The sequence below is a fragment of the Eubalaena glacialis genome, chromosome 11, assembly GCF_028564815.1.
Source record: "Eubalaena glacialis isolate mEubGla1 chromosome 11, mEubGla1.1.hap2.+ XY, whole genome shotgun sequence".
Lineage (NCBI taxonomy): Eukaryota > Metazoa > Chordata > Mammalia > Artiodactyla > Balaenidae > Eubalaena > Eubalaena glacialis.
The window spans coordinates 66,034,234-66,322,591 of record NC_083726.1 but is presented as its reverse complement, the minus strand read 5'-3'; the positions used below and the strand labels follow the sequence as shown (position 1 = coordinate 66,322,591).

The window sequence follows — 288,358 nt, the reverse complement described above, 5'->3', positions numbered from 1 at the left end:
TAGATGTTATATAATTGATCACAAGAAACTGCTGACCAGTATGAGAACATAACTCTGCTCATAATCTCCATGCCCAGCTTGAGTAATCTATTCAGATTCAGCTCTTGTCTGTGCCTTCATGCCATTTGTAAGTACAGACTACCCACTAACTTTCTAAAGTTTGGCCTTCTTTTTCTCTATTCTAAACTGACAATCCAAATGACATCCAAAGACTCAGGATAACGCTTCAACACTACTGACTCCACCATCTCGACCCTTCCTGACCTGCTCTATCTTTTGTGCTCACACTGCAAGACCCGCCACCCAATATGATTTCTCTCCCATGTATATCCAAACGACACCCAGAATTAGAGCTATCTTAGAAATCAAGTTCACATTACCTGTATTTCTCACCTAGTTGAGCGATATCTAGCACAGAATTAAACAAAAACTTTTTCAAATCCAGTGATCCAGAAGATGACTAAATTTGAATGTCGGTGTGAGAATTCAGAGTTAAGATGGAGTTTGAAAATTCCTGTTGGATATAGACCTCTTCCTTGATTTCTAAAGAAGGAAAATAAAAGGGTAAGTTGCGCATATTATTTCTGAAAACCTCAATTCTTCCTCTCATGTGGGGATTATAATAATTTTCTATTATTATTACTTTTTTTCTTTTACTCACCACTGTAGCTCTAGCTACAGCAACCTGGATTCATCCTGAGACTATCACATCATTGGCGGAAGACACAGGAAAATCAAGTCATGAAATACACAGAAGCACCCATTATAATTTTGGAGGGCAGCAAAAAGAAAGGTCCCCTCCATTTTACTCATCTGTAAATGGAGCCCTACTAACTAGCACTAGAAATTCCTTAAACTTTGGGGAAACTTATTCTCCTATAAATAAAAGCCAAAGAGTGAAAATCTTGCACAGGGCATTTTCATGAAGGACAAACCTAGAAACTGTACACTATCAGGAGCCATACTTCCTCACAGGTAGAGGTGTACTGTGTTAGAGTTACTTGAAGCAGTCAAAGAAATAAATAAAATCACTTATTTTTTTTTTTTGCCTGGTGCTGCAATTTCACTGTCCTTGATACTTCATTTATTCAGAATCAATGTTTCAGATTCCAAATTGAGAATGGAAACAGCTCTGAGAATGCTACCACTATAAGTTTTCAGTTGTTATCATAATTAGGTGGAGTTAGCCGACTAGATCACTTCCAAAGAAAGACGGCCTGAGAGGAGTCCATTTTAGAATGGGACATACAAAAGTACCTAGCATTGTGACTGGCCCAAGGAGTTGCTCAAAAATGTTACTTAACAATTAAAATAAATGCACAAATGAGTGAATGAGTAAGTGAATGGAGGAAACTCAGAAAGAGAATAGTCTAGAGCTTTACTACTAGTAGAGAACAGATCTGATTAGGAACCAGTAACGGATTTAGACATCCTGAGCTTGCATGAAACCAGTTGTGGGAAGGGCACAGGAGAAAAATTCTGCCAACAGGAGAGGTTTGCCCCAATGCAGCGTCTCGTGCCCTCAATTTCCACATACCTATGAGTATATAATTATAGGGAATACCTATAATTAAAGGTACAATTAGTTTCTGGACCCTATATGTTTGGAGGGCTTGGAGAGGGTTATTTTTGAGTCATGAGGTGCCCAAAGTCTATCATTTTCCTGATCTCCTCCCCCCTCTTATAGACAGTTCTCAGGTATTAGCCTCCCCAAGCTACCAGGTTTCTGGTATAATGTGGGCTTTCAGCATCAGAAACAAGGAGTATAGTAAGATACAGGGAAACTCTTGTCTTAATTGTCCCATATGTCAATGAAAGCTAAAAATAATTAGCTTGGAATGTTGTGAGGACTTAACTTACTAACTGAAGTGTGGTGCTGAAGACAACTGAGGTGCTGAAGAATCATTAGATTCTCTTTTCTTCACCTCTAACCCAAGTGTTTAATTTTCACAAAAGGAGGACAAGAAGTAATTTTGAGGAACGGACCAACAGTCTAGGTAACAGAAATGAATACCATGTCAGAGAGACTTGAGGGGGGCACTACCTCAGCCCAGGGGAACAAAGGTAAGATGATAGAACTGCAGGAGAAAGGAGGGGCCTGATGAGGGAAGGATAAGAAGTGGCGGGAACTGAGGGGAAACGGGGAGCACAAGAGCAGGAAAACAACATCGGAAAACATTACCAAGTTTCTCTGTTCCTGGTGCAGAATACATCCTGGTTTTCTAAGCTGGTGGGCATGCCTCTGAGTGCAGGAGAAATTCACAAGATAGAAAATGCACCACAACTGTCCCATCGTGTAAACTGACATTGATTTTTCTATTAGACATTTTGTGCATAAAGACAAATGTATAAGCTCAGTCCTTAAAAGCCCCTGCAAATAAAGACTTCAGAAAACTCTTCTGAACTTTGATAGTATTTTGCTCTTATCCTTTATGACTCCATAAAATGACAAAGAAAAGGAAAACTGAGAACTTCAAATTCCTAACAAGGAATAAAGCAACCTCTTTCATACTTCCCCTAGCATAACTGCACAATCATTTCTTTACATATCTCTATTACCGTTGATATACTGCTACGAGCAGCATCCTAACAAAGGAGGCTCAGGTCTACCAGAAGGGCCTGTGTGTTAAGGTGGCCAATGGGATGGCAAGGTGTAACCTGAAAGCCCAGGCGGCATCTAGGTCCTTCCTGATTGCTGGAAAGCTCAGCCTGAAGTATACTTTGGACTTATTAGCTAAAAACAGTTACTGGATGATCCCTCTGGGAATTACCATTGAAGCTAAGTGACTCATAGCTTACCTTTAGATAATTTTGCTAATGCTGTCAAGTGTTTTATCACGATACACATTAAAGACATAATTATTATACATGACATTATCACTATTATATGATCAATGGTCATTTAAATTTACCTACATGTTTGACTTTTTTTTTTTGCTCAATTTTTTCTATATCTAGAATTGAAAGTTCAATACCTGAAAATAGATTTCAATGGATAAGTTTAACACAAATTAGACAAAGCTGAAGAGGTGACTCAGAAGATAAGCCAGAAGAAAATAAGAACTTCCATCTGTGGGCATGTTCCTTCTCCTTGAAGAACTCCTTTTAATTTGCCCTTTAGTGCAAGTCTTCTAGTGATGTATTTATTTCACCTTCATTCATAAAGGATGTTTTACTGGGCACAGAATCCTAATGGGGGAGGGCTGTTTTTTTTTTTTAAATCCAGTACTTTGAAGATACTACCTCATTGTCTTCTGTCTTCTTGTTAGTCTAATGTTTCTCTTGAGAAGTCAGTTGTTGGTCTAATTGTACTTCTTTGGAGCTAATTTGTCTTTCCTTTCCCTCTTGCCACTCTTAATATTTTCTGTTTTGACTTTCAGTAATTTTATTATGATGGGACAAAGTGTGACTTTCTTTTAATTTATCATACTTGGGGTATATTTATAGAATTCCTAGCATTTATAGTTGATATAATTTTTCAGTTTGGAATATTTTCATTCGTTGTCTTACATATTGCCCTATTTTCTTAGGTATTGCCTAATTCTCTCTCTTCTTTAGAACTCCATGTAAATGTATGTTATCCTTCTGCATCTATGCATTATGTATCTCATACTCTTTTATTTATTCTTTCTGTGCCTTACTGTATACATTTTCTTCTTGCCTATCCTATAAGTTATTAGTATACTCCTCAACACTAAGTTCCTTTAAACTTATCCATTAAGATCTTATTCAGCCACTGAGTTTTTCTTTTTCAAGATTTTCACTAAGATTATTTATAGTTTCCAGAAATATTATGCCAAAATTCTCAATCTTTTCTTTAATCTCTATAAATATTTATTTTAAAGTTAAGCATGTGGATCTGTTTCCACTGTCTCTAGTTTCTGTCTCCCCATATTCTTGTTAAATTTTTTCTATTGAGAATAGGATATTATTATGAAAAATTATGGAGATAACTTAAGGCTCTGAATTATATTCTCTTCCTCCAGAGAAAATTTTTACTTGCTTCTGTCAGACAACCATGGGCATCAGCAATACTGGATGACCCTCATGTAATCTGGGGACTGAAATGAAGCTGGGCTCCAACCCACACAAAGCTGGTCTGCTTCCAATCCACCTTTACTTCAGGGTATTGCTCTTTAAGGTTCCAACCCACCCTTGTGGTCCCTGAATTCCATTTTCCCCACTAACTTTAGGAAACTGTCAAAATAACTTTTCACATTTTCAACCACCTCTTCAAGATGCCCTTACAAGAAAAAGAGACCCCTAAATGCAAAGCTTGCTTCTCTGGGTTTTCTTCTTCTTTGGGATGACAGCTCCATAATTACTCACTGCCTCCTTAGCTTTCAAATATCTTTAGAGCAGATCTTAAAAATATGCTGTTCAGCTTTTTAAAATTTTTTTAAATGTGTGTTGGTCCAAGTGATCTAGTTAGTAGTTACCTGAAGTGTAAGTCCCTGATAATTTCAGTCCATTCCTATTCTTATTATTTGCTATTGCTAATTTACATATTTTATAATACTTTACTCTTCTGTCTGCTTTTTCTCTAATCTCAATTTTTATCATTCTTTCTTTGCTCCCTACCTTTTTAAAAGCAATGGATGTTCTTATTACATATTTCTATCAAAAGAAGTATATGCAAAGAATTTGAAGCTTCTTAGTTTATTTTTTTTCCAAGATTGGTTTCTTCCTCTATCTTAGCATTGCATATCAGTTAGGATGCATTTGGATGAAAATAAGAGAAAACTTAAATAGGCATAGTCTAATCCATAAGAATGTTTATTTTTACTTGAGAAGTCTGGGAATGGGGGGTGGGTAATGAGATTTGGGGTTTTATTCAGCATTTCCATGATAAGTAAAGTTATTGCTTCAATGTGACTATGATATTTTTCCCTTTCCCTCATAGTCTCACTACAGGTTATGTAGCTCCTAGCATCACATTCTTTTTTTTTTTTTATTAACTGTGTAAGTTTTTTTTTTAACATCTTTATTGGAGTATAATTGCTTTACAATAGAGTGTTAGTTTCTGCTTTATAACAAAGTGAATCAGCTATACATGTACATATATCCCCATATCCCCTCCTTCTTGTGTCTTCCTCCCACCCTCCCTATCCCACCCTTCTAGGTGGTCACAAAGCACCGAGCTGCTCTCCCTGTGCTATGCGGCTGCTTCCCACTAGCTATCTATTTTACATTTGGTAGTGCACATATGTCCATGCCACTGTCTCACTTCGTCCCAGCTTACCCTTCCCCCTCCCCGTGTCCTCAAGTCAGAGAGGAGTGCAAAGATTATTCCTCTAGAGGGTGCCCCTCAGACTCATTGGCTAATACTGTGTCACATGAATACCCTTAGCTGCAAGGAAGACTGGGAAGCTGATTATCTGGGAAAGGAGAGTGGAATTTCATGAATGGTTTAGACAATAACAAAGTACCCCCTACTATTGGGTATCTAAATAAAATGAGAGATGTTAGTAAGTAAAAAAGCAAAATAATAAAATAGACAAGCCATGGTGTCCCCTCCCAAATGGCATGTTTCTTTCCTTCCTAATTTTGAACGTCTTTACTGTAGTATGCTAGAATTCTCACTGATACCCTTACCTTTCTATTTGTCTTTTCTTTTTGTTATAGATTAAGAGCTTGGATACTTCATTGAATGCATTTTTTGGTATCCAATATATAAGAACATGTTTACCTATCTTCCTATCTGTGACTACATACTTCTGTATAGAACTATTTTTACTCCCTCCTTCAATTTGATAGATGCTATGGTCTGAATGGTGTCCCACAAAATTCACATGGTGCAGTCCTAAGCCCCAATGTGATGGTATTTGGAGATGTGGCCTTCAGGAGATAATTAGGTTTAGATGAGGTCATTAGGGTGGGGCCCTCATCATGGGATTAGTGTCCTTACAAGAAAAGACACAGGAGAGCTTGCTCTCTCTCAATCTCCACCACTCAGACTATGGCATTTTGCTATGAAAAATATGTACTGAGCTAATACAGTAGAGGAGATGTCCTTCTCAATCCAAGACAAATGCCTCCGCCTATGCTTTAGATATTTTTCCATTCTGCCTCCTCTGGCACCAAGCTCCCTCAAACTTGCTATTTTTCTAGTTGGTATTCAATTTTTCCTCTCCATTTGTCTTTTACATTTAGCAGTTAGCACATTCAAACTGTCTTCTCTATTTGTGTGTATTTTCATAGCATATATTATTTTCTAAAACTACTTTCCTAGTCCCACATACCCTTACAGCATCTGACTTAATTCTTGCATTTTCTCACACCCAAATGTACTGAAGTAATAACTATATTACCTGGCAACCATTTCTGCACCAACCACTCTTCTAAAGCTTCTCTATGGTTTATTTATGATCTCTGACACAAGAATGAATTTGTTCTAAAACACCGAGATGCATAAAACACCATTTTCAGTATTTTTAATGTTTTTTGTTTTCATTTATTTTAAAAAGTGTTTTTATTATGTAACATTTCAAATATACATAAAGACTAGAAAAACGTAAATAACATCCACTACACACCATGCATACTTAACAAATCTTAACTTTTACCATATTTACTTCAGATTACTTTTCAAAAATAGGACACTATAGATTTGAAGTCTTCTTTTTATACCATTTCCCAATCCCTTCCTCCCTACCCATAAATAACCACCATCCTAAAGTCAGAATGTAGCCTCCTGTGGTAGACAGGATGGCGCCCCAAAGATGTTCATTCTCTAATCTCTGGAACCTGTGAATATGTTACCATACATGGCAAAAGGGACTTTGTACAGACTTTAAAATAAGGAGATTATCTTGGATTATCCAGTTGAGCCCAATCTAATAATACGAGCCCTTAAAAGCAGAGAACTTTCTCTCACTGGCATGAGAAAGTTGAGGTAGAAATGGAAGTCAAAGAGGAGTGGAAGCATGAGAAGACCTGGCTCATCATCTCTTGGGGAGGGATACATAGAAAGCATGAGAAGTAATGCAACCAGCCTCTAGAAGAAGAGCCAAGCCCCCAGCTGAGAGCCAGCAAAGAAACAGGGACCTTAGTCCTACAATGTCAAGAAACTGAATTCAGCCATCAATCTGAGCCTAGAAGTGAATTCATCACCGGAATCTCCAGAAAGGAATGTAGCCCTGCTGACACCTTGATTTCCACCTGCTGAGACTCTAAGCAGAGGACCCAGTTGAGCATGCTGTACTTGGACTTCTGAGCTACAGAACCTTGAGATAATAAATAGGCATTGCTTTAAGTTGCTAAATTTGTGGTAATTTTTCACAACAGCAATAGGAAACTAATACACTTCTTCATGCATGCTTTTATATTTTTTTATTACACATGTCTGTGTTTTTTCAACTCTACATAAATGTCTCCCACTACATGAAACATTTTGAAATTAGTTTTTATTTTGTCAGCATGTTTTAGAAATTTATCCAGGTTGATATGTAGAAATAGTTCACTCATTTAATTGCTAGTGTTCTACTGTATAGGTATACCACATTCTATTTATTTTTCAGAAGATTAGAGCACATGTGATGAATCTGGATATGTTTTGGTTTATCTGTCGATTCTATAGGATTTTCTATATAGAAAAGCACATCATCTTCAAATAACTAACCTTTTTTTTTCTTTCCAATTCTTAAATTTTAATTTCTTTCATTTCCTTATCTTGGGAATTTCAATACAATATTAAATTGTAGAAGTGATAGTGGCCATCCTTGTCTTATCTTAATTGAAGACAAATTTCTAAAATGTATTGTTTAAGCAAAAGTTTACTGTAGGCTTTGTAATTACTCTATCACATTAAGAAAGAGCCCTACTATGCCCAGTTTGCAAAGACCTTTATAATGAACAAGTGCTGAATTTTATCAAGTGCCTTTCTGCACTATTGAGATAACATATGATGCTAGAATAAGTTGAGTTAAGAGAAAAATACTGCCTTTTTAATCATTTAAATTATTGCTTTTTAACATTGATTCCAAATATATTTTTAAAGTAGTGTTTGAGTAACCATTGTAACAGAGATTTACTTTTTTTATATATATAAATGAAATACGCAAAACTCAAGGTTATAAATCTGGGGCGGCATAACAGTAAATATGCCAGCTAGTTCAGACCTAATGGCTAGGACACCACTGCCTCCTTGTGGTTAAATTCCAGAATGACAAGTTCTGATTATTGGAAGTTTATTTTTCAAGTCACAGTTTTGACAACAAATGTCACAGAAGCCATGGCCTGGGATAAAAAGAGAGTTGTTACAGATCTCAGAGAGACATGAGAAGAATAGAAATTTGGGACAGACACACAAACAAAGAGTGATCCAGATTTTTCTTTCAGGACTCCCAGGTATAGGGGCAGAGATTGAAGAAAAGACTTGAGTAACATGAAAATGTGGAGTTGGGAGGGGATCAAGATGGTGGCATATAAGGACTGGGCTCACCTCCCCTCATGAACAAACCAAAACTACAACTCCATATAGAGCAACTCTCACTAAAATCAACTTGGGAACTAGCAAAACAGCTCTTCTACAACAAGGGCTGTAAAGAAATTTCCACATGGAGTCTGGTAAGAAGAATAGAGAAGTGATCTGGTCAGGAACCACAACCACCATGGGGGACAAAAAGAGAAGGGGGATATCACAGACTAGGGGATCCGCCCTGGGAAGAGAGGGGTTTGAGCCACATATTAGACACCCCAGCCCCGGGGTCTGACACCAGGAAGACAAGCCCCCTTAGCTGGTTTGAAAACCAATGGGGTTTACCAGAGGGCTGTAAGAAACCAAGACTCTGCTCTTAAAGAGTGCACACACAGATTTGTTTATTTCTGGTCACAGCATGGAGGCAGCAGATTGAAAACTGCCTGGGGCTCTGGCCAGCTTGCCAAGACCACCCAGCATGCACTGCAGCCCACACTGGGCTACTACTCCAGCCACTCTTGCTCCGGCACTACTCCCCACTAAAGGGGAGCCTGCTATTGCCAACAAGATTGTGCACACTGGGAGGGAACAGAGCCAGCCCAGGCCATGGCCCTGCGTCTGACCAGGACAGAGGCAACCATCACTAGCTTGTGCGTCCTTGCACACAATATGGAAGGAGTGAAGCTAGCTCCATGTTGGAGACCACCATCACAAGAACACATGTCCCTGTGCATACCTGGGAGAGGGCAGGCCCAGCTCAGTGTTGTGGCATCAGCCCCTCCAGCTCCTATCCAGCTTCTAACTAAGGTGTGCACACTGGGGCAGGGGGTGGGTAGTGAAACCAGCACAGAAGTAACTCAGCCCCAAGCTCTCAGGCACTGGCCATGCCCCAAACATAGGTAGAGACTGCCATTACACCCAGGAGAAACCCAATTACCTCAGAGTGTCTGCTCCAGCCCTTTGGGCCCTGCCTTTACCCCTGATAGGGCAGTGACAGTCACTGAGCACAGAAGAAGCCCTATCTTGCACCTGGCTCTGGTCCCTCCAACTCGAGCCCTACCTCCCACTAAGCAGGTGGCTGTCAGCCACCCACGGGAAGATATGAAATGTGCTCATTTCAGATCCAGCACTCCCACCAAAGTTACCGGGCACATGCAGACTGCATAGGGATGGTCTAACACAAAGACACACCCTCAAGACCAGGATAAGCAACTGTTTCACCTAACTTCATAGAGACAGAGAAAGTTAAACAAAATGAGAAAAAAGAGGACTATGTTTCAAATGAACAAGAAAAAACTCCAGAAAAAACCCTAATGAAACAGATAAATAATTTACCTGATAAACAGTTCAGAGCAATAGTAAAAAGAATGCTAACTGAACTGGGTAAAAGAATAGGTGAACACAGTGAGAATTTTAATAAAGAACTGGAAAATATAAAAGAAGACCCAGTTAGAGCTGAAGAATTCAATACCTGAAATAAAAAATACACTAGCCGGAATTAACAGCAGATTAGGTGATACAGAAGAACACACAGCAATCTGAAAGATAGAATAATGAAAATCACTGGATCAGAAGAGCAAAAAGAAAAACAAATTTTAAAAAATGAGAATAGTTGAAGGGACCCCTGGGACAACATCAAGTATACTAACAATCAAGTTATAGGGGTCCCAAAGGAGAAGAGATAAAAAGGTAGAAAATGTATTTCATGAAATTATGACTGAACACTTACTGAACCTGAAGAAGGAAACAAATATCCAGGTACAGGAATTACAGAGGGTCTCAAACAAGATGAACCCAAACAGACCCACACCAAGACATATCATAATTAAAATGGCAAAAGTTAAAAGATAAAGAGAGAATTCTAAAGGCAGGAAGAGAAAAAGAAAGAATCACATACAAGGGGACCCTCATAAGGCTATCAGCTGATTTTTTCCAGAAACTTTTCAGAACAGAAGGGAGTGGCATGATATATTTAAAGTGTTGAAAGGAAAAAACCTGGAACCTAGGATACTCCACCACAAGGTTAACATTCAAAATTGAAGGAGAGATAAAGAGCTTCTTAGACATGAAAAAACTAAAAGAGTTCATCAATTCTAAATGGACCTTACAAGAAGTGTTAAAGGGTCTTCTTTAAGTGAAAAATAAAAGGTTACAACAAGAAATAAAAAATTATAGGAAGGGGAAAAGTCCACAGGTAAAGGCAAATATATAGTAAAGGCTGTGGATCAACCACTTAAATAAGCTAGTACAAAGGTTCAAAGACAAAAACTGTAAAATCAGCTATAGCTACAATACATAGTTGAGGGGTAGATATGAAGATATAAAATATGACATCAAAAACATAAAATGTGATAGGGGGAGTAAAAAATGTAGAGCTGTTAGAATGTGTTTGAACTTAAATGACAATCAGTTTAAAACAAGCACATATAGTTATAGGTCAACATATATGAACCCTATGGTAACCACAAATCAAAAACCTACAACAGATAAACAAAAACTAGAGAGAAAGGAGTATAAGCATAACACTAAAGAAAATCATCAAACCACAAGGGAAAAAATTAAAAGAAGAAAAGAGGAACAGAGAAGAACTACAAAAACAAACAGAAAACAAGTAACAAAATGGTAAGAAGTACATATCAATTAATAATCACTTTAAACGTGAATGGACTAAATACTCCAATTGAAAGACACAGGGTGGCTAAAATACTCCAATTGAAAGACACAGGGTGGCTAATTGGATAAAAAAAAAAACAAGATCCATCTATATACTTCTTACAAGAGACTCACTTTAGAGCTAAAGACACAGACTGAAAGTGAGGGGATGGAAAAAGATATTTCATGCAAATGGAAACAACATGAAAACTGGGGTAGCAATACTTATATCAGACAAATTGGACTTTAAAACAGTCTATAATTGAATACAAAGAAGGCATTACATAATAATAAACAGGTCAATCCAAAAAGAGGATATAACACTCGTAAACATATATGCACCTAATATCAGAGCACCTAAATATATAAAGCAAATATTAACAGACATAAAGGGAGAAATTAACATTAATATAATAATACCAGGAGACTTAACACCCCACTTACATCAATGGACATATCATTCAGATAGAAAATCAATAAGGAAACACTGGAATTAAATGACACATTACACCAGGTGCACTTAATATATCTATACAACATTACATCCAAAAACAGCAGAATACACATTCTCTTCAATTACACATTGAATGTTCTCCAGGAGAGAGCACATGCTAGGCCACAAAACAAGTCTCAACAAATTTAAGAGGATAGAAATTATATCAAGCATCTTTTCCGACCACAAGGTATGATACTATAATACAGTCAAATACAGGAAGAAAAATGGGAAAAACACAAACACGTGGAGATTAAACAACATACTAGTAAAAAAAAAAAAAAACTATTGGCCAATGAAGAAATCAAAGAAAATATCATAAAATACTTTGAGACAAATGAAAATAAAAACACAACTTTCCCAAATCTATTGGATGCCGCAAAAGCAGTTCTAAGAGGGAAGTTTATAGTGACACAGGTGTACCTCAAGAAACAAGAAAACTCTCAAATAAGCAACCTAATTTACCATCTCAAGGAATTAGAAAAAGAATAACAAAGCCCAAAGTCAGAAGAAGGAGGGAAGTAATAAAGATTAGAGAGGCAATAAATAAAATAGAGACCCCCAAATCAACAGAAAAGATCAATGAAACCAAGAGCTGGTTTTTTGAAAAGATAAACAAAATTGATAAGTCTTTACCCAGGTTCATTAAGAAATAAAGAGAGAGAATCAAAATAAACAAAATAAAACATGAAAGAGGAGAAATAACAACTGATATCACAGAAACACAAACAATCATAAGAGAAACTATGAATAACTATATGCCAACAAATTGGACAACCTAGAAGAAATGGCCAAACTACTAGAAACATACAATCTTCCAAGACTGAATTAATAGATAATGTGAACAGAACAATCACTAGTACTGAAATTGAATCACTAATCAAAAAATTCCAACAAACAAAAGACCAAGCCCAGATGACTTCACAGGGGGACTGTACCTAACATATAAAGCAGAGTTAATACCTATACTTTTCAAACTATTCCAAAAAATTAAAGAGGAGGGAACAGTTCCAATTTCATTCTATGAGGCCACCATAACCCTGATACCAAAAGTAGACAAAGACACTATATAAAAAGAAAATTACAGGCCAGTATTCCTAATGAATATATATGCAAAAATCCTCCACAAAATATTACCAAACCAAATTCAACAATATGTAAAAAGGATTATACAGTGATCAAGTGGGATTTATTCCAAGGATGCAAGGATTGTTCAATATCCACAAATCAGTCGATGTGATACACTACATTAACAAAACAAAGGATAGAAATCACATGATCATCTCAATAGATACAGAAAAGGCATCTGACAAAATTCAACACCCATTCTTGATAAAAATTCTCAACAAAGATTGTCTACTGGCAAAATATCTCAACAAAATAAAGGCCACTTATGACAAACCCACAGCCAACATAACACTCAATGGTGAAAAACGGAAAGCTTTTTCTCTAAAATAAGGATCAAGACAAGGATGTCCACTCTATTTCTATTTAACATAGTAAAGGAAGTCCTAGCCACAGCAACAAGACAAGAAAAAGATACAAAAGGCATCCAAGTTGGAAGGGAAGAAGAAAAAGTGTCACTATTTACAGAAGAAATGATGTCATATATAGAAAACCCTAAAGTCTCCACCCAAAAACTATTAGAACTAATTAATGAATTCAGTGAAGTTGCAGCATACAAGATTAATATACAGAAATCTGTTACTTTTCTATCATTAATATTGAACTATCAGAAAGAAAGAGAAAGCAAGAAAACAATCCCATTTACAATTGCATCAAAAAGAATGAAATAAACTTAATTAAGGAATACACTTAACCGAGGAGGTAAAAGACCTATACTCGGAAAACTAGAAGACATTGGTGAAGGAAATTGAACATGATACAAATAAATGGAAAGATACTCCATGTTTATGGATTGGAAGAATTAGTATTGTTAAAATGTCCATATTACTCAAAGCAATCTACAGAATTAATGCAAGCCCTATCAAAATACCCATGACATTCTTCCCAGAACTAGAACAAATAATCCTAAAATTTGTGTGGAATCACAAAAGGCTCCAAATAGCCATTTCTTCAGCAAAAAAGAATAAAGCTGAGGGTATCAGGCTCCCTGAATTTAGACTATACTACAAAGCTACAGTAATAAAAACAGTATGGTCCTGGCACAAAAACAGACATATAGGTCAATGGAACAGGGTACAGAGCCCAGAAATAAACACATGCACGTATGGTCAATTAATTTACAACAAAGGAGACGAAAACATACAATAGGGAAAAGACAGTTTCTTCAGTAAGTGGTGCTGGGAAAATTGGACAGCTACATGTTAGAGAATGAAATTAGAAAATTTTCTCACACCACATACAAAAATAAACTAAAAATGTATTAAAGACCTAAAAATAAAACCAAAGACCATAAAAATTCTAGAAGAATATACACGCAGTACACTCTTTTACATAAGAATTAGCAATATTATTAGGGTCTGTCTCCACAGACAAGCTAAACAAAAGCAAGTATAAACAAACGGGGCCTAATTAAATCAAAAGCTTTTGCACAGCAAACCGTCAACAAAATGAAAAGACAACCTACTGAGTGGGAGAATATATTTGCAAATGATATGTTTGACTCTGCTTAATAATGGGAAAAGCGATAGAATATTGAAAGTTTTATTTTGATAGATCCAAGAACTTCTGACTTTACAACCTTTTATTTGTTATAAGAATTTACAGATTTTAGAAAGTTTGTGGTAGAGAACTATATTTGTTCACTTTAAGTTGTAACCATGTTTGTTTTAAGAGATTGGTTTTTCTCGTGAGTCTTATGAATAATTAACCTACTAACCGATTTCTTTGGTCTACTTTTAATTAACCAGGAAGAAAGACTATACATATCCTTCTAAAATCAGAAACAAACCTAAAGACATTTTTCAGTAAAATAGTTAAGTGACTTCAACAGACTGCTTTAAAACCAACGCATAATCTCAGTTTTTCAAAATAGCACTTTACATATATTACTGGGTTTTAACTCTTACAACAACCCTATGAGATAAGTATTTTTTATCCTCATTTATAACTGTGGTTAAGTAATTTGCTCAGTATCACAAAGCTAGAAATGTGCTGAGCTGGAACTTAAACTCAGAGCTGTGTCATATCCAAGCCCCCATCACTGCCTACATAGCCGCCATTATAGTTCCCACTTCTGTAACTTGAGCACGTTGCGGAGAAGCCTCTGGTTTCACCCGAAGAGGACTACCTAAAACCTCTCTGTAAGTGTATGCTAGGTTTACAACACTATCAGAATGTCATTAAAACATAGCAGCACATCTGAAAAAAAAAAGCAAAAAAGAAACAAACCAAAACAATATATATATATATAATAAAAAAATAAAAGGCTGGAAAAGGCCTTGGCTATAGGGGGAGGAACTTAGGTGGGGGTGGAACTTAGGCAGGGGTGGGGTTTAGGGTGGGGCAGGACCTAGGCTCAGGACCCACACAGCTGGAAAAGGCCTTGGGGGTGGAGGGATAGGAGGGACGACGTTCATGCATGGGGCGGTGCCTAGGTGTAGGACTTGCTCAAGCATGGGAACTGCAAAAGCAGTTCTAAGAGGGAATTTTATAGCTATACAACCCTACCTTAAGAAACAAGAAACATCTCAAATAAACAACCTAACCTTACATCTAAAGCAATTAGAGAAAGAAGAACAAAAAAACCCCGAAGTTGGCAGAAGGAAAGAAATCATAAAGATCAGATAAGAAATAAATGAAAAAGAAATGAAAGAAATGATAGCAAAGATCAATAAAAATAAAAGCTGGTTCTTTGAGAAGATATACAAAATTGATAAACCATTAGCAGACTTATCAAGAAAAAAAAGGGAGAAGACTCAAATCAATAGAATTAGAAATGAAAAAGGAGAAGTAACAACTGACACTGCAGAACTACAAAGGATCATGAGAGATTACTACAAGCAACTATATGCCAATAAAATGGACAACCTGGAAGAAATGGACAAATTGTTAGAAATGCACAACCTTCCAAGACGGAACCAGGAAGAAATAGAAAATATGAACAGATCAGTCACAAGCACTGAAATTGAAACTGTGATTAAAAATCTTCCAACAAACAAAAGCCCAGGACCAGATGGTTTCACAGGCGAATTCTATCAAATATTTAGAGAAGAGCTAACACCTATCCTTCTCAAACTCTTCCAAAATATAGCAGAGGGAGGAACACTCCCAAACTCATTCTACGAGGCCACCATCACTCTGATACCAAAATCAGACAAAGACGTCACAAAGAAAGAAAACTACAGGCCAATATCACTGATGAACATAGATGCAAAAATCCTCAACAAAATACTAGCAAACAGAATCCAACAGCACATTAAAAGGATCATACACTATGATCAAGCGGGGTTTATCCCAGGAATGCAAGGATTCAATATATGCAAATCAATCAACATGATACACCATATTAACAAACTGAAGGAGAAAAACCATATGATCATCTCAATAGATGCAGAGAAAGCTTTCAACAAAATTCAACACCCATTTATGATAAAAACCCTCCAGAAAGTAGGCATAGAGGGAACTTTCCTCAACATATTAAAGGCGATATATGACAAACCCACAGCCAACATCGTCCTCAATGGTGAAAAACTGAAACCATTTCCACAAGATCAGGAACAAGACAAGGTTGCCCACTCTCACCACTATTATTCAACATAGTTTTGGAAGTGTTAGCCACAGCAATCAGAGAAGAAAAAGAAATAAAAGGAATCCAAATTGGAAAAGAAGAAATAAAGCTGTCACTGTCTGCAGATGACATGATACTATACATAGAGAATCCTAAAGATGCTACCAGAAAACTACTAGAGCTAATCAATGAATTTGGTAAAGTAGCGGGATACAAAATTAATGCACAGAAATCTCTTGCATTCCTATACACTAATGATGAAAAATCTGAAAGTGAATTTAAGAAAACACTCCCATTTACCATTGCAACAAAAAGAATAAAATATCTAGGAATAAACCTACCTAAGGAGACAAAAGACCTGTATGCAGAAAATCATAAGACACTGATGAAAGAAATTAAAGATGATACAAATAAATGGAGAGACATACCATGTTCTTGGATTGGAAGAATCAACATTGTGAAAATGACTCTACTACCTAAAGCAATCTACAGATTCAATGCAATCCCTATCAAACTACCACTGGCATTTTTCACAGAACTGAACAAAAAATTTCACAATTTGTATGGAAACACAAAAGACCCTGAATAGCCAAAGCAATCTTGAGAAAGAAAAATGGAGCTGGAGGAATCAGGCTCTCTGACTTCAGACTATACTACAAAGCTACAGTAATCAAGACAGTATGGTACTTGTACAAAAACAGAAATATAGATCAATGGAACAGGATAGAAAGCCCAGAGATAAACCCACGTACATATGGTCATCTTATCTTTGATAAAGGAGACAAGAATATACAGTGGAGAAAAGACAGCATCTTCAATAAGTGGTGCTGGGAAAACTGAACAGCTATGTATAAAAGAATGAAATTAGAACACTCCCTAACACCATACACAAAAATATACCCATAAGGGATTAAAGACCTAAATGTAAGGCCAGACACTGTCAAACTCTTAGAGGAAAACATAGGCAGAACACTCTATGACATAAATCACAGCAAGATCCTTTTTGACCCACCTCCTAGAGAAATGGAAATAAAAACAAAAATAAACAAACTAATGAAACTTAAAAGCTTTTGCACAGCAAAGGAAACCATAAACAAGACGAAAAGACAACCCTCAGAATGGGAGAAAATATTTGCAAATGAAGCAACTGACAAAGGATTAATCTGACAAAGGATTAAACTGACAAAGAATTGATCTCCAAAACATACAAGCAACTCATGCAGCTCAATATCAAAAAAACAAACAACCCAATCCAAAAAAGGGGCAGAAGACCTAACAGACATTTCTCCAAAGAAGATATACAGATTGCTAACAAACACATGAAAGAATGCTCAACATCATTAATCATTAGAGAAATGCAAATCAAAACTACAATGAGATATCATCTCACACCAATCAGAATGGCCATCATCAAAAAATCTACAAACAATAAATGCTGGAGAGGGTGTGGAGAAAAGGGAACCCTCTTGCACTGTTGGTGGGAATGTAAATTGATACAGCCACTATGGAGAACAGTATGGAGGTTCCTTAAAAAACTAAAAATAGAACTACCATATGACCCAGCAATCCCACTACTGGGCATATACCCTGAGAAAACCATAATTCAAAAAGATCCATGTACCAAAATGTTCATTGCAGCTCTATTTACAATAGCCAGGACATGGAAGCAACCTAAGTGTCCATCGACAGATGAATGGATAAAGAAGGTGTGGCACATATATACAATGGAATGTTACTCAGCCATAAAAAGGAACGAAACTGAGTTATTTGTAGTGAGGTGGATGGACCTAGAGACTGTCATACAGAGTGAAGTAAGTCAGAAAGAGAAAAACAAATACCGTATGCTAACACATATATATGGAATCTAAGAAAAGAAAAAAAAAATTGGTCAGAAGAACCTAGGGGCAAGATGGGAATAAAGACACAGACCTACTAGAGAATGGATTTGAGGATACGGGGAAGGGGAAGGGTAAGCTGGGACAAAGTGAGAGAGTGGCATGGACATATATATACTACCAAACATAAAATAGATAGCTAGTGGGAAGCAGCCACATAGCACAGGGAGATCAGCTCGGTGCTTTGTGACCACCTAGGGGGTGGGATAGGGAGGGTGGGAGGGAGGGAGATGCAAGAGGGAAGAGATATGGGGACATATGTATATGTATAACTGATTCACTTTGTTATAAAGCAGAAACTAACACACCATTGTAAAGCAACTATAGTCTAATAAAGACGTTAAAAAAAAAAACACACTAGGAAACATGAGGCGTATTATTCCCTTCTGGAAAGTGCTCTGGAAACTTACGTTATTTTGGGGGCTTAATTAGAATCAAGAGTCCAACACTTGTAGGTCCACAATAGACTCCATTGTCAGGATTTTCATTAATAAAGTAGTTAAGTATACTGCCCTCAAAGGAACTGCTTAAATGATAGGCCACTTCCTTAACCCTTTTAACTCCCATACTCCCTAATTTCATTTGACACCTAATCTCATATGGAGAAAAAGACCATCTCAGATGCTCACCTGTGTCAGAGACTAAGCTAGCGACACCCTCTATATGGTCCTGTCTAAGGCTTATTGGGAATTCCTTCTGAAAATAGAATCTGAGTGATGAGTGATAGAGAAAATTAGGCTCATCTGCATGTGTCTAAGTACAGTGACTCGGTGTATTTTCTTGAATAGTCCCCTTTCAAATATTTTATCCCATTTCCCCCATATGGCAGCAAAATACACAAAATGTCCCAGTACTTTGGCAACAAGATCACACCTTTCTGAAAGAACATATACACTTACAAAACCTCTGTCATCATTCAAAACTCAGTTTTGACTCAGAGATAAAGGCAGGAAACTTCCTTTCTCTTCAGTACAACATAGGCAGCAAGTGTAGGACAGCAAAGAGTGGGCACTACATATAAAGAAGATGGTACACAACCAGTGGATCTCCTCCCTTAGTGTGTGTTGGATATCTTGGGACATGGTCATGAGGGCAGAAGTATCACCAAGAGGACTGATTTTACTTTCAGTGTCACCTGCCTGGTAAACTAAATTTTTTTTATGCTCATCCATGTGACTGTGACATCTAGGGCACAGCTTTGGTTGCCTGAAAAACAAAGTTATTAGGCAGACATCACCACTGATCCAGAAGAGGGAGTGATACTCATGGGCAGAGATGCCAGGGTCTACTGCTACAACTGAGAACTTGGAAATAGAGTGAGACCCACACACATCACAACTGCCAAGCAAAGAAACCAGCAAACAACAACTGTTAAAATAAATGTGGTGTAAAAGACGTTTATCCTATTGGTTCTTACTGGGTAGTGGAATGCAGTGCTTGAATGTCCAAGCGTGGTATTGCATTTGGTTCAGAGAACGACACCACAGATTAGGAGAAGATCTGGATTATAAAGTCACAAACCCATTTTGACTTTGCCCAAGTTATTCTGCTCATGGTCCTCAGTTTCCTCACTTGTCAATAAAGAGGCATAACTGCAAAATGCTGAAGACCCCTTTCATTTCTAATATCTTGTGATCTGGATGGTCTCACAGTCTATGACACCAACGTGGCTATCCCCCCAGACTGTGAAAAAGCCACCTAGTCCAAAAATATTTCCTACAAGAAAAAACTATTTAGGATATTTGTCAAAGATGTTGACCTTTGCACATAGAAACGTGCATGTCATAACAGAAAAGGTGAAGTTTCTAACTCTTACTCATTCTTTTCCAAACAAAATTTAGACAAAAGAACACAACATATTAAAAATGATACAACATAGAATTTAACCCCAGGAGTGAGGATTTGTCACAACACCAGTAAAATAATAGGCAAGAATCCATTATAACAACAAAATAAGTTTTAAAAATCATCACCTCATTAGATGTTGACTTGGCATTTGTTGAAAGACAAATGTTGATTTTTTAAATTAAGACTACAAAAGTAATGAAAATTTTTTCACATGATAAAAGAGACCTCATAATTTCCGGGTTGTATCGAAAACAGAAACTACACAAGGACGCCTTCTATATTCATGCCAATTCAACAGTATTTAAAATGCTTTCAGTGGCTTTCCAGTTCCAAAAACAGATAAATATAAAATCCCAGTAAGACATTTTATAGAAGTTGACAAATGAATAGCAAAATTCATCCAGAAAAATAGGTAAAACTTCAAAAAAAGGGTGTTGATACTGCTATTCATGTATACTTGAACTAAATAATTAAGTAAATAAATGGCAGGTGGTAGGAGCCAAGATTCTCATTGTTGAAACAGGAGTTTGCAGGGAAGTAAGTAAGGGAAGAAGACTAGAATGATCCATATGATAACAGAGTTGGAAACGTCAGTATGAACTCATGTTTAGCTTAATATAGCTACAGATGGTTACATATAGAAATATTTATAGATATGCGTATACACATGGGTTAGAATGCATACATATATTTCCTTGCTGTCAACTGAGAGGGCCTGAAGCAACATATCAGTAGCCACAATCACACTGACCACTCAGATCTTGGTTTCTAATACAATTCTCCAGTAAAAGGAACCAGGGTTCCTTGGAGAAATGGCTGATTCTAGAGCTAAGACACAGAATATACAAGATCAGCTTGAAACATCTTGTAGTACCAAAGAATAGGAAAGTGCTAAAACACACACACACAAAATGATGGGTGTATATCAAAGGAGCACAGGAGTCAACTGAAAAAGGTCTCAATGACCAAAGCCAGAACAATCTGAGCACCAAATAAAGTAGTACTGGATTACAACACAAAATGTGTGAGATCATAGTGATATAAATAAATGATTGAACAGATAAAAAAAAGGGGGAGAAGAAACAAATCTCCCATGTAGAATTTCAAATAATTTATGTAAATACTCTACCCTCGAGTAGGTGGAGAATAACTCCTCATTCCATAAGTGTGAGCTACACATAGTGACTTCCTTCCAAAGAGTACAGTATGAAAAAAAAGAGTCAACTTGGAGGAAAAAGAGTAACTTTACAGTGGCTAAATCTGAAAAACACTATCTGAGACACGTGACCTAGGTAACCTTCAACAGTGATCAATTTTGTTGGTAGTGTGTACTCTTGATATAACATGATGAAAATGGTAGTTTACCTCTATGATCTTCCTCCCCAAAACCAATAACCCCAGTCTAATCATGAGGAAAACATCAGACAAGCTCAAATTTAGGGACTTCTTCAAAATATCTGACCAGTACTACTCAGAAGTATCAAGGTCATCACAAACAAGAAAAGCCTGAGAAAACTGTCACAACCAAGTAAATCCTATGGCGACATGACAACTCAATATAATGTGGCATCTCTGGATAGGACCCTGGGGCAACAAAAAAAGAGGACATTATGTAAAAACTAAAGAAATCTAAATTTTAAAGTATGGAGATCGATTAATGATTTTCAATATTGTTTCATTAATTCTAACACATATTGTATTAATGTAAGATGTTAATAGGTGAAACTAGATACAAGGAATGTGAAAACTATACTGTCTTTTCGATTTTTCTGTAAATAACTACTCTAAATTTCTAAAATAACTGTTCTAAATAATAAAGTTTATTTAAATCCTAAAAGAAAAATAATAATGGTAAATAACAATTGATAGCTAGTTACAGGTTTCTCACTGTGGTACGGGTAAAAAATTCTGAAATGCCTTTATGTATTTTAGAATTTTACAAAGGATTTGGAGACAAATAGGAGCCAAGGTTCTTACTGTTAGAAAAGAGAATACCAAATATGGAAAGGTAGAAGATAAATCTGTTTGTTTATATAATACATTTATATGAATGTGTTTATAATTATGCATAAACCCATTTTTTCCTAGCTCTATCTGGTAAAAGAGTCTAGAGGCAATGATATAACAATACCAGTAAGCTCACCTAGCACCCAGATCTTACTTTCTAAATACTATTTTCCATTTAAGGAACCAGAGTATCTTGGAATAAAGACTGATTCAAGGCTAGGGCAAGAAAAGTGCAAGATGAGTCTTTCTGTACTCTAAAGGGAAGTGACCAAATAATGATGGGACATAGCAAAAGGAAAGAGAAGCCAACTTGGAGGGGAACCCACTGGGCATATCTGAGACAATTTGAGCATAACAATAAATAATGATAGTAATTGATTATAATCTATTAAATAAAATAAGAACCCATGAGTCTGTACTGAGAAAGTGAGGAGAGAGACAGACAGAGACACAGAAATAGGAAGAAAGGACAGACCCTACCTGCAGAAGAATGTAAACTAATAAAGAAGGAATGAAGGAGTTAGGAAGTTATTAAAGGATATTAAAGCTATGGGGTAAAAGTTTAATAAGGAACAAGGTATTTACATAGTCTCAAACTACCTCTCTACAAATTATTAATTACAAAGGAAAAAGTAACTTTACAGTGAAGAAACTATGTGAACACCAGGTTAAACTTTTTTAGGTTTTATATATATATATATATATATATATATATATATATAATACTTACAAATATATGTCTAATATCATATGTATGTAAAACTTACAAAATATACATTTTATACATAATATATATTCTAATTTACAATAAAAATATTTTTTTAAGAAAACAAGCAGGATAACTTGAAGAAAACAAGAGTTAGTACTTTACGTTCCTATAATGAATTAACAATCAAACTTAACCAGAAGTTGTGAAAACTAAAGGAAAAAATAAAAACATATTTAGATTTTTTTTACATCTTATCTTTATGGTATACACATATTTTTCTCCCATAATTATGTTAATTCCATCATAATATCTAAATTTGACATGTATGTCATTTAGATTACATTCTATGTTAATTAGAGAGAATAGAAATAAGACTAATATGGAAAGCTTGAGTGACCCAATTTGGGCTCAACATTAGAATTTTTCAATAACAAAATGCTCTTTCCTAGAAAACTAGTGGGGGCAAAAATACAAAAACAAAACATAACTACAGAGTGATCTTTCCAAAATGAAATATATTTAACTAACTCCTTGGCTTAAAGCACTTCAGTGATGCTCCATCACCCACATAATCAAGTCCAAATTTCTTTACATGGAATAAGGAATACTCAATCACCATGTGGTCCATTCTAACTTTCTACCCTCAAAATTTTCCTCACCAGTCTGTCAAAAATTATTCCACAGGCACACCAGGTTACTTTCTGTTCTTGGAGTAGGTCATATTTTTTCATCTTGGGACAATGGATATATAGTGCCGTTACTCTACCCTCACTTGGAACTTGTCTCAGCTCAATTTTCCAAACCTTGACATAACTCTTACTCATCCTTCTAGTCTATCTTACATATCACTTTCTCAAGGAAGCACTTCTTTATCTGCCAAGTTGGAATACAATTCCTAAAACACACCCTACTTAAACACTGATATATTTCTTATAAAGTAATGTTTTGACTGATATATTTCTTATAAAGTCATATTTTGTAGTGATTAACTCTACAGGCTCTGGGTTAGGCTCCCTTGATTTGAAATTTATCTTTGTTATTTAACAGCTGTGGAATTTTGTGCAAGTTAGCTTGGCATTTCTGGGCTTAAGCTTCCTCATCTAGAAAATAGAGATAATAATTATTATACTCATCACAGTTTTTGAGAGAATTGAATGAAATAATATATGTAAATGTAATATATGATAAATATAGTTCATAAGAGGATGCCATTCTATTTTAATGTCCATAAAAGTAGACATAAATAACTTATGGACCCCTGACACTGCTGTAATGAAACAGTTTGGTCATGTCAAAGCATTCAATATCATAGTTTCTTTAAATTCAATGTTTTTAATGAAATCTGTTTAGGGATTTTTTTTAATATTATTAGAATAATGTCCTAGTATAAAGTGAGTGCATTGGGTAAAATTACATCCAAGGGCATTTAAATAGCAGTTCTTGGTTGTCAGACTGGGGTTGCGACAATAATTTTCTTTTTCTAACCAATACCTTATAATGGAATTCAATTGAACTCAGCACTCTTTGGCTAAACAGTAATAGTGCACCTATACATTCTGTATAGAAAACAGAAGATACTTTTGTTTTCATTTTTTATTAGTAAAAGGAAATGAGAAATTGGCAAGGATTTCCTTTCCCTTCCCCTCACCTTTTTTTTTTTGTATTGGTGACCTACAGAAAATATTTTTATATTTATGATCTGTAGAAAATTTCTAAACCCATATGTGATGCTTTTAAAAACCTATAAACAGAAGTCCACTTTTCCAAGAACATGGATTTAACACAGTGTTGTTCTCTAGGATACATCCTGCATAAATCTTGCAACCCTTGGGGCAAATCATAGAACCAGTTTTGTAACAGGGAAGAACAAATCTGACTCCGTATTAGATCTGTTTCTTTTACTTTAACCTTTGTATTCTATTGCCTTTGCTTCCAGTTAAGAATGTTGCCTATATGGGCTTCCCTGGTGGCACAGTGGTTGAGAATCTGCCTGCCAATGCAGGGGACACGGGTTCAAGCCCTGGTCTGGGAAGATCCCACATGCCGCGGAGCAACTAGGCCCGTGAGCCACAACTACTGAGCCTGCGCGTCTGGAGCCTGTGCTCCGCAACAAGAGAAGCCGCGATAGTGAGAGGCCCGCGCACTGCGATGAAGAGTGGCCCCCGCTTGCCCCAACTAGAGAAAGCCCTCGCACAGAAACGAAGATCCAACACAGCCAAAAAGTAAAAATAAATTAATTAATTAATTAAAAAAAAAAAAAAAGAATGTTGCCTATAGCCTGAAATATACAGGATAGCCCATTCTCAAGGCTCTGACCTTTAAGGGTGTAACATTTTTCCATTCATATAGAAATAAAAAGTTGTAGAACAGAGAATAATATTTGTCTTGTTGGAGGTTTCCAGGAACATCATGACCTGATCTACAGGGACAGCTATAAGAACAAGGGATTCTGACACCAAGAAGTTTGCAACAACTAACCACACCCCTCCTTCACCTGGCCTTTAAAACGCTTTGCTGATCCCACTACTGGGCATATACCCTGAGAAAACCATAATTCAAAAAGAGTCATGTACCACAATGTTCACTGCAGCACTACTTACAATAGCCAGGAGGACATGGAAGCAACCTAAATGTCCACTGACATATGAATGGATAAAGAAGATGTGGCACATATATACAACGGAATATTACTCAGCCATAAAAAGAAACGAAATTGAGTTATTTGTAGTGAGGTGGATGGACCTTGAGTCTGTCATACAGAGTGAAGTAATTCAGAAAGAGAAAAACAAATACCGTATGCTAACACATGTATATGGAATCTAAAAAAATAAAATGGTTCTGAAGAACCTAGGGACAGAACAGGAATAAAGACACAGATGTAGAGAACGGACTTGAGGACACAGGGAGGGGGAAGGGTAAGCTGAGACGAAGTGAGAGAGTGGCATGGACATATATACACTACCAAACGTAATATAGATAGCTAGTGGGAAGCAGCCACATAGCACAGGGAGATCAGCTCAGCTCAGTGCTTTGTGACCACCTAGAAGGATGGGATAGGGAGGGTGGGAGGGAGACGCAAGAGGGAGGGGATATGGTGATATATGTATACGTATAGCTGATTCACTTTGTTATACAGCAGAAACTAACACAACAATGTAAGGCAATTATACTCCAATAAAGATGTTTAAAAAAAAAAAAAAAAAGGATGCCTGGAGACCTAACTGTAATTTTCTTAAGTCCAAACATTTGTTGAGTTGAGGCAATTCTGTGAATTAAACATGAATTCAGACTTTCCTCAGCTTTCCGGTAAAATACTATTTTCAAAGAGTAAAGCATATATATTTAGAGGAAAATATACATATGGACACCTAGAAAAGACATAGAAAGAATAGTGCTCATATAATCTGTAATGTTTCAACTTAATCTGTTTCATTATAAAATTTTTTTTTAAATGCTTTGCTGAAACCCTTTGGGGAGTTCGGGGGTTTGGGGGGGCATGAGTCACCCATTCTCCTCGCATGGCCCTGCAATAAACCTTTCTCTGCTCCAAACTCTGACGTTTTGGTTTGTTTGGCCTCACTGTGCATCAGGCACACAAACTTGTGTTTGGTAACAGTTTTTCAAGGCAGAAATTGGAAAGTTGGGAATGTGTTGTCGCCATTAAGAGAAAATATTTTAAATATCCCAATTATGCAAGAAAAGATACAGAATCCAAGTAGCCACTGTACAACAAACGTATTTTGGCAGCAACTGTGTAGTACTTGGCCACAGCTGTAACAAGTGCCTTAGGACATTGTCTGTCTTTTGCTGAACAAGCCTCAACTATATATACTCAGAGAGTTGAATATTAATGGCAGAAATTAATAGAAGCAGTCACTCAAATGTCATCTCTGAATAGGGAATGGTACGGATCCCGATATTCCTAAAGGACTTTGTTGAAAGATTTAGAAATCTGGAATAGGAATGTTAGGAGCACTGTCAATGCATGTAATTTTTCTGGTTATAAGAGAAAGGTGCAGAGGGGGACAGGGAATGGTTTGCCAGCTCTTGTCAAGCCAGATTTCACCCCCTTTCTTTCTCCCTCCCCCCGAAAATCATTTGAAAAATGAAAGGAATTTCTCTTTAAATCACCTCACACTACCTAGTTATCACAGAGATGAAAGTGGAACATCCAGAGAAAGGCAACCAAGAGTCAAATGACAGAGAAATATTTGATACAGCCCAAACTAAGATTTTTGGGGAATTCAAGGCTTTACCTACAAAGTTAGGCCATCATTCTAGAAATCTCATGTTTTCTGAGTTATAAAGAATGTAGACACCTCACTCCTGATCATGTAGAGCCAGCTTTATCTATCAACATTCCTTTTGAGAACTAGAAAAAGATAAATGAAACGCAAAAAGTATTTGTTTAAATTATTGGAAAGTCTAACAAGGCTGTCAAGAGTCAGAGAACAAGACCTCAGAGGGAAGAGAAGAGTACTGAGACGAGCTTGATATTCTGTATTAATTGTCTCCTCAAGGCCTTTGTCTATGTGTAAGTGGTACATGGCCAAGAGACTGAGAAGCCTAGCAGAGACTGATAGCCAAGAGGCTGAGAACCTTAGCTGAGCTTTTGGCAGTTCATGGGTATACGGACACAAAACTTAAAATTCAGGGCTACCAAGGCAGGCAGGATTCGTTGGGTCAAGAGCCCCAAAAGGAGCAAAATGTTTTAAGGTGAGCCCAACATTCTGCATCAATTTTCCCCATGAGATACGTAAATGCCATATGTAGCACATGATAAAAGGGTAAAAAGCTGAACAGAAAGTAGAGTCTATGAGTACAGTTATATCTGAGAAGCCAAGCAGATATAACTGTAGTTTGAAATTGGAGCTGAGGGTCCACCAAGAAGAGGTAAGTGGTAATTACCCCTTTAGCTAGAGCCATGGAAGGTCACAGAAGCACTATACCACAGGAGTAATACTGAACAAGAAATAGAACAGTCTCACAACAATTTGGAAACACAATTCTGAAACAGCTCAATGCCAGATTGGATTAAGATGATTTGACTCTAGATGCCTGCACAAAGCAAAAGTCATCCTTTTCTGGACTGAGATAACATCAGCCAGAGTCTCAATTTCATTTCTAAAAATGTCAGGTATTCCTTAAGATGGGACCAAATGACCAAAAAAAGAAAAATAAAAGACCACAGAACAGATCCACTGGAGATCTCAGATATTAGAGTTATTAACATGCATTTTACTTTATTTCATTTTCATATTCATTCATCTATTTGTTCAATAAACAGTTGCCTTTTTTCTAGATTTATATAATTGACAAACAACATTGTGTGAGTTTAAAGCACACAGCAGGACGATTTGATATACATGTATATTGTGAAATAATTACCACAATAAGGTTAACACATCCATCGCCTCATGTAATTACCATTTTGTGTGTGTGTGTGTTGAGGACATTTAAGATCTACTCTCAGAAAATTTAAAGAATGTAATACAGTGTATTAACTGTACTAGATTAACTAGTCATCATGCTGTACATTAGATCCCCAGAACTTATTCTTCTTATAATTGGAAGTTTGTACCCTTTGACCAACATCTCCTCATTTCCCCCAACCCCCAACCACTGGAAACCACCAATCTACTCTCCGTTTCTAAGAGTTCAGCTTTTTGAGATTCTACATATAAGTGAGATCATACAGTATTTGTCTTTCTTTCTGACTTATTTCACTTACCATACTGCCCTCTAGGTCCATCCATTTTGTCACAAATGGTAGGATTTCCTTCTTTCTATGGCTGAATAATATTCCATTGTATAGCTATACCTCATTTTCTTTATCCATTCATTCACTGGCATACACTTAGGTTGTCTTTCCATGTCTTGGCTATTGTGAATAATGCTGCAATGAACACAGTAATGCAGATATCTCTTCAAGATAGTGATTTCACTTCCTTTGGATATATAGCTGGAAGTAGGATGCTGAATCATATGTCAGTCCTATTTTTCATTTTTTGAGGGCTCTCCCTACTGTTTTCTATAATGGCTGTACTAATTTACATTCCCAACAACAGTGCACAAGGGTTCCTTTTTCTCCACATCCTTGACAATACTTGTTATCTACTCAGACGTGCACTTTTAAATGAGTTTGATTAATGTGTTCAAGAAAATATATGGCAAAATAGAGAATGTCTCTAGAGAATTGGATTCTATAAAATAGAACCAAAAGTAAACTCTAGAACTGAAAAATATAATAACCAAAATTAAGCAGATTAGAAACAGAAGAAGAGAAGATGAATAAAACTAGAATGTGGGTCAACAGAAAATATCCTGACTGAAAGACAGAGACCAAAAAAATGAGAAATACAGCATAAAATCATCAAAGTCTTATGGGAAATGGTAAGATCTAACATATGTATATTTAGAGTCATAGAAAGGACAGACAGAATGGGACAGAGCAATAAAATTTAGTATGAAAATGTAGTTAAACAGAAGTTGAAAAATTGGAAAAGCGAAAAGGGAACATTATGGTAATACAGAGATAGTAATCACAGAATTGGGGCTAAGGGAACAAAGAGAAGAGGTTGGAACATCAGCAACTGAAAGCCTGCAAGAGATTCTCCATGAGCTGGGACTCAGATCCTTAAGCAGGGTGCTGCCCATCTGTGCTGCCATCTCAGGAGCTCAGAGAAGGGGTCTTATGAAGCTGGGAAGGGGAGCTTACTTGTTCCTGCTATGGCTGAGAGGGCATGAGGAAGCTAGTTCCAGGAGTGCTGAGAAAAAGCTGAAAGTGGAACCCCAGCTATTGCTGGGGTGATGCGAACAGAAACAGCAAGTAGTCTCCCTTTAGTGCCACAACCTAAGAGGAGGTGGATGTCAAAGAAGAAAATACTTTCCATATTCTGCACATCACAAAGCATAAGGGTGGGTTTAGAGATAAGAGAGAGTAGTTTAATAACCACTACGAACCTCGAGCAAGATAAATACAAAAGAAAACAAATCTAGACATTTATAATAAACTACTAAAAACTAAAGGCAAAAAGAAAAAATTTTAAACAGCCTGAGACAAAAGACAAATTACCTTTAAACAGTACTGAGACAGGCTGGGAGCTGGGGCCTGGGACCCCTTGCCGCAGTGCTTGCACCTGGACAAAGTCTCCTTCAGCAACAGAATACAAAGAAACTATAAGGGGCTGAAAATAACTGCAGGCATGTGCAGCTGGGGCAAAACAGAAAGACCAAAACCCAACTGCTACTTCTGAGGTGTCAGGAGCAAACACAGGGTACTACCCATGATCCCTGCACACAGCACCACCAAGGGAGTGGGCAGACCACCTAAGCCACCCGCTGGCCTGACCCACAGATCTGCCCCTACCTTCACCCCATTTAAGGGACCAGCTCGCCCTCAGTGAGCAAGCAAGGGCACCTGTTACTTGTTTTCACTCCCTCGTGCTGCAGCACGAGTCCCAATAAAGCCTTGCCTGAATTTCTTGCCTGGACTCTTATCAATTTATATTGATTAAACAGTCTAAGAACCCAGGTCCATAACACTACCACCTTTAGACACAGGCAACTGTGGTCCAGGCCTGGACTTCTGTTTTAGGGCTTGTTTGGCTTCCTTCCCACCCATCACTCTTCACAGGGTGAGGGTCCTGCAGAGTCTAGCTGATACACCCACCCACAGCCGGCACACTCTGTATCTCCTGCTCCAAAGAGCTGGACCTCAGAAATCCCTGCCCAAACAGCCTCAGGTCCATTTCCGGTTCTCACAGCCCTCTTTCCATAGAAGTGTGCACACCAGGCGTGAGGAGTGTGCAGGGAGCTCGACGGTGTGTGCTGAATTATGGAAGCATGCACTGACTTTCTCAGTTCATGAAAGACCCAACGGTGCGACAAAAAAGAGCCTTGGGTCAAGGACCTCCATTTGTACTTTTTACCCGGGAAATAAGTAAAGGCGAGCCTGCCTTCGAAGGAGCCAACTTTAGACTGAAATTGATTTCCCAACAGAAGTGATAGAAGCCTTAAGACTTATGGGTTAATATTCTGATAATGATGAAAGAAAATAAATGCAAACTAGAGTTCTATACATCAAAATGTACCTCAAAATGAAAGAAAATGTACCTCAAAAATGAAGGGAGAGCTCCTCCGCCGCCCCGCGCCCAGCGGGTGGGCCCAGGAGAGGCGAGAGGAGGCCCAGGCCCGGCGCGCGGGATGCCCGGTTTCACACCACCGTTTCCACGTGTTGTTTGGCAGCAACAGACTGAGCCTGCTCCTCCAGATCAGGTTGCGGGTGACGAGGAGGGAGAGGACAGGGAGGCAGGCTGGAAGCTTAAAAGGCAGCCCGCCCCAGAACCTCCGGGAGCATGCCTCTCCCGGTGGTCCCTCCGCAGGGCCAGCCGGCGCCCTGGCTTCTGCGCAGCCGTCCAACTACGCGGGCCGGCTCCGCCCACCTGGCTACACCATAGCAACCGCGATGAAACAGCCTTTTCAAGCTGGTGGAGGGTTTCCTCGACCGTGGTCGGTGCTAGAGCGCATCATGGAAGACAAGCTGATGGCAGACGTCAACACGTGGGAGAGCGAGGAGCAGAAGCGGAACCGGGGCGTGGCATCCTGAGAATCATGAACCCCGCAACCACGTGCTGATGCTGTCCTTCCCCATCCTGACGACGGCGGCTCCCGGGAGATCCCTGAGGGCTACCGGGCCCAGAGTAGCCAGCATTGCACGCCCTGCAAAGGAAGGGTCCGCTACTGTGAAGATGTGGGTGTAGATGAAGTAAAAGCTTTGGCTTCTCTGATGACGTATAAATGTGCTGTGGTTGAAGTACCATTTGACTGTGCTAAAGCTGGTGTTAAAATCAATCCCAAGAACCACACCGATAATAAATTGGAAAAGATCACAAGGAGGTTCACCATGGAACTACCAAAAAAGGGTAGTTTATTGGTCCTGGCGTTGATGTGCCTTCCCCAGTCAGGGGCACAGGTGAGTGAGAAGGCTCCTGGATTGCTGACACCTATGCCAGCACCATAGGGCACTTAGATATTAATGCACATGCCTGCTATTAATGGTAAACCCATCAGTCAGGGTAGTATCCACAGATGTACCTCTGCCACTGGCCGTGGTGTTTGCCATGGGATTGAAAACTTCCTCAATGAAGCTTCTTACATGAGCATTTTATGCGTGACCCCAGGGTTTGTAGATAAAACATTTGTTATTCAGGGATTTGGCAATGTGGGCCTGTACTCTGTGACATATTTACATCATATTGGTGCTAAATGTGTTGATGGTGGTGAAGCTAATGGGAGCATATGAAATTCAGATGGCATTGACCCAAAGGAACTAGAAGACTTCAAATTACAACATGGATCAATCCGGGTTCAATCCATGGATCAAAGCGTGGTGGAAATATTCTCGTTGTACCCACAGAGGGTTCTAAAACAGAGTATCAGGTGCATCCAAGAAAGACATTGTGTAGTTTGGTTTAGTTTACACTATGGGATTTTCTGACAGGCAAATCATGCCCATGGCCACAAAGTATAACCTAGAATTGGCTGCCTATGTCAGTACCATTGAGAAAGTCTTTGGGGTATACAGTGAAGCTGGTTTACTTCTTCACTGCCCTATTTACCTGTAACTTCTGCAAACCTATCAGAAGTTTTGTAACCACAGAAATCTTTTTCTCTTATGGACATTATTCTCAACAAGTCAATCCAAATCAGCCCTTTAAGAAAGCAATTAAGGTTAAGATATCAAATACAGGTTGACGAGTATGAAAGTAGAAATTACCTGTGCCAGAGGGCCATTTGGGATATTTTACCTTTAACTAAAAAGTCTCTTTTCATCTCCTATACCCTCTTGTTCCATAGCTTGTTCTCAACATGTTAGTTACCTGTTGCTTGAGCTGAGTAATCAGTTGCTTGCAATATTTTGCTCTGGCCAAGTCTGAGATGGGACCTGCTGTAACTTTAATGCATTTAAGAAGTGGGTGTGTGGCATTTTCAGGAGGTGGCATGATCCTAAAATGAGTTATTGTTATTTCACATCAGCAAAATAACTGAATTTCATGGGTTGCAAACAAAAATAACAGTTGTTTCTCTTTATGCATTTTATTCTTTTAGAATAAGTACATGCTGCTGTAATAAAATTGCCTTTAATTACTTAACAAGCCTAACCTGGAAGCAATGAGTGCTTATAAACATGAATTTAAAAAGTTAGCATTTTTATGACATAAAACAGAATCATTTATAGCTCATCAGTTCTGTATTGTTATCCAAAAACATAAAAAGCTAGATGGATAATTGTTATATTCATAACTGCAGATGATGGAGGCTGTTTTTGTTATGGCTATCTGAATTTGCTAAATGTAATTATGACATGTGGTCCAAATAATGCAGTAACCTCCTTATCATGTTAATTAATTTTTCATTTCTCTAACAAACTATTGTTCTGAGTGATTGAACAATAACTCAAGTAGAGTAACTCAGAAAAAAACTACTTGGTCTCCTTGTCTGGAGTCTGCCTGACAGCTCTAAGCATTGCCAATGTCCAGAGCCCTGCCTGATTTTGTATTCCTTTTGTTTTAGAGGACTCACACGTGCATACAAGCTTAATTAACACAGTGGAGCTTAAAACATTGGATTGAGTGTTTTGTTTGGGATTTTTTTGGTTAAGGCCTTTTGAACAGCAGTATACCAATGAAATAGTAGACATTATTTATATAATGAATGAGTCATTTTTTTAAAAACAGTAATACTCTTTCAGAAATTTCTAATTACTTTGTAACTGCATTACTTAACCTAGTAATAAAAGTAATGAAATAAATTTAAAGTCTGCCTTTTCACAAAAAAATGAAAGGAAAATCTTTTCAGACAAACAGTAACCGAAGACATTTGGCACCAGTACACTTTCACAACAGAAATACTGAAAGGAATATTTTACATAGAAGGAATATGTTCCTAAATGGAAACATTGAAGTAGAGGAATGAATTTAGACCAACTGAAAGTTTGAACATATAGGTAAACTTAAATGAATATTGATCTGTGTAATAACAGTAATGTCTTGAGGCATTACACACACACATACGTATGTATACACACACACATGCACACATATAATCAAAATACATGATAATAACCACACAAAATGTTGGAGAGGGGCAAAAAGTGTTAAAACTATGCTGAGATCCTTATATTGCCCCAAAAGTACTATAATGTACTAATTTATGGGATGCATGTGCTAATATCCAGGGTAACAACTAAAACAAGGGTAAAAGATTGCCTCTTAATAGAAAGAAAAGAATGGAGTGATTTTTAAAAAAAAAAGGTTAATCCAAAAGAAAGTAATAAAGGGGAGAAAAAGGGATATAGAGCAGGTATGACAGTAGTGAGATGGGACGTTAAATCCAACTACATCAGTAATTATATTAAATGCAGATGGACTAAATACTCTGACTAAAAGGTAGAGATTATCAACCAAATGCTGCTTAAAAGAGTTACACCTTAAATATCAGGTACAGAAAGGTTGACAATAAAAGGATGAAAAATGCTACATCTTAAAAATAATAATAAAAAAAGAAAGCTTGTAAAGCAGCAATAGGAATCTTGTCAGAGCCTGTCCTTTGTCCTTTTCCAGGGAGAGATGTTAAGAGTTGGAGAGGTAAATCATCAAAAGATTATTGAAGTGGGGTGGCACTTACAATCAATTCTAGTTTGTACAAGAGGCAAGATCAATAATCTATCCAGAGGTGCCTTAGGAAAATATGCAGCCTAATTCAAAAGAACAGAAATAGTAGCATTTGAGAAGCAATGTGCCTCTTAGCTCAAACATGCAGATATAGTCCTGAGCCTGGGACCACTGGAGCTGATTTTTTAAAAATTAAATTGATGTTTTTAAAACCCAACGTCCAGAAATCTCTTTAAGAAGGTTCCACATTTACCACTCCTCATTTTCAGGTCAGACACAAATTCACCTAATTGAGCTAGGAAGCCCTTTATGATCTTATCACATCTTTAATAAGAATGTCTGAATCTCCCATTCCAATTGATCAATTAAGTCACTGCTCTATACGTCTTAAAGGTCCTTAAAATGCCTATTTCCAGGACCTTAATGGTATTTCAGCTGCTATTTCAGTTAAAGAGTAAGCAAAGACCAAAGAGAAATAAGTCCCTATTTTTATTGAAATTCTTTTGAATCCTTCAGAAACACTGGCAGTGGCCCCATGTCAACCACCTTTTAGCATTCTTGGGAGATTCTCCCCAAGACCAATTTTGGGTAGTTTTTCTCCTATTATCATCCAGGAAATTACATTAGTAACTTCCACAGCAGTGACTTTGGTGGATGACAATGGAATATGTTTTTGTAACAAACATTGTTGCATGGCTTGGACACTTCCATGCCTGCTCATATCATGTATCCAAGTGGCTACCTGCAAACAGTCGACCAAGTCACCACCTTGGCATTCTGGTTCTCCTCTGAGCCAGTAATTGGGTTCTTTTGTTGAGCATCCCTATGATCTACTTTAATTTTCTTTCTGAAATTCCATAGGCCTGCCACAGCTGTGTTCTTCACACACAGTATTCTTTAATTGTTCATCCATCAAACATTTATTAGCTAGACCATTGGCCATTTGCTATGGCCTAATAGTCTGTGATATCCTGACTTTTGTATGTAGCATTCTATATGAATTAGGACTTTGTTCTAGAGCAAAATTACTTTTGTACTGCAACATGAATTGCTTTCAGTTCAGCCCATTGCGCAGAATACTTTTGCCTTTTTCAACTAGGAATTTACTGTCTGCTAGGCAAATAGCAGTAGACTTCCATACAAAATGTCATTTTTCAATACTTGAGCTGCCAATGGTGGAGCAAGCAGCCTGTTACACTTCAGCGAGAAGGGAGTCATAAGAGTCAGATCATTCACAAGCGTGAGTGAGCGTTCTGTCATTGATCCTACAGATAGAGAGAGGCTACCTACTCATGGATATGATACACACACTCCATCTCAGCATATTCCTAAGTATAACATTTACATTTTATCAAGGAATTGTGTTGTTCAGCTCTCTCTTTATATAAATGTCTTTCTTAAATCACTCATATCAAAATATATATCTTGGTAATTAATTGTCCTTCAGCCATATGAGCTATTTCCACCACAGCTTAAGAGCATGCTAGTAATTGTGTCTGAAGTGGGTTGCACTTAGTCACAGCATAGTTTTCTAATTCAAAATACCAGTAACTGCCACTGGGTGGCAGAATTAGACTTTTGCTAATAACTTCAATCTGCTTGAGTTTTAGTAGTAGACATGTATAAAATCATCGGTCCGTTAGTATTATATAGTCACAGAGGTACAGCTTGTATTATTAATTACCCTTTGACTATTCTCAAAGGTTTCCTTTGTTCCTATTTATTCAAATTTAGGATTTTTTTCTAGTTAACTCTATATGAGAGATGACAGGATACCCAATTGTGGTGTGTGTCCACCAGAACCTATATCTCCACAAGACCTTATGCCCTCTTCTTATTAGTAGGACCCACGACAGATAGTAATTTGTTCTTTACTCTTTATGAAATGTCCCTAGAGGCCTCCACTTAGGATATCCCCAAATATATGACTGATTTACTTCAGCCCTAAATCAACCATCCTTGACTACTCCTTCACACTATAATTTCCAAATTCCTTTGGCTTCCTCTTCCAAAGAGGAAATTATCATGATATTATCAATGTAATGGATCAACTTACTTTTGAAAGTGGTCAGATCCAAATCTCATCTTTTCAGGTTGTGACAGTATGATGGATATTCAGGTACCCTGTAGAAGCACAGTGATTGCATAATGGAGTCCATCTCACAGGAAGAGGAACTGTACTTGACCTGCTTTCCCGAATGGGGTACAAAAACCAAGCCACTTTAAGCAAATCAGTCACCTTTAACCTGCTGAACTGTCCCCATGTCTGGCATAGCAAAGGTTATGGATAGAAGTACTTTAAAAATTCACTAGTCAACAGTCAGCTGTGCAATGTCTTTCATACGCCATATAGGAATATTATAGAGAGAGTTAGAGGAGACTTGCAGTCCTTATTCTACTGCTTCTTAATAAGGGCTGAGGTTCACTGTTTTCTTGTACTCAGGTACTGCCTAATAATTACTATAAAAGAGGGTGCAGGCAGTGCTAATGGATCCCATTTAGCATGTAATTGGAACCAAGCAAAGGGTGAACTTGCCCAACATTTGGCTACAAGCTGGTAATGGCAAAGCCCTCTACTCGTGCATCACCTCTCTTCAACACCTTTGGGCCAATGTGACGTCACCACTGGATATCTCTCACTTCTCATTTCCCTGTCTACACGTTTGCTCGATCTTGGTACCTTCTGCCACAAGATCAGCATACCACCCCAAGGTTTACCTTGGGCCTCTGAAAATTGCTTTCTGATTTCCCTGCAAATATAACAGACATCATGTACCAGAATCCCTTGGGAAGTTAATATGTTTTCAGTGTTAAAAAGCATGGAGAGTATGATGATCCCAATTTGGGGGTAATCATGGACAAATCTAAGAGATGAGATCAAAAAGTTTAGAAATGAGGTTCTCCGTGCCTATATCCAGACCTGCCAGAGCCAGGTGTCTTCAACAACCATATGGTTATAAATGTAAAAAAAAAAATTTTTTTTTTTTCTTAATAAGGAATCATAAGTAAAGGCACCATACCAATTAACACAACCTGATCTAATTTATCTCCCTCCTTTCCTGGTCCAGACCAACAGAATCTATTTCCACATGTACTCTCTAGTTTTTGCCAATATAAATTAGCAGAATCTTGCAGTTCGCTATGACTGTAAGCCCTCTTCTCTCGTATTTCACTTTATAATTGCACCACTCCACAACCTGAGATTATTCTGGGACCTGACTCCATTTGTAATTCTTGAAGTAATGAGGAGTGGTTTTGAAGCTGGGTTATATGGAGAATTGATATCCTTTTGCAAACTGTAACAGTTAATGGTGCAGTACAAACTACGAAATCCTCTCTGGTTAGTTGAAGCAGAAATTGAATCTATTAGTATTTATTAGTTAGCTCACAGAAGCTGGTACTCGACTGTTCACCAGGTCCAATTACCATGAAATCATGAATTAGCAGTCCAGTTTGTTTTCCTACAGAATATCAAGATGATCAAGGTCTCGTGATAGAGAGTTAGCACACCCTGGATCAAGGAGAATGACGTGAAATTCTGTCCTTCCTACATAAATGTAAATTGCTTTTGTTCCTCTTCCCTGATAAGGGTTTTAAAAATACTTTTGACAGATCAACAGCTTCACATTAAGTGCCAAAGTCTCTGGTGATCTATTTTAGTAAAGAAACCCAATTGGTTGAACAACTCTGACTGGAGCTCACCCTTAATTAAGTTTATATAGTGTACTGCCACCAAGTCAGGGACAATGACAATGAATTAGATAAAATGGAGAAACATTTTCACCCTTCCATTCTGTGAGTCTTTGAGGGTGGCATTTATCTTTACAATTCTAACAGAATGAGATAATGAGATAACTTGGCTGAAGTTGGAAGGAGATCAGATTCGAGAGCTCCTCTTTGGCCATTCCTACTATAAAAGCTTAAAACCATAGGTCAGAGAACCAATGTGTGAAATCTGCCAGCTCCTAAGTATATCCATCTCAATTACTCTTTAAGGGATCCAGGATATCACTGTTGGATAGGTTCACAGACCCACAAGACCCACTTTGAGATGTTTTGGGCCAGTACAACATTTATTACCTATCCTACATATTCTCACATTATGACATGAGGACTTGGTGGTGTTTCATGTCCCAGGTGTCAGGGTCCAGCTCAGACCCTGTACACAACAGCCCTCAAAAGATCTAGATGTTTTGCTTTCCTCAGAAGACAGTTACTCTGATGAATGGTTAGAGAAAAGTTTGGGAGAAGAATTAGGATAATATTTATTGAATATTCTGTATGTGATTTGGGGGCCTTCCTTGAGGGTGTCTGGCTTTCCCTTAATTAGTTGGACTCTGGACACTGTAAACACTGAGCAAGTATTTACAGTAATTTTGGTGGCAGAATAAAGAGAGAGGATGACAAGTAATTGTAACAGAAACACATGTAGCAAGACATCGCATGACTTGATTTTAAGAACTTTCTGACTGCTCATAATGTCAAATTTGGCAAAATTAATCGGAAATTACTAAAGAAAAAATAACATAGACCGATTATAAAGTGGATCATTCAGTTCAGTCTTACTCAGAGGCAAAAAATTGATTAAATATTCATGTGACACTATAAAATTTTACTTAGAACATGTTCATCAATATTTCTTATTTGTTCTCATATATATATTAAGGTGAGTTTGGTGTAAATTATCAATCAGAATTTGTAGTTGAGTTTGAAAAAGGCACCGAAAGCTATAGTTTTCCTAAATAGAAAACTGCCTGAATCTTTGAAGGACAAAGGTCATAAGTTCATAGGGCCATTGGGTAATGAGTTCTGGTCAAAACTGCAGAGAGAGTGAGTCATCATAATGGGGCTGAAGCCATCCCAGACGTTTGCTCTTACAGGGAGCTTAAGCTGGGAACTAGGCCTGTGGAGAATTCCACAACTAGAGTAGCAGAGCAAGCCTAACCATTTCCTGGATTTAAGTAGGGCCCACAGCTGCAGGGAGAGAGACACTGCTAGAAGAAGAAGACAGGAAAACACAGAAGTACCAGGGCATTGCATTCCTGTTTCTGAAATGAGCAGATACAGGTTAGGTTCTGGGCAGAATTGCAAATAGGACATGGTCGGTGGCTTCTTCTTTTTCTTTGTGGATCCTTTCCAATCCTTGATGCCTCTTCCTATCTAAATGTTCTGGGCAACATTTTTATTCCCCGCAGGAATCTTGCATTTCCTTAGGTGCCCAGTTGAAAAATAACAACTCATTGAAACCAAATTTTCCTAAATGTCCTTTATCTCAATGCTACATTTCTATAGTAATACACTCATTTAGATTCTATCATCAAAATATTTTAAAATTTCTTATAGGAGAGAAACATTTGAGCCCCTATAGTATTTTGGGATGTTTTTTGCTTGGCTTTTGGAGAATTTGAAGGATTTTTAGCCAGTTGAGTCAAAGGCATTCTATGTATAAATCATCATTTTAAATGCTTATCAGTAGTAGGCCATCCTTAAAATACGATTCATCAAGTATGTATTTTTTTAAAACTGTTTCTCTGTTTTTTTCTACTTTTATTCATATTTGTATACACATTATAGCACAAGAAATTATACATCAATTTAACTGCTGCTCAATATTCATTTCTGAATAATAAGGTATTGCTCTATGGACAGCAAGTATGACAGACTATAATGGCTACAATAAAGCATTTGCTGTTCCCTTTCAGTTAACTTTTCACTACATTCAAAATAAAAGGTTTGTTACTAGCTCATGTAATACACATTACCGTGAACCAATGTTTTCCAATTTGAAAGAAATAGAATTTAAGTTATCAAAAGTTTCCAAACAGAGAAATGATAGGTCAGTCTCCCCTCCTTTCATGAATCCCTATGTTTATAAGTAAATTTCTTGTTGCTTCCTTTACTTGATATCCAGGAAGAGAGTCACCCATCTCTCACCTACAATAAGGAGAGAAAATGTTTGTCCATCAAACATATTATACTTCCCCACAAAGACAAAAGCATCAAGGCTCACTCTCCCTCCTCGAAGACCTCAGAATTTCTTTTATGTATTGTTCAGTGTGTTAGAATAGTAGTATCAGATCTTTTCTAACACCTGTTAGAAAGCTGAGGGGGAAAGGATCCAGTCACAGCTGCTGACGGTTCCATTTAAAATGAGGAAACTTAGCATCTATTCCACTGCGAGCACAATAAATACATTAAATATGGTCTGTCATAGCTGATTCCAATTTGTAGATTTTCTTAGAATCTCTTTTAATACTATGAGCTTCTTCTTTTGAGAGACAGCACGTTAATTTTTATGCATTCAACTATGGTCAACTTTTCTCATGAAGATTCTTTTTTCCTAAGCTTAAAAAATTCTTTCATGAATATGAAACAAATAATAATATCAAACATGTTTTGAACTCAATTTGTCTCAGAACTCAAATACCTTACATTCACCCTCCCATTAATTATTGACATTATACATTATTATATATAAGGTAAGTTTGATCAATCACATTACATGGACAAGGAAACTGATAGTGAAAGAGGTTAATAAAAATAACTCAATGATCCATAGTAAATGGTGTAACTTTGAAATCAAACTAGGCAGTGCAGAATCTAGAGTCCATGTTCTTAAATACACAAAACAGAAAAATTGAAACAGATTTGAATTGATTCCACTTATTGATGTAAATAATGACTTGCTCTAGCTTTACACACACACACACACACACACACACACACTTAGAGGGAACTATTCATTGTCCACTTGCACAGGTAACCAAATTTCAAGTCTGAGATGCTACAAAGAAGCTCTGTAATATAGAAACTTCTTTTTCTCATATAATCTTCATTGTCTCATGAGGAAAACTTCTTTTCCAATTCCTTTTTATTTTCTCATCCATTCTTCTTATGGTGTGAGGGTGCATTCATTTGTAGAACATAGGCTACATATAGTAACTCAGATTAATCATCTGGTTTTGTTCTTATCTTTAGTGGGTCTTGAGACCAGCTTTGTGGTTCTCTCTTTGTCAAATAGGCAACTAATGAATGTTCAGCGGCTGCTGTGTTTGATGATTCTTATGCCATTGCTTAAGTCTGCTACAAGAACTCCTAGCTTTCTAAAAATTACAAGTACATTTTAACATGCTTTCCATATTTCATTTACATTTAAAATTATCTGATTTACTGTTATTATGTGAAAAGTAATGCTAAAGGAATAAGAATTTCAGGAAGTATTTAATGTCAATTTATACCTTTCTCAAGCCCCTTTTACAAACTCATATTTAATGAAATTGACTCGAATACTGGCCTTTCTTACTCTTTTGATATTTGACCTCCTTCAAGTAGAGTCTTTTCACAATTACTACTTTAAAAAAAGGAACAAGTAAACAAAAAACATTCTGAAATCTTTATAACCTTCCATAGAATGTTCCAGTTGTCCACCTAGTATGGGGCAGTTTAGGGTTGCCAGATAAAACTGAATTTTAGGGCCAGTCAAAACTGAATTATTATTCATTCTCTTGATGTTTATTTTGGTGGGCAGTTCCTAATTGTTATAAGGCTAAATTCATCAATCTTTTCTTTTATGTTTAATCAGAATTTTTCCTTATTTAAGGATCATTGCACATCTGAAATTCATGAAGAAATTATCTTATTTTTTTCTCTACAGCCTTTATTGTTTTACTTTTATATTTGTGTCTCTGCAATATTAATTTTGTTTATAATCTGAGATAGGAGTCAAGGTTTATTTTGTACATAACTGTATATTTGGTTTGCCAAAAAGACTGTTATTACCCCATTGAATTTCAATGTAATCTTTGCTGTAAGTCAGATGATTTTATACGAATCAATCTGTCCCTAGACTCTCAATTCTCTACAGTTTGTCTATGTCTCTCTTCACCAGTATGACTCCATGCTCAAAGCTTCACACACTCTTGTTCTTTAAGATTATCTAGGCTGATACAGCCACTATGGAGAACAGTATGGAGGTTCCTTAAAAAACTAAAAATAGAACTACCATACGACCCAGCAATCCCACTACTGGGCATATACCCTGAGAAAACCATAATTCAAAAAGAGTCATGTACCAAAATGTTCATTGCAGCTCTATTTACAATAGCCAGGACATGGAAGCAACCTAAGTGTCCATCATCGGATGAATGGATAAAGAAGACGTGGCACATATATACAATGGAATATTACTCAGCCATAAAAAGAAATGAAATGGAGGTATTTGTAGTGAGGTGGATGGAGTTAGAGTCTGTCATACAGAGTGAAGTAAGTCAGAAAGAGAAAAACAAATACAGTATGCTAACACATATATATGGAATCTAAGGGAAAATAAAGGTCATGAAGAACCTAGTGGCAAGACGGGAATAAAGACACAGACCTACTAGAGAATGGACTTGAGGATATGGGGAGGGGGAGGGGTAAGAAGTGACAGGGTGAGAGAGTGGCATAGACATATATACACTACCAAAGGTAAAATAGATAGCTAGTGGGAAGCAACCGCATAGCACAGGGAGATCAGCTCGGTGCTTTGTGACCACCTAGAGGGGTGGGATAGGGAGGGTGGGAGGGAGGGAGATGCAAGAGGGAAGAGATATGGGAACACATGTATATGTATAACTGATTCACTTTGTTATAAAGCAGAAACTAACACACCATTGTAAAGCAGTTATACTCCAATAAAGATGTTTAAAAAAAAAAAAAAAGATTATCTAGGCTGTTTTAGGTCCTTTGCATTTTTATATAAATTTTAAAACAAGCACATCAATTTTATACAAATTACCTGCTTGACTTTTACATTAAATCTAGAGATCAATTTGAGGAGAAATGACAGTTTACATTTATTGAGTCTTCCAATACATGAATATGTATATTTGTCAGTTTATTTAGGGCTTCTTTAATTTCTCTCTGCAAGTTTTATAGTTTCATGTGCAGAAGTTGTCTGTGTCTTTTGTAAAATTTATTCCTAGGAAAATGATTTTTTTATTCCATCGAATTGGAATTATTCTTTAATTTATTTTTCCAACTGATTAAAACTAGTAGTTACAAATAAAATAGATTTTTATATAGAGAGCTTATAATCAGCTACTTTGCTTAATTTACTTGGTTCTAGAGGGATTGGTGGAGATTTTAGGATTTTTTTTTAACTTTCACAGTTATATTATCAGGCAGTTTTTCTTCTTCATTTCCAGTTGCTATACATTAAGTTTCTTTATCTTATTTTATTGCACTGACTAGGAACTCTAGTAAGAATATTTAAAAGTGATGAAAGTAGACATCCATTTCATTTTCCTTAATTCAGAGGGAAAAGTGTTTAATAATTCACCCTTAATAATGTTACCTGTAGATTTTTTGGTAGATGCCTTTTATCATATTGAGAATGTATCCTTATATTCCTAATTTGTTGAGAACTATAGTCATTATTGACTGCTGAATACTGTCAATTGCTTTTCACAAATCTATTGAAATGATCTTATATTTGTATTATGTTTTTAATTTAATAAATTACATTGGTTGATTCTTTAAATTTTAAAATTGTGGTAAAATATACATGACACAAAATTTACCATTTTAACCATTTTCAAGTGTACAATTCAGTCCAGATGCATTAAGTACATTACATTGCTGTGTAATCGTCACCACAATCCATCTCCAGGACTTTTTCATCTTCCCAAACAGAAACTCTATACCCATTAAACAATAACTCTCATTTCTCCTTCCCACAGTCCATGACAACCACCATTCTACTTTATGTCTCTATGAATATGATTATTTTAGGCACCTCATGTAAATTAAATCAAACAATATTTGTGCCTGGTTTATTTCACTTAACATAATGTCATCAAAGTTCATCTCTATTGGAGCATGTATCAGAATTTCCTTCCTTCGTAAGGCTGAATAATCTTCCATTGTATGTATATACCATGCTTTGTTTATCCATTCATCCACTGATGGACATTTGGGTTTTTTCCACCTTTTGGCTATTGTGAATAATGCTTGCTTTGAACAGTGGCGTACAAGTACTTGTTTGAGTTCTTGCTTTCAATTCTTTTGGGTATACACTCAGAGGTGCAATTGCTGGACCACATGATAATTCTGTGTTTAATTTTTTTGAGGAACCATCATACTGTTTTCCACAGTATCTACACCATTTTAGATTCCCACCAGCAACATATAGGATTCCAATCTCTCCACATCCTAGTTAACACTTCTTATTTTCTGGGTTTTGTTGTTGTTTTTTTGTTGTTATAACAGCTATCCTAATGGATGTGAGGTGTTTTCTCATTGTGGTTTAGATTTTTATTTCCTATTGATTGATTTTTGACTACTGTTAGATTAATTTGGCATTCCCAAAATGCACTCTTCATTTTAGTGTGCTATCTTTTTTTATGCACATACTTCAACTTTTTTAAGTTTTTATTTTGAAATATATATACTTTTTGAATTTTTATTTTTTATTGAAGTATAGTTGATTTACAATGTTTCAGGTGTACAGCAAAGTGATTCAGTTACACATATGTATATGTGTATATATATATGTTCTTTTTTAGATTCTTTTCCATTATAGATTATTACAAAATATTGAATATAGTTCCCTGTGCTATACAGTAGGTCCTTGTTTGTCATCTATTTTATGCATAGTAGTGTGTATCTGTTAATCCCAAATTCCATATTTATCCCTCCCTCCTCTTTCCCCTTTGGTAACCATAAGTTTGTTTTCTATGTCTGTGAGTCTATTTCTATTTTGTAAATAAGTTCATTTTCATTTTCTTAGATTCCACATATAAGTGATATCATATGATATTTGTCTTTCTCTGTCTGATTTACCTCACTTAGTATGATAATCTCTAGATCTATCCATGTTGTTGAAAATGGCATTATTTCGTTATTTTTTGTGGTTGGGTAATATTCCATTGTATATATATATATACCACATCTTCTGTATTCATTCATCTGTCAGTGGACATTTAGGCTGCTTTCATGTCTTGGCTATTGCAAATAGTGCTGCTATGAACACTGGCGTGCATGTATCTTTTCAAATTAGAGTTTGCTCCAGATATATGCCCAGGAATGGGCTTGCCAGATCATATGGTAACTCTAGATTTCGTTTCTTAGGGAAACTTCATACTGTTCTCCAAAGTGGCTGCACAAATTTATATCTCAATAGATGCACTACTTACACCTCAACAGATGCATGAAAAGGTTTTAATAAAATTCAAATCCATTCATGATAAAAACTCTCCAGAAAGTGGGCATAGAGGGAACATACCTCAACATAATAAAGGCCATATATGACAGACACACAGATAACATCATACTCAACAGTGAAAAACTGAAAGCATTCCCTCTAAGATCAGGAACAAGACAAGCATGCCCACTGTCACTACTTTCATTCAACATAGTTTTAGAAGTCCTAGCCACAGCAATCAGAGAAAAAAGCAAATAAAAGAAATCCAAATCGGAAAGGAAGAAGTAAAACTGTCACTGTTTGCAGATGATATGATACTATACATAAAACATCCTAAAGGCAATACCAGAAAACTACTAGAGTTCATCAATGAATTCGGTAAAGTTGCAGGATATAAAATTAATCTACAGAAATCTGTTGCATTTCTATATACTAACAACAAAATAAACAATCCCATTTACCATCATACCATAAAAATAAAATATCTAGGAATAAATCTATCTAAGAGGCAAAAGACCTGTACTCCAAAACTTATAAGATGATGATGAAAGAAATTGAAGATGACACAGACAGATGGAAAGATGGATTAGAAGAATCAATATTATTAAAATGACCATGCTACCCAAGGCAATCTACAGATTCAATGCTATTCCTATCAAATTACCCATTGCATTTTCACAGAACTAAAACAAAACAAAAAAACTAAATTTGTATGGAAACATAAAAGACCCCAAATAGCCAAAACCATCTTGAGAAAGAAGAATGGAGCTGGAGGAATCATGCTCCCTGACTTCAGACTATATTACAAAGCTACAGTAATCAAAAAGTATGGTACTGACACCAAAAAAAAAAAAAAAAACAGAAATATAGATAAATGGAACAGGATAGAAAGCTCAGAAATAAACCCACACACTTATGGTCAATTAATCTACAACAAAGGAGGTAAGAATATACAATAGGAAAAAGACAGTCTAAATCTTTAATAAGTGGTGCTGGGAAAATTGGATACGTAAACAATGAAATTAGAACATTCTCTAACACCATATACAAAAATAAATTCAAAATGGATTAAAGGCATAAATGTAAGACCGATACTATCAAATTCCTAGAGGAAAACATAAGCAGGACACTCTTGAACATAAACTGCAGCAAAAATTTTTTGAATCCATCTCTTAGAATAATGTAAATAAAAACAAAAATAAACAAACTTGACCTAATTAAACTTAAAAGCTTTTGCACAGCAAAGGAAACCATAAACTAAACAAAAAGACAACCTATGGAATAGGAGAAAATATTTGCAAATGATGCAACCGACCAGAGATTCATTTCCAAAATACACAAACAGCTCATACAGCTCAATATCAAAAAACAAACAATCAAACAACCCAATCAAAAAAAAAAAAAGGAAGAAGATCTAAATAGATATTTCTCCAAAGAAGGCATACAGATGACCAAGAGGCACATGAAAAGATGCTCAATATTGCTAATTATTGGAGAAATGCAAATTAAAACTATGAGGTACCACCTGACAACAATCAGAATGGTCAATCATAAAGTCTACAAATAATAAACACTGGAGAGGGTGTGGAGAAAAGGGAATCCTCCTACACTGTTGGTGGGAATGTAATATGTTATCTTTTTAATAAATTGCTTGGCTATATTTGCTATGTTTTGTTTGCAATTTTTCCATCCATGTTCATGATACTTAGTAAACTGCTATTTTCTTTTCTTTTAATGTTCTTGTCAGATTTTAGTTTTAAGGTCATTACTGGCCTCATAAAACAGGTTGAGAACTGTTCCCACTATCTCTATTCTCTAAATAAATTGTGTGTAAAATTGGTAAGATTTCTTTGCCGGTGAAGCCATGTAGGCCTGGAGTTTCCTTTACGGAAAATTTCATAATGACATATTTAATTCATTTAACATATGGCAGCAATCAAATCTTATATTTCTTCTTATGCTATAATTGTTAGATTGAGTTTCTCAAGGAATCTGTCTATTTAATATGTTTTCAAAAGTATTTGGTAAATTTGTGCATAATATCTTGTCAATATCTTTTTAATGTCTGTAGGATTTGTAGTAATGTCTTCCTTTCACTTCAGATATCACTAATTTCTGTTTTCTTTCTTCCTTCCTTCCTTCCTTGTCAGCACTGTGAGGAGTTTATCATTTATACTAATTTTTTTTAAAAAATCAAATCTGGCTTTGCTTATTTTCTGTTGTACATCTGTTTTATACTTTGTGTTTACTGCTCTTGATTATTTTCCTCTTTCCACTTTTTTGGTATATAATTTATTGTTTTTTCCCCAATATTCTTTAGGTGCAAGCTTGGAAAACTGAATTTCAATCTTTCTCCTTCTCTAATAGACGACTTTAATGATTTTTGTGTCCCTCTTAGCATTGCCAACTCACGGGTTTTGTTATATTATTTTCATTTTCTTTTAAATCAAAGTATTTTCTAATTTCCTTTGCAATGTCTCTTTTAACCCATGTACATTGAGAAATGTATTGATGGCTTTTCTATTTATCTTTCTGACATTGATTTCTAGTTCAATATCCTTTTGCCAGAAAAAATACTTTATTTCAAAGCTTTAAAATGTGGTCTATTTCAGTAAATTTGTTTTATTTAACTTTATTTATTCAAATTCTGTTTATTTCTATTTCTTTTGTCATACTCTTAGTTGATATTTTGTTCTTCTCCAGCTCAGTTACCCTTTTGCATTTGGCTCTTTCTGGCTTTGGACTGAAAACTTTGCAGAAAATTTTACAAACCATTCAGAAACAGACATATCAATCAAATGTTTGCAAAATACAAAATATGCCCTTCAGAATAAGAGAAATAGAATTGTATGGTAAATATTCAAAATGTATTCACTCTAGGGAATATAAAGTGAATTATAATTTTTGGTCAACAGATGTCAAAATTAAGTGTACTAATATTATTCAGTGTTGGTGAAAATCTAAAGAGAAAAGCATAATTATGTGCTTTAGGGCAAAGTGTAAACTGGTTTAACATTTCTAGATATTGTGTGGTTATATGTATCACAAAACTCATATCCTTTTCCCCTGCATTTGCAGGTTCAAATAATTAACCACATATTGCATCAAAGTTTAGCCACAAGATTGTTTATCATAGAATTTTTCATGATAGTGGTGAAAATTGTAAACTCTTTAATTGAACTATTAAGGAATGCATAGTTTGATTAAGGTAAACCCATGATATTTAATACTATAATCCATATTTTGAAATCACATTTAGAAAAGTATCTAATGTAAGGAAAATTTACATGTTAAAATGCTACATAAAAATGATGCTAAATTATATTTGGATTTAATCCACTGTATACCAAACTTTTATGCACAAATGAAGATGTGGTGAATGTAGATCTTAACTTGATAAAGCAAGCATGGGGCCTAAGTGCCTGATTTTCTAACAAATTCCCAGATGATGCAATTAATGCTGGTCCATAGACCATAGTTTGAATTGAGTAGCAAGGGTATATCAATTTTGAGGGGAAAATAGATGGTAGATAGAGAAATGGGTAGATGGATGATAGATGGATGGATAGATAGATAGATAGATAGATAGATAGATAGATAGATAGAATTAAAGGAAAAATACCTTAATACCATAGTATTTGTCTCTGTGGCAAATAGAGAGGGCTTTATATTTTCTTAAGTTGTTCCTTTATTTGAACTTGTGTTACTCTTGTTCTCACACATTTTATTTTCCTATTTTAATAGATGCTCAATATAGAAACACAGAGAATCCCCTTAAAAGGAATAGATAATGAAAATAATATATAATACTGTCCATCAAGAGATAACTACTATTAATATTTTGTCCATGTTCTGCAACAAATGCAGACAGCATGCACATATAAAAATATGCAAACATAAATGTAATTAGTCATAAAAACATTCTTAGAGTATATATTTAGCTTTTATAGTCAGAGAAATGAATGAGAATGTTACTTTTTTGCATAGATTTTTCTACAGAGAAACAATCGTCTGGACCTGAGTTGTCCAGTGTGGTAGTTGCTAATCACATGACTATTTGAATTTGATTTTTCATTAATTAAAATTAAGTAAAACTAAAAATCTGGTTCCTCAGTCTCACTGGCCACATTTCAAGGGTTCAATAACCACATGTGTCTAGTGGCTACTTTATTGGACAGTGCATGTATAGAACATTTTCCTCATGGTAGAAACTTCTCTTGGACCACACCAGTCTAGACAAGTGGACTTGAGTTTTCCAATTTTCTTGGAAGCGTATTTGTTTGCTTTCTTAATAAATATTAAGGATTATTTTTATTCTAGAGCTAATGTTATTAATAATCTTAAAATTCATTTTAATAATTAAATGGAAATTTGTTTTGTATCAGGATGATGATAACTTAAGCAAATGATTCCTCACATCACATCTCAATCTGTGAGCACTCAAAATTTAACAGAGCAACTATATAGTCTTAATCTACACAGATGCATCATACAAAGGGAGTCAAATTGTTTAGAAAAAATGACTGAGTTCACTGATTTTTTTTTCTTCTCTTTACTAATTTGATAATAACTTAGAGAGTCAGCAACTCACTTACAGGTAAATTCCCATTGCCTCGTAAGGACCAGTCAAATATTCTTGGCCCAGTCTGTCTCCAATCAACTCTCTAGTGAGTCACGTGTGGTGCTTCATGGTCATTACATCAATCTAATAGTTCCAAAGGCCACATCTAGGCAAGCTTTATGAATTTTGACTTGCTGACATTCTTGAATACAGTTGCTAAAGTTCTTAAGTACAAGATTGGCTTCAAATTGTGACTACTGGGAATAGCAGAGCTGTCATTCCCCTAAACTGCTAAGCCAGGGAGTTAATGTTCAGGCTGTCTAAACACAGCCATTCTAGAATTAGCTAGACCAGATAACCACATGAGTGGCTGAGACATGTTATAAAGAAACATGTGGAAATCCAAGTGAAGAGATGCCTGGAAGAAGACATTTGAGATCATTTGAAAGAAGCAACTGTCCTGTGGCTATTTCATGTTGTTAGTGCTGACTCTAGTAATATATTTAATTATCAGTAGGATTTCACAAACTTAACCATGTTTCAAGATGCAGAAAACTACCTTCTCCCATTCATTTTCTTAGAAGCTAGCTTTATTTATTTATTTTTAAGATGCTACCAGAAAACTACTAGAGCTAATCAATGAATTTGGTAAAGTAGCAGGATACAAAATTAATGCACAGAAATCTCTTGCATTCCTATACACTAATGATGAAAACTCTGAAAGAGAAATTAAGGAAACACTCCCATTTACGATTGCAACAAAAAGAATAAAATACCTAGGAATAAATCTACCTAAGGGGACAAAAGACCTGTATGCAGAAAACTATAAGATACTGATGAAAGAAATTAAAGATGATACAAACAGATGGAGAGATATACCATGTTCTTGGATTGGAAGAATCAACACTGTGAAAATGACTATACTACCCAAAGCAATCTACAGATTCAATGCAATCCCTATCAAACTACCACTGGCATTTTTCACAGAACTAGAACAAAAAATGGAAACACAAAAGACCCCCAAATAGACAAAGCAATCTTGAGAAAGAAAAACGGAGCTGGAGGAATCAGGCTCCCTGACTTCAGACTATACTACAAAGCTACAGTAATCAAGACAGTATGGTACTGGCACATAAACAGAAATATAGATCAATGGAACAGGATAGAAAGCCCAGAGATAAACCCACGCACATATGGTCACCTTATCTTTGATAGAAGCTAGATTTAAATCACACTCCTGCACCTTCTTGAGCATCAGGTTGCCTTGTTGGAGAATTTACAGGTAATCAGAATTTGGGTTATGAGAAGGGCTTTGAAGCCAGGATCATGGATGAAGAATTAGTAAGTAAGGGCTCACACTTGCTAAGTAATTAAATCTGGGACAAATCATGCCTTATCAGGTACTAAGCAACTCACGATTAGGCAAAACCAGGAATCAAGCTGAGACACCACGATGAATCCTGAGAGTTACCTAAAGCATAGGCCCTACACTATCAGACCAGAGTTGGAAACTGGGTAACAATGTTTAACTAGACTCCCTGATGTTATAAACTAGTTGTAGAGTCTTAGAAAAAAAGTAGAATCTAAGGACAGGAATATAATCTAGTCATGAAAAGGGACTGGACCTGAACACAGAAAGTGTTTAAGGATCAAGATCAGAGAGGTACACAACTGAGGTACATACAGGACTGAATGTTTTAAGTGGCCTTTCTAGACTGGAGAATGAAAGGTGAGATCTACTTCCTTTGGGACAGAGTAAATAGCAACTGGTGATTTCAATGGAAGATAGGGGTCCCATCAAGCACCAGCTGTCTCGGGACTGAGAGGGTGAGTTTCTGATCTTCTCTTACATCGTCTCTGTTCTACCCAGTCTCAGGGAATTGTCCAGAGTCTTGTTCTAGAGAGGGTCTTCTCTCTTGGCTGCTCCTCTGAGCACTGGCATAATTTCCATTCATGTCCTTTGCTTCCTTCTTTGTCCGGAGTTTTCTGCCCAACTGAGCTATGCATCCATGCCAGAAAGTAATGTAAGGGCAAGTGCCAAAGATACACAGAGAGTCCCTAATACTTCCTGTCTCATTTACAGTCGCTCTTCCTTTCAAGAAAAATCACCTGCCCTCCCCTTCTGAGTGAAATTGCCCACAGTGATTGTAAAACGGTTTAACTTTGGAAGGGAACCACTCCAGAGTGATTTCAAAATGCCAGTCTTCAGCTACCTTGGTGATCTCTACATGATTTTCTTATACCTCCTTTACAAAACAAGTACAGTAATTGTCACAGCAAAAACTTGAATTCCTGATAGTGCATCACCCTGCAAGAGGATTTATTAATTATCTGACTTCTGCCTACAATTGTAGCCTAAAGTAATAATAATGATGAAAATAATCATCATAATAATGAGTTTTATGTAGGCATTTTTCTAAATACTTTATATATTATATATTTTATTCTTACAAAAACCCTATGAGATGGGTACAATTATTACCACATTTTACAAGCAAGAAAACTGAGATACAGAACAGTTAAGTCATTTGTACAAGGTCTCACAAGTAATTAGTGGTGGAGCTGAGATTTGAACCTAGACTGATTCTTACCTGTAAGTGACTATGCTATGCTGCTCACTCATACTCTAGGGTCCAGCTGAAAAGAGCTATCCCATTTCCTATCTTTACCTTTGATTGCACTGTTCTCTCCATCTGCATGTCTCTCTAGAGAAACCTTACTCTTTATTTAAATCTTTTCTCAAAGACCTCAACATTAATTCATTAGTAGCTCTTCCAAAAATCAACTCTAGACTTCCCATTGCACTAATCATAATAGTTTCTAATTACCTGCATTCATATATGTGTCTCACTGAAGTGCGACCTTTAAAATGAGGGAGACCATGCTTAGGTCCTCATTATATTTAAAGTGACTGACATAAAATGTGGCCTACTGTAGAAGATAAACATTTATTTGCCGATTAATGGTATAATAAAAGAGAATCAATGCAATGTGAAAACTGTTTGGAGGATAAAGGAAACTTCACTGCGATGATTTTTCATATAACTTTTAGGAAACAGCCTTTGTGAATGGCTTCGGGGAACCACAGCACCATCCCTAAATTCTTTCTCCTTGGGCTGTCTCCTGACCTCCACATCCAGGCTCTGCTCTTTGTGTTGTTCCTAGAGATTTACTTCCTGACCATAATGGGGAACTTTATGATGATGCTGGTGATCAGGGCTGATTCTCACCTCCACACACCCATGTATTTCTTCCTGAGTCATCTCTCTTTCCTGGATCTTTGTTTATCCCAGTCACTGTGCCCAAGATGCTGAAGGACCTCCTGTCTGAGACAAAAACCATCTCAGTAAAGGGCTGCCTGGTTCAAGGCTTCTTTGTGTTTATCACTGCAGGGACTGAAGCCTGTCTGCTCTCAGTGATGGTCTATGACCACTATGCCACCATCTGCTACTCTCTATTCTAGGGACAGATGATGAAGAAACAGCTGTGTGTGCAGCTTGTGTGGGGCTCATGGGGTTTGGGTGCTTTAAGCACATTTATTAACACCCTTCTAGCTGCCAACTTGCACTTCTGTGAGAATCATACCATTAGCCGCTATAGCTGTGAGGTGTCCTCTCTCTTGTCTCTGTCCTGCTCTGATGTCTCCACCAACCTCATAGTCCTACTTTGCTCCAGCCTGATGCATGGGTTTGGGACCCTCCTCCCAACAGTCTCCTCCTATGCTCGTATTGTCTCCACCACCCTGAGCATCAGCTCCACCGCAGGCAGAAGCAAGGCCTTCTCCACCTGCTCCACCCACCTCACTGCAGGGAGTTTCTTCTTTGGCTCAGAGTTTCTCTGCTACCTCATGCCAACTTCAGGATCCCCTCTGGAGTTGATCTTCTCTGTGCAGTATGGTGTGGTCACTCCCATGCTGAATCCTCTCGTCTACAGCCTGAAGAAAAAGGAGGTGAAGACAGCTGTGAGAAGAACACTGGGAAAGTACTTGCCATGTTCCAGATGAAAAAATAAAGCCAGAGGAAAATGAAGAATCAGGATAATATGATATTGTGAGAGTTCACATTAAGAAAAACCTCCTGGCTCTACACAACATCAGATACTACAAGGTAAATTAACCGTGCAAAGAAATGAACACAGAGATATTAGAGAGGTGTTAGCTTAGGCCAAATAGAGGGAAAACAATGGGTTAAACAACTAACTTAATCCAGAAAATGTGGTCTTGAAAGTATTGATTCGTCATTCTCAGTACTCCCCAAATAATCACTTAGTTCTACTTAATAGGTAAAAACTTGTTTTGAATCATTACTTTTAATTGAATTTAGGGAAAGGCACTGAAAGCTGTAATTTCACTATTAAGAGAGTATTCAGATATTGGGTAAAAAGAGTCATAGATTTTTGGATCAGGAAATAGGAGAAAAATGAACATCAACTGGAGTGGGTCCTTGGAGACAGGCAAAAAGAAGGAGGTAAATGTTCTGAAGACAATGAGTTCTCATATTAGGACAGAGGACAGGCTCACATAAAACCTTCCAAGGACCCTGCTATTTCTTGCCAGCATTGGCCCATGCAGAATTCCACATCTCAAGCTGCACAGGAGTCCTGATCCTTCTCCTTTCCAGACTCTACCTGGGCACACATCCCTAAAGAGGAGGACTCTCTTAGGAAGATGGAACAAGGAAAACAGACCCACTGGTACAATGTAGAACTGCTGGTGACCTAAGCTGTGGTTTGTTTCAAGATGGTCCCTAAACCAGCGCCTGCTTGTCCTGCAGGTGAAAGTCAGGTTTTCTCCTCAGAACTCCGCAATAAAGCTCAGAAATGAGACCAGGATAGGATAAGAGGGGTCGACAATCACTTTTTTTAACATGGGAAAACAGTGTGGGTTCTGGGCAGAATTTAAAAACTGAACAGTGTAGATGATCTCTACCTACCCTTTGTGCACCCAGTTCCTTTTCATCCAGTTCTGTTCTCTACTCCCTGCAGAACTTTCCCAGCATCTCACTAGCTGTTTACTTTATCAATAACAAGTTACTCAAAAGGAAACATTAAATGTCCTCTTTTCTAATAACAAATTTCTAACACAATACATTCTTTAAGTCATAATGCAAATTTTGTATAGATACATTTCATTGTCTCTAATATCATGTTATGTATTTCTCCTTTGCATAAATAATTTCAAAAATTATTAACCAGTTACTCCCAATTATTAACCAGTTGCATTTTCTCCTACAGACTATATTCTAAAAAGTGCTTATCAGCAAGTAGACAATGTTACATGACATATTAAATATGTTTTTAGAAACTTCGTTACCTTTAAGCTGTTTTATTCACATATGATTATATTTTTTGGTCTAAGAGCTTGTCAATCATAGCATCTACCACATATTCCTTTCTGTATAGTGATAAATTACTCTACTGCCAGTGGAATCAGAATGTATAGATTAAATTATTTGAAGTTGCATTTCATTTAATCTTCACTGTATTTAAAACATAATAGGGACTTCCCTGGTGGCACAATGGTTAAGAATCCACCTGCCAATGCAGGGGACACGGGTTCAATCCCTGGTCTGGGGAAGATCTCACATGCCGCAGAGCAACTAAGCCTGTGTGCCACAACTACTGAGCCTATGCTCTAGACCCCACGAGCCACAACTACTGAGCCCATGTGCCACAACTACTGAAGCTCGCATGCCTAGAGCCCGTGCTCCACAACAAGAGAAGCCACCGCAATGAGAAGCCCACGCACCGCTACGAAGAGTAGCCCCCGCTCGCCGCAACTAGAGAAAGCCCGCACGCAGCAACGAAGACCCAACACAGCCAAAAATAAATAAATTTATTTTTAAAAAAACATAATAATTTGATCCTCTAATACTAGCATGCTTAATTTTCCAATGAAAAATATATTTTTTCAAAAGTCTACAATGAGAGGAAAGAGTTTTCATTCTACTCTACTTTCAGTCATCTCTGACCTAAGTAGGGGAGGAACATACGAGGAAGAATTGTGTGGCCAAATAAAACTGCACTTTCCCACAGAATTACGACATCGTAGCCTCCCTCATTCTTCTCTTCTCTCCCAAGATTTTTTACATAGATTGGGAAATGGGTGTGATGTGATAGTTGATGATGGCAAATCTGTACTGACACCTCATAAGTAAGTCCAGGAAAAAAAGGTCTGGCCCCAACTGTTGTCAACATTCTTTAAAATATATGCCATTCTCTCTGTGAATTCTATTATCAATTTTAGCATGGCAGGAAAAGTTCAAATCAACATGTTTATAATATTTTGCATTTTTATGCCCAGTAACAATCATACAATATGCACAATAGTGTATCCAGATTTATCTACTGAATATTATTATATCATAAGAATTTTTCCATGTTAATGCTAGTGAATTGCTAACTTTTGTTTTAGTCAGTGAGTCGTCACTTATGACCCAGGCTCTTTTGAAGCCACTGCCTCTGCACTGGGACTTGGAGCAAGTGAGTTTGTGTGTGAGCCCTTCAATAGTGGAGTCTCCGTTTCCCACAGCCCTCTGGCTCTTGAGCTCTGCTGGTTTTCAAAGCCAGACACTATGGGGGCGCATTTTCCTACTGCAAGTCCCCCAGGGTGGGGAGCCTGACATGAGACTTGAACCCCTCACTCCTCAGGAGGGACACTCCTCACCACAGTGGTGATATCCCTCCTGCTTGTGGGTCACTGCACTGGGGATGTAGGTTGTGACTAGACTGTGTCTCTGCCCCTCTTACCCATCTTAATGTGGCCTATTCTTTATATTCTTAGTTGTAGAAAGCCTGTTCTGCTAGTCTTCAGGTTGTTCTCAGAGATAGTTCTCGGGTTTTTCTACATGTAGTTGTAGTTTTGATATATCCATGGGAGAAAGTGAGCTCAGGATCCTTCTACTCTGGCTTCTTAATCCAATCCCTCAAGTAACCCTATTCCACATCTTCTTTATCCATTCAACCATTGATGGACATTTAGGTTGCTTCCATACCTTGGTTATTGTAAATAGTGCTGCAATGAACATAGGGGTGCAAGTATCTTTTCAAAGTAGTGTTTTCATTTTCTTTGGATAGATACTCAGAAGTGGAATTGCTGGATCATATGATAGTTCTAGTATTAATTTTTGAGGAATCTCCATACTGTTTTCCATAGCAGTTACACCAATTCACATTCCACCAACAATGCATGACAGTTCCACATGATTTCACTTATAAGTGTAATCTAAAAAACAAAACAAGACAAACAAAACAAAACAAATGTCAGACTCATGGATACAGAAAACAAATTGGTGGTTGCCAGAGGAGAGGGGGGTTGAGAGGCGTGAAATGGGTGAAGGGAATCAAGAGGCACAAACTTCAGTTATAAAACAAATGTCATGGATATGTAATGTACAGCATGGGAAACACAGTCTATTAACTTTGTGTGGAGACAGATGGCAACTAGACTTATTGTAGTGATCATTTCACAATGTATACAAATGTCAAATCACTATGTAGTACACATGAAACTAACATAATATGGTGTAATCAATTATAGTTAAATAAAAATAAATAAGAATAAATAATTTTTAAGTGTGCAAATGACTGATTATGGTGTGTGTATAGCATTGTCTCATAGTGATTTAATTTGCATTTCCTTAATAATGTTGAGCATATACTAATTTGCTTACTGGCTATTTTGAAATCCTCTTTTGTGAAAGGACAGTTTAACTCTTTTGCCTAATTATAAATTGGCTACTTGACATTTTATTATTTATTTGAAGGAGATCTTTTTATATCCTACATATATCTTCTTATCACCTATATGAACTATATTTATCTTTTCTCAGTTGTTGGTTTATTTTCACTTTCCTAATGTTGTCATTCTCTTAATAGAAATTCTTAATTTTAATTTTAGTGAATCCCAATTAGTTAATCTTTTATTTTAGGAAATAACTGGCAAGGAAGGTACAATAAATATCATTCATCATATATTATTATACCAAAGCTACCATAACACTTTGAATCACGTTCTCAATATTTAGACACACTCACACACATATATGTGTGTGTGTATATATATATATAAAATTAAAGATGTATTTATATAATTTTATATGGGGCAAATAATCATATTAAACTTTCATAGAATCCTTTTATATACACATACATGCATGTATAAATTCTAAGATACATGAATAAATTAATATTATAATCAGAAAAATAAATTAAAAATAAAATACTTTACAATGCCATGTAGTTAAAAAAGAAAGAAAATATTTAGAAAAGTGGACTTAATTATTCCAAACATCCAGCCGGTCATTATATTACCATTGCTTACTTATTTAATTGATAAGTGACAGTGGGGAAAAAATATTATGCCAGAACTGTCTAGTTTGACTGAAACTTACAGTTTGTTGTAATAGATAAGTAGATATTTTCATCTATAAAACAGTTTTTTCCTACGTAAGACTATAATAAACTTATTAAACAAATGCTTTCCTAAATACACCCAAATCTTGGAGCACACAAATTGTAACAGGGCCCTGTGTGGGAATCTAATTGGATCCAGCAAAGCAAGTAGATTTGAATAGACAATAGACAGTGCTTAACTTTTTTTTTTTTGGCTGTGTTGGGTCTTCGTTTCTGTGCGAGGGCTTTCTCTAGTTGTGGCAAGCGGGGGCCACTCTTCATCGCGGTGCGCGGGCCTCCCACTATCGCTGCCTCTCTTGTTGCGGAGCACAGGCTCCAGACGCGCAGGCTCAGTAGTTGTGGCTCACGGGCCCAGTTGCTCCGCGGCATGTGGGATCCTCCCAGACCAGGGCTCGAACCCGTGTACCCTGCATTAGCAGGCAGATTCTCAACCACTGCGCCACCAGGGAAGCCCCAGCTTATTTTTTTCTTTTCACTTTGATCAACAAATCACTTTTATACACCAAATTTAACTGGAGGCGATTTTGCCTGAGAAATTCCTCAGAGAAGACACAGCCCTTAGAGTGCAAATTGAAAACTTTTCTTTTCCTGCTTAGGGTGCCAGGCAAATACCCGTTTGGCCACTCTGCCTACTTTCATCTCCCACTAGATTCAGAAGAGCTTAGAATTAATGATTACAAGTCATTGCATCACCCAGATATTCCAAAGATCACACACAGAAGAGATCCCCAGTTGTCCTAAAAAAGTAAATGTTGCTAAAGTTCTTGACAACTAAATCCAACTTCAAGTTGTAACTATATAATATAAAACCCAATGCCCTTGATATCAACTGGCCTGCCAAGAGCATGGAATCAAACCAACAGCTGGCTAAACATAGCTACTCTGCAGACTGGTTAAATCAAAACAATACTATGTGTGGCTAAGATGTGATATTAGAAACAGGGAAAACGAAAGCATATTTGAGACTTCTTGAAAAAGGAACTGTTCTATGGCTATTTAACTTTATTAGTCTGGAATTGAGTAAAACATTTCATCATCAGTAGGATTTTATAAATTCTACTATGATATAAGACTTAGAAGCCACATTCTCTAGCTCATCTTTCTTCCTAGTAGATGAATCTAAATAAAAATCCCAGAGCCAAGTTGGAGAGCAGATTTTCTTAATGGCAAGAAATACAGGTAATGCATGTTTGAGGTATGGGAAGGATTTTGAGTCTGGGATTATGGCTAAAAGGTTACTAACTAAGGAACCAGAACTTCCCCTTGGTTGAACTTTGGACTTGCTGGGAATGGACAGGACCAGGAAACTGACTAAGCCACCAAAATAAGTTCTATGGGTGACCAAGGTCAGATTTTAGGGTGTAAAGCCAAAGCTGGAAATCACGGATAAACATTCAGTATTCTAGGAAATAAAGCATTGTTGTAATCCAGACCTGAAGACTTATGAGAAACAGAGTTGAGAGACATGAACAGAATCTGGCTGTGAAGGAGAAATTTGGAATATGGAGACTGAGGACAGTGTCTCAGGATAAAAGTCAAAAAGTTCATCTAAATATCTGTACAAAAGAGGAATATAAAGGACTGAATGTTCTGTTCCTATTTTAAACAAGCCTCTGAATTTGATCAGAGAAAAATTCGTGGGTGGAGATTTCTTCCTGGGGGACAGAGAGTAGCAGCAGTGGGTGTCTCCAACAGAAGGTAAGAGCTCTGAGTCAAACTCTCACTGTCCTAAAGGATGAATTCCCAAACTTGCTTACTATGCTGTCTAAGAACGAGGTCCAGAAAGTATAGTACTGGGCAGAGTCCTCTATTCTAGCTGCTGCTACAGCCAGGATGCCCACTCATTTATTCCCTGGCATGAAACACTTTCAAGCATTCCTCTTGCTTACTTTTCTAGAGATCCAGCCTAGTCTAGGATATACATACATCCTAGTAATGCTCTTCTAGGTGGGCCCAAGGGTCTACACTGAGTCTCAACCACTTTCTCTCCCATTTGACATCTCTACAGTTTAGCAGCTACACCTATGAGTGGCAATTACTGCCCTCCTTTCTGTGAAGGCACCCACAGTTATTATAAAGTGAAGACAGGCTTCACTCCAAAATAATTATAAACCTCCAATTTACCTTACAGTTAGGGTCATGAGCAGAGGAAGGCAGCTACCGTTAGTGATTTCAATGTGATTTTCTTACACCTCTCTTCATAAAGGCACATAAAGTAATAAGAAAACAGCAGCATTAGCAGCAATAAATTTGATCTTTGATAGCGCTTCACTACATATAAGAATTTATTTGACTTTTGCCTAGACACTAGACTCAATCTCAAGAAATAATAATAATGAATTTTTTCCATGAAAGTTGCACTTTATTTTAACTTACAAAATAATGCATGCATATGATTAAAAATAAAAGATGCAGAATTACATAAAATAAAAAAGTAGTCACCAAATGTTTTTAAAACAAGCTTGGTGTGTGTGTATGGATGGAGTGGGTGGGAGATATATAGATATATAGATATATAGATATATATATATATATATATATATATATATAACTATATTGTCAAGCAAGTCTTAACTCAAAACTCAATTTTTTTCCAATCTCTGTTTTCCCCCTTGCTTTATCCAATATTACTTTTCCATCCCTTAATGATCCCTCGGAATTATTTCACAACTTCCCAGTTACTTTCAATTATTAAAAGTCTGTGCACACAAATATTTTAATCTCAGACTCAATGCACATTGTACCTGTTCCCTTTTCCCCAGCATAGGCTTGCCCTGTGCTTTGGGGAAGGTGCAGTGGACCAGAGGCTTTTCCCCTCTTCTGCTCCTCGTCCCACTCAAAGCACTCGAAATAGAAACAAGCGGCCTTGTCTGTCTCTCGGACATCTTTTTCTTCTCCCACTTCTAAGCTGGATTCTCCACTGTTGGGGAAGAAAAAGAGATTAGGGTAAGAATGTTTACTCTACTGGGTGTGAATTTATTCTGTGTCTGTGAGGTATACCTGTTCAAACCCGGATAACTTCTGAGTGTCCATGTGATGCACCAGATACTCACACATTTTTAGAACACCCGATCTTGGGTTGCAGGCCTCTCCTCTGTTGTCACTCTACCCCTACTTCACTTCCTGTGCCCTGCCATCTGTCTCTACTCCCATCTCTGGCTCAGTTCTTCACTTATCCAGGCAGAGAAGGACAACGACCCATGAATATGAAGCTACTCTCTTCATCTTTTTCTTTTTCAGTATACAGTGCAGTATTTTTTTTCTTTAACATCTTTATTGGAGTATAATTGCTTTACAGTGTTGTGTTAGTTTCTGCTGTACAACAAAGTGAATCTGCCATATGTATACATATATCCCCATAGCCCCTCCCCTTGCCTCTCCCTTCCACCCTCCCTATCCCACCCCTCTAGGTGGTCACAAAGCACTGAGCTGATCTCCCCGTGTGATGCAGCTTCTTCCCACTAGCTACCTATTTTACATTGAGTAGTGTATATATGTCAATGATACTCTCTCACTTCATCGCAGCTTACAATTCCCCCTCCCCATGTCCTCAAGTCCATTCTCTACACCTACGTCTTTATTCCTGTCCTGCAAACCGGTTCATCTGTACCATTTTTCTAGGTTGCACATATATGCGTTAATATATGATATCTGTTTTTCTCTTTCTGACTTACTTCACTCTGTATGACTGTCTCTAGATCCATCCATGTCTCTACAAATGACCCAATTTGGTTCCTTTTTATGGCTGAGTAATATTCCATTGTATATATGTACCACATCTTCTTTATCCATTTGTCTGTCGATGGACATTTAGGTTGCTTCCATGACCTGGCTATTGTAAATAGTGCTGCAATGAACATTGGAGTGCATGTGTCTTGTTGAATTATGGTTTTCTCTGGGTATATGCCCAGTAGTGGGATTGCTGGATCATATGGTAATTCTATTTTTAGTGTTTTAAGGAACCTCCATACTGTTCTGCATAGTGACTGTATCAATTTACATTCCCACCAACAGTGCAAGAGAGTTCCCATTTCTCCACACCCTCTCCAGCATTTCTTGTTTGTACATTTTCTGGTGATGCCCATTCTAACTGGTGTGAGGTGATACCTCATTGTAGTTTTGATTTGCATTTCTCTAATAATTAGTGATGCTGAGCAGCTTTTCATGTGCTTCTTGGCCATCCGTATGTCTTCTTTGGAGAAATGTCAGTTTAGGTCTTCTGCCCATTTTTGGATTGGGATGTTTGCTTTTTTAATATTGAACTGCATGAGCTGTTTATATATTTTGGAGGTTAATCCTTTGTCCGTTGATTCATTTGCAAATATTTTCTCCCATTCTGAGGGTTGTTTTTTCTTCTTGTTTATGGTTTCCTTTGCTGTGTAAAAGCTTTTAAGCTTCATTAGGTCCCATTTGTTTATTTTTGTTTTTATTTTCATTTCTCTAGGAGGTGGGTCAAAAAGGATCTTGCTGTGATTTATGTCATAGAGTGTTCTGCCTATGTTTTCCACTGAGAGTTTGATAGTGCCTGGCCTTACATTAAGGTCTTTAATCCATTTTAAGTTTATTTTTGTGTATGATGTTAGGGAGTGCTCTAATTTCATTCTTTTACATGTAACTGTCCAGTTTTCCCAGCACCACTTATTGAAGAGGCTGTCTTTTCTCCATTGTATATTCTTGCCTCCTTTATCAAAGATAAGATGACCATATGTGCATGGGTTTATCTCTGGGCTTTCTATCCTGTTCCATTGACCTATGTTTCTGTTTTTGTGCCAGTACCATACTGTCTTGATTACTGTAGCTTTGTAGTATAGTCTGAAGTCAGGGAGCCTAATTCCTCTAGCTCCATTTTTCTTTCTCAAGACTGCTTTGGCTATTCGGGGTCTTTTGTGTTTCCATACAAATTGTGAAATTGTTTGTTCAGTTCTGTGAAAAATGCCAGTGGTAGTTTGATAAGGATTGCATTGAATCTGTAGATTGCTTTGGGTAGTATAGTCATTTTCACAGTGTTGATTCTTCCAATTCAAGAACATGGTATATCTCTCCATCTGTTTATATCATCTTTAATTTCTTTTATCAGTGTCTTATAGTTTTCTGCATACAGGTCTCTTGTCTCCTTAGGTAGGTTTATTCCTAGGTATTTTATTCTTTTTGTTGCAATGGTAAATAAGAGTGTTTCCTTAATTTCTCTTTCAGATTTTTCATCATTAGTGTATAGGAATGCAAGAGATATCTGTGCATTAATTTTGTATCCTGCTACTTTACCAAATTCATTGATTAGCTCTCGTAGTTTTCTGGTAGCATCATTAGGATTCTCTATGTATAGTATCATGTCATCTGCAAACAGTAACAGTTTTACTTCTTTTCCAATTTCTTTCCTTTTGTCTCTTTTTCTTCTCTGATTGCCATGGCTAGGACTCCCAAAACTATGTTGAATAATAGTGGCGAGAGTGGACATTCTTGTCTTGTTCCTGATCTTAGAGGAAATGCTTTCAGTTTTTCACCATTGAGAGTGATGTTTGCTGTGGTTTTGTCATATATGGCCTTTATTATGTTGAGGTAAGTTCCCTCTAAACTTTCTGGAGAGTTTTTATCATAAATGGTGTTGAATTTTGTCAACAGCTTTTTCTGCATCTATTGAGATTATCATATGGTTTTTATTCTTCAATTTGTTAACATGGTGTATCACATTGATTGATTTGCATATATTGGAGAACCCTTGCATCCCTGGGTTAAATCCCACTTGATCGTGGTGTATGATCCTTTTAATGTGTTGTTGGATTCTGTTTGCTAGTATTTTGTTGAGGATTTTTGTATCTATATTCATCAGTAATATAGTAATATACATTAATTTTCTTTTTTTGTAGTATCTCTGTCTGGTTTTGGTATCACAGTGCTGGTGGCCTCATAGATTGAGTTTGGGAGTGTTCCTTCCTCTGCAATTTTCTGGAAGACTTTGAGAAGGGTAGGTGTTAGCTCTTCTCTAAATATTCAATAGAATTCACCTGTGAAGCCATCTGATCCTGGACTTTTGCTTGTTGGAAGATTTTTAATCACAGTTTTAATTTCATTACTGGTGATTGGTCTGATCATATTTTCTATTTCTTCCTTGTTCAGTCTTCGAAGCTTATACCTTTCTAAGAACTTGTCCATCTTTCCATGTTGTCCATTTCATTGGCATAGTGTTGCTTGTAGTAGTCTCTTAGGCTGCTTTGTATTTCTGTCGTGTCCGTTGTAACTTCTCCTTTTTCAATTCTATTTTTATTGATTTGAGTCCTCTCCCTCTTTTACTTGATGAGTCTGGCTAAAGGTTTATCAATTTTGTTTACCTTCTCAAAGAACCAACTTTTAGTTTTATTGATCTTTGCTATTGTTTTCTTTGTTTCTATTGCATTTATTTCTGCTGTGATCTTTATGATTTCTTTCCTTCTACTAACTTTGTGTTCTCTTTGTTCTTCTTTATCTAGTTCCTTTAGGTGTAACGTTAGATTGTTTATTTGAGATTTTTCTTGTTTCTTGAGGTAGGCTTGTATTGGTATAAACTTCCCACTTAGAACTGCTTTGGCTACATCCCATAGGTTTTGGATCGTGTTGTTTTCATTGTCACTTGTCTCTAGGTATTTTTTGATTTCCTCTTTATTTCTTCAGTGATCTCTTGGTCATTTAGTAACGTATTGTTTAGCCTCAGTGTGTTTGTGTTTTTTACGTTTTTTTCCCTGTAATTGATTTCTAATCTCATAGAGTTGTGGTCAGAAAAGATGCTTGATATGATTTCAATATTCTTAAATTTACCGTAGCTTGATTTGTGACCCAAGATGTGATCTCTCCTGGAGAATGTTCCGTGCGCACTTGAGAAGAAAATGTAATCTGCTGTTTTTGGATGGAATGTCCTATAAATATCAATTAAATCTATAGGGTCTATTGTGTCATTTAAAACTTGTGTTTCCTTATTAATTTTCTGTCTGGGTATTCTGTCCATTGGTGTAAATGAGGTGTTAAAGTCTCCCACTATTATTGTGTTACTGTCGATTTCCTCTTTTATAGCTGTTAGCAGTTGCCTTATGTATTGAGGTGCTCCTATGTTGGGTGCATATATATTTATAATTGTTATATCCTCTTCTTGGATTGATCCCTTGACCATTATGTAGTGTCCTTCCTTGTCTCTTGTAACATTCTTTATTTTAAAGTCTATTTTATCTGATATGAGTATTGCTACTCCAGCCTTCTTTTGCTTTCCATTAGCATGGAATATCTTTTTCCATCCCCTCACTTTCAGTCTGTGTGTGTCCCTAGGTCTGAAGTGGGTCTCTTGTAGACAGCATATATATGGGTCTTGTTTCTGTATCTGTTCAGCAACCCTGTGTCTTTTGGTTGGAGCATTTAATCCATTCACATTTAAGGTAATTATGTATGTTCCTATTACCATTTTCTTAATTGTTATGGGTTTGTTATTGTAGGTCCTTTTCTTCTCTTGTGTTTCCCACTTAGATAAGTTCCTTTAGCATTTGTTGTAAAGCTGGTTTGTTGGTGCTGAATTCTCTTAGCTTTTGCTTGTCTGTCAAGCTTTTGATTTGTCCACAAATGTGAATGAGATCCTTGCCAGGTAGAGTAACCTTGGTTGTAGGTTCTTCCCTTTCATCACTTTAAGTATATCATGCCACTCCCTTCTGGCTTGTAGAGTTTCTGCTGAGAAATCAGCTGTTAACCTTATGGGAGTTCCCTTGTATGTTATTTGTCATTTTTCCCTTGCTGCTTTCAATAATTTTTCTTTGTCTTTTATTTTTGTCAATTTGATTACTATGTGTATCAGTGTGTTTCTCCTTGGATTTATCTTGCCTGGGACTCTCTGAGCTTCTTGGACTTGGGTGGCTATTTCCTTTCCCATGTTAGGGAAGTTTTTGACTATAATCTCTTCAAATACTTTCTCGGGTCCTTTCTGTCTCTCTTCTCCTTCTGGGACTCCTATAATGCAAATGTTATTGTGTTTAATGTTGTCCCAGAGGTCTCTTAAGCTGTCTTCATTTCTTTTCATTCTTTTATCTTTATTCTGTTCCATGGCAGTGAATTCCACCATTCTGTCTTCCAGGTCACTTATCCTTTCTTCTGCCTCAGTTATTCTGCTATTGATTCCTTCTAGTGTAGTTTTCATTTCAGTTATTGTACTGTTCCTCTCTGTTTATTCTTTAATTTTTCTAGGTGTTTGTTTGTTCTTTAATTCTTCTAGGTCTTTGTTAAACATTTCTGGCATCTTCTCGATCTTTGCCTCCATTCTTTTTCCGAGGTCCTGGATCATCTTCACTGTCATTATTCTGAATTCTTTTTCTGCAAAGTTGCCTATCTCCATGTCATTTAGTTGTTTTTCTGGAGTTTTATCTTCTTCCTTCATCTGGTACCTAGTCCTCTGCATTTTCATTTTGTCTATCTTTCTGTGAATGTGGGTTTTTTTCCACAGGCTGCAAGACTGTAGTTCCTCTTGCTTCTGCTGTCTGCCCTCTGGTGGATGAGGCTATCTAAGTGGCTTGTGCAAGCTTCCTAATGGGAGGGACTGGTGGTGGGTAGAGCTGGGTGTTGCTCTGATGGGCAGAGCTCAGTAAAACTTTAATCCACTTGTCTGCTGATGGGTGGGGCTGGGTTCCCTCCCCGTTGGTTGTTTGGCCTGAGGCAGCCCACCACTGGAGCCTATCCCACTCTATGGTGGGGCTAATTGTGGACTCTGGGAGGGCTCACGCCAAGGATTACTTCCTAAAACTTCTGTTGCCAGTGTCCTTGTCCTCATGGTGAGCCACAGCCACCCCCGACCTCTGCAGGATACCCTCCAACTCTAGCAGGTAGGTCTGGTTCAGTCTCCTATGGGGTCACTGCTCCTTCCCCTGGGTCCTGATGCACACACTAGTTTGTGTATGCCCTCCAAGAGTGGAGTCTCTGTTTCCCCCAGTCCTGTCAAAGTCCTGCAATCAATTCTCACTGGCCTTCAAAGTCTGATTCTCTAGGAATTCCTCCTCCCATTGCCAGACCCCCAGGTTGGGAAGCCTGACGTGTGGCTCAGAACCTTCATTCCAGTGGGTGGACTTCTGTTGTATAAGTGTTCTCCAGCTTGTGAGTCACCCACCAAGCAGTTATGGGATTTGATTTTATTGTGATTGCGCCCCTCCTACCATCTCATTGTGGCTTCTCCTTTGTTTTTGAATGTGGGGTATCTTTTTTGGTGAGTTCTAGTGTCTTCCTGTTGATGATTGTTCAGCAGTTAGCTGTGATTCCAGTGCTCTCGTAAGGAGGAGTGAGCGCACATCCTTCTACTCCACCATCTTCCATAACACCTTCAGCACAGTCTTCATGGACTCTCATGTTAAGTCCTGAGATTACAGTGCAAACAAGTGGACATTATAAATTCACAGAAATCCTGGAATGGGAAGCCCTTGGAGTAACTGATGTGCACAGCTCTCCCCTCCAATTTGAGGGCATGCTCCTGCCTGGCTTCCATGAAGCCAGACTACTCATGTGCCACTTCTGCTTGGGTTGACACAGAAGGAGAGAAGATTTCCATTTAGTACCATAGATACCCAAGGAAGATTGTCCCCCAATCTTTAGAATTTCTAAGCTGAAAAGGACTTTATAAACCATCTAGTTTTCCCAGATTGTTGTTTGGTTTTTTTTTTAAATGAGAAACCCAAGTGACTTATTCATGAACTTACAGTGACAGAGAAAGGTCTTGTGCCATCATCAGATGTCACAATACTTCTACCAATCATTCAAACATGCATCGTGGTCTATCAGCCAGATGGTCAGCCAAAATGTTTATTGCTTACTCACTATGCCAATAAGCCTTCCTGTGGTTTGAACTCAGTTCCTTTTGGAACTGGAGAACAGCACTTCTCAGTGCTCTGGAGTCTATTTCCAACCCCCTTCCTTTCCTTCTCCAGTCTGAATAATCTCTTTTCTCTTCTCCTTCCTTTCTAGGTTTGATTCTCTACACTCTTCCTTCCCACTTCTCCACCTTAAGCAATAGATTATTGCCCTGAGCTGGGAAGGGTTGATGAGGTCTGACATGACAAGGTTGCCTCTGCTACATGATCTGTCCTGGGTCAGCCCTAAAGCTTTATTCATAATGCCTCATCCCCAGCCATGCTCTGGGACTCATAACACATTTGAGCATTCTTTTCTGTTCCTGTCCCTCTGAAGGGAAACTCAAATGTTCCATGGAAGTTGGCAACATAACCACAGTCACTGCGTTTGTTCTCCTAGGACTACTCAACAACCCTCAGATCCAGGTAGTACTATTTGTAATGTTCCTGGTAATTTACAGGGTTCCCTCACAGGGAACCTGCTGATGCTACTGGTGATCAGGACTGGTTGCCACCTCTGCAGCCCCATGTACTTCTTCCTCAGTCACCTCTCCTTCCTGGATGCTTTCTATTCCTCAATCATAGTGCCTAAGCTGCTAGAGAACCTTCTTTCCAAGTGGAAGACTATAACCCTCCTTGAGTGTTTCACCCAGATCTCCTTGGTCGTATTTTCCGGGGCCACTGAAGCTTGCCTTCTTTCAGTCATGGCCTGTGACCAGTTCCAGGCCATGTGCCACCCACTGCTGTATGTGATGGCTATGAACAAGAAGGTGTGTACTGGCCTGGTGGGAGCATCCTGGGCCATAGGAATGGGGATGGGCCTTGTTAACACCATCCTCCTTGCTCAGCATCACTTCTGTGGCCCCAACCTCATTCACAGTTTTGCCTGCGAGCTTCCCCCAGTGCTCGTGCTGACCTGTTGTGAGCCTTATATTAACATTGCCTCCATCCTGACCACCATGGTGGTCCTGGGTCTTGGTACCCTTGTCCTATTACTGGGATCCTACACCCGTATCATGACAGCTGTGGGAATCAACTCTGCCACGGGTCGGAGCAAGATCTTCTCTACCTGCTCATCTCATTTTCTTGCGGTCACCATCCTTCATGGTTCAGGAGTTTTCAGGTATGTCATTGCTACACCCCTGGAAAGTAAATGTAGGGTATTTTTCACTCTAAAGTAACCTTGGTCTGTAGAACAGAGCACTGCAAGGTAGCAGGAAAGAATTGTACTGGAATTCAGAAGGCCTGTGTTCTAGTTCTGGCTCTGCTGTGGACTAGATGTGTGAATTATTTTTTAAAAAATCCATTTTCTTTCTGAGGGCTCAATTGCCTAACTCTAAAAAAATAAGCTTATACAAGGACTAAAGATTTTCATACTTTCATTAACCTATGATTTGGCAGTCCTCAAAAGGAAATCAGAGAGCCTTTGGTAGACTTTTATTCAGTGTTAGACAAAAAAATAAAACATATCATCCTTGGAACAGATGCCATTTCTCTTTCCTACTGGAAGATGATGTCTCCAAAGCTTATTTGTGCTGTAAATATTTATTAGGCACCTACTATACAACAACAGCTTTACACAATCAAGCTCAATTTTAGTATGTGTCACAACACAAAAGAAATATTATTAACCTCATTTTCGGATATTAACCTGAGTTTCAGGAGTAACCAGGTACTTTCTCAAAGTCCCCAGAACAAGCTAAGAATGGAGCCATAATGTAAACCAAGTCTCACTGACTTGAAACCTCATGCTCTTTTCTACCATGATTCTCTCAAACATAAACAGATCTAGTTGATGAGTCCTTGCTTACCAGGAAACAGAATAACTAATGGTCTGTGTTCTCTACTAGTGAACTGGAGATGGATTTGCACAAATTGCTCTATACTTTTTTCACCTGCTTGTTACTTGAAGTGAAGTCAGGGGTGGGAAAGGATAAGGAATTGTCCAGGAGAGCTCACCTGAGCCTGTGGACAAATCTTTTCAGCTCTCTTTGTCTCAGTTTCCTCATTTGCCATAAGGGGATGATAAGATTTCTCCCACCTACTTCACAGAAATGTTAGGAGGGATAAATTAAAAGATTTAAAAATGACAGTGAAATGAATATCTTTTTAACCAAGCACACCAGAACCCACAAAGAGTGTTCCAATGATAATAGCACAATTGCAACAACAACAACAAAAAAATTTAATGCTTCTTTGGGAAATACTCCCAGTGACACTTAACAAGATGCATCCAAAAATTTAATCTTATTATTTTGGATTCACATCTTGTGCTAAACACATTTTTACCTTTCACTTTATTTGCAAAGCTTGGTTTCTTTTCTAAGCCAAAGAAAAATGCATCTAAAAGGACAAATGTTTATTCCACTAAGCATTACAAACATAATGTGCTGTGATTCTGGGGTAATTCCCAGAGCCATAAATGTTCGGGAAAATGACAGCATTATTGGACTAGCATACAGTTTTATAAGGAACAATCACGACAAGGTGGGAACATATAGTTGTATATATAGGGAAAAGAAAAAAATCCTCATATTATCATCATAACTATTAAGGAAAGACACTTTTAAAAGTATGAAGTGCTACAGAAATGTATGAAATTGTTTTCAGTTCTGACCTGTAGCACTTGATATACTGCAGAACCTCCTTTTTCCTCGGGGCAACTCCTATAATGTTTTGTGTAAGATCACTCATGTATGGAGGCATTTGAAGGCAGAAATGACTGACTTCTCACTGATAATTCAGTCATTTCTAGATGTTTCTACCATTAGCGGTTGATTTAGCTCTGAGGACACTTCTTGCAGAGTCTGGGATGGGCTGGACTGTGGCTGCCAACAGCATTGTGGCCACTGTCCTGAGCTCAGTTTACTCCTTTGTGCAATTCCTTTCAAGGTACATGACTCCAGCTTCCGACTCAGCCCTGGAGCAAGTGCTGTCAGTGCAGTACGGTGTGGTGATCCCGCTGCTAAAGCAGCTTATCTACAGTTCTGAAGAGTCAGGAGGGGAAGGCGGCTCTGGGGAGGTTGCTGGGCAGGAATCCCAGGTTTACCTTTGAAGTCAGGCTCTACTGACTCCTCATAATAGGAGGAAAAGTTATGGGGAGGAAGAGGAGACAGAAAGAGCTATCACCACTAAGCTATCTTAGCATGAATTCTTGTCCAAAACAGAAGCCTTAGTTCCTCTGACTCCAATGCCCTCCCCCAGTCAAACGAGATGGGCAAACCTCCACAGACCTGATGGCACCCATCCACAGGGAACCCAGTCACTACACAAGAAAATCCTCTCAAAAACAGTATGGAGGATCTTCAAAAAACTAAAAATAGAACCACTATATGATCCAGCAATTCAACTCCTGGGACTATATCCAAAGGAAATGAAAACACTAACTCAAAAAGATAATCTGCACCCCCATGTTCATAGCAGCATTATTTACAGTAGTCAAGACATGGAAAGAAGCTAAGCATACATCAATGGATAAAGAAGTTATGGATAAAGTAATGGAATATTATTCAGTCATAAAAATGAGGAAATTCTACCATTTTTGACAACATGAATGGACCTTGAAGGTATTATGCTGAGTGAAACAAGTCAGACAAAGACAGACAAATACAATATGATCTTACTTATATGCAGAACCTAGGGAAAAACCAAACTAATAGAAAAAGAGATCAGACATGTGAGAGATCAGGGGTGGAGGGTGGGAGGAAGGGGGATTGGAGGAAGGTGACCAAAAGGTACAAATTTCCAGTGTAAGTACTAGGAATGTGATGTACAACATGATGACTATAGTTAACACTGCTGTATGATACATAGGAAATCTGTTAAGGGAGTAAATCCTTAGAGTTCTCATCACCAGGAGAAAAGTTCTTTCTTTCTTTCTTTTTCTTCTTTCTTTTCTTTATATTGTATCTTTATGAGATGATGGATTTTTTTTTTTTTTTTAGGAATAGAAAAGAGTTTTATTTGAGCCAAACTGAGGACTATAGCCCAAGAGACAGCCTCTCAGATAACTCTGAGAAACTGCTCCGTTGAAGCACAGTTTTTAGCATAGTCACATACCTTATCAGAACAAAGAACATACATCAAACATGACGGGGTATATGTCTTCAAGTTTCCAAAAAAGACAGGTTTAGTATATATAGAGTGAGACAGCAGGACCCTGGTGTCTGGGAAGAGAACCTTATCTTTGAGGGAGTGTTAATGTGGATGTCATAAGAAAGGAGTTTTTTATCCTTATCTTCAAAGCAGACATTCTTTACCTTAATGGTTAAAGCAGATGTGCTGTGTGTGTTTAACACGCTGTTCTAGTTCACACAAAGTTCAGGCTGAACAATGTATAAGCCAAAATTACTTCCCCATACCTCAATGTGTGAAAATTTTCTGCATTAGTGGGAACTTTCAGGATTTTCCTAATTAGGAATTTTGAGATAATGGATACTAACTGAACCTATTGCAATACTCATATATATATATATATATATATATAACCATCAAACCATCATGCTATATACCTTGAAATTGTACAGAAATGTATGTCAATTATCTCTCTATAAAACTGGGGGGGAAAAGTGAAGAAAATCTTCACAGCTTCACCAGCCATTTCCACAGCTATTGCTTTTTCCTCTCATTTCTTGTCCTTTCTACCCCTCCCCTTTTGCCTCTCCTGCACTCTTTTACTTTTGTCTATGCACAAAGTGTAAATCAACCTATCTGACCACTAGTAAATAGCCCACTTAATTCTGGGAGAGTCCCTTCTTAGTACTGAGACCCAATTCCTCCTTTGTTCCCATACCAAAAAATCTCTGGCAAAATCTACAGCTCCAGAGTAACTTAGAAAGAAATGAAATAAAATAAGTGTGTCTCCTGCTGTCTTTGTTCTTAACAAGTAACACCTAAATAGAACATAGCAAATAATAAATCCTCAATAACTATTTGTTGATTAAGGAGTGAATGCAGGAATGAATGATGGATCTGTCTGAAGAGTCCTTTCTGTTGCATGATTCTAGGAAATAGGAGGGGGTATCCTCCTCTAAAGTGTAAATCTTGAGAGCAAAACCCCTAACAGATTCTGTATCCCCAGTGTCTAGTATGTCCTGTCACTTAATATGCTCTCAATTAGTGTGGGAAAAAAAGAATGAATGAGAGAGAAGGAGGGGGTGAGAAAAGGAACATATGAAAAGAAACAATTTTGTCCAGTAAAATTCCTGCCTTCATGACAATATAGATGACAGAGGAAAGTAGCATGGAGGAGAGATCAGGATAGAAAGAGAGAAAAAGAGTCCATATTTTGGGACACCATCCAGGGTCCTCCTCACACAGAGCTCGGTGAAACGTGTGCACTCTGACAGCCCCTGCCCTGAGTCTCTCCACCACCCACCTTAGCCTGGGCCACTTCCGATCCCTGCCTGGTTCAGGACTTTTTCCAGGCCTAGAGGAAGGAGAAGGAGTTAGAGAAAGCAGAACAAATTCTCAGCTACCACCCCACCTCCCATTCAGCTCCCAAGAGGGTTCTCTGAAAGAGAACAGCAGTTTTCTGTCCTGCTTCTACCCAAAGGCAGAGAGGTCTGCATCAGTCAAGACCACATCCATGCCAGCTCCCTAGCTTCTACCTGTTCTTGATCCTTTGACCCTCAGGCTAAGATCCTCTCTGCAACTGTCAGTTTCCTTCAGCAAAACCCTCTGAAAATCATGGCCTCATATATGGTACATTCACAGGTGAAATTTCCAAGATCAGGATATTTCTCTATAGAATGAAGACCAGGGCTATGGAGCTGAGCAAAACAGCCCACTTTGTGGAGCTGGTCCCTTATATTTTCCAGAGCATATACCTTCCTGAGGGTGTAACTGAGGCAAAATAGTAAGTAGATGTGTGAGATCAGTGGGAGGAGTGGCCGTTCAATCCTGCCCTCCCACACACCACCATGCACAGGGGTTATTCCTAAAACCCTGTAGACTTGGGGAAAAGCCTTTTGTCCCATAATTAGGGAGGGAATAGCATGCAATATCCCTGGGAGATGTGTCACATTGTGTTCAAATTCAGACTAAAATCATATGATGAATACCAAGTTATTTCCTGAGAGTTTGTTTTCATTAAGTATAGGAGAGGGATGGCCTGTCCACCCCTTGCCTGGCCCTATAGGTCCCTAAACAGGCCATGGGGGATTCATTTGGGAGCTGCTGGTCTCTGAGACAAAAGAAGTATGGTCTGAATGCCTAAAGCCCCAGTGGGTATAGAAGGTAGGAGGAGGGAATTAGAAGATATAACTTAGCTAATACGGAAATGGGGTAATTCAAATTGGAGTCTTGGAATGCTGGATTCTCAAAACAGGAAGAGATCTCAGAAAAATCACTAGACTAAAACTGTCATTTAAAGATGAGGAAATTGAGCCCCAGAGACAGAGATGACTTGCCCAGCTTCGGACCATCAATGAGAAACAGAAACAGACTTTAGGACTCAAATCTTCTGACTCTCCTTCTTTCACATTTCTCAGAATCAAATTAGAATACAGTTCTGCAAAATTCCTCCTTAAAGACCAGCGAAGCAGCAGGAAGGGGTAATGGAGTGCAGGGTCCCAACAAAAAGGCCCCAGGTGTCCAGATTCTTCAATTGCTGAGCTGTTCTCGTCTATTGTTTTTAGAAAGAGTTCCTCTCACAGTAATTTGTGAAAGGTATTTCATTATCTCAGGGGTAAAGAAATACCTCAACCCCCCTCAAGTCACCCATTTCAGATTCTTGGAACCCCTGCCCTTGCTGTTCTTTTCCCACCCTACATCTCTACCTGTCAAAATCCCAACTTCAAACACGCTTAAATGTCACTTATGTCATGAATCTTTCCTTGAGCCCTTTCCCCACAGCCCTCCACCAAATATAAATTATCTTTCTGCTTGGGAATACTCAGGGCACATTTCTAACCTCTCTCATGATACTTATGACACTCTTTCTTGTATTATAATTATTTATTAATGTTTATCTTATCTTTCCTACTAGTCCTTGAGGCAAGAGATGCTTTTAGCCAAATTTTGTTCCCCTCCATAGTTTTTTAATATGCTAGGTGATCAATAAATATTCATTGAATTGAATTGATACAGAAAGTAATCTGTACCTTTGAGTTATTATAAGTTCAGCCTATTTCCTCTTTAGCAGAGATGAAGGTGGCTATGACCCATGGCCATGTCCACCTACTCACCCTATTTCCTCCCTCTCCCTCCAGGAAGAAAATACAGCCAGCCACTCAAAATCAGGCCCTTTATTCAGGATAGAGGTAGAATCCACTGTTGTAATGAAAGTGCCACTGGGGTCACTGAGCAAGGGTCAAAACTCCAGAGCACCAGTCACTCATCCCTGGAGAATAGTCCTTGCATGTCCAATGGTGTCACTACAGGGCTCAGGGCTCAGAGACAAATTAGCTTCAAGGGAGTACAAAGAAGCAAAACGAGGTAGCCATAGGGAAGAGGAGTTCCAGGAACATAAAGAGGGCAGAAGCAGCAAAGACAGCAGGCGTTCACTTCTCGCAGCGCCACTGATCCAGCTTCTCAGAACAGAGTGCTTTATGGGCCAACCTAATCATGAAGAAAGAGAAAAGGCAAGTTGACTGGCCGGATCTTAGTTCAAACTTCCATCTAGATTTATTCTCAGGAGGGACGAGGTGGAAGAGTATGGGTGAAAATTACACTTTCCTAGCCAGATGGCAAGGGACACTGAGCCACCTAGTGGAGTAAGGTCCATTTTTTTAAACTCCAAGAAAATTGTAGGGCAGTGGTACAAAGGGCTTGCTTTAGGGTTTAGGACTATACAAGTAGAATTAAATATTCAAATCCAGGTGAAGGAAATCCTGCATCTCAGCCCTCTATTAGGGAACACTTGTTAGGAAAATTGCTAAACAGGAGTGGAGTGAGTGAGGCTTGAAAATTGAAAACCTGAGTCTTCTTGATGAGTTTTGTTTTGAAGACTACATTATAGCTTAAAAGATCAGGAAATAGAGAGAAAGGGGAATGGTGCTGGGACTAAAGGGGTGAGAAGAAGGAGGGGAAGGGTAAAGTAGAAAATAGAATAGGGACTCACCAATAGTTAATTCCTACATTATCCAGAATCTTCTTGACACACATAATGTCATCAGTAAGGTCATCATCCAGGAACTCTGGCAGGAGTTACAGGGGGAAAAATGAGAGAGCTAAGTATTACCCAGAAAGGTAATGAGTTTCCCTCTTGCCTGGTCCTTCTCTGATCTAGAGGCTTATGCCTATTGCCTTTCTATATGAGAAATCCAGTACAATAATGCCTCCCCCTAGGTAAGGACTCCCTTCGCTTCTCTGGGGGCATCTCTAGAGGAATTATCAACTTCATCAACTGACTTACTCTGAAAATGCAGGGTATTAGACTTCAAGATCCCCAAACAGCTCAGATCATCTACCCGTGAACTTTAAGGGACTGTCTGGGGATTTGGTGATAATGAAAAATTCTAACAGCCTCTTACTCAGTACTAACAATTGAAGTCCCACAGTTGATGTGGAGTCCAAGGCAGTGAAGTTAGAGGTGCGCTTGATGGCAAAAAAGGAGATTATCCCAGGAGTAGGCTCCAAAAAACCACAGGAACATGGTAAAAGTGGTCACTCACTGTCACAGGAGATGCCACAGATGTCCCTTGAGTGAGGGATATGGTTGTCTCTGCACCAAATTTTATTATTGATCTGGAAGAGTCCATATTCTGTGCTGCCATTGTTATTTACTACGGTTTGTGTGTCACAACCACTGGTATGAAATATGGTACAGACCCCTGAAAGAAAGATGAAAAAGAGATATCACAGGGATGTCCACATATAGTATAAATGAGGACCTGTATTCCCAGACAGAAAAAGGCTCTCCAGCCAATCTCCAAATACGGCCAACCACAGAGTATCTTGATAAGATGAAGAGCTCCAAAAAACGATCAGACAATGAGAGAAAGGAGAGATAGGTGAATAAATGTAGTAAGAGAGTAAACATATGAGCAGATAAGAGGATTATTAGATAATTGAATTAAAAGTAGAGAAAAAAAGAGGAGGAAGAGAAGGGTGGGGAAGACAGAAGAAGATGAAGTATGGAACAAAGCAAGATAGCAGGGAACTCACATTCAGGCAAAGTGATGCCTCCATAGCCATCCAGGTCTTTCAGCCTCTGGAACACCTCACATTTTGTTAATTGTTCAGCCTGGATGGCATGGAACAGGTTGCCCACCAGGAGCAGAGAGACAAAGGACATCATTTTGGCTGCTCCCAAGATTCTGAAATGGGGTCACCACAAAACTTCACCTCCTTTTATTTGTGGAGAAAGCCTCAGGGGTCCTGGCATCCAGCCCTACATCCAGGAAGAGGATGAAGAGAGACTGGTCATGCCAACAAAGAAACATTTAGCCTGCCAGCTTCCTTCCGTAATTTCACCCCATTATTCTTTTCCTTCCCAGAATCTCTAGACCATACCAGGTATTGTTACCTGTCCAGAGAGAGTTACAAGCATGATCCTGTTTCCCATTTGGCTTTGTTTATACCTTTGTTTCTTGTAGTGTTGGTTCTAGGAAGCAGGATGTCCCCAACCTACTTCAGGAACAAAGGAGGCCTCAGGGGTAATACGAGTGAAGCAATTAGAAAATACAAAAAGGGTCCATGGCCAACTCCCCCTTCTCCTTAGAGAAATACAGAATTTGGGAAAGGAGTGTATATCATCACTTGCCATGGTTCCAGGATCAGAGCTGGCACTTGCCCAGTCGACCCAGGCATGAAACAAAGGAAGAATTCCTTGATATGCCAGTTCGTGGCTGAGGGCTCAGGAATAGAGATAGAATATGGCAACATAGACTGAGAATCAGATATAACGTGGACCCAGAGACTTCCGATTTCACAAAAATGGAGAACTTGAAAAGTGTGTATGACAGTATCTAGCTACCCTATGAGCTATTATCAGCCTCCCCACATCCAACCACCACTACCACTAAATAGCCAGATAACACATTGTAAACCTAAAAGTAATAACTTGTAACAGACTTGTTCATAAACATATAAACTTGTAGACAGCTTCAGAGTTGGCCACAGAAGGTTAAAAAAAGAGTGCCCAAGCCAGTGGGAAGATTGGACTTCAAGCACTTTAAGGTTGGAGTAATGTATATCTAGAGCCTATAAAACAAGATTCTTGATCTGATGCTTTCAGATCAGTGCCCTTGAGCAGTAGAGTTTAGGATACTAGTTCTGATGATTCCTTCGGCTTGCTGGCGTCAAGCTTCACGTCATGGTGCCAATAGCTGTTAGCTTCCTTCATGCAGGGGGTCATTCTCTCTACCACAATGTCTAAACCTGATTTCTTTTTTTTTTTAACATCTTTATTAGAGTATAACTGCTTTAAATGTTGTGTTAGTTTCTGCTGTATAACAAATTGAATCAGCTATAGGTATACATATATCCCCATATCCCCTCCCTCTTGCGTCTCCCTCCCACCCTCCTTAATCCACCCTTCTAGGTGATCACAAAGCACCAGCTGATCTCCCTGTGTGATACATTGCTTCCCACTAGCTACCTATTCTACATTTGGTAGTGTATATATATCAATGCTACTCTCCACTTCGTCCCAGCTCACCCTTCCCCCTCACTGTGTCCTCAGTCCATTCTTTATGTATGTGTCTTTATTCCTGTCCCTCCTCTAGGCTCATCAGAACCGTGTTTTGTTTTTTTTTTAGATTCCATATATATGTGTTAACACACAGTATTTGTTATTTTTCTTGCTGACTTACTTCACTCTGTATGACAGACTCTAGGTCCATCCACCTCACTACAAATAACTCAGTTTAGTTTCTTTTTATGGCTGAGTAATTTTCCGTTGTATATATGTGCCACATCTTCTTAATCCATTCATCTGTCGATGGACACTTAGGTTGCTTCATGTCCCAGCTATTGTAAATAGTGCTGCAGTGAACATTGTGGTACATGACTCTTTTTGAATTATGGTTTTCTCAGGGTATATGCCCAGTGGTGGGATTGCTGGATCATATGGTAGTACTATTTTTAGTTTTTGAGGAACCTCTATACTGTTCTCCATAGTGGCTGTATCAATTTACATTCCCACCAACAGTGCAAGAGTGTTCCCTTTTCTCCACACCCTCTCCAGCATTTATTGTTTGTAGATTTTTTAATGATGGCCATTCTGACTGGTGTGAATACCTCACTGTAGTTTTCATTTGCATTTTTCTAGTGGTTAGTGATGTTGAGCATCCTTTCATGTGTTTGTTGGCAATCTGTATATCTTCTTTGGAGAAATGTCTATTTAGGCCTTCTGCCCATTTTTGGATTGGGTTGTTTGTTTTTTTGATATTGAGCTGCATGAGCTTCTTGTAAATTTTGGAGATTAATCCCTTGTCACTTGCTTCATTTGCAAATATTTTATCCCATTCTGAAGGTTGTCTTTTCGTCTTGTTTATGGTTTCCTTTTCTGTGCAAAAGCTTTTAAGTTTCATTAGGTCCCATTTGTTTATTTTTGTTTTTATTTCCATTTCTCTAGGAGGTGGGTCAAAAAGGATATTGCTGTGATTTATGTCATAGAATGTTCTGCCTATGTTTTCCACTGAGAGTTTGATAGTGTCTGGCCTTACATTTAGGCCTTTAACCATCTTGAGTTTATTTTTCTGTATGGTGTTAGGAAGTGTTCTAATTTCATTCTTCTAAATGTAGCTGTCCAGTTTTCCCAGCACCGCTTATTGAAGACACTGTCTTTTCTCCATTGTATATTCTTGCTTCCTTTATCAAAGATAAGGTGACCATAGGTCCGTGGGTTTATCTCTGGGCTTTCTATCCTGTTCCATTGATCTATATTTCTGTTTTTGTGCCAGTACCATACTGTCTTGATTACTGTAGCTTTGTAGTGTAGTCTGAAGTCAGGGAGCCTGATTCCTCCAGCTCTGTTTTTCTTTCTCAAGATTGCTTTGGCTATTCGGGGTCTTTTGTGTTTCCATACAAATTGTGAAATTTTTTGTTCTAGTTCTGTGAAAAATGCCAGTGGTAGTTTGACAGAGATTGCATTGAATCTGTAGATTGCTTTGGGTAGTATGCTCATTTTCACAATGTTGATTCTTCCAATCCAAGAACATGGTATATCTCTCCATCTGTTTGTATCGTCTTTAATTACTTTCATCAGTGTCTTACAGTTTTCTGCATACAGGACTTTTGTCTCCTCAGGTAGGTTTATTCCTAGGTATTTGATTCTTTTTGTTGCAGTGGTAAATGGGAGTGTTTCCTTAATTTCCCTTTCAGATTTTTCATCATTAGTGTGTAGGAATGCAACACATTTCTGTGCATTAATTTTGTATCCTGCTACTTTACCAAATTCATTGATTAGCTCTAGTAGTTTTCTAGTAGCATCATTAGGATTCTCTATGTATAGTATCATGTCATCTTCAAACAGTGACAGTTTTACTTCTTCTTTCCTGACTTGGATTCCTTTTGTTTCTTTTTCTTCTCTGATTGCTGTGGATAACACTTCCAAAACTATGTTGAATAATGGTGGTGAGAGTGGGCAACCTTGTCCTGTTCCTGATCTTCAAGGAAATGGTTTCAATTTTTCACCATTGAGAATGATGTTGGCTGTCGGTGTGTCATATATGGCCTCTATTATGTTAAGGTAGGTTCCCTCTATGCCTACTTTCTGGAGAGTTTTTAATCATAAATGGCTGTTGAATTATGTTGAAAGATTTTTCTGCATCTATTGAGATTAGCATACGGTTTTTACCCTTCAGTTTGTTAATACGGTGTATCACGTTGATTTGTGTATATTGAAGAATCCTTGCATTCCTGGGATAAACCCCACTTGATCATGGCATATGATCCTTTGCATGTGCTGTTGGATTCTGTTTGCTAGTATTTTGTTGAGGATTTTTGCATGTGTTCCTCAGTGATATTAGCCTTTAGTTTTCTTTTTTTGTGACATCTTTGTCTGGCTTTGGTATAAGGGTGATGGTGGCATTGTAGAATGAGGTTGGGAGTGTTCCTCCCTCTGCTATATTTTGGAAGAGTTTGAGAATGATAGGTGTAAGCTCCTCTCTAAATGTTTGCTGGAATTCACCTATGAAGCCATCTGTTCCTGGGCTCTTGTTTGTTAGAAGATTTTTAATCACAGTTTCAATTTCAGTGCTTGTGATTGGTCTGTTAATATTTCTATTTCTTCCTGGTTCAGTCTCGGAAGACTGTGTTTTTCTAAGAATTTGTCCATTTCTTCCAGGTTGTCCACTTTATTGGCATATAGTTGCTTGTAGTAATCTCTCATGATCCTTTGTATTTCTGCAGTGTCAGTTGTTACTTCTTTTTCATTTTTAATTCTATTGATTTGAGTCTTCTCCCTTTTTTTCTTGATGAGTCTCGTTGGTGGTTTATCAGTTTTGTTTATCTTCTCTAAGAACCAGCTTTTAGTTTTATTGATCTTCGGTGTTGTTTCCTTCATTTCTTTTTCATTTATTTCTGATCTGATCTTTATGATTTCTTTCCTTCTGCTACTTTGGGTTTTTTGTTGTTGTTGTGTTCTTCTTTCTCTAATTGCTTTAGGTGTAAGGTTAGGTTGTTTATTTGAGATGTTTCTGTTTCTTGAGGTAGGATTGTATTGCTATAAACTTCCCTCTTAGAATGGCTTTTGCTGCATCCCATAGGTTTTGGGTCATCGTGTTTTCATTGTCATTTGTTTCTAGGTATTTTTTGATTTCCTCTTTGATTTCTTCAGTCATCTCTTGGTTATTAAGTAGTGTATTGTTTAGCCTCCACGTGTTTGTATTTTTTACAGATTTTTTCCTGTAATTGATATCTAGTATCATAGCATTGTGGTCGGAAAAGATACTTGATACATTTTCAATTTTCTTAAATTTGCCAAGGCTTGATTTGTGACCCAAGATATGATGTATCCTGGAGAATGTTCCATGAGCATTTGTGAAGACAATGTATTCTGTTGTTTTTGGATGGAATGTCCTATAAATATCAATTGTGTCCACCTTGTTCAATGCATCATTTAAAGCTTGTGTTTCCTTATTTATTTTCATTTTGGATGATCTGTCCATTGGTGAAAGTGGGGTGTTAAAGTCCCCTACTATGATTATGTTACTGTCAATTTCCCCTTTTATGGCTGTTAGCACTTGCCTTATGTATTGAGGTGCTCCTATGTTGGGTGCATAAATATTTACAATTGTTATATCTTCTTCTTGGATTGATCCCTTTATCATTATGTAGTGTCCTTCTTTGTCTCTTGTAATAGTCTTTATTTTAAAGTCTGTTTTGTCTGATATGAGAATTGCTACTCCAGCTTTCTTTTGATTTCCAGTTGCATGGAATATCTTTTTCCATCCCCTTACTTTCAGTCTGTGTGTGTCCCTAGGTCTGAAGTGGGTCTCTTGTAGACAGCATATACACAGGTCTTGTTCTTGTATCTATTCAGCCAGTCTATGTCTTCTGGTTGGAGCATTTAATCCATTTACATTTAAGGTAATTATCAATATGTATGTTCCTGTTACCATGTTCTTAATATTTTGGGTTTGTTTTTGTAGGTCTTTTCCTTCTCGTGTTTCCTGCTTAGAGAAGTTCCTTTGGCATTTGTTGTAAAGCTGTGGTTTGGTGGTGCTGAATTCTCTTAGCTTTTGCTTGTCTGTAAAGGTTTCAATTTTCCGTCAAATTTGAATGAGATCCTTGCTGGGTAGAGTAATCGTTCATCACTTTAAATATGTCCTGCCGCTCCCTTCTGGCTTGCAGACTTTTGCTGAAAGATCAGCTGTTAACCTTATGGGGATTCCCTTGTGTGTTATCTGTTGCTTTTCCCTCACTGCTTTTAATATTTTTTCTTTGTATTTAATTTTTGATAGTTTGATTAATATGTGTCTTGGCGTGTTTCTCCTTGGATTTTTCCTGTATGGGATCTGTTCTTCCTAGACTTGATTGACTATTTCCTTTCCCATGTTATGGAAGTTTTCATGTATGATCTCTTCAAATATTTTCTCAGACCCTTTTTTTTTTCTCTTCTTCTTCTGGGACCCCTATAATTCGAATGTTCATGCATTTAATGTCACCCAGAGGTCTCTGAGACTGTCCTCAATTCTTTTCATTCTTTTTTCTTTATTCTGCTCTGCCATAGTTGTTTCCCCTATTTTATCTTCCAGACCACTTATCTGTTCTTCTGCCTCAGTTATTCTGCTATTGATTCCTTCTAGAGAATTTTTAATTTCATTTATTGTGTTGTTCATCATGTTTGTTTGCTCTTTAGTTCTTCTAAGTCCTTGTTAAACATTTCTTGTATTTTCTCCATTCTATTTCCAAGATTTTGGATCATCTTTACTATCATTACTCTGAATTCTTTTTCAGGTAGACTGCCTATTTCCTCTTCATTTGTTTGGTCTGGTGGCTTTTTACCTTGCTCCTTCATCTGCTGTGTGTTTCTCTGTCTTCTCAGTTTGCTTAACTTACTGTGTTTGGGGTCTCCTTTTTGCATGCTGCAGGCTCATAGTTCCTATTGTTTTTGGTGTCTGTCCCCAGTGGGCGAGGTTGGTTCAGTGGCTTGTGTAGGCTTCCTGGTGGGGGAGGTTGGTGCCTGTGTTCTGGTGGGTGGGGCTGCATCTTTTCTTTCTGGTGGGCAGGACCACGTCCAATGGTGTGTTTTGGGGTGTCTGTGAACTTAGTATGATTTTGGCAGCCTCTCTGCTAATGGGTGAGGTTGTGTTCCTGTCTTGCTAGGTGGTTGGCATGGGGTGTCCAGCATTGGAGCTTGCTGGCTGTTGGGTGGAGCTGGGTCTTAGCATTGAGACAGAGATCTCTGGGAGAGCTCTTGCTGATTGATATTACTTGGGGCTGGGAGGTCTCTGGTTGTCCAGTGTCCTGAACTAGGCTCTCCCACTTCAGAGGTTCAGGCCTGACACCAAGCCAGAGCACCAAGACCCTGTCAGCCACAAGGCTGCCACAGAAGAAAATCTTCTCTCAAGATCCAACTCTCTTTGACAAATTTGTCAGTTCTCTAGATGAATTCATTTGTGAACTCCTGATGTCCTAGTGTTACTGAACCAGATTGGTTTTGCCTGATGGGCAGCAACCAAAATGCTGAGACACTGAGGTTTGCAGCACACAGAGGGCTTATTCACAAGGCAGCCAAGTGACAGGAGTGCCAGTCTCAGATTTGCCTCCCTGAAGATAAGGGGCTCAAGGTTTTTCGGGAATAAAGAATAAAAAAGCACAGTGGTCTGAGGTGCGGTGGTCGTGAGGCATGCAGGGATTGGGAAAAGGTGCAGAATAAACCTGATTTCTTATATTGCAGTGGGTACCCATCCCAACTGAACAATTTAAGGCTTCCAAACTGAAGGTATTCCAAACCGTTATATTCTACAACTCTTCAGAATCAAGGCAAACTCCTCAGTTTTATCCTATATTCCGTACCATGGATTACCACTATATGAAGTACTGAAACTGAACAGGACCCTATGGGGCTTCTGGGCACAGAAGCCTTTCTGTGTCACCTGTTTCTTGTTTGTAGGGAATAGACTCCAGCCTCCATGACCTTCCCTGAGTTCTAAAGGGTAGATTCAAAAAGTTGCTAAGCAGGGAAAGGAGGGGGTGCAGAGACAAGGGAGGAGCAGCCAAGAAACAATAGTGCAGACTTGGGGGAGGGTCCTGGTTCCACCTCAAGGGGTACACATAACAATATCTTTGAGCTCTTTATAGAACTAAAACCCCCAACAAATGGAAGATGTTAGCATTCTTCATTCCAGAGAAGACCACCTGACGTGAAATTAAGGAACCAGAAAAGCTCATCAGGAGACTACCTGAGACCAGATTAAAGGAGTGCAGGCCCTGCACACACCCTAATATTATCAGCAACCTCACCCTTGAACCACTGCTGTAAAACTCCTCACCAAATCCTCCCGGGTTGGGACACACCGTTTTGAAGGGCACCAGCCCGCTGTGTCCCCCTTTGCCTTGCAAAGCAATAAAGCTATTCTTTTCTGCTTCACCCAAAACTCTGTCTCCGAGATTTGATTCAGCATTGGTGTCAAGTTTTCGGTATCATTACCATGAGTGAAACAAGTGTGGAGGATCTTGGTGTGCCAAGAGAGTTGAGCAGAAATTCCTGATAGCAGAGATACATGTTCAGAAACACAGCAGAAGTGCTGCCACTGCATTTCTCCTCCACTCCATCCAGAGGCATTGGAGGAGTACATGAAGGACAGTAATAAGAATTCCATCACATTAAGCAAGTATGGTTGAAAATATGGCTGGGAGTGAGAGGATGACCTTGAACCATATGTAAGAGGGATGGATAAGAAATGCTAGTCCTATAGATTAGGCTTTCCAATAGGGGGGTCTTGTGTAAAATTTCTCCTGCCCTGGGCTGTGGACTAAGTACCTGTGATAGAATAATATGATGGGCCAGGATAGTCAGGAATCACAGGGGCTTTCTTATGCTTCCAGCCAAGTCAAGGTTTATGGCAGCAGCCTGCTTGCCTACAATTTGGTTGTATCTCTGTCCTTCCCTGAAGCAGTATCTAGGTAAGGAATCACAGCTAAGTGCAAAAAGAAAAGAAATGTGCCTCAGGCAAGAGGAACCATTATCTCCCTAGAAATGTTTATAAAATAGCATATCTGGGGTCATCTGATAAAAAAGATAGAGGTCTCATGGGAACAATTATAAACTTTCAGAGAAGGACGTCGATTCTTGGAGATGAACCAAAGAAGAAAAGCAAACACGATCTCAGCACTGAGGAACTGTATGGAAAGACATAAGAACAGCTGATGGAGGAAAGCTCCTGCCAAAAGCTCCCTTGCCAGAGACGTAGGGTGCTCTCTGTGCAGGCCAAGATCTGACTTGAGGGAATGAAGAGGCACTTGCAACTTGCATTGGATTTTTCAGAAATATGCTAGGAAGCTATGTTCATTCCCTCAGATGCTGTGGTAAAAATCAAGGTTTCTCAAACCAGGTTTCTCAAACCAGTCCTATGGAGGACTCCTAGAGATTAAGGAATCAGAAGCATCTGCTTCAAAACACATTTGGCAGTAGTCATCTGAAATTGTAGTTTGTAGATGAGTGGTAATTGATAGAGAGAGCCCAGGACTACCATTTGGAGGGAACACCCTGAGAACCACAATAATATTGATCATTACTCTTTACAGTTAATATCCTCACTTTTTTCTGCTTCCTCTTGTAATCAAGGTAAATTATCACTAGGTGAAAAATGAAGCTAGATCTTGGACTTGAAACCCAAATTTAGACAAATTCATAAATGAATTAGAATTATTTAAAGCAAATAAAATGTGGGGAGTGAGTGCTTTTTCTGTCTGACTTATTTCACTTAGCATAATCAGGTTCCATCCATGTTGTTGCAAATGGCAGGATCTCCTCCTTTTTTAAGGCTGAATAATATCCCATTGTGTACCTGAGGTTATATCATCATTATTTTTTATTCTAATAAGCTATGCAGCTTATATTCTGAAAACTATTTTAAAAATAGGATTCCTCTAGAATTTTTATCATTTCAAGTCTAACAATTAAGTCCTTAATCTATTTCGAGTTAATATTTGTGAGTGGTGTAAGGTAGTCCAATTCACATTCTTTTGCATGTGAATATCCAGTTTTCCCAGCACCATTTATGGAAGACAGTATCATTTCTCTATTGAGTAATCTTGACTGCCTTGTCAAAGATTAGTTGACTGTGTACGGATTGGTTAATATTTGAGTTCTCTGCTGTGTTCCATTGTCTGTATCTGTTTTTAAGCCAGTACCATACTGTTTTTATTACTGTAGCCTTGCAACATAGTTTGAAATAAGGAAGTGTGACACCTCCAGCTTTGTTCTTTCTCAGGATTGCTTTGGTTATTCAGGATCTTTTGTGATTACACACAAATTTTAACATCTTTTTTTTTTTTTTTGTGAGAAAAGCCATTGGAATATTGATAGAGATTGCATCAAATCTGCAGATGACTTTGGGTATTATAGGGTTTTTTTACTATATGATTTTTTTTTATTGAAATATAGTTGACTTACAATATTATATTAGTTTCAGGTGTACAACATAGTTAATTCAATATTTTTATAGGTTATACTTCATACAAAGTTATCATAAAATATTGACTATGTAACAATTGGCCAATCTTAAGCATCCTTTTCTAAAGTTCCTGTTCATATCTTTTGCCCACTTTTTTTTATGTTGTCTTCTAATTAAGTTGGAAGACTTTTTGGTATATACTAGATCCAAGTTCTTCTTCAGATATATTTATTGTAAATATTTTCACTCAATCTATGGCTTGCCTTTTTACTTTCTTAATAGAGTAGTTTGAATAAAAGTTTTTTTTATTTTGATCAAATTCAATTTATCACTTTTCTCTTTTTTATTTAATGCCTTTTATAGCCCAACTTAGAAATTTTTGCCTACATACTCCAAGTCACCAAGATTTTCTCCTATGTTTTTCTCCAGAAGTGTTATCATTTTATATTTTTCAGTTAGATCTATAATACCTTTGAGTTAATTTTTGTGTATGGTTTGAGATAGGAGTCAGGGTTTGGTTTGATTTTGTTGTTTTTTTCCCCAATATGGACAGTTGTTCTATAAGTTTTTTTATATATACCCAGTTGTTCTAGAACATTTGCTGAAATGACAAACTCTCCTCCCCCCAACGAATTACCTTGGCATCTTTATCAAAAATCAATTGAAAATGTATGTGTCCATCTATTTCTATACCTCTTACTTTGCCCCCTATAGTGGAAGCATGGAGTCTTAACCACTGGACGGCCAGGGAATTCCCTCCTCCTCTGAATAACACTGATTAATTTTTGAATAGTAAACAAATCGTGCATTCCTGAAATAAACCACACTTGCTCATGGCATATAACCATATTTGTATATTGCTGGAATTAGTTTGCTAAAATTCTATTGAGGATTTTTGTGTCTATGTCCATAAGGTACATTGATCTGTGATTTTCTTCTTCTATAATGTCTCTATTAGGTTTTGATATTAGGATTATTCTGGTCTCACAAAAAAAGTTATAAAGTGTTCCCTCCTCCTCTAGTTTCTGAGAGAGTATCTGAAGGGCCAGTATTATTTATTATTTCTCACTTAAAGTTTTATAGAATTCACCAGTGAACTTAACTGCATCTGGAGTTCTCATAGTGGGAGGGTTTTCAATTGTGAATTTAATTATTTTGTAGATATACAGCTATTCAGATTTTTATTAATTCTTGTGCCAGTTTTGGTCACTGGTATCTTTCAAATAATTTTTCCATTTCATTTAAATTGTCAAATTTATTGGCATAAGTTTATTCATAATACTACCCCTTTATTCCATTAATATTTTAAGGGTCTGCAGTGATTCCTCTTCCTTCACATTAATAATTTGTGCTTAATCTGTTTTTAATCAATCTAGCTGAATATTTATCAACTTTATTGATTTGTCAAAGATCTAATTTTTTGCTTTGTTGATTTTTCTCTATTATTGGTTCCTTTTGTATTTCATTGATTTCCATTATTTCATTTTGTATTCCAGTATTTCCTTTGTTCTATTTCTTTGAGTTTACCTTGCTCTTCTTTATCTAGCTTCTCAAGGTGTAAGCTTAGATTAAATTTTTAAAATTTTCTTTTCCTATATAACCATTTAAAGATATAAAGTTCCTTCTAAGCACTGCTTTCACTGCATCATTTTGATATATTCTAATTTCCCTTGTGATGTCTTCCTTTACACTTCAGTTATTTAGCAATATGTTGCTGTAGTTAATAATACTGTACTAAATACTTGTAAGTTGCTAAGAGAGTAGATATTAAAAGTTCTCATGACACACAGAAAAATTTTTGTAATTATGTGTGGTGATGAATATTAACTAGACTTACCATGGCGATCATTTTGCAATATATATAAATATCAAATTATTATGTTGTACACCTGAAACTAATATAATGCTACATGTCAATTATATCTCAATTTTTTAAAGTATGTTGCTTAAATTCTAAATATTTAGAGATGTTCCTAGATATTTTAATGCTATTGATTTTTTTTTTTTTAATTCAAGACCCATTTATTCTCTAGTTCTGCCCACATGGAGACACCCTCCTTGAAAAGGGGTTGAATCCTTCCGTTCACTTTAACACCTTGTGCTGAAAACACGTGTTCTGAGGTTTCAACTATGAAACCTTGTGCTGAAAACACGTGTTCCGAGGTTTCAACTATGAGATCCACATTCTTAAAGCACTAATTCTTAAATCTCATCCAGATTTTTCCGCTTGGATGGGGGGAGATGACCCAAACACAGCAAAGAACAGCTCAGGACTGTGGGCTCTGCTCGCCCAGAAGACCTTGCAGCGCCCCTGGCCAGCTGGCTGGAGCCAGGATTAGGGCCCTGAGATGAGGGGCACCTGCTGGGCTGCCGCCACCGCCCCCGCCCCCACCCCCAACTCCTGTCCTCTTCACTAGGCTGGCTGTCACCTTTAGTTTCCCTGGAGTTTGGGGATTCCAGACGGTCTCTGCTCACACTTCTGTATCACGCCTGCTGCCTCAGCACTGTTGATCCACACCAAGGGGGAAAAGCACACAGAACTGCTTTTCAACACACCAACGTTCCACACAAAAGTTATTTTATAAGCCTGCAGGTTCTTTTTCATCAGAGAACATTCCCAAGGTCATGACTTCCCCCGGCTCTCCACTGCCCTTGCCAGCAGACTGGATTTGCGTGGCCGCAGTGCTGAGTCGGGCACACTCTCCTGGAGAACTGAGGGCGGTGCCCTGGGCGCATCAGCAGGATCTGTCCTGAAGCCAGTCCTAGAGTGACAAGAGCCACACCTGCAGGTCTATTCCACTGACCAGCCGCACAGGACCGAGCGGGGCCCACGGACCTTGGTCTGGGTTGTGTTGGCTGCTCATTCTTGCCTAGGTTCACAGGCCAACAGCCAGTGTCCTTCCTTTCCTGCTCATCACTGCACCAGCGGCTCACTCCTACCTGCTGCCGTCACACGACTGCCAACCTCGTGCTCCGGGGCCAGCCGAGAACAGAGACCCCAGCAGCCCCTAGTTCCCAGCAGGCAAACTCCCCATTAAACTACTGCTGCCTAGCCGTGTTCTCGAGGCTTCAGAGCCGGGAAAGTGCGGAGAGCATAGCAAGCCGCAGCGCCCCCAGCCCCAGACCCGCGATGCTCTGCGGAGGCACTGGAACCTCGCCGCACCCCCCCCACCCCCCCAACAAGCGACCTCTGCGCCCGCCTGTCGCGCGGACCCGGGCGCACCTCCGACCACCGCGACCCAGGACGGAGGCGCGGGGCGCGGGGCTCGGCCGGCGGCGGGCGCTGGGGCAGGCGGGGACCCCGGCTCCAGCCCCGAGGCCGCGCGGACCCACCAGGCCCACCTCCGTCCCTGCCACCTGGAAGAGCAATGCTATTGATTTTTAATTTACTCTCCTGTGGTCAGAGAAAATGCCCCCTTTATATTGTATATCTACTAACATAGATTTATAATGACTTTTTGTGCTTTTGTTCTTTAAATTCTATACCAGATTTGAAAATGATTTACACACCTACATTACCATACTATAGGATTCTGTACTTGTCTATAAATTTACCTTTACCAGAGAGTTTTATACTTTGGTATGGCTTTGTGTTGCCGTTTATCATCCTTTTGCTTCAACTTGAAGGACCTTCTTCCGTATTTCTTGTAGGACAGGTCTAGTGGTTATCAACTCCTTCAGTTTCTGTTTATCTGGGAGAGTCTTGATTTCTCTATTTTTGAAGGACAGTTTTGCTGGATACAGTATTCTGGTTGGCAGGTTTTTTCTTTTAGCACTTTGACTATATCATCCCACTCCCTCTATCTTGTGAGGTTTCTACTGAGAAATAGGATGGTAATATAGTAGGAGCTCCCTTTTATGTGACAAGTCACTTTTCTCTAACTGCTTTCAAGATTCTCCCTTTGTGACTTTTGGCAGTTTGGTTATGATGTGTCTTAATGTAGGTCTCTTTAGACTGATCCTACTTGGAGTTTTTTGAGCTTCTTGAAATTGTATGTCCAATTCTCTCCACAGATTTAGGAAGTTTTCAGCCGTTATTTCTTCAGATAGGCTCTCTGCCCCTTTCTCTCTTTTTCCTCCTTCTGTGACTCCCATAGTGCATATGTTGCTCTGCATGATGGTGTCCCATAAGTCCCTTAGGCTATCTTCATGTTTCTTCTTTCTTTTTTTCTTTTAGCTCCTCTGCCTCGGTAATTTCAAAACTCCTAAATTTGCTGATTCTTTCTTCTGCCTGGTAAAGTCTGCTGTTGAGTCCTTCTAGTACATTTTCCAGTCCGGTTATTGTATTTTTCAGTTCCAGAATTTCTGTTCTGTTCTTCTTTATAGTTTTATCTCTGTGTTGGTATTCTCATTTTATTCATGCATCATTCTCCTGATTTCATGTAGTCGTCCATCTGTGTTCTCTTTTAATTCATGAACATCTTATGATAGTTGTTTTGAATTCTTTGTCTGGTCATTCACATATTGCCATTTCTTTAGGGTTGGTTTCTGGAGATTTAATCTGTTCCTTTGAATAGGCTATGTTTTTCTGTTTCTTTGTGTGTTGTGTTATTTTCTGTTGGGACTTAAGCATTTGAAAACTCAGCTACCTCTCTCAGTCTTTGTGGTCTGGTTTCCACAGGGAGGACTTTCTCCAATCAGCCCAGCTAGAGAATGTGGAGACCTCTCAAGCCTTTTCTGGGTATGCATCCTCTTTGGGTTTGCACATGTCATCTTCTAATTAAGAGGCTTACCAGTTTCTACTTAAGATCTCCTCCTTGTGTCTGTCTGCAATACTTCAGCCTCTCTGGTACTGTAGAAAGTTGCAGTACTGGAGTTCCACCTAGTGTCTATCTGTGCAGACTCTGGTGCTAGGCCAAGCCACCTTGTTGCCTCTGTTCTCTATGACCTGACATCTCATTCCTCTCAGTGCTTAGACTCAGGTAAGAAAGAAACCAGTCCCTTGGCAGCTCCACAAAAAGAACACTGGATATACGTTCCACTACATTCCCTCCCAAGGAAGAAGTCAGGAGTTGGAGGTTTCTCTTAATCATGCCAAGCCATGCTGAGGAGAAGTGCTCTGGTGAATGAATGCAAGAATTTTCCTGCTGGGCTTCATGCTTGCCTGGGGTGCAGAAATTTCTCCCTCTCTCTCTCTTTTTTAAACACAAAATAGCTTTAACCACTTTCAGGCCAAAAATAGAAATATTTATTTTCCGTTTACCCCTTTTTATGGTCTGCTGGCCTCAAAAGATTAGACATAACAGTTTGTGCCCATTTTCAGGAATACACCTAAATGGCATAAGCTTTCAAATCTGTGTTCACTTTCAGAAAACCACAAATGACTTATTCTTACAAATATCCACAATTCTTCCTCTGATATAAGAAACAAGGAATTGGGACTTCCCTGGTGGCGCAGTGGTTAAGAATCTGCCTGCCAATGCAGGGAACACGGGTTCGATCCCTGGTCCGGGAAGATTCCCCATGCCGTGGAGCAACTAAGCCCGCGCGCCACAACTACTGAAGCCCACGAGCCTAGAGCCCGTGCTCCACAACAAGAGAAGCCACCGGAGTGAGAAGCCTGTGCACCACAACGAAGAGTAGCCCCTGCTCGCAGCAACTAGAGAAAGCCCGCACGCAGCAACGAAGACACAACACAGCTAAAAATAAATAAACAAATAAATTGAACAAAAAAGAAGAAATGAGGAATGGAAGATACCTTTCTTCATAACCATTTGGAGAGCAGTTTGGTGTCACCGTCTCAACACTCAGGGCAGTTCTGTCTCCAGCTATGATGGAAAAACCTGCAGGCTAGTCTCATGGAATCACCAGCAGGAGAGTTGAGGAAGGATATTTTACCCACTCACCAAACCTGAGGAGTACCAGGGTTTCCCATACCATTGGGACCTGCCAAGTTTTAATGAAGTAAAGCTCTGGATTACTCTGTTTACGTTGTTTCAGTTCATCATTTTATTGAAAGGCGAAGAGGGCAGCCAGTTAGTAGCTGAAGCAGAATCTGAACTCCCAAAATCTAACAGGAAGATCTCTATCCAGGAATCTCTTAGCTGGTTTCTGATTTTCTAACAAAAGCAACTTGTTCATATAGTGTTAAATCCTTGTCTCCATGGGTTAAGGAAGGTCTGGTGTTTCCTATTCTGCCATCTTGCTGATGTCCTTTATTGCCTCATTTTTCTCTGCCTAGCGGTCACATTTCTCTGCTTCTTTGTATTTCTACTAATTGTTTTATTGGATGCTGGACATTATGGGTGTTCTGTTATTGAGCGTCTCAATTTTATTGTCTTCCTTTAAAGAGTTTTGGCTTTGTACTGGTAGACAGTTAGGATAATTAATGTTCAGTTTAATCTTTTAAGACTTGTTTTTAAACTTTGTGAGAGCAGGTCAAGATGAGCCTTTATTCTTGGGCTAATTTAACCCTATTCAAGTGTAGCCTTTCTGAGGTGTCTACTGAATGTTCCCAGTTTTCAATGAGATGTCTCCACTCTGGTTGATTAGACCTTAAATATCTCCCACTCTGTGTGAATTCGAGTAGTTACTCAATTTACACTCCTAATAATACGTAGCTAAAGTCTTGTGGGTATCCATATACAGGCTTCTAGAATTCTGTCTCTGCATATCTCCCTCCTCTGCTGCCCACAGATTCAAACTATCTCTGCCTCCCCAAACTCTGATCTCTGTCTCTTCAACTCAGCGAGACAATCCTGCCTTGCCCCTTCTTTGATCTTGGGTCTCAAAAGTGTGTGAAGACAGAAAGCCAAGGTGGTGGCATAGCTCACTTCAGTGGTTTCCCTTCTCTCAGGGGTTACAGTCCTGTGCTGTATGTTTTCCAATAGCTGTAAACAGATACTTGATATATTGTGTCCACTATGTAATTGCTTACATTAGGAGACCTAATCTGGTACCAGTTTACTCCTTAAGAGGTGGAAGCTGAAGACACTTACCCTCATTTTTAACTTTCTAAAACTTTTGCTATCCTTTAAATTCTAGTTCACATTCCACTCTATCCATTCATTTCCTTTACTCCCTTCTCTATAATTTCAATAACTATGTAGCTCTTTTGTGGCAGTTATCCCATTCCATACTGTACCATAGTTATCTATAGGAAAATTCTGTGTCTTCACCAACCAATAATGCCCTACATGTCATGGGGTTCAAAACTACATTTGTTGAATAAATGAGATACCCGAAAATACATTGTCTTCTTATCAGTAGAAATATATAAGAAGAAGATAAATGACCCTCCCACTTAGTGGAAGGTTGGAATATATATGGTCTATATATATGGTCTATATATAGACTCAAAGTTTCAATGAAAAAATGGTTAGACAAATGGTGCTATATCTATATAATGAATATTGTATGATTATTTTAAATGAAGAAATAATACAAAATGCTGGGACTTCCCTGGTGGTGCAGTGGTTGGAAATCCACCTGTCAATGCAGGGGACACAGGTTCGAGCCCTTGTCTGGGGAGATCCCACATGCCACGGAGCAACTGAGCCCATGCGCCACAACTACTGAGCCTGTGCTCTGGAGCCCACAAGCCACAACTACTGAGCCCGCATGCCACAACTACTGAAGCCCATGTGCCTACAGCTCGTGCTCCACAACAAGAGAAGTCACCACAATGAGAAGCCTGCGCACCGCAACGAAGACCCAACGCAGCCAAAAATAAATAAATAATAAATAAATGTATTTTTTAAAAAACTGTAAACTTTTTTAAAAATAATATAAAATGCTTACAATAAAATGTTAGGTGAAATATTAGGATTAAAATTTTATGTATGATGATAATTACAACTATATAAAGAATGCATATTAAAAAACTGGAAGGAAAAAAATTTTGGGTGATGGAGTTTTTTTAATGTGTATGTGCTGTTCACATGTTTTTATTGCCATGATCCAAAATTAGTCTTGAATGACAGTTGGCCTGGCTATCTAACTACCTTCATGAAGGATGACATAGGATGATCAGTAATTCCAAAAGCCAAACTTTATTTTTATTAAATATCCTCCAACATCTTACTGGATCAAACTAACAGTCTTATTGAGAAAATTAGTTCATGTAGTTGCAACAAGTTTATCTTGATGAGTTCACCAGGAAGTTTTACTGTCCTAGTGAGGTATTGTAAGAGTGTTTTATTGAGACTTTGTTTGTTAATGACTGAGGCCATTGTTTGATAACATCCACTTCATTTATTTTTTCCAGGATGAAATTTTGACAATCAGTAGGAGCCAAGTTAGGGTACATTTCATGTATGTCTGTAGATCTGTGTGTCTGTTCCACAATACTTTGGAGGTAGCGAGCATCTGAAGATAGTTTTTATGGACCAACTTAATCATATTTCCAGGCCAACCCATCACAGTTTTCTTCTTTTTCTTAATATCTTCTATTTACCTTTCTCTATTATCCAAAGGCAAAACTGTGGAATGTCAGCTTTGAATTTTGGCTTCACCAGTTACTAATTGTATGATCCTGGACGTCGTACTCAATCTCTCTATGCTATACTTACCTGATATATGTAAATTGTAGATAATGATAATAACTACCTTCCTCAATTCTTGTGAGGCTTCAATGAAATAATTTTGTAAAACTCTTATCAGAGTGCCTCACACATAAGAGATATTCACTAAATGATCTCTTTTAGTATCGTTATTTTGTTTTCTGGTCTTAACACATCCTCCTCTTTATATTCTCTCCATTCATTTTTTTTTTTTTTTTTTTTTATTTATTTATTTTTGGCTGTGTTGGGTCTTCATTTCTATGCGAGGGCTTTCTCTAGTTGCGGCAAGCGGGGGCCACTCTTCATCGCGGTGCGCGGGCCTCTCACCATCGCGGCCTCTCTTGTTGCGGAGCACGGGCTCCAGACGCGCAGGCTCAGTAGTTGTGGCTCACGGGCCCAGTTGCTCCGCGGCATGTGGGATCTTCCCAGACCAGGGCTCGAACCCGTGTCCCCTGCATTGGCAGGCAGACTCCCAACCACTGCGCCACCAGGGAAGCCCCTCTCCATTCATTCTTGATGCTTATATCAGTTAGTTGATATGAGGGACACAGGAAGCTAGTCCTATGAAGATGAATTTTTTCCCAGGCAGGATTTCTGCATTCAGGAAAGCCAGCTCTGAATGAAAGAGGTTTCTGATGAGGGTAATATGTATCCATCATCAAGACGCGGGTAACTGAAAGTAGTTCAGATAACTCCGCTAACCAAATTTTGTTTTGTTCACTGCCTTATACGTAGAGTCTAGAACAGTGTCTGACAGGTCATAAATACTTGGTAAGTACATTTCTTGAATTAATTAATGTATGGCACGGTTTTATACAAAAACTAATCTAATACCTAGGAAACAGCATGTAGACCCTTCATTTCCACTTTAAACTCACAGATAACACTTCAGGGAGAAAAAAGCTGAAATTAAACTTTTAAACACAAGTTGGATATTTTTATTACTATTATCATAAATTCTACATTAATAAACACTGGACTTCCTTTCTACCTGGAAAAGTCTCTTATTCTGTTTCTCAGCTGGCATCTCTCTCAGGCTCTTTATAGCAACCCAAGACTGAGGCAGCCATATTTACTCTCAGCTACTCTCTCAAAAACAATATTATAGTTACTTCCTTGCAGGTCACCTTTTCCTCATCCAAGTCTTTCCATTCTGCCTTTCAGCTGTCAAAGTAAGACACTTGTCCAGTCTCCTCCAGGAGGAGCCATACTAGTCTATTACTAGGAAAAATCCAACCTCTGCTGTGGCCCTGTGCTGTCTTCCTTCTGGCCTAGGTCCCCTCTCTGCTTTCATATGGAAGGAACTCAGTGCTGTATTCCTGCAACAAGGTTTCTTCTTTATATCTGTCATTTAACTGCATTTTACTATCTGCCTGGACTCTCTTTAAGAGGACTGACCTGGTTTATGTAAATCTGTGATGTTAAAAACTATCAAACTAAACAGAAAAAAATATCTACAGAATTATATGGCTGTCAGCTCAATGCTTTGTGACCACCTAGAGGGGTGGGATAGGGAGGGTGGGAGGGAGGCTCAAGAGGGAAGGGAGATAGGGATATATGTATACGTATAGCTGATTCACTTTGTTGTACAGCAGAAACTAACACAACACTGTAAAGCAATTATACTCCAATAAAGATATATTTTTAAAAGAAGAATTATATGGCTGTTTTCTCCTGCCTCCTCCCTGTTTAGAGATTAAAGCAGGGCCCAGGTCCTGACCCATGCCAGAGTAGGAAGACTGCTAATCTAGCCCTTAGAGGTCATACTCTAGATAATCCGTCCCAATGACGCAAGAACAAATGATAGCATACACGCATTTCACACTGGGGTTCATTCTGAGTATCAGATATTTATTAAATAAGTTAATATTTTCTTTATGAATTATAAAGTATTAAATATTGGTTTTAATCGTGGATATTCTTATGTCTTTCCAGTTTTTCCCTATCTCATAAGGAAGAGGTCATTAGATTTGAGTGAAACATATGGATGTGGTCCCTGATGAATGAACCAAAACATTTCCCTGGAACAAAAACATAGATGCAGCTGATATGGTTGACTCCAAGATACATCTCCTCCCTAGGGAGGCTCTTCTTCAACCCCCAGAAGGGAAGGAGGCTGTCTTGCTCTAAAAAAGGCAGTAGTGTCCATAGCAGCATATATAGAATAGGGTCAACAGTCTTCCATGAGTACCCTGGAGTGGGGAGAAGCCAATAACATGGAGCCTTCACAGGAGAGAAACAGAAAGTCCACAGACCTGTAAGCTGGCAGAAGAATTTAGTCCAGGGGTAAGACAACCAGGAGAGAAGGCATTGACTCCAAGCCCAAAGCAGGTCATGTCCCCTCTCTACTGAACCTGAGTATCTAGAATTTAACTGGGCCCAAACTACTCTCTGCCTCCAGAGAGGACCACCTCTGACACAGCCTAAACAAATTCGGAAGCATGCCATATTTTTTTAATGTCTTGTGTTTGTTCCAAGTACTTCCAATGAATGGGGCCCATATTTGCCAACAAACTTCTGGAGGCGCTAGGAAGAAACTTCATTGTCCCCACTTTTGCCCTCTCTTAAAGTGAGCCTTACCTTATTTTCGTACCCAAAAATCATGCTGTAAATAACAATTGTTAGCCCCATAAGAATCCCCTCTGTGAAACCAGCATAGGTAGGTGGGTATGGGGTTTCTACCACCACCACCCCCATGGTCCTTGTTCTGCCCTCTGAGCTTCTATGGGATAACTATAATCCCTCTTCTTCATAAGAATCCCTCCAATATTGAAAACAGCTATCATAGTCTTCCATTAGTTTAGTCTTTTCCAGGTTAAACATCTCCACACTCTTCATATGTTCCTCCTACTTTATACCTACTAAGTCCTAATTCATGATGGTCAAAAAAAAAAATCTCAAATCATTTTCACAGAAGTGGCTACCAAGTCAGGTCTTATTCTTCCTGTAATTTTTCAACTGATTGTTAAAGCCTATCTGTAGATTTTATATGTGCCCCTGTTAAATTTCATCTTGTCTTTAGCATTCCAAAAGACAACATTCTTTTGAATTATAATTCTATCACCTATAATATTGGTTACCCCTCTTTGATTCACATCATCTAAAGTTTGATGAGCCATGCATATTTGCTATGTCTAGATAGGTGAATAAGACAAGATCTACAAAACTTTCTCCTTTTCACTAGACATCTTTCTCAGACTTTCAGAGGGTCATTAATGAATACTTTTGCTATATAGTAAACAAGCTAAGAGTATTCTCTTTAAGCTCACAGTCATCATGTTTTCTGTGAAGCTTTACTGAAATTAATATGCCCTTTTCCTACCCCTTTCTCCTGATCTACTAAATTATTTTTTGATCTACTAAATTATAAATACTATCAATAAAAGACCTCATGTGAGGTTTCACACTGTAATTCGCATTATATAGTTCCTAATGATATCTCCTTATGAGAATTCCAAATGTTCTGTAAAACATCTATTTAAGAATTTTAACAGGGACCAAGGCCAAATTCACTGGTTAGCAAGAACGATAGTAACTTTTTGATCATAAGCATCGATTCAGAGTCCAGATTTGAAACGTTTTGGGTCAGCTGACTGGTTTGTTGATTTGGTTAGTTTTACTAGCTTCTTCCCTTGCTCCATCTCTCTGCTAAATCCGGAGTCCTATTCCACTCTCATTTCAAGTCTCTCCCTAGTTCTTTAAGAAGTCACTAGTACATAGAAGACAAAATATGTTCAGAAACATATGAAAGTACTCTATTTGCTCTATGTCTGTACCGCCCATGTGACCAATGTGTGTCTGCATGGTGTAAGCTCAAGACCAGAAGAACAGGTAGGACCAGGAAAAGAACGCAAAAACCCTGTGTTCTTGCTGTCATCTGCCAATGTGGAAAGTCATCTTTCTTAACTTTAAAAATGAGAAAACTCTATATTGTGTTGGGCTCTCTGGTTTCTTCAGCTTAACCCATACACACACACACACACACACACACACACACTCACCTCTTTGACTTCCACCTACAATCTTAATCATGGTTCCATCTCAAGCTCTGAGTAGCAATATTCCAATATTCCCTCAGTTAAGGGAGGGACCAGAGATTCCTTCTCTCTTGGTAATCATTTAAATGAAATGTCTCTTTCTCTAGCCCAAGCATTAATTTCAGATGCTCAAATTTTCCATGGCAATTTACTATTGGAAATTTATTATAACTAATTCATTTATTATTTTTTCGTATATTCCACAAATACTTATCAAGATCTTCCTGTGTGTTGGTATTATCTTCCTGCCATAACTGAGAGAAAACAAACCAGGGTAGAAATTTCTAAAGAATCTACAGTTAGGTGAGATAAGCTGAACATTTTGGCCTGTATAGGGAATATAAGGCAGGAGAATCAAGAAAAAAAAGTATCCCCAGCTTCCAGCAAACTGATTAGAGACTGGGCAAAGTTTGAAAATGGCTTTGCCAACAGTCACCAGGCCACTTGTGCAAGGAAAAAGAATGGCTTCCCAGGAGAGTGGGATCTAGGTTAATTCAGATCTTTCTACATGGCATCTCTCATGGAGTAGATGATATACATTTTTTGTCAGGATTTCCAAGTCTCATTTTCTTGGAAAGGGAAAATAGTCTGAGATGAGTGACTGCTTCAGGAATGTGCATGACCTAGAGCAGGACCACCTCCCAAGAAGTCCTGGGCCCTCTTCCTACCCTTCCAGAAGAGTTTACCAGGGATGCTTCTCCTGTTGATGCTCAGCGAAGATTGTCAGGTAAATAGCTGGTTGGAAGAGCCCTATACTGCTCTCTGATATGGACATTTCTATCACTCAGAAAGGATTTCAAAAAGCACTGTAGGATAGTAGTTAGGAGATTTGGAGTCAAGCAAACTTGGGTTCAAATCATGACTCCACCATAATGACCTTGAGTAATCGACTTAAACTCACTGAGCCTCAGTTTCTCTTCTATAAACAGGAGACAATAAAGCCTGTACCCAGTGCTTGTTTGATGAATAAATTAATAAGCCAAACATGGTGTGTGGTCATAATACAGTCTTGGTTAATATTACCTTCCTCTGTTCTCTTGAGGACAAATCTAGATGAGAAAGCAGCCCAGTAGTGACAGCAAGAACCAGACCACCTGGTTAATCCTAGAGGGCTTTGAGGAGCTGCAACACCTGGGCTTTCTCCCGTTCACCCTCTTTCTGGTCGTCTATGTGGTAACAGTCGGGGGCAACAACCTCGTCATGCTGGCTGTGGCCTCCAGCCGGACTCTTCACACACCCATGTACTTTTTCCTCGGCCACTTCTCCCTGCTGGAGATGGGCTGTACCTCAAACATCGTGCCTCAGCTGTTGCAGAGCTTCCTAGATGCGCGGGAAACCATCTCACTGGTCACCGTCTGGTCCAGTTCTACTCGTTTGCCTCACTGACTGCAGTTGAGTGCCTGCTACTGTCTGCCACGTCCCATGATACTACTTGGCCATCTGCCACGTCCTTTGCTACCCTGCCCTGATGAGCAGCTGGTTGAATGGCTGCTGGAGCCTAGTTCAGTGGCTTCTCCTTCTCTGCCTTCACTCTGGCCCTGGCAGCCCCTCTGCCTCTCTGCCCTGGCAGCAGGGAGTTCGACCACTACTTCTGTGAGTTTGCTCCAGTTGTAGGGCTATTCTATGGTGATGTGGGGGTCATGCGGGGAGCTGGAGCGAGCATCTCAGGTTTCCTGACACTGGCCCCCTTGCTGTGGATTGTGGCATCCTATGCCTTCATTCTAAGCGCTGCGCTGCGAATACCTTTCTAGCTATGGAAAGCAGAAAGCCTTCTCCACCTGTTCCTCTCACCTCCGAGCCTGGAGATCCAGCCTGAGAGCAGCAGGTGGACTCCACTGGTGCCCTGGCGCCCTCTAGTGGCCATCTGCTCTAATGCCAACTCTCAGCCCTTCCTCCTGCCTCCCTCCCCAGCCCTAGGGGCTGCACTGGCCTTGGGCACCTGCCAGCCTGATTTCGTTCCTCCTCTCCCTCTAAGTGCGACGAAGTGCCCTACAGAGGTTTAGGATCTCTTGGAGAAAAGAAAAGGATAATCCATCATCTAAAATGGCACAAGATGTTTGCAAATCATGTATCTGATAATGGTCTGTAGCCCACCAGCCAAGCCCCCTGCTGCCCAGTGGGGTACCTGCGTGGCCCCTCCCATCCCAGGTGATAAGGGGATTTCAGGCCCCACAGCACCCGAGGGGTAGACACTGGTCATCCTCAACACCCTCAAGGAGTGAGTGCTGGATTGTTTTGAACCCAGATTACTTCCCATTTCTGCCCTCAAAGGCTGGGGCTTCAGCATGCCTCTGGAAGAACACACAGTATTTGCAAGTCTTTGAGAACCAAGAGAACAGTCTTCACTTTTCTGAAAAGTGCATCTTATTATTTCACAACAGTGACCGTTTTCAAACTGGCTCCCAGGGGTGCCCTCCCACTCTTCTTCATTTCTCTGAAAGTGGCCATGGCGGTTTGGCTGTCCCCCATCCCCACCCCATGTGACAAGGCCAGTGGGGCCAGCTCCTGGTGGTCCTTACCTTCGTTGGAGATTAACCCAGACTCTCAGCCTTAGATTGAACGTGACACCCCTGCTGTTCCCTGTCACCACTTCTCATCTCCTTCACCTGTCTCTTTTCCTCCAGCTTTTCAGTTTCAGAGTTAGCTGACTGTCACCACTCACAGTCCCCGCAGAGTCCAGAGATTTCTCCTCGAAAGAAAGGTTCTGGAGAAATCAGAGGCATAAAGAGTGCAGCCAATTCTTGCCTTGTGCTGATGCCCAAGAGGGTGAAGAGAGTGAGTGTTTTCTCGTTAGAATTTTTAAATCCTCCAAGTAATAGATCATTTGGGAGCATCCTGTGTCTTCCTGCTCGTTCTAATAATACGTTGTTCCTAAATTTTAATGAGGGAAATTCTTTATCTCATAAATATGCCGACTGGGAGATCCATTTAAAAAATGGTATTGAGGTAACTCCAAGGGTTTACAAAGAATGAGGATGCAGCGTCCTGTGTTCAGACACTGGCTGAGAGCTTCCCGCCTGGAGCCTGGGACCCATCGGAGGGCGGGACAGACAGGACCCTCCTCCCACGGGTGGGCCTCCTCAGGAGCATCCCGGACTTGGGCCCACCTCATTGCAAACTCCTCATTCGGCCACTGGCAGGCAGCTGGCTAGAGATGTGGACAAAAGAAAAGTCCCCAGCAGCCTGGGATCACCCCAGGGCATGGCCTCAGGAGCCTGGTGCAACCCATCAGCACCTCTAGGGAGCAACACACCTTGGCAGGAGCTCTTCTGGTCTGGGATGTGGCAGGAAAGGGAGAGGGAGATGTGCTGGAGAGGGTAGCAGAAGGCCTGAGAGTTGGCGTTCTAGCGGATGGCCACTAGAGGGCACCAGAGCACCGGCGGAGCCCACCTGAGGCTCTGGGGCCCGATTTCCAGCCTCGGAGATGGGGTTGGCAGACCCCAAAGAGGTGCCCAGAGGAGAGGGGTTGATTACCGGACGCCTCTGACTCTCCGACCCACATTGCCTCGCCTCACAGGTGATGAAGTCTGCCTTCATCATCTGATGGGGGCACTTCCAGCCTGGTCGAGTGGCCCAGTGGCCAGACAGCCTCACAGGCTGCCTGCGGTCTGACTGCCTGTTGTTTCTCCAGAGGCAGTACTCTGGACCCAGAAATACCTGGCTTGACTCTTGTGCTTGCAGTTTTCAAGCTGCAGGCCTGCGTGAGTGGTGGCATGTGGAAAACAGGGATGGTGGACGTGAACTTGGAACATGTAAAAGTGGTGGTATTTTGGTGGCAGGCTGTGTTCTTCCCTGTGCCCTCTTTCTGGAGAGTTCTCCCCAAACTTCCTTCTTCCCTTTCCAGCTGAGCCTCTTCCTTTGTCCCCACACCCCTGCTGGATGGAACAGACACATGCACCCCAATGTTCCTAGCAGCACGAGTTACAATAGCCAAGACATGGAAGCAACCTAAATGTCCATCAACAGAGGAATAGATAAAGATGTGGTATTTTTATATATAATGGAGTATTGGTCATAAAAAAGAACAAAATAATGCCATATGCAGCAACATGGATGGACCTAGAGATTATCATACTAAGTGAAGTAAGCCAAAGACAAATATCATATGATATCGCTTATATGTGGAATCTAAAAAAAATGATACAAATGAACTTATTTACAAAACAGAAGCAGATTCACAGACATAGAAAACAAACTTATTGTTACCAAAAGGGAAAGGGGGGTGAGGGAGGGATAAATTAGGAGGTTGGGATTAACATACACACTACTATATATAAACTAGATAACCAACAAGGACCTACTGTATAGCACAGGGAACTCTACTCAATATTTTGTAACAACCTATAAGGGAAAAGAATCTGAAAAGGAATATATATATATCTGAATCACTTTGCTGTACACCTGAAACTAACACGATATTTTAAATCAACTATACTTCAATTTTTTTTTTAATTTTTTAAAAATTTTCAGTTAGCAGGAAAAAAAACAAATCTCTTGAGTGTCCAAACCAACATTTGCCTCAGACCAATATCTGATTCTCTAATGAATTCTCTGCAAAAAGGAGACACAGTGAGCTTCCTTTAATGTGGGGGAAAACAGCAGCCCCCTTTAAATGGTCCTTCATACTATCTGCTGTGGTTAATGAGCTGACGGGAAGGTTGAATCACCAGTCCTGTAAGCATGTGTAGCCCATATCCAGGGACAAGCATACACTGGTCCATTAACTTGGGGCCATTCCATTCGAGTAAGCCTGTCCTTCCCTCTAGCAGGGAATGGGTCACTGCCAGAGGATCTAATTAATGGGGAAGGGAATAAACTGTGAGGATGAACTCTTGAGAACCCCACAGAAAATCCCCAGACTCAAGCTTCACCCACCATATCATGATGAATATTAGTATTCCACGTGTTATTAGCTGTTCTGTGGAAACATTTTAAGACATATCCCATATTGCATTCCAAGGAATTCAAAATGTTTATTACAGTAAAGTAAATCAACCTAGTTATTTTGACCAAATAACTTTTAAATTCTCAAATGAACATCATTGGACACTAACTTTATGAGATATAATTTGAGAAATGGAGCTCTTTGGTGTGTGATTATAGCTGAAGGGCCAATTTTTGCTACTGAGAGCAAAGGAAGAGGTCCTATAAAGTTCAACAACAGGAAAACACTGGTGGTTTCAGAATTCAATAAAGTGGTTGCCCTGGGGGAAATATGTTCTGGAAGGGTGGTCATGGGCTCTGCTGGGACACAGTAATATTTCTTTTCTTGGTCTGGTTCCTGGTTACCTGAGTGTATTTACTTTGTGAAAAGTAATCAAGCTTTACAACTATGATTTTTACATACACCTCAATGGATATTATACTTTAACAAAATTAGACTTCAAGAAAAGAGCTGCTTTGAGGTGGAGACAGGAGTTGGAGTTACAGCTGTGGGCCACCTGGCACCTACACTCTGTGGCAAAGAGGTGAGGAGCTTACAAAGGTAGTGGAGGGCACTGGCTAAAAGCACTGGGTTCAGAGCCAGATAGAACTGGATTTGAATCCCCGTTTTGTGGCTCCTGGCTACGTAAGCAACAAGGAGAGCAATAGATTAGGCCAGATACAGTCAGGGGCCAGACCACAAAAGACCCTGTAAAGTCAAGATAAGGATTTTGGCAATTGTAAGTATTAGAATATGTTGAGAAATCACCGTATTGAGGGAGAATGAATAAAATGGATCAAGAAATTTTATCCAACCAGATTAGTACTGTTATATCTTTTTTTAAAATTCCTCAAATATATAAAAAATTTTTCCAGAGAAATAAAATTGGAGCTGTGCTTGCATTACATCAAAAGAATACCAACCATTATGTTGATTTTTGGGAACTTTGACATATGTGCTAATAAAAAAAAACTATAAGAACTTGTATAACACCCATTAAGTTCTACTTCTATAGACTTATAAGCAGGCAATTTTTGTTCTCAGAGAATAGGATAAACAATTCCACAATATTCTTACCGTAATTGTGAGGTATATAAGAATATAAACATTGATAAAACATGCTAAACCTGTATGTTTTAACTATTAAAAATTATCTTGTGTTAAACAGACTGTTTTGAACTGATCATCTTTCTTAGGGGCAAGATGAACAATTTAATCAATTAGTCTTGACTACATGTTCTCTGACCTTTCAGTACAAATGCAAGAATGGATCCGGATAGTCACATTTCTTTCTTTTTACATTAATTGCTGGGTATGTTTCTCCATATGGAAAAAAATGAAAAACGTTAATTTTTTGGTGTCATCACAGATAGAAAAGAAAACCTGCTTTTACATTTGCAGTGTCATCACTTCACACATTAAAACTAAGTGACAACTAACACTCCAATCTCACTTTAACAAGCAAGCATCTCGGGTATACTTTAGAACAGGATGACCCAGAGAAATTATCAGTGTGGTGTCCAAAAGAGAGTGTGGTGTCAGAGTCCCAGTGTGGCTTTGAGCACTGGCTTTGCCAGTTAGCATCTTAATGGCACTACTCACACATTCTAAACCTACCAGAACCTCGTTTTTCTTAACCATATAACATCACTAACAATATCTACCTCCTAACATTCTTTAAACAATAAAACAGATAACATGAAGTTGGCTAGCAAAGAGTTGATATTATATAAGTTTAATATTTTCCTTCTTTCCCTTGTATATGGAAAGGAAATTTAACAATATCATGGTATTATTTATTCACAATATAACTTTCAAAGTAGCTGCTCTTCTAGGTAGAGTCTTAGGAACTGGACATTAAAGCCACATGATATGAAGTAAGATGATAAATCTTATTCTTGTTTTTTAATTGATCTATAAGATGAAAGATGATATATACGTTTGCTAGGGCTGCCATAACAAGATTCCACAGACTGGGTGCCTTAAATAACAGAAATCTGTTTTCTCACAGCTCTGGAGGCTGGAGGCCCAAGATAAAGGTGCTGACAGTTTTGTTTTTTCCAAGGCCTCTCTCCTTGGCTTGCAGATGGCCATCTTACTGCTGTGCCCTCACGTGGTCCCTCCTCTGTGCATGTTTCTGGTGTCTCTCTGTGTCTTAATCTCCTCTTCTTATAAAGACAACAGTCTTTCAATATTTTCAAATATTTAAATGATTTTAATCCTAAGAAGGAACAAAATGATACTCTAATAGAGAAGTTTTCTCCCCTACAGGATTATTTTTTTTCCCAACGGTATTATTTAAGGTGAAAGATGATGCCTGTGGAAGATGATGTTAAACATCTCTCACTATCTGTGCCCCCGTCCTTCAAAGCATGAGCTCCCCCCTCTCCCACTGTATTTACTCTGAATATTTGGGATAATTTTGGAATAGCACTTACAGCTGATTTAAAAAATAAATTACTTCACAGCAAATCTACTGTAGATAAAAAATACCTCCTAGTATCACATGGACATTTCAGGGATGGCCTGGCCCATGACAGCAGGTGCACTCTCTGCTTTGGGCTGATGTTCTTTTGTATACATCTTGTCTTTTTTCTTTTCTTTCAGCTAAGGCTGGGGTTCTTAACCTGACAGCTGTGGGTGAGGGTTAAGAGAGCCCATTGCTTCCCTGAAATGTACACAGAATGGTGTGCGGACCCGTGTCATTTCTCTGTGGAGATGCTTCATGTGTTTTTGCAGATCATTGAAAGGGTTTTGCATTCTGTCCTTCAGTCATTCAACTAATGCTTATTATGGTAATGTTTATTACTATATGCTGGGCACAGTTCTAAATGCTGGTAATACAGTAGTGAACTACAAATACAGCAGCCCTGTTCTTATGGAGCTAACATTCTCAATCCCAAAAAGGCTAGGAAGCCCTAATCTAAAGCTTAAGGTAACTTGTTATGGCTGTTCTCCTTGTATTCCAAAAATGAATAATTACTTGATTGTCTTATGAATGGAAATCTTCTGAGTCATTTTTTTGTTGTTGTTATCATTAAAGTAATTATGGGAAATCATATTTACTACTAAAATTTTATCTATATATAAAACTACATCTACCTATGCATGCATAAATATACACTTATATATTAATTATATATATATGTGTATATATGTGATTTACAAAACCTTTTCTGTTTTAAATTATTTCACTACTATGCCTTTCTACCTCCTAAATAAAATGGAAATTTTATATCAGTTTAATACTGTCTTAATGTCTTAGCAATTAAACAGATTTTGCTATCAGAAAACTGGACTTTATTCTCCATGGACTTAGAAAAAATCAATAACTTACATAGCATAGATATTCAGCAAATCTTGGTACAAAGAATAAATGAGTTGCAGGATGGATGAATGGGTAAATAAATGACAAGTCTACATTTAGAAATAAAGGGTTTTAAAAGCTAAACTCCTTTGTGGTTATACATACCAAGAGTATACAAACTAGTAATTCCAGGACACCACGTCAAGTGAGAAACACAGCTGAAAACAATTTCCTACAGGCAGCAGGTTTTTGGCCAGGTTACTTTCAGCAATCTAAGATGCCTATAAAATGCCTATTATAGAACGAAGGAAAGAACAAACTAGAACTTCCATCATATTTAACCTTGCCTATTATGTAAACAGAAGCCATAAACCCTTTGTGGTACTGGGTCACCCTCTCTCCACAGTACATTTCTTGAACCTAGGGGATATCATTTAGCTTTTTTTTAAACAACATTGTAATTACAGGGCTGCTTACAGAGCCACATGCAAGGGCCTTTGAAGCAGCAGCATTCAGTGGGGCAAAAATCACACTTCTAGACTTGAATAATTTTCTCCTTTCTACAAAATGAAGTATAGCATAGAATTTTTAAGGAATAATATTGAAATGTAGCAAAAATTGTTGGAGTCATATTCAAATTAATCGAGTTTTGACTTTCCTAGGTTGTGTTAATTTGCTAGGTAGTTTTAGGTAATCAGATGATAGAGACCAATAGGCCTATAGAGATATTACTGAAATTTTCCAGAACTCTTTTTTTTTTAAATGTAATAATTGCACTAGCCCAAAGGAATAGATGACATCCAGAAATAATGAACTATTAAGTGGGCAAGTTAGTGCCAATACGAATTTCTAAACCAAACTCTGAGCAGGCTACTCTTTTTTTTTTTTTTTTAATTTATTTATTTATTTGTTTGTTTGTTTGTTTTTTTGTGGCTGTGTTGGGTCTTCGTTTCTGTGCGAGGGCTTCCTCCAGTTGCAGCGTGCGGGGGCCACTCCTCATCGCGGTGCGCGGGCCTCTCACCATCGTGGCCTCTCCTGTTGCGGAGCACAGGCTCCAGATGCGCAGGCTCAGTAGCTGTGGCCCACGGGCCGAGTCGCTCCGCGGCATGTGGGATCCTCCCAGACCAGGGCTCGAACCCGTGTCCCCTGCATTGGCAGGCAGACTCTCAACCACTGCGCCACCAGGGAAGCCCCTGAGCAGGCTACTCTTAAGGCAAGAAGTGTCCATTACTCACTCGTACTCGAACAAGAGTACCATCTGCTATTGGATTGTATCACTTATCTCTCTGCAAAAAAAGCAGCCTTTAGGGATGGTAGGCCTGAGGTTCTGGACTAATTATAAGTTAGATGATCTTGCTTAGCTACATTTCCCAAGCAGTTTTATCTAAATTTCCTGCCTGACCCCTATTTTATTTTATTTTATTATCTACTCTAACTCTTGCCAAGAGCTAGAAGGCACAGTTAATCCGCCCCTTGATTTGGGAGCAGATGTAGTGACTGCGCCATCCCATCGGTGGGCTAAATGACTCCTGACAAGACTGGGATGTTATCCTCTAAGCAGTGATGGAGATGGAGAATCTGGAACTGGTTTGTAAAGGACAAAGGGTCCCTGAAGAGGGGAGGGTTAAATTTATTGTGCAAAGTGTCTGATACTGCATTTACATTATAGAAATCAGATTGGGGGAGGGTGTATTTGATTAATATATGGCCATTATAGAAAATAAGTTGAAAATTAGTATTGAATTTACTAAGAAAGGCTTGATTGGCCTTTCTTGCAAGGCTACAAGAGCACCAAGATTAAGTGTATCTCCTGAGAGTTAAGATGATGGACCACTTAGGGAGAGGGCCTTGGTAATTTTATTAGTGACATAGGTGTGAAGGGCAAATGGCTTTGGTGACTGGAATGTAAGTCAAACCTACTACTAGGGTAGTGCTACGGAATGGTGCAAGCTGGTAGGCTAGAGGGTGATTGCTTCAGATCAAAAAGCAATCACCAGGGGGACTTCCCTGGCAGTCCAGTGGTTAAGAATCCGCTTTCCAATGCAGGGAACGCGAGTTCAATCCCTGGTTGGAGAACTAAGATCCCACATGCCGGGGGACAACTAAGCCCATGCACCGCAGCTACTGAGCCCTCGCACGCTGGAGTCTGCACCTCACAGCTAGAGAAAAGCCCGCGCACCGCAACGAAGAGCCTGCATGCCACAATGAAGATCCCGCATGCCACAACTAAGACCTGATGCAGCTAAATAAATAAATAAATATTAAAAAAAAAAAAAAAGGCAATCATCGGGGAAGCAGTTGAATTTGGAAGGTCAGAGCAGAGGAATTTTCACCAAAGCCTTGTAGTAGCGCACTACTACCAAATTCCACTATTAAAGAGCTCAGTGAGGTTGCCGTAGTCAGCATGGACTACGGATTAAAGTGGGGAACTGACCTTTACTGAACTGGGTTAAACATTTCTTTGGCCAAAATTCTGTTTCCAGAAATAAAAATATACAGCTTAAAGTTAAAATGCAAGCATGTGAGAAGAGTTAGAGAAAGAAAATGACATTATATTCTCTAAAAATTACATCAAATATGCAATAAAAATATTTGCGTTCTTGAGACAAAGGAAGGGAAAATAATGAAACTATTAAAGTTTGAGGCTGGGTTCACAGGTGCATTATATCTAAGATACGGCTGGGAGAGGAGGGCAGGAAAGTACAGGAAAGGGGCCCAGGATAGACACATGCATCATTAGGAAATTGGTTTAGAATAGGTTTATAACAACCACAACCAGGGAAGCAGACCCTTGAAGACAGAGGTCTGGATATAAGTACTCACATCTTTTTTTTTTTTTAATTTTTATTATAGTTGCTTTACAATGTTGTGTTAGTTTCTGCTGTACAACAAAGTGAATCAGCTATACGTATACATATATACCCTCCTTTCTGGATTTCCTTCCCATTTAGGTCACCACAGATCATTGAGTAGAGTTTATAATTTGGCTCTCCACATACCTTGCCTGCATAGAATGTGCTGGCTAGTGCATCCTATCCCTTCAGCATTTACTCTTCTCATTGTAAATTAATATAATGGCATTTTGATTTTAGATCTCAATGTTACAGGCTCTGATTATATTTGAGATCAAACTACAGCGCGCTGATAAATCAAGTTCTATCATAAGAATCTGACTTTGAATCGTAGAAAACTCATTAAGGTAACGTCAGATATCTTGAGAGACAGCCTTTGAGACATCTCCATGTGATCTGATTTCAGCTCCCAGAATTTGATGCAGCAAGCTAAGTTTCTCTTCCTTTCTGAAACTTCTATGCATAGGCAAGCATTTCATCTATACTGTACTATCCTAAGAAGGTTGCTTCAGATAAAAATCTCTACTAAATCCTTTCTAATATAAGTGAAGCCCAGTTTCTTTGTTTTTCTACTTTCTCATTAAAAGTGAAATTTCCAAGGTGGTTCAACATTTTTATTTTCTCAAGGACTTCATTTTTATAGACCTTTCTCCTACATGTAAAACTCCAATTATATTTCTCCTCCTCAGGTCACTTATGCTTTCTTTTATTTCTCTGAACCATGCCTACACATATTTTCTACATTTTGCCTGAGTTGCATTGTTCCTATCTTGAGGTGATACTCAAGACAGGATAACAGCAATTCTGAGTGGTAGTAGGAAAACTGATTAAAATTTTTTTGGTTATACATTTTCACACTATTCTTATCCCAGCTGATTTTTAAATTTATATTTGGTCTATGTTACTTTAGATATTTATCTCTCATATTTGACCAAAGCCAACCCCTCCCCACTGAATATATCTCTATTCTTGGTAAAATACTCTGGTTTCAGATGTATGGTATCAGGTAACATTTAATTTTAATTTTTTCCACCTCTGTCACTTTTAATTTAAATTCACTTATAATTATCAATTTAGTAAATTACAGCCAATCAGCCTGATTATTTTCCCCACAAATGCCATTGTCAACTTTAATAGCAGACACCTATTCCATATACGTAATTTGATTCATTTGCATTTCACATATGCTCTGTGTATTGTTACTTTCAAGAAGTCTGTGCCATAGGGACTTCCCTGGTGCCGCAGTGGTTAAGAATCCACCTGCCAATGCAGGGGACACGGGTTCGAGCCCTGGTCTGCGAAGATCCCACATGCCGTGGAGCAACTGAGCCTGTGCGCCGCAACTACTGAGCCTGCGCTCTAGAGCCCGCGAGCCACAGCTACTGAAGACCGGGCACCCAGAGCCCGTGCTCCGCAACAAGAGAAGACATTGCTATGAGAAGCCCGCGCACCGCAACGGAGAGTAGCCCCCACTTGCTGCAACTAGAGAAAGCCTGTGCGCAGCAACGAAGACCCAACGCAGCCAAAAATTCATTCATTCATTCATTGATTTTTTTAAAGAAAAGAAGTCTGTGACACATAGTATGGAAGCCTATCAGAACTAACCAGTTTCTCATTTCAGGGACAGTTTGATAGAAGAGTTCAATTTGACTAGGTTATTTTTGGAACCATGGAGGTTGTGTGTATGTTTGTGTGTGTGTGTGTGTTATTTATGTATTTAGAACACATATAGATACATTATTATAGAGACAGAGACATACGCACTGGTACCTGCCCCAATGGGTGAAAAAAATAGAGACAGACAGACAGACACTGTGGGTGCTTTGCTTAATCTGAACAATATCTATTCCAAGATTGGAAAGAAGAATAAATTGCCTAGGGACAGAAGGAGGAAGAAGTCATTGCCATTGAATATATTCTAACTTCAATATCATGTATAGAGTACATTTTTAGATATTGGGTACTCAAATCTAAAAATTATGTTAAAACATTCCAAAGCCAAATATTCATTTTAAAATCATCTACTATATTCATTCACCTTTTTTGCCACCTTTTGTTAGTTTGGATAATGTATGTGTGGTGATGCCCAATTTAAAAGCTTTGTGCCAGTTTAGGAGATCTATGTGCAACGACCATTCAGGAAGGACACTTTTTTCTCTGCTCTAGTTGGCATTATTTCCTTAATACTTCCTATGTTAACATGAAAACCTTATAAATTACAGTAAAAGTCCCCTGCATACAAACCTTCAAGTTGTGAACCTTCAAAGATGCGAGCATGCGTTCCATCAACGTCAGGCATGAGTGAAATTGCAGCTTGCCCTCCGTCTCCTGTTGCTGACAATCCTTCAGCTCTACCATCTCCCACTTCTTCTACCTCCTCCAGTCAGTAACTCTTCTTCCCTGTTCACTCAAAGCCAGCCCCTGTATGCCAGCTGCTATACTATACTACTGTACTTTTCAAGGTAGTATACTATAAGATTAAAAATGTTTTCCTTATTTTTGTTTGCTTTTTATGTATGATTTGTGTGAAAAGTATTATAAACCTATATATTACAGTACAGTATTATATAGCCGATTGTGTTAGTTGGGTACCTCGGCTAACTTTGTTGGACTTAAGAACAAATTGTACTTACGAACATGCTCCAGGAACGGAACTCATTCATATGTAGGGGACTTACTGTATTCTATCAGTTCTCTTTATGCAAACGCATAGCTGGTTAAGAGAGCTGAAACCTCTGTCTGTCCACTGTTAGGTACTAAGCTTCATTTAGTAGACTTGAGCACCTCATAATATTGGTCCTCGTGACTTTGTTGCTCTGACCACCTTATCATTTTGAAGTTTTGACATGAAACAAAATTAAAATTTTGGTTTCTAGATACCTTTACACAGCTACCTTCTAAGAAGAAAGACTAATTGATCTTAACATTTGAGCTGACTAGATTAATATGCTTTTATGAAAATTGTGAGATACTGAATATAATCAACAGTCCGGCTGGACAGAACTGCAGATTGGGCTGTTCTAGTTATTCCCTCTGGCCTCCAAAACACAGGTCCAAACACAGGTTTTGGACATTCTGTGTTTTCAATAGGAGGGTAATAAGTGTGTGTGAGGCTGCATGGTGGCTGGGGGAAGAGACAGAGGGTACCAATGAGGAAAGGGAAGAAATGAACTACAAGACCAGAAGCACTAAAGGCAAATTGTTTCTCTTACCTCCAACCTAATTCTCCTGGTGCCCAAACTGGGAGTTAAACTTATTTGGAAGTTGCATTTGTTTTTTAACCACCAGAGTAAAATTCAAACAGTAAAAGTTGACTTTGGAGTTTAATAGAAAAATGGAAGAAAATAAAGAAAATAAAGCTGATGGTACCAAGCTATTTTTCTGGCTAGCAATTTTCCCTCACCGCCATCCCCTCCAGGACTGGAGAGTGACTGACTGAAATCTTTGGAATGAACTTCGACAAGGAGCACTTACTCATGAACCTGCATGCAGACAAGCTGACGGGACTCGTTAATTGTGCCTAGTGCCCCAGATTTTCTATAATCCTTGGTTGACTTTTCTGGAACTGGAAACAGGATCCAGTTTTTAAAAAATAAAAAAAAATTTTTTTTGAATTAAAAAAAATAAAAGGCTGTGATAAGTGAAGGTCAACAGAAAAACAGTTGTAGGGAACTTAATGGGTTTCCATTGCCCACAGCCATGGTTCTCAGAGTGGTCTCTCGCCAGTTTGCTTTCTGGTGAGAGCTCTCTTCCTGGCTCCTCCTCTTTTTATAAGCCACCAATCCAATCAACTTAGGAACGCAGCCATATGACATCATTTAACCTTCATTACTTCCTAAAAGCCCTATCTCAAATACAGTCACATTGGGGATTAGGACTTCAACATATGAATTTGGGGGGACACAATTCAGTCCATAGCACTTGTTACAAATGAAATATCTGGAGCCCCGCCTCAGACCTATTGAATCAGAAATTCAGGAAATGGAGCCCTGCATTTTGTGTCTTATTAATCTCTCCTGGTTATTCACATGCACACTAAAGCCTGAGAAGCCTTCAAGAAAAATTCCCAACATTACATTTCGTTTCCTCCATAGTTTTTCCCATTTTTACTTTCCAACCTTATTTCTTACTGCTCTTTGCCATGAACTCTGCTTCTGCTAAACTTCTTCTCACCGTGGGCTGAAGGATCATCCGTCCTCTGTCTTCCAGACTCTTGTTTACTCTTTCACCAACCTCGAATTGTCGTTCAACCTCTTTAATGAAGCATCACTTTAACATCCCAGACACAGTCATGTCTTCTTTCTCCAGATAGCAGAAGCCCTGATTGTCTGAACCAATCATTTTCATATTTTACAGATTTTACTTTTTTTCTTTAACATCTTTATTGGAGTATAATTGCTTTACAATGGTGTGTTAGTTTCTGCTGTATAACAAAGTGAATCAGCTATACGTATACATATATCCCCATATCTCCTCCCTCTTGCATCTCCCTCCCACCCTCCCTATCCCACCCGTCTAGGTGGACACAAAGCACGGAGCTGATCTCCCTGTGCTATGCGGCTGCTTCCCACTAGCTATCTATTTTACATTTGGTACTGTACATATGAGTCCATGCCACTCTCTCACTTCGTCCCAGCTTACCCTTCCCCCTCCCTGTGTCCTCAAGTCCATTCTCTACATCTGCGTCTTTATTGCTGTCCTGCCCCTGGGTTCTTCAGAACCTTTTTTTTTTTAGATTCCATATATATGTAACAATATACAGTATTTGTTTTTCTCTTTCTGACTTACTTCACTCTGTATGACAGTCTCTAGGTCCATCCACCTCACTACAAATAACTCAATTTCATTTCTTTTTATGGCTGAATAATATTCCTTTGTATATATGTGCCACGTCTTCTTTATCTGTCGATGGACACTTAGGTTGCTTCCATGTCCTGGGTACTGTAAATAGAGCTGCAATGAACATTGTGGTACATGACCCTTTTTGAATTACGGTTTTCTCAGGGTGTATGCCCAGTAGTGGGATTGATGGGTCGTATGGTAGTTCTATTTTTAGTTTTTTAAGGAACCCCCATACTATTCTCCATAGTGGCTGTATCAATTTACATTCCCACCAACAGTGCAAGAGGGTTCCCTTTTCTCCACAACCTCTCCAGCATTTATTGTCTGTAGATTTTTTGATGATGGCCATTCTGACTGGTGTGAGGTGATACCTCATTGTAGTTTTGAATTGCATTTCTCTAATGATTAATGATGTTGAGCATTCATGTGTTTGTTGGCAATCTGTATATCTTCTTTGGAGAGATGTCTATTTAGATCTTCTGCCCATTTTTGGATTGGGTTGTTTGTTTTTTTGATATTGAGCTGCATGGGCTGCTTGTATGTTTTGGAGATTAATCCTTTGTCAGTTGCTTCATTTGCAAATATTTTCTCCCATCCTGAGGGTTGTCTTTTCGTCTTGTTTATGGTTTCCTTGGCTAAGCAAAAGCTTTTAAGTTTCATTAGGTCCCATATATTTATTTTTGTTTTTATTTCCATTTCTCTAGGAGGTGGGTCAAAAAGGATCTTGCTGTGATTTATGTCATAGAGTGTTCTGCCTATGTTTTCCCCAAGAGTTTTATAGTGTCTGGCCTTACATTTAGGTCTTTCATCCATTTTGAGTTTATTTTTGTGTATGGTGTGTGCGTTGAGTCTTCATTGCTGTGCGCATGCTTTCTTTAGTTGCGGCGAGTGGGGGCTACTCTTTGTTGCGGTGCACAGGCTTCTCATTGTGGTGGCTTCTCTTGTTGTGGAGCACAGGCTCTAGGCTCACAGGCTTCAGTAGTTGTGGTTCACAGGCTCAGTAGTTGTTGGCTGGTGGGCTCTAGAGCTCAGGCTCAGTAGTTGTGGCGCACGGGCTTAGCTGCTCCGTGGCATGTGGGATCTTCCCCGACCAGGGATCGAACCATGTCCCCTGCATTGGCAGGCAGATTCTTAACCCATGTGCCACCAGGAAAGTCCGACCCTGAAAATTTCAGTGTGTGAAAAGGAGAAGCAGATATAAGATTGATGAGGTTAAATTAAAATCCTATATAGTTCTGCATTTGAACTAGAAGCATCACTATGAAACCATGATGATGTTATCTTTTTTTTTTATTGAAGTAAAGTTGATTTACATGTTGTGCCAATCTCTGCTGTACAGCAAAGTGACTCGGTTATACACATATTGACATTCGTTTTTTATATTCTTTTCCATTCTGGTTTATCACAGGATATTGAATATAGTTCCCTGTGTTATACAGTAGGACTTTGTTGTTTGTCTATACTATATATAATAGCTTACATCTGCTAATCCCAAATTCCCAGTCCTTCCCTCCCCCACTCCCCACCTTGGCAACCACTAGTCTGTTCTCTATGTCTATGAGTCTGTTTCAGCTTTGTAGATAGGTTCATTTGTGCCATATTTTAGATTCCACATAGAAGTGATATCGTATGTTATTTGTCTTTCTCTTTCTGACTTACTTCACTTAGTATGATAATCTCTAGTTACATCCATGTTGCTGCAAATGACATTATTTCATTCTTTTTTATGGCTAAGTAGTATTCCATGGTATATATGTACCACATCTTCTTTAACTATTCATCTGTCGATGGACATTTAGATTGTTTCCATGTTTTGGCTATTGTGAATAGTGCTGCTATGAACATAGGGGGTGCATGTATCTTTTTTTATAGTTTTGTCCAGGTATATGCCCAGGAGTGGTATTTTTGGATCATATGGTAATTCTATTTTTAGTTTTCTAAGGAACCTCCACACTGTTTTCCATAGTGGCTGCACCAATTTACATTCCCACCAACAGTGTAGGAAGGTTCCCTTTTCTCCACAGCCTCTCCAGTATTTGTTATTTGTAGACTTTTTAATGATGGCCATTCTGACTGCTGTGAGGTGGTACCTCGTTGTAGTTTTGATTTGAATTTCTCAAATAATTAGTGACATTGAGCATCTTTTCTTGTGCCTACTGGCCATCTGTATGTCTTTTTTGGAGAAATGTCTATTAAGATCTTCTGCCCATTTTTCAATTGGGTTGTTTGTTTCTTTGTTGTTGAGTTGTATGAGCTGTTTGTATATTTTGGAGGTTAAGCCCTTGTCTGTCACATCATTTGCAAATATTTTCTCCCATTCTGTAGGTAGTCTTTTCATTGTTGTTTGTTTTTTTTTTTTTTTTATGGTTTCCTTGCTGTGCAAAACTTGGTAAGTTTGATTAAGTCTCATTTGTATATTTTTGTTTTTATATCTATCACCTTGGGAGACTGACCTAAGGAAACACTGGTACGGTTCATGTCAGAGAATGTTTTGCTATGCTCTCTTCTAGGAGTTTTATGGTGTCATGTCTTATGTTTAAGTCTTTAAGCCATTTTGAGTTTATTTTTGTGCATGGTGTCAAGGTGTATTCTAACTTCATTGATTTACATGCAGCTGTCCAACTTTCCCAGCACCACTCGCTGAAGAAACTTTGTCCCATTTTATATTCTTGCCTCCTTTGTCAAAGATTAATTGACCATAGGTGTGTGGGTTTATTTCTGGGCTCTCTATTCTGTTCCATTGATCCATATGTCTGTTTTTGTACCAATACCACACTGTTTTTTTTACTGTAGCTTTGTAGTACTGTCTGAAGTGTGGGAGAGTTATGCCTCCTGCTTTCTTTGTTTTTTTTCCTCAGGATTGCTTTGGCAATTCTGGGTCTTTTATGGTTCCATAATTTGTTCTTAGTTTTCTTCTAATAAATCTCCCTTCTTGCTTAAACAAAAAGCATGAGTTAAATAAAGGAGGAAAGACAGTCTCTTCAATACTCTTAGAGGAAAACATAGGCAGAACACTATGACATAAATCACAGCGAGATCCTTTTTGACCCACCTCCTAGAGAAATAAAACAAGAAATAAAAACAAATGGGACCTAATGAAACTTAAAAGCTTTTGCACAGCAAAGGAAACCATAAACAAGACGAAAAGACAGCCCTCAGGATGGGAGAAATATTTGCAAATAAAGCAATTGACAAAGGATTAATCTCCAAAATATACGAGCAGCTCATGCAGCTCATATCAAAAAACAAACAACCCAATCCAAAAATGGGCAGAAGACCTAAATAGACATTTCTCCAAAGAAGATATACAGATTGCCAACAAACACATGAAAGGATGCTCAACATCACTAATCATTAGAGGAATGCAAATCAAAACTACAATGAGGTATCACCTCACACCAGTCAAAATGCCCATCATCAAAAAATCTACAAACAATAAATGCTGGAGAGGGTGTGAAGAAAAGGGAACCCTCTTGCACTGTTGGTGGGAATGTAAATTGATACAGCCACTATGCAGAACAGTATGGAGGTTCCTTAAGAAACTAACATAGAACTACCATACGACCCATCAATCCCACTACTGGGCATACACCCTGAGAAAACCATAATTCAAAAAGAGTCATGTTCCACAATTTCATTTCAGTTCTATTTACAATAGCCAGGACATAGAAGCAACTTAAGTGTCCATCAACAGACGAATGGATAAAGAAGATGTGGCACATATATACAAAGGAATATTATTCAGCCATAAAAAGAAATGAAATTGAGTTATTTGTAGTGAGGTGGATGGACCTAGAGACTGTCATACAGAGTGAAGTAAGTCAGAAAGAGAAAAACAAATACCGTGTGCTAACACATATATATGTAATCTAAAAAAAAAAAAAAAATGGTTCTGAAGAACCTAGGGGCAGGACAGGAATAAAGACGCAGATGTAGAGAATGGACTTGAGGACACGGGGAGGGGGAAAGGTAAGCTGGGATGAAGTGAGAGAGTGGCATGGACATATATACACTACCAAATGTAAAATAGATAGCTAGTGGGAAGCAGCTGCATAGCACAGGGAGATCAGCTCCGTGCTTTGTGTCCACCTAGACGGGTGGGATAGGGAGGGTGGGAGGGAGATGCAAGAGGGAGGAGATATGGGGATATATGTATATGTATAGCTGATTCACTTTGTTATACAGCAGAAACTAACACACCATTGTAAAGCAATTATACTCCAATAAAGATGTTAAAAAAATGATATATCAAAACTTTGTCAGTTGATATAGAGGGCTTAGGGGTGTTGAAGTAAGTGTTCAATTGATAAAGCAAAGTGCAGAAAATTTTGTGAATATGATTCAAAGATTATTTGAAAAAGTAATTATTTGTTAGTGAAATGCCCAAAATGACACAGAAGGGTGTTAGAGAATGCATGTTTTTGAGAAAGTCAATGCAAGTCTAAAATGTATTAAAGTAAAAAATCTATGTGTGAGTGACCCATCAATAACTCTTTCATTATATGGGCCAGAAGAAATTTGCAGAAGAGGATGTACCAAAATGTTCAGCATTGTTTATGTTAGCAGGCAGAGAGAAACAATCTGAAGTCTGTCAACAGGGGAATAAGTAAATAAAATAAGCTACGTATTTTTCATAGTATCTATATAACATTAAAAGCACTTAATTATTTGTGCACAAAACAATATGAAATGATTTCAAAAGCACGTATGGAAAATAGGATGTGTATAAATATAAAACACATTTACATAAATGTTGAAACAACACGTAGAAAATAATTTATAAACTAAATGATAGTATTTACAGGATAGAGAGGAAAAGAATTGGAAATTATAGTTGTAAGGGGAGATGATGATTGCTGATGATAGTATGCCATGAATTTAGGGGTGAATTATCTCAATTCTGTACTGAATTCAAAAAACTAAAAAGGCAAACAAGGAAATAGCGACATGTAAACTGATAAGCATTTTCTAAATAAACAATAATTAAAGAGAAAAAAATAATAATAATAAATAAATAAACAAAGGAGGGAACAAATGGATTAACAAGGTGATGAGTGGCTGAGTGAACTGACAACAAATGACAGAATGACCAGGGAAATTAATTCACGTCCCCAAATGTTCAAAGAATGAAGAGAAACTAGACTCGTCCGGAAGAAAAAGGCCTCTCCACTGGGCTTGCCTCAGAGGGATCCCTCCCTTCCCCACCAATACACCAGGGGTCTCTATTCTTCCAGGGAGCCATGACAAATTTCTTCGGTGACAGAGAAAGGGCGTGGGGAGAGGAGGATGGGAGGGAGAGGGAGGCGAATGATGAACGGGCTCTATGGAACCTCTACATCATCCTCCCTCCCCTCCATGTGGTCTCCCTCTACTTTCCTTTCAGAGTTCAGACTTGACTTTCAGTGGGAGGGCTTGAGAATCACAAATGCCCCCAAGAAGATTTTCTGTAGCAGCAGCAGCATTGGGCAACCTCATAGGGACCTAGAGCCCAGGGTCCTCACAAGCACAGAAAGCCCTGATCCTCAACTGCCCTGGGTGCCCTCAGCAGCCGTGAAGGGGAAGGATTTAGATGCACAGCTGTGTGATTGTGGACTCGTCTCTGCCCAGTTCTGTTCTGGGAGTGCTGTGGTCACTCTCCATGGTGCTCAGGGGCTGACTCACAGCTGGAGAGACATGTTTTAAGACACCAACCACATTACATCAGAGCTGAGGGAGCTCCAGGACCTCATTTTCCCTACTGCCTCATTTTGCAAATGAGAAAGCAGAAGCCCAGAGAGGGGGAGGAATTCCTCAGGGCCACACAGTGGGTGGCAGAGTGGGACTGGAAGCTCACCTCCAGATGCTTCCTCAGATAAAACTTGTTCCCTTTGGGAGGCTCCCAGGTGATGCTCACTACTCAGGACAACTAACAGTCCTGAGAACCCATAGCAGCACGTAGTAGGTGCTCAGTGGACATTTGTTGACTGAATAAATGATTTTAATGGGACAAAAAAGCAAGTCTTGAGGCTGGGAGTTAATCCCCAATCCTGTCTTCAAACAGGAGGTCTTGCTCCTTTTTGGTGTGGGTGGGTGAAATGGGACTTGAGAATGGAAGAGGTGCATCAGGAATTCTTCTGTAAACAGAGGACAATGGGGTGTGGGAAAAGGATGTAAGCAGGTACATCCCAGGAAACTGAACACAGAGGACCCAGTGGCTGGACCCTCACCCCTGCTCTCTCAGCATCACACTATCTCCCTCCCCAGACACAAGGTGAACAGCTCACAAGTTTCCTGGAGAGGATGTCACATGACCTCGATCTGGCCAATCATCATGCTCCATCCTTCCTGGCCACCGTGATTGGCTCAGGGCTGGGTGAGCGACCAATCAGGTCCTAGGGTAGAGCCTTGTGCTCGAATCATGGGGAAGAGAATCTCTATTTCTGTTGGGAGCTGAGGGGATGTGATGTCAGCCTGTGGCAGTTGGTGGCCATCTTGCTTTCCTAAAGGCAGAGCCACCTGAGTGAAGATGACACCAGTAAGCAGAGCCCAGAGGTCGGGAGAGACGATCCCTGCTGACATCACTGAGCTCCAGGTACAGCCCTGCCTGAAGCTGTCTGCCTGTGGGCTTCTTAGTTACACGTCATCCTCTCCTATCTTGTTTGTTAGCTTGTTTAAGCCACTTTGGGTTTTCCATCACTGACTTTCAAAAAAATTCTGACTGTTACTTCCAGCTGGCTAAATGGAGACCCTGGAACTGCAACAGTGTGGGTTTAGGCTAGCTTCAAGGAAGTACTCCAGTCTAATCTGGAGATCTGAATGGATTCAAGCAGTATCTGTTGTGGCCATCTACAGTCTGAGCCACTCATGTTACCCAAGTTAATTCTCACAGGATTAATCCTGCTAAGGTAGCAACCAATGTCCCCATTTAGAGGACAAAACTTAGGCTCAGAGGAGGGAGGTAACTGGGCTATAGTGAGGAAGTGTGGCACCAGATAAAAATCCCAGATCCTGCTGCTTGAACTCTGGGAAACCACATGGTGCAGCTTGTCCAACCACATGGTGTGGCTTGTCTATTGATGGGGCTTAGGCACCCAGCCCCACGCCGGCTACTGTGGGTTCCTGAAACTTGGTAACTGCCATGCAGCTGCTTTGAGACTCACAAAAGCAATTCACACTGAAGGGAGTAGGGGGACCTTCCTTCACCAGCAGCACCACACCCTCTGGCTCCCCGATACCCCGCATCCCTTTCTCTTACTTTGCATGAAAATTACAGAGTCACGCTCATGTGATCACATGGGCAATCCTCCGTTCACGGGTTGCCATCTGCTACAGGGGATGCCAAGAGCCTTTGCCCTCACCACACCTAGAGACCTGTCCTTCCTTTGGGCCTTGGGGGACCCTACTCCCCACTTGCACACCAGAGGCCTTTTCCAGAATATGCAGAGAACCTCACTCAGTTTGCAACAGGATGCATCCATCACTGTTCTTTCCACATCTCCCTTGAAACTGAGCCCCTGTATTCCTTTCTCCACATTGTGGTCCCCATGGCGGCCACAGGAGAGATCAAGCTGACGATGAATCCACAGCTCAGCACTGGAAGGCACACGTGAGGCAAGATCTGACAGCTGGGAAGCTCTGTTTACAAGGGACCTAATTCTTCATGCTGTAGAGGCTGTAGAAGCCCCCAGGGTCTGGAAGCAGTGCTTGGACTGAAGTGAATCCATAGGTGTTTTGATGGCTGGAAGTTTCTGGCCGTGGTGGGGGTGGGGCAAGGTCCCTGAGGCTCTGAAGGCCTGCTGTGTGCAGGCTCAGGGTGCACAGAGAAGAAAAGGCAGAGGCCTGCCCCAGAGGTATTCATAGACCAAATATAGATGAGCCAGACAGGCAGACAGGGCACCCTAGCGCGTGAGCTGCTTTCATGGGTGAAGGGTAGGGGCAGAGGCAGAGACCCAAATTTGATGGTGAACTAGTTAAGGACAGAAATTTTTCAACTGAGACTTGAAGGCTGTATCAGTTAGTTATGTGTTTGGCTGAAGTGATGGAAAACCCTACTGAGAGTGGCTTAAACTACATAGGTATCTTAACATTTAATGTTTAAAGACAATGTGAGAGATGGGAGGTCCAGAGGTGGTCTGGTGGCCCAACAATGTCATCAGTGACTCAGATGTCACTCACCTCTCTACTCCACCATTACCAGAATGTTGGTGTCACTCCCTCATGGATGCAGGGTGGTTGCCTCCACTCCAGCACTAACTAACTTTGCATAATTAGGGCTCAAGCCAGAAGCAAGGGGACACCTTCTTCCCTGCCCATCTCTTGATTTTCAGGAAGGAAAATCTCTCACAGAAGCCCGTATAGACTTCCTCTAGTGTCCCATTGGCCAGAACTAGGTCATGAGTCTTTGTCCTGACCAATCACCAGCAGGGGAAGCGGTTGCCATGGCTAGCTTGGACCAACCATGATTTCTCCACATTGAACATGCAGAGGAAGAAGGGCAGGGTGGGCTGGGCAAAGGCTTCTGGGTGAGCAACCAACACCATGCTGCCATCAAGGGGAAATGACAAGGGAGCTGAGGGTTCAAAGACAAGGGAACAGGAGAGCAAGAGAAGCAGCACATGCAAAGGTGCAGAGGTGCAGGGGACCACCGGGAAGCTCAGGATCACTGGTGGTCCATGGCTGCAGGGACACAGCACAGGTGGGGAAGGTGGGCAGGGCCTCATATGGCATTTTCTGCCTGGAGCAGGGCAGGCCCTAGGCAATGGGGAGCTACTGAGAGGCACTGAGCAAGAAAGTGAGTGTAGGAGCGCATGGAAAATCATGGTGTGCGGAGGCCCCTGTGCCTAGGAGCTGAGCAGAGCCATTCTGGGATAAACAATAATGTCACTAATAAACTCTGTTCAAACAGATGATTGTAACTGATGAGAGAGGACACGTGGCCTTAATTAATGGATTTGCTTGTGGCAGCTACCTTTTTCTGGATATTAGAATGCACACATTCAGCCAGTTCTTAGACAGCTCTGCTGTCACACCTGCTACACCCACACCTCTACCCTTCCACCTGCTCCCTGCCTGGCCTACACACCCCAGTGTGCCCAAACAACCCAGTGCTTTGTGTTGTAATTTACATAGGGGCCCCCCACATCTGAGGGCGAGGGTGACTGGGTTCTAGTTTACAGAGGAGAAAACAGAAGCTGGATATGGGTGAGGGGCTTGCTGGTGACTTGGGGGCGGTGGGATCCCAATCCAACCTCCAGTTTATGACATCAGAGTGGGGCAGCACCCCTACCTCCAGCCAAGTTGCTTGCTGAATGGGGAGGCCTCTTCTCTCCATGATGCTCATCCCTGCAGAGGGCACATGTGTGACCCCACAGATGTGTCATTCCTTCCTTATGACCTGGGGCCGGGCACGAGGAGCGCCCTGGCCTGTGGGGATTGCAGTCCATGGGTGCACACGTGGGCAGGTGTGCCCATGACTGAGAGGACAGCACCCCCAGTTAAGGCCCCCTGATTCCGAGACAATCACATCCCAGAACTGAGGGGTGCCCAGGGGTCAGGTGGCCAATTCCAGCCTTAAAGGGCAAACTGTTATCATCCAGGCGCTGATTTTTTTAATTAAATTACACATTTACAATCCAATAGTCAAGCCCCCTTTTCAGCAATCTTGTAGGCCTCAGCCTCAGCTTTTATTTCCCTCTGAGACCAAGTTTTTAGCTTCAGATTGAGTCCCACTGTGGACATAAATACTGTCCCTTTCATATCCCTTCAGTATAAGAGGCCACCCCAAACACCCCCTCCCTTCCGCTTGTCAAAGCTTCCACACAGGCGACAAGCAGGGCTCTATTAATGCAGTTCTGCAGATCTGTGAGCTAATAACGAGGCAAGGAGGGGCCTGCCCCACATGGCAGGGCAGGCAGGAGGGTGGTGTTGATTCACCTGTAAAACCTCAGCCAGCTGAAGTGTCAGGCAGCAGCAGGAGAGCGGCAGCCAAAGGGCTGAGCAGTACAGAATAAGTGGATTAAATATTTATTTATTTGTTTATTTATTTATTTGGCTGCATCAGGTCTTCGTTGCGGCATCAGGGATCTTTGTTTTGGCATGTGGGATCTTTCATTGCAGCGCTCATTGTGGCACACAGGCTCTTCCTTGCGGCATGTGGGCTTCTCTCTAGTTGTGGCATGCGGGTTTTCTCTTCTCTAGTTGTGGCGCGGGCTCTGTAGTTGAGACACGCAAGCTCAGTACTTGTGGTGCATGGGCTTAGTTGCCCCGTGGCATGTGGGATCTTAGTTCCCCGACCAGGGGTCAAATCCGCGTCCCCTGCATTGGAAGGTGGATTCTTTACCACTGGACCACCAGGGAAGTCCCAGAATAAGTGGGTTAAATGTGTTAATCCAGCAGCCTCTGGGATGGCCAGCCCTGGAGCACGACTATAAGTGTGGAAGAGGGAGAGTCTCCAGTGCCTGGACTCCGCCTTCTAGAAATCGAGGTTGAGATGTGGCTTTGGAATCAGAACACTAGGGTTCAAAGCTGGCTCCACCATTTGGTTAGTTATTAAAAGCAAAATGAGCCTCGGTTTTCTCATGTGTAAAATGGGAACATTGAGGCCTCTCCCTCTTAGGGTGGGGAGGGGGATTAAATGGGGCAACAGGTAGAGCACAGGAGCTGGCTGGCTGAGCATGCACCCAGGCACGCTGCTGTTGCTTCTATGACTAGTCTTCCAGGGCAGGGTCGCCACACTTTTCCCATAAAGGGCCATTTTAGGCTTTGAGGGACCTGCGGTCTCTGTCACAACTACCACCCTCTGCTGTTGTAGAGCAAGCGCAGCTTCAGCAATAGGTCGTCCATGCACTCACCCCTGCTTACTGAGATATAGATTATTGGATATAATTGTCATATAACATTGTTAGTTTTAGGCGTACAGCATTTGATATATGCACATATTGTGAAATGATCACCACAATAAGTTTAGTTAATATCCATCACCGAACATAGTTACAATTTTTTTTTTCTTGTGATGAGAACTTTTAAGATCTACTCTCTTAGCAACTTTCAAATATACAACACGGTGTTGTTAACTACGGTCACCTTGCTGTACATTACATCCCGGAGACTTGTTTATCTTATCGCTGGAAGTTTACATCTTTTGACCCTCTTCACCCATTTCACCCACCCACCTCAACACCCCACCTCTGGCAAGCACCAACCTGTTCTCTGTTTCTATGAGTTTGGTTTATTTTTTAGATTCCACATAAAAGTGAGATCATAAGTGTTTTTCTTTCTGTGACTTATTTCACTTAGTGTAATGCCCTCAAGGTCCATCCATGTTGTCGAAAATGACAAGGTTTTCTTCTTTTTTTATGGCTGAATGAGATTCCATTTTATATATATACTGCATTTTCTTTATCCATTCATCTGTTGATGGACACTTAGGTTTTTCCATATCTCGGTTTTTGTAAATAATGCTGCGGTGAACATGGGTACAGATATCTCTTTGACATAGTGATTTTATTTCCTTTGGATATATTCCTAGGAGTGGAATTACTGGATCATATTGTAGTTCTATTTTTACTTTTTTGAATAACCTCCACACTTTTTTCCACAGTGACTGCACCAATTTACATTCCCACCAATAGTGCACGAGTTTCCCTTTTCTCCACATCCTTGCCAACACTTGTTCTCATGTATTTTTGATGACAGCCATCCTGACAGGTGTGAGGTGATATCTCATTGTGGTTTTGATTTGCATTTCCCTGATGATGAGTGATGTTGAGCATCTTTTCATATGTCTGTTGGCCATCTGTACGTTTTCTTTGGAAAAATGTCTATTCAGTTCCTCTGCCCATTTTTGAATCAGATTGGTTGCTTTTTTGCTGTTGAGTTGTAGAAGTTCTTTATATGTTTAAGGTATTAACCCCTTATCAGACATATGATCTGAAGATACTTTCTCCCCTTCTGTTTATTGTCCCAACCTCTGCTTTCTGGATGACAGGGGTCCAGGCACTCGGGATCCTCTGTTTTTCACAAGTGTTTCCCATAGTGGGTGGGGCTTTGTTCCAATAAAACTGTACATGGCTGTGAATCACTAATCCCTCTTCTAGGAGGCTGGCTATGAAGAGTGCAGTGGTGGGTGGGCATGATTCCTGTGAATTCATCAGTTGGATGGCCACGTGCTCTGGAACTCACATCTCCCAGCCCAAAAGTGATGGGGCAATTTGTAAAGGGAGGGCCTTGCAAATAAATGCTGAGCAGGTGCTCTTGTTTCTTGTTGGAAGGACCTGGAAACCAAGTTGTGGGGAAGAGGGAACTCCCCCAAGTCACAAAAGCTCAGTTCAGACTTCCTGGGATGCTGAGACCTGCTCCGAGCCACTGTCACTGAGGAGGGAAAGACCTCAGGCAGGGACGGGAGGACGTGCTGAATTGCATTTGCCCTGCTTGACAAGGATCAGCTCTGTAACGTGTGGCACATGTGCTTTGCTTTGGGCACGTAAGAGCAGCAGTTCTTTGGGAAGGACTGGCTTTTTCCTCTGGTTGAGGGCCTACTGTGTGCCAAGCACAGCAGTCCTCTGAGTCAGGGTTGGAAAGCCGGGCACAGAGAGGTCATTTTGCAGGGAACATTTCCAGGTCACACAGCTGACAGGGGCGGTGCTGGAGTCTGATGCAGACCTGACACCCAGCCCACACTCTGTCTACTTTGCCAGGAGCCAGCATGATCCCACATGTCGCATCCCTCAGAGAGGCCCAAGTATAGGAGCTGGGAGCCTTCCCTGTCTAACAAGCCAGGACGCCATTAAGAGGGAGGATGGAGCATTTCCTGAGCCCGTGTTGCCCAGAGGCTGCTCTCAGCAAGGGGCCCAGCACACACACTCTGGGCTGAGTCCTGGCTGTGTCCTTGGGTGAGTCACTGTGTCCTCCATACCTCCATTCTCCCGTCCGCACGGGGCTGAAATCAGCAGCCACTTAGCGACATTCTGAGGAACCTACAGGATCCTTGAAGCGGCGCCCAGCACACAGGGACCGCTGTGGCATCAGCTGTACTGATCTTCTTATCTTTTCCTCTCCTCTTTGCTGGATGAGGAGGAGACCCAGTGGGGGCCGGGCTTGTCCCAATTCTCACCCCCATTTGGTGTCCAGCAGGGGGTGGTGCCGAGCTGGACTCTGTCCTCTGCCCCTCCTGGGCATCCTCACTCCCTGCACCTCGGATGCCTGGAAACTGTCTTCCAGAGGCCTCTCTGTGCCTACCCCCTGACTGCTCAGCATCCCCCCTCCCAGGGGTTATTCCAGCACCCTCTGGCCCTCGGCCCGCACATCTTCTCCGTGCTGGGTGTGAGGTGGTGCACGTGCCGTGCCTCCTGGACAGTGTGGGGGGTGCCGATGCCCCAGTCCAGCCCACGGTCCCGAGAGCCACGGTGGGGAGCAGGGTTTGTCTTCATGCATTCATTCATCTGCTCAGAGACTCTTAGCACTTACTTTGCTGAGTGGTTACTGGGGACAGAGAGATGAGGTGAACGTAGGAGAGCTGGGCAGAAAGGGGACATCAGCGCAGCATGAAGAGGGGGTGAGCCCGAGCTGGTCTCATAACCCCTCTCAGCCTTGGTTTTCTCATCTTTAAAATGGGAACAGACTGTTGTTGAGGTGAACGGCACTGTCCTACGTGCCTTAGAAGTAGGAACCCTTGGGATTTCCCTGGTGGCACAGTGGTTAAGAATCCGCCTGCCAATGCAGGGGACACAGGTTCGATCCCTGGTGCAGGAAGATCCCACATGCCATGGAGCAACTAAGCCGTGCACCACAACTACTGAGCCTGCGCTCTAGAGCCACGAGCTGCAACTACTGAAGGCCATGAGCCTAGAACCCCTGCTCCACAACAAGAGAAGCCACCGCAATGAGAAGCCCGCGCACTGCAACAAAGAGTAGACCCTGCTCACCGCAACTAGAGAAAGCCCGCGCAGAGCAACGAAGACCCAACGCAGCCAAAAATTAATTAATTAATTAATTAATTAATTTAAAAAAAAAAAAAAGAAGTAGGAACCCACTTAGTCCTCATGGAAATCTATGGGGTAGGTACCAGTATTAACACCCTTTCCTGCAGATGGGAAACTGAGGCACAAAGAGGTGAGGTAACCGCCCCAGATCATGGAGCCCAGGCCGTCCAGCTCCAGCATCCAGGCTTGTGCTCAGTGCCCGTGTTGGGTGACCCTTGCCTCCCTCTACCCTGCACTGAGACCCATGGCCACAGCCTCCTCTCAGTGTGATTATTCCTGGGGAGCAGGGCGGGGGTACTACTGGGGCCAGTTTCTCTGAGCACTGCTTTCCCAGAAGGCAGGCAGCTCAAGGGACTGTGTTTTATTTACTGCTGGACACCCAGGCCCAGGCCCAGGCCAGCCACACTGCAAGGCCTGAATCAATAGGTACTGAATAAACACCTGAACATATGCATGTACGTGCACTGTGCCCACCATTTACTCATCTCCACAGCATGCCTGGCTGCACGACTGTCACCTCCATCAGTCCCCCTGCTAAGGACAGTCAGGGGGGCCAGAGCTCAGCCAGGGACAGGGAACCTCAGGGGGCCTGTGGCTGCCGCAAGTCTCTCCTGGGCTGTCCAAGCCAATCCACAGGGAGGCCCAGCCAGCTTCCAGGAACTGCAATGAGGTCCCCGTTCCTGGGAATGTTCTAATAGCTATTGAGGGGTGTTTCGTGAGGGTGACTTGGAACCCCATGGGGCACTGGAGGTCAGGCTGATTTCAACATCCATTCCAGGCCTGGATGCTGCTGGCGGCATGGAGCCGGTTGTCAAAGACACTAACCATGGGGCCTGGGTTGTAGCAGGGCTTCCCTGCTCCCTCTCTGTGCCTCGGTGTCCTCATCTGTAGTAGAGAATTAGTAACAGGGACCCAAGGGGGCTCACTGAGAGCTGCTCTCATCAGCAGCCCTATCATTACAGAGAAAGGGGGGAAGGAGGCCTGCTACAGGGACAGGGTCACATCCCATCTACTGCCCACACCTTCCGAGCCATTGTACATGCTGTTCCACCAAGCACACCTGGACCCTGTCCCCACCAGATCACATCTGGTGATGTTCTGAGGCCACCCCAGTCACCGGCTTCCCTCCCCTATTCGATGTATCCTCCTTTCTCCTTGAAGCCCTCGGCATCAACTGCCTTCTCATCTGCTGTCATTTGGTCTCTGTGGTCAGATGCCCAGGCTCCCCACAGTCCCCAGAGCTCCCATCCTAGGACCAAGTATACAGCAGGTGCTCAATATATGTTTTAAGCTTCTGGGAAGGCATACTCACTCTCCTTCACAGGGATTATTCTCTAGGGGAGGTCAACTCTAGCTCTTCAGTGTGCAGAGCAAACCTAGTCTGGTGTGTACAGGGCTGCCGTGTGTGTGTGTGTGTGTGTGTGTGTGTGTGTGTGTGTGTGTGTGATGAGGGCACGGGTGGGGTCGAAGCTCTAGCTGCCGCAGATCAGCTGAAGGAAAGGGCAGTCCCGGAAGAGCACCCTGTCCCCTCCATACCCTGACCGGGGTCTGGTTCCTGGGAGATGAAGCTGTCCCCTGAACATCCATGAGGAAGCACCTGATGGGGACACGAGCATGCGGGCTGTGCAGTGACAGAGCATCCAGTCTGGACCCTGCCTTAGGGGGGTCACGCAGTCTACCCTTGGTCAAGCATCTTAAACCAAGGGCCTGAACTAGGGACCAAGAACAAATCTAGATTTTTTTGAATTAATTCTAACATTTAAAAACTATAGAAGATTTCAGACAAAAACCTACGCTTCTAGATTTGTCTGTTTGTTTTCATATAAAATAAGAATTTCCGGCCTCCTGGGTGACATTCCCTTAGGGCAAAGCTCTTCCGGGGCTGAGTGGGAGCCCCTTCTGGATGGAACTTGTGTCCCCCAGCTTGCCACCACTCCCTAAGCCTCCCCCAGGCCCAGGCTCTCCCCCTGCCTCTCCTTGCCTGGCCCCTGGAGACATCTGAGTTTGTAATCCTCACTCTAGCCCCATGGAGCTTCACTTCTTCACAAGGGACATGAGGGCCACAGCTGTGTGGAGCCTACCTGACCCCCCAGGTGGGCAGGTTAAATGGACTGAGAGTGCACCCCTCAAAGGAGGGGTTCATCACATGCCCTCCGAACGCAGCCAGGAAGGGGTGAGGCTGAGAGAGGCCCAGGGCCAGGGGCTCTGGAAACTGTCCCCTGGAAGCCCACGTCATCTGACTCCAAGGCTGCACCCTAACCTCTGCCTTTCTCACACTCCCCCATGCATCACTGCATCCACGCTTTCTGGCAACCCTGGCCATGCCAGGGCCACAGTCCCAGGACCAGCACTGAGGGCAACAATCCCCGGACCCAGCTCCACCTCTGGCAGTTCAACCTGCTCAGTGTTGCTGTGAGGTGGCCACTGCCACGCCCCTTTACAGTGAGAAACTGAGCCTCCAAAGGGAGAAGGGTAGTCAGGGTCAGGGACAAATCCCGCAGAAGGACAGGGTCTTGAAGGGCAAGGGGCATTGCTAGCTGATGAGTAGAGGAAAGGGGTTCCTGGTGGAGGAGCCAGCCACGTGCAGGCCTGGAGGTGTGATGCAACGTGGAAAACGGGCTCCCCTGTTGTGGCAGGAGCAGCAGGATGTGAAGGAGGTGGTCCCGAGAGCCCCTAGACCCCCCTCCTCCTGCCTTGACCCAGGCCCTGGCAGCTCTGCCCCCTCTCTCTCCCCATCTCCCCCTTCCTGCTGCCCAAGGCCCAGCCACTGAGCCACCTCCTCCTCCACATCCTGCATTTCCATCTCGTCCAGTCTCCTCTCAGACACAGCAGGGAGATCCCTCTCTTGAAGTGGTGACTAAGTTTCTCACTACTGGGGGGGCACTGTCATGACATGGCTTCCAAGTTAAAAAAATGAAAATCAGACTGTTAATGGTCTAAATGAGCACAAGGGTGAGAGCAGGTTTCTCTGGTTCCTGTCGATGATGAGCCCCTGGTCCCGGAGGGATGGAGAAGGTGAACTTGATGGATACATGATCCTTTACTCAGCCATAAACAGAAACGAAATTGAGATATTTGTAGTGAGGTGGATGGACCTAGAGTCTGTCATACAGAGTGAAGTAAGTCAGAAAGAGAAAAACAAATACTGTATGCTAACACATATACATGGAATCTAAAAAACAAGAAAATGGTTCTGAAGAACCTAGGGGCAGGACAGGAATAAAGACGCAGATGTAGAGAATGGACTTGAGGACACGGGGAAGGGGAAGCTGGGACGAAGTGAGAGAGTGGCATGGACATATATACACTACCAAATGTAAAATAGATAGCTAGTGGGAAGCAGCCACATAGCACAGGGAGATCAGCTCAGTGCTTTGTGACCACCTAGAGGGGTGGGATAGGGAGGGGGGAGGGAGACGCAAGAGGGAGGAGATGTGGGGATATATGTATATGTATAGCTGATTCACTTTGTTATACAGCAGAAACTAACACACCATTGTAAAGCAATTATACTCCAATAAAGATGTTACATTAAAAAATTTTTTTTAATTTAAAAAAAGGAGCAGCTGCAGGTTCTCCCTGCTTGAGTGATAAATTCAGATCTGGCTCTGGGTCCTGGAAACCAGTGCAGGTTCTGACTCCAGGGGTGAATCCTCAACGCTCTGGGTCTCCTTTAGAAGCAGGAGTAAGTTTTCCCTGCAGGAATTGTGGATCTTGGCTTGGCTCTGGGTCTCATGCAAAAGCAAGAGCAGGTTATACCTGGAGGGTTGCTTGATCCTACTATGGCTCTGGTTCTCCTGCAGAAGCAGGAGAAGTTTCCTCCAGCCAGAGTGGTGAATCCTCATCTGCCTCCGAGTCTCCTGCCAAAGCAAGAGCAGATTCCACCTGTACAGTTGTTGAATCCTACTCTGGCTCTCGGTCTCCTGCAGGAGCAGGTGCAGGTCCTCCTTGCAGATTCGTGACTTCTAATCTGGCTCTAGCTCCAGCAATGTCAGTGCAGGTTCTCTCCACCACAGTGGTGAATTCTCATCTGGCTCTGGGTCTCTTTCAAAAACAAGAGTAGGTTCTACCTTAGGGTTTTTAGATACTATCTGGATCTGGGTCTCCTGCAAGAGCAGGTGTAGGTTCATCCTGCAGGATTGGTGAATACTCAGTTGGTTCTGGGTCTTCTGCAGGAGTACGAGCATGTTCTCCATGCAGAAGTGGTAAATCTTCATCTGTCTCTAGGCTTTCTCCAGGACAGGTGCAGGTTGTCCCTGCTGCAGTGGTAATCGAACCTGGCTCTTGGTCCTGCAGAGCCGGTGCAGGGTCTTCCTGCTTGAGTGGTATATTCAAATCTGGCTCTGGGTCTGGACAGCCAGTGCAGGTTCTCGGGGTGGTGAATCCTCATCCCTCTGGGACTCCTTCAGAAGCAGGATCAGGTTCTCCCTGCAGGAGCTGTGGATCCTGGACTGGCTCTGGGTCTTCTGCAAAAACAAGAGAGGGTTCTATATGGAGGGTTCTTCGATCCTACACGGACTCTTGGTCTCCTGCAGAAGTAGCACAAGGTTCTCCCACCCCGAGTCATGAATCCTCATCTGGCTCTTGGTCTCCTGCAGAAGGAAGAGCAATTTCTACATGTAAGGATGTCGGATCCTAGTCTTGTTCAGGGTCTTTGGTAGGAGCAGGTGCAGGTTCTCTCTGCTGGAGGGGAGAATCCTCATCTGCCTCCAGGACTCCTACAGAAGCAGGAACAGTTTCTACCTGTAAGGGTTTTGGATCCTACTGTGGATCTGGGTCTCCTGCACGAGCATGTGCAAGTTCTCCCTCCTGTAGTCCTGACACCTCATCTGTCCCTGTGCCTCCTACAGAAGCAGGTGCACATTTTTCCTGCCAGAATAGTCAGTCCTCACTGGATTCTGGATCTCATGCAGGGGCAGGGGCAGGTTCATCTTGGCTGATCGTTGAATACTCAGTTGGCTCTTGGTCTCCCGCAGGAGCAGGAGCAGGTCCTCCTTGCAGATTTGTGATTCTAATCTGGCTCTTGGTCCTGCAATGTCAGTGCAGCTTCTTCCCGCCGGAGTGGTCAATTCCCATCCAGCTCTGGGCTTTCCACGGGAGCAGGTACAGGTTCTCCCTGCTGGAGTTGTTAATTTGAATCTGGCGCTGGGTCCTGGACAGACAGTGCAGGTTCTCTCCTCAGGATGGTGACTCATCATCACTCTGGATCTCCTTCAGAAGCAGGAGCAAGTTCTCCCTGCAGGAGAGGTGAATCCTCATCTGGCTCTGGGTCTCACTCAGGAGCAAGTGCAGGTTCTCCCTGCAGATTTATGAATTCTAATCTGGCTCTGAGTTCTCTGAAACCTGTGCAGATTCTCCCCGCCAGAGTGGTGAATCCTCATCTGCCTCCAGGTCTCCTGCAGAAACAGGGACAAGTTCTACCTGTAGGGTTTTTGGATCCTACTTTGGATCTGGGTCTCCTGAAAGCGTAGGTACAATTCCTTACACCTTATTCCTAATTCCTCATCTGACCCTGTGCCTCCTACAGGATCAGGTGCACATTTTTCCTGCCACAGGTGTTAGTCCTCATTGGTTTCTGGGTCTCATGCAGGAGCAGGTGCACTTTTATCCTGCCTGCTTGGTGAGCACTCAATTGGCTTTGGTTTCCTGCAGTAGGAGACGCAGATTCTCCCTGCAGGGGTGGTGGGTTCTTATCTTTCTCTAGGTCTCCTGCAGGAGCAGTGTAGCTTCTCCTGGTCAGATTTGTGAATTCTCATCTGGCTCTGGGTTTTCCACAGGAGCAGGTGCAGGTTCTCCCTTCTGGAGTGGTTAATCCTCACTGGCTCTGTGTCTCCTCCAGAAGCAAGATTAGCTTCTACCTGTAGGGTCTGGGATTATATTCTGGCTCTGGGGCTCTTGCAGGAGCACGTGCAGATTCTCCCTGCTGCGTAGGTCAATCTCACTGACCCTAGGTCTCATGCAGGATCGTGTACAAGTTCTCCCTGCTGTATTCGTGAGTTCTAATTTGGGTCTGAGTCCTGTAAATCCCGGGCAGTTTTCTTCTGCCATAGTGATGAATCCTCATCTGTCTCTGTCTCTTTCAGAAGCAGGAGCAAGTACTCCCTGCAGGCGTTGTAGATCCTGGCCTGGCTCTGGGTTTCCTGCAGAAGCAAGGGCAGGTTCTACCTGTAGGTTTGTTGTATCCTACTCTCGCTCTGGGTCTTCTGTAGAATCAGGTGCAAGCTCTCCTTGCTGGACCAGTGAATCCTCTTCTGGCTCTCGGTCTTCTGCAGGAGCAAATGCAGGTTCTTCCGCCAGATTCATGAAGTCTAATCCTGCTCTGGGTCCTGCATAGCAGGTTCAGGTTCTCCCTGCCGCAGCGATTTCTCATATGGCCTGGGGTTCTGCAGGAGTAGGAGCAGGTTCTCCATGCAGAAGTGGCAAATCCTTATCTGTCTCTTGGTTTCCTACAGGACAGGTGCAGGTTTTCCTGCTAGAGTGGTCAATTCTAATCTGGCTCCGGGTCCTGCACAGCTGGTGCAGGTTTTCCCCACTAGAGTCGTGAATCCTCATCTGGCTCTGGGTCTCCTGCAGGAGCAGGTGCAGGTTCTCCCTAATGTAGTCCTCATTCCTCATCTGGCCCTGTGTTTCCTAAAGCAACAGGTGCACGTTTTCCTACCACTGGGCTTAATCCTCATCAGACTCTGTGTCTCCTGCAAGATCAGGCGCAAGTTCTTTCTGCCGGATTGGAGAAGCCTCATCTGGTTCTGGGTCTCCTGCAGAAGCAAGTGCAGTTTCTCCCGACCAGGGTGGTGAATTCTAATATGGTTCTGTGTCTCCTGCAAGAGTAGTTTTAGGTTTTATCTGCTGGTGAGGTGAATCCACCTCTGGGTCTTGGTCTCCTGCAGAAACAGGAGAAGGTTATCCCTGCTGCGGTGGTAAATCCTCCTCTGTCTGGCTCTCCTGCAGGAGGAGGTGCAGGTTTTCCTTGCAAGAGTTGTGGGTCCTCATCTGGCTCTAGATCTCCAGCAGGATCAGGTGCAGGATATTTTGGCAGGAGTGGTGAATCCAATTTGACTCTGTGGCTCCTGCAGTGGCAGGTGCAGGTCTCCCTATAGGAATTATGCATATTGACCTGGCTGTGGATCTTTCTGCAGGAACAGGAGCAGGTTCTCTCTGCCGGGGTGGAAAATCATCATCTGGCTCTAGGTCTCCTACAGGAGCAGGTGCATGTTCCCCATACCAGAGTGGTGAATCCTCATCTGGCTCTGGGCCTCTTAGAATACCAGGTGCATGTTCTCCCTGACAGAGTAGTGAATCCTCTTCTAGCTCTGGGGTTCCTGCAGGAGCAGGAGCAGGTTATCCCTTCAGGGGTGGTAAATACTCACCTTGCTGTGGATGTCCTATAGGAGCCGGTGTATGTTCTTCGTACTGGAGTGGTAAATCCCCCTCTAGCTCTGAACACCTGCAGGTGAAGGTGCAGTTTCTCCCTGCAGGAGTTGAGGATCCTGACCTAGCTCTGGGTCTCCTGCAGGAGCAGGTTCAAGTGCTCCCTGCTGGAGTGGTGAATCTTCATCTGTCCTGGGCCCTCCTCAGGAGCGGGTACAGTTTCTCCCTGCCGTAGCGATGAATCATTTTCTGGTCTGGGTCTCCTGCAGGAACAGGTGGAGGTTCTCCCTGTAGGTGTTGTTGATCCTGACCTGGCTTTTGTCTCCTGCAGGAGCTGGAGCAGATTCTCCCTGCATGGGGGTACAACCTCATGGCTCTGGGTTTTTGGCAGGAGCAGGTGCAAGTTCTCCCTGCGGGAGCTGTGGATCCTGACCTGGCTCTGGGTCTCCTGCAAGAGGAGGTGCAGGTTCTCAATGCAGTGTTGGAAAATACTCATCTGGTTTAGGATCTCCTGCAGGAGCAGGTGCAGCTTCTTTCTCCCGGAGTAGTGGATCCCCATCTGGCCTTTGTTCTGCTGGAGGAGCAGAAGGAAGCTCTCCCTGCTGGGGTGGTGAATCCTCATCTCACCCTGGCTCTCCTGCAGGAGCAGGTGCAGGTCCTCCCTGCTGGGGTGGTGAATCCTCATCTCACTCTGGCTCTCCTGCAGGAGCAGGTGCAGGTCCTCCCTGCTGGGGTGGTGAATTCTCATCTAGCTGTGGGTCTCCTGCAGGATATTCCTCAGGCTCTGGGTCTTCCTTTCTTTTTTCTCTGGCTTCTGCACCTGCACCTTACTCCTTTGAATTTATATATTCTGGAGGTGGAGCCATATTTAATTCCTGTGGAAGTGCTGGAGCTGTGAGAGCAGAAAAGCTTACCCAAATGCCTGCCTTTCCATGTGCCTTTCCAAGGACAGAAATATTCCCAGAAATTTCCATAGACATCTTAGCCCAGGAACTCACAGCAGGGTATCTTTTCTGACTGCAGTCCACCAGATGGGTGGTCTGAAGCTAGTCTTTGCTTCTGCCTTAACACCAGCCTCTGAGGACTCCTCCCTGTGTGGCCCAGCACTCACCCCTCCCCACACACTCACATGCTCCCACCCCTGGCCTTCTTACCTTCAGACTCTGCCTCGCTGGGCTCCAGGTCCTCCAGCTGACTCAGGGGAAGATTGACATGGTGCTGCAGGTCTGAGCCAGGTGTGCTGAGCTGCACAGAAGCCCAGGACAGGACCCTGAGGAGTGGCCTGAGTGATGTATGGGCAGGAGACCTTCCCCATTCATTTCTGGGCCCTGGTTCTGGAGAACCCTCCGGGGCCACTCCCACCCGGAGCCTGCGCTGGCCCTCATCGGCAGTGTGGCTCACCAGCCCTTCACTCGGGGAGATGGATTGGATGTCCCTGTCCACCAGCTCCTCGCTGATCTCAGGGATGCGGCTCTGCAATGACAGTGACCAGCAGCCAGCCTGGCCCCGAGGTATCAGAGCTCTGCCCAGCCATTGTCACTGCTTCTTCTGCCCACTCAACCTGCTCCCAGATCAGGCACAGACCTGTGTCTGCTCGGGTATCCACCCGGGAGGAAAGAGATCCACCTAGAGGGCTTGGGATAAACCTCAGGCAGAAGGGCGCCGCCCCAGCTCTCCACATCCCACCCAGCCGGCTTTGATCAGGCACGTGGACATGACCAGCCCACCAGGCTTCTGACCCCTCATCAGCCTGCTCTTGCTTGAGGCGGACCCACCCCACAGAAACCCCCCACCTCCACACGTACAGGGAGGGGACAGAGGGCTACCCAGGTAGGATCAGTGTGGTGACCTGGCCTGGGCTCATCTGCCCTGGGCCTCCCTGTGTTACCTTTGGGTCCCTCTGGGCAAATGGCCATAGGTGTCTGCAACGTCAGTAAAGGCTCTCACTTCAGGACACAGCAGAACATGTCCACTTGAGCGTCTCCAGCCAAGTGAGCTGGGTAGGGGTCCTCTCTAGAATGTGGGCGCCTGGTTACCCAGGCTCCAATTTCTGCTGAGCTGTGTTGCCAGGGAAGAGAGCTCACTTCCTGGGGACCCCATAAGCGGGCTCCCTCCTTGCACAGAACTCCCCAAGGGCACCTCCGGGCTGCTGACTGCTCACCCACACCCCATGCCACGTCCACGCACAGCGTCACCAACACAGCGCACCCCACAGCCCCCGGGAGGCCTGGGTGCAGCTAGGGCCCCAGCTCTGAGGACACAACTGGGTTCAGAACCGGCTGCTTCTCCTCACCAGTGATGTGACCCTGGACCAGCCACGTGCCTCTCAGGGCCTCTCCAATCCCCCCATCTGCACAGTGGAGGTCGTTCTGGCATCTACTTCTTAGGGAGGCCATCAGGTGTATAACCCTCTAAACACCCACATTGCCCGCAAAGCCTGTAGGCTGGTACCACATGCAGCTCATGCACAGACTTAGCAAAGGAAGGCTTACATAAAGGGCTGGTGTAGCACAGAATACAACTGAAACAAGCCTGGGTCTGCTCCAGGGTCTAGGGAAAGTCACTCCCCTTCTTGCCTGTTTCCCAGTCCCCACCGTGTGAGGGTTGAAATTAAATGAAATTCAGACGTCGTTCCCTCTGACATACAACCTTCCAGGTCCTCCTGTTATGTTTAGATTCAAGTCCAAGTGTCTCATTTTGGCCTATGTGGTGGGCTGCGCCCACAATGGCTCCTAGCATTCCTACCTCTGGTCACACATCCTTGTGTAATCCCCACCCCTCCAGCGTGGATGGACATTGTGACTGGGTTCTAACATGTAGACTGAGTGATGAAAAGTCTGTGACTTCTACTCCTTCCCTCTCTCCTTTGTTCATTCTTTCTCTCTGTCTCTCAGTCCCTCTCTCTCTCTCTCTTTCTCCTCTACCTCTCTCTGTTTCCGTCTCTCTCTCCGCCTGTCTCTCTCTCATATGTATGTATGTATTGTTAGGGCACAGGGCTGGTCACTTCAAAATATGCCTTAATGAAGGACTTCCCTGGTGGGCCAGTGGTAAAGAATCTGCCTTGCAATGCAGGGGACACGGACTCGATCCCTGGTCAGGGAACTAAGATCCCACCTGCCGCAGAGCAACTAAACCCGTGCGCCACAACTACTGAGCTCGCACACCTCAACTAGAGCCCGCGAGCCGCAAACTATAGAGCTCACGCGTTCTGGAGCCTGTGTGCCACAACTGGAGAAGAGAAAAACCCACAAACCACAACTAGAGAGGAGCCCACACACCACAATGAAGAGCCCACTCACTGCAACGATAGATCCCACATGCCTCGACAAAGATCCCACATGCCGCAACCAAGACCCGACACAGCCGAAATAAAAATAAATGAATAATAAATCAATAAATCTTTAAAAAAATATGCCTAATGACACATTGATTATTTTGAATTAATGTTATTTAAGAAAAGCCCCATGCAACTCTTTGCTCTCTGTCTCCCTGAAAGCAGGAAATAAATCGCTCCTATGAAAGGTACACTATCTGGAGGCTGAGGCCTCTCATCTCCCTCTATGAGAGCTGAGGGTTGCAAGCACTCTGGCTCCTGCAAAAATTAATTCCTTCTGGGAGCCTTCTGTTATACTACTAAGGTGCCGGTTAGCTTTGCGATGACCAAAGTCAACTCTTCACTCCACCTATATCTGAACAAGTCCTGTGTCTGAGCTACTACAGATTCTCTGGATTTCTTGGCACATGGACTGACCCAAACCCTCCTAACCTGCCAGACCCCTTGTACAAACACCTCCACTTTGAGAGTTCTTTCACCTCATCCAGAAAATAAACAAAACTCACCCCCAGTACCCAACCAAGAAATAAACAGATATCCAGCTGGTCTCCTCCTACTTCATCCACTTCAGAGTCACTCTCTTAGATATACCTTAAGCTCAATGACTTATGCTGTCCCCCTTTCTTTGGCACAATGCCATCCCTGGATGTGCCCATCTTACACTGGCTTGACGGCACCACTCAGATGAGCTGGAGACAGTACCCAAAAATGGCCTGATGGTAGCACCGTACGTTCAAAACGACCTACTCACCAAACCAGCCATCGACACGGTGGCCCAGAGATTGGGGATGTTCATGTGCCTCCGATGAAATCATTACTCAGGGGACCTCAGCATCTATCATCAGTCTTCGCCATGTTCTTCTGACCTTTGCTCTTCCTCTTTTCAGCTGATACCTTGATGGTTCATGGAGAAACCAGATCCTATCTGGCAAGAGCAGAATCATCTTCCCAACACTTGAGAAAAGAATAGGGTGGGGCTGACTTCCATCTTATCCTCCTCTCCCTGCCTGGCCCACCATGTTGGAGAAAATGTGTGCCTCCTCCTGTCAGGAGGACAGGATGTAAAGGAAACCAGAATATTGTTTTGAGCTAAAGACACTTAAAAAAAACCAGCCACAACAAAACAAACAAATCCCCCAAAACAGTAGGTGCAAGAAGGGTGTGCTGACCTTTCCCCTTTTCCTTCGGCGCAGGAGATAACATATCCATCCCCTTCCCCAATCCCCATGGAAGATGTCCTCCCTCCCTGAAAGGAGAGTGGCGTTGCTATTATCAAGGGCAGAAAGTTGAGAATGAGAGAATTCTGTACAAACAGACTTTGTTCAACATAATTCTCATCATCCTTAGCCTCCCCACATAGAGTAGTTCCGTTTCCACAATCACCTCTCTTTGTTCAACCCAATAGAAAAGCATTTAGGTTTTGCCACTTCTCTGGGTCTTTATCATTTCCTTAGGAGGGTGTCCTGTGTCACATAAAACTTATGGGAAATAAATATGTATGCTTCTCTCCTGTACTCTGTCTTGTGTCCATTTAATTCTCAGGACCAGCTGTCAAAACTCTAAGAGGGTGGAGGTAAGAATTTGTCTCAGAGACATCTTTCTTGCTGGCATCTTTGAATTCTACTTCATTCCTTGACTTGATTCTTCAGTATGCTGACATGCTCTCAGCCACCATCTTCAGAAGCTTTATGAACATGGGCTGCGTCTTTCAAAATGAAACACATTCTTACCATACAAACCAGCCCTCAAAATACTTGTTATCAATGGACCCAAATGAGCTCATTTGGGTCCATTGCACCTGGACACTTACAGCAGCCTTATTCACATCTGCCAGAACTTGGAAGCAACCAAGATGTCCTTCAGGAGGTGAATGGACACAAAGACTAGGATACATCATGCAACAGAATGTTCTTCGGCACTGAAAAGAAATGAGAGAGATATGGAGCCACGGGGAGACAGATGGGGTACCTTAAATGCATATTACGCACTGACAGAAGACAATTTGGAAAGGTGGCATACCTTAGGTGACCAACTATATATGACATTCGGGAAAAGGCAAACCATGGAAAGGGTGAAAAGATCACTGGGTTGCCAGGGGCTTGTGGTGGGGTTGAGGGGTGAGGGGTAATAAATAGGCTGAACACAGAAGATTTTTAAGGCAGTAAACTATTCAGTATGATACATTCATGGTGAGATACGTATGTCAAAACCCATAGAACGTATAACACCAGGAGTGAACCCTAATGTAAAGTCTGGACTCTGGTGATAATGATGTGTGACCAACACGCAGAATGTTGATAGGATAGTTAGGGAGCAGGAGGCTCTGAGCACCTGTGGTGGGGGCGGGATGGGGGCACCAGCAACAGCAGAGCAGAGCATATATGGGACTTCTTTGTACACTGCTCAATTTTGCTGTGAACTCAAAACTAAATAATACAGCTTATCGAAACAAAGAAAGAAGAACTCCAATAATATCACATGGCTACTCCTCTTCGAGTCCACAGTTTGTCTGGGCCACTTGAGAGCCGAACTCCAGCAGACATTGTCCTTTCAACACGCATCCTTTCAAAGTTTCATCTGAAATCTGCTTTTTATCCCACTCTACTCTCTTCTTTTTTTAAGATAGTATTTTTTTCTTCTTTTTTTTTTTTATTGATGTATGACTGCCTGGCAACATTATATTAGTTTTCTGGTATACAATATAGTGATTCAATATTTTTATACATTACAAAATGATCACCAAGATATGTCTAGTTATCATTCGTCACCAAATAATGTTTTTACAGTATTATGGACTCTATTCCCTATGCTGTACATTACATCCCCATGACATTTGTTTTATAACTGTGAGTTTGTACCTCTTAATCTTTCTCACCTATTACATTCATCCCCCCACTCCCGTCTTCTCTGGCAACCACCAGCATGTTCTTTGGATCTATGAGTCCATTTCTGTTTTGTTGTGTTTGTTCATTTGTTTTGTCTTGTAGATTCTACATATAAGTGACATCACAAGATATTTCTCTTTCTGACATATCTCACTTAGCATAATACCCTCTAGGTCCATTCATGTTGTCCCAAGATTTCATTCTCTTATATGGCTGTGACATATTCCTCTTTGTGTGTGTGTGTGTGTGTGTGTGTGTGTGTGTGTGTATGAAATCTTCTTTATCCATTGGTGTATCGATGGACACTTTGATGGCTTCCATATCTTGACTATTGTCAATAAAGCTGACATGAACATAGGGGTGCATATTATCTTTTTGAATTCATGATTTTGTTTCCTTCAGATAGATACCCCCCAAGTGTAATTCCTGCATCATATGGTAGTTCTAGTTTTAATTTTTTGTGGAACTTCCATGATGTTTTCCATAGTGGCTGTATCAACTAACATTTCCAATGAAAGTGCACAAGGGTTTCGTTTGCTCCACATCCTCGTCAATATTTGTTTTTTGTTGTCTTTTGAATGAAACCATTCTTTCATGTGTGAGGTGATAATCTCATGTGTGGTTTTGATGTGCCTTTCCATGATGATAAATGATGTCGACCATATTTTCATGTGTCTGTTAGCAATCTGTATATATTCTTTGGGGAAATGTTCAGTCTTCTGTCAACTTTATAATGGGGTTTTTGTTCTTTGGAGGTTGAGTTGTGTGAGTACTTGGTCTTTTTTGGATATGAACCCTTTATTAGTCATATCATTTGCAAATATTTTCTCATATTCAGTAGGGTGCCTTTTTGTTTTGTGGGTGGTTTCCTTTGCCGTTCAAAAGCTTTTCAGTTGGATGGAGTCCCATTGGTTTATTTTCCTTTTTTTTTCCCCTTGCTTGAGGAGAGAGATCCAAAAAAATACTGCTAAGACTCATGTCAAAGAGCATACTGCCCATGTATTCTTATAGGAGTTTCATGGCTTCAGGTCTTGCATTGAAGTATTTGATTCATTCTGAGGTTATTTTTGTAGATGGTATGGGAAAGAAGTCCAGTTTGATTTTGTGCATGTAGCTATCCACTTTTCCCAACACCATTTATTGAAGAGGCTATCTTTTCCCCATTGTATATTCTCACCTCCATTGTCACAGATGAATTGACCATAAAAGCATGGGTTCATTTCTGGGCTCTCTATTCTGTGCCATGGATCTATGTGGGTTTTGCGTGCGTGTGTGTGTGCCAATACCATACTGACTGATGATTCTAGGTTTGTAGTACAGTTTCAAATCAGGGAGCATGTTATGTCCAGGTTTGTGCCTCTTTCTTAAGGTTGTATTGACTATTCAGGTTCTTTTGTGTTTCCATACACATTTTAGAATTCTTTGTTCTAGTTCTTTGAAAGATCCCATTGGTATTTTGATAGGAATGACATCGAATCTCTAGATTGCCTTTGGGTGTGGAATCATTTTAACAATACAAATTCTTCCAACTCATGAGCACAGTATATCTTTCCATTTGTTTGTGTCATCTTCAATTTCTTTCATCAATGTCTTCCAGTTTTCTGAGTACAGGTCTTTTACCTCCTTGGTTAGATGTATTTCTAGGTATTTTATTTTTCTTAATGTCATTGTCAATGGGATTGTTTTCTTAATTTCTCATTTTGATAGTTTTCTGTGAGTGTATAGAAACGCAGCAGATTTCTGTACATTAATTTTGTATACTGTAACTTAACTGAATTTTCTTATGAGTTCTATTTGTTTTTTTGGTGTTGTCTTCAGGATTTTCTTTTTTTAATATTTATTTATTTATTTGTTATTTTATTTATTTATTTATTTATTTATTTATTTATTTATTTATTTTGGCTGCGCCAGGTCCTAGCTACAGCACACGGGATCTCCACTGCAGCATGCGGGATCTTTAGTTGCAGCATGAGAACTTCTTAGTTTCAGCATTTGGACTCCTAGTTGCAGCATGACTGTGAGATCTAGTTCCCCGACCAGGGATTGAACCCAGGCCCCCTGCATTGGGAGCATGGAGTCTTACCCAGTGGACCTCCAGGGATGTCCCCAGGATCTTCTATACAGAGTACCATGTCATCTACAACCAGTGACAGTTTTACTTCTTCCTCTCCAATCAGATTTTTGTACTTCTTTTTTTCATCTAATTACTATGGCTAGGACTTCCTAGACCATGTTGAATGAAAGTGGTGAGAGTGGTTAGGGTTAGAGTTAGGTTTAAGCATAACTAGCCCTTTTTCCCTTCCTCCCTCTCCATCTCTCTAAGTTCTCCAGGAAGGACAGAACGAGTCCAGGGTCACCCATGACTCAGGGAGTTGAGCTGGACTATTGCTTTTCTGCCCCCCAGTCCTGGGCATATTTTTGTATACTATCTGTGTATCGTCTTTGGACAGGTTTCCATTCAGATTGTTACCTATTTTTAATGGGGTTGTTTGTGTTAGAGTTCTTTGTGTATTTTGAGACAAATCCTTTATTAGATATGTGTTTGCAAACATTTTTCTCCCAGTTTGTGACTTGTCTTTTGATTTTCTGAATAAGGTCTTTCACAGAGCAGAAATCTTTAATTTTATGAAGTCCATGGTATCACTTGTTTTCTTTGTGGATTGCCTTTTTGTGTTGCGTGTTAAAATTCAAAGCTCATGATCTACATGACGAAACCCAAGCTTCTGTCAATTTTCTTCTATGCTTTCTTCTATAATTTTGAATAGTTTTACATTTCAAATTTGTCTATGAATAATTTTGAATGAATTTGGTGTAAGTTGTAAAGTTTGTATCTGCATTCATTTCATTCCATATAGTTTCCAATTAATTGCTCCTTAACTATTTTTGGAGAAGTTATGGGATATGTAGCTCCATTTCAGTTTGAATTTCCAAAGTTCAATGAGTTCAGCAGTTCTGCCAGCAGGGAGCACTATCTCCAGGGAACTGTGAGCTAGGCGCGGTCTGCATTTCCCGCATCAACCACAGAGGGCGCTGAGCCCGCTTCTCTGACCCGCCGTGCATGTGCCTTCCACCGCGGACTTCGCTCTGCGCGCAGCTGAAAGGAGTTCTATCTCCTCAAGCACAGCTAGGGCTTCCGCTTTAGGACTCGAAGGGCTAGCGTCCGTGCAACAGGAGTTCAGTCTCCATAGGACTCGCTGGAATTTGGGCTTCAGGACAACCTGGGGCTATGTCCATGCTGACAGGACCTGGGTTTGCTCAGGATCCGCCCAGGGAGGCACGGCCAGGAGTAAAAGGTGAGGAAAAATTGAGAAGTAAGGAAAGTGAGCAGAAGCTTCCTGTGTATGACTGACTGCTGGGGGGTGGGGGCGGGGATCCACCTTCAGATGACGCAGGAAGGGCTTGATGTGGAAAACTGGGTTTTTAATCAGGTTTCTGTGCAGTGAAGACTAGTGTCCTGTGTAGTTTTTTGGCGTGTGGTGTCCAATTTTCCCAGCACTGTTTATTGTGGGGACTGTCCTTTCCACTTGGTGTGTTCTTGGCCCCTTTGTCATAAATTAACTGACCGCATCCATACAGGTTTAATTCTGGTCTCTCTGTTCTGTTCTTCTGATTGCTTGCACCTGTTTTTGTGCCAATTTCACACTGTTTTGGTTATTGTAGCTTCACAGTATAGTTTGAAGTCAGGGTGCGAGATGCCTCCATCCTGTTCTCCTTTCTGAGGATCGCTTTGACAGTTTGCTGTCCTTTGTGGTTCCACGCAAATATTAGAATGATTTGCTCTATTTCTGTGAAAAATACCATTGGAATTTTGGTAGGGATTGCATTCACTGTGTACATTGCTTTGGGTAGAATGGACATTTTTATAATATTAATTCTTCCATTCCATGAGCATGGGATATCTTTCCATTTGTTTGTGTATTCCTTAATTTCTTCATGTGTCAAAGGTCTTTCAAGTCCTTTGTTAAATTTATTTCTAGGTATTTTGTTCTTTTTGACGCAATTGTAAATTGGATTGTTTTCTTTGTCTTTCTGTTGGTTCATTATTAGTGTTTAGAAATGCAGTTGATTTTTGTGTATTGATTTTGTAACTTCACTGAATTCACTTATTAGTTCTAATAGTTTTTTGGTGGAATGATGTAGAAAATTGGAATTCAAAAATCCCACTGTTTCTATCACATCCAGGTCATCCACAACACAGAAGACATAGTGGCTCCTAATATAATCTTCCCACAGTGCCCGTAAATTACAGGTGATCACCTACCTACGTGGGTGATTAGGTTCATGACTTTGTGTGAACTGGATCTGGGTAAGGCTTGGCCTTTACAAGGAGGTGTGATGTGTTCTGGCATGGTATTGACATGGTGTTTTGGAAAGTAAATTCAAACATACAGAAAATTTGCAATAGCAGTGCAAAGTACTGTTTATCTCTACTCAGATTCCCTAGCTATCATTGCTTTACCACATTTGCCATTTCACACAAAATACTCCAGTGTGTTTTACCCAGAACAAGGACACTCTCCCAGGGAACCAGCACATAACCTCCAAATGAGGAAATTAGTATGGTTTCCACATTATAATCCAATCCACAGGCCCACTTCAACTTTCACCAGCTGCCCCAACTCTAGGGAAATGTCTTTTTCCATTCTGATCCAGTTTTCTTTTTCTGGAACCACTACTCTTACTTTCCCTCAGTTTTGCAACCTTGATGAACTTGAAGCACACAAGTTGAGTATGATCTGGCTGGCCTTTTCTGTATGGCTTTTTTCACTTAGGATGTTTTAAGATGTTTTCAATGTTCATCCGTGTTGTAACATGTATCAGTACTTCATTCATTTTTCTCATTGTGCTTAAATGTCATAACATTTACCATTCAAACCATTTTAAGTATACTTAAAATTCTATGACATTAACCACATTCACATTGTTGTACAAATATCCTCACCATCCATGTTCAGAACTTTTCAATTTTCACTAGTGTAACTCTGTAGTCATTAAACACGAATTCCCCTCAGCCCCTGGCAACTGCGTTCTACTTTCTGCCTTTGAATTTGACTTCTCTGGATACCTCATATAAGTGGAATCGTATCATTTTTGTCTTTTTGTGACAGGGTTATTTCATTTATCATAATGACTTCAAGGCTCGTATACGTTGTAGCATGTGTTGGTATTTCCTTAGTTTTTATGACTGAATTACATTCCTTTGTGTATATGCCACATTTAGTTCAGTCCATTCATTCATCAATGGACACTTGGGTCGCTTCTACCTTTTGGTATTGTGATTAATGCTGCTGTTAATATGAGTGTACCCATATCTGTTCCAGTCCCTGCTTTCAATCTTTTGGGTATATACCCTGATGTGGAACTGATGGATCATACGTTAATTCTATGTTTAAGTTTTTGAAGAACTGCCATACTGTTTTCCACAGAGGCTGAACCATTTTATTTTATTCCTTCTATGGCGAATAATATGGCTGTTTATGGATCTACCCCATTTTTTTTTCTTTTTGGCTGCACTGCACAGCATGTGGGATCTTAGTTCCCCAACCAGGAATCAAACCCGCGCCCCCTGCATTGGAAGCACGGAGTCTTAACCACTGGACCACCAGGGAAGTTCCTGGATCTACCCCATTTTGTTTATCCATTTACCCTCTGCTGGACATTTGCATTGTTTCTACCGCTTGGCTATTGTGAACAGTGCTGCTATCTATATATGTGTACACGTGTTTTCAATTCTTTGGGGTATATATATATATATATCTAGGAGTATAGTTGTTGAACCATATGCTAATTGTACATTTATGTTGTAAACATAGGTTGTACATTTTCCCATTTCCACAAGTAATTTTTAATGTTTCCAATTTCTCTACCTTGTTACCAACATTTGTTATTTTTAATTTTCTTGATTATAACCATTTTAGAATATGTGAGGGAGTTGTTGAATTATGGTTTTAATTTGCATTTCCATCATGACTAATGATATTTGACATCTTTTTTCTGCTTGTTGACCATTTGTCTTGTGTGGAGAGCAGTCTATTGAAGTCATTTATCCATTTCTAAAATTGGGTTTTTTGTCTTTATGTTATTGAGTTGTAAAAGTTCTTGATATACTCTGGATAACGACTCATCATATTTTTAATGTGCAAATATTTTCTTTAATTCTGTGGGCTATATTTTCACTTTCTGAATTGCATCTTTTGATGCAAAAAGGTTTTTAATTTTGAGGAAATCCAATTTATTTTTTCATTGCTTGTGCTTTGCTCTCAGATCTACAAAACCATTGCTAAATCCTAAAGATTTATCCCCATGTTTTATTGGAGAGTTTATACAGTCATCCCTCGGTATCTATGGAGGATCGGTTCAAGGACAGCAGGGCATACCAAAATCTGCATATGCTCAAGTCTCTTATATAAAATGGTATAGTATTTGCATATAACCTAGGCACATCGTCCTGTATGCTTTAAATCATCTCTAGATTACTTATAATAACTAATACAATGTAAATGTTATATAAATGTAAATACAATGTAAATGCTATGTAACTATTTGCTGGCACATGGCAAATTCAAGTTTTGCCTTTTGAAATTTTTGTAATTTCTTTTTTCTAATATTTTCAGTCTGGAGTTGGTTGAACCCATGGATGTGGAACCTGTGAATATAGGGTGTTGACTGTAATTTTACTTCTTACATTTAAACCTTTTACGTATTTTGAGTTACTTTTTGTATGGGTAGAAGGAAAGGGTCCAATTTCATTCCTCTGGATGTGGATAGCCAATTGCCTAGCACCGTTTGTTGAAAACACCATTATCCCCCAATTTAATATTGTTGACTGTTGTCTAAAATCAGTTCACCATAGATGGGTGGGTTTATTTCTGGGATCTCCCTTCAATTTCATTCATCTATATGTATAGCTTTATGCCAGTCTCACAGTGTTTTATTTACTGTTCCTTTGCACTAACATTTGAAAATGGGAAGTGTAAGCCTCCAACTTTGAGTTTCTTTTCTAAGATTGTTTTGGCTCCTTGGGGTCACTTTAAATTCCATATGAATGTTAGGATCAGCTTGCGTATTTCTTCCCAAAGGCCTTTGGGAATTTTCAGAGGAATCACACTGAATGTGTAGCTTGCATTATGTACTATTGCCATCTTAACAATATTAAGTCTTTCCGTCACCATGGGATGGCTTCACATTTATTTAATTTTTCTTTTATTTTTTATCCATGTTTTATGATTTTCAACATCTAAGTATTTTTTTTAACTTATTCTTTTTTATTGAAGTATATTTGCTGTACAGTATTATATGTTACAGGTGTACAATATAGTGACAATTTTTAAAGGTTATGTTCCATTTATAGTTATTATAAAATATTGGCTATATTCCCCATGTTGTACATCACAACATTACTGAGGACCAGCCCTTCCCTTGAGTGGACCCCTGATACATATAAACATGAAGCACATCTGCTCCTTCCTGTTACCTGGCATTAAAGGACTGAGACAGCACTAGGAGGATGACAACTCATAAGAGAACTTGACCTAAATACAGGAGAACTCTGGGAGGGGAAGAGTCAGCAAAGAAAAGTAAAAGGAGGAAAGGGAAGGGAAGGAGGAAGAAGCGGGGCAGGGAGCAGCGAAATGGAAAGAGAAGGGGAAGCAGTAGGATAATGGAAGGGAAAAGAAAAAAGCAACAAATGGGAGAGATGAGATAGGAAAGTAATAGGAGAAGAAAAGGAGAAGAGAAGGATTTGGAAAACCTTTCCCAGATTCCTCCACTCGGGCCACATGTTTATTTTCCTAATGAAAAGAATACAGGTTGGGTTTTTATGAATTGCATTAAAATTTTCAAGTTATTAATATGTATTCTTCTCAATATTGCATTTAAGTCCATGCTTTGAGATACCCTATATACAGTGAGCACATAACAATAATTGAAAAAATGCAAAAGAGAACATTTTAAAAGCATATAATGGTTCAAAGGCAAGATAAATATCTCCATGGGCCACATATATAAGAAAACTATTAATAAAAGCTGTGAGTAGGGCTGAAGCTGAGGGCCTGCTAACTTCCAGGCTTAAGCAGTTAGAGGCAGCTATGCGTTCAGCCCCTGCAAGTTAACAGAGACTAAAAGTTCTCCACCTGCAACCAGGACTAGAGCCAAAGTCACTCTGGAAGTGAGGGGCTGGGAACAGGTCCTCTATTTTATGAAAGAAAAGTGAAAGACTTCTGCCTGCCACTGTCTGAGGCAAAAGCTTATATGGAGCACACCTAGGAACTGAGAGTGTGTGTGTGTGCTCTCCCACTAAAAATGAGTCTGAAATTCAACATTATAAAACACTTGGAAAAAACCTAACTCTACAAGAGCTAGCCAAAAAATCAATATTTGGAAGATAAATTTACACTAGAGAATATTAAAATATTAAAAGTCTATAAATGCTTTAAAATAAACTTTTAAGCTCCTCAAAAAGACAGTGAATGAATAATTTACATATAACGTAGAGAAAATCATGAAACACATGTGCAGAATTAAAACAAGCCCAGATAGATATGTAAAAGAACAAATTTGAAAACTGGAAATGAAAAATATAGCCACTAAAATATTTAAAGACCCAATTGGTGGACTAAACTCTAGACTTAACAGAGATGAAGAGAGAATTAGTGAATTGCAAGATAATGTTGAATACTTCACCCAGAACATAACACAGAGAGGCAAAGAGATAAAATAACGAAGAGCAGTACAGAGATGGAGTTTTCATGGAGAAGCTCCAACATTTGCTGATAGGAGTTACAGAAAAAACAGAATGGAGAAACTAAGGGAGAAGAGTAACTTGAACAGGTAGTGAGAATTTTCCAGAATTGAAAAGAGATCTAAATTCTCATTAAAATATATCCAAAATACCATTAAATAAAATATAAATCCACACTTGGACACACAAAAGTGAAACTGTAGAATATCATAGATAAAAAAGAAGACACCTGTAATTATGTTCAGGGCAGCATTTTCTGAATAACAACAATTGAAAACAATCTAAATATTCATCAACAGAAGAATGAATACAAAACAGGTAGCAATACCGTTAAATATTGTAGTTAATGTGAGTGAGAGCAAGTATCAACATGAATAAACCTTAAAACAAATTAAATGAAAATACAAGGTACAGAATAATATGCAGAGTATTATGCCATTTGTTTAAAGTTTAAAACCATACAAAACAATACATATATTGTTGTGGGTATATACATGTATAATAAAGACATGAAAATCTGCATAGAAATAATACACACAAATTCAAAATCCTCTGTAAAAAGAGCCTCAAGTAGAGACTATTTATTCTCCCAAACCCAGGTATATCTGGATCTAGAAGTAATCAATCTCACTCCTGGCACTTTTTTTTAAATTGAAATATAGATGATTTACAATGTTGTATTAGTTTCTGGTGTACAGCAAAGTGATTCAGTTATATACGTATATATATATAAAATATTCTTTTTCAGATTATTTTCCATTATAGTTTATTACAAGACATATAAGTAATGTCATATGGTATTTGTCTTTCTCTTTCTGACTTACTTCACTTAGTATGATAATCTAAACTCCTAATTTATCCCTCCCCCTGCCACCTTTCCCCTTTGGTAACCATAAGTTTGTTTTCTATGTGAATCTCTTTCTGTTTTGTAATAAGTTCATTTGTATAATTTTTTAGATTCCACATATAAGTAATGTCATATGGTATTTGTCTTTCTCTTTCTGACTTACTTCACTTAGTATGATAATCTCTAGGTCCATTTGTTGCTGCAAATGGCATTATTTCATTCTTTTTATGGCTAATATTCCACTGTGTATATATATACCACATCTTCTTTATCCATTCATCTGTCAATGGACATTTAGGTTGCTTCCATGTCTTGACTATTGTAAATAGTGCTGCTGATGGGGTGCACGTATCTTTTCAAATTAGAGTTTTGTCCAGATGTATGCCCAGGAGTGGGATTGCTGGATCATATGGGAACTGTTTTTAGTTTTTTGAGGAAGCTCCATACTGTTCTCCATAGTGGCTGCCCCAATTTGCATTCCCACCAACAGTGTATGAGGGTTCCCTTTTCTCAGCACCCTCTCCAGCATTTATAATTGGTAGACTTTTTGATGATGCCCATCCTGACTAGTGTGAGGTGGTACCTCATTGTACTTTTGATTTGCATTTCTCTAATAATTAGTGATGTTGAGCATCTTTTCATGTGCTTATTGGCCATCTGGATATCTTCTTTGGAGAAATCTCTTTTTAGGCCTTCTGCCCATTTTTTTATTGGGTTGCTTGTTTTTCTTTTTTGTTTGTTTTGTTTTGTTTGTTATTGAGCTGTGTGAGCTATTTGCATATTTTCAAAATTAAGCTCTTGTCGGTCACATTGTTTGCAAATATTTTCTCCCAGTTCGTAGGTTGTCTTTTCATTTTGTTTATAGTTTACTTTGCTGTGCAAAAGCTACTCCTGGCACTTTAAGACCATCACTAACTCCACCTTCTTTTAAAGTCTCTTGTTTCTTTGAGGTTTACGTATTTTGGCCATATGCCTACCATCTCCCTTTGGTTACTCTCCCTCATTCCTTGAGAACACTGGAACTTACTTCATAGAATTCCTCTCCAACCCAAGATCTACTCCTACCCCAAGTGATTCAAACATCCATATGAGTGCCCTCTCCAAAACCTAGCCTCCTCAACACAATAAGCCTCACCCCTGCTCCACTTCAGTCACCCATTCCCATGGCCTCATCTTGAATCTTGCCATCACCTAGAACTGCTTCACCTCTGATATACACCTGAAACTAATATAATATTGTAAATCAACCATATTTCAATTTAAAAAATTAAGTGAACGTTTAAACTATAGAACACATCAATATGATGAAATACTACTCAGCAATAAAAGGAACCAACTACCGATACAGGCAAATTAAATTAGATGGATCTCAAGGGCATTTTGCAGAATGAAAACAATCTCAAAAGGTCACAGACTGTATGATTCCATTTATACAACATTTTTAAATTACAAAATTATAAAGGCAGAGAACAAATTAGTACTTGCCCAAAGTTAAGTATGATGGGAAGGAGCGGGTGGATGTGACAATAAAAGGGGTAGCATGAAAGAGATCTTGTGGTGATAGAACAGTTCTATATCTTGATTGCAGTGGTCGTTACACAAATCTATACATACATGTGATAAGATGAAAAAGAACTATACACACACATTGTACCAATGTCAAATTCCTGATTTTGATATTGTACTATAGTTACATAAGATGTAACCACTGGGGAGAACTGGTTAGAGTATACACAGGATCTCTCTGTACAATCTTTGCAACTTCCTGAGAAAAATCTATAATTATTTCAAAACGTAAAAGTTAAAAAAAAATTTTTTTTTGAAAGAGAGCAGGAAAGCTGATATACATGTTAATGTGAGACCAAATAAACAGGCGTACCTCAGAGATATTGCACGTTCAGTTCCAGACCACCACATTAAAGCCAATATCACAATAGTGAGTCACACAAATTTTTTGGTTTCCCAATGCATATAAAAGTTTAGTTTACATTATACTATAGTCTATTAAGTATGTAACCCCAGTATGTCTAAAAAAACAATGTACATACTTTAAAAATACTTTATTGCTAAAAAATGCTAACCATCATCTGAGCCTTCAGCAAGTCGTAATCTCTTTGTTGGTGGAGGGTCTCGCCTCGAAAAACTTTGAAATATTGTGAAAATTATCAAAATGTGACACAGAGACACAAAGGGAGCAAATACTGCTGGAAAAAATGGTGCCAATAGACTTGCTTGACATGGTGTTGCCACAAACCTTTAATTTGTTTAAAAAAGAAGAACAGTATATGCAAAGCACAATAAAGCAAAGTAAAATAAAATGAGATATGCCTGTACTTTTAGGCAAAAGCACTACTAGATGTAAAAATAATAGATTATTTGAGGCAGAAAGAAAGTAGGAAGAAATAATAAAGATAAGAGCACAATTACATAAAATAGAAGACAAAAATCCATTAAAAAAGGACAACTCAACCAAAAGTCTAATGAAAAACTAATGAAATTGACAAATTTCTGGAGAGACTAAGAAAAAAAAGGGAGAATGCACTGATAGTCAATAACAGGAATGAAAAAAAGAGAATCAGTAAATGTTATTCAGTCTTAAAATAGATAAGATTATATTATAAATAACTGTAATAAATTTGAAGATTTATGTGAAATGGGCAGAGTCCTAGAAAATACATAACTTACCAAAACCAACACAAGGAGAAACAGTAAATTTTAGTAATCATGTATCATTAGATAAATTGAATCCGAAAACAAAAGTCTTTCCACAAAGAAAACAGTAGCCTCATATGGCTCCATAGGCAAGTTCAACTAAATATTCAAGGAAAAAAAAATAATTCAGATCTTACACAAACTATTCCAAAGAATGTGAAAAAAGGATAGAAGCCCAACTCACTTTATGAGAGTAGCATAACCATGATAGCAGAACAAAAAAATTACCAACCAATTTCACTTATAAGCCCAGATGCAAAAATCCCAAAACATACATATATAAACATATATAGAGAGAGAGAGACAGCACCTAAATCCGAGAATATCTAAAAAGAATAATAAAATATGACCAGTAGGGTTTATATGAGGAGTAAAAAAATATGCTTATAATTAGAAATAAATGTCTTTCAACATATTACACATAAAAAAAGAAAAATCAGTCATCTCAATAGACGCAGAATTCTTCTGACAAATTTCAGTATATGTGATTTTTTTTTTTCAATTTAGCAAACGAGGAATAGAAAGGAAACTTGCTAACCTGACAGTATCTGCCAAAAAAAACCTGCAGCAAATTTTTTAAGTCCATATCCTTCTGAATCCAAACCCCAGGCACATGACCACATTTTTTTTTTTAATTTTATTTTAAGATCCTTATTTTTTTTTTAATTATTTTATTTGATTTATTTATGGCTGTGTTGGGTCTTCGTTTCTGTGCGAGGGCTTACTCTAGTTGCAGCAAGCGGGGGCCACTCTTCATCGCGGTGCGCGGGCCTCTCACTATCGCGGCCTCTCTTGTTGCGGAGCACAGGCTCCAGACGCGCAGGCTCAGTAATTGTGGCTCACGGGCCCAGTTGCTCCGCAGCATGTGGGATCTTCCCAGACCAGGGCTCGAACCCGTGTCCCCTGCATTGGCAGGCAGACTTCCAACCACTGCGCCACCAGGGAAGCCCCACATGGCCACATTTTAATGCTTTCTTTTCAAATAAATCCAAGAAGTTGAATATGGCTGGAGAGTAATGTGTAAGAGAAAGAACATTTCCTTGAGCTGACTGACATTAGATAAGTAAGGTCAGATCATGAAGGGTCTTAAATGTCATCATACTAAAGAGCTGTTTGTTTGTTCCTGACAACAGTGAGATACCACTGAAGGCTAGAGGTTGGCATAAGCAGTGGAGTGACTGGATAAAGTTTCTTTCCAAGATCATTCTGGCTGCAGTATGGATTAAAGAAGGGTAAAACTTCAGGCCGGGAAACCAGTTAGAAGGTTTCCTCTTGAGAGAAAACAAGGGGGTCACAGATTCCAGTCCCTGCAGGAGCCATACATGTAACAAAAACCAGTGAAGCAGGCAGGTTCTAAAGACAATAGGGAATGGTAGGAACTGTGAAAAATCAAAAGCACATACCTTCTCTAAAAAGATAGCCACTATTCAGCTCCAATTAATAGTCTTCATGCAAGAATACTGCCCGGTATTGCTAGATCTTACAAATTTTCAAGAAAATTTCAATGTAATTTTTTTATTTTTAAAATTGTGCAAAACTAAACCCAATCAAATAATGGCCAAATCTGGTGCAAACGTCACCAGTTTGCAACCTGTGGTTCAAAATAAGGTAATGTCAGTAGAGATAAAGGGGACAAACTCAAGGGATATTATGAAGGAAGAATCAACCAGATAGTAATCAATCAGATGTGGGCTGTAGAGGAGAGGAAGAACAATGGATGACTGCTAGGCTTCCAGTTTAGGCACTGAGTGGATGGTATGCCATTCACTAAGTCATGAGACATAGGTAGAGGAGGCTTAAAGGACATTCAGGTAGCTATCGCTAATCGGCAGCACGAATATAGGGCTGGGGAAGGGAATAGAAGTCATTTTTCAAACTGCAGCCCTCAATTCTCTACTCATCACTCCCATCCCTACATCTTTGACTCAGCTGCATAAGTGACACCTGATCAAAGCAGGAGGGCACTAGAACCAGCAGACTAGATCCAAGGGACTTTGGTTAGACACACTGTTCAAATGCAGCCATCCACAGGGGCTGAACAGTGAGGCCAGTTGGTATTGCCTGATGATGCCAGGATAGTGACAGTCTTGATGACCTGGGGTTACAACCAGGGTGGCCAATCATTGCAGGTTGTAGGATCTGGGCAGCCAAGCCAGTTGGGGACCCCAAAGTGTTAGGAAAATAAAAGAACAGGGAATCCAGAAAATACTGTCTCCACTTAGAGGAAGCTAGATTCAAAGATTGAAACTATGACCTCTTGCCCACCATTATACTATCCCTGGTTGCTGGATTCTGAAGGCATCAACCTATCTTTGAAGGCATCAACCTATCTTTATCCCAGCCACATACTGTCCACAAATCTTCCTGTGAGAAAGAAGGAAATCTTGCCATTTGCAACAGTGGACCTTGAGGGCATATGCCAAGTGAAATAAGTGAGACAGAGAAAAATAAATACCTTATTATCTCACTTAAATGTGGAATCTAAAAAAAAAAACCAAACTCATAGAAACAGAAAGCAGATTTGTGGTTGCCAGAGGTGAAGGGGGATGGAGGGTTGGGGATAGGGGGAATGGGTGAAGGCAGTCAAAAGGTACAAACTTCCGGTTATAAGATTAATACATTCTGGGGATGTAATGTACAGTTAATTTTTAAAGATAGCTGAAGGGTGAGAGAGCCAGAGGGGTTCCTTAAAAGGGGGCCCTTATCACCTGCAGCATAAGAGCAGACTCAGCTAAGGAGCACGCTGGGGACTTAGTAAGAGCTGAACTCCAGAGAAACTGGAGTTTACAAAACAATCACAGTGGGTGATGTGGATGCTAGTGGTTTGCAGGTTACTTTTTAAAACAATGGGAAGATGGGACTTCCCTGGTGGTCCAGCGGTTAGGACTCCACGCTTCCACTGCAGGTGGCACAGGTTTGATCCCTGGTTGGGGAACTAAGATCCTGCATGCCACACAGAGTGGTCAAAAATAAACAAATAAATAAAACAAACAATGGGAAGAAAAAAATAAAACAATGGGAAGAGGATATTTTAATCTCTAATCCTCTTGCAGAAGCAGGTATGTTCAAGCTGCTTAAGAAGTAATGTTTGTCTTTGTGGATACAGTGTAGAAAAGTACCAGACAAGAAAGCAGTGGAAACAACAAACTAAAAAAGAGTATACTGCAAGCCCTATTAAAGGTGATCTCAGGATTCACCTGATAGGTCTTCTGAGTCACTTCCTGACCATTCCCTGGAAGTAAATATTTAAACTAAAGCCAAGGTGATGGTGGTGATGGTGTTAACTGTATAACCCTTCTCTGTTCCTCAGTTCAGTTCTTATAAAAGGTAATCTTTTGGCCTCTTGTCATATTGCATTATAGTAACAACTTCTAGCATAGGTAAATTAACCCTAACTGAACGTCTGTTTTAACCCTACCCTTACATTCATCATCAAAATAATCTTGACAGTTTATGTCTGTGATCCAGCATCAGGCCCAATTTCTCTAGAGGTTGTATATATATATACACACATTCCTAGCCTTAGAGAATTTTGCCACGATAATCAGGCACTAATTGTGAGAAAGAAATGGGAGTGGGAGGAGGGGGCACAGAGGGTAAAAAAAAGACATTTGGGAGATATTTGCAGAAATAACATAACTCTGGGTAGGTAGGCTTTAATAAGGAAGTCCCACCCTTTCCATTTACTTCTTACAAGGCTTTTAACTTATCCTCCCAACCAAAACCAAAAGCAAATTAAGTTACTGAAAATGTATTTACTTCTTGGGACGGAAGTATATCTGTCCTGTTTTCCCTTTTCCGTCAGAGGCAGCTCCCTTAAAAACCCAAAATACACACACACACACACACACACACACACACTCACTCTCTCTCAAACACAAAACATGCATTCAAGTGATTGTTTTACATTTTCGTAACATTTTAACATTTAATAGAAACTATGTACGATAATTTTTTATTGTATCTTACATAAAATAGCCACTACAGAAATTTACATAGGTAGAAGCAAGATGGATGGTTAAGGAGGGCCCAGTCCTGTGGGGTATTTTCTCAGAGGCTATAGGTCAGAGTTCACTGAGGGGAGGGGCTTCAGATTACCCAATTAGGTGAGAAGTGAGGAAAGGCTACAACAGGCTGCTAGACAGAGATAACCAGCCATTGGGTCCATCAACATTCCAAGACTTGGGAAACAGCATTACAAAACTGTCTCTCCCCTTAGGCACAGTCCCAAAATACTCTCAATCTCAGCAGCTCTGACGGGAATCACCTGTCTCTCTTCCTTGCCTAGAGTGGGGAGACATCCACAATTTTTAGACACTGTTGGGCCCTTCCCCCAACATTTGGTTTGACTATAGCACTCAATAACCCAGAAGAAAAACAAGGTAGTCCAGGTTGTCCTTTAGTGAGAGACGGTCAGAAATACTTGTTTAAATGGGAAATACAAATCCTCCAAAGTCAACTGGTTCCCAAAACAAACTATCAACTGACAGAAGTGGGTTCTGGCTTTCCGTTTGCAGTAGCCACTCCACTCTGAGGCAGTGGTGCAGAGGCTTTCTCAGAATTTCGAGATCCCTGTGATCTGCACCCACCTCCAGCCATCTGCATCTGGCCCTGTTAAAAGAAAAGTCACTTTGGTTACAAACTCATTCACTGTGGTCTGAAGCATGAATCTGACTTATATAATGCCCATGTATAGTAGCAACAAGAACAAGACAGCAGATATAACTCTATGCAGTTGCTCTTCCCCATACTTAACTATCCCTGACCCTTGGAGTCAGAAGTCATTACTTGTAGCATTCCTGAGGCCCTCCCAATGGAAAGGAGAGCTGTGGGTTGTTTCTTCCAAATGAAATAGCCATTCTCTGCTGAGGTTCCAGAACAGCCGACAGATCACAGGAAGACAGTCCTCTGGGCCTCTGTTTGAAACCAACAGCTGTAGTATAACTGCAGGTCTTCAGTCAGGGCCATGAGTGTCCCACCCAAAGCTCAAAGAAAGAAGCCAAATCATGCGGCTTGTGCTTAACTCTATGATGAAAACAATTCCAGTGCTGAACTCTCCCTTAAAGCAACAATTTTCCTACATTCCTTGTCTCAACCTTTTCTAGTTAACTAAATAAATTTGTCCTGCTCTCCCAGATATGGGGACCAGGAGCTAGTAATCCCCAGGAGTACATGCTAGCCATAGCCAGCAGGGAACCCTCTGCCTGGCTGGAGTTGTTCTTCACTTGCCAAAATATCCACTGGGCCTTCAGCAATTTCTTTGACAGGATGATCTTCAAGGGTTAGTGAAGGATCAAAAAGCAAGGGTGAAGGAGGGCACTGCATACCGTCACCCACAACATCCAAGTCCTAGGAAAAGAAAGAGAAAAAAAGCCTATCAGCAATACCAAGGGAACCAATAAGCTAAAGTTGGCATTTTTCAGCAATCCTCGAAGAATTCTCCCTTACTTCCCTCACCCCTTGCCTACCTTTAAAACAAATAACGATTTCCCCAGAGTGTGCAACAAATGGGATAAGATTGAAAAGCACTGAGAATTTTTTCCTTGCTGCCAGATATAAAGCACAGACCACTATAGTAGCTTTAAAAAGCATATTTTTTTTAAACAGAAAAATTCAGAGGCGAAGGTAGAATAGGAGCTACCAGGGGCTGGAGATAGAGGGGAAGTGGGAGTTACAGTTTAATGAGTACAGTCTCTGCACTGACAGAAAAGTCCTGGAAATTGATAGTGGTGATGGTTGCACAATGTTTTGAATGTACTTAATGCCACTGAACTGTGCATTTTAAAATGGTAAATCTTACATTACAAATATCTTACCACAATAAGAAATATTTTTAAAAAGCATATACTGGGAACTCCCTGGTGGTCCAGTGGTTAGGACTCTGCGCTTTCACTGCCGTGGGCACAGGTTCAATCCCTGATTGGGAAACTAGGATCCACGTGACCAAAAAAAAAAGCATATACTTCTAACTGTAGTCAACATCTAAGTTCACCAGTGATGAATCTAATATGGGCAATCAGCATAGATGCAAATTAAAATGAAATACTGCCTTAATAGATTGGACAATATGAGACCACTTGATTAATATTCTAATGGCCACAAAGCAAGCCAGTGAGCAAAAGAGGAAAGGGGATGGGGGAAGAAAGAAGGAAGATGAAGAACTCAAAGTCCTTCCGAATGGCCAGGAAACATTTTAGTTCAGTCCCTATCCCCACAGAGAAAAGTCTCTGATTCTTAAACCTAACATATCCAATTGCTCTTTTAAACACCCACACACAGGGGGACTTCCCTGGTGGTCCAGTGGTTAAGACTCCGCGCTCCCAATGCAGGGGATCCGGGTTCAATCCCTGGTCAGGGAACTAGATCCCACGTGCCGCAACTAAGATCCCACACGCGGTGAGGAAGATCCCAAGTGCCACAACTAAGACCCGGCACAGCCAAATAAATAATAAAACACACACACACACAACATTGTATTCTACAGACTATGTTTCTTCCAACTGAACTGGCCATTCCCACAGAGGGGCTGAAGCCAACAGACCATAGGAAGACACTGCTCTTGGCTCCTGTGTGAAACCAATAGCTACAGCAAACTACTGGTCTTGATTCAGGGTCTAAAGCACTATAAAGGCTCAGACAATATGTCAAACTGACTTTCATCCCTCTGCTGTCTAAGCATCTATTGCTAAACTCTGCTTCCCAAGAGTGAAAACTACCCAAGGGTTTGTAACTCTCCTGTGTCCAAGCTACTTTATAGAGGCTCTATGTTTCCAGTAATTGAGCTTCTTGAGAAAAGCTAAGTTCTGTGCTTTTAAAATAAGTCTAAGAGTTTGAAATCCTTTCCCTTTCTTTGCTGTGCTGATCACCAAAAACAAGAATCACATCCTCAAGATAATTAACGTAAAGAAAAGAATACAATTAAAGGATGTGCTGGACTTAAAGCTGCTCAACTTAAGCAGAAACATAAGGAAAAGGATACAGTTGGCTACCTAACATCCATTTCAGATGTGTTAGAAACTTCTGTACTATCCACAGAAACCACCATGTTCTCACACTGTTAATTAAGATTGTGAACTGTTTTCTCCGATTCTTTTAGCATGCACAATTATTATGCACTTGATCCTTGAACAACGCCGTGGTTAGGGGCACCGATGCCCACAGTCAAAAATCCGTGTATAACTTCAGTCAGCCCTCTCTGTCCATGGTTCTATACCCTCAGAGTCAACCAACTGTGGATCATGTAGACTGTAGTAAGAATTTACTGGGAAAAAAAGCTGTGTATAAGTGGACCTGCACAGTTCAAGCCCGTGTTATTCAAGGGTCAACTGTATAAATAATTAACTTGAAATTTAAAAGAACCCATTTAAGCAGTGTGGCAAAAGGTTTCCAAGTCTCAAGATAACAGTGGTACAGAAATTTTTCAAAGAAAAACAGATACTGAAAAGGCTTTCCTCACATATTCAGTGTTGTCTTTTATAAGAATTAAAATTGGGAACAGGAACCTAAAATAAGAGAAGAAGAAAGGATCAGCAGAAATGCCTATCCTAAGAGGAATGTTTGAATCAGGACACAAAGACAGAATCTACATTTTGTTCGGATGTCAAAAACAGAGCTCAAAAAACAAACACAAAAAGAGAGCAAGCTCAAAGTAATAGGATTAAGGTATTAAATTCTTATTTGTCAAATATCCTCGGATCAAAGGACAGAAAACAGGCAAGTGTTAATAGCCAGAATGAAAGGCTGAACTTTTACCCATATAAATATCTGATACCTGGTCCTCCCACAAGTAAAGTTACCAGAAAGTATTAGTAAGTATAACAGAAATGATATCTAAGAAAGAACATAGGTAAGATTGCTGGGTGGAATTCATATAATTAAGAAATTATTTTTCCCCAGCGAAAGACTAAATATATCCAGAATTTATGGGAGGACAAAAACTCTTTTCTAAAACAGAATTGTTTCAACATTTTCTGGAGAATTTTTACCTCCAAAGATTAAGAATAAAAAGACTTTTTAACGACCAATGTGGTTCATCTAAAGTACATTAATACAAACATAACAGATGATCAAGTACGAATAGCTGATTATCATTTTTAAACCTCTAACAAAGGTCCATCTTAAAAACCCATGAGATTCTCAAAAATAAAGTTACTTCTCATACATTCTTTAAAAAATTCACACCATAAAATAAATATTAAAAGATCTGACAATATATTTTCAAATGTTTAAAAATTAAGATTCCTTAAATGTCACTTTTAGGCTATGATCACATCTTATAATCTCTAATATTTTGTGTTAATATTCTCCAAAGAGCAAACAGGAACATAATCTTCAAACATACTGGAACAGTCATATTTTCTTAGCTCTAGATTATCAAAAGTTTAACACTATTTAAAACTAACACAAAAACAGGTGAAAGGGGAAAAGCAAAAAGGTCAAAACAGCAATGGCGCTAGAAATTAACAATCAGATGAAATAAAAGTTAATAACCTAGTACATCTATATAAAACCCATGTGCTAGTTACTACATATGTACATTAATATTTGAAGGGAATTTGGCAATGTAGTGATTAGGTTATTTCTTAGACCCTATAAATCTGCTCGTTACTAAGTTTAAAAAAAAAAAAAGGAAAGATAGCACCTCTTTGGGTTTTCTTCACATGTAAAATGAAGGGAAATGGACAAAAATCTTTATCAATCTAGGGCTATCTATTCATTTACTCTCTTCAACATAATCTCATTGGAAAACTCTGGGAAGTACTGGAGTATATAATCTCTAAGGTTCTCATATTCTATGAATCTGTTTGAAAGAAACTTTTTAAAAAGCAATTATAATCAGGATTGTAACAAAAATTATGTTTGTTATAAATGAAGTGACCAAAATCAAGTTCACTAATCCTACAAACACTATACAACCAAAAAAGGAGGGGGGGTAGTTAATTGGCATCAGTTTACTTTTTTGGGGGGCCACTCTGCACAGCTTGTGGGATCTTAGTTCCCCGACCAGGGACTGAACCCAGGCCACAGCAGTGAAAGTGCCAGGTCCTAACCACTGGACCACCAGGGAATTCCCTGGAATCAGTTTACTCTTAGTGCCACTTTTTCAGATATTAGCCTGTCCTGATAGATCTTCTTTAGTGAGCAACACTCGAGGCCACCCAAATCCTGCTTCTACCCCTAGGCAAACAATCTTGCAACCTACACTGAATTTTCCATTTAGATTTGTCACTTTAAATATGTCACGGTTATATAGTGATACAAGACACCTTTATTATGAAATTCAGAAGAATTATCTTCAGAAGAAATAATGAAGACCTTTATCCAAAAGGCTAAAGATTAAGCAAAGTGCCAAAAAAGAGATGCAATGTCAACTGATCCCTAAAGTGAATGATATAGTAGGGTAGTGCTAACTAGGGAAACGAATGCAATCAGAGATGGGTTTATGGGCTGGGACCAATCAAGGAGCAGGCTGAAAAAGGTAGAGTAGTGTACACACTTAGAAGGCTATAAAAGTAAATATTTAGGGAGATCACTGTTGTTCTGGTCCATTCACAACAGAATCTGTAATAACATATCAAAAATGAAAAACAGTATGCAGAGCTAAGTTTAGAGTCATTTTTAGGGGGAGACACATTAATCTGAAAATGAGAACTCTTATAGGGCCAAAACACAAATTTACATTGTCGAGTAGATATCAGAATTCATTTGTATTATTAAGATTCAAGTGAATTACTACCTTGTGGATGGGCACCAAATTTTCCAGCTACACAAATCCAACCATAATCTTGACTTTCCAATTTCCCTTAGTTTACAATTTCCCTTATCATTCCCTCAGAAAAAAAAACTTCTGTAAATTTAAACTGTCTCTAAATGAATATGTTAACATACAAATACAACCATACACATATCATTTCAAAAAACTTATCAACGTTGTTTTCTTTTTTTTTTTTTTTTTTTTCTAAACCACAAAAGACTAACCTATTCTCACCATTAATAAATAAGGCCTTGCCTCAAGGGCCAACCAGAGCAGAGCTTCTCTAACTTACATCACTGAACTCCAGAGGTAAACTCTCAGTGGGCTGAAGCTCAGCAGCACTCAAGTACAGATCCATGGGGCCGGCTTCCAGATCGTCTGGCACAGACAGTACCTGCTCGGGCTTATACATCTGAGGAGGCAACTGGAAATGCAGTGGGCAGCAGGGATCCTCAGAGAGGCTTACAGGAACTGGTTTGTTGCAGGGTACCTCTTCAGACCCCTGGCAGCATTTGAAGAGAACCTGATTCGTGTCCTGACAAATATCTGTAGAAAAACGGTCAAGGGAAATAAAATGGATCTATCGGAGGCACAAAAAAGGAAGTGTCTGCCATGTAAAATTCAAGGTCTGGACAACACAAGATATTTGGTTACATTTGATACAGAACCAAATGCAGGTAGCAATTTTTAAAGTTACTTCTCAAATTGTCATTTACTAGCATAATTCTAGCTCTACCAGTAATGTAAAACTAGTCCCCAACCTCCATTTAAAATAAAGACACTAATCTTGTTCTCCCTATGAGGGTCAAACGCAAAACATTTCAAAACATAGTGCTAAGCAAACAGCAGTAACAATCCTAGAAATCTGTACCTGTTCAGAAGAAACATGTCATGGTAAATGCAAATAGCTTGCAGAGGCCCCTACCAACCCCTTCCAAGAGTCAAGAGATACAATGTTGTTTCTGCTGTTAAGCAGACAGGCAAAAACTTCCTCAAAACTTTTTGAACCTTGTTTCCAAAATGTTTACATGATAAATTTCTTTAAAGAAGCAGGGTGTTGGGGAAAATAGAAGCTCCAGTAATAGTAACTAGGTATCCTATCCTGACAGGAAATAAAATTAAATTTCCACACACACCCCCTTTTTCATTGGGGTGGTATCACTGGAGTCCTGTTATGATCCCAAAAAGAAAGGGAAGAATAGGGCTTCCCTGGTGGCGCAGTGGTTAAGAATCCGCCTGCCAATGCAGGGGACACGGGTGCGAGCCCTGGCCAGGGAAGATCCCACATGCCGCAGAGCAACTAAGCCCGTGCGCCACAACTACTGAGCCTGTGCTCTAGAGCTCACGTGCCACAACTACTGAGCCCGCGTGCCACAACTACTGAAGCCCGCGCGCCTAGAGCCCATGCTGCGCAACAAGAGGAGCCACCACACCGCAACGAAGAGTAGCCCCCGCTCGCCACAACCAGAGAAAGCCCGCGCGCAGCAACAAAGACCCAATGCAGCCAAAAAATAAAAATTTTAAAAATTTAAAAAAAGAAAGGGAAGAAGAAAACAACTGCTTATGGCACATGGGAAGAAGTACTCCAGGAACGTTCCAGGAGCCCTAACAACTTCTCTTAAGGGTAGAAGCAGAAAAGGGCTATATTTCCAAGTTGGCAAAGAAGTTCTGTGGGATGAATCAACATTGAAATCATGATTAGATAACAAAATTCTGATTCAAGTCACTCTACAAAATACATTTTACTCAAGTTTTATCATTTCCTGAAATCCTAACTACATGGTTATTTTCCCTAGATTAATAGACAACTATTATTTCAAATTTGGGCCTATTTTTTAAACCAGAAAGCAAAATTTTCTGTAAACTGACTGCACCCAGGATTATGGAAGTATGGGTAATTTTTATCCCCCAAATTTTAAGGTAATTTTTTGAAGTTAAAAAATCTAATGTACATTATAAATTTTAAACCAAATAAAACCTCTTGAAGAAAAGCCATTTTTTTCAATCCATTCTTAGAACTTGATAAACTCTAAAGCAGAGTTTCTTTCATAGCATCGCCACCACTGGCATTACGGCTATCTGTGCACTGTAGGATGTTTATTAGCAGCATTCCTGGCCTCTGGCCACTAGATGTCAGTAGCACCCCCATCAGAGTTAAGACAAACAAAAATGTCTCCACACATTGCCAAATGGGGTACAAAGTGGCCCCGGCTGAGAACCACTACTCTAAAGGAACAGTAAATAGCTCAAAGTAAACAAATAATTATTCAATGAAAATCAGCGCTCAAATGAACAAACATGAATCTGATGGGAACAATCAGATTTGCAATCTCTATGTGCTTAAGAAGCTCAATCTTATTTAAATTATTAAAATTTTAAATGTGAATCCATTAAATTGTTTCAACTGGAACCTTTTTCATATAATTCGAAGGATTTTCACAAGTCTCTTATTTATTTAATATCACAGTATCCTTGAAAAGCCCTCCCCCATCCTCCTCCACCCCCTTTCCTTTCAGATAGGGACAACAGACAAAGAAGGGAATGGTTGACCTACAACTAGAGTCTGGGTCCTTCACTTTCAGTCCAGTGGTGTCTCCATTAGACCAGAGTAAAGAGTTAACAGGTCACCAATGGCAGCCGCATCTTTCTCTGGGATAAGGACTTAAGGAAGGGTAAGTGACTTAGGCAACTACAGAGTGGAAAGGAAAAGAGCATAAAAGAGAAAAATAATACTTCCCTTCTCTTTTCAAATACATTTTATTTTCAACTTTGCTCTTTAAAATATTAATATTCTAATAAACTATCTTGAGTATAGTGCTGTAAGTCTAAAATACTCCTTAATATCCATAAACTGGGTTTTTTGCCTTATAAAGTAATTCAAGGTCACTGAAGAAAACCTGAAAAGTAAAAAGCAGAGGGAAAAAAGGCATTCATAACCCCACCATCCAAAAATAGTCACATTTCTGTTACATTCCCTCCTAGTATTAGTTCCATGTAGTTAAAACATACTCTACCGAATTCCATATTCTATTTTTGTCACTATCAAACATCTTCCTATGTCATTCATAAATTTTGTTAAATATAATGTTTAATTCCTGAACATATTCCATACTATGCTGTGTCACAATTTTCCTCTCTATTCCCCATCTCTGAAAATTTTAAGGCTCTCTCCAGTTGGAGGAATTCTGTGTAACAATATTGGTCTGTATCTGATTATCGTCTTAAAATAAATTCTCAGAGGTGACACTATCATATCAAAGAATATGAATATCATCAAACTGCTTTCTAAAAGCCTGTGCCACTTTACAGTCCCACTGGCAGTGTTTAGAAGGGCCCATTTCACCATTCCCTCACAAACTTTTGAAACTTACTCATTAAATCTCATACATAGATTAAGTGTCAAATTTATAGATTAGGGAATTCCCTGGCAGTGCAGTGGTTAGGACTCAGGGCTCACACTGCCAGGGCTCTTAGTTCCTGGTCCAGGAACTAAGATCCCACAAGCCGTGCAGCACAGCCAAAAAAAAAAAAAAAGTATGGATTAAAAAAACTTCCTTGTTTTATTTCTTATTTCACTTATTTATAGTAAAGGTAAATACTTTTCAACTATCAGCCACTTCTACTTTTAATCTGTCCACAGATAGCCTTTGCCCAATTATGTTTTGAGCATTTATCTTTAGTTTTTAATTACTCTGCACAAGAATTTTATATATTAAGGACAGTAATCCTTTACCAGACATTTGTTACAATAATTAATAAATTGGTAAAATATTTAATAAGCAGAATAGAGAAAAAATCAGTTTTCCTTTCAAAAGAGCAAGAATGTCTTCCTTCCCTTCCTATTAAAGAAAATACATTTTACTTTCCAAATATTTGTGTATCTTGCCAGGCAAATGAAATCCAGCAAGATTTATGCCTTTCATATAATGAAGATCACCACATTTAAATAGTGCATTTACTGTGAGAGTAACTTTCTCAATCAATGTCCACCATATAGATGCACTTTCACAATTCAATATGCAGCTCAAAAAATTTTACAGCCCAGTAGTAAATGTAAGTTTCCTATTTGAATGAAGTCTAAAATACACAAGTCAGGGCCCTGACCATACAAAAGGATAATATTCAAAGAAAGCTCACATTTCAGAATCATCCGACTGTTTTTGGATCCTCAGCAATTTTTTTGTAGTAATTGGATTTAACAGTATTATAATTCTAATGAATGAGTTAAATCAGGGATCTCTAAATTTTGGAATCCCAATATTAATCAACTACAAGTAAGTATTAGCCCATATCTATCACCAATGACTGAGATGTTTCTTTCTAATGAATTGACCATTACATTTCCAAAGTTCTGAAATGGCCAACAGACCATAGAAAGACACTTCTTTAGGCTCCTGCTTGAAACCAACAGCTTCAGCAAACTGCTGGCCTTGATTCAGGGCCAAAGGAAAACAAAGACCTTCAATTAACTAAACTATCACAGATCCCCACTAGCCTTCAGTCTAGCTAGCAAACTGAACAGAGCAAAAAGATACGGGTAAGGCAGTGTCTGGTCATTGGAAGAGACTGATTGGAACAACGAACATCATCCACAAAGGCCAAGCACCTCTGACTGGAACGAGTGGTATGGGCCTAAAATGGAGAAAACAGGTCAGTCAAAACAAATTATCTATGAAAACACTTACTTATATAAGAAAAGTGTATCCTTAAAGCCTAGAAACTTGAACATTTAACAAATTTATTCACCAATACTATGCAAAAGGAAAAAAAAAATTTAAACCTCATGTCCAAATAATGAGTCAACCACAATTCGAAATACAATTCCTCCATATTACAAAAGTGTGTGATACACAGCCTAATGGTTTTCAAACTATTTTGTCTTTTAGCAGAACCCTTTATAAATCGTAATCTTACGTCGAGCCTCAAAAAATAGAAAAGATAAAAATGGAATTACTCTTTCTTTTTTTTGTCTATTAATTTTATTTTTGGCTGCGTTTGGTCTTTGTTGCTGGCTTTCTCTAGTTGCATCGAGTGTGGGCTACTCTTTGTTGCAGTGCACGGGCTTCTCATTGCGGTGGCTCCTCTTGTTGCAGAGTACGGGCTCTAGGCTCGCGGTATTCAGTAGTTGTGGCGCACGGGCTCAGTAGTAGTGGCTCACGGGCTCTAGAGCGCAGGCTCAGTAGTTGAGGCACACAGGCTTAGTTGCTCCACAGCATGTGGTATCTTCCCGGACCAGGGCTCGAACCTGTGTCCCCTGCATCGGCAGGCGGATTCTCAAGCACTGTGCCACCAGGGAAGCCCAAAAATGGACTTACTCTTACTGACACAGAGACCAGGGGCTTGAGGAACAAATTTAAGAATGATCACTTAACTCTGCTTGTCAACCTCACTTCCTGACATTCACTGCTCCTATTATTCTACCTATCTTTCTGCCTTCTAAAACAAGAGTCCCAATCTATTAGGCATTCTGTGCCTGTTTCTGAAGAATTTCTGAACCAAATAACTTAGAAATCTATGGCAACCCTTCAATATGCAGATGAAAATAGAGTTCAGTTATCAGTGCAGGCACAGAATTGATCAGAATGGAACTAAAACCCATGTCTCTGCACTTCCAGGTAAGTGCTCTTTTCAATATACCCCACGTCCAGTAAGTTAGATTTCAGAACCAAGACTGTACAACAGTGTTTTGACAATTACCCTAACTCTGTAAATAAAACAAATGTAACACCTTAGAGGTATATACAAAAATTACCTGTTGGGCGGCACCATCTGTGGCCAGCATTCTGCGCTCCTTCAGCTGCCTATGTAGTAAGGCTTCCACTCCATAGCGCTGACGATACCGCCGAAGACATTTTAGACGCTTTAAGTTCTCTCGTTCTTTGGCAAGAAGTCCCTCTGGGCCAGTCAGGAGACTACTACCTAGAACATCACAACAGTCAAGATGTTATCTGCCAAGCAACCAATCAAGGATGCGTCCCCAAACTAACAAGAAGAAAACAGGGAAATCTGCCCATACAACAGTTTCAAAAGCAAATCCTTCTCCAGTCCAGGTAACAAGACAAAAGTCTAACTACTACCAAATTCACATGTTGAACCCACAACAGCTTATTGGAACTGGCATAAAACTTGCCTAGAGCTTCATGTTCCACTTTGCGATTGTGTAAGTAACGTCGCTTCTTCTCTTTGAGTAGATGCTGAAGTCGTTTAAACTGGTCAATGTACAAAGACTGCAAACGAATAAGCTTCTCACGCATAATCAGGGCCACTTCTTCTGCTGTGTAGACACCAGCATGCCTAAAATAAAAGAGACAATTCAAACAGGATAAGAAAGCACAACAATACAACCCAAGCTTAGAAGGAGAAAGAAGTAAAAGGTGAGACTTAGACTTGCTATTCAACAATCAGTCAGTGCTGAGACAATCACCTTATTAAACAGGAACGTTTTCACACAGCATTTTACCATTTAAGTTGTTACTCAAAAACAAAACAAAAAAGAAAATTCCCAAGAATGGATACTAATGTATGATATCACAATATGGGAAAGGGGAAATGTTTCATTATTTTCCCCAGTTATTTGCATTATGTTTAAATAGAGTAAAATATAGAATACTCAAAATTTTTATTAATCTACATTCTTGTTCCATTTAATAATTTAATACAGAAAAATCACTTACAGTCAGGACAGCTTAAAAGTGTTTAATTTAGTAGCATGTATCTCAATACATTTTAATTAAAGCACAAAAGATAACAAACAATTATGACTTCTAATTTAAAAATATACTCGTAGGGAAATACACTGGCGGTCCAGTGGTTAGGACTCCGTGCTCTCACTGCTGAGGGGGGGCCGGGTTCAACCCCTGGTCCGGGAACTAAGATCCCACAAGCCGCACGGCCAAAAATAAATAAATAAATTAAAATTAAATAGAAATAGAAATAAAAAATAAATAAAAATAAAAATACACTTTTATTTTGGAGTTTACACAGGCCCTCAAAACACTGGTCACCATGGCTAGTCAATGTCCTCAGCTCATTTTGACAATATTCTCAAAATATAGTACCCTGGAGTAACCCTTAATTGCCAAAGATCTAGATCCACATCAACTTTATTAAGCTTTGCCACCAACTATGAATTAACAGAACTTAAAAAAAAACTTATTCTAGTGATTAATGAGGTCACATAAGCAAATCAGTTAAATGTCAGTTTAATTAAAGACTGGTTCCTGCCTCTGATTTAACTCAAAGTTTAAGAGATTAACTGTAAATTTAAAAGATTTTTGGTTCCATTTGTCTTATGTGATCATTATATAAACAGAAAGAACAAGCTGGATATATACCCTGACTTGCTATTTTCATATTTTGACTAAGTAAAAATTATTTGTTATTTAAAAGGCAATACACACAAATTACATACTAATTTTAAATCCAAAAATATGTGCTCTTTAAAATTTAACTCTTAAATCACTGAAATACACAGAATAAAATTATTAACTTTAGGACTGAAAGCAAGTAATCTCTGCCAAAAACTTTTCCTAAATATAAATAGGAGACAAAACTACCTGTGTATAAGAGAAGTACAACTACAAAGTACTCTGAAATAAAAATAAGTGAAAAGAAATTAAGAACCAAAACATGAAAAAAAACCCCAGCAAATTACAGAAATAACAAAATCTAAGACTATCAGAAAATGTGAAAAGGTTTTAAAAATATCTAATGTCTAAAAAAGGTGACTAGGTTATTCACATTCAGGAAAATGGGGCATGTTTGCATTAATATGTCTGTACCCCCTAAAATATTGAGGCCTTAACCTAATACCAAGTTTGTTAAAATGAAATTAATTTCATTGTACCCTGTCAGAAGAGAATTTAACCAATGATCTGGGGACTATAATTTATAAATGGGAGGCCAGTACAATTAGAATTTACTACAAATCATTTGGGGCGGGGGTGGGAGAGGATGAGCACCCTAACTAATATGAATGCCTAGTTCATGTGACAAATGGATCATTTATTTAAAGATGGATGTCCCAGACATTCACAGCTAGTTATTAAAATCATGTACTAATTCTTCTTGCTCTGATATACACAAATATAAATCTAGGATTTACTATTAGAATTCAACTTCAAAAAAGAGAGTCACCTTATATTCCATTATTAAATAGTGTCTCTTCTTAAAGTGCATTCTCTCAAATTTCTTCATTTTGATAACAATGATGAAGACTCAATAACCTGAAATTACCTTTACCAAAACAAGTTCTGGATGCATGTAGAGGTCATATGATAAAACTTACTTTTTAAATAGGGAAAGATTTAACAATTACTCTTAAGCTAAAACTTCACCAGTGTTGGATGTTGCTAGAAACAAGCTTTTAAAGATTACTTTTTACAAAGCAATTAAGTAAATGATTATTTTGAGGGAAATCACATATATGTACCACAATGGGGAAAAAATATGCCAATAATAATTCTAGTTAGGATAAAATCTCTAATGACATCATCATAAACAATTCAAAAAGAACCCTTTCTGTAAACTGTTAATGATTCAAAAATGATGACAAAAACATTGGCACCGGGACTTCCCTGGTGGCACAGTGGTTAAGACTCCACCTGCCAATGCAGGGGACACGAGTTCGATCCCTGGTCTGGGAAGATCCCACATGCCGCGGAGCAACTAAGCCCATGCGCTACAATTACTGAGCCTGCGCTCTAGAGCCCGCCAGCCACAACTACTGAAACCCGTGTGCCTAGAGCCCGGGCTCCGCAACAGGAGAAGCCACCGCAATGAGAAGCCCGCACACTGCAACAAAAGTAGCCCCCACTTGACGCAACTAGGGAAAGCCCGCGTGCAGTAACAAAGACCCAACGCAGCCAAAAATAAATAAATAAATAAAAATTAGCACCAAAGATGAAAATTCTTAATTAAAAGAATTTCACTAAATACTTATATTAAATATAAGATAATATATAACCACATTAATGAATTAAATATTGTAAGCAAACAATTAACAACTCTATTTACATCTCTAAAAATGCATATACGTATAGTACTATTTACTCCCGCTGGTGAGGATCTCCAGGTATGGAGGACCAACTATGGGACTTGAGCATCCTTGCATTTTGGTACCCGAGTCAGATCCTGGAACCAATCCCCCTCAAATTATGAGGGACAACTGTATTTTAGTTGGTCAAAAATTTTTTTAAATAGTATCACTGGGAGAATTAAGGAAAGCCTTATATTTAGTTACCTAACAGTTGAGCACATCTGGGGCTTTATTTTCCCCTTTGAATGTTCCTTTTAAAGGAAACTAACATCAAGTATCTAGTTCTTTTAACATTTATACTTCTCATAAAATTAACTGGTATTTTGGTTTATATAGCAATCTCTTGTTAAGTCAGATTAGAATGAATGTGTCCCCTAGAGACGGATCCACTCTAGATTACTACTGACAAAATCGAGTTTCTGGACCTTCAAAACTGAGCGTTTACCACACCAAAAGACAGTCACTCTGTGACCCTACAGTGTGTACACCTCCTCAAAAAAGCAAGTTTGGCATTTCTAGAAGCACAATGGAGGAGGGAGAAAAGAAAACACATATATATTGCTTGGTATAAAGTTTCTACTGTAAAAGAATCCTGCTAGAAACAAACATTCCTTCTCAAACTACTTAGATGGACTCTCCAAACAAGTACTTCCTGAATAGCTTACTACATCAAGATTACTTAAATAGATGAAATTATTCTACTCAGCAAGTGTAATCGTAAATGAACTCTTAGAAACTTCAGAATCCAAGGAATGAAGAAAATGCTATTCTAAGAATTTGTCAAACACAGTCAAATCTAGAAATTCATTACCCCTCCCACTATTCAGAGTTCTTCCACCTGAACTGTCAGTGAGAAGCGTCATGAGACAGAAATCAGAAAGAAAACAAAAACTAAACCCAAACCATGAGACATAGAAACATGAGACTTCTGAATGCCAATATGTCTACAACTCCAAAGCGAACATGGGTTAAGTAAAGAGCAGAACCTTAGTAAAATATAATTAGGTTGATTACTCACTTCTGGGTTTCTAAATCAGTTTCTCTTTCTTAGGCATAAAACCAAAGGAAGCTCCTGAACACCTTTTAATTTTTCTTAGACAGAACTTTGCAAAAAAAAGTAGTTATTCAAATATAATCACTTTATTATTCCTGAGGTTTAAGCCAAGAACTAATTCACATCAATTTTCTCTTCTCTAACTGATCTCCACCCACCTCCCACTCCTATGTCCAAGAAATCTATTTTCTCCCCTACACTTTCTCATGTGTAGAATCTGATGTCCCAAAATTTTCCCAAATTACAAGACTTCTAAAAAAAGAATCAAATCCTACCCTGAAACAAGGTGGTGATGAACAATGACACTTTAATATGCAGAAGCTATTTATTACTGCTCACAAATAGCTATCTTCAACCCTCCTAGGTTATTAATCTACAAAACAGCATGCAGTACTACATTCCACATACTAACTACTAAAATATTTAAAAGCCCTATGTGGAGTTACAACTTACTTTAGGGGATCTTCTTGATCACTGTCTATGCTATCAGCTTCACTGTCAGGGTCACCTCTCCATGTCTGATCCACAGTAATGGGTTCCTGCTCCCCATCACTCCAGCTGTCTTCATCTGAGGCAAGGAAGGGAGAGCAGCCATTAAGACTTCCCACCTCTGTAACTCCACCACACAAAACTAGATTACTTAACACATCAACCCAAATCTTAAAATTAAAAAAGCTTAGTACAGAGGCACTGACAAACAAAAATGGCTTAAGAAAATACATCCCAAGTGTGAGTACTTATAACACAAATGAGTTAACCATGCCCTCAAAGGGACAGAAAGGCCAACTCAAAATTATTCTGTTTCCTGAAATTACCTTACCTAGCAAAGATGGTAAGTATAAAAACAGCATTGAAGGAAAGAGTCAAACTCAGGATAGTAAACCTAAGCACACACTACTTAAAACCAAAAAGAATGGTGAACAACATGGCAATCCTGAATTCTCACCAAATTGCCTACGAATTAACAATAATATTGTAATATCAAGTGCCACATACGTTCAAGGCACTGTGCTAAACCAAATTAAGTTCTTTGTTAACTTTTTTCCTCCTTTTTCACTCTGGGAGAGAAGATCCTTACCCAGAATTCGGCTGGCTTCACTGCGGCTACTTTCTGGAGTCTGAGAACCCAGCTCTGTCTTGGCATATGAGCTCAGCTGGCATAAGAGTGTTTCACCCACAGGCCCTGTATTGGTCTTCTTCATTTGAGCATGAAGTGCAAGGGCATTCCTACGGGCATGTTCAGCACAGAAGGACACCCTAAGGAGACAAAATATTAACATTTTATACTCTGGTTCTCTCTTAAAAGAGTTCAACTATTTTCACAGACACTGATCTTTAGGTCATTTTCAGGAAATTAAAATGACTATTATCTTCATTTATAAATTAAAAATGCCAGTAAAGCTAAATAATTTAACTGGCCCAAGGTCAACTCATCTGGTATTACTAATGGGAAATGCAGGTAGCATAACCTAGTAGTGCTCTATCCATCAAAGAAAACATTCCATCTCTAAAAATGCTGACATCATTTCACAACAAATCAAAGAGATCCACTTTCATCTTTCAAAATTGGTTCTGGAAGACAACATTTTACTTCAGTATCAATCCACTGTAGGTAATAAGATGTAGGACACAATTTTAAAACCAAATGATATATGCAGAATTATCTCGCCAAGTTATGTTTCTGCATGGACACTTTTGCTTAAATGATGAAAGCTATGAAGTTTTTCCCAGGAAAATACATATATATTAATACAATTTTGCATTATTACTTAAGGTTCAAGACAGCCAAAAGAGTCGTGGAACCTAGGGTTAATAATAATCCTTATTTTACAGATAAGGGAAAAGATCCAAAGAGATAACAAAGTGACCCAACTGGGAGTTGTCTCCTTCCAGTTTTCACCGTTTTTTAAAATTTTCGAAGGATATACCCATAACCTCAATTTTACAAGCACGTGACATAAAAAACTTGGCAGCTATTCCCAACCCACATCATGCCACATCCTCCTCTCACTTAAAAACTGAAAGTACAAACGACAGATATCTATACATATATACCCATCTTTCTTCTCAGGCTTTGGGGCAGCACTGGGACATCTTTTTCCATTCTTCGTAGATATATAACTACACTGCTTGAAAGGTGCATTCTTGTCTTCAAGTATATGCTTAATGCAAAACTCCTGCCCCTCCAGACGAGGTTGCGAGCATGGGCGATGAGTAAACGAACAAGATAGGGGCTCCTGAGACCTGGGCACTGGGGTGATCCTCCCCCGACTGGTCGGCAAGACGTGGATCCGAATCCTGTTCATACCAAAACCTGCAGGGTCACACAAAAGATCACAAAGCCCTTACCATTCCCGAAAATTCCTGCTCCACGATATCTGGGCAGACTGCGCGTGGCTGACAAGGCAAGCGGAAGTCACGCTCCTTAACTCCCCTCCGCCCAGGTCTCCCCAGGCGTTAGTGAATTGCCTCACCTCAACTTCCCAGTCCAAGCCCGCCCCCCACCCCGACCACCGCCAAGCTGAAAGCATCTCAAGGGCTCGCACGGCCGCGGCACGAGGGCGACGCGCCAGCGCCGGCCCCACGCGGCGCGGCAAACCCGCAGGGCCACCCGCCACCCCCGCCTCCGCGCACGCCGCCTTTGTCCCGGCCCGCCTCAGAGCTCACGGCTGGGCCCTGCCCATCCTCGGCGGCCCGTGCAAGCGCCATTTTGTCCTAAAGCTCCGGGCACCGGAGAATCTGGGTTCTGGGAGCCTAGAGGAGGAGACTGACCCTGACGCTGACTTGAGGCAGAGTAGCGGCTCGGAACGGACAGACGGAGCAAGCAGCAGCCTAACTGCAAAGGCGAAAAGCAAGCGCCGCCATCTTACCTTTGCATCCGCGCCGCGCGCCTTACCGTATGGCGGAGCCAGTCGCTTCTAACCATTTCTTTCCGGGCTCCCAACCGCTGATTGGCTACTGCGCCTACAACTCTGTGTCACCATTGGCTACCTATCGAGCCTGGGAGGGCGGGGCGCTGAGAAAAGGCGCGGCTGGGTGGCTAGAAGAGCTGTCTGTCAGTAACTCAGCTCCAGAGAGAGTGAGGCGGCGGGAGCGCCGGCTGTGGAAAGCGCTTGTTGAAAACGGATGACTTTCCGTCTCCCATCATAGCTGGTGTTCAGGCCGCATTTGGCCTCTCTGCCTGTGGTCCTAGGCCGCGGCTACCTCACCACCCCTACACAGTGGGTACAAAATCGACATATAGAGGCCAAAGGATCACTGTACATTTGACTCAATGTTTACAGGAAAAGGCTTTAGTTTTGTGAACGGTTCACCGATGGAAACATTTTTTGAGTTACTAAGTCTGGGAAATTACATATATAAACATTTAATTTTCAGAACAATCCTAAGAGGAAGAAGCTATAATCTCCATTTTACAGATAATGGAGGACCAGAATGAGCCCATATCTAGTAATTAGGGGAAGAAGGCAAATTTGAACCCCGCCCTCATTCTTTATCCCTTTTATTCCCTCTCATATAGTGAAGAGAATTGGATTGAGAATTAGGAAATATGAGTTCTAGTTGAGGCCTTGATTCTCTAAAATGCTCTACAATTCCATGCTAAATAATGCAGGTATATAGAAATGGCAGACACAATCCCAATTTTATCATCCTCTAAGGATTTTTAGTTAAAAGCATCTCTCCCTTCTTTCATCTCCACCACGCCTCTGGTAGACATGAGCCAACATTTTCGCCCCATAACCCTTCTGGATCTTTTTTGCATCCCATCCTTCCCAAGCTCTCACCTGCTGTCAGTTTCATTTAAGTAAGCTATTTCGCCATTACCAATGAGCAGGTGAGCGTGGTTCAGTGGTGAGCGTGGTTCAGTGGTGAGCGTAGAGAATCTACAAAGCTGGAGAACAGCAGTTTAGGCATAAGAAGTGATTAAAACCGAAATGGGTAAAGGAGAGCTTATACCTGCCGTTTCCCAGAGATTACGGCAGTCCTAGAAGGCCCTTTCATGAGATTCATTCATTTATTGAGCACCTAAATGCCAGGCACTGGGGATACAGGGAGAACAAGAACAATAAACCTGCTCTTTCGGAGTAAACATTCTAGAGTAGTTTGGGATTGTGGATGCAATACAGCCATTAAATAGCAGCTATGAGTTATATACATAAGCAAACACTCCAACCCTCAGAAGAGGTACAAAGACATTTGTTATAAACACTCTATAACTCAAAACTAGGAGAGGCAGTCACATTACAGAAAATATGGGAATTTTCAACCAAATGCAGTGGTATCAAAAAGGAATATTAAAACTACTACAGGGAACAATGTAAAGAGGCATTAGGGACTAGATAGAGATGCAACAAAGGCTTTAATTAGAGCGTCTACTGAAGGTCTTGGGGGGAAAAAAAATCTTTCCGCTAAGCCCAAAACAGACCAAAAAATGCTATTTAGAACCACTTCCGGACTTCCCTAGTGGCACAGTGGTTAAGAATCCGCCTGCCAACGCAGGGGACACGAGTTTGATCCCATATGCCGCGGAGCAACTAAGCCCAGGCACCACAACTACTGGGCCTGCGCTCTAGAGCCCGCCAGCCACAACTACTGAAGCCCACGCGCCTCGAGCCCGTGCTCCACAACAAGAGAAGCCACTGCAATGAGAAGCCCTCGCACTGCAACGAAGAGTAGCCCCCGCTCACTGCAACTAGAGAAAGCCTGCGCGCAGCAACGAAGGCCCAAAGCAGCCAAAAAAAAAAAAAAACCACTTCCTTCTAAGTGGGGGGAGAGATATTAAATGGTCAAGATATTGGCAAATTCTTTGTGCTTTTTAACAAAGTAGATGGCTGTTTTTAATCCAGTGAACACTTTGCTAGCTACTGAATAGGTTAAAGTAGACCTGAGGCTGTTCGTAAACAGCGGTTAGGAAAGATGAATTCTTAAAGGAAAGAGAATTTTTAATTCGGAGTTTTGGGGGCTAATCCCAGAGAAAAAGTGTGTTTGTGTGAGAGAGAGAGAGAAAGAAGAGATAAATAAATGCCAAAATCCTGCACTTTCTATAGTCATCCTCATCTTTTTTCCTTCCGGTTTCTTGGGCCAAACACTGGGAGTCATCCTCGACTTCTCTTCCAACCTTATAGCAGATCCTACTGGCTCCAACTTCAAGATATGTAACTTCATTACCTTCAGCGCTTCCAACCTGGTCCAAGCCACTCTCATCTGTTCCCTTAATTATTGTGAGAGTCTCCTTACCCTTGACTCTATGTAGTCCATTTTTCAACAAAGAAGCCAAATGAACATTTTTTTTTTGGCCATGCCTCGCTGCTTGCAATGGTGCAGGATCTTAGTTCCCCTACCTGGGATTGAACCCGGGCCCTGGCAGTGAAAGCGCCAAGTCCTGACCACTGGACTGCCAGGGAATTCCCTGCCAAATGATCATTTTAAAACCCAAGCTAGATCATGTTACTTCTCTACTCAACACTTGTCAATGGTGCTCCATTTCACTGTCTTTATAATGGCTTACAAGGCCCTACTGTATCTGGCCTTTTGCTGCTTCTCTAACCACATTATCCTACTACTTACTCTCTCCTCCTCACTCAATTCTATACTAGCTACACTGGCCTCCTTGCTCTTTCTCAAACATGCCAGTATCTTCTCACCTCAGAACCTTTGCACTTGTTTCCTGGAATGATCTTACCCACAAATATTCCTGTGGCTTGCTCTCTCACCTCTTTCAGGTCTTTGCTGAACTGTGATTTCGTAAGGCCCTCCTCCCTAGCCATCTTATTTCCAATTTCAACAATCCTACTTACCTACATGCACACACAAAATCCCTGTCCCTCCTTCCCTGCTTTACATTCTTACATTCAAAGTACTTATCATCTAGCATATTATGTTTTACTTGTCTCCCCTACAACTAGAATGTAAGTTCTATGAGGGCAAGATGCTTGCTTTGTTTACTGCCATATTATCATCTGTAAACAGTATATAGTACTTGGTAGATACTATTTTCTAATGAAGGGATAAATGAAAAGCAGGGAAGTGCCTGAAACTACTTTTCAGAAAAGATGAATCTAGTTTTCAATTTTAACTTGTTTTCATCACTGTGATTTTTTGGTTACCTGTTGGTTTTGAGTGTTACGTGAAATTAAGAAAAGGGGTTAAGATTCCACAATGCAAAAAAGGTAGCACAAGACATGTGACAATCCACAAATCAAATCAATTCAACAGAAGCAGGCCCCCCAAATCAATTCAGCAGAAGTAGGTGCCAGAGCTAGAGATTACAATAAATACAAGCCTCTAAGGGAATCCACAGAAGTCATAGAAAGGGCTTCAAACTTTCTACAGAAAGTTGAATGACAGAGATCAAGCCAATCTTATCGGCTCTCAAAAGTGTTAGAGAGACCAGGATGATTTAGGCACTGATCATAAGATGAAACCTAGCTCTATACCAGTTAGTTTAACAAACCTCTATAATTGGGGATCCAGCTGTTTGGAAGTTTATATTGATTTATACCTCATCTATTGCCAAGGATGACACAGTTGATATCTCTTTTAACAAAAGCAAATCACTATTTATGACTCTATAATAAATTTATAATATCATCCATTCTCACATCGTTCATTTACTACTTCTCTATTCTTCCATTCAAACCAGACCAAAATTCCTAAAACATCAGCAGCTTCCACAAAAGTTTCAGGAGAGGCACAGCAAACAAAAATCTTAAGTTGTCTTATTTCAGAAAATGGAAGGACGGAATGAACAGAACTCAAGACTCAAGTGATTTTTTTTCAGAAGTGTTGAACATTCTGTTAAATTTATCTTCTGTTCCTTTTAGAGTTTTTAAACTATAGCTACTCCTAACTTTTTTTTTTATAATTTGAGCATTATAGCATAAAAATTCTTTCCATTTAAATGGGTAATTTGCAAGATTTACCTTCTGTGTGTGGTTTTATTATGTCCCAAGAAAAGGGTGAGTATTCCCTATCAGCTTTTCCAGGCACCACCAAGAAGGCTATTAATTTTTTCTTCCAAAAGCACTGCTGTCTATACCAACATTTCAGTTTTCAAAGAACCAAATATACAATTATGAATCATTGATAGTGCTTGCTAGATAAGCAGTACATGTTGCTATCATCTGTTAGAGCTATGTATTTTTCTGTGTACCAGTTACCCTTCCAGGTATCCATGCGACAATACAGAATGAGGGGTTTTTCCCCTCTGCCACATCATACTTTATACTGTCAGGTTCACTGTAATGATCAAATCTTAGTTAGGTATTTCCAATGAACTCAATTCCCATAGGATCTTGTGCAGTAAGAAAGTGCATACTGTATTACCAAAACTAAAACAAAACTATTATCATATCAATCAAATGACAGTTAAAGACTAACTTGAAGACTCAGTACACATAAACAATAATCAGATGATTGTTTTATCATTAACATTTATTGATGGGATGGATAAATACAGATTGAGAAACATACTTGACAGCAAGATATCAAACTGATAGCCAGACTATAAAATGTATACAACATCCTTTTTTAAATTTTTTTAAAAAATTTTTTAATGTGTTACAAAGAGCCCTTACTATAATGGTCACTTATATCTTACCATTCACATAACAGCAGTAGAGATCCCAGGGGTAGCATCCAGAACTGAGGTGCCCCAAGGAGGACAGAGGCAAGAGCAGAATAATATGCTGGGAAAGGACTCTTAAGAGCAATACAAAGAAAACAGACAAAAATATCACCACAAAATTGTACCTGAGTGACATAGATTGGTAAAGTGTTTTACTTTTTTTTTCCTTCTTTGCTCTTTGGTCTGATAAGAAAACAGTTTTAGGTGTGTGGAGTAGGGTGGAGAGGTCAGTTTCAAATCCAGAAACCTAGGTTAACACTAAGTTAGTCGGCTGCATTCTTTTCTTTGGGTGCTTAACCCAGCCAGCACTTCCATCTTATAACCAATTCCAATGTGATCAACCACTAATCAGTTAAGGCCTCAGCTTTCAACTGAAGAGTTCCTGATAACCTGATGGAGACATACTTGCTCTGGCTTCAATTAGCATGCTGTCAAGTCTTTCTCTTCTTTTCATTCACCATGAATACACACTCATAAAGGGGAAGAGTAGACACCACTTTTTAGTAAACGTTCCTTTTTTGCCCTCCCTTTTCCAATGCCAAGTTCATACTAAAAACTTTAGAAACACTAAAATGGAAGGGTCTCCCACTTAAAAAATAATTCTCACTCCAGACCACTCTATCAGGCAGGATTATAGTACCATGCTTTTTATCCCACAGAGGGATAAAAAGATAAAACTTGACAGTGTGATACAACATGAACATTTTTTAAACCACCAGGAACAAACACTCAGTTAAAAGCTGGGTGTTAACAAGCAGCAACACAAGAAATTTGGGGAGGCATCAAAGTCACTGAAAGTTTCGTGGGACTGCAGAGGGCTTATTTCTCACCACGTGAAGGGTTGCATAGACTGCTTAAATTCTCCCAAACCCAAGAGAATAATATTTGTATTCCAACTTCAAGATGTCCTAGAATCCCTTTTCCTGGTATTAGTATCAAAATAGATCATCAACAAAAGACTAATCCTTTTAACATTTAATCAGTTCCCAAGTTCCCACAGTCCTGTGTTTCTGCGGGAAACACAGGTATGTTTAAAATCCAACCATACTGGGATAAGACTCCTCTAATTGCCTTTGTCCAGAAACAAGGCATAAGGGGTATGGATTTTCAATACAGGGAATTAAGTAGCAGAGGCTTAAGTAAATCCAGCACTGATGTTACCATGATTTTATTTCTATATCCTAATCCATTGCTGTTTCCAACTGGAGATTTAAATTTTTTCTATCAATATTGGTGAAGCCAATAATACAGAACTATGTAAAAGGATACATTAAATCAAAACACTAAAATCATTTAAAAAAAAAAATAGAGGAAGCTGAGGGTCTGAGATATGGAAACATACTGATTCAAGTGAAAAGACTAGACTAATTCCTACGTATTTTCTAAACCCAAAAAGCATAACTGATACTTCAGAAGACCAATGCAGCTTTAGATTAATGCTTCACTAGAGTTCAGCTAACAGCAACACAGGTATCTGATTAAAAGCCCTAAGGACAATTCACAGGTATTTGTTTTTGCCAACATGAGATTCAAGCAAAGTTTTAGGAATGAAATTTACAGAACTTGAGGCTCCAGGCCTGCTTACCACCACTTATCCTTGATAAGGTTAAAAGGAGGGGGAAAAAAGCCATGTTTACTAGACTAACTTTGCATGTATAAATCCTGTTTCTCACCCTTTGAAGTGGTGAGGGCAAGAGAAGACACAGCGTTCGTTTAGAAACCACACAATCTTCTGAAGCCTAAGCTTATGGAGTTTGGACAATATGCATGCTAGCTGACAGGCACATCTGCTAACCCAAAGACAATGCAGCAAGCAGCTTCATGCAGAGCCCATAAGAAGTTTCATGACATATGCATAGATATAAAAGTGGACACTGTAGGTATCTTAAAACAGTATCAGGAGGCACTAATATAAAAAAGTCTCTAAATTGACCTATATCAGCAGTGATCTACTAGTGCAAAGGCCAGACTATGCAGCGTAAAGCAGCTCTTAGGCTCTAGTAAGCACTTTTTTCACGGTCACTCCTGACAAAGTTCTAAGGAACTACAGACTGCCATGGAGAACTGCTGAGGCCAAGTGGATATGTATCTCTGTGGTGAGAGAGTGAATGTGATTAGAAAATATGTGACATTTGATGAGAAAAACTGAAAGCTGTAAAAGACATTTTCATAAATCAGTGATCATCAGTTCCACAAGATACATATGCAAACTAAATAACCTTTTGGGAAGGTCAGAAAGGAAAGCTGACTCCGCCAAACAAAATCTAAACAAATAGCCTAAATTTAGTAAACACACCACGCATCTACCAATTACCAATTACCTAGCACAACACAGAAAATATCAAGGAGAAAGAGGAAAATGTCATCCATAAAAGTAAAGTGACATTCCAAGTCAAAAGTATTACTGGTGTATCAATCAGCACAGAGCTCACTTTACACAGCAATGGCAGGCACTCCAGACAGTTCAAATATGCAGAAGTGCAGGACACTAATTCACCTTCAGTTAAGGCTTACTGAACAAATTCCCTCCTATATTAGGCCAGTGCATCATCAATTCCAACTGCCTCAGTTTTCTCCCCAACCTGTTCCTGGCAAGCAGCAGCACATGTACAACTCCTATCTCCCTATGACTTCCAATGAAAAAATTCAATTTATCCACGAAGAATATTTGGTGTGAAAGAGGCTGCATTAAAATCAAGAAGACAAATTCAAATTGCATCACCTTTTCCATGGCAAAGAACACCATGAAGACTGAAAAAATATCACATTAAATGATCTGTGGCTAGGTGGCATTTTCAGCTGGACAACTTGGCTTAGAATTCTTTCTAGTCCCTTGAAAGGTTTCTTTCCTCAAAAATGTTCACTCCTAAAATACGGGATAATTAAGCACCCATAAGAACAGGACTCCTGATCCATTTTTCTAAAGGACTCTTAGAAATCTACAGAAGAACTTCTGCCTAGAAGCTAAAACCACCAAAGATGCACCATCTAAACATAACAGTATCTGAAGGCTAGGCTTGCTCACCCTCATGGCACCAGCACTGTTAAATTCCTAAGCTCCAATCTCTGAAGTCATATAGGCTGCAAAAATTGAGGATGCAGCTGCCTCCCTTCAGATATACAGATAAAAATCAAGTCTTACATTCATAATATAATTTAAAATACAATGTCCTAAAAATTCCCAATCACAGTTTTCATTGTTTTCAGTATCCTTTAGCTCCATGGCTTCTCCCAGATCTATTCTCACATATGGTCTGGGCTTTTCACAGGAAGGATAGCACATCCCCCTTCCCTTCAGAGACCCTGAGACTGCTCTTACTTGAACACTTTCCCAAAGCCCAATGTGAAAAAAAGCACACCCAATTCTGTAGGGCAGAAGCCAGCCTAGCTCTCCAGCCTTCTTCCTCAACCCCACCTTTGTTCTATATCAAAAGGAAAAAGGGGGTAAAAAGGAAGTTTTTATAATGGAGTCCAGAGTCAGACCATTGGCTGCACCTGCCCAAACTAGAATTTAGAAGGCTACCCTCAACTACAACATAAAGAAAGAGAAATGTCAAATACAGGCCTCTTCCTTCCTTTATGTTTTAAAGGCCACACCGTGTTCTCTCTAGTAGACTGTTAGGAAGTAAAAATGGTGAAGTACAGGGAAGGAAAGATAAAACGTGATTTTTAAACACGCACACTAAAAACACACATACCCACACTTACATACACACTTAAAGGTCGAAACACTTCAAGTGGCCAGAGCCGATCTCAGAACTCACAGCCAAAATCCTATCCTCCCATCCCCCCTACACACACACCCCCCACCCTCAAATCCCACCCCCCAGGACTCACTGCTGTGTATCTCATACACACAGCAAAATCCCTATCCCTTCCCCAATTATATAAAAAAAACTAAACAGATAACTTACTTTCTTTAAATTATTTTTTAAAAGTCTCTTAAAAGATTTCGACGTTTAAATACTTCCTCTCTTCTGATATATTAAACACCAAAGGGATCCACAACTGTTTGATAAAACAAACCCTCCATACTTCAGTCCTGGCAAGAAGAGGGAAGATATCAACTCTAATCAACCTAATTAGGAGGTGGAGAGGCCAAGAATAGAGAAAGTATTCTGAATCCTTCACAGCTTTAACACATTCTCACCTCTCAGTAAAAACTATAATAAAATAGTTAAATTTCTGAGGCAGGAGATATAATAACCAAGGCCGTCTACCACCTTCCCACCTATGTCTCAATATAAATTTACTCCTAGTCCAACAAGGGTGACATATTTCATAAGGGAAGTAATTTTCTTAGTCCAGAATCAGTAGTTTAAAAAAAAAAAAAAAAGGTGTGTTTTTAAAGAAGTTTTTTTCTCCTCGTCTTTTTCTTTTTTACTTGGGAAGGGGTGGAAGTGGTGGAGGAGGTTCTGATGGTAGAGGTGGTAGCCGGGGTTTGTCTGTATTGCCAGGTCTGGAGGACATTCCACCAGCCCGTGGATTCAGATATTCTCCATAAGAATGAACATATTCAAACGCAGGCGGCTGAGTAGGCTGAACACCTTGGGCATTGAGAAGGGAGTGAAGCATATTCACAGTATCTTGATAGTCTATGGTCTGGGTTGCATTGTGACCGTTGGCCCCAGTGGAGCCTTTATCCAATTTCATGTGAGGAACTCGAGTTTTACAGCTGGGCTGTGAAAAAGTAAGGCCACTTGTGTCTGAGCTATGCCCAGGCAACTGGGCCATTGTAGGAAGAGGAGGGAAGGAGAAATTTATGGAAGAGGATTTAGTATTCTTGGCAGTCTTGGCTGAATGATCAAACACTGCCCCTCCAGTCTCTTCAGGGAGGGGCCTTTTACGAGAAGAACTGGAAGAGGAGAAAGAGCTAGACAAGCTATAGGGTTTGTGTGCTAAGGTGCTTGTCTGGCTACTATGTTTTGGATCACCTGGACGTTTGTTCCCAGTACTAGCTGGAAGCTGTGAGTGAGAGTGTTTGTGTGAGTGGTGATTATGATGATGATGATGATTAGATGGGTAAGTCTTGTGCTTTTCTTTGTGCTCGCGGCTCTTTGTGACACTGTCATCTACAGAATTGTGCTTGTCAGCTGCAGTGTGAACTTTAATGCGCATTTTTATCTCCTCTGGTTTTGAAGTGGCAGCTTTATCTCCACTTGTCACTGGGATTCTCATTTTGAGAGCTGTTTTGTCAGTCTTTTCCAGAAAAGACCGCTCAGGGTTTTCTGAGCCCTCTATGGGCATTTTCAGAAGGACGGAAGAATGGCTGTCATGGTGAGACAGGAGATTCTGGGCAGCATAGGCATACTGTGACTTCACATTGGCCTCCATGTTCTCCAGTTGCCTCTTCTGGGCAGCCAACTCTTCTGCATGCTTTGCACGGTATTCTTTCAGTGATACTTTAGCTGATGGCACACTCTTACTATTCTGCTTCTGGGAAACAAATGCATTTGAACCATCCTGTTGCAAGGAATGATCAACTCCTATAAGTGCTAAACTCTCACTAGTCCGATGACCCTGCGCAGGTTCTACCTTAAAAGGAGGGTGGGAGGACAGCCAACGCTCACTGGGCAACATCTCCACATTGCTTAAGTTACTGGTTGACTCTTCAGTGGCTGGAAGGGAAGGCACTGCACTTGTGGTAGAAGAAGCTGACATACTCATTAAACCTGCAATAGTTGTATCTGAAGAGCTCTGGGAAATCATATTAAGGATTGTCTGCTCCGAAGTGTTTTCATCTGCTCCTCGGTCATCTGCTTTTGTTTTCTTGGCAGCCTGGCATGCCTAGAATGAAGCAAATAGCATCTTTTCACTTCAGGTAATTTATCAAATGGAAAAAAACACTGAAATGAGTAGACTGTGTTTGCTGTGACACTGGGAGTTTGGGATAGCCCATAACCAGGTGGTTACTCTAACATGAGACTGATAATTATTACCATCAGGAGAGATAAGATTTTTTAAACCTTCAATCAAGCATCACAAGATCTCAAAGAGGTATCTGAACTCCCATGTTCGTTGCAGCACTTTTCACAATACCTAAGGTATGAAAGCAACCCAAGTGTCCATCAATAAATGAATGGATTAAAAAAAATGTGGTCTATATATACAATGAAATACCATTTAGCCTTAAAAAAGGAGGAAGATTCTGTGAAGACAGCAGAGTAGGAAGCACCAGGAATCTGTCCCATCTAGACAACAACTGCAAAGGCAGAATCTGTCTGACATAACTATTTTGGAACTCTGCAGTCTGCTGAAGGCTTGCAGCTGCCAGGGTAAGCCCTGGACAATAAATTGAGGTTAATTTCCCTCAGTTTCAGCTCTCAGCCCCAGTCAGCTGTGTACCTGTTCCTGGAGTCGCTTGCACACAGCTTGGGGGACCCTGGTTAGGCAAAAAGGGCTCTATTTTCCAAATACTGGAGATCTGTGGTCTGATCGCTGACTGCTGCTTTCGATCACAGAGGTACAAAGAGAAAGGTAGCCATTGTTGTTGCACCTCCCTCCATTGTTGCAATCCCCTCCCCCCTCTGGCTGAAGTGACTTTCCTGGATATAAAAGGGCCAGCCCCCTTCCTCCCCTACTTCATTTTTTGCTTTTTCTCCCTTTGGGAGCCAGATATTAGAGTAGAACATTAAAAAAAAAACACTGTCCCTACAGAAATGTCCAGGAAAAGGCTCAGATAAGAACTGAGAAGACCTTAATTTTACACATCAAGCTGATCCTCAGCACAGAAATATCCTTCAAAATCAAGCCCCCCCCAAATATACAAAAAAACAAAAACCAAAAAACAAAAACCAAAAAAAAAAAATCCCAGCAAACCCCAGGAAAGGGAGAGAATCTGATTTCCAGAGTTACCATGTTATTAGATTCAAACATCCAGTCTTCAACAAAAAAATCACATGGCACATAAAGAAACAGGAAAGTATAGCCCAGTCAAAGGAAAAAAAAAAATCAACAGAAACTGTCCCTGAAAAAGACCCAATGGCAGATCTACTAGGCAAAGACATTAACTGCCTTAAAGATACTCAAGGAAATGAAGATGTCAAAAAGTCAAGAAAACAACATGTGAACAAAATGAAAGTATCAAAAAAGAGATTAAAAACTTTAAAAGAAACCAGAAAGAAATCCTGGAGCTGAAAAGTACAATAACTGAAATGAAAAATGCACTGGAGGGATTCAAAGGCAGATCTGAACAGGCAGAAGAATCAGCAAACTTGAAAATAGGACAATGGAAATTATCAAGTCTGAGGAACAGAAAGAAAAAAGACTGAAGCAAGTGAACAGAGCCTAAGGGACCTATGGGACACCATCAAATAGACCAATGTATGCACTGTGGGAATTCCAGAAAATGAAAAGAAAGAGAAAGAGGCAGAGAATATGTGAAGGTACAGCAGCTCAGAACTCTCCAAATCTGATGAAAAAACATGAACATAGATATCCAAGAAGCTCAGTGAACTCCAGGATGAACTCAAAGAGACTCACATCAAGACATCACATCATACTTAACCCTCCCAGACTTCAGACAGTACTACAAAGCTATCAGTAATCAGTGTGGTACTGGCACAAAATCAGACATCTGGATCAACGGAACAGAATAGAGAGCCCATAAATAAACACACATACCTACAGTCAATTAATCTTTGACAAAGGAGGCAAGAATATACAGTCTCTTCAACAAGTGGTGTTGGGAAAGTTGGATAGCCACATGTAATTCAATGAAGTTAGAACACACCCTCACACCATACACAAAAATAAACTCAAAATGGCTTAAAGACTTAAACATAAGACATGACACCATAAAACTCCTAGAAGAGAACATAAGCAAAACATCCTCTGACATAAACGTACCAAGGTTTTCTTAGGTCAGTCTCCCAAGGCAATAGAAATAAAAGCAAAAATAAACAAATGGACCTAATCAAATACAAGCTTTTGCATAGCAAAGGAGACAGTAAACAAAACAAAAAGATAACCTATGGACTAGGAGAAAATATTTGCAAATGATGTGACTGATAAGGGCTTAATTTCCAAAATATAAAAACAGCTCATACAACTCAACAACAAAAAAACAAACAACCCAATCCAAACATGGGAAGAATACCTAAATACACATTTCTCCAAAGAAGACATACAGATGGCCAACAGGCACATGAAAAGATGCTCAACATCACTACTTATCAGAGAAATGCAACTAAAACTACAAAGAGGTACCACCTCATACCAGTCAGAATGGTCATCATTAAAAAGTCTACAAATAACAAATGCTAGAAAGGGTATGGAGAAAAGGGAACCCTCCTACACTGTTGGTGGGAATGTAAGATGGTAAAAGCCACTATGGAAAACAGTATGAAGGTTCCTCAAAAAGCTAAAAATAGAGTTGCCATATCATCCAGCAATCCCACTCCTGGGCATACATCTGGAAAAAACTATAGTTCAAAAAGATACATGCACCCCAATGTTCATAGCAGCACTATTCACAATAGCCAAAACGTGGAAACAACCTAAATGTCCATTGACAGATGAATGGATAAGAAGATGTGGTACATATATACAATGGAATACTACTCAGCCATTAAAAAAGAACAAAATAATGTCATTTGCAGCAACATGGATGGACCTAGAGATTATCATACTAAGTGAAGTTAAGTCAGACAAAGACAAATATCATATGATATCATTTATACGTGGAATCTAAAATATGACACAAATGAACTTATCTACGAAACAGAAACAGACTCACAGACATAAATAACAGACTTAGGGTTGCCAAGGGGGAGGGGGATGAGGGAGGGATGGAGTGGGAGTTTGGGGTTAGCAGATGCAAACTATTATATATAGAATTGATAAACAATAAGGTCCTACTGTATAGCACAGGGAACTATATTCAATATCCTCTGATAAACTATAATGTAAAAGAATATGAAAAAGAATGTAATATATGTATAAATGAACCACTTTGCTGTACAGCAGAAATTAACACAACATTGTAAATCAACTATACTTCTTTTTTTTTTTTTCTCTTTTTTTTGCCACACCACACAGCTTGCAGGATCTGCTCCCTGACCAGGGATTGAACCCGGGCCACGGCAGTGAAAGCGCCAAATCCTAACCACTAGACCACCAGGTAACTCCCCAACTATACTTAAATTAAAAAAAAAAAAAACAAACAGATGAATGGGTAAAGAAGATGTGGTATATATACGATGGAGTACAACTCAGTCATAAAAAAGAAGGAAATTTTGCCATTTGCAACAACATAGATGAATTTGGAGGGTATTAGGCTAAAATACTGTATGTTACCACTTATATGTGGAATTTAAAAAATAAAATTAATGAATATAACAAAATAGATACAGACTCACACATATAGACAACAAACTAGTGGTTACCAGCGGGGAGAGGGAAGGGGGAAGGGGCAAGATAAGGGTAGGGGATTAAGAGGTACAAACTACTATGTATAAAATAAATAAGCTACAAGGATATATAGTACAACACAGGGAATATAACCAATATTTTATAAGTATAAATGGAATATAACCTTTAAAAATTGTGAATCATTTTGTTATACACCTGAAATTTATATAATATTGTACATCAACTATACCTCAATTCTTAAAATCATGGTATTAAAAAAAAAAAAAAAAAAGGACGTATCATACTCAAACTTTCAAAAGCCAAAGACAGAATTTTGAAAGCAGCAAGAAGCAAACTGTCACATACAAGGGATCCTCAATGAGATCATGAGATTTCTCAACAGAAACTTTGGAGGCCACAAGACAGTCAGCTGATACATTCCAAGTACTAAAAGAAAAAAACTGTCAGCCAAGAATCCTATATCCAGTAAGAAGGTCCTTCAAAAAAGTGAAGGAGAAATTAATTATCTCCAGATAAACAAAAGCTGAGGGGATTTGTGACCACTAGACCAGCCATAGGAGAAAGGCTCAAGGGAGTCCTCCAAGACAGTAACTTCAAGCCATATGGAGAAATAAAGACCTCAATAAAAGTAAATACACGGGCAATTATAAAAGCTGGTATTGTAACAATGGTTTGTAATTGCACATTTTGCTTTCTACACGATTTTGGAGACTAACACATTCTCAGGGGAAAAAAAATTAGTGTAAAACCTAGTATTACTATAACTTTGTCTTATAATTCCAAATCTTATTTTTTATATAGTATAAGAGCCTAATGCATCTAAAAGAATTATTACTTTTTGGGGGGCACACAATGTATAAATATTTAATTTTGTAACATCAACAACCAAAAGGGATGAGGATGCAGCTGTAAAGGAGACGAATTTTGTATGTTAATACAAAAAATGAATGAAAAAGGAATTTAAATTTTTTCACTATGAAAAATCAACTAAGCACAAAAGACAGTATAATGCAGGAAATGAGGGACAAAAAAGCCATAAGGCATACAGTAGGCATACCTTGGAGATACTCTGGGTTCAGTTCCAGACCATCTCAATAAAGCAAATATCACAATAAAGTGAGCCACGCAAATGTTTTGGTTTCCCAGTGCATATAAAAATTGTGTTTACACTACAGTCTATTAAATGTGCAATAGCATTATGTCTAAAAAAAATGGACATACCTTAATTTAAAATACCTTATTGCTAAAAAATGCTAACCATCATTTGAGCCTTCAGTGAGTTGTAGTAGTAATACTAAAGATTACTGATCACAAATCACCATAACAAATATAATGATAATGAAAAAGTTCAACATACTGCCATAATTACCAACGTGTAACAGAGACACGAAGTAAGCAAATACTGTTGGGAAAATGGCGTCAACAGACTTGCTTGATGCAGGGCTGCCACAAACCTTCAATATAAAACATGCAATATCTACAAAGTGCAATAAAACAAGGTATGCCTGTATAAAAAACAAATAGCATTAAGTGACAGAAGTAAATCTCTCCTTATCTGTAATTACTTTAAGTGTAAATGAATTAAACTCTTAAGGAAAAGACAGAGATTTGTAGAATGGATAAAAACATATGATCCAACTATATGTTATCTACAAGAGGCTGAGATCCAAAGACCCAAACAGGCTGAAAGTGAAGGGATGGAAAAAGATATACAATGCAAACAGTAACCAAAAGAGAGCATGCATGGCTATACTAATAGCAGACAAAACAGACTTGAAATCAAAAAAGATTTCAAGAGACAAAAAAGAACATTATAAAAAAAAAAAAAAGAACATTATATATTTTAAAAGGCTAGCTACAGAAATCAGACATAGCAATTATAAACATTTACACACCTAATGACAGGCCATCAAAATATATGAGGCCAAAACCTAACAGAATTAAAGAGAAATAGACAGCTTTACAGTAATAGTTGGAGACTTCAATACCCTACTCACAATAATAGACAGATCAAGCAGAAGATAAGGAAGTAGGACTTAATAAATAAACTAACTAGATCTAACAGACATACACAGAACACTCTCCCCAAAAACAGCAGCACATACATTCTTCAAGTGCATATGGGACATTATCCAGGACAGACCATATGTTAGGCTGCAAACTTAGTCAATAGATTTTAAAAGATACCTATCACACCATGTATTTTTTCTGACCACAACAAGATAAAGTTAGAAATCAGTATCAGAAAGAAAATTGGGGGAAAAAAAAAAAATCACAAAATTGTGGAAATTAAACCAATGGATCAAAGAAATCAAAAGGGAAATTATAAAATACTTAGAGACCAAGAAAAACAAAACACAACATATCAAACTTAAGGTATGCAGCAAAAGTGGTGCTAAGGGAGAAGTTTATAGCTACAAACACTACATTAAAAAACCAAGGACTTCCCTGGCGGTCCAATGGTTAAGACTCCACATTCCCAATGCAGGGGCTATGAGTTCAGTCCCTGGTTGAGGAACTAAGATCCTGTATGCCACACAGAGTGGCCAAAAAAATAAAAATTTAAAAAGTAAAAAGTACTTAAAAAAAACAAAAAAAACAAGAAACTGGGAATTCCCTAGCAGTCCTGTGGTTAGGACTCTGTACTCTCACTGCCTGGGGGCCCTGGGTTCAATCCCTGGTCGGGGAACTAAAAATCCCACAAGCCGTGCAGTGTGGCCAAAAAAAAAAAAAAAACAACCAAGAAACATCTCAAAATAACAAACTAACTTTATAACTTAAGGAACTAGAAAAAGAACTAAACACAAAGCTAGCAGAAGGAAAGATATAATAAAGATTAGAGCAGAGATAAAGAAAACTAGAGAAAAACCAAAACAAAAATTGGTTCTTTGAGAACATCAACAAAATTGACAAATCTTTAGCTAGACAGACTAAGAAAAAAAGAGAGAAGACTCAAACTACTAAAATCAGAAATAAAAGTGGAGACATTGCTACCATTCTAACAGAACAAACTGTATATCAACAAATTGAATAACCCAGACAAAAGGGACAAATTCCTAGAAACACAAAACCTATCAAGACTAAATCATGAAGAAACAGAAAATCTGAATAGACTTATAGCTAGTAATAAAATTGAATCAGGACTTCCCTGGTGGCCCAGTGGTTAAGAATCCGCCTGCCAATGCAGGGGACATGGGTTCGAGCCCTGGTCCAGGAAGATCCCACATGCTGCGGAGCAACTAAGCCCATGCGCCACAACTACTGAGCCTGCACTCTAGAACCCGCGAGCCACAACTACTGAGCCCACGCACGCCTAGAGCCCATGCTCCGCAACAAGAGAAGCCACTGCAATGAGAAGCCTGCCCACTGCAACAAAGAGTAGCCCCCGCTCCCCGCAACTAGAGAAAGCCTGCATGCAGCAATGAAGACCCAACACAGCCAAAAATAAATAAATAAATTTTAAAAAATAAATAAATAAAATTGAATCAGTAATCAAAAATCTCCAAAGGAAAAAAAGCCTTACTGGTTAATCCTATCAATCATTTAATGAAGTAATGCCACTCCTTTTCAAACTTTCCAAAAATTTGAAGAGGAGGGAACACTTCTCAACTCATTCTATGAGGCAAGCATTACCCTGATACCAAAGCTAGACGAAAACACTACAAGAAAGGAAAACTACAGGCCAATATCCCTTATAACCACTGATGCAAAAATCCTCAACAAAATACTAGCAAGATGAATTTGGCAGCATTTTTAAAAAATTACATATCATGCATGACCAAGTGGAATTTATTCCTGGAATATAAGGAGGGTTCAACATATGGAAATCAATTGATGTAATATGTCACACAAACAGAATGAAGGAAACAAATCACATGATCATCTCAATTTGTGCAGAGAAAGCATTTGACAAAATTCAACACACTTTCATGATAAAAACACTCAACAAACTAGGAACATAAAGAGGAAACTACCTCAACATAATAAAAGTCACATATAAAAAACCCACAGTGAACATCATATTCAATGGTGAAAGACTGAAAGTTTTCTTTAAGATCAGGAATAAGGAAAAGATGCTCACTTTCACCACTTCCATTCAACACTGTACTGGAAGTTCTAGCCACAGCAATCAGGCAAGAAAAAGAAACGGCATCAAATTGGAAAAGAATAAGTAAAATTATCTCTGTTTGCAGATGACATGAGCTTATATGTAGATAACTCTAAAGACTCCACCAAAAAGAATTTATTTTTTCTGATTTTATTAGAATTAATAAATGAATAGGGCAAAGTAACAGGATGCAAAGTCAACAAATAAAATTCAGTTACATTTCTCTACATGAATAAACAATCTAAAAAGGAAATTATGAAAACAATTCCATTTACAACAGCACCAAAAAGAATAAAATACTTGGGAATTAACCAAGGAAGTAAAAGACTTGTACAATGAAAACTGCAAAACACTGCTGAAAAAAATTAAGTAAAACATAACTGGAAACTCACCCATGTTCTGGATCCAAACATTAATTCAAACATTAATACTGTTAAAATGTGGGGGGACTTCCCTGGTGGTCCAGTGGTTAAGACTCCGCACTCCCAATGCAGGGGGCCCGTGTTCGATACCTGGTCGGGGAACTAGATCCCGCATGCATGCCACAACTAAGAGTCTGCATGCTGCAACTAAGAGTCCACATGGTGCAACTAAGAAGCCTACATGCCGCAACAAAGATCCCGTGTGCTGCAACTAAGACCCGGCGCAGCCAAAATAAATTAAAAAAAAAAAAAAATCCTAGAATTCATATGGAATCTCAAAGGACCCTGAATAATCAAAACAATCTTAAGAATGAAGAACAAAACAGGAAGACTCACACTTCCTGATTCCAAAACTTACTACAAAGCCACAGTAATCAAAACAGTGGGGTACTGACATATAGACATATAGATGAATGGAACAGAATAGAAAGCCCAGAAATAAACCCTCACATACATGGTCAAATGATTTTTGACAAGGGTGCCAAGACCATTCAATGGGGAAAGGACAGTCTTCTCAACAAATGGTGCTAATTCCACTATTCATAAATAAGACTTTGAAAAATATCTGAAATACAACTTTAGACTGCCATCTATATAAAAACAAAATTCTAAAATCCATTTAAAAGCAGGTAATGTCAAAGACAAAATTATGATACCAGTTCTAATCTCCTAACTCTGTATCTTTCCTATACCAGAAGCCAACATTCTGTGACTCAGAAAAGTCAAATTTTTCCCCTTAACACTCTCCACACAAAAAAATAACCAACGTTGCTCACCAAATGACTAAATCACAAGAGTTGCAAAACACCAAATAAATCGCACTGTCACCTACAGCAATGGATTTCTGGGCCAGAAGCCAAGCTATGAAGTTGAAATTATGACTATTGCATAACTACAAAAAGGGAAATTCCAAACCGAGGGTACATATCCATATCTGGTATTTTCACTGGTGCGGTCAAAAGAAGAAAATGGTTTGTTCCACAAACTGACAGCAATAATTCTTACCCTCCAATTCCGAATTCGTTTGAGCCTGTTGGGGGTTCTCTCCAGAATCTGTAGAAATTCATGTGTCAGTTCTACAAATGAAATTAGAACATTTAAGAAAAACTCAGAGAGGCAGAAGTAATGAAATAAGAATAACCTCAACTAACTATATTCATCTGAAATCAAGTCACCTTTGGCCAGATATGTGACAGATCAAGAGCAAGTGCTATTCAAGGTCCCTTACTCTAAAACTTACCATCTAAAAGTTCCAAGGTCACAGTGGCGTCAACATACTCCCACCAGTGCTTCCCATCAGTTGAGACTGGGATCTCCCAGTTGGACCACTTGCAAGCCAGATGAATGCAGACACAGGCCACCACAGGAGGTGTGTACTGCAGGCTAAATGTGGTCAAATGCAGGCTGACATCAGAGGGAAGGAAACAAGAGAGTGTCATGAGCTCTCAATTCTGAACCCAAAGTTAAAACTCTCCATTACTTTAAAAAAAAAGTTGGAAAAAAAAAAAAGTTTAAAAAAAAAAAAAAATCCCACTGGAGAGCAAGAAGGGCAAGAAATATCCAGTGCTCTGATCCAGCACCCAACATGATTTTTTCCATTAACCCAGCAGCTCAGGTAACAACTTTTCTAATTTTTTTGACTACACATCATTTAATCCACACACTGATGAAGGACTGGAAAAAATAAAAACAAAAATAAAAGACTGAGTATTCAGTTTTTTTAAATAAGGATTAATTATCCTGAGAATAAGCTCAGAACTTAAGGAAAATTATAAGATTTTTGATATGTATAATCCCTAAGTCAAATACCTAAGGAAATATTCTAAAAATTATCTTGTCTCGTGCCAATCATAGGTCTGGTCTCTTTAAAATAATGAATAGACAATCACTCTCTCAAGTGTGAATATACTTGACAGTTTACTTTTAAAATTTCTCCCACCAGGCTATAAAACTGAACTTCTTAGCCCTGACAGTCATTAGGAGTATCTTTGGTTTCCATGAACAACCAGTAGATTGGAGATGAGAATAAGCAAGTCATTTGGTAATACAAGTTATGTATTAATTGTTTTCTTTAAAAAGGGAAGGAGAAAGAAAAAGTATCACAACTCTTTACACATATACATGCCCATTTATCTGGGCGTGGGCGAAGAAAAAAAGAGTCTTTTAAAATATAGTTAACAGCAGAATCCTCCAAATTAGATTTTAGTCACTGTCAATGAACCCCAAGTTTAAACAAACTTTCTGAATTATGCTCTTGGATATTTTAAAGCAAAGTAACAAATGCAGAATTAAGTAGGCTATCAAACAATCAGCAATAAATAAATATATCACTTTAAAAAAATTTAAAAAGCAGCATGGAAATTTTAAGGTACACATGAAAACTGTGCAGAAAAATCAAGCTTTACCATAGAATTGTCTATAACACATTGTATCAGAGATCCTTGCCTAGATCTTTGGCTTCTAGTTTACTAAGTGCAAGACCTGTCATCTTTCCATATACCCATCAAAAAGTGACAATTCTAACGCAAGTAAAGTACTATCCCAAAAATAGAAGAGAAAAATATTAAAATATAAACCTGTTGGTTGCCATGAAGTAAGAAGTTTGTGCTAAGTCCTTGCTTGCTAAAAAAAAGAAAGGGGGTGGGGGGGAGAAGGTTATTAGTTCCATTCATTCTAAACAATTATTTAGTAAGCATTTAATATTTACAAGGCAGAGAATATAGTGGTAAATGAGGAAGGCATGGTCCCTGACCACCTGATGTTTACATTCTACTGTCAAAGAAAACAGTTTGAGTGATTTTTAATTATAATATTAATAATTATGCTGCTTCCCAACTTAGGGACTTAAGCTTTATTCTGCACACCAGGTATAAGGGGTACATGTTTAAAATGCAATTCCTGGGCATCCTCCCTAGAGTTTGACTCAACACATTTGGAGAAGAATGTAACAAACATTTTTACTTGTTAGTAACTCAGAGATCCTGATACAAGGGTTCACTGAGAAATTCTAACCTAGGGGATGAACTAATTTGGAGGCAAGATCAGAATCCAGAAGACCTTGCTATATCTGGAAAAAATTAGCAAATAACATAAATTATTCATATATATTACAATTTTAAAAATTCCTCCTTCGGGCTTCCCTGGTGGCACAGTGGTTAAGAGTCCACCTGCCGATGCAGGGTACACGGGTTCGAGCCCTGGTCTGGGAAGATCCCACATGCCGCAGAGCAACTGAGCCCACACGCCACACCTACTGAGCCTGCGCTCTAGAGCCCGCGAGCCACAACTCCTGAAGCCCGGGCGCCTAGAGCCCGTGTTCTGCAACAAGAGAAGCTACCGCAATGAGAAGCCCACGCACCGCAACGAAGAGTAGCCCCCGCTCACCGCAACTAGAGAAAGCCTGCACACGGCAACAAAGACCCAACGCAGCCAAAAAAATAAAATAAATAATAAATAAACAAACAAACAAATAAAAATTCCTCCTTCAAAAAAAAAAAAATGCTCTGGGTAACAAAGCAAATTTTTATCTTCCTTAGATTAAATATTAGCATTTATCCATCTCTGTTAGTGTAAACCTTTTAACGCTTTCAAAATATAAGAACTCAGGGAAAACTCTGAGTTTTCAGATGAAACACACAAATAAGGCCAATTATCAGTTAAGTCTACAAAACGAAAAATGGCATTTAAACGCACAGTGGTGTCTAGATAGCCTTGATACTACTATTTAAATAAGCAAGAACTAGGTTTCGTGCAAGTACAGCTACTAAAGTTAAATCAGAATAAAAACCAAGTCCTGCCAAGGAATTAACAAAGATGAAAATAAGTTCAAATAAATTCTAGATGACCCTCTGGGTGGCCTTTAAGAGTACCTAGGACAATCAACCCTAGAATCAAATTAACCCCCAAGATATCCTTAAAATTGCTGTTAGATACTTATGATTTGGTGACTTTTCAAAATCTGCCCCCAGCTTTGACAAACATCCATAAGAAACTAACTCTCTTTATCTGGAGATCACCTAAAAATATTATAAGAACCCAACAGAAAAACTCCAACCACTCATTTTGATTTAAGCCAGGTAGGTTTTTTAATTTAAATTTTGGCCAAAGCAGCTGTGTTCTGTATTTGTCCAGAGCAAATCTTAGCCTCTAAATGGTAAAACAATTTAAGACAGCATCTCAAGTTGGGATTCCTTACCTCGAACAAGCTGAGTGCACTTTACCACATGTGTATGTGGGTGATCAATTGTTAGTTCAAAGCCTAAAAAAAAAAAAAGTAACTGGTTAAAAAGCTAAAGATACTCAAAATATTTTATATTTCTTTTATCTGAGTCATCAGTGAAGGCCTCCCTCATTTTCTGGTCCCAAAACTGCCTGTTCAGAGGCTAAGAGAGTCAGACAAAGTATGTAGCACACTCTTCTTTAAGATTATCTTCAAAGGTGTTTATATTTTGAGCTAGAAGGCACCACTCAGATAATAAAGCTAATGCAGTCTCAAGATCCCTGAGCTACCAAAAACATCTAAACACAAAACATTTTCTTAGGGACAATAGAATATAATACATGGCTGGAAGAAGCAATTACTCATGTAATGATTATCTTCGAAAGCTTAACCTTGAGAAAACATTTTGAAACCTATTCCTCTCTTACCTCAGTTTTGTCCCTTTTCATCATCTCAATTACTGTAAGTACTGATCATTTTATCTAACTCTAAATGATCTTTACCAAAATTACTTAAGGAAGATCGGTATGTCTACAAAAATTTTCAATGAAGTTTCTCTTTTTGAGTATATAAATAAAAATTTTCTATGAAATTTCTCTTTTTGAGTATGTAAATAAAATTTTCCAGTACAAATAAAGAAATTCTAGGGAATTCCCTGGCGGTCCAGTGGTTAGGACTTGGCACTTTCACTGCAGAGGGCCTGGGTTCAATCCCTGGTCGGGGAACTAAAATCCCACAAGTTGCGTGCTGCAGCCAAAAAATTTTAAAAATAAAAATAAAGTCTGGGACAAACTGATTTTAAAAAAAAAAACAAAGAAAAAAAATTCTATTGCAAAATTTACTTGATGCAAATTATTCTAAAAGTATAACTGATTCTTGCAAATTAGATCTTACTGGTTTCCACATTAAAATATTAATAAAAATTTACTCCACCAGAAAAATATCATTGTCCCCTAAAATATGGTTACCTTGAAGAAAACTAATTTAAAGTAAAAATTAGCAGAAACTAACTTCAGAGACAAACTTTGAAGAATTCACTGTATGTTTGTACATGCAAAAAGTACAGCCCTACCAGTAACTTTCCAACATAACTCATGAAATACTCCCCTACCTAAAGAGAAAAATGATAGCCCAAAAGAACTAGAAAATCTTTATTTTCCATATTTGCTAAGCTTTTAAAGGCAGTCTCTTTGATGAAAATAATAATAGATAATAGCGGAGCATCATCAGTTCTTTAGCCCATCAACTGCTATAGCTTGAATTCCTCCACCTCCACTCCACTGTTCTGAACACTGATTATCAATTTTAAAAACAAATGCTGTTATCTAAATATAATGACAAGCAGACTATAAAAGTCCATGGAAGGAAAAATGTTATTTAGATAGTTTCTGCCATTATTTATCAGAAAGTTAAAAACTGCCAAATCTTAAGCAAATCATGAATCCTAGAATATAAAACAAACAAACAAACAAAAAACCCCTGCTAACTGCTATTTCAAAGGTCAGCCGTGCCTGCATTCTCTCTGTGGTATAGGCCAGGGTTAAACAACCTCTAAAATGTGCAAAAACCTTCCCAAGAAATTCTCTTCCTATTTTGCAAATTTTAAAATCATATTATGTACATATTTCTTTAATGTTTTAAAGGAAAAATAAACTTACCTAAAGTCTGCAGAATTATGCTTTCTAATATCACCAGATCTTGAACTTGTTGCAGGTAAGCCTGCAGGTGAGAAGACAAATTATTCCCCAAAAAGATACAATATATAATATATAAAGTGTAGGCAAATTCTAACAACCTCCAAGGGAAATCAAAGCCTCAAAAGGCAAGGGTGGGGTTATGAGGGAGAGCAGGAACTGAAATTAACCCTTACCCCTAACAGATTCTCCTTAAAAAAAAAAAAAAAAAAAGTCATACAGTGAGAGATGTCACTTTATTTATAAATGGCTACAGAAAAAGCACCAGAGATCTAGTTCATTTTAGGTTCTAAAGTTCATATGATGTAGACAGAAGAAAATTTAAAATATATCTTTTTTCAACATCATCAAAATACACTGCAGAGCCTTCTCACAGTGCTGTAGGCAATCTCAAACATTTGACTCCTGTTAAACCTTCTTTTTGGAGTAATGCTAGATTTTTAAAATTCATAAATGGGTTCAAAGGAAAAGGGAACAAACAAAAAATTCTTTCAGATTTGTACTGGCCATTACTGTAGCCACTATCCACACATGGCTATCGAGCACTTGAAATGTGTTATGAGTGTAGAATACACACTGAATTGTGAAAACTTAGTTAAGAAATAATAATGTAAACCACTTCATTAATAATGTTTTAAAATTGATTATATGCTGAAATGACTATATTTGGGGGTTAAAGAAAATAATATATAAAATATATTAAAATTAATCTTAATTTTTTTAAGTAAAGATTTTTATATAAAGCTTAATGAAAAGTTAAAAATTTTTAATTACGCACGTGACTTCCCCTATATTTCTATTGGACAACACTGGTCTAGAACTCTAGGAGAATGAGATTTGAGCCAGGAGTTAAGAGACTTATGTTGCTGCTAACTTTCCACTGAACTTTATGATCTTGAATAATTCCAGTAAGGACTTAAACTATGCTAGTTCCTCTTTCCATATAGTAAAGAAAGTATCTTCTCCTAGTCACCTCATAAGAGAGACTCAGGTGAGAAGTCATGTAAATATACTTGAAAGAAAAAAAAATAAAGTGGGGATTTTATTTTTTGTTTTATTTTGTTAAAATAAAATTTTATTTGGTCAATTCTATAGACCAATGGCAGTTAGCAGTCTCTAACATAAATGAAAGTCCAGACCAACAGCTCTTCAACAAAACTACTGGTGCAGCCCAAAGAGAAAACAAAGTAAGTCAAGACACTGCTATGCAAAACACTTAATTTACATAATAAGGGGCTATTATCGAAACAAACCGTCCCCACAACCACTTTGTCCAATATATCAGAAGAACACACAATTCCACTTAATTTGATAATGGATGACTCATGCACCCACTGTAACAGACAAATAATCTAGTAACAGAAATCCATAATTTTTCTCCAAACTCATCATTCCCCAATCACTGATTTCTAAAGCCAGGAGAGTTTCCCTTCTTTAGAAGGTCAAGGAAGGATGGAAAGGGAAAAAAAGCTGTATGTATACACATAGGATAAAGGTGTGGAAGAATATATATCTTAACTGTAATCAGCAGTATCCTCCTAGGAGAAGGAGGGGAGATGAGCTTTACCTTTGACTTTAAATGATTCTTTAGTGTTTGGGTTCTTTTATAATGAGCATACTTGTAATTTCTTAAAAAGTTAAGCACACACGCACCAGTGACAAGATTCACTTAAAAAAAATTCATTAACAAAAAATCTAAAAGAATTTTCTTCATAGTGATATTATAGTGGTTAAAAGCTGGTAATTACCTTAAGAGAAAATGGTTAAAATATATGTATGTATATGACGAAATACTATATCAATATTTAAAGGAAGCGGAGAATTGATGGGAAAATATTTGGCATACAGTAAGTGAAAAAAGCAGGCATAAAATATATACATGTGTAGCTACTCATAGAAAAGAAGCTGGAAATACTGGTTCATTTATATATCTGTGGTACAAATTACATCTAGGTAATATATTTTCTTCTTTTTCTGCATTTTCCAATTTTACCAGAATGAATACAATTAACCTTTGCCGTAAAATTTCTGTGATGTTTTTGTTAAGGAAAAAACAAACACTAAAAGTTCCTTTAACAGCCCCAATTCAGACTTCAGTAAATCAAAGTTAAAAAACTAAGTTATGATCAAAATAAATTAAGAAAAACAGATGTGTGTAATTAATCCCCTACCTCACTCCTAGTATCAGGAAGTGATTCCTGTGGATGGAGACAAGCATGTGCTACCTTGATGACGTGTTCCAATTTTTTGGGCTGCTCCTCTACTTTGGCTGCTAAAAATAAGGCTGCTGGAGCCACAGACTGGATGAAGAGAAAATAAATCACATTTATTATTTGCTTATTTCTAGAGTAAGGTAAATCTAAAAAAGAACTAAGTCTTAAACCAACTTCTTTGCTTACCTCAACTTCGTCACCTCTTGTTTATGCTTTCTCCTCCTCTACTTAAATATCTTTTCCTCTCCTATCCATTAACCACGTCCACTTCTGAAAACCAATCCTTCAACAAACTCTCATTAAAAGCTACTTATTCAAGAAACCACTAGATGTAAATAGACAGCTTTCTATTTAAAATGAGATTATTAAGTTTTATCAAAGCACTCTATATACTTTTTTTTAAAGGAGTAAACTGAAATGTCCAGAATCAGCAAATCCATGGAGACAGAAGTAGATGAGTGGTTGCCAGGGGCTGGGAGAAGAGAGGAATGGGAGTGACTGCTAAAGCATGAGGGGTTTCTTTCTGGGGTGATGTAAATGCTCTGAAATTAGATCATGGTGATGGTTGCCCAACTCTGAATATACTAAGAACCAGTGAATTGTACACCCAAAGGAGGAATTTTATTGTATGCGAATTATTTCAATTATACTTACATATGGAGAGGAGCACAAATCTTTAAAAAAGAATTCAAAGTATAGTATTATATTCAACAGGTTATAAGTAGAAGGTACTTAGAGGGGGAAAAAAAAGTCAAGCCAGGGAATTCCCTGGCGGTCCAGTGGTTAGGACTTGGCACTCTCACTGCCAGGACCAGGGTTCCATCCTGGTTGGGGAACTAAGATACTGTAAGCCTCGAAGCACGGCCAAAATAAAAAAGTCAAGCCAATCCACAAGCAGACAGAAAACTCAGACACTAAACAAGAAATTAGAGCAACAGGACATAAACATAGCCTGGTGATCTGGGAAACCTCAGGAAGCACAACATCTCTAGAATCTTAACAAGAATATTTCAATGAATCAAAGATGGCAATGGCATGAACTACAATTCACCAGAAGTTAAAGAAAGCAATAAATAATTTTATAAAAGTAAAATATCTGTTTACTGAGTAGAACTGACATGCATTCTAACACTTATTTGTATCCCTGCAGTTATCTGTTATACTTTGCTAGAACAGATTTTTCTCCACAAATTCAATTCAGAATAACAATTCTCTTCCTTCATATTTGTTGCAGTTATATATGGAGCTTGCTACATATATTCTACTAGACCTTAGGATAAACAAAGAAAAACCAGAGGAAAATGGGCATGAACAAAGGCGTGAGAAATCGGGGCATAAAGCACATTTTGAACACTAAACTGAGTAGTTTAGTTAAAAGATATAAATAAAGTGATGTGGGACACAAAAGATTTTTAAGAAGAGAGTGACACTAAAGATTTTAGAAAAAAAAATGTAGAGTTTAAGAAATATTTGGAAAGGTTAATCCAGTGGTAGGTGGTACTAAAAGGAAGGGACAGATACATTAGAAGTTAATTTTACTAAAGAGAAAATTTTAATAATACAGGCAGGGACTTCCCTGGTGGCGCAGTAGTTAAGACTCCACGCTCCCAATGCAATGGGCCCAGGTTCGATCCCTGGTCGGGGAACTAGATCCCACATGGATGCCCCAACTAAGGAGGCCACCTGCCACAACTAAGACCCAGCACAACCAAATAAATAAATAAAATAAACAAATAAATATTTAAACAACAATAATGATAATATAGGCATTAGGAAATAAAGTTTAGAGTAGGCACTAGCAGAAGAAATAAAGTAAAAAAGAAACCCAGTTTTCACCTTGGAAAACGAATAGGTTTTCAGTAAATATACATATATATATTTGCATACAGAGAAAAAAATTCTAACGGAATATATGCCAAAATGTTAACAGGATTATCTCTGAACACCGAGTTATAGGGAAATCATCATGTTCTCCTTTAATCTGTCCTCTTTTATTTATTTATTTATTTTTTGGCTGCATTGGGTCTTTGTGGCTGCACATGGGCTTTTTTCTCTAGTTGTGGCGAGCAGGGGCTACTCTTCGTTGCGGTGCGCAGGCTTCTCATTGCGGTGGCTTCTCTTGTTGTGGAGCACGGGCTCTAGGCGCACGGGCTTCAGTAGTTGTGGTGCGGGGGCTCAGTAGTTGTGGAGCACGGGCTAGTAGTTGTGGCTCGTGGGCTTTAGAGCGCAGGCTCACTAGTTGTGGCGCACAGGCTTAGTTGCTCCGTGGCAATGTGGGATCTTCCAGGCCAGGGATCGAACCCATGTCCCCTGCATTGGCAGGCGGATTCTTAACCACTGCACCACCAGGGAAGTCCCTGTCCTCTTTTAATTTTATGATGACAATATATATTTATAGGGGGAGAAAAAATAGTACCACTATAAAAATTAACGGGACTTTATAACTGATTGGACACAGGGGAAAAGGAAAAGGACAACTCAGAGACAACACTTAAGATTTTAGCCTACAACTTTGCTTTCAAGAGGCTAAAAATATATCTGAAAGAATCTAACTAAAATATGATATACAAACAATGGCTTACAAGGCAAGATAATATCTCAGTTAAGTGAAAGACCACAAGAGATAAATTTCAACCTCCTTTTTGTCCAATCAACCATATACTCATTGCTCCTCATGGAATCATATACCAAGCTAGCTTATCAAACTATTTTCCCATCAAAGGCAGTTTCCAAGAGGAATTCCAGGTAAGAGTATAAGATTTTCTCCATTTTAAAAGAACAATAATAATGCTAGCTAATACTTATTTGTTTGCTATATGCAGACACTTTGTAAATTAATTCATCTATATCCTATTAACTACTCTATGAGGTAGGCACTACTATTGACCCCAAAGAGATGAGAAAACTGAGGTGTATGGTAACTTGCTCAAAGGCATATAGCTGGTAGGCAGTGCAGCAAGGATCCACATCCAGACAAGTCTGACTCCAGAGCCCATCCTCTTAACCACTAAACTTGACCTTTTAAGAGTCAGCTAATGAGAGTAATATACACCCAAATTTGTCAGCTATTAAAAGACAACACCTGTATATCAAATATTATAAAATACAGAATAAATACACACACACCAAGTTGCTCACCACTACTTTTACATTCCCCCACTTGAAAACTTTTTAGACAGTACATACAGAAATTCAATTAATGAGGCTGAATTTCTTCTCAAAAAGAGAGTAACTGCAATGCCAGGATTTAAGTGAAAATAAACCAGACATATGCTAGGCTATAAGACAAGAGATTGAAACCCACATACATTGCTGGTGGGAATGTAAAATGGTGCGGCCATTTTACAAAACAGCTTGAGAGTTCCTGCAAGTGTTAAACATCGAGTTACCCTATGACCCAGCAGTTCCACTACTAAATATATACCTAAGAGAAATAAAAACTTATGTCTGCACAAAAGAAAAAAAAAACCAGTCATTTAATCATGTCCGCTAAAGAAATAAAATTTATTTCAATCAAAAGACAACTTCTCTACCTTCCAAGGTATTGGAAATATACTGTATCTTGTTCTGAGTGGTGGTTATGTATATACAATGCAAAAAGTAATCATGCTGCACACCTCAGACTTTTGTGCTTTACTTTATGTTATACCTCAACAAAAATTTTAAATTTTTTTAAAAAAGGCAAGAACTCTAGGCTTCAAAACACTATAAACGAAGAGTTACAACGAAAACGAGACTAGTATTCACAGCACATGACATACGGCTCTGATAAATAAAGAGTTCATATAAATGAGAAAATCAAAAAAAATAAAACGGGCAAAAAGAAACAACAGACTATTTTTAAGTCAATTCTTCAATTTCACAAGAAGAACAATGACCAATAGGCATAAGAAGTTCAACTTCACCAACTGAAGAAATGTAAATTAAGAAAATAACTTAGGACTTCCACTATCTTGCTCACCACTCTATCCCCAGTGCTTGACAAGTAGTTAGAACTTAATATTTCTTGAAGTAATGTGTATTTGTTGTTAGTGAGGATGCAGAGGAAAGAACCCTCCCCCACAGTGCTAGAAACAATGTATGGTGATATAATCTTTCAGGAGAGCAAACTGACACAAAAAAATCTTTTAAATGCATACCCTTGGACACAGCAATTCCACCTCTAGGAATTTATAAAATAGTCATGTAAGTGCATGATATATGTACCAGACTATCTTATGTAAAATTATTTATAATACAATAAGCTATAAACAACCCAAATATCCGCCAATAGAGAGCTGGTAAAATAAATTATAGCAACTACTCAAATAAATACTATGTGGCCACTTAAAATGAGAAACCAATAAGAAAATGTCCAATACATACATACTGTTAAGTAATAAAGGCAATTGTGTAAGAGTGGTACAGTAAGAAGTGATTTTTATAGAAACACATAAATGCTGGTACTATATGCACAGAAAAATGTCTGAGACACTATTACCAAAATGTTTATCAAAGGTTACTTCTGGAGGATGGGATTACAGAAGAGCTTTCACTTTCTGCCTTACGTATTTCTGTATTGTTTTAATTTTTACCATGAGCACTTACTACTTTTGTAATAAGAAAAAATAACAAGAAAAATGTATGAGCACTTCACACTACATACTACATTTCAATGCCACAACAATGTATTAAGTCCCCTCAAATTTGAATTTGGATTCATCACAGCTAAACTCTTAGAATTAACATACTAAAGGAGTGATATTTTTCATCTGTTAATTCCAGAATGTGCCTAAAATCAATTCTCTAAAGAGGACCAATAACCTCAAATTAAAAGAACCACTGGATTTTGGAAAAGGTCATAAACTCCAGAAGAATCTCTTTATATTGGATAATTACCAGATCATTCATTCATTCAACAAGTTTACTGAAAGTGCTTTAGAGGATACACAGAAAAGTGAATCTCTGTCCCTGCTAAGATAAACACATAGAAAATAAAACAAGATATAATTTAAAAGGTAAAAGTAGGGAAAATATACATACACACACACACATACATATGCATAGAGTGGACAAATTGACTTGAGATGTAGTTCACCCTGGATTTCAAACCTTTACCATAATAAAAGAAATGTAGAAAACTTTCATAATGGGCAAGACAACTATGGACTTCCTCTTCAAAGTCCGTTCTTTATCCACTACTTTCTATTCTAGAGCTATCAGACAGCCTCATTAAATGCTTCTCTCTCTCTTATTAAGAGTGTGTTCCTTGCAATCAGAGGAGGTAGGGAGATTAAGGGTAGGAGACAGCCCAATTGATTGAACAATCAGCAAAAATTGGCAATAGTTAATCCACATTCTAAAGGTTTCCTGTGCAATTATTCCCAATACTGAGTCCACCAATATCTTACAAGAGCAATATCTAACTTTCCAGTTTCTCTTCCTATGGCATAAAAATTCAAAACGTATCATCCTGGGACTTCCCTGGTGGCACAGCGGTTAAGAATCTGCCTGCCAATGCAGGGGACATGGGTTTGAGCCCTGGTCCGGGAAGATCCCACATGCTGCGGAACAACTAAGCCCGTGCACCACAACTACTGAGCCTGTGCTCTAGAGCCCATGAGCCACAACTACTGAGCCCATGTGCCACAACTACTGAAGCCCAGGCACCTAGAGCCCGTGCTCCACAACAAGAGAAGCCATCGCAACGAGAAGCCCGCGCACCGTAACGAAGAGTAGCCCCCGCTCGCCACAACTAGAGAAAGCCTGAGCGCAGCAATGAAGACCCAATGCAGCCAAAAATAAATAAATTTATTTAAAAAAAAAAAAAAACTATCATCCTAAGGAAAAGTCTGAAACACCTTTCCTCAAAACGTAACCTTTTCTTAAAAAAATAATGAAATATTTGACTCACAAATCCATATGAAGTGTTCAAGTTTAGCCCTATTACCTTGTGATTTTATTAAACAAATATAAGCTTACCTGCAACTGGGATATCACTATGCACTCGCTTCCAAGTCATTTACAATAATGTTAAATAGTACCATTTCAGGTAGCAAAACTGAAAATAGCACTATTTACAATTCTGTCCAGAAAAAAAAAATCCCTTTATTACTATTATTTTCTTTTTTCTGTCTTAAAAGTCATCCCCCAGTCATCACATAATGTACCTTCCCCTTCCAACCGGTCATTGATGGGAATTTTATCAAAGGTTTTTAGAAAATGTAAATGACTTAACACTCACTTGTTTTCCGGTGCCCATATTATTATTAACCATTTCAAAAATTACACTTAAATTAAGTGTAATGCTACTCCCCTTTAATGTTACTCTCCCAATCCAAAAACGTTAAGTTTAAATGTTCAATAATCTATTTTATTAGAGAATCCACCTACTCTAAGGATGCACTAAAGCTAAACAACTAGCTAGACACTTCACAGGAAAACTGGAAGGCTGGATTCAGAACAGCAGTGTGACACATAATGAAAGTGATCAATCATAAACTCTAAACTTCAAATCCCAGTTCAGCAGCAAAGATCAACCACAAAAGAAATATGAAGTTGAGATTAATCACAAAAGGATTACACCATATAAAAAAATTATACTTACATTTCGATGGAACTGTGTAAAGGACTGAATCATGTAGAATCGATGCATGTACACTATAGCAGTGTTGATGGTCAATTGTGAGCTAAAGTGTTCAAGTTAAGGCCCCAAAACAGACGGGCAGTACAATTCCCAAAAATACAACCTCTATATCCTCCCAAAAGGACCATGCAGCCAAGCACAGTGGATGCCCCTAAATGAAAATCATACTTACCTCTCAGGGGTGTGGAGAAAGGGACACCTCCTACACTGTTAGTGGAAATGAAAATTGATGCAGCCGCTGTGAAAAATAGGATGGAGTTCCTTAAAAAACTAAAAATAGGGACTTCCCTGGTGGAGTAGTTGGTTAAGAATCCGCCTCCCAATGCAGAGGACACGGGTTCGAGCCCTGGTCCGGGAAGATTCCCACATGCCACGGAGCAACTAAGCCCGTGTGCCACAACTACTGAGCCCACGCTCTAGAGCCCATGAGACACAGCTACTAAGCCCGCACACCACAACTACTGAAGCCCGTGTGCCTAGAGCCCATGCTCCACAACAAAAGAAGCCACCGCAATAAGAAGCCCACGCACTGCAACGAAGAGTAGCCCCCACTTGCTGCAACTAGAGAAAGCCTGTGCGCAGCAACGAAGACCCAATGCAGCCAAAAATTAATTAATTAATTAATTATTTAAAAAAAACTAAACATAGAGTTGCCATATGATCTAGCAAACCCACTCCTGGGCATATATTCAGAGAAAACTATAATTAAAAAAGGTACCTGCAGGGTTTCCCTGGTGGCGCAGTGGTTAAGAATCCACCTGCTAATGTGGGGGACACAGGTTCGAGCCCTGGTCCGGGAAGATCCCACATGCCGCGGAGCAACAAAGCCCGTGTGCCACAACTACTGATCCTGCACTCTAGAGCCCGTGAGCCACAACTACTGAACCTGCATGCCACAACTACTGAAGCCCGCGCACCTAGAGCCCGTGCTCCGCAACAAGAGAAGCCACCACAACGAGAAGCCTGCGCACCTCAACGAAGAATAGCCCCCACTCGCTGCAACAAGAGAAAGCCCGCACGCAGCAACGAAGACCCAACACAGCCAAAAATAAATAAATAAAATAAATAAATAAATAAAAAAAAAAAAGAAAGAAAAGGTGCACGCACCCCAACGTTCATAGCAGCACTATTTACAATAGCCAAGGCATGGAAACAACCTAAATTTCCATCAACAGATGAATGGATAAAGAAGATGTAGTGTATATATACAGAATGGAATACTACTCAGCCATAAAAAAGAATGAAATAATGCCATTTGCAGCAACATGGATGGACCCAGAGATTATCATACTAAGTCAGTCAGAAAGAGAACGACAAATACCATATGATATCACTTAAATGTGGAATCTAAAATATGACACAAATGAACTCATTTATGAAACAGAAACAAACTCACAGACATAAAAAACAAACTTATGGTTACCAAAGGGGGAAAAGGGATAAATTAGGAGTTTGGGATTAGCAGATACAAATGACTATATATATAATAAACAACAAGGTCCTACTGTATAGCACAGGGAACTATATTCAATATCCTGTAATAAACCATAATGGAAAAGAATATGAAAAAGAATATGTAGGAAATTCCCTGGCGGCCCAGTGGTTAGGACTCAGCACTTTCACTGCCGTGGGCCTGGGTTCAATCACTGGTCGGGGAACTAAAAGCCCACAAGCCATGTGGTGTGGCCAAAAAAAAAAAACAAAGACTATGTATATATATGTATAACTGAATCACTTTGCTGTAAACCAGAAACTAACAACGTTGTACATCAACTTAAAAAAAAAAAAATCATACTTTCCTCTAAGAAAAAGCAAATCTGTTCTTTCATCAATTAACCTCCAATTGACACTTAACACATTGTCTTATATGTAACATATTCACTATAAAGTTGAATTAATAAACAAGCAAAGCTTCTCAGCATGTGGATCAAGAAGGAATATGAACAAAACTATGTAAGACCTAAACCTGTTACTTGCCTACTGAAAATCCTGCCAAGGTGATATACTTGCACAGGATATCTCTTCACATGATTTACAACACCCTCCCTGATCTTCCCCCTAGGTATGTCTCCACTTATCTCCTCACCTTCTAAGCTCCAGCAATTATCTTTTCAGTTCTACTTCTCTCTGGCACTCATAAGGTGATCCCTGGGACCAGAAACACTATGATTTGATATTCATTCAGTGAATTATTTGATACTCACTGAAAAGAAAAACTTTTTTTCTGATTTTAATTTTTAAAGAGCTGCATTTCCAGTTATTACAAAATACTGGCTACAGTCCCCTTGTTGTACAATAAATCCTTATAGCCTAACTTACAGCCAGTAGTTTGCCCCTCCCTTCTCTCCCCACTGGTAACCACTAGTCTGTTCTCTATATCTGTGAGTATGCCTTTTTGTTTTCACTAGTTTGTTGTATTTCTTAGGTTCCACATATAAATGATAACACATGATATTTGTCTTTCTCTGATTACTTCACTTAGTATGATAATCTCTAGGTACATCCGTGTTGCTGCAAATGGCATTATTTCATTCTTTTTTATGGCTGAGTAGTATCCCATTGTGTATATATACCACATCTTCTTTATCGATTCATCCTTCAATGAACATTCAGGTTGCTTCCATATCTTGGCAATTATAAATAATGCTGCTATGAACACTGGGGTGCATGTGTATTTTCAAATATGTGTTTTTGTTTTTTTCAGATATATACCCAGGTGTGGAATTGCTGGGTCAAACAGCAGTTCTATTTTTAGCTTTTTGAGAAACCTCCATACTGTTTTCCACAGTGACTGCACCAAGCTACACTCCCACCAACAGCGTACAAGGGTTCCCTTGAAAAGAAAAACTTTTGAATGTCTTATCATAAAGACCTCAGAAAAAAATGTGGGATATACAGAGATGAGACAATACCACGATGGCAACAACGTTAATAACACACATGTAAAAAGGAAAGTGCTAGGATGCACTGAAACAGAATTTAAAAAAAAAAAAAAAGGTTTAACTCAGTACTGACTGGATGTTTAGGAAACAAACTGGATACGGGCACCAAAGAGGACACCTCTTTTTAAGTGAGCACAACCTTAAGACACAAACATACAGCCAGCAACACATTTAAATGGAAGCTGCACCCAAGAATAAATTTTCACTTCCGGAGTGGAAAAGAACTTTATATAGCTTTCTCTGCTACCAAATGAGCAGGTTTTCTGACAAACAAAAACACTTAAAGGGAAAAAAAATCACTAAATCTTTGAAATATGAGGAAAACGAATATACATTAGCACTCTGAGTAACTTTAAAACCCAGTATTTTATAAAAGGTTTTTTAGAACATTAGATCTGTAGGTCTTCCTACAGATCCTACATCCTTCCTTCCTCTGAAATGCTATAAAACTCTTAACAGTAGCTACTTAACATATGAGTGCCAAGCATTGTGTTGGGCACAGAAATCAAATTCATGAGTTATCACCCCCATTTTACAGACAAGAAAACCAAGAATTCGACAAGTTTCTTAAACAACTAGTAAGGGGAAGGAACGGATTTTAAGCCTAAGCTGGGGCATTAATTCTAGACCACTCTCTTTATAAGACCTTCAGGTATCGAAATTTCTCAAAACTCTCCTTACACACAAAGTTCAAGAGGCAGCCATCAACGGTGAAATCTCCACCAGATCCCTAGGGCATAGGAGAAAAGCAGAATCTCGAAGTCACCAGAGTAGGAGATCAGAACACACCGAAAACAGACTACTAGGAAGAGGAATTAAAACACAAAGCGGGAAGGATACGCGTTCCCAGCAAGGTTGATGGCACGGGTAAGCGAGCGGGAAATTAACTCGGCCTCACTTCCCTCCAGCGAACGCTTAACTTCAGTTCGCCCCATCGTAGGCTCTCCTAACTAGACATCCAGCCCCTGCCCACCCTCTTCCCTTCTGTCTGACAGACCTTGAAGCCTGGACGCCCGAACAGGGCGGGACCTACTCCAAGGCCGAAGGCCTAGGCCGCAAGGATACACGTTAAGACGTTGGCCCATGTCCTGGAGCAGATTGGCTGCCTGCTGGCGATAAGAAAGTTCTTTATCTGGGTCCAGGCCAAAACGACGGGATGGGCTATTTTCCAGCTGTTCTCGAGTAAAATACCACCGTTTATTGTTGTTCTTCCTCTCTCCCTCCATAATGCTTCAACCAAAAGGCAGCGGCGGCGGCTGCAAGCACTTCCCAGCGTCACCTAAGCGGCGACACACATCCGCTGTGCGGAGGCAACTGCGACGTGACAAACTTCCGCTAGGGGAGGACGGCTAGATTGTGACACGCTTCCGCAGACGGGTTGCTAAGTTAAAGAATCTACTTCCGGAACGGACCTCGGGTCACTCTGTAGCCGAGTTAACAGGCAGCAGGCGATCACGAAAGCCCTTGGGTCGAGGACGCAGGCGCCAGTCATGTGACCCTTGAGAGGCAAGGTGCGGTTAGGAGTTCTCGTTCAAAAAAAAGCACGTCTCTTCCCGCGAGAACTGGGTTCAGCCTTCGCGCCCTGAGCAAAGCTGAATGAGGCGTCCGCTCACGCGCCGCTGGGCGGTTCCTCGGAGAACTTCGCTTGTGACGGAGGTGACGGTATAAAACGGGACAGATGGCGAACCTGACAGAGAAAACGGGTGAGACTGTCAAAAACTGAAAAAAGTAATCAAAGGGAGTAGCCCTACCGTATATCGTAACGTAAAGCAACTGGAAAGCTCTCGCACTGTTGGTAGCAGTATAAATTACCCATTTGAAAAGCCGCGTTGCAATATGTAGCTAAAGCCTTGAAAACATTCCTTCTCCACGGTGAGCCAACTTAAAGGAATAAAATGGAATTAATAGTAATTTAGTGTTTACCACAATGCTTACTCTTAAATATACTATCTCATTTAATTGACACAACCCCAAGAGGTAGTGATATTTTAATCCCTATTTTGCGAACGGGTGAACTCCTTCCGGGTGGAAAGCTTCCACTCCCACCCTGCGCATGCACAGATTTGTAAATTCCTGCCACCTGTCAAGATGAATCCCAGCTGTCTGAGGGCTGTTTGATCCTAGGCAAGATACTTAACTTCTCTGTGCCTCTTGTAAATGGTGTAGTACATACGGTTTAGTTTCTGAAAAGGATTAAATGAGGATTTAATGAGTTAAAAGCATTTATATTAGTACCGGGCACGTAGAAAACATTCAGTAGATTTCCTCATAATATTTATTACATTATATTGAAGTTGACGGCAAGAACAATACCATCTTCATTTTTGTATCCCTAGCACCTACCCAGTCAGTCCTGGCCCTAGTAGTCAATAAGTGTTTGTCAAACAAATGCTCACAACAACCTACAATAGAGAAACTGAGGCTTGGGAAGATTAAGTAGTTTGTCCTACACTACACCACTTACCAGTGTAGATTTTAAAATCAAGTCTAATTCCATTGTTCTTTCCATTCTAGCAAGCTGTACTCTTGCTTTTCTGGAACAGTCAATTCACCTTGATTAAATTTGGATAATATTAGAATCTTTTGTCTTTTATTATAAATATTTTGAGTTTTGTCATTTCTAGACATGGCTGCTCCCACTCAGTTTGATTCTAATTCATTCTCAGAAGTATTTTCTTCCACTCCAGGCCCTCCTCTTACATATACTGCCTATAATTAGCTTTAGCTCTGTTTTACTCTGGAAAAATTCAGGAAAAAATACTTACTTGAAGTTATAACATTAAAAAAATTATGATTTCAAACCTCTTCCATGGCAGACTTTTTTCTTTTAATAGAAAAGCACGTTCTCAGTTATGTCATCATGAATTTTGTCTTTTAAACAGCCAAAATTATTTCCCCCAGATCCCTCTTGCCTATTTCTCTGACCTGTGTTTGGTTCTCCACTAAATCTCTTGGATTGATGACTCCATTTTGAATTTGCGATGGTGGCTGTGTACCAGTCTTCCAAGAAAACGTTCTGGTATCTGACAGGGTTCAGGCAATGCAGCTGCTAGCCAATGGCTTGCTACCCTGCCATACAGAAGAGGGGGACCTGTGTAAATCAGAGAAAGGAAATATTCTTTGACCGAAGATGAAATTATTTGAAAGTAGGCAGCTGTGATTACATAATTGCTAAACATGAGTTTTTGATTCAGGCCTGGTTTCAAAGCCCAGCTATTCTTTTTTTTTTTTTTTTAAACTATCTCAGCCACTTTTCAGTGTGCGGTTCAGTAGTGTCAACTATATTCACATTGTTAGGCAACAGGTATCTACAACTTTTTCTTTTTGCAAAACTGAAACTCTATACCCATTGAACAGCTCCCCATTTCCCCCTACCCCCAGCCCTGACAACTCCCATTCTGCTTTCTGTTTCTTTGAGTTTGACTACTTTAGATATTTCGTATAAGTGGAATCATACAGTATTTGTCTTTCTGTGACTGGATTATTTCACTTAGTATAATGTCCTAAAAATTCCCAGTTACTGTATTAACTAGCTGTGTGATCATAAGGGTCATCCTGAACAGAACACCATCTGACATATGGTAGGTGTTCAATACATGCTTATTGTTTAAAATGTTAGCTTTCAGATACATTGCCCTTAAAGAACAATTGACAAAATCTTAGACCAGAGGAATTTTCCTGTCCTTTTTTAAAATTTTAAATAGGACTCCATTCCCTGTAACTCACACTTGTAAGGCTACTTATTCTGGGTACAGGATGATATTTCATGGTTTGATCTTTTTTGTTTTGTGCTTGTGAATGTCATATTTCAGTCATGTCACACATTACCATTTACTGCTTTTAAAACAATTTCTCCCCAACATTCATATAGCCTCCAAACTAAAATATGAAAGGATGGTGTGCTATTCATAACTATCCCCAACTCCATGTTCAGTGATGTGTATATTTACATAAGTTTATTGTAAAATTTACTGATAGGATGTATAGCATGCAATTTACAAAAACTAAAATATACAATATTCTTTATCGTAAATTTCTCATAGCCAACTGATTCTCACAGAATGCTTTCATTGACTTTTGCCAAACTCTTGAATCAAGAACCAACCTATGATGGCATTTGACAAATGAATACAGGCATACCTTGACGATACTGTGGGTTCGGTTCCAGACCACCAACATAAAGCGAATATTGCAATAAAGTGAGTCACACGAATATTTTAGTTTCCCAGTCATAAGTTATGTGTACTGTAGTCTATTAAGTGTGCAATAGCATTATGTCTAGAAAACAATATACATACCTTAATTAAAAAATACTTTGTTGCTAAAAAATGCTAACCACCATCTTAATTAAAAAATACTTTGTTGCTAAAAAATGCTAACCACCATCTGAGCCTTCAGTGAGTTGTAATCTTTTTGCAATAGTAGCATCACTGACCACAGATCACTATAACAAATATAATAATAATGAAAAAGAAATATTGCGAGAATTACCAAAATGTGACACAGAAACACAAAGTGAGCAAATGCTGTTGGAAAAAAGTCTGAGCCAGTAGACTTGCTCAATGCAGTGTTGTCACAAACCTTCAATTTGTACAACACATAGTATCTGCAAAGTGCAGTAAAGCAAAGTGCAGTAAAATGAGGGATGCCTGTATAGCTTTGATTGCTGGTTGACATTTTCATTTGCATTAATAAGATGAAAGTGAAACTGAGACTTGTGTTGGAACTTCACTTATTTGTCAGTGACTTGAGCAACATCTTTGCTGAATTGGATAATAGTTTTTGAATACTGCAAAAATATTTCAATTTTTTGTGCTTTTGACAATGTAATGGCCACAGATATGATACACTTTTAAACTTAATCTACAGTATTAACATTTTCTTGATCACTTTCTTGACAATCAACAAAACAAATAAGTTAAGACCTTGTTTGTAGTATTTGCCAATTTCTATAGTGTAAACTCTCCCACCATGGTCAATTTCAAACTACCAATGGGACATCACTGATCATGAAATTGGGAAGAGATGAACATACCATCACATAGTATTTCCTCCATACAGATGCAATAGACAGGGACTTCTGGTTTCCCATCTGACATGTAAAGAGCTTGGAAATTATCACTCCTGTTCTCACAACAACAAAAAAGGTGAGCAAACTGAAAATCAGTAACCCTTCTTAGATCCATCAGAGAATTGAGGTGACAGGGCAAATCTCCACCACAAAAACTAGAGAGACAGACAAGGTCAGAACAGGCAGAACACCTAATCATGGCTTACTAGGAGCAAAAACTACTACTGGAACCAGCAACTGACAGGAATACTTAAAGGGCAATTGACTAATTGCTGGAGACTGAACTAGATTGAAAGATTTTTTTAAAAACTCCTGGAGGCCCAGCCTAAGGGGTTGCCTGCATTTTCATGACTTTTACCTCTAGGAGCCCCACAGGTCTTACTATGAAGATTGGAGAAAAATCCCTTCATCCTTCCAGCAGGGAGAGGGAAAAAGTAGCCATTTTGAAATATACCAGAGCATTCAGTTCTCCTTAACAAAGACCTTCCCTCAAGGGAAACTATTTAACAGAGCCTAACCAATGTGGGAGAAGGAAAATAACCAACTCCAGCTTCCTATAGCTGTCTTGTTTCATCTAAGAGGGAATAAAAGACAAGAAGCACCTGTGAAGGTCACAGACCAGGGACACAAGTTCACTGAAAGACTGAGACCTAATAGAATTATAGAACACTTCCCCTCCCCTGCACTTCACCAACACATCAGTTGGCCTCCTATAACAGGTGACTATGTATGAAAGAACTATAAACTCAGACCCTATTTAAGAAGGAGTTTATACTTTAGCTATCACCCTCCTACCCCCACTCCCCAACCCTAAGCAACCACTAATTAAATGGTTTTATTCTTTCCTTCTGGCCTGGATCCTTTTATTTCTCTTTCTTACCTAATCGCCCTGCGTAGAATCACCCATACAATGTTGAATAAAAATGGTGAGAGACAAAAAAAAAAAAAGAGTTTCTAGGGCTTCCCTGGTGGTGCAGTGGTTGAGAATCCACCTGCCAATGCAGGGGACACGGGTTCGAGCCCTGGTCCGGGAAGATCCCACATGCTGTGGAGCAACTAAGCCCACGCACCACAACTACTGAGCCTGCACTCTAGGGCCCGCATGCCACAACTACTGAGCCCACGTGCCACAACTACTGAAGCCCATGCATCTAGAGCCCGTGCTCCGCAACAAGAGAAGCCACCGCAATGAGAAGCCTGCACACCGCAATGAAGACTGGCTTCCACTTGATGCAACTAGAGAGAGCCCGCGTGCAGCGACAAAGACCCAATGCAGCCAAAAATTAATTAATTAATCAATTTTTTTTCCATCTTGATCTTCTGTTAGCACTTTTATGAGTTCATCAGTTTTTAAAAAAAAAAATTAATTACATGGAACTGAGTGAACTGATGAGGATGATTATAATTTTTGTGACTTTCTGTTTGAATTAAAAAAAAAAAATCCCACAAGGACTCAGAGGCAAAGAATATACAAATCAATTTTCACTGCAAAGTAAAGGAGCTGTTACAGTGGAGGATTACTGGACTGAATGTCAATATTATGACATAGCATGAGTGTGTTTTGTGTTTGGTAATTGCAATCATTGTTGCTTTTGTTGTGGTCATCCATTTACAATGCTTGGTGTCAGTCCATTTATCTCTTGTAAAAATAAAATACAGTGTGTGTGTGTGAAAAAAAAAATCAATTTTTTTTAAAAAAAGAAGGAGTTTCTAGGGAAACCCAAAGACAACAGGGAAGACAAAGACAAGGACATCAGAGGAAATTTTAGCCTCTGACACCTACAGCTATAACAAACAGGAAACACAGCCTAACTCCCAGCCAGATAAACATAGAACCTCAGTTCCTTTTACCCAATATATCATGTCTCACTTTCTATAAAAAAATTACAAGGCATGCTAAAAGGCAAAAAACACAGTCTAAAGAGACAAAGCAAGCATTAGAACCAGACTCATATATGGCAGAAAATTTGGGATTATAAAACTAGGAATTAAACTATGATTAATATGCTAAGGACTCAAATGGAAAAAGTGGACAACATGCAAGAATAAATGAGTGATGTAAACAGAGAGATGAAAACTCTAAGAAGCAAAAGGAAAGGCTAAAAATCAAAAACACTGTAACAGAAATGAAAAATGCCTCTGATGGGCTTATCAGTACCCTGGACATGAGGAAGGAAAGAATCAGTGAGGTTGAAGATATGTCAATAGAAACTTCCCAAACTGAAAAGCAAAGAGGAAAAATAATGAAAACAGCAGAACAGAATATCTAGATACAAAGATGTAAATAAACTCGTGAACATAGATAATAGTAAAATGTAATAAAATAATTAGGAAAAGATGAGTTTTTAGTATTCACTACCTTTATTTTTAATAAATATATTTTATTCAATTGTAAGTTTAGACAAATTATCTGTAATAATAATAATAATAATAATGGGTTAACAACCAGCTCGCAAAATTCCTGAAAATTTAGCAAGTAGCTCTCAAAGGTCAGTATGAACTGGCTCAGCACACTGCTGCTTGAAATAACTTTGAAAGTACCATATTCGGATTTATTATATGCATTATATACATATTTAAGGTTCCATTATATGCAGAACACTATGCTGAGGAAATTTGCATACATTATCTCATTTAATTCTCATAACTCTATGAACTAGATATCATAGCCCTTTCTTTTAATTAAAAAACTGAAGCTTAATCAGTTCAAAGTCAGACACCTAGAGTATGGCAAAACTAAGATTTAAGCCCAGGTCAGTGCTCTTTCTACTCACTGCTTTCTGCAAATAAGACTCGGGCAAGAAAAAGGGTAACTGGCACTTGTTTCCTGTGCCACTCCAGCCCCACTGTGAACTCATAAATCCTGTGCCTCCTTAGACAAAGGGAGTGTCAGTCATAGTAATTCTTCAGGACATTACCATGGTTACCAAACAGACTCCAGTGCTTCCGCCTGAACATTCCAGAAGAGGACAGGGAGGACCCAAGATGGCCTTCTTCAACTTATATCTATTAGGATATCAAAATTCCTTTCGGAACAAGAAAAGGGACACAACTGAAGAAACAAGTAAGGGGAACATAGAATAGAGGGTTAGAAGGGCCACTTCTTAGCCATTACTTTTCCTACTTTGGGTTAGAGTTTTATCCCCCAAGGCTAACAATTATACTACATTCCCTCTCCTGTCATTTAATATCCTTATTAAGACACCCAATTTGTTCAAGTGAATAAGTGTATTCTTATTCATTTGCTCATTTAGTCAACATTTATTAAGCACCAACTATGTGTCAGGCTTTATGTTGGTGACTGGCGTTACAAAGATGGATAGGATTAGACCTCTCTCTGCCATAAAGTATCTGACCATCAGATGAAGATAAGCATGCAAACAAAAAAATTTGCAATATGGTGTATGATTCAATTAAATATGGAATGCTATGGAACCACAAAAGAGGACGTACCTGATGCTACTGGACTTGAAATGAGAATAGGGGGATCCTTTAGAGAAGACCTCTAGTATTAAAGGATGATTGGAGTTAACCAAGTAGATGACAAGGGAATACAGCACAGACAAAGGAACAGAGAATTGAGAGAGCTTTATTAAGTGAACTCCAAGTCCTTGGGTACAGATAAAGCATAGACAGGAGGTGAGAAGCAGGCCTTGAAAGCTAGGCAGGGGCCAGATAACTGAGGATACTGTTAGCCATGCTAAACCTTTTAACTTTATAGGGAACCATTGAAGGAGTTTTAGTAGGCAGTGAGTATATATCAGACCTGTATTATATCCACAATACCTAGCAGTACCTCACATAATAGAGGTTTAATAAATATATTTGTAGGGTGAGCGAATGAATAAGTGATACTGAGTGACTAAACTAATTGTAAAGGGAGGGTTTACAGGAAATGTGACAAGATTAAGGTCTCAAAAGATGAATTGCTTGAAAGCACAGAAATGAAGGAGAAAGGGTATTCCAGGCAGAATGAAGAACACATGTGAAGGAAACTAAGCGTGGGCAGGTACTGAAGCAAAAGTTGCGTTGGGGTAAAGGGAGGGGATAACTGGGAAAAAATAAAGCACAGCGTTAAGTTTGAGAAGGACTGATCTTGTACAGGCCTCCACTGGGCACTCTCTGTTCTCTTTCTAATTCCATCAAAGAAGCTCTGTTTCACGTATTCAGCTCTGTTTCACACATCCCACTAATGGACACTAGGAATCCCTTAATAGCCCTACACCAGCCCTCCCCTGCTTGCCCCCACCCAGCTGGGTCCTGGCATTATGCCACGGGGATGCTATTGTCTCCAAATTAGGAGTTCTTCACCCTCTCTCAGAGAAACACACTTGGCCTAACCCACAAATTTCCCTTGTTCCATTTTGGGTTATTATATATTGCCCTCCTGTTATGAGAGTTGAAAATTTAGCTTTCTTATACTATACCGTGTGCTTCCCCTCTCTCATCCTAGTTTTTCCAGTATAGTTATGTCACAGTTTTAGGTTTGTGGTAAGCAAAATTCTAAGAATGACCCTCAATGAACCTTGCCCTTATATAATCCCCTCCCCTTTGAATGTGGGCGGAACCTCAGAATATGATGGATAACACTCTGGTGATTGTTACTTTACATGGAAAAAAGGACATTATGTGAGTGGGCCTAATCTAATCACACAAGCCCTTTAAAAGCAGAGTGGTTTTTTCCAGTTAACAGCAAAAGAGGAATTCAGAGATTGGAAGCATGTGCAGTTTTGAAGATGCAGGGGGCCTCCATGCCAATGTGGGTGGCAGTTAGGAGCTGAGAGTGTCCCAGCTGACAGTCAGCAAGGCATCAATCCTATAACCACAAAAACCTGAATTCTGCCAATAACCGGAATGAACCTGAAAATGGATTCTTCCCTAGAGCCTCCACATAAGACCCCAGCCCAGCCAACACCTTGATTTCAGCCTTGTGAGACTAAGCAGAGACTACCAGACTTACAGAACTGTGAGATAGTAAGTGGATGTTGTTTTTTTGTTTTTGGGGGGTTTTTTTTTACTATTTTTGGCTGCGTTGGGACTTCGTTGCTGTGCGCGGGCTTTCCCTAGTTGCGGCGAGCAGGGGCTACTCTTTGTTGCGGTGCACAAGCTTCTCATTGCAGTGGCTTCTCTTGTTGCAGAGCACGGGCTCTAGGCACGTGGGCTTCAGTAGTTGTGGCTCGCGGGCTCAGTAGTTGTGGCACACAGGCTTAGCTGCTTCGTGGCATATGGGATCTTCCTGGACCAGGGCTCGAACCCATGTCCCCTGCATTGGCAGGCAGATTCTTAACCACTGCGCCACCAGGGAAGCCCGTGAATGTTGTTTTAAGCCACTAAATTTGTGATCATTTGGGATGTAGCAATAGAACATGCAAGTTTAGATCTATAGTCTTGTAGTCTTACAAATATGTAAAAATTGTTCACTGCTAAGCCAAATAATGTCACTATAATAACTTTTCCTTTTTTGTTCAGTTTTTTGTTTATCCCTAGAGTTAAGAATTGCCACCATTTTTTTTACTTGCTCAGTTCTCCAGGTAACTACTGTTACTTTTTTCCACAAATTACTTCAACAGCTCTATTAAATGCCCAATGATATTTTTTCCAATCGCTCAAAACACAACAAATAATCTACCAAAACACAACAAATAATCTACCAATTCCTTTTTTCCCAAACTTCCTCTCTCCTACTCCTATACTCTGCCTTCTCCTACTCCTATACTCTGCCTTCTCCTACTCCTGGCGCATAGCTCTTGTCCTGAAACTTGCTTTTGCCTCTCTCCAAAGTTTTATTCCCTATTTCCTGGATCCCATGTTTTCTTTCTTGGTTTACTCTCTCCCTTTCCTGGAATATATCCTTGAATAGTTTTCTAAGAATGTGTAAGAGGTATATTTTTGAGTGAAGAATGATTTTATTCTACCCTCACACATTTTTTTTAATGAATTTATTTATTTATTTATTTTTGGCTGCGTTGGGTCTTCGTTGCCGCCCGTGGGCTTTCCCTAGTTGCGGTGTGCGGGCTTCTCATTGCAGTGGCTTCTCTTGTTGCGGATCACGGGCTTCAGGCGCGCGGGCTTCAGTAGTTGTGGCACGCAGGCTCTAGAGCGCAGGCTTAGTAGTTGTGGCACATGGGCTTAGTTGCTCCGCAGCATGTGGGATCTTCCTGGACCAGGGCTCAAACCCGTGTCCCCTGCATTGGCAGGCGGATTCTTAACCACCGTGCCACCAGAGAAGCCCTACCCTCACACTTGATTGTCAGTTTTTCCAGATATGGAATTCTTGGTGGAAAATCATTTTCTGAGAATTTTGAAGTTATACCTTTATTGTCCTCTAACTTCCAGTTGGATTCTTTTGTGTATGATGTATTTCTCTCCAGAAGCTTTTGATTTTCTTTTTGTTCCCTAGTGTTCTGAAATTTCATGTTGGAATTTGCTGTAGATCTTTTTTCATTCACTGTGATAGACATTCCCTGAGCTTTTTCAATCTGGAAATTTGTGCACTTCATTTCTGACAAATTTTTTCTTTTATTTATTTTTTATTTTTCTTTTTTTTATTATTTCTTTATTAATTTATTCTCTACTTTCTCTCTTCTCTCCTTTTGGAACTTCCATTTGTTAGCTCTAAAACCTCCTGAACTGATCCTCTAACTTAATTAATCTTTCTCTATGCTTCCTTTGGGTTTTAAAACATTTACTCTTTGGGACGTTCCTCAATTTTATCTTCCAACCTTCTGTGTTAATTATCTATTGCTGTGTAACAAATTACCCTAAAACATAGAGGCTTAAAACAATGAACATTTATTACCTTATAGTTTCTGTGAATCAGGCATCCAGAAGCAGTTTAGCTAGTTGGTTCTGGCTCAGGGTTTCTCTTGTGGTTGCAGACAGGATGTCAGCAGGAGCTGCAGTCATCTCATAGCTGGAGGCCTCAGTTCCTCTCTGGCTATTGACAAGACACCTCAGTTTCTCACCACGTGGGCCTTCCAATAAGCTGCCTGAGTGTTCTCACTTGGCAGCTAACTTTCCTCAGAGCAGGTGATCAGAGAGAGAGAGAGAGTGGAAGGAGGAAGGAAGCCGCAATGCCTTTTTATGACAGTCTCAGAAGTGACTGTGACTTCTACCTTATTCTGTTTGTTAGAAGAGAATTACTAAATCTAGCCCACACTCAAGGGGAGGGGTAATAAAGAAGCTGTGGACCTACAGGAAAATCACCATACCTTTGTATCAGAACATTTTATTTTGGTTACTATATTTTTAATTTCCAAGGGTTGTTTTTGGTCCTCTGGTTTTCCTTTTCCATATCTTCTTTTTTCTTTAGGGATATTATACTTTATTTGAAATTCTCTTCTGTTCTCTGCATTAGCTCTGTTTCCTCTGCGCCCTTTTTCCTATGAGTTTATTTTGATCTCTGTTTTCCTCTTTGATAACTATTGTCAAATAACTGGTGATCCTTGGCTCTCCATTGTAAGTTAAGAGTGAGGAACTAAAAAGCTGACTAGAAGCCTGGAGGGCAGCGGTAGTTATCCATTGTGGGCTTCACTGGGAGCTTTCCTCTGGATCTCTACATTTTCTCCAGGGAAGAACACTATAATTGCTTCTCTGGGGATTGGTTACATGTTTGTCTGCTAGCATACTGGGATCAAGACAGGAGAAGGGGGCACTGAGTCTCACCTTTGAGGATCTCGATTTTCACTTAATCATCGTATTTTTAGTCTTGCACCATATGCCGTCCCTCACAGTAAATCTTGTGCAGGAGTGCAGTGCCTCCAAGATTCAGCTCCTCCAGAGAACTCTCTTTTTCCCCAGTTTTATTGAGATATAATTGACGTATAACATTGTGTAAGTTTAAGGTGTACAATATGTTGATTTGATACGCTTAAAATATATTGCAAGATGATAACTACCATAGTATTAGCTCTAATACCTCCATCACGTCACGTAATTGCCATTTCTTTTTTGTGGTAAGAACATTCAAGATCTACTCTCTCAGTACCTTTCAAGTATATAATGCAGTGTAATTACCTATAATCACCATGCTGTACATTAGATCCCCAGAAATTATTCATCTTATAACTGGAAGTTTATACCCTTTGGCCAACATCTCATCCCCTCACCCCCCAACCACCATTCTACTCTGTTTCTGAGTTCCGCTTTTTTAGATTGCACGTCTAAGTGAGATCATACAGTATTTGTCTTCTTCTGTCTGACTTATCTTACTTAGCATAATGCTCTCAAGGTTCATCCATGTTGTTGCAAATGACAGGATTTCCTTCTTTCTCATGACTGAATAATATTTCATGGCATATATATATATATATATATATATACACACACATATATATATACATCACATCTTCTTTATCCATTCATCCATTGACAGACACTTAGGTTTCCATATCTTGGCTATTGTGAATAATGCTGCAATGAACATGAGAGTGAAGATATCTCTTCAAGATCCTGTTTTCACTTCCTTTGGATATATAGCCAGACGTGGGATTGCTGGACAGGGAACTCTTTTATCTCCTTGTTGGGGCATAGTGGTTTGCCTGGTTGTGCCACATGCTCTGTAGACAGAGTGTCAGTGACCACCTTCCTGTTCTCGGACCTAGTCTTTACTCCTACCTTCTGTGGTACCTGCTACATTCTAAGGTTTGAGCCTCCCAAATGAATTAGCTCAATTCTAGGTGTATCCTCCACTGCAGACACTTAAGTTAAAACTTTTCCTATTCTGATAAATTCGTTACTACCCCTTTATCTACTTTCCATTTTTCAAAAGATATTTCCACTGAAATATATCATCTTGCTATTGTATCCTTGCTCTCTCTCTCTTTGACCTTGAAGGTTAATGCCATTATTGTTGTTGTTATTTTGATGTGATTTTAGCAAATTTAGGAGGGAAAGGAAATAAACTTTATGGTTAATTAACCATCTTTAAAATGTATTTTCATGATATAATTTCAAAATTATAGAGGGCTTCCCTGATGGCGCAGTGGGTGAGAATCCGCCTTTCAATGTGGGGGACACGGGTTTGGGCCCTGGTCCAGGAAGATCCCACATGCTGCGGAGCAACTAAGCCTGTGTGCCACAACTGCTGAGCCTGCACTCTAGAGCCCGCGGGCCACAACTACTGAAGCCCGCGCGCCTGAAGCCCGTGATCCGCAACAATAGAAGCCACTGCAATGAGAAGCCTGCACACCCCAATGAAGAGTAGCCCCCGCTCAACGCAACTAGACAAAACCCGCGTGCAGCAACGAAGACCCAACGCAGCCAAAAATAAATAAATAAATAAAATTTTTTTTTTTAAATAATGTATTTTCATGATATAACTTCAAAATTATAGAGGGCTTCCCTGGTGGTGCAGTGGTTGAGAATCCGCCTGCCAATGCAGGGGACACAGGTTCGAGCCCTGGTCCGGGAAGATCCCACATGCCACGGAGCAACTAAGCCTGTGCGCCACAACTACTGAGCCTGCGCTCTAGAGCCTGCCCGCCACAACTATTGAAGCCCACGCACCTAGAGCCCATGCCTTGCAACAAGAGAAGTCACCGCAACTACAGAAAGACCCAACGCAGCCAAAAATAAATTAATTAATTTTTTTTAAATTATAGAAAAGTTGTAAGACTGGTACAAAAGAAATTCCCTATACCCTTTACCCAGATTAGTCAATTGTTAATATTTGGCCACATTTGCTTGCTCTCTCTCCATATATATATAATTTATATATTTACATATCTATATATAAACATCTATTTTTTTCTCAGCTAGTTGAGAATAAGCTGCTCATATTATATCCTTTACTCTCAAATATTTCAGTTTGTATTTCCTAAGAATAAGAACATTTTCTTAGATAACAACCCACAGTATAGGTATCAAACTCAGCAGTTTTAACACTGATACAATACTATTTAATTATCTATAATCTATATTCCAATTTTGCCAATTGTCCCATTAATGTCCTTTAGAACAAAATTTTTCCTTCTAGGATACAATTAAGGATAAGACTGATCATAGAAATAGAAATAATTGGTTAATCAATTCTTTGATTGGTTAATTAACCAATTAAATTGGTTAATTAATTATTGATTAATCAATCAATCCAATAAGGATTGCATTTAGTTGGCATGCCTCTTTAGTCTCCTTTAATCTGGAACAATTCCTCTGATGCTTTGTTTCATGACAGTGACAATTTTAACAGTACAGGCAAGATATTTTATAGAATTTTTCTTAATTTGGGTTTGTCTGATGTTTCTCAAGAATAGATTAGGTTTAAATATTTTTGGCAGGACTAAGCAATATTATGTCTTCAATACATCACATCAGGAGGCTTGTGATGTCATTTTGTCCCATTATTGGTGATGTTAACTTTGACCATTTGATTAAGGTGGTGTTTTCCAGTTTTCTCCACTGTCAAGTTACTATTTTTGTTTTGTAATTAGTAATAATTTCCAGGAAGATACTTTGAAAAAATGTAAATACCCTATTCTTCATCAAACTTTCGCTTACTAGTTTTAGTATATAATGATGGTTCAATTATTTCTATGATAGTTGCAAAATGGTAATTTTCTAAATCACATCCATTTTAATTCAAAGTGTAATTTTTTAAAGTTTGAGTTTTTCCAAAGCATTCAATTTCATTTTTATACAAACTACTGCTCTTTTTTTTAATATCTCATAAATTTATTTAATGCTTGCTTGATACATTTTATGTAGAAAGGTTGGGACTGTTTGCTTTGGGTGCCCCTGGTAAATCTCATGGAGGCACTCATTGCTCTTTTTTAAAAAATACATATTCCATTAGTTTAAATAATATATCATTAAATTACAATATTGCAATTACAGAATAAACCTGGCATAAATTGTTTGGGGAGAAAAACCACAGTTGACTCTTGGTATGCACACAGTTCAACTGGTGGGAGCATAAGTGTGCAGGTATACTCGAGAGTAGCTCTTGGCTGCAACTGGAGTGTTGCAGGCATTTTTTAGTATGTTTTTCAGAGGAAATGGAGAACATTAATTAATCTAGCAAGTCTATTCAATGGAGTTTCTTTTTTTTAATATTTATTATTTATTTACTTATTTAGGCTGCGCTGGATGTTATTTGCGGCATGCGGGATCTTTAGTTGCAACATGCGGGATCTTCATTGTGGCATGAGGGATCTTCATTGCGGCATGCGAGCTCTTAGTTGCAGCATGCATGTGGGATGTAGTTCCCCAACCAGGGATTGAAGCTGGGCCCCCTGCATTGGGAGCCCGGAGTCTTACCCACTGGACCACCAGGGAAGTACCCTCAATGGAGCTTCTTTAGAGGAGCTTCTACTATATATATAATATTGAGCTATTCACACTTAATAGTCTAAAATACATCAAGAAACTAGGACACCTTGGACTTCCCTGGTGGTCCAGTGGTTAAGACTCCGCGTTCCCAACGCAGGGGTCACGGGTTCGATCCCTGGTGGGGAACTAGGATCCCGCATGCTGCACAGTACGGCCAAAAAAAAACAAAAAACAAAAAGAAACTAGGGTACCTTAAAGGATTACTGATAAAAACATAGATAAGTGTCCTGGACCAAGTTGGAGATTCCTGAATATTTGCCAAATTCAGTATGTGAGTTAGGATGCAGGGGAGGAATAAATGTGAGATCCCTTTCCAGACACATTTTAGATGCTTAGAATTCCTTGTAGTGAAATATCACCCAAATGAAACTAACATAATATTTTATATAAACTATATTTCAATTTTTTTAAAAAAAGAAATACCTCCCAAAGATAATGATATCTGGCAGAAATTGACAAGATATCCTAAAATTCATATGGAAATATATAGAACCCAGAATAACCAAAGCAATCTTGAAGAATAACAATGTTGGAGGACATACTTCCCAATTTCATATCTTCTACAAAGCTGCTATAATCAAGACCGTGTTATATTGGCATAAGAATTGCCATATAGATCAGTGAAATAGAATTGAGAGTCCAGAAATAAACCCTTAATTTATGGTCAGTTGATTTTCAACAAGAATGCCAAGACAATTCAATGGGAGAGAATAGTCGTCTCAACAAATTGTGCGGCAAAAACTGGATAATCACATGCAAAAGAATGAAATTGGACCTCACCTCACACCATATACAAAAAATGTACTCAAAATGGACCATAGACATAAATGTAAGAGCTAAAACTTTAAAACTCTTAGAAGAAAAATCTTCATGACCTTGGGATTAGGCAGTGGTTTCTAAGAAATGACAACAAAAGCATAAGTGACAGAAGGAAAGATAGATAAATTGGATTTCATCAAAATTTAAAACTTTTGTGCTTCAAAGTTCACTATCAAGTAAGTGAAAAGAGGTTTTTTTGGTAAATGTTTGGATTACAAGACAGATTTAAAATAAATAAGTATATGGACTTCCCTTGTGGCACAGGGGTTAAGAAGCCAATGCAGGGGACACGGGTTCAATCCCTGGTCCGGGAAGATCCCACATGCTGCGGAGCAACTAAGCCCGTACGCCACAACTGCTGAAGCCTGCGCACCCTAGAGCCCATGCTCCACAACAAGAGAAGCCAACGCAATGAGAAGCCCACACATCTCAACAAACAGTAGCCCCCGCTCGCCACAACTAGAGAAAGCCCGCACACAGCAATGAAGACCCAATGCAACCAAAAATAAAATTAAAAATTAAAAAAAAAAAAAGAAAACACTTTGTAAATTAATTTGGAAAACTTTCCTCATAGGACATAGCCCCAGAAGCCTAAGAGTAAAGATTGACAATTTTTTCTAGATAAAAGTTATAATTCTGTATCAAAAGACATCGTAAAGTTAAAAGGCAAGAAAGAGACTTAAGAGGGGAATTCCCTGGCAGTCCAGGGGTTAGGACTCTGTGCTTTCATTGCCAAGGACCAGGGTTTGATCCCTGGTCTGGGAACTAAGATCCCACAAGCCGTGCGGCACAGCCAAAAAAATAAATAAATAAAGGAGAGACTAAGGGAAAATATTTGCCATATACAGGTGTTTGTGTGTGTGTGTGTGTGTATATATACACATATATTTACATATATACATATATACACACACCTCTATATAAACACACACATACATACATATATTCATATTTATAATTTATATATATAATTTCAGAATACATAGAAACCTCCCAAGTAAGGCACCAATCCAGACTCCCCTTCTCATCCAACATCAGATAATTATTTATTGGGAACTGATTGTGCCAGGCACTGTGTTAGGCACTAGGAATACAACAGTGACTAACACAGACAATAAACAAGTAAATAAATAAACAAGATATTCACAGAATATAACAAGTACTGGGAAGGATATAAGGGTGGGAGAGTTGATGCAATGGATCAGAAGTTATAAACTGCTGGCCAGAGGGCCAGACTCAGCCTGCAGAGTGATTTCTTAAAAAAATCTGGACCCACATCTAAAAATCAGGAGATTTTATGTAAAATCCACATTTCTGACTTCTCTTAAAAATTAGAACTGGCCACACTGGCCCTAAATTCCCACATGACCACAAATGGCCAGAGCAAAGTAGCAGCTGCCCCTTTAGATGGGACAGGTTTCTTAGTTGTTTTACTCATAAACATTATCTGCCTGACTCTTATAGGCAACTGAGTTTGCAGATCCCATGATGGAGAGTAACTTGGAGAGGCCCACTTTATTTACTTATTTTTTATTTTTATTTTTTTTTTTAGCTGCTTTGGGTCTTCACTGCTGTGCGCAGGCTTTCTCTAGTTGAGGCGAGCGGGGGCTACTCTTCATTGCAGTGCACAGGCTTCTCACTGTGGTGGCTTCTGTTGTTGCAGAGCATGGGCTCTAGGCACGCAGGCTTCAGTAGTTGTGGCACGCAGGCTCAGTAGTTGTGGCTCACAGGCTCTAGAGTGCAGGCTCAGCAGTTGTGGTGCATGGGCTTAGTTGCTCCGGGGCATGTGGGATCTTCCTGGACCAGGGCTCGAACCCGTGTCCCCTGCATTGGCAGGCAGATCCTTAACCACTGTGCCACCAGGGAAGCCTGAGAGGCCCACTTTAGACAGTAATCAAGGAGGTAATGTTTGAGCCACACCGTGAAGAATGAGAATGAGCCAGCTATGTGTAGAGCTGAGGCAAGAGCTTCATCCTCATAAGAGCAAATTTCAAAATCTAGAAGGGACCACCTAGAGGGGTGGGATAGGGAGGGTGGGAGGGAGGGAGATGCAAGAGGGAAGAGATATGGCAACATATGTATATGTGTAACTGATTCACTTTGTTGTAAAGCAGAAGCTAGCACACCATTGTAAAGCAATTATACTTCAATAATGATGTTTAAAAAAAAAAAAAAAAAAATCTAGAAGGAATTCAAGGCTAAAACCATAACAAAGCACTTCCAACTCCCACTTTGATCACAGACTGCTTTCACTGCATCCCAGCCAGAACGCTGTATGTAACTCATCTCCCATTTCTGACAAGCCATTTTTTCTCGTTTTTCCTTCTGTGGTTGATTTCTAGTTTCATACTGTTATGGTCAGAAAAGATGCTTGAAATAATTTCTGTCCTCTTAAATTTGTTGAGTCTTGTTTTGTGTCCTTTATATGGTCTATCCTAGAGAATATTCCATGTGACTTGAAAAGAATGTGTATTCTGTGTTTTGTTTGTTTGTTTTTGTTTGTTTTGGATGTAGTGTCTTGTAGATATAAATTAAGTCCAACTGTTTTATTGTGTCATTTAGGATCTCTGTTGCATTATTGATTTTCTGTCTGGAAGATCTGTCCATTGATGTCAGTGAGGTATTAAAGTCTCCTACTATTGTTGTATTCCTGTCAATTTCTCCCTTTATTGTCTGTTAGTATTTGTTTTATGTATTTAGGTGCTCCTATATTGGGTGCATATATGTTAACAAGTGTAATATCGTCTTCTCATAATATAATGATTCCTTTATCATTATATAGTATTCTTCTTTGTCTTTCTTTATGGACTTTGTTTTAAAGTCTGTGGCAGCATATTGTAGGTTCTTGACAAGTCATTTTAATTGTGCACATCCTGAAATATCTATGCACAAAGACATTCAGGGAACTTGGCTACCCTCTGCCAAGTTTGGCTTCAACCATGTTATTCAGACTTCCACCTGAAAATTCCACTCAATAGTAATTATGTTCTATTCGTAGTATTCCCTTGAAGCCACTTGAGCTGCCCAGGAGCTGAAGTCTGGGACCACATGGCCAAGCTCCAGGGCACATAGGCTGACTCTAGAATCTCAGGATAAGGCTATGAAACTCCAGGGAGTTGGAGTGTGGAGCTCCAGGGAAACCTATGAAGACAACGGTATGTGTATTTGGCCCTCCTCCTAGGACATCTAGTCTTCCTAGAATGATTAGTACCATAACCACAAATCTCAAGTGAGCACTTGGGACTTCCTGAAAATCCTATTACATTTCCCTAGCCACTCTCCCACTCCTCAAGGCAACTCCCCCTCTCTCCTCAAATCTCTAAAATCCTCTCTGGATCCTCACTCTGAGCTAATAACTTCCTTGCTCCTTATTTAACTAAAAATAGAAGCAATCTAAAGAGACTTTCCATCATCACATCCAACATTCCACTGCATTTATACCTTCCCTCTTGTACAATGAATGAACTGACTCCATTTGTGTACTGGATCTCATCCACACTTTCCTCAAGGATTTTGCTCCTGTAATTATCCCCCTCTCCCTCAGTTTTTTCCCTCTTCCCAGATCACTTCCATAAGTATACAAATGTGCTGTAATCATTCCATCTGGGGAAAAAAAAGAATCCTCCCTTGACCAAATGGTCCCCTCAAGCTATTGTCCTTATTTCTTTCTCCACCACCTTCTCCCCTTTCCCACTCCTGATTATACCAAAACTCCTGGGAAAAGTAGTTTATACTCATTGACAAGAGAAAAACAACCATGCTGATTGGCCTCACTTTAAATTCCTGATCACTAAACTCAAGTGGGCCTCTATGGCTGCCCAAAAGTCAGACTACATTTCCTTGTTCTATGCATTCTCTCACTCTCCTGAAGGCCACTTCGTACCTTCTCTTTCCTCAAACCTCTAACACCTCATCTCCTATCCTCACTCTCACATAATGACTTTCCTTTCTATTTCACAGTGAAAACAGAAGCAACTGGAAGATAATTTCTATAACCTCTCACAAAATCATGTCTATCCATCTACCTGCATCTGCGCCTGTATATGTCTTATTATAATGAGCGAATGGTCTACACACTTGTTAAGACCAACCCCTCCACTTGTGCATCAGATCTCATATTGTTGACTATTCAAGGACACTACGCCAATATTCTTCACACTCTATTGCATCAGTTTTTCTATCTCTGGCCATTCCTATCTACATACATTCATGCTATAATTTCTTCCATCTTAAAGCCCTACATCCTATTTCCCTGCCCACCCCCCATACAGAAAAATTCTTCAAAAGAGTTGTCTGGTCTTTCTGTCTCTAAATATCCTGCCAGTCTCTCTTGAACCCATGCCAATCAGGCTCTTGCCCCTACCACTCCACTGAAACTTCTTATGTGTCTAGTCACCAATGCTCATATCCATGGTGATGTTCCTAAATTAAACAGTAAGCTCTTAGCTCTCATCTTATTTAACATATCAACAGGAAAGTGCAACAGAGCTCACCTGGTTCTGAATCCTGGTGCTGCTGAGGTTGCTTGCAATATGTCAGCTGGCAGAGATTTGGGAATGTGGACCACCATAACAGGGAATTTGGCTCATACCTTTCTATTACTTCAGAACTGGTTTAGGAAAGTATGTATGGAGAAAATACAGCATTCTGTTTGGCTCTTAGAAAACAACATCCATCCACCTTGCTTACCCAAGTCTTTCTAATCCCAATTTCTACATTCATTAATTCAAGGAACACACAGTTCCTGACCATGCTCACCCTTAGTTCCATGTGATCTTGCAGGACTCTAATTTGTCATTCACACTTGTCTTCAGAATGATTCTCTGGCCCTGCTCTCTTTCTGGCTGATTTCACCTTGTTAATACATTCACTCAAGTGGCTTGACCTTTTTCTGTCCCCCTGTACTAGCACTTCAACCTGTTCTCCATGTTCAAATCAACCACACTCTTACTTGGCCCTTCAGTGAGGGCTTTAACAGCAACCATTAAAATGAACTTATTAACACTTCTCATTCTTAACACATACTATAATGATATTTTTAAGTCATTCACAATTTTTCTTTGAAGAAAGTTTTTTTTCCCTTCTAGTAGATGTGAGGGCCCACTCAAGCTTTCCTTATTATAGTCATAATGAAAACTCATAGACATGAGTCAACACAGGTAACTAAATATTCTGCCAGTCTCTGCCTCCTTCCTTTCTTTTCCTCCTGATAAAGAACCAAAATAGAAAAACCAAAGAGGAAAACTGGGTGTGGAGAGCATACTTTGGTCTATCCTTGACTTTAGAAACTCATTTTTATCAGGTACTCAAAGTTGTTCAGATTCATGGAGCTAACTCGCTAAGCAAATTCAGAGTGCCTGTTTCCTCACTTGTAAATGGAGATAATAATGCCTTCCTTATAGATTTGTTGTGGAGATTAAATTATATAATGTATGTAATACAGCTAAGACCTAGCACATAAAACTGTACAACAGATGATTGGAAGAAAAGTTATAAACCATAATAAGTAAGTTATTATTTACATATGGAATATATACCTTTCCTCTGACTGGAATATCTTTGTCCTGCTACTCAAAACATACTTGCCAGGATAGGGTACCTGAAAAGCAATACACACACACACACACATATACACACACACATATATACGTACATTTTTTTTTTTTGGCCGCACAGCTTGTGGGATCTTAGTTCCCCAACCTGGAATTGAACCTGGGCCCTTGGCAGTGAAAGTGCCGCTCCTAACCACTGAATCGCCAGGGAATTCCCATGGAAAGCAATATTTTTAACCATAAGATTCCTTGAGAAGCAACAAATGCTAGCTGGCTTCAAAGGATAGCTCATCCAGGCCCTGAAAGAGCCTGGTCAATTGCAGCTGCCCACAGAAGAGCATCCCTGACCAGTGACCAGAACTCTCTTGTCTACCAATCAGTAGATTCCTGCCCCTCCCAGACTCACCCTTCCTTATACTACTACTAGTTGCCCCTGGAGGTTCAGCCCAGCTTCCTGTGTTCATTCACCTTGAGTGCCTAAGCTTTCCCTTCTCTGTCCTACCCAGGGGAGCATGGCCATATATCTGTCCTTTTCTTTGCTGAATCTATCTCACCACCTGCTTTGAACCCTGTTCTCCCACCTACTCTTAGCGTCATACCTGGACACTCCTCTTGGTCCAGGAGTGTCAGAATTTCAGAAAAATTCCCTTATCTGGCCCTTTGCTGAGACAACTCCCTTGCCTTGTTATATGAAAACCCTAGGTCAAGCTAGACATCATCCTAACACAAATCTACACTCAGGGCATTGCCCACTGACAGGTGTCTCAGAGGCAAATCGATGGGGGTGGGTGGTTAAGAGTGCTTATGCTTATTCTTGGCTTGAAACAAATGACCTCTCCCTGCCAGACTCTCTAGTGACTGCCCTCCAGCCACACACACGATGACCTCCAAGCTCCACACATCCAAAGGGCCTCACTCCATCTTCCTCCACTGCTGCCTTTATCATTCCTTCTCCCAGAGGAATTCACTAATGAGTCCTCCAAGTTGCTCTTACTTCCAAATGAATCTCTTCAAAGAAAAAGTAAATCTCAAATCTTTGGTAAAAGCCGAGCATATATCACTTGTATTCTCATTTTCTGGATCGTGTCAAAGGGATCCCATAGGTGGTTTTCCCCACCCTGATTGGAATGTCCTCTGCTCAGTCTCCTAGTTCTCCTGACCTCTCCTAGCTGCCTATTTGGTGACCCGCTATTAGGAGACAGCTGGAGATGCCATTCTTAGACTCCAGCAGAGGGCACTGTAGTTCTGGCTTTTCAAACAGGAGCACGAATGGCACAATTCAGCCAAGAGTGAACTGGCCAAAACCTCTGAGCCCCTCTGCCTTTCTAAATGGATAAACATACTGAAGTTACAGAAATGTATTTTGGAAACACTCATATGTCTCATAGCTGCTATAGACCATCATCCCCATCCACCTGAAACCAGAAGGGAGAAGGTACTCAAGCTACTCACAGCTACAATCTGCCAAAGCCTAGGGAGTGGGCACCTCCAAGGTGGATGACTGTGTCTGTATTGCAGCAGATAGACCACTTTTTCCACAGGGGCTTGGCATTTCCCCACTGGTTTTCCTCACTGGGACTGATCTAATCCACTGATGACTGGCCCACCAGGTTCCAGTCCTCTCTGCTCCCTCGATGCTGGCCATAGGAAATGATATTCCACAGTTCAGTGAATCTCAGGGAGGCAGGGATCTGCCTCTAGAACAAGGTAATATCATCATGTCTCTCTCCCAACTCAAGGCTTCTCCAAGTGGAGCAGACACCCTTGACAGGGCCCCCATTGAGCTGTACACAGGGGAGCCCATTAAGAGGCTAGTTCTATCAGTTCATGTTTTTCCTTAGTCCTTGGTCTTTCCTGGAAGGCCTGATGAGATGATTTCAAGAGCCAGTTTAATGCGGTGGTTAAGAGCATGGGCTCTGGAGCCAAACTGCTTGGGTTAAACTCAGGTCTCTGCCATATGCTAGTTATGTGACCTTGGGCAAATCACTAAACTTCTCTGGGCCTCTGTTTCTCCATTTACAAAATAAGATAGTAACAGTACCTACCTTTTATAGTTGTGCTGAGCACATTCACTAATTATTAGCCCTTTTTATTGTTGTTATCTCTAGAAGATCCATGTAGTCCATTTTACATCAGCAGTCTGCAGCCGGCACTAAGCCTCTCTGTTATCTCGTGCCCCCTCCACCTCCCCTGTGTTCAGAATCCTGAACAAGTGCACCACTTTGAGGAAGATATTTTTGGAGGCAAAGGAACTGTCCCCATATGTAAAATGTGCCCTGGGAATTGGTCTGGTTCCCTGGGTTTATGCTCTTGTCCACTTCCTCCCAAAGCACTGACTATTTCCTTATCTCAGGAAAGACAGACAGTAAGTGCAAGATAGCCTTCAAAACATACTTTAGCCAATTTCAATCCATGTTAACGCGCCAGTCAACTTTGAGGGATTAATGCCCCACATCTGATATGACCTCTTAGACAGGAGTCATATTTTATGTACAGTACCACAACATTTTCTCTCAGACTGATCTTGTATAAATTTCTAGTCAGGGTGGTATTACTCTGCTTGCAGTGACACCAACTTCAAGACAACTGCAAGTAATGTCTGTTAGATATTATCACCACTATGTACTCAGAATCTGGAACAGACAGGCAAATACCCTAACCTGAAAGTCAGAATTCTGGGAGCCACTGAGGTAGACCCATTCTAAAAATTCTTCAGCCTGAAAATATTATGGCCAATCAGCCCCAGTTCCAGCTAACAGAGGCAATGGGCAAAGTAGTGGAAAACTAAGATTTTGTGACCATCCCAGTGGCCCTGGGAAGCTTATACTATTGAGAAATCTGCAACATAAATTTGGAAAAGTAGAAGATCCACCCAAGTACTTTTGCACTACCCCATATGTCCTTCATGGTCCATTCAAAGCATTAAATCTGGTCTTATGGCAACTCCTAATTTATGGCCTGGCTCTAGAAGAAAGTGGCAGGGTCCTTCATATCTATTTATCACAAAAAACATATGGAGTGTAGTATTAACTGGGTGGATGAAGAACCTCTGTTATACCATCTACCAAAATGATGGATTCATCTACCTTGCCATGGTGGAGTTATAAAGAGTTCATTGCATCCCTCTACCCAGAATATGCCCTTTCACAAGTAGCTGTGGCATGATTCTCACCTACCCCTCACCACCCTTCACTTCACGTGGCTTCCAAAACTTGGCAGCTTGCAGAAGCTATGAGTTACCAAAAATATCTTCCAGCTCGCCAAATACTGATCCAAGGAATATGCCAACTGGTGCTTGATTCAAGAGGAAGGCATCCAAGTGGGTGATACTGTCCAGTACACCTCCAAGCACACAGTAACCCATACAGGAAGCTGGGAGACTACTACTTGGAAACTGAGATAATAGAGAGCATCATCTGGCTGTACCCCAAAGAACAGTCTGAGGCCTCGGGACCCGATAAAGAGCTCCCACTGTCACCTGCACCCAGACCAATAGTTACGTGTAGTCCAGGTCCCACTGCCTACTAAGAACATGCTCTTGCTCCTTCTCCTCCATCTACACTTACTTGGCCATAGACATTCTGACACCCTCAGCCCAAAGTCAAACGACCAAACTCAAATGACACTGCTTCTAGGAAATGGCCCCTCATTGCTATAACCTGTGATGAAGTAAATTCAGCCCCTGTTTCAGTCCAGGCTTCCACCTGCCCAAGCCCTCAACTGTCAAGGGAGGGGATTCAAACAGTGTCCCACTCTGATAGTGTCATTGTCTCAGAGAATGTTAAAGGAGATTTCCACTGGAGTGCAAAAGGGAGTGTGGAGGGACAGATGACGACGAATGTGCGGGGCCAAGCAGGATGAAAGGGAAAAGCAGGAGCTGGGGAAGGACTATAAAACGGGGGTCGGGGGGGGGACTTCCCTGGTGGCGCAGTGGTTAGGAATCCGCCTGCCAATGCAGGGGACACGGGTTCGAGCCCTGGTCCGGGAAGATCCCACATGCCGCGGGGCAACTAAGCCCGTGAGCCACAACTACTGAGCCCGCGCACCACAACTACTGAAGCCCGCGCGCCTAGAGCCTCTTCTCCACAACAAGAGAAGCCACCGCAATGAGAAGCCCGCGCACTGCAACGAAGACCCAATGCAGCCAAAAATTAATTAATTAATTTATTTATTAATTAAAAGAGGGGGCATCCCCACCATCCACCAGAGGTGAGTCAGCAATCTCAACAATTTCAAGAGAGAATGGCAAATTTTGACCCAGTTCCTGACAAGCTCAGGATTCTGAGATGCAAGCCAAATCTAGCCTATTTAAGCAGAACATGAATTTATTAAAAGAATATTGGTGGGATTACATCAAACTAAAAAGCTTCTGCACAGCAAAGGAAACAATCAGCAAAATGAAAAGGCAACCTATAGTATGGGGGAAAATACTTGCAAACCATACATTTGATAAAGGGTTAATATCCAAAATATATAAGGAATTCCTATAACTCAATAGCAAAAAAAAAAAAAAAATCCAACTAAAAAATGGGCAGAGGATCTGAAAAGACATTTCTCCAAAGAAGACACACAAATGGCCAACAGGTATATGAAAAGATGCTCAACATCTAATCATGAGGGAAATGCAAATTAAAACCGCAATGTCACCTCACACCTGTTAAAGTGGCTATAATCAAAAAAACCCACAAAAGATAACAAGCATTGGTGAGGAAAAAAGGGAACCCATGTGCACTGTGGTGGGAATGCAAATGGGTGCAGCCACTATAGAAAACAGTAAGGTGATTTCTCAAGAAATTAATAGAACTACCATATGATCCAGCAATCCCACTTCTGATATACATATCCTGAAAGGAATTGAAATCACGATCTCAAAGAGATACCTGCACTCTCATATTCGTTGCAGCATTATTCACAACAGCCAAGCTATGGAAGCAACATAAATGTCCATCAACGCGTGAATGGGTTTTTTATTTATTTTATTTTTTAAAATTTTATTATTTTTAAAAATATTTATTTGTTTATTTGGCTGCGCCAGGTCTTAGTTGCGGCACACGGGGTCTTCGTTGCTGTATGCGAGATCCTCATTGCGGCATGCGGGATCTTGTTTAGTTGTGGCATGCAGGCTCTTAGTTGCAGCGTGAGGGATCTAGTTCCCTGACCAGGTAATCGAACCCTGGCCCCCTGCATTGGGAGGGCAGAGTCTTAACCACTGGACCATCAGGGAAGTCCCTGAATTTTTTAAATGTGGTATATGCATACAATGGAATATTATTCAGCCTTAAAAAAAAAAAAAGGAAATCCTGCCATTTGCAACAACATGGATGAATCTGGAAGACATTATGCTAAGTGAAATAAGCCAGACACAGGACAAATACTACATGATACCACTTGTAAGAGGAATCTAAAATAATCAAACTCATAGAAGCAGAGAATAAAAAGGTGGTTGCCAGAGGCTGGGGGGAGGAAGAAACAGGGAGGTAGTAATCAAAGGGTACAAAATTTCAGTTATGCAAGATGAATAAGTCCTAGAGATCTACTGTACAGCACAGAGCCTATAGTTAATACTGTGTTATATACTTAAAACTTCGCTAAGAGGTTAGAGCTTATGTTAGGTGTTCTTGTCAAAAAAATAATAATAACAACAATAAACGAAGAGGGTGGGAGGAGATTTTTGGAGGTGATGTATATGTTTGTGGCATAGATTGTGGTGATGGTCTCACAGGTGTATACTTATCTCCAAACTCATTAAGTTGTATATATTAAATATATACAACTTTTTCTATGTCTGTTATACAATGAAGTAGTTTATAAAAAAGGAATATTGGGAAACACATAAAAATTGTAGAAGGAACAGAGAACAAAGCTTGGCAGAGGGTAACCAGAAACAATGTTCAGAATCATGCTGCAGACCTGGCTGGGCACAGACACCACTGCATTCGATGCTGTGGTGGGCACTGCTGGCACCAAGGGCACTGGGCCCCGGATACTGCTGCTCGAAACAAGATGCAGCTTCACTGCCCCAACTTCCATCAATAGAAAAAGACTTTACATGGTCCCAGCTTCTTTGCAACCCCAATCTTTGATTCAAAATCTGAAGAAGATGTGTTGATTGGCCTACCAAAACTCTTTGCCCATGGCCTCGCTACACGAGAGGCTGGGTATCTTAGTCCATTCAGGCTGCTATAACAAAATACCATAGACTGGGTGGCTTATAAACAACAGAAATTTATTTCTCACATTTCTGGAGGCTGGAAGTCCAGGATCAGGATGCCAGGTGAGGGCCCTCTTCCAGGTTGCAGACTTCTTATTGTTTCCTCACATGGCAGAAGGGGCAAGGAAGCGCTCTCAGGTATCTTTTACAAGGGCACTAATTCCATTCATGAGGGCTCTGCCCTCATGAATCACATCCCAAAGGCCCCACCTCCAAATACCATTACCTTGGGCATTAAGTTTTCATCATGTGAATTTGGGGGGGATGGGAACATTCAGACCATAGCACTGGGTAAGGAAGGTCTGGTTTTTTCAGTCACTGTAAGATACAGATTTTGCCTCAGAGGAGATTCCTAAAGCCCCATAAGAATGCTAAGTCTACACTACCCTACTCTACACTGCCTTTCCAGCTGCTGGCCCTGTCCCTCTCCACTTTACCCAGCATCAGTCCAGCTCTAAATCAACAGCAAGCTGAGACCTCTCTAGTGCTTCTAACGCACTTGATATCTTGCTGCCCGAAATGCTCTTCCTGATACTACTATGTCCCATGAATCCCTTCTTATCCTCCAACACTTAGCTTAAACATAATTTCCCCTATTAGACCAACTGAAGCTCTGCAAATATGCCAGTCTCAGGAAAGGAATATCCATCCAGACAAGGGGCCTTTTCCACCTACGCTAACCCTAAGTATTTGTCAATATCCCGATTCTAGCAGGAGGCCACTCAAAACCCAGGAGTCAGGGAGGAGCAAGAGAGTAGTGAGGAAGGTCTGATCACTGTTCTCCCTCCCTCCCCTCTGTCACAGGCATTTTGATTTGACTCCTGAGATCCTGAGAATCGGATATGAGTGGCTTGGAGAGATCCCTGCCCTGTGCCTGGTTGGCATGGAGACCAGAGACTCAGAAAGTCAAATAACCCCATTTGCTAAGTACTCAGAGCAAGTCTGCTCTCGTTTCAGACCAGAAAGAACCAGAGCCCACTAGGCTTCCCCCTATTATCTCAGAAGATGGGAATCATTCCGTGCACCAGAATAGCCACACAAGGTACCAAGAAGCTGTACGGAAGGTGTTGTTAAAGACATGTAAGTATCTTGGATTTGTCACATGCCAGGGGCAGAAAAGATGTGTCTGAGTTCCTAAAGAATGGCTGGGCTGTGGTGGGGCATTGTTATAGAGCAGAGGATGGGGGCAAAAAGAGCCAAGAAGAGACTGAGAAGAAGAAGGAGAAAGTAGACTTGAATGGTGGGGTAAGCAAGATAAAATAAAAACTGAATCAGACTTGGAAGCAGAAGATCCAGGTGTGAGTACTATTTCTGTCTCTTTTAAGTGTCTCACCCTGGGCAATCACTTATCCTTTTTTAACCTGCTTCCTCGTTCATTTAAAAAAAACAGAAAATGCCTACTCTACCAATCTTACAGAATTGTGAGGATCAAAGCTTTGGAATTTGAACTGAGTTTAAACTCCAAACAAGCCATGTGACCTTGGGCAAATTCCTTCAACCACTTAATCTCTCTGCATCATCTGAAAATCGGAATAATACTGTAGCATTTTTTGTGAAAGTTAGATAAAATGTACATTTAAAAAAGCACCTAGGACAACCTACTGATACATGCAAATACTGAGGAATCTCCAGGGAATTCTGCTATGTAAAGAAAGCCAATCCCAAAAGAGATCCCATACTGTATGATGCCATTTATATAACATTCTTAAAATGACAAAACTATAGAACTGAAGAGCACATTATTGATCACCAAGGGGTGGAGGGAGGAGGATGTGGCTATAAAAGGGCAACTCCAGGATCCTGTGGTGGTAGAACCTTCTGTATCAATATGTTAATACCCTGGTTGTAATAAAGTGCTACAATTTTGCAAGATGTTACCAAGGTGGGGGCTGGGAGGACATGGCTAAAGGGTACACAAGATCTCTGTTTTTCCCCTTCTTACAGCTGTATGTGAATCTATCATTATCTCAAAATTAAAGTTTAATTTAAAAAAACAAATACTATCAGAAATTAAAAAAGATACACATGAAGAGGAATATCTGTTATTTCTACTAGCAAAACTTTTTAAAAGCTTTTTATCAATTAACAGGAAAACAACTAAGTGAAAAATATAACATCTACTCAATATATATTAGGGATTTTTTTAAAAATAATGATTATAGAGACTATACAGCCAGAATATTAGGCTATAATTTTGTTTTAAAAATATACAAATTTTATACACTGGTATAATTAGATTTATCCAAATAAATAAAGAGTGAAAATCCAAAAAAAAGAAAATCTAGGTAAGTCTGGTATTACTTCAAAATTTTAAAAACACCTAATACCTAATACAACATTTAGAACATAACAGGTACTTGATAAATGGTATTAGTAATATCCAAACATGAGGTAGTATCACTGCTAAATTTCAGAGAATTACCTGAAATGAGCAAAGAAGGAAAAAAAAGAACCAGTAGACTCACCTTGCACATTTTCCAAGTGGGTTGGGTGGTTAGAACTCTGTGCTCTCACTGCCGAGGGCCCGGGTTCAATCCCTGGTCTGGGAACTAAGATCCCACAAGCCGCGTAGCACGGCCAAAGAAAGAAAGAAAACAAACCAAGTGGGTTGACCACTTGTTTTTCCACCACCTTAGCACTTGGGGAAAGCTCTCTTGGAGACGGGCTTATAGTAGAGGCAGGAAGAACCAAGACTGATTCCACTGACCATGAAGGGTGCGAGATGCTGGAATCCAGAAGTGGAACTCGGTGTGGTGACCACATTTCCAGGACTTCTCAGCACCTGGTCAGGCCCAGTTGCTAGGCTGGGCTTGTGATGCCCTGAGGCACAAAAGGGAGCGGACTCTAAGCAATTGGATAACCTGCCCTTCCCCCAACCATTCAGTCCCCAATCAGGTCTTCAGAGTACCCCTGACTGATGCTCAGAACTTCAGCTTCTGGCGGTCCCACAATCCAGGAGTGCGCCCAGAGGAAACCATGCCATGGATCCGGAGCCCCTGCCACTGCCTCATCAAAAGCCCAATGACCAGGTTAGGCTGGAAGGGTGAGGGTGGGGAGATCAAGGAAAGTATTCCTCCCTCCCCTCACTGAAATCCTTGGAGACTTTCATTTCCAGTCAGAGTTGGGAAATGGAATAGGAAGTTTGGGTCTTACCAGGGACAACTGGCCCCAGAATCTGGGCAGTGGTGGCATTCAAAGGAACTAAAGATTGGTCTGTGTCTTTGCGTTTTGCCTTATGGATATGACTTCTGAATAGATGCGAATATCTACAGCACTCCTGTGGGAGGCCTGGGGTGTTTCGGTTCCCTTCATTGCCACCTCGCACCCCTCTAACCACCATCCATTGGCAGTAGCCCCACTTCTTCATCACTACCTCTGCCCATTCTAGGTTTAAGCACCCCCCCGCCCCCATCCAGCCTAACCTGGCTGAATCTGAGACCCTATCTCTCTTTTCCAGGTTTATGGATCACTCTATTCTCAATGACAGAAACTTCAGTCTGTATTGAGCAGGAAGTGTCTGCAGAAGGACAAGATAAACTCTGGATGGAGGGCAAAGAGGGACAGAGGGAGGTGTCCTGGTTCCAATGGCTGACTAATGGGAGGAGGGGATTGAGAACATGGAATAAACAGATTGCACTAGAAGTGACTTGTGTGCCCTGGAAGTGAGGGGGAGGGAAATTATTCCAATACCCAAATTCCTGTGAGATCAGGACTGTGAGAGATTCCTGAAGGAGCCAGAACTTGGTGTTTGGTTTGGGAGGGGCCCGGGCACTGGGAAGACCACCACAGGGGGTCCTGAGCTCACGCATGGCAGGGGTCAGAGTAACAAGTCTCGGAAGACACCCTGCTCCTCAGGATGCTGACAGGCCTTAGAGTAGTCACGCTCTGTGAAGATGCTGCAGTTTCACCTTGGCAAGGAGGAAACCAGAGGAAGCCCTGTGACCACAGACGAGAGAGGTCCGCAGAGCCCCCAGACTGGGGCCTGCCTCCTACCCCAGGCTCTGCCACTTCTGACCCAACCCAGGGCCCAGAACAGCTGCAGAGAACAGGGAATTTTACAAAGAGTTTGATTTTTATTGATATTTAAATATATTAAATATTTCACTGAAATACATGGTATACACACCCTCCCCCCCTACACACACACACTGGTTACATTATAAAACCAAAGTCCACGGGCCTCCCATCCACTGACTCCCCCCTGCAACTGGCGAGGAAGGGGGCAACGTCAGCCCGGGGGAAGCACACGGCTGGCACTGCGGTACAGGGAGCCAGGGTGTGGACAGGCCCCTGCCACCTGGCAAGAAGCAGAGACAAGTCACCCAAGACTGCAGTCCTCCCACTCTGGTCTCCTTACAGCCTCATCGCCGCCCCAGGACCCCACGCAGAACCTTCCTGTCCAGGGATGTGGCTGACGGAAGGGGAGTTGACTTTCTGTCTGGACCAACTAGTCTTTTCCCCTTCTCCTGCCTTGGCTAATGAAGTGACTGATGGCCCATTTGGTTGATGCATGAAGATCCCCCAAAGCAGGCAGTACGAGCCAGAAACCAGGCTTCTGCAAGGAGCTAGAGTCAGAAAGGACATGAGAAAGGGCAAGAGTACCACCTGCCCCTTCCAATCCCCAAACCCAGCAACTCTGGGACCCTCTCTCCTCTGCCTCTCTAACGCCTCAAAGACAATGCGATCTTCAAGCAAAATCCTGGCTAATGCCTCTGGCTTAAATAGGTACAGACAGAGAAACCAAGGCACCAACTAATTCAGTCCAGAGGCAAGGAGGTTGCAGGGAAGAGGGTAAAAGGCAGGCAGGGATAGGAAGGGAATCTAGGGTCCAGCCCTCCTAACCCTCCTGCCAGCTCTTGCAGGCTTCGTGGGGACTGGGGAGCCCAGAGCACGCTAGGCTCAAGCTGAAGGCTGGGGAAGGCTGAGGTCCAGGTTCCCCTCCCCTAGCCCTTAGTACCAGAATCTGGGTCCTCAGAGGGATCCCATGCTACCCCAGCCCCAAAGCATACCACATCCCAGGACACCAGCTGGGGAGCCCAGGAAACTCCTGAGCCTCTGCCCACCAAACCCCAGACAGTTCAAGTGCAAGGAGCACTGTGGGCCTCAAGCAGGCGCTTGGGTCCCCGCCCCAGGCAGGGAGACAGTCATGCTGCACATGTGGCCCCCAAACGGCACTTAGGGATTTGGCACAAAAAGGACTCCTCTCCCCAGGGCCACCCTCTTGCTACCACACCCCATCCCACTCCTGTGCAACAGGGGCATCTCTCTCCATCTCTTGAAATCAGGAATCCTGCCTTATTCCCAGAAGACAGAGGCCACAGGAAAGAGGCAACCCGGGGTGGAGAGCCAAGGAACAGGAGCACAAAGACACACAGACCAGGAAAACAGACACACACAGACCACCGTGCACGCACGGTTACACAGACACAGACCACCGTGCATGCACGGTTACACAGACACACACACACAGACCACCGTGCACGCACGGTTACACAGACACACACACACACACACAGACCACCGTGCATGCACGGTTACACAGACACACAGACCACTGTGCACGCACAGTTACACAGACACACATACACACACAGACCACCGTGCACGCACAGTTACACAGACACACGGGCCCTCCCCAGTGCCAGAGGCTTGGGAGGACAGATTTGGGATCAGGGTCATCTTCCTCCATGCCCTGGCCCTTTTCCATTTGGCAACAGAAGGGGTAGAGATGCTCTGTGCCCCCTTGCAGCAGACAGCAAGAGCGCGCTGGGGCAGAGGGGCCTGATCCTGACCCTCGGATCAGAGTCTGGCACCACCCCCGTCCCTGGCCGGCCTGCTCTCTTTGGCACCTGCAGGCGAACATCCAGCTCCTGATCTTCTGACATCCCCACGCACACGCTTGCTCTCCGGCTGGGCATTTTCACAGTACCAATGAGACCAGATGCCCCTTTCCCTGGAGCTGTGCAGGAAACGGGGCTAATCTGAGCTGTCAGAAGTCCCTTTGTTCCCCTTTGGGGACAGATCATGGGACTAGGATTTGGCAAATGGAAACATTCCCCTGAAATATGGACAGAGCTGGGTCCCCAGAACATCTCCCTCCCGTGCCCTGTGTCTGTGAGGGAGACCTGGCTGGGGTGGGGAGTGCCCAGGACCCATGCTGGGGATGCAGGCATAGCAAAGGAAGGCAAGGATGGAATAGGCACTCTTCAAGCCTGCCCCAGTCTTTATACAAAATATTCCCAGGAAAAAGAGGGAAAGGAAGGGCCCAGCCCTGAGCCTAGTGCCCAGACAGACAGGGAAAGGGCGGGCGTGGCAAGCTGCCATTTTAATCTCTCAGGCAGGAGACATCCCCCTGCCTCTGCTGCTGCCCCCTCCCCTGCTCCCAAAAGCTGGAAAAAAGGAGAGAAAACAGCCCCTACCCCAGTTAAGAAAGAAAGCCACTTGCATAATCCTCTTGGTATCCCCTCATTCACCAGCCTGAGGGCAGACGAGCATGGTCCACGTACAGCTGCTGGGGTGTTCCCTTTCATGGTCAGCAGGGTCTGGAGGCTCAGCGCCCCCTGTCACAGCCTCCCCCAGCGAGCACAGAGTCCACTCAAATGCCCACCTTGGTCCTTTCAGCCGAATTTGTAGCTGGGCCCTGCTAACTGCTGGGGCCCCCATTGAGGAAGTAGGTGGTCATCTCCCCCTTGCCCTTCACCTTGACCACCCCTCGACACTCCAGCTGGTAGCCCTTGGCCGCTAGAACCTGGTACAGGTCCGTGGTCACCTGGGGAGGTGGGGTGGGAGGGGAACCTGCTTAGCCCAGGATCCTTCCTGCTGCATTTGCAGGAGTCCAGGGGTTCTCTGCTCATGCTAGCTCCCCTCCCCCAACCCCGACTCCACCAACCAGAGAACAGCGCCACCCTTCCCCTGTCCTAGCTGACTGCAGAGAGGGCCCTGCGGAAGCCCTCTGGACCCATACCCCTCCCAGCCTCTGCTCACATCCCCCTCACCTGGATTCGGTCGGGGACCCCCGTGCTGTCCATGCGGCTAGAGACATTCACTGTGTTCCCCCAGATGTCATACTGTGGCTTCCGAGCCCCAATGACGCCTGCCACAACTGGGCCCATGTTCAGCCCTGGGGTAAGTGGGGACAGCAGTAAGCAATCGAGAGCAGTGGCTGTTCCACAGTCAGCCCAGGGAGGCACCCACCTCTGGGCAACTTTAGAAGGACCCAGAGAAGAAACTGGAAAAGGGACAAGCCTCCTAGTCGTAAAGAATGGAAGATGCAGGCATATCAGCTGAGGAGCTCCCCTGAGTCAAGACGGCTATGCTAGAACAGCAGCTAATCTACCGATGCGCGCTCTGTGCCAACCACTCTGTAAGCGTTCTGCACTACCTCATCCTCTCAACAGCCCCAAAAGACAGGTATCATCATCCCCACTTTACAGAAAAGATACCTGAAGTTTAGAGAAGTTAGACAACTTGCTAAATAAGCCAGTTAAGTGGAACAGCCAGAATTCAAAGCAGACAGTCTGACTCCAGAACCCATGCTATTAACCATTCCCATCCACCAGTTCATCCGAGAGGAAGTGCCTCTTATCAGACTGGCCACAGAAAAGGACACGGGTACTGGAGTGTAGCTAAACCTGGTCTTGAATCCCAGTTCAGCCGTTTACTAGCTGTATGACCTTGGCTGAGTTATTTACTCTCTCTTAGAGTCCATCTCTTTATCTGTAAAAGGGGATACTAATGTGAGGATTGATATGTGTTTTAAAAAAAAAAAAAGCCTGGGACAGTGCTTAGCACAGAGCAGGCCTTCAATAAATGATCTCTGTTCTTACTATCAGACAGTAGAGGAGGTGGGAGAAAAGGAAAGCCCCACAGGACTCCTGATGGGGAATACGAGACGCCATCCCCAGCCTGCGGCCTCAGCTTCACCCAGAAACGGCCCTGGGAAAACCTGCCATCAGCCGGGCCCTCTCACCGATCTTCATCTGGAAATTGTTGAAGGAGTGCTCATTGATGTGCTTCATCTGCTCCATGAGCCGCATGGCGTAGTCGGCAAGGGCAGTGATGTGGGAGCGGCCCACCTGATCATAGGTGCTGGCATTCAGCCCAGAGGCAGCCATGTAGGTGCTACCAATCGTCTTGATCTTCTCCAGCTGCCGGAACCGCTCCTCGCTGATGATCTGGACCGCACAGGGGGACCCGGCTGTCAAGGCAGACAGGCCAAACCCAGCCCCGCCTCAAGCCTCAATCCTTGCCATGCCCTGGCCCCCTTCTCCACTTCCCTGGCTCAACACTCCCCTCCTTTCGGCAAGTGAGCCCCGCTTCCAGCTGCGGCTCTCAGTGCAGGACTAAGGAGCCGGGAAAACAGCCTCCCTCACCGGGCAGCCGTCAAAACCCAAGCCAGGACTTGAGCACACAGCTCCAGGTCAACTTCGACAGCTCGCTACAGCACCCAAAACCACAGGAGGGATATCAGGCATCAATTATTCCAACCCTCACCTCTGGGGAAACTGAGTCCCAGGCTGAGGAAGTGCCTTCCCTCCAGAATAGGGAACAACCCACTCCTGACCTGGATGTTCAGGTCACTTCTTCATATTTTGCTTCCATTTTCTCTATTCAGGGGATCATCTTGCTGACTTGGCCTCATGGGGCCATAGTCTACAGATTACCAGCTTTGTCTTCAATGACCCCCACCTGCTACCTATCCCGGCCCCTCCACAGATCCTCACGTCCTCCTTTGCTCCCCAACAATGATGACCCTGCCCCACTGGGGCTGAGCTTGCTGCCTGTGACACCTTCGTGAGCACCTGTCCCTGACTCCACTGTACCTACCTTTACTCCTACCCCTGACATCTCTGGGTCCCATCAAATCTCCCTTCCTCCTCCCAGTACCAACCATCCCCTCCAATCCTGGCCTTCTTATCCAAAGTTCTCCCCACTCCTCTGGTCCCCAAGTCCCCCCACCCTCTGCCAGCACCAGCCGACTGGACAAGTACCTCATCGAAGTCAGCGATGATCTCGTTGAGCAGCCGCAGGCACTCGACACCCTCATTGTTTGCCTCTAGCTCCACGTAGAACTCAGAGAAGTTGGCAATGGAGGCAAACATGACGGCCACACACTCACATGACTGATAGTAGAGCTCATCATTCCGGCGCTCCCGGGCGAGGAAGTGGGCAGCCACGTCCTTGGGCAGAATGTTATGTAGCAGCCGCCGGTTGTATGCCTGGAGCTCCTCCATCTCCTCCTTCTCCCCTGTTGCCTGTGGACACCACACCCATCACCCACTGCCCAACATTCATAAGGCGTGGGTGCAGCGGCCAACACCTGGAGATGGGCATCAGAGGGAACCACGTGGAGAAGAAAGGCATGGACAGATGACGCCTAAAGAACAGGCAAAGAAGTAGAGGGGGCAGGGACAGGATGAGGCAGGGGATAGGGGACAGGCACAGAGAAGGCATGGAGCCAGGGTGGGCTCGGGGCAGCCTGAGCCCTGGCCAGCCTAAGAGATGCCTGGCGTGGCCCAGGCTCTGCCCCTAGGATCTTCCCCCACCCCAGAGCCCACCCAGTCACCTGCAGTTTCCAGAGGAAGTCCAGACGGGCAGTTGATTCCACCTGCTGGGCATGCAGATACAGCGCCAGTGCAAACACCAGCAGAATCACGGGGGTCATATATTTGAGTGCCACCCTCCCTGCGGCTGAGCTGAGGGAAGCAGAGGCAAGCTCAGTGTCTGAAGGAGGCATATGGCAGCCCCACCCTTTGCTGCCCTAGAGCCCTCACTCACCAGTCCAGCCCACTGAAGGTCTCGTTGGAAGAAGCCCTGGCAGGAAGACACAAGAGACAAAGTCATCGGTTCTTCCTGGGTTGCCAGGTCGGGGCATGGAAGGGGAGATGAAACTGCATTTACTGAGCACCATAAATCAGGCAGTAGGCCAAGGCTTTTGCTTCTATTAACTCATTAAGAGCAGAGGTTCCACTCCTGGCTCCTCTACTCACCAGCTATGTGACCTGGAACAAGTTGCTTAACTCTCTAAGCCTCGGCTTCCTCATCAATCAAAGAGTGATCAGATCTAAATAATGCATGCAAAAGGCTTGGCAGAGCGCTTGGCATCAGCAAGCCTTCGATAAATGTTAGTTATAATAATCTTTACAACTACCTTGTGATATAGATGGCATTGCCGTTTTACAGATGAGGAAATTGAGGCTCAGAGAAGTTAATTCACCGATCCAAAGACACACAGCTAATAAGTGGCAGAGTAGGGATTCAAACAGCAGACTCCAGAGGCTTTTTCCACCGCACCATATATTTCTACCACATATCCCACGGGGTGAGGTTTTGCAGAGGAAAAGCTAGTGTGTTTTCCCAGGCAAAGCCCTCAAGCGGGAGTCAGAGTTTTGGTTCCTTTCCTAGCCAGGGCTCTACCACCAAGCAGCTGTGTGACCTACAGGTAGTTAAGAGTGGATATGAAAGCAACATGCAAATGCAAGAGGGAATTTTTTTTTTAATGTCTACCCTAAAGACCAAGGGATTTCCCAGGACTGGGGTTTCCCTGAGGTGACTGTTGGGGGTCATGTGCTGCCTCCTTTCCCCCAACATGTGAGGGGTGAGTGGTGGCATTCCAAGGGCACAGGGGGCTCACAGTGACCCAGCAGGGTCAAGAGGCTCCTGGGGGATTAACGGGGCTGAGGATAAACTCACAAGCCATGGACGCCAAGCAGTAGGTCATAGTTGTCAAAGACGGTGGCTGGGGGACCCAGCAGAAGCAGCACCAAATAGATGAGCCCCAGAACAAAGATCATGGCCAGCTTCCCGATGCTACTGATGTGCAGGAAGACAGAGCTGGCCAAGAGACTCAGCAACATGTTCCCGACGAAGTACTGGGGAGCAACGGCAGAGGCAGTGTTGGGTGAAGGCAGAAGCCATGGCGCTCCCATGCAGGGAGAACACTGCACGCCCCCACCTGACCCAAGCTCCCCTCCACAACCTCAAACCCAAACCTCCTTCACCCTCCACACACCCCTAAAGCACACCAGGGCCCCAGGCTGCTCCTGGAGTTGGAGACTCTGGCGAGATCCTGGGTCCCCAGTGCCCATCATCAGGGTTGGCACAGAAGGGTCGATAAACGGAACTGATCAGGACCCCCCCACACCCCTTCCGAGCACCACTTGGACACCTCAGGGAAGCTGCAACTGGGTGCGGTGCCCTCACACAGGGGAGCATCCAGGCCCAGTGAGTAATTGAGCTGCTGCAGGTGGCAGGCGGTGATGTCAGCAGGTGTTAAATTCAGCATCCGGGCTGCGCAAGTCCGTATGGGGGTGTGGTTACAGGTGAACTGCAAAAGTCGGGGGAGGTATATCAGGGTAACCAGGGAGGGGAGGGGTTACAAGGGCCATGCCTTATAACCCAGGGGCCCTACACCCCAGGGGCCCAACTTCTCACTGAGGGATGACAAGAGGTAGGGGGAGCAAGGAGAGAGGACAGGGGTTAACCTCACCCTTGCTTTGGGCAGGAAATGTGTCTCATTCCTCTCTGTACCCCCAGCACCCAGAACACTGCTTGGAACAGAGGAGGGGCAGAAAAATTCCCACTGGAACTCTACCATGTTGGCGATGGCAGAGGTGAACACAAGCAGGACGGAAAAGATGCCAACCGCAGTGCTATGTGCCCGTGAGCGGACGATGCTGCGAGACAGACGTCGCAGGGCCTCAGGGAACAGCTGCCGGGAGGCGGGAGACAGAGAGATGGAGGCCACGTCAGCCAACGGGTAAGGTCACCCAGGGATGGGGCCCAATGGCAGAGGCTCGGCCTTCTCCTCCCTCCCCGCCCTTGGCCTGGCCTCCCCCACCAGCCCTGGAAGGCCCCCCCCACGTACAGAGCCACAGGAGTACACGGCGCAGGTCAGCACGGTGACCAGCAACAGCAGGAAGATACTGGCATAGATCCCAAGCATCAGGGCTGAGCTGGGGCGGAAGAGGGCCAGGGAAAATGTTACTCTGGAAGATCTGGACATCCTCGTCCCACTCCCTGGGCAGGCAGGCTGTGGGCCCCAGGGACCGTGTGCTTGCGAGGACGTTTAGGAAGGTTGTGGGAAGTGGTAGCGGGAAGAGAAGCCAAACGAGGAGGGACAGGGCTCTCACGGTGGGAAGACGAGGAGTTGGATGAAGCAGATGAAGCAGAAGACCAACAGGGCACAGGCCACATAGGCTCCGAAGCGGGGGTCCACCTTTCGCGAGTACTGAGGGAGAGGAGACTGAGCTGGGCGCTGGCTCCGCCCTGGGGAAGGCAGGGCACTACCAGTTGGCCCAGTTGATATGAATCCCCACTGTGCCCTGTGGTCACCTCCCCACTCCCCAGAAACCTCTCCCCATTCCCCAGAAACCTCACCTGTGCTCAGACTTCCCTGCCGGGACCTCCCCTCCTCCCCCAGCCCTCCTCCTTCTGCCCTTGCATCCCCCAAACCTTCTTTTCAAGATCCTCTCTCTGGAAGGTGAGCAGGAACCGGCGCACGTGGTCCTTGCGCAGCTGATCGATGCTGCGGGCATCGATGGCACGGCCCAGGAACTCGTCTACCTCATCCTCAGGGTTCAGGGCGTCCTGGGCACCCCGGCTGAGGGCAGGGGACATGGCTTCACCAGGTGCCTGAGCACTGCCATGTGACAGGCGATGAGAAGGGAGGGGCACAGGAAGCACTCAAAGAAGGAGTGTGAGCGGGGTGGGTGGCACCTGCTCCCGGTAAGACACATCTAAGGTCCAGGGAAGAGGGGGATCTCGGCTCCCCGCAACCCCGCCCCAGGGTGCAAGTGCCTTCGCCCAGCCCTTCTTCCCTACTCAACAACCTGACTTACTTGTCTTTGCTGGAATCATCAATGCCCTGGAGAAAGGGACAGAGTGTGTGAGTGAGGTGAAGGGCAGGCAACCTTCACCTCTACAATCCCTTCCCCACCCTCAGCACTGCGCTGAGGGCTCTCCCCACAGACTCTGGGGGGATTGGGACCCCTGGGGTGAAATCATCCCTCCTATCCCCAATTCCAGAAACTATGGAGACGGCAGCCATGACAAGGAAGGCAGCAGAGGCAAGGAGGACACAGAGTGCTGAGGGAGACAGGAAAGCGAGGCCCCAGGTCCCGGCGCCGTGGGCCCCTCACCATCTGCCGGAAAGCCTTGGAGTCCTTGGTCCGGGAGAAGGTGCGGTCGGGCACCCAGCGTGGCATCAGCCCCTCCATGGAGTTGGCCCGCGCCCGCTGCAGCTTGGCCAGCATGGCCTTCTCCTCTTTCTGTGTGGGCAGCGTGGGCACAGGCTGGGAAGAGTGGCCCGGAGAAGGCCTCTGCCAGCTCCCCCCATCTGCCCCTGTCCCCGTCTGCCCACCGCCGCCCCACCCCAGCCCTGACCCGTTTCTGGCTGGCTCCCAGGATGAGGAAGGTCTCAATGTGCTGCTCCTTGAGGTAGGCGTTGCGCTCCCCGCCGCGGCCCGGCTCCACCTCGTAGTCCCCGTTCAGGTACTGCAGCGTGGCCCGAGTGATGTGGATGCGGCTGCGCGGGCGGGACAGGAGGGTGAGAGCCCAGCTCTGCCAGGGGCTCCCATCCCTCGCCCCGTGGATGCATGCTCACCCGGCCCGGCCCCCGGCCTCCATGTGATTGGCCAGAGTCACGTCATTGGACCACACATCGAACTGCCATTTCCGCAGGCCAAGGACGCCGCAGTGCACGCGCCCGCTGTGGATGCCCACGCGCATGTTCACGTTCACACCTGTCACCTCGCGCACCAGCCTGGGAGGAGGCGGCCTGGCTTAGCCCCCGGCACAGTCCTCCCCACTCCCAGCCCAGAGCCCAGGCCCTGTGCTCGCCTTGGAGCCAAGTGGGCAAGGACAGACCCAGTCGCAGGGCACATGGCACACCCTCAGCAGGACACGGGCAAGAGGCTGCATGGGGCCCAAGGACAAATGTTTGGGAACCCTGTTCACCAGCAGGGGCCCAGCAGCATCTTATGGGACTGAGCTAGGAGAGGAGGAAGCACTACCCTCCCTTTGGGCCCACTCAGCTGGCATTTTCTCCAGCCCAAATCCCCCTCACCCTGGCTCCCCCTACCCCATCCCAGCTGGCTGGAGTCTAAGGTGCACATGGGTCTTCACACAGGCTGAAGAAAGATCCTTTCCCCTCCCCAGTGATGGATCTCCAAGACAGGGAGACAGCCAAGACTGAGAAAAAGTCCCGAGGACACATCAAAGGGTAGGAGCAGGCTGGGGCACCCTCAGTTCCAGGAAGCCTGGGAGGGGACGGTGCTCACGAGATGGCCTCGATCATATCCACCCCCATCTCCACGCAGCAGTGGGCATGGTCTGCCCGGGCCTCCGGCAGCCCTGACACACAATAGTAACAGTCCCCTAAGATCTTGATCCTCAGGCAGTGATTTTCCTAAAGGAGAAAAAGTGGGGGGAGAGTCACCTTTACTCCAGCCCAGCCTGCCTGGCCCACTACCCTCACTGCAGATTCCATCGGCCCCCATCCCCCAAGGCCGCTGCCAATGAGGCTTGCCCTCACCCCATAGGCCCCACCCCCAAGCCCTAGCACCCTCACCGCAGCCAGCTTGTCAAACCGGGCAAAGAGCTCATTCAGGGTCATGACCAGCTCCTGCGCCGTGCACTGGGATGCCAGGCTGGTGAAGCCTTCAATGTCCGCAAACAGGATGCTGAGGATGACGGCAGAAGATGGAAGGGCGATGTAGCCCTCAAAGACTCCCAGATCCCGCACCTCTCCCGGCATCCTCCCCACCCCCACCCTACCTGACATTGTCATGCTTCTGGATGTAGATCTTGTGAAACATCATGTCTTCTTTCTTTGTGTTGATGTCTTCTTTCATCTCCATGGCAACATGCTGGGGCAACACGGACAGCAGCAGCCGCTCCTAGACCAGTGGTTTCAACAGAGGACCACTATCTTCTTGGCCTCACATTTTAATCCTTCCTGGTCCCTCCACATCCCCAAAACCCTCCGAGACCTCTCTGGAGACCTGAGCTTCCCTTCTGGACCGTGGCCTGACCCTCCCCCATTAGAGTCCTCAGCAGACATACATCCCGGCCTTCTCTGACTACAGCCCACTCAACCCCTCAGATGCACTCCATCTACTCCCTCCCCCCCTCAGACAGGACAGGAACCCCAGTGTCAAAGGGCCTCTGTGATACACAATCAGGGGGAACCATTCACACTATTCCATGGAGTTGCATGAGGTGGTGGATCCAGTCTGCAAGCTATTTGCAGGTGAGATGGGGGAAGGCCGTGATCAGGGGGGGCAGCCCCACCTGCTGCCGATTCTCATGCTGCAGGTGCAGCCGGGCCTGGATGTAACCACGGGTCTCCTGAAAGGCCTGGCGCTGAGACACCTCAGCCGGGTAGTGTGTGCAGATGCCAATGACATTGGTGCAGAGGAACAGCAGCATGTTGGCACCGAGCTGCAGAGGGGTGGCAGAGGCAAATGGTGACCACCCCCAACACACACAGGTGCAACTAGCTAGGCTCTCTGTAGATGCACTGCTTTGGGGAGGAAGCCAGGATCCTGTGCCCTGTCTTTCCCAAGCTGTCCCCACCCCTGCCATACCTCCCCATCCCCACAGGACTCCAGCTCCCTGCCTGGATCACTCCATGGCTAGAAATGTGATCTTCTCACAGCTCCTGGGAGCAGAAACACCAACCAGCGCCAGGTAGGTCGCAGGGCCTGGCCCAGCACACTATGACGCCCTGCCCCACAATCACCCCAAAGGACAAATGATGTTCCTTCTGCAGGTGGTTCTCCTTACAGGACGACACCCAGAAGACCTGAGCTCTACATCTTCCTGTGAGTGCCCAGGACAAGTCACCTCATCTCTAGGGGCCTGTATGCTCATCTAGAACCTGGAGAGGGAGAATGAGATCTCCAAGGTCCCTCCCTGCCCTGACATAGATTAATATAATAATAATTCTACTATTATTATTACTGGAGCTAATTTGTTGGCTGCCTACTAATGTGCCTAGATTCTATAGGTGTCCTCTATATGTTAACGAATGTATTTCTTACAACTCTATGAAATCAGTAGCACTATCTCATTTGAAAGGTGAGGGACTCAGGCACAGAGAAGCTATGTAACTTGCCCAAGATCACACAGCTGGTAGTAGCCAGTGTGGGACTTGAGTCCAGGAGAGTCAGACTCCAATGCTGTGTCCTAACCCTACTGTAAACTACATTCCAGGTTCCCAGGATTCCTACTCACTCCACTCACCTAAGCTCTTGAGGCCCAGCCTCAGAACCCAGGCTTGGGAATCATCAATTCTACTGACACAAAGAACCCTTCGGAACTGGGATGGGGTGCCACCATGCCTGGCCAACCCCAACACTTGGCCCAGCCAGGCCCCATGCCCTAGGACCCCGATCCTAGGATGTTCCGCCCTCAGTCAGCAGCAGCAGCACTGACTGGAGAGCAAGTCTACGGGAAGCCGACCTCAGTGTTTCTGGAAATTCAGGGGTTAACCTGGAACTTGTGGCTCCACCCCAGAGTTGGCTGGGGCAGGGCTCTGGTTTGGGGAGAAGGGAGGGCAAGAGCACCAACTGGAAGCCAGGAGTTCTGGGCTCTGCCCGGAACCAGAACTAGTCCTGCAAACTTGGGCATGTCACTCAATCTCTGGGACCTTGGTTTCATTTTCCTTGGGTAAGATGGAGGGGTCCGGCTAACCCCCAGCCATCTCCAGCTCCCGTCCTCTAGGATTGGCCTCCCAGCTTCCCTTCCTCAGTCCAGCTCACAAGGCCCCCCTCCCAGCAGCAGGGGTGAAGAGGGGGGCACACTATCTCCCCCGGGGGTTTCTAAGAATAGCCCCCAGTGGGGGTGAAGGAAAGGGGGGCAACCCAGGCAACTTCCCTTCCTGGCCCCAGGAGCCCAAGAGGAAAATGTGAGTCATGGCGGAGGGAAGGGGAAGGGGGACAAGAGACCGAAATAGATCTGTACACAGACCCCTATCCGACTGTGAGAAAAAATGGATGTCAGGGCACTGTAGGAGACTCCAGGCTGGGCTGGGGCACTGGGTGAAATTGCTCAGTGTGTCTGAGTGAGCAGGTCATAGGAGGATGAAGGGGCTGGATCCGGGAAGGGGCTGACCAAGGAGCCTAGAAAGGAGGCCACAGCCCCATCCAACCCAGAAACCTGTAAGCCAGCTGGGTGCAGAGAACCTGTACGCCAACTGGATGTAGAATCTAGGCATGTTCTCAGCTCAGAGAAGTGGTATGGGCTGCCCTGGCCCCAAGGACTGGCACAGGGCAGAGGCAGCTTTCTTCACTCGCCCACTGGGTGAGGCTGCAGCTGGGTGCCCCGGAGAGGCAGGAGACTGGTATAGTCCTGGCCTCCATGGGACTGCGCCTCCCCAGTCAAGCCCTGGGCTTGGCTCTGGGCACCATGCCAGCTGAGAGCAGAGAAGAGACACCCACCTACCCCAGCCAGCCAGAGAGGATGGGGGAAGGGAGGCACCACCTCCAAGCTCCTCCTTCCCCAAGAGGGCAGTCCAGCTCCAAAGCCCAGTGTGACAGCTACCCTGGAGAGAAACTGGGGGCTAGCAGTGGCAGAAGGACCCTGGCCCTTTAAGAGATCTGACAGTGCCCTGCGGGTATGTGCTCCACAAACAAACTGGCTATAAGGTTACTCTTAAAAAGGTACATTCTGTTCCACAGGCTGGGCAGGGAAGGGCATCATGCCAGAGCACCCAGCTTCGCACCCTGGGAGCCCCAGGCAACTTCCTCTTTGTAGGTGGGGCTAGGGTGGGCTACAGGCCACAAGCCCTGGGCAAGGCAGAGGCTGGCTCCCTCAAACCTTGAGTGAGACAGAGGACAGCACCATCTAAATCAGGGTGCCAATGGAGGGATCACGAGGTGTGCTGGCTGGGGGGCTGTGCCTACAGCCGCCCCTAAAGGATGAGCTGGGCAAGAGCCCCTGTCCCTGGTCAGGGGGATGACACGAGACAGCCAACTCCACCGGCTCACATCTCTCTGCAAGGGACATCGGGAAGTCCCTTCACTGGGAACCATCCCCTACAGCATCCCCACAGCTCCCTGCCTCCAGGTGAGAGCGCTACCCTGTCGGGTTTTACTCCACTCAGAGAGGGTGGGGCCCTAAGAGCAACATCATGAGGTAGGTACTATTTTTATCCCAGTTTTACAGACTGGGAAACGAAGGCTGGGAGAGGTAAGGTTAGCTGTCTACCATCTCACAGAGAAGAATGCAGCCCACTGGACAACCAGGGTTGCCTGCAGCCAAGCCTCTGCGACAGCCTCACCTCACACACCACTCCGAAGCCAGAGGCGGAAGCCCACAGGGGCAGAGAGCCTCAAGGTAGGCTGCCAGAGCCCTGGTGCCCAGTGGGAAGAGGGCGGGATGCGGTCGGAGCCTAAAGCCCCTCTCGTCAACAGTCCAGCCCCAAACTACTCCTGGCCCAGGACAGAACTGACCCACTCATCACCTTCCCGGTCCTCCCGGAGCTGGCCTCCGTCCAGGAGAGGCAACTCCTCCCTTGCTAACTCCACCCAAAACCTACCTGATCCCTCCAGATCACCACCTACAGCTGCCCTGCAGGGAAGGCACCAGGCCCTGAGTCTCAAGTGTCAACTTGGGGCCAGAGAAGCCAAAGTCTGGATGTAGCCTACCCAGCCCTCTCAGCCCTGCCCCAACCCTGGGGCTAAACGTCGCCTGCCCACCTCCAGCCTTACATTGGGTCTCTACAGATTATGCTATTTCAAGGGCCTCAGGCTAAAGAGCTGTAGACTGTGGCCCACGGGGACAGAGCACAGGCTTTAGGTTCTGGAGCCTTCCCTTCCCTTAACAGTGCCTTCTGCCCCAGATCCCAAATGAAGACCCATCCCTCCTCCCAGATACAGCCAGACGTCCCTCACCCGTGTCCACCCATGACTCTCCCACCCTCAATTAGCAGACCCCTTCTCATTCCCGGACTGGTGCCCCCACGCCTACCTCCCCGACCACCCACCTGCTTCCAGAGGAAGGCATCACCACGGTTGAGTTGCCAGGCCAAGATCAAGTGCAGGGTGGAGAGGCCCAGGCCACTGAAGACAGCGGCCCGCATGCGGATGGGGAGGAGCGTGTAGGTGATGTAGACGAAGAACACGGGGCACCAGAGGCCTACAGAAGGGCTGTGGGGGCTGGCTGCCAGGGCGCCGCCGACCTGCACGGCTGCCAGGATGCCCAGCACCACGTAGCTCACCAGCCACATGGAGTCCTGGCGGAAGCTGTGTCGGTTGCACACCACCATGAGCGCCACGAAGAGGATGGCGGCGCAGGCCAGCAGCGCCACGTAGGCAGGCTGAGGGTGGGCAGGCGCCGCGTGGAAGGCCAGCAGCACGGCCGTGAGCAGCACGAGCACCGCCATCAGCAGTGTCAGGCTGCTCTGGTTCATCTGGAAGAAGTACCTCTGGTACAAGCGCTCCAGCTTGGCCGAGCGGAACTGCTTCGACTGGAACACCTGCACCAGCCGGCGCCAGCAAGCTCGCCTGCTCCTGGCGGCCGCGTCGGGGGCCCCCTCAGCGGCCCCGACTGCCACGGTCGCCTCAGGGTCCTCGAAGCCCAGGGCCACGGCCCGCAGCCCCAGCTCCGGGCCCTTGCCTGGGCCACCCCTCCGGATGAAGGCCTCATCCTGCCAGGGGCACCGAGGCGCGGCTGCGGGGGTCGGGCTGGGTGGCTGTGCACCCTGAAAGCAGCTCATATAACGGGGTGTGCAGAAGCCGCTGGAGCGAGTCCCGCGGCGGGGACGCTTCTGCCCATTGCGCTCGCCCCAGGCTGTTTTCCGTTCATCCACTTTGGGGACCAGGAGGCCACTAAACCATGACATCCTGCTGGGAGGAAAGGAATGAGGTGGTGTTAATACCACCGTCATGGCCGCCACCAGCAGCTTTCATTAACTGAGTGCTTCCTGTTACCAAGCTGAGCACCTCAGACACATCCTCCTCCTGAAATGACTCTGAGGAAGACCAGGGCATCCCCATCCACCAGGTGAGGAAACTGAGGCAGAGGGAGGTGAAGTCACTTGCCCGAGATCAAGCAGCCACTCAAGTGTGAGAACCAAAATTCTAACCCAGATCTGTCTGACTCCAAAGCAATTCATTTAAACATTCACCTCTTCCCTAAAAGGCACTGATTTCTTGGTGGTTACAGACCCACTCGAGTGCCTGTCAATGAGAAAAGCCGCCCAGTTCAGGAGAGAGAGGGCGCAGCCCAAGCAGGGGCAAGCACCACCCCACACTGGGAGACTGTTGCCACTGGTGTCCCAGTGGAACCTGATCCTCTGATTTTTCAACAGAAGATTAATTTTAAAAAATGGAGGCTTTAACATGACATCTCCTGACTTTTAAACGCTGGCAAGTAATTCACATTTTTCAACACTGCAAGCCAAATAAATCACATCTACGCAATGAATTCAGCCTGTGAGCTGCCAATCGGTGACCTCTGTACCACAGGGAATCTCTTTCCACATCCGTCCCCATCACACTCACACACTGTGCACACTTCACCGAGTTAAATTCAACTCCTCCCTCCGGTTACAGCTTAAACATAACTTCCTCAGGAAGATGTCCCAGCTCCCCGACCCAGACTAAGTTTGGTCCCCTGTTCACTCTCCATACATTTCCTCCATGGTACTGATCACCATTATCATTAAATCATCCCTTGTTTAATGTGTGACTCTGCTCCTCTGACTATAAATGTTAGGAGGGAAGGGATGATATCTATTTTGCTCAGAGCTTTATCCCCACCCCAGGTACCCCAAGTACTGAGCCTGGCTCATAGTAGGAACTCAACCAATTTATAAGTTGAAAAGAGAGAAAGAAACCAAGCTCAAGAGCATTGGTATAGCGAAGCTAACGTGAAATAATAATAACGATATGATTCTTCATCTTTCTCACTGCACTCCAGTCCTCTTAACCTCTTTGCTGTCCCCCAACACACCATGCACGGGACAGTCTGGGACCTTGGTGCTTGCTGTTCCCTCTGCCTAGAATAAGAGCTCCTCCAGGTCACAGCTCAAATGTCCCCTTATCAGTGAGCTTTCCCTGACCACTCTATTAAAATAGCAACCCCCTTTCCTGGAGCTCCCTATCTCTCTTCCGAGCTTTATGCTTTATTTTTCTCCACAGCTCTTATCAGCAGCTGCCATTCTATATATTTTTCTTATTTGTTCATTGTTTGTCTCTCCTAACTGGAATGTCAACTTCATGAGGGCAAGGATTTTGGCCTGCTTTGCTCACTGCTACATCTGCAACACCTCGTAGGGTCTAAATAAATGTTCGTTGAGTAGATAGGTGGGTAGGTGGGTGGATGGATGGATAACACTCCCATGCACTTTCCCTCTGCTTGAAACTTTTCGAGGTCCTTTCACATACCTAAGTCCATCTGATCTTCACCAAAACCCTGTGAGGCTGGTCCTGTGGCCATCTGGGGCACAGGACAGATTTGACAGCAAAAAAAAAAAAAAAAAAAGAAGAAAAAAACTGAGGTCCACGGTGGTTTTATACAGCTGGCCCAAGTTCTAGAGATCACAAGTAATCAAGTCAGCCCCAAATCTCATGTCTCCAGGAGGGAAGTGTCTTGACCTGGGGGAGGGGGGGGAACTCCATGACAACACCCTCAATGTGTCTCCCAGCTGAGCCCAGCTCAGGAGAAGGTGAGGGTGAGAGCACTGCCACCCATGGATGCCTGCGTCCCCACCAAGGCCACCCTCCTCCATGCCCACGGGGCACCCTGAGGGGCTCCTCGTACTTAAACCTGCAGAGCTAGCAGCACTGACATTTGTACTCACTAGGGGACAAGGGGGAGAATACCCAGAGCTTGCCCCAGGTGGCCACAGGACCAGACGCTCAAGCCACAAAAGCAGTGCTCCAAGCAGACACCCAGGGGCCCACAAAGCAGAAGGCGGACTGGGGACCTCTCTGCACATGGGAAACCCCCATCTCTGGTACACCCTCCACCAAGTTCTCTTGGCATCCCTTCTCCTATATCCCACGGAGCAGCAGGCCCTTCAACCCCTTAACATCACCAACGGCACCATCTGGAGGGACAGATCAAAAATCCAAGACTTTTGGTCAGGCTGACATTTGGCAAAGGTCACCAAAGAAAGTCTGGCTCTTCAAAACACTTCATTAGAAACAAGATCTTTGGAGTGAGACCACGTTTCAAACCTTATTGTGATTCTTTGCTAGGGTCGCGGCCTTGGACAAGTTACTTCACCTCTCTATGTCACTTTCTTCATCTGTAAAATGGGAACAATAAAAGTTGCGAGGAAAGAATGTAACAGCACCCGTCAGGCATGTAGTACACACTCAATAAACATTAGCTCTTCTCCTCACCCTACACCACTTTGAACCCAAAACCCTGCCAGTGTCCAAGAGATGGAAAGACAGGAAAATTGTGAGCAAAAACCCACACCTCCCCAGCCAGTCAGACGCCTGGCCCTATCAGTCCCTGTGTCCTCGGCTGTCAGTCCCCAGAGCTGCGTGAGACAGAGCCCAGAGTAAGCAGGTTTCCCACCGCCCCCCATGACATTTTGCTTCAGCCTCCTCCCCCTCGCCAGTCCCCTGACCTGTCCTCACCGCCCCCCCACCCCACTGGCCAGACCTCTGTTCCCAAAAGACCTGTTTCTGGCCATGCTCCCAGCCCCCTGGAAGCACAGCCTAACATGTGGCTCGTACCCACAGAGGAAGGCGCGTACACTGTCCAGGGGAATGCGTGACCCTCCCAAGAACACCCTGACCCCACAAGTGGATAGCTTCAGAGATCTGTAATTGTCCAACCAACTGCAACCATCCCACCCTGGGCTCCATTCCAGGCACTGCCCATCTTGGAGAACTTACTCCTGGCACCCCACGCCAGGCTGGTATGGCAGGGAACAGGGCAGGGCACTGTTCAAAGCCACAAAACTTCCCTATATGGGGCCCCAACCCTCCTTGTCCAGGAACCCATCACTACGAACCACAGACCACCTCCTTCCTCCCCAGAGATAGGCTCCTGAGCTTGTGCCTCCGACCCCCTCCTTCCCTGGGTCCTGGTTTCTTTGCTCTCTCTCACAGATCTGCTACTCCAGGCACCACCGGCTCCCATGGACAGAGCCATGTCCATTCAGCCTGGCAGACTGAGGCCCAGTGTCTCCCAGACCCCAGGTCCCTCCCGAACCTGGATCCTCCAGCCTGAGACCCAGAGTCTGAAGCAGGCCAGGGCCCAGCCCCAAGGATGGCTCTGCGCGCTGCTTCGCCCAAACCCTCTTCCTGGTCACCTCTTGTTCCCAGGAGGTGGCAAAAGGAGGCTCCAGAGGATTTAAAAGGACTTCAGAAAGTTCATGGAAGAAGGCACTGCCCAGGCAGGGCACTTCAGTGCCAGCACCGCCCACCAGGCTGGGACGTGGGCCTCAATTCCAGGCCTGTCCAGATGTAGAGAAACCTCCCCAGGGCCTGTATCTGGAGGTCCAGCAACGCTTCTCCTCCCTTCCCCAGCCCTTGGTCTCCCTAAAGACTGCACTGAGGTCCCACCTCCACCCCAACCATACAAACCCCACCAGGGTCCTCCAGTCACAGGGGTACTCCGGTAAGCAGAGGGTATAGGAAAAGAATCCACCGCCTGATTGCACCTCTAGCTTTTCAGTCAGGCCCCAGAGCCTGTTCTGAATAAAGTCTGCCCACCTTGCCCACCCTGCAGCAGGCCTGGACACCAGCCCTTTCATTCCCAAGGTCTGGGGTGAGGGGAGGGGGACTCCTGCAGACAGAGGGCATCCCTACCTCCGCCCAGGCTGCCTCCCCTTCCCCGAAGCACAATCACACTCTACCTCAAACTCGGAGGCTCACCCACAGCCAAGCTGCAAAAACCTCAGGACAGCCCCTCCCCCAGTACATGCCTCTCCCCCTCTTCCCAGCAAGCCGGGAACTCGCCCCGGGTGGAGGAAGGGAAGCACAGGGCAGGGAGTGAGGGTGGGAGCCTTGAGCCCCGGACCCAGGACTCCTCGATCCCCCATCTCCTCCCGGACTTCCCTCCGCCAGCCTCGACGGCCTCGGGCTCCCCCCGCGCCGGCTTCCGCGCCCGGACACAAAACTCCCGGGAGCCGCGCGGCAGTCTGCCAGCCGCACGGAGACTCGACCGCCGAGCGCCGGGCGCCGCCGCCTCCCCAGACGCTCCTCCGCGCGGTCTCACCTGCCGGCCGGGGTCGGCGCCTCCCCGGGGCCTCCGCCCCGCCGCAGCCGCGGGCTCCGGCCGGCCGGCCGGCCGTCCCGCGGTCCCGCTCCGTGCCCGCGCGTCCCGGCCGTCCCTCCCGCCGTCCGCAGTCCGCCCGGCCCTCGCCCCCTCCCTTGTTGTCCAGCGCAGCCGCCCTCTACCCCGGATCCAGAAGTCCCCTCCCCGCCGGCTCCCGGACTCCCCGCCTTAAAGGCACAAGCTCCTTTTGTCTGGACACCCCCTCCCCCTCCCCGGACGCCGGGCAGGGTGGCCGGCTCCCCTTCGGAGGAACGGGGTAGGGGTGGGGGAGACCGAAGAATGGAACCCCTCCCTCCGCGCACCCCCTCCTCTCCTCCGGCCGCTCCCTCCCCCAGTCTTGGGAAAACAAGCGGCTACTGTTCTGGGATCAAGACCCCGGGAAGGAGCGGGCCGTCCAGCCCGCTCCCCCTTCCCTCCACCCCCGGGCTGCGTCCTCCAGCATTCTCTTCCCACCCTCACCCCAGGGGTCCCCAAAGGCGCCGGGCAAACCCACCCTCTAGCAGCGATTACCACCCCCCTCCCGCCCAGCACACCGAGGGTCTGCTTCCTTCCTGGCGGGGCCCCCAAGCTGAACCGGTGCCCAGCACCCACTCCTCACACCCCCCTCCCCTCCCTCCCCCAGCCCCCACCCTGCCATTCCCGCCCCGCCTGCCACGGCCCTGCTCCCCCCCCCCCCGAGGGAACTCAGTTTAATAATTAATTAAGATTTCATTCCACAAGGCGCCAGGTGTGTGCGGCCTGCTTCCCCACACACCGCTTTTTCCCTCCTCCCCCAACCCTCCGGGGCGCTGGCCCCAAGCAAACCTCCTGCACCCTGAGCGCAGAAGGGGGACTGAGGGAAGGGGCACTCTCCACGCTGCCCACCGGCCCCTCTCTCTCTGGGGAGCTCCTCCAGCACCTGCCCACGTGTAGAGTCCCTCCCTGTCTCCCCCCCCCCCCCCCCCCCGCACCTTTTACCCAAAGGGTTGTGCTTCCCTGCGGAGTGTGGAGGGTGGAGAGAGGGTGCATTGCTAGGGTACTGAGAAATTGTTTGGGGCTTTTACTTCCCACGTTTTCAAGCACGGAGCTGCGGCCCAAGTTACCTGGGTGATGGGAAAATCTCGTGGAAGCTGCTTTAACCCTTTGAGGGTTAGAAAGATGGTGTAGCCAGAAAGGAGAAGAAGGTTAATAAACTCACCCAGGATGCAAGTGATTCTGACTTTAGAGGGGATGCCAGTCCTCCAGAGCTGGGAAGAGGGCAGCTTGTCTGGCTTCCCTTGAAGGTGGGCTCCCTGTTGCCTCATCCAGACCTGTAGCTCCTCCTTCCTTTGGCAGCCCCTTCCCCACCCAAGGTCCCACAGCCTAGATAGCTGAAGCTACTCCCTCAAACCCAGCCTTCCCGGTATTCTAGTCCTTCAAGGCCCAACTCTTGTCCATGCCAAGCCCCTACTGGGATTCCTAAGCCCAGGCCAGAGCTTGAGGCAGGGAAGAGAGGGGAAGAATTAAGAAAATCCATTTCAATCCCTTATCAGGCATATGTGATTGCAAACTATCCACCTTGGCTAAATCATCCCTCACTCTCTTGGAGCCTCATCTATAAAATAGGGATAAAACTATCTGTCTTGTCTTTCTTACAGGATTTTCAGGATGAGCTAGAAAAATGTTGGTTAAAATGTTTGAAAATGGGAAATGAAAATGAAAAATGGATAGTTTATTCTGCCATGTATGAGTCTCAGTTGTGCAGGCCTGGCCTGTAATTTGAACTTTGGGGCCTTTTTGCCTGACTTCTCCCTTCAAGTAGCCAGGCAAAATTTCCTTTCCAATCTGAAACCAGTGTCTACCATTTATCTCTTAGAATAATATGTTTATGGGCTGTAAGGGGAAAATACAAAAGTCAATTGAGGAAAAGAAATGTGTGTGTTATGAAATTTTATATTTTGGAATGGAAGGCTTTGTCCTTCATTTTATTTTGGAATGAAAAAAAAAATTTGGACACCAACCAAGTAAGCCGAAGAAATATGCTAGGGATCCATCTCTGGGTGCTTTAAGTCACACTGACCTCCTCTACCCTAGTGTATGGCTGGTGTGTTAATCTGGCCTCCTGAATTCTATTTCTGGTTCCTGGAGGGCAGGGCTGCCATCAGCACCTTTTTTTGATCCCCACCATCAGCACCTTACACAGAGGGTCTGTTTCTAGCACTATTGGGGACTTAAAAATGATTCCAGCCCTTTATTTTACAGATATGAAACATGAGCTACTGCTAGGCACATGGGGAATATTCAATTATTAAAAATTTTAATCTATAGGATGTTAGAGTAGGAAGAAGTCGTAAAGATTATCTAATTCAGCTGCTATACTTTTAGTAATCAAAATAGCAAGCACTGGGACTTCCCTGGTGACGCAGTAGTTAAGAATCCGCCTGCCAATGCAGGGGACACGGGTTCGAGCCCTGGTCCGGGAAGATCCCACATGCCGCGAAGCAACTAAGCCCGTGAGCCACAACTACTGAGCCTGCGCTCTAGAGCCCGCGTTCCACAACTACTGAGCCCGAGGGCCACAATTACTGAAGCCTGCGCGCCTAGAGCCTGTGCTCTGCAACAAGAGAAGCCACCGCAATGAGAAGCCCGCGCACCGCAACGAAGAGTAGCCCCCGCTCGCCACAAGTCAAGAAAGCCCGCGCTCAGCAACAAAGACAACGCAGCCAAAAATAAATAAATTAATTAATTAATTTTAAACAAAGCAAGCACTTATATATCATTTACTGTGTGCTGAGTAGTCATCTAAGCCCTTGACATAAAATAATTCATTTAATCCTCATAACTTCATGATGCTATTATTATCGTCCTCACCTTGGAGTGAGGATGTACCTCACTTTTCCCATGAAAAATGAGACACAGAGAGGGTCAATAATTCCAAGGTCAGAAAGTGGTAGGTCCAGATTCTGAACACATGCTGTCTGGCTTCAGAGTCTGTGTGTGTCACCACTGTGCTCTACTGACTATGGAAAACCAAGCCCCTGAGATGGGAATTGACTTGCCCACGATCACACAGCAGATTGGTGATGGAAGGTGGATCAGAAACCCAATTTGTTTCTCTTTCCACTCAGCTTCACTGTGGTTCTGTCTGTATGTATCGCAGACATGAGTTGTGCCTGTCCTTCCCCGATGTTCCCTCAGAAGCAGACATTCTTCTGCTGACAGATGACATTCTTCTCCCCTTTGGCTGTGGGGAGTGCATTGAAGGATGGCGACGGTGGGCCCTTGATCTGTAGCTTCTGACCCAAAAAGAGTGAGACCTGCCTCTAGTGACCAACTGTAGAGGGCCAGGGACTCCAGGTTAGACCATGGGTTAGAGTCTGGGCCTTCCACCAGCACCTTCGTGAGAGAAGATTGCACGTGCGGTACATTTGTTCAGTCAGATCACGTCCCTCTGAAATGCACCAAGGCTGTTTAAAAGAGCTTGTGGGTGAGCAGCTTGGTAGGAAACATGGAATCTTGGAGACGGTGGTTCTCACACTTACCCTGAGCCCCTAGAAGAAATGGTACTCTTAGCAGAACATGGTGAAATATTAATATATTAAAATACATAGTGTTGTACTATGCCAGATCTAACAGACGCTAGAATCACAGGCACCAACGTTTTAGAAAAAAAATATTGGGAAAACTTTAAAATTGAGAAATTTTTATTATTTATTTTTCTTTGAACCACAACAAGACGGCTATTACTCAATTTTCATAGCAGAACACCTTGATCCAGCTGGGGGAACACCAGCCCTGCTGAACCTGGTTTGAGAACCACTACAATCAGTGAAATATTCAGAAAGGACCTCCTATCCCGGGGTGGATAATAAACAGCAAGTCAGGGATCAGCTGGAAGGTTTTCACCCTGACAAAGAGAAGAAAAAAAGAGAGAGAAGGGAGGCAGCTGGCACGAACTGTTTCTATTGCTCCAAGTCTAGCTTGATCTCAATGACTGTGGTTTTTCTAATACAGACCACAGTCCAAATCACAGGTATTATCAACCTCTCATTTTTCAGAAAGAGGAAATTCCCAGGAGAAGAATGCATTATATGTAAATGCAAGTGCTATATACCCATAAGTGTATCTGGACAATGCTTGAAACATCCTGGGACATAACTAATGGATGGACTTGAGTCCCCTGAGCCTTCCCTGGGTCGTTCGGGAAACAGCTAAGCAAGCCTCTGCCTACTCCCTTTTACAAGGCAAAGATTCCTTTTACAGTGCAAATAATCATTCCCTGACTTTTCTGTCTTAAAGATCAGATTTCTGTGCATTTCATTTTTGGAAAGTAAGAAAAATGTGTAAAGACAACCCACATTTGTATATCCCCTGTCCACTTCACCACCCCTAACATGGCTGCTGACACCACCACTACCCCAGAGACTCTTGGCTTCCTCTAGGTCCCAGGTTGGAGGAGGCCTTGGCCACCACGGGTCCCAGAACCACTACCACCCATGGGAATGAAATGATTGACTCTAAACTCCAGATGGATACGAACTTCCTCATTCCTTAGCTCCCCATCTTTTTTTTTTTTTTAATTAACCATTTTATTTTTTTTTAATTTATTTTATTTTATTTTTGGCTGCATTGGGTCTTCGTTGCTGCTCATGGGCTTTCTCTAGTTTCAGCGAGCGGGGGCTACTCTTCGTTGCAGTGCGTGGGCTCTAGGCACACAGGATTCAGTAGTTGTGGCATGTGGGCTCAGTAGTTGTGGCTCACGGGCTCTAGAGTGCAGGCTCAGTAGTTGTGGCACAGGGGTTTAGTTGCTCCGCAGCATGTGGGATCTTCCCAGACCAGGGCTCGAACCCGTGTCCCCTGCATTGGGAGGTGGATTCTTAACCACTGCGCCACCAGGGAAGCCCCTTAGCTCCCCATCATTCATTCATTCATTCTTTCTTTCCACAAATATTTAGCAAGTGCCTACTAAGGCCAGGTACTGTTCTATTCATAGGTGCTGGGGATACAGTCTCAGCAGACTAGATCCCTATTCTCATGGAGCTTTCCTTCTAGTGGGAGGAGACAAAAAACAAATGAATAGATGAGAAGATAGTTGATGGTGATAGATGCGATGATGACAATTAGAAAAGGGGACAGATAGGAAGTAACTTCCTCTCTGAGGAAGTGATGTTTACACAGAGACCTGAATGACAAGGAATCAGCCATGCAAAATATATGAGTAAAGAGCATCCAGGCAGAGGGGACAACTAACGCAAAAGTCCTAAGGCAAAAGCAAGCTCATTGTGTTCAAGAAACAGAAAGAAAGTCAGGGAGGCTGAAGCCCAGTGTGTTGGAGGAAGAGCGCAAAGACGAGGTCAGAGAGGGAGGTATGCCCTAGCTAGTGTAGAAGCTCGTAAGCCAGGGTGAGGAGTTTGGATTTCATTCAAAGTGTAATGAGCACCTTTGGAAGATGTTATGCTCGGAAGCGGCATGATCTGATTTATGGTTTTAAAAGATCATGTTGGCTGCTGGATGGAGAATAAATCAAGGGATCAAGAGATGCAAGGGAAGCCACTTAGGAAGCTATTATAGTGGTTCAGGTGGAAAAGATCCGTGCCTTAGACAGGGATGGTAATAGTGGGCTACTGAGAAGTGGAAGGACTCAGAAAATGTTTTGGAGTTGGAGTACCCTAATGATCTGCCTTGGTTCCTTCTCCATGGTTTATCTGTAACAAATAATAATCCAAAACTGACAAATATGTATTGAGCAGCTACTACATGCCAGGCACTGTGCCTGGAAGTTATCATCCAGAGGAGAAGACAAACCCACCTTCTCCTGCCCTACTGCCATAGCCAGCTCTAGGTTGGGGAAGCTACTGCCCATCCCTAACCCTGCCCCATTTTCAGGGCCGTAGGCACACCCCTCACCCCACCCCTGCACTCTACTCCAATGCTGAGCTGGAGTTGATGGGGTTGGGGGGGGAAGTGTTTACAGTTGGACAATTGATGCCATTAAAAAAGAGTCCAAAGTCCTCCCAAGATCTCAGAGCAAAGACTAGGAGAGCCCAAAGCTCCAACAGTGGGGAGAGGGTGCAGCCAGGACCATGAAGACAAGAGAAACCTGTTGGTGCCCACACCACTGCTCATCACTCTCAGAGTTCCCAGAGCCTAACCTACCAGAGCCCCCATCAAGCCAGACTTCTCAGTCTTCTCTACCACCTGGTTCTGCTGCCACAATACCCTGAGTCTCCCTTAGATTTCTGAGTCTCTTGTGCCCTCTGGTGTCATGTTCCTGATACTGCAGCCCATAGTTAATCTCCCCAGCTTGTCACTTTACAATCAACGACCCAAGCTGGGGGCAGGGCAGGGGCCAGTATGGGAAATTTTAAAATTCTGGGAAGGGCTGGGAATGTCATTGCATTAAGGCAAAGGGCCACGTCAGTTTCTGAGGCCTGCACTATTCAAAAATATCAATGTTATGCCAGAAAAAAAAAAGCGCAGCTGAGAAAATGTTACAGTTTTAAGGAAACTAGAGAGACATAACTAAATGTAATGCATGATGCTTGATTGGATCCCAGGGGTTTTGGGGTTTTTTTGTTTCCTTGTTTGTTTGTTTTCTAAATTTTCTTTATTTATTTTATTTTTGGCTGCGTTGGGTCTTTGTCGCTGCAGGCGGGCTTTCTCTAGTTGCATCGAGAGGGGGCCACTCTTCGTTGCGGTGCACAGGCTTCCCATTACGGTGGCTTCTCTTGTTGCGGAGCAGAGGCTCTAGGCGCGCTGGCTTCAGTAGTTGTGGCACGCGGGCTCAGTAGTTGTGGCTCGCCAGCTCTAGAGCACAGGCTCAGTAGTTGCGGCACACGGGCTTAGTTGCTCCGCAGCATATGGGATCTTCCCGGATCAGGGATCAAACCTGTGTTCCCTGCAGTGGCAGGCGGATTCTTAACCACTGCGCCACCAGGGAAGTCTGTTTGTTTGTTTGTTTGTTTGTTTGTTTGTTTTAGTCATGAGGACATTGTTGGGACAATTAGGGAAATTTTCAACAGACTATATATTAGATAATATTGTAACAATGCTAAATTTCCCGAGTGTGACAACGTTTTGCGGTTATGTAGAAATGTCTCTGTTCTTGGTAAATACGTGATGAATTATTTAGGAATGAAGTTGCTGTCTGAAACTAACTCAAATGTTCAGCAAAATCACATGTCTACGTAACAAATGTGGGGAAACTGTAACAACCACTGAATCTAGGTGAAAGGTATATACAGTTGTATTATTCTTGCAATTTTAAACCTACAGAAAGGTTTAAAAATTTTCAAGATAAACATTTGGGGAAATGCCAATTCAGGAAAATACTCCAAATGAGGAAAGTGGCAATATACTGTGATTCCCCTAAGTTTCACATTTCCCCCCTGAGGTGGGGTCTCAGGGGGTTAACAGTGACTGTTTACTCAATAGGCATGCTGAGTGCTAGGTGCCAGCAAAACAGGGCACTGAAAAATATTAATTTATTTGATATTTGACATTTTTCCCCTAAACATCAAATTTGTCATGGAAATGTTCAGAATTTTGTTAAACTTCTTACATTTTTTTGCAGTTGAATTGTTTTTGGATTGAATTGTTTTTCACTGCACAGGGATCATCATAATCTTTTTAATGCTTAGGGCATCCTACTGTGTCCTCTCTCCCACCAATGCAAAGAGGCTGGGAGCTGGGAGGCAGGGAAACCCGGAAGGCATACAAGGGGATTGCAAAATCATTTTTTAAAAAAACCCCTCTGAAGTTGGGTAGCAGTTATCTGGGGAGCAAGATCCACAAAGGGCCCAAGCCTGAGAGTCCAAAGAAAAAGCCAGCTGTAGTGAGAATGGAAACTTTCTACTTCAGTCTCTCCTGGATTGTTTTACAGTGCATGCATTTTCAATGTTTGTTTTCTTTTTGTTCTTCCCTAATATTAGGTAAAGTTTTTTGTTTGCTTAAAACAAACGTGACCCATGAAAAGCTGCTCAACATCACTAATTGTTAGAGAAATGCAAATCAAAACTAAATGAGGTATCACCTCATACCAGTTAGAATGGGCATCATCAGAAAATCTACAAACAAATGCTGGAGAGGGTGTGGAGAAAAGGGAACACTTGCACTGTTGGTGGGAATGTAAATTGATACAGCCACTATGGAGAACAGTATGGAGGTTCCTTAAAAAACTAAAAATAGAATTACCATATGACCCAGCAATCCCACTACTGGGCATATACCCAGAGAAAACCATAATTCAAAAAGACACATGCACCCCAATGTTCACTGCAGCACTATTTACAATAGCCAGGTCATGGAAGCAACTTAAATGCCCATCGACAGAGGAATGGATAAAGAAGATGTGGTGCATGGAATATTACTCAGCCATAAAAAGGAACAAAATTGGGTCATTTGTAGAGACGTGGATGGACCTAGAGACAGTCATACAGAGTGAAGTAAGTCAGAAAGAGAAAAACAAATACTGTATATTAATGCATATATGTGGAACCTAGAAAAATGGTACAGATGAACAGGTTTGTAGGGCAGAAATAGAGACACAGATGTAGAAAACAAACGTATGGACACCAAGGGGGGAAAGTGGCGGGGGGGGGAGGGGTGGTGGTGGGATGAACTGGGAGATTGGGATTGCCATGTATACACTAATATGTATAAAATAGATAACTAATAAGATCTTCTGTATAAAAAATAAATAAAATAAAATTCAAAAAAAAGTTTTAATTCTGGATGATAGGGATATAGGTATTTATTGTTTTATCCTTTGTGTTTTTCTGTATTTTGAACAGTTCTAGAAATGTAAATAAAAGTAAAATACAAACATCCAAACAAAGAACAAAAAACAAACGTGAGCCTCTGTCAACCATGTCGAGAAGAACCGGAACAAGGATTCTTGCTGGGGCAGGGCTCTCAGGGGAAAGGATAGCCTTCCAGAGCTGCCCTCTTAACTAAGTGTGTTTGAAGAAAAGCTATTTGCCCCCTACCCTCTTCCTTTCTTGCCTTCACTCCTCCTGCCCTTCCCCTTCCCTGTCCCATCATCTTTTTTCCTTCCCAGTGTGGTGTAATGAACAGATCCAGCTGTGAAGTCAGGGGGACCTGGATTCCAATCAGAATGTGACATGGACAAACCTGAAAACATATTCAGCAAATATTTATTAATGCCTACTAGGTAGCAGGCACAATTCTAGGTACTGGGATACAATGGTAAGTAAAAAAGACAGACAAGGTTCCTGCCCTCATGCAACTTGCATTCGAGTCCAGGGAGGCAGATAATAAATGAACAGGCAAATGAATGAGAAAATTATATATCATGAAAAGTGTACTGCAGAATCTAGCTACATATTGTATGAATATACCATAAGACATTCTGGGAAAAAAACTATGGAGACAGTAAAAAGATCAGTGGTTGCCAAGGGTTGCAGGGGAGAGAGGAATGAATAGGCAGAGCACAGAGGGTTTTAAGGGCAGTGAAACTATTCTAGTAGGATGCTGTAATGGTGGGTATATGCCATTATACATTTGTCAAAACCCATAGAATTGTTGTACATAGAATGAGTTCAATTGTTGCACATAGAATGTACAACACTCAGAGTGAATCCTAATGTAAGCTATGGACTTCGGGAGACAATGATGCGTCAAAATCAGACTCTATTGATTGTAACAAATGTACTACTCTGGTGGGGGATGTTACTGGGGGAGGCTGTGCATGTGTAGAGCCAGCGTGTATATGGGAAATCTACCTTCCACTCAGTTTTGCTGTGAACTTAAAATTGCTCTAAAAATAGTCTGTTTTTTTAAGTGTGTTGTAGGAAATTAACATGTAATAAAGGTTAACTGGAGGGACATACTTTAGATAGGATGAAAAAGGAAGCTCTCTCTGAGGCTGTTTTCTCACCCATAAAATGGAGGTAGAAGTATTTGCCTTCATATATATATGTGAAAGTGCCCTTTAAATTACTATATATCTTCCCATCTATAACATATTGGTAAGCAGCTCTGAAACGGCTCCCAATGATCCCTACTTTCTGGTATTCAAGTCCTTGTGTAATCCCCACCCTCTGAGTGTGGGCTGGATCTAGTGACTTGCTTTTAAGGAATAAAATGCAGCAAGAATGATGAAAAGTCACTCCCAAAATTAGGTTACAAAAGAAAATGCAGCTTCTATTCTCTCTCTCTCTCTCTCAGAAGCTGCCATGTTGTGTGTAGCCCTATGTAGAGGTCCACGTGACAAGGAACTGATGTATCCAGCCACCAGCCAGCAAGGACCTAAGGTGAGGTCTTACAGGATGCAATACCAGATGCAGTGTGTGATCCTTGATTGGATACTGATTAGAGCACATCAGCTATAGAAGACATTTTGGGTCCAGCTGGGGAGATTTGAACATTGACTGGGATGAGAAAAAAAGAAAATTAATGAGGGGGCTTGCCTGGTGGAGCAGTGGTTAAGAATCCGTCCGCCAATGCAGGGGACACCGGTTCGAGCCCTGGTCCAGGAAGATCCCACATGCCGCGGAGCAACTAAGCCCATGCGCCACAACTACTGAGCCTGCGCTCTAGAGCCCACGAGCCACAACTACTGAAGCCCACGCGCCTAGAGCCCGTACTCCGCAACAAGAGAAGCCACCGCAGTGAGAAGCCCGCGCACCGGAACGAAGAGCAGCGCCCCCTCACCGCAACTAGAGAAAGCCCGCGTGCAGCAACGAAGACCCCTAATACAGCCAAAAATTAATTAATTAATTAAACTTTTTTTAAAAGAGCATTCATTTGTGTGTATGTGTGAGTGTGCATTTAAAAAAAGATACAGACTACCCTATAACTCAGCAATTCCATCTCTTGGTATATATATCTAAGAGAAATGTGTTCATATGTCTACCAAAAGACACATGTTCAAGAACGTTCATAGTAATTTTATTCATTATAGACAAAATTGGAAACATCCTAAATGTTCATCAACAGGAGAATGGATAAATAAATTATGGTGTATTCTAACAATGGAATACCACACAGCAATTTTTTTTTTTAAAAAGAGCAAAATGCTGATAAATGCCACAAAGATGAATCTTAAAAATATAATATTGTGGGAAAGCTGCCAGATACAAGAGAGTACACACTGTACGATCCTTTTTATATGAGGTTCAAGAACAGGCAAATCTAATCTATGGTGATAAGAGCCTAAACAGCCATCACCACAAGAGGCTGGATACTGACCATGAAGGGGCACAAGGAAAACTTCTGAGTGAGGGTGTCATAGACCTTGATTTGGATGTGATTACACAGATACCGATATATAGATATATATGCCCCAAAATTACGGAATTGTACATTTAACATCTGTGCACTTTATACAATTGAATTATATCTCAATTTTTTAAAAAAATTTTTTAAGAAAAAAGATATCCAGAAGGATTACACCAAAAGCATTAATGGCGGTAATGTCTGGGTGGTGAGAATACTAATATGTTCTGATTTGTTTTGTCTTGTTGCTTGTCTGTATTTTCTAATTTTCTCCAATACATAACCACTGCTTCTGTAATAATAAAAAATTATTTTTAAACTACATTCCAAATACTCAATAATATCATTTATGCTGCCTCAGGGGAAAGTCAAGAAATGTACTTGCTGTGTTATTCCTGAAGGAGACAGGGGTGTGGCCAAGCATAAGACAGAGGAATGAAGTACTTAATCGCTGTGGCATCCGGGTGTGGAGGACTTTTCAGGGGAAGTCCCCTGTGCTGAGCGCGGGGTGAAAGGTCAGGGTGGACCAGAGTATCCGGCCCACACGGTGGAATGGAAAGAACCCAGGAGAGAGAATCTGAAGATCTGGGTCTGAATCCAGATCCAACCATTGACTGTGGCCTTTGAAAAGTCATTTAACTGCAGAAGTGGAAGGACTATGGGTTAGCCACAGGGCACGGACTCCGGACTGGTTCTCTCCACTGTGTGCTGCTTCCCTGTTTATAATAACAACTAACTTTTACATAGGAATTTACATTTTATGAAACACAAATATTCCTGTTGAATTCTCACAGAACCTCTTGAGCAAGCACTGTTCTTTCCCCTTTTTAAAGGTAAGAAGACTCTAAGTGACTTGCCTGAACTAGTGAGTGATAGAATTAGGACTTGCCTGACAGTTTTTGGACTCCGAATCCTGCATTCTTTCCACCAATGGCTTACCTAGGACCCTGACACTTGACTATACCCACCCCTCACCCTTCCCATCTGCCAACACCCGCTTCCAGCAGCTCTGTGGTTCTCCTGCATTCTTGGCAGGGCCTTATTTCCCAGGGAGGGACAGAGGGCTCTGCACAGAGCATCCCTGAATGACCTAGTACTGACTCAAAGAAGGATCCAGACTCCTTTTGGCTCTGTGTTACTCCAGAGGCATGTAGGAGTTCACACCTCCAACGCTGGGCAGCTCCTCCAGTCAAGGGTCTTCCAGGCTCATTTCCCAACCTGGCTCCAGGGTGGCCGCCAGCCCCCTCTGCCCTCCTGATCCATGATGAGGGGCCACAACTCTTCACCACTCCTCTTCCCTCTTCCCTAGGAGGCTTCTCCCCAAGGCCTGTGTCAGCGCTTCCCCATCCCTATCCAGTTCCAGCCTCTGCTTAATACCTCCAGTTCCTAAGGCCTCTCCCTTCCCAGGTGCCCCGACCTCATCCCCCTCGCAGCTGGTGAAGGAGCAGTGAGAAGCAGAATAAGAGGCAATGGTGAGCCCAAGGGGCAGCCGCCCCAAGCAGCTAGCACCACGTTCCCTTCAATAATTCATTCCCGGGGAGGCTGCGGGCACCATGCCCTCATTCTGAGCTGGAGATGGCTACCACAGCTCAGATCCTTAAAATGAGAGTGGTGGGAATCAGGAGGGCTGGAAGGCTAGGGCAAGCAAGTAGAAGGGTACCCAGTCTCCAGCCCCAACACAAGCACCTCTCCCCCTAGTTCTTGTTAGAGAGGGGCCTGATCCAAACAGAGGTCAGGGGTCCCATGATAGATAAAGGAGCCTAGAAACTGCGAGCCAGAGGGGCAGAGAGGAAGGATCCAAACTCAGGGCCTCATCCCACTCACTCCAGCTATACATCAGGGTCAGCCTTATCCGCATTGCTCTGAGCCTTCTTGAAGCCACACTCAGCCTCTTATCAGCAGAGCCACCTTCCTAAAGGATGCCCAAGTCCCCTCTGTCCCAGCTTTTGGAAGCCCTGGGATGCTTCCACTGCCCCCACTTGGGGAACTCTGCTCCCACTTAGGCCTCAGTAATCTGAGTCTCAGCACCCCTCCCAGAGATTCCCCACCCCCATCCCATCTCTTTTCAACCCCAACTTCCCTGCCTAACCTCTGATGTTTACAAAGCCTGTAAATATGTGGGAGTGGGGCTTCCCTGGTGGCGCCGTGGTTGAGAGTCTGCCTGCCAATGCAGGGGACACGGGTTCGAGCCCTGGTCTGGGAAGATCCCACATGCCGCGGAGCAACTGGGCCCGTGAGCCACAATTACTGAGCCTGCGCGTCTGGAGCCTGTGCTCCGCAACAAGAGAGGCCACGATAGTGAGAGGCCCGCGCACCGCGATGAAGACTGGCCCCCACTTGCCACAACTAGAGAAAGCCCTCGCACAGAAACGAAGACCCAACACAGCCATGAATAAATGGATAAATAAATAAATAAACGAAATTTAAAAAAAAAAAAAAAAAAAAAATATGTGGGAGTGGAGGAAGGACTTGAACTGACCCCTTGGGCCGAGCTATGATTCAGGGTCCTAAAGTGTTAAGAGTTTGGCAAGAGCAAAGGAGAGAAGGAGGTAAAGTCTAGGCCAGCCCCCCTTTCCCAGGCCACCCTGGGGATCCTGCCTCTCATACCCCTTCCTCCACCTGGGGCAGCCCTAGAGTACTGCTCCTGTCCCAGCCTTGTTCCTCTCTCCAGTGCATTTTGTGGAATTGGAATCACCAATCACATACAATGGAAACTGAGATCTAAGACTAAAATAAACATAGGTCAAGCACCTACTATGTGCCAGGCTGAACCAGACTCTGGGCAGAAAGAGAATGAGAACTAAGCTTCTCAGCCCTCTCGACTTCCCTCCTTCCCAGGTATGAAAAGGAACCCCCAAATCCACAGAGCAGTCACACCGCTTGCCCCAGAGCAGGCAAGAGTTGGGCCCTGGAGCCATAGCTGAGAGCCCAGTCCCTCTAGAGAGGCCTGGTGTGGGAAGGGAGCTGCAGTCTTGCTGGGCACTGTCAGAAAGAAGCTCTTCAGACTTATTTATAGCAAATGCTGCATCAGGGGATGGAGCCTGAAAGTGCCTAGAAGCATCAAATATCACCATGGGCCCAGAGGCAGAGCCCAGAAAAAGAAGACAGAGATTGCAGCAGGAGGGACTGAGGTTTGATGTTAGAGGAACTTCCCCAGAGTAATATTTGGAGTTGGCAATGGGGATTCCATGTGGAAACTACTTCCACAGAGCTTTCTCAGAAGCTCACAGTAGAGTAGATACAAAGGGATGGACATGGTGATCTTTGTTCTCTGTCCTTTGTGGTACACAGGTTTTCAAATGCTGGGGCCACTAAGTACAGTTGTGCAAGTTATGCCTTGCTGAGGAGGCAAGTGGGGATTGAAATCCAACTCCAGATCAGTAGGGCAACCCCCTATGCAGAGTTGCATCTGCACAAAGCCTAGTCAAAAGGGCTAGCAGAGGCCCTGTCAAATATCCTGAGGTCCTGACAACTTCGGAGGTTAGAGAAGAGGGGGAGCTGACCCTAGGGAGAAGGGATGAAGGCTGCCTGGGAAGCCCTGGGGGCCTGCAGCTGACGACCTGAAGGGGCCAAGCTAAGTTATGGCTCACAGGAGTGCCTCCAGGCTAGAGGCCCCTCTGAACAGAGTGCCAAATACTGTGAGGTCAGGGCCAGAAATGGGGGTACTGAGGGAGGTAAAGTGGCGAGGAAGACTGTGTGGGTCCTGGACAGGGCCCAGAGAGGGATACTCCTGCCAGTCATCTCACGTGGAAGGGGCTGGGGAAGGACTGTTCTGGGGACCTGGGGGCTGGGCTCCCAGCTCTAGCTCTGAGGTTCCTACCTTCTCTCAGTGGCAGAAGAGAGAGGGGTGTGTGCTCCAGCAGCTGGAATGGAATGAGAAAAAGTGAAGGGTGCAGAGCTGCCCTTATGCACTTAGATTCCCTCTGATAGGCTCAGAGAGAAGTCACTGATATTTCTATTTTAAAGTAAGGGGTGGAGGGAGATGGTGTTCTAGGCTGTAAGTTCTTGCAGAGGAGGGAGGGAGGGGGAAGCCAGGGACAATTGCTTGCCTTGGCCAGCACCTCCCTCCCCCACTTCTCCTATGGAAACTTAAGCTGCCCCAAGGCCCAGAGGAGCTAGTCCATTAGCTGTGGTCAGCGGGGGTGTAGGGAGGGGCCTCTCTCCCTCCGGGTCTTATTGCCAAATGACAGGCAAAGCTTCTGCTCCCTCTATTAGAGCCAAAACAAAACAAAACAAAAACCCTCCATGCACATTTTAAAAACACACACACAACCTCTTTATCTCCTCTGAATAGCTGAAGCTGAGTAACTTGGGGGTAGGTGGGCGGTAGGGGATCCATGGACTAGACCAGAGAGGGAGAGGAGGAGATGCCCTCCCAAAGAACTTTTCAGGTTAAGCCTGAGGAGGAGCTGGGGGTGGAAAGAGAATTGATTCTCCCCCAATGTAGCTCCCTCTGGAATGGGGGCAAGGGCAGGGTCAGCTGAACTGAGAGGGAGGAAAGTCTTCCAAGATCCCCAGAGGGTGGAAGGATGGGGGGGGGGGGGTCGGAAACCCCCAGGGGAAAGGACTTAAGAGCCAAGGAGGAGAGTGGAACGCCCTCGATCTGAAAAGGAAGAGTTCTAATTGATGCCGAGAGAGAAGTTGAGGACCCCGGGTCACTCCGCTTCAAGATGAATCTGTCTCCGCAACGGAGTCGGCCGCCGCCTCCCTCCAGCCGCCGTTTTTGGTATGGAGGAGTGTCCAGCCTGGGGGTATTGGGGGTTTGGAGGGACCAATGAGAAGCTGATCCGCTCACAAGGGTGCAGGGAGAGAGCTGGCTGGGGCTACACCCCTGCTCCCCCCTTCCCCCGCCAGAACTTGGGCTTGTCCTATTTGACGTGCCCGCCGAACGGGGCGGGAGGGGGTACCGGTCCCGCGACTCCGTATTCCCTGCTACCCAGGCCCGGCCCAGACGCTGCAGGGCTCAGAGGGGGCGCCCCTGGAGACCAGGATGGAGGTAGGAGCGGCCAGGGCCCCAGAAGAGCCAAAGATCTCAAAGGAGCCCCACGGGGGTGGGGATAGGGTGCAGCCTGGAGTCCCATACTAGGGGTCTGGAGGTGGGACCGCAGTTCCTGTAAAGAAGAACGGATGAGGGGATCGTCCTAGGCTTCGGAGGGGGTCTGGCTCCGAGTTGCGCCTCCTCTGCTCTGGCCAGGGCAGCGCCTCCTGCTGGCAGGGCCGGACCCCTGCCGGCCGACAGACGGGACCCCGGACGGGTGCCACCACCTGGAGGGCGTGTGCGACCTCCGGGCGAGTGAGCCCAGGGGGCGCTGCAGCCGGTCGGAGAGGAGCCGCTTCGCCTCGCTCTTCGCCTTTGCGGGCTGAGTCTCGCGGCCCCGGAACCCAGGAGAGAGCAGTGACAGTACAGCTTCCCCGGAACCCAGAGGGGGCGCTTGATGCTGGGGCTAGCGAGCCGTACACAAGCATTCTTCCTTTTCGATCCTTTCCTCTGCTGAGGACAGGTCGAAGCCGTCGCTGGGACCGCGGCGCCTTTCTTCCTCGGGCGCTGGAGGAGGAGCGCCGGGCGCACAGAGCAGGGGCCTGAAGCTCCGGAGTCCAGGCAGCCTTTCAGCTACTCCCGCCCTTCTGCCTGTGGCGGTGGGAGCTCCGGAGTCCCTATCTTTTCTGGGGAGGGGGTTGAGGAAGAAGATGGGGGAGGGGGGGTCGGAGAAGGGAGGCGAGATATAGGGATGGAAGGACAGTGGCAGGCACCCAGATGAAGAGAACATGGACCGTAGAGAGGAGGAAGAGACGGAAATGGAGAGAGCAGGACTGAAAGGCGACAGGGGAGGGAGAGAGTGGCAGAGGCGGAGAGAAAGGAAGAGAGAAGGGAGGGAGGGAAGGAGGGAGGAGGAAAGGGGGAGGGAACCCGGAGAGAGGGAAGGGAGCAGCCGTCGGAGCCTGGCGGTCGTGGGGCGAGGCCAGGCGTGCAGGCGGGAGCCAGTGTGCAGAGCAGCGGCCCGGTCCTGCTCCTGCCTCGGAGCCCCTGGCCCGGGGGAGGGGGAGAGGTCGCCAGCCCGGTCTATGTCTTTTTCTGACTCCAGTGCAACCTTCCTGCTGAATGAGGTAAACGCGAGGGTCCCCTCCCCAGTGGGTGGGAGGAGAGCCCCGCTCCGAGCTACGTAGAGGGCCCGCATTTGGGGGACACTGCAGCGATGGGGAGGGAGGGGGCTGAGTAGGTGAGGCTAAGGGTAGAGGTGGCAGGTAGGAAAGGAGGGAGCGGCCAGTGCTGGCAGCTTCTAAGCACTGGGGCTGGGATGGGGTGGGGGCGGGGGGGGGGGAGGGAGGACTGTCTGGGGAGCCAGGAAAGGGGCTAGATGTGAGGACTGAGAGAGGAGGCCTCTGCCAAGCGCCCCCCCCCCCCCGCCGCACTCTCCCTGGGTTCTCTGGGGGCAGCCCAGCAGCTAAATGCTAGGGGCTTTGGCTTTGTCCAGATCTTAAATACTGCTGGGGAGGACTTCCTAGAGGTCCTAGCTCCTGCCTCAGCTTCCCCATTCAACACTCAGGGATTGGGATCTGTCCAGCTTCCTGGTGCACTTATAGGAGAAGCCAGAATGCATTCTGGAGGCTCCCAAGAATTCCAACTCCCAAACCTGGTTATTCAGGTTCCCCACCACCACCAAGACCCCCATGTCCTGCTTCCATGCCTTGAGTACCTGCCAGCTACCACTCTAATGACTCTCTCCTAGCAAGAGGAAGGCAGGAAGAATCCTCTCCTTGAATCCTCCCCCCCCCCCCCCCCCCCCCGCTTTCTCTTCTTATGCTCAGCCAGGGAAAAGAAAAGGGGTTAGGGACCACATGGATACTGACAGGCACATGTCTTGTTACAGGACAGGCATGAGAACTAGAGCAGGCAGGTGTGAGTAAGGTGAGAAATGGAAGGCGGCAGTGAGTAGCAACTCAGAGAGAAGGGAACCAGGGAGAGGCTCTGAAGCTCCTGCAGGACCCAGGGGATGGGCCAGGTATGAGGAACCTGAACACATCTCCCGGGGAGGTTAGCATGGCAATTCATGCTTTGTGAGCAGACTTAGACACCACTGTCCCAGATGGGGATGAAGACAACAAGGTGTGTAAGGAAGAAGTGAGGTTGATGGCAGATCCACTGTTACCTACAATCCCATGGACACCCTGGTGGTGGGGAGAGTCCCTAAAGGAGAGGCCAGGAGAGTAAATTCAGGAATGGGGAGAGAATCAGAAGCCCCAGTAGCTGTCTTCTTCATTAGAATCATCTCCCAGGAGAGAGCGCCTTGAGGGTCTTATTGTTTCACATTTCATGCCTCCTTTCTGCCCCTCTGGAAGGACAGAAGGAATTGAAGAGACAGAGAATAAAAGAGGATATAAGGAATACTGAGGAACTGGGAGAGGGCACAAAGTGAGAAGACAGTGTCTGGGAACTTCCAATACAGAAGAATCCAACATATAACCAAACCCCAAATGGTGCTGGCCTCAGGAGAGGGAACTGTGAAAGCAGACTGCTTCCCCCAATAGTGAGACATAGGGGCTCCAACAAAGTTGTTCACCAAATCCAGCAGGAGGAAGATGCTGGGCAGGGCTGGAATGCACCACTCACAGGATGGTGACAGACTAAAGGCAGACTAAAGATGGTCTTAAGATGAGGCCCCTTCTCTTTTTCTTGCTAAGGGAACATGAACCAGTGACATAAGTGGGAAGCCAGGTGGTTTGGGTGGTCTTCCTCTCTCTCCCACGTACAGTGCTTCCTACCGTAGATCTCACCCAACCCTGTCAGAGTTTTGGTTTACTAATTCCCCTGTAGCCCAAGAAGAAAAGGGATGAGCAAATTGCGGATTCACCCTCGTGGGTGTGAGACACTGGGAGTGGAGAAGGACTGAGCTCTGAAGCTCTCCAAGTGTAACCCTCTGTCTCTCTCACATCCACCCCCACCCCCAGGGGACGGGGAGGGGATGAAGGGGTAGGTAGGCCATCAAAATTCAAAGGAATAATTTTGCTCTGGAGCTCAAATGGGTGGATCTTTGAGGAAGTTTCCTCAAGATAAGGGCTGCTGTTCAGTCTCCAACGTCAAATCTGGGTGCCCCTTTGAAGTAGACTGACTGGTAGAGAGGTACATGTGGCTCCAACCCAGATACTGGCCACCCCAGCCCACCCCCATCCTTTTGCTAAGGAGGGGATCTGGCCTTACACTAGTGACTCGGGGGACACTTGCCCTTCCCCCTCCCAGCCCCCGCGTGGCCAGGCTCTCAGCTTCTGTCCCAGCCACAACCATCCCCCGACCTCGGCTCTCTGGTTTCTTTCCTCTTCCCTTTAGGCTCGCCTAAAACAGCCCCTCCCTACGCCAGTTCCCACGATGCCTTGGCAATGCCTGGCACAGTCCCTGGCAAGGAAGTGAGGAAGGGAACCCCCATCCTGGCCAGACTAGGATGAAATCTGCCCGCGCAACAGGTGTAGGGTGGCCGGGCCCCAATCCTCCCCCTTTGCACGGGTTGCGCAACAAGGTCCTTTGCTGCAAGAGTCCCAGCACTGAGGGGACCAAGCGCCTGGGGGCAGGGGACGGAGGAAGGGCAGGGGCTACTTTCTAGGCATTGGCCTGGGGTCGCTAAACCCATTCCTCCCCAGTACCATTGCGGGGTTTGCTTTTGGAGTCTCCCGTGCCGCCAAGGCCCAGACACGCCGCCCTCTCACCTGCCGCCCCTCCCCCGTCTGCCGCCCGCCCCCGCCCCGCCTCTTCTGTCTCCCCCAGTCTCCCACTTTCCTGCCTCGCCTCTTCCTCCCTCTGCCTCTGTACCTCCTTTCTCTCTCTCTCTCTCCTGTCTCTCCTTAACCTGCGCCCTCTCCTTTCTCGGTGGGGTCTCGTCTCCCAAGCAGGCTCCGCGTCCCCTCCCCCGCTCCAGCCCTTTGTTTCCCGGCGGAGTATTTCCTGGGTTGCCGTATGTCTCTGTCTCCGCATCTCTCCTCGCCCCGCCTCCTCCAAGCCAGGATCCGCCCCGCCCGCAGTCTCTCCTCCCCTTCCTCCCCGCCGCCCCTCTGCCCCATAGGTGCTTGGGGACCCACCTTCTACCCGGCTCCCGTCGGCCACCTCTCCCGGCCGGGTCTCGGGCTCCGCGGGTGGCTAGCGCCCCCCGCCGCCCCCCGCGCCCGCTCCCGGGGA

General features: G+C 41.8%; 7 protein-coding genes, 3 non-coding genes and 2 pseudogenes across 22 annotated transcripts; 5 read left to right on the top strand and 7 right to left on the bottom strand.

Moving 5' to 3' along the window:
* Positions 1-30,825: 30,825 nt before the first annotated feature.
* LOC133101697 (glutamate dehydrogenase 1, mitochondrial-like) lies at positions 30,826-32,144 on the top strand (annotated as a pseudogene).
* A 21,058-nt stretch (positions 32,145-53,202) lies between these two features.
* Positions 53,203-54,137, top strand: LOC133101104 (olfactory receptor 8S1). Its single transcript, XM_061205725.1, is given in 2 exon segments — positions 53,203-53,422; positions 53,425-54,137. Coding segments are annotated over 2 exon segments (933 nt in total).
* Positions 54,138-68,739: 14,602 nt separating this feature from the next.
* Positions 68,740-71,456, top strand: LOC133101696 (olfactory receptor 8S1). The gene is given in 4 exon segments (XM_061206665.1): positions 68,740-68,845; positions 68,848-69,508; positions 71,278-71,371; positions 71,373-71,456. Coding segments are annotated over 4 exon segments (945 nt in total).
* Positions 71,457-75,887: 4,431 nt separating this feature from the next.
* LALBA (lactalbumin alpha) lies at positions 75,888-77,626 on the bottom strand. Its single transcript, XM_061205971.1, has 4 exons — positions 77,494-77,626; positions 77,001-77,159; positions 76,448-76,523; positions 75,888-75,945 (listed from the first exon to the last, which is right to left on the bottom strand). The coding sequence occupies exons 1-4, from the start codon at positions 77,624-77,626 to the stop codon at positions 75,888-75,890; spliced, it is 426 nt and encodes a 141-aa protein (XP_061061954.1).
* A 23,363-nt stretch (positions 77,627-100,989) lies between these two features.
* On the top strand, positions 100,990-101,793 carry LOC133101695 (olfactory receptor 5V1-like; annotated as a pseudogene).
* A 57,848-nt stretch (positions 101,794-159,641) lies between these two features.
* KANSL2 (KAT8 regulatory NSL complex subunit 2) lies at positions 159,642-178,493 on the bottom strand. Its single transcript, XM_061204393.1, has 10 exons — positions 178,421-178,493; positions 177,606-177,864; positions 176,629-176,807; positions 176,004-176,118; positions 171,586-171,753; positions 171,212-171,374; positions 169,995-170,091; positions 165,752-166,005; positions 160,935-161,054; positions 159,642-160,316 (listed from the first exon to the last, which is right to left on the bottom strand). The coding sequence occupies exons 2-10, from the start codon at positions 177,854-177,856 to the stop codon at positions 160,185-160,187; spliced, it is 1,479 nt and encodes a 492-aa protein (XP_061060376.1). The 5' UTR covers positions 177,857-177,864; positions 178,421-178,493; the 3' UTR covers positions 159,642-160,184.
* LOC133101827 (small nucleolar RNA SNORA2/SNORA34 family) lies at positions 160,537-160,673 on the bottom strand. The gene has a single exon (XR_009702717.1). It is a non-coding gene; the product is annotated as a small nucleolar RNA SNORA2/SNORA34 family (small nucleolar RNA).
* On the bottom strand, positions 162,191-162,322 carry LOC133101828 (small nucleolar RNA SNORA2/SNORA34 family). Its single transcript, XR_009702718.1, has one exon. It is a non-coding gene; the product is annotated as a small nucleolar RNA SNORA2/SNORA34 family (small nucleolar RNA).
* Positions 169,768-169,904, bottom strand: LOC133101825 (small nucleolar RNA SNORA2/SNORA34 family). Its single transcript, XR_009702716.1, has one exon. It is a non-coding gene; the product is annotated as a small nucleolar RNA SNORA2/SNORA34 family (small nucleolar RNA).
* An 8,565-nt stretch (positions 178,494-187,058) lies between the features above and the next one.
* Positions 187,059-216,067, bottom strand: CCNT1 (cyclin T1). Of its 2 annotated transcripts, none has more exons than XM_061205252.1 (9): positions 215,838-216,067; positions 211,792-211,873; positions 205,164-205,292; positions 202,957-203,017; positions 201,275-201,337; positions 199,656-199,701; positions 198,320-198,483; positions 198,085-198,155; positions 187,059-188,964 (listed from the first exon to the last, which is right to left on the bottom strand). In XM_061205252.1, the coding sequence occupies exons 1-9, from the start codon at positions 215,996-215,998 to the stop codon at positions 187,558-187,560; spliced, it is 2,184 nt and encodes a 727-aa protein (XP_061061235.1). In that variant the 5' UTR covers positions 215,999-216,067; the 3' UTR covers positions 187,059-187,557. The 2 variants fall into 2 exon arrangements, with proteins under 2 accessions (XP_061061235.1, XP_061061236.1); XM_061205253.1 differs by lacking the exon at positions 215,838-216,067 and adding an exon at positions 215,613-215,661.
* A 117-nt stretch (positions 216,068-216,184) lies between these two features.
* Positions 216,185-247,395, top strand: SPMIP11 (sperm microtubule inner protein 11). Of its 2 annotated transcripts, XM_061205250.1 has the most exons (5): positions 216,185-216,475; positions 234,989-235,145; positions 244,711-244,833; positions 246,638-246,782; positions 247,211-247,395. In XM_061205250.1, the coding sequence occupies exons 2-5, from the start codon at positions 235,091-235,093 to the stop codon at positions 247,257-247,259; spliced, it is 372 nt and encodes a 123-aa protein (XP_061061233.1). In that variant the 5' UTR covers positions 216,185-216,475; positions 234,989-235,090; the 3' UTR covers positions 247,260-247,395. The 2 variants fall into 2 exon arrangements, with proteins under 2 accessions (XP_061061233.1, XP_061061234.1); XM_061205251.1 differs by lacking the exon at positions 234,989-235,145.
* A 411-nt stretch (positions 247,396-247,806) lies between these two features.
* Positions 247,807-268,549, bottom strand: ADCY6 (adenylate cyclase 6). Of its 11 annotated transcripts, none has more exons than XR_009702528.1 (24): positions 265,941-266,011; positions 265,146-265,197; positions 262,742-263,603; positions 259,045-259,194; positions 258,529-258,650; positions 258,323-258,434; positions 258,033-258,160; positions 257,357-257,515; positions 257,137-257,278; positions 256,893-257,021; positions 256,593-256,618; positions 256,207-256,393; positions 255,885-255,982; positions 255,620-255,707; positions 255,347-255,463; positions 254,921-255,079; positions 254,446-254,624; positions 253,531-253,566; positions 253,319-253,448; positions 252,744-253,007; positions 251,723-251,927; positions 250,749-250,873; positions 250,173-250,522; positions 247,807-249,712 (listed from the first exon to the last, which is right to left on the bottom strand). XR_009702528.1 is itself a non-coding variant. In XM_061205241.1 (24 exons), the coding sequence occupies exons 4-24, from the start codon at positions 263,597-263,599 to the stop codon at positions 250,397-250,399; spliced, it is 3,540 nt and encodes a 1,179-aa protein (XP_061061224.1). In that variant the 5' UTR covers positions 263,600-263,603; positions 265,146-265,197; positions 265,941-266,011; positions 268,533-268,549; the 3' UTR covers positions 247,807-250,396. The 11 variants fall into 11 exon arrangements, 10 of the variants coding, with proteins under 10 accessions (XP_061061224.1, XP_061061222.1, XP_061061230.1 ...); XM_061205241.1 differs by adding an exon at positions 268,533-268,549 and having other exon boundaries at positions 247,807-250,522; XM_061205239.1 differs by lacking the exon at positions 265,146-265,197 and adding an exon at positions 267,940-268,018 and having other exon boundaries at positions 247,807-250,522.
* Between the last annotated feature and the right edge of the window lie 19,809 nt (positions 268,550-288,358).

Coding starts and splice junctions, on each gene's coding strand:
- LALBA (XM_061205971.1), bottom strand. CDS start 77,626: ATGATGTCCTTTGTCTCTCTGCTCCTGGTGGGCAACCTGTTCCATGCC. Junction 76,524..77,000: donor CTGTGGCATCTCCTGTGACA/GTGAGTGACCAC, acceptor AACTCCTGCCAG/AGTTCCTGGATGATGACCTT. Junction 75,946..76,447: donor AATGTAGGAATTAACTATTG/GTGAGTCCCTAT, acceptor CTTCATGATTAG/GTTGGCCCATAAAGCACTCT.
- KANSL2 (XM_061204393.1), bottom strand. CDS start 177,856: ATGAACAGGATTCGGATCCACGTCTTGCCGACCAGTCGGGGGAGGATC. Junction 176,808..177,605: donor AAGCCTGAGAAGAAAGATGG/GTATATATGTAT, acceptor TTGTCTCCTTAG/GGTGTCCTTCTGTGCTGAAC. Junction 171,375..171,585: donor GAACATGAAGCTCTAGGCAA/GTTTTATGCCAG, acceptor TGTTCTAGGTAG/TAGTCTCCTGACTGGCCCAG.
- CCNT1 (XM_061205252.1), bottom strand. CDS start 215,998: ATGGAGGGAGAGAGGAAGAACAACAATAAACGGTGGTATTTTACTCGA. Junction 201,338..202,956: donor CATAATTCTGCAGACTTTAG/GTAAGTTTATTT, acceptor TTTTTTTTTTAG/GCTTTGAACTAACAATTGAT. Junction 198,156..198,319: donor GACCTTGGAACTTTTAGATG/GTAAGTTTTAGA, acceptor TTTCATTTGTAG/AACTGACACATGAATTTCTA.
- SPMIP11 (XM_061205250.1), top strand. CDS start 235,091: ATGAAACTCCAGGGAGTTGGAGTGTGGAGCTCCAGGGAAACCTATGAA. Junction 244,834..246,637: donor GAAGGTGTTGTTAAAGACAT/GTAAGTATCTTG, acceptor CCAACCATTCAG/TCCCCAATCAGGTCTTCAGA. Junction 246,783..247,210: donor ATCAAAAGCCCAATGACCAG/GTTAGGCTGGAA, acceptor TCTCTTTTCCAG/GTTTATGGATCACTCTATTC.
- ADCY6 (XM_061205241.1), bottom strand. CDS start 263,599: ATGTCATGGTTTAGTGGCCTCCTGGTCCCCAAAGTGGATGAACGGAAA. Junction 258,161..258,322: donor GGTTTGACAAGCTGGCTGCG/GTGAGGGTGCTA, acceptor TTTCTCCTTTAG/GAAAATCACTGCCTGAGGAT. Junction 253,449..253,530: donor ACCTTCAGTGGGCTGGACTG/GTGAGTGAGGGC, acceptor TGCTTCCCTCAG/CTCAGCCGCAGGGAGGGTGG.